At 41.6% G+C, this 240,000-nt stretch overlaps 8 protein-coding genes and 1 long non-coding RNA gene across 14 annotated transcripts; 5 read left to right on the top strand and 4 right to left on the bottom strand.

The window, feature by feature from the left end:
* Positions 1-37,445: 37,445 nt before the first annotated feature.
* APLF (aprataxin and PNKP like factor) lies at positions 37,446-72,938 on the bottom strand. Of its 3 annotated transcripts, none has more exons than XM_050893424.1 (9): positions 72,846-72,938; positions 60,292-60,443; positions 58,828-58,954; positions 55,948-56,126; positions 52,804-53,192; positions 46,464-46,589; positions 43,874-43,920; positions 42,402-42,440; positions 37,446-38,418 (listed from the first exon to the last, which is right to left on the bottom strand). In XM_050893424.1, the coding sequence occupies exons 2-9, from the start codon at positions 60,388-60,390 to the stop codon at positions 38,213-38,215; spliced, it is 1,212 nt and encodes a 403-aa protein (XP_050749381.1). In that variant the 5' UTR covers positions 60,391-60,443; positions 72,846-72,938; the 3' UTR covers positions 37,446-38,212. The 3 variants fall into 3 exon arrangements, with proteins under 3 accessions (XP_050749381.1, XP_050749382.1, XP_050749383.1); XM_050893425.1 differs by lacking the exon at positions 72,846-72,938 and adding an exon at positions 61,627-61,690; XM_050893426.1 differs by lacking the exon at positions 72,846-72,938 and adding an exon at positions 61,086-61,147.
* On the top strand, positions 61,933-64,211 carry FBXO48 (F-box protein 48). The gene is made up of 2 exons (XM_050893427.1): positions 61,933-62,328; positions 63,758-64,211. Exons 1-2 carry the CDS (start codon positions 62,014-62,016, stop codon positions 63,917-63,919), a joined length of 477 nt encoding a protein of 158 aa, XP_050749384.1. The 5' UTR covers positions 61,933-62,013; the 3' UTR covers positions 63,920-64,211.
* Positions 72,939-76,029: 3,091 nt separating the features above from the next.
* On the bottom strand, positions 76,030-97,986 carry PLEK (pleckstrin). Its single transcript, XM_050894702.1, has 11 exons — positions 97,860-97,986; positions 95,225-95,332; positions 94,745-94,913; positions 90,865-91,020; positions 84,252-84,433; positions 82,910-83,001; positions 81,993-82,177; positions 80,218-80,322; positions 78,429-78,512; positions 77,178-77,247; positions 76,030-76,288 (listed from the first exon to the last, which is right to left on the bottom strand). Exons 3-11 carry the CDS (start codon positions 94,790-94,792, stop codon positions 76,149-76,151), a joined length of 1,062 nt encoding a protein of 353 aa, XP_050750659.1. The 5' UTR covers positions 94,793-94,913; positions 95,225-95,332; positions 97,860-97,986; the 3' UTR covers positions 76,030-76,148.
* A 12-nt stretch (positions 97,987-97,998) lies between these two features.
* LOC127015007 (uncharacterized) lies at positions 97,999-138,535 on the bottom strand. Its single transcript, XR_007766260.1, has 6 exons — positions 138,377-138,535; positions 135,106-135,176; positions 134,714-134,830; positions 99,375-99,442; positions 99,094-99,217; positions 97,999-98,060 (listed from the first exon to the last, which is right to left on the bottom strand). It is a non-coding gene; the product is annotated as an uncharacterized LOC127015007 (long non-coding RNA).
* Positions 102,935-109,685, top strand: CNRIP1 (cannabinoid receptor interacting protein 1). Its single transcript, XM_050894703.1, is given in 4 exon segments — positions 102,935-102,968; positions 102,971-103,112; positions 103,818-103,962; positions 108,759-109,685. Coding segments are annotated over 4 exon segments (486 nt in total). The 3' UTR covers positions 108,924-109,685.
* A 1,797-nt stretch (positions 138,536-140,332) lies between the features above and the next one.
* On the top strand, positions 140,333-181,977 carry PPP3R1 (protein phosphatase 3 regulatory subunit B, alpha). 2 transcript variants are annotated; one of them, XM_050893785.1, is made up of 7 exons: positions 161,994-162,087; positions 162,192-162,216; positions 164,399-164,438; positions 173,844-174,020; positions 176,328-176,387; positions 177,311-177,495; positions 179,791-181,977. In XM_050893785.1, exons 3-7 carry the CDS (start codon positions 164,426-164,428, stop codon positions 179,836-179,838), a joined length of 483 nt encoding a protein of 160 aa, XP_050749742.1. In that variant the 5' UTR covers positions 161,994-162,087; positions 162,192-162,216; positions 164,399-164,425; the 3' UTR covers positions 179,839-181,977. The 2 variants fall into 2 exon arrangements, with proteins under 2 accessions (XP_050749741.1, XP_050749742.1); XM_050893784.1 differs by lacking the exons at positions 161,994-162,087; positions 162,192-162,216 and adding an exon at positions 140,333-140,498.
* Positions 181,978-183,488: 1,511 nt separating this feature from the next.
* On the bottom strand, positions 183,489-189,026 carry PNO1 (partner of NOB1 homolog). The gene is made up of 7 exons (XM_050894387.1): positions 188,813-189,026; positions 188,475-188,624; positions 186,507-186,590; positions 185,768-185,828; positions 184,833-184,950; positions 184,234-184,304; positions 183,489-183,770 (listed from the first exon to the last, which is right to left on the bottom strand). Exons 1-7 carry the CDS (start codon positions 188,999-189,001, stop codon positions 183,703-183,705), a joined length of 741 nt encoding a protein of 246 aa, XP_050750344.1. The 5' UTR covers positions 189,002-189,026; the 3' UTR covers positions 183,489-183,702.
* A 230-nt stretch (positions 189,027-189,256) lies between these two features.
* Positions 189,257-198,770, top strand: DNAAF10 (dynein axonemal assembly factor 10). The gene is made up of 8 exons (XM_050893662.1): positions 189,257-189,445; positions 190,603-190,703; positions 191,746-191,876; positions 192,338-192,439; positions 194,907-195,022; positions 195,382-195,516; positions 197,008-197,105; positions 197,865-198,770. Exons 1-8 carry the CDS (start codon positions 189,257-189,259, stop codon positions 198,070-198,072), a joined length of 1,080 nt encoding a protein of 359 aa, XP_050749619.1. The 3' UTR covers positions 198,073-198,770.
* An 11,951-nt stretch (positions 198,771-210,721) lies between these two features.
* On the top strand, positions 210,722-226,507 carry C1D (C1D nuclear receptor corepressor). 3 transcript variants are annotated; one of them, XM_050894049.1, is made up of 5 exons: positions 210,722-210,741; positions 220,961-221,107; positions 222,460-222,526; positions 223,002-223,057; positions 225,961-226,507. In XM_050894049.1, exons 2-5 carry the CDS (start codon positions 220,961-220,963, stop codon positions 226,135-226,137), a joined length of 447 nt encoding a protein of 148 aa, XP_050750006.1. In that variant the 5' UTR covers positions 210,722-210,741; the 3' UTR covers positions 226,138-226,507. The 3 variants fall into 3 exon arrangements, with proteins under 3 accessions (XP_050750006.1, XP_050750005.1, XP_050750007.1); XM_050894048.1 differs by lacking the exon at positions 210,722-210,741 and adding an exon at positions 211,091-211,138; XM_050894050.1 differs by lacking the exon at positions 210,722-210,741 and adding an exon at positions 211,194-211,249.
* The last annotated feature ends 13,493 nt before the right edge of the window (positions 226,508-240,000 follow it).

A 240,000-nucleotide genomic window follows, 5' to 3' on the forward strand; every position in this document is an offset into this window, starting at 1 on the left:
TCAGGTGGGAGCTACTCTGCTGCCTCCTGCCTGGCCCTCCCTGCAGAAACACTTACCTACATTGAATGGCAACATTTAGTGAGGGAATCGAATATCGACTGCACCTACCTGGAGCTCTGCTTGCAAGAGCCATGCTTAAACAGAGAAAGAAAAGCACAAGCTGGGAGGAAGGCAGCATCTGTCGCGGAGGAGAAGCAGCCCCTTCCAGCACAAGCTCTTACCCACTGGAAGGCAGTAAAAACTGCAGCGAGACCTCTGCGGCCACCAGCTGCCCACTATTAGCTCCAGTGGCACAGCAGCAATAAGGACTTCACCGTGCAGGAGCTGTGGGATGTGTAAAGGATGAGGAGAGGGTGGGGGTGAGGCATCCTCCTGAAAGCTGTTAGCAGGGTTTAGATAACCATGCAGTGAATAAACCAGATGCCACCATGTGTCTGTTGTGGCTTGCTCCAATTTTTATTACCAAAAGCAAAAAGGTAGTGCTATCAGGCCAGCTTCCTACTCGGCTCCTGTGGCACAGCTCCCAAAACCATAGGCTCGCTTCTTTCTGCAGCAGCTCCAGGGAGAACTGACAGTAAAATCGAGTCTCTGCTCCTTCACACTGGCTCTCTGAAAAACAAAAATCCAGGTGTAACTGGAAACTAAAACGGTGACCCTGAACAGCTAAGAGAGGATTAAGAGAAGAAAAACCAGTTATTCTTAGCAACAGGCACTGAGAAAACAAAGTATGTATTTCAATAAAGCAATAGCAGGAAACTCCTACCATTGTCCCTCTACCAAAGGAGGATGACCTGCAAGACCCCAGGCCAGGGTGGGTCACAATAGCCAGGACATGAAATTTCCCTGAGGACTGACTGACTCATGCAGGAGCTCAGACTTAACTGTGCTCCTTCTTCTCTGAGCCTGGCAGCCTTTCCTGTGGCAATAGCACCCTCCAGCTGCTGCCGCTGCTGCATCTGCAGCAGAGCATCACATGCCTACTGCACGCTCTGAAAACTGCACCAGCTCACACCAGCCACCTTGGTGACAGAGCCATGCAGATATTCCCAGGATTCCCATGCCTCCAACAAGCAGCAACAGATGCTTCAGCTTTCGTCACCCAGGCACCTAGGCAATTACCCAACACATCTGGTGTCTGTATTCTCCCTCACTCCCTGTGTCGGCAGGGCTGTGACCCTCGCTGGGTATTTGGGCTACCCCCTTCCAAACGCTCAGTATCATCTGTGCTGAAAAAAACCACACCATTGAGCAGAAGAAAGCAGAATTGCGACAAGACAGACACTAATCCCTCAGACTCGCCAGAGATCCTATTCTCTCTTACGCTCTGTTAGGATCCTGTTCTACAGGCTCGACCCTAACTCATTGCCAGGAAAAGCCCCAAAACCACCGATGAGACAGGGATCACTGCTGCAGCTTCCAAAGTGACCTTCCTAATACCATCCAGAACAAGAGAACGAGGGACAAAACCTGATATAAAACCACCAAAAGAATAATGAATAATAAGAACCAACACCAAGCACAAAGTTGCTCAAAGCACAAAGTTGCCTCCCTCAAAACTAGGACTGGGTAAAACTGACAGAAGAGAAGACACAAAGATGGTAACATTCCCTGGAAAAAGACATCCTTGAGCTCAAAGGACCATCGAGGAACATAAAAACCCCATGTAAACTCATCCACCTGCTCATCTTCTGGTTCCAGAAGAAAAAATGTGGAAGGTAACACACGACAAGCACACATCACAGGAAGCACGTTGAGGCACAGCAATAAAATCTGGGAGTGTAGCACTCCGAAAAAGACAAACAGAGAAGTGCTCCCAACAAAAACGGGTACTGAAAGACACCTGCAGGGCTGCATGGTGACGCACTCCAAAAAATCCCAGCTGATGAAGAAACCAAAAGAGTTGGACAGTGAACAACCCCTAAAGGAAGCCGGTGAAGGACTCCTCCAGGAGGGCATGATGAATGGCTCCAAGAAGAGCCGGGCGGCATGGAGAAAAGACTCCAAAAAGAGCTGGGCGGCACGGAAACAGACTCCTTCAGGGTGGCGCAGAGAAGCACTGCCAAGAACAGCTGGAAGGCACGATGAAGGACTCTTCTGGAGGAGCATGGAGAAGGACTCCTCTGGAGGGGGGGCCGTGAAGAACTCCAGCAAGAGCCTGGTGGCGTGGAGAAGAATGCACCAGTGTACCGTGGTGAAGGACTCAGAGAAGAGCCTCGCAGCGTGGTGAAGGACTCCCTAGTGGGCGGGGTGAAGGACTCCAAAAAGACCTGGGAACCGCGGTGAAAGGGCTGCTCCGCGGCTGCGCGGTGAAAGGGCTCCAAGAAGAACCAGGCAGCATGGTGAAGGGCTCCTCTGGGGCACAGTGATGGTGAAGGGCTGCTTTGGGGCGGTGCGATGAGGGGCTGTAAGAAGAACCGCGTGGCGTGATGAGCAGCTCCTCCGGGGTGGCGCGGTGCGATGCTGAAGGGCTCCTCTGGGGAAGGGATGATGATGGGCTCCTCCGATGCGGCGTGGTGAAGGGCTCCTCTGGGACGGCGCGGTGAAGGGCTCCTCTCGGGCGGCGCGATGAGGGGCTGCTTCGGGGAGGCGTGGTGAAAGGGCTCCTCAGGCACCGCAGGTGAAGGGCTCCTCCGCAGCGGCGGGGATGATGATGGGCTCCTCCGGCGCAGCGCAATGATGATGGGCTCCCCCGGGGCGTCACGCTAAAGGGCTCCCCTGGGGTGGCGCGACGAAAGGGCTCCTCCACGCAAGGCGATGAAGGGCTGCTCCGGGCTGGCGCGGTGAAGGGCTCCGCTGTGGCAAGGATAATGATGGGCTCCTCCGGCACAGCACGATGATGATGGGCTCCTCCGGAGTGGCGCGATGAGGGGCTCCAATGGGTCGGCACGACAAAGGGCTCCTCCAGGGCGGCGATGATGATGGGCTGCTCCGTGGCAACAACGACGATGGACTCCTCCGGAGTGGCGATGATGAGGGGCTGCTCCGTGGCAACAACGACGATGGACTCCTCCGGGGCGGCGATGATGATGGGCTGCTCCGTGGCAACAACGATGATGGGCTCCTCCGGGGCGGCGCGGCGCAGGCCTCTTCCGGCGCGCCGCAATGAAGGGCTGCTCCGGCGACACGCAGTGAAACAGCTCCTCAGGCGCAGCATGGTGAAGGGCTCCTCCGCAACAGGGATGATGATGGCCTCCTCCGGGGCGAGGCTGACGATGAGCTCCTTCGGGGCGGCGCGATGAGCGGCTCCTCTGGATAGGGAATGACGATGGGCTCCTCTGGAGCGCTGCGATGAGGGGCTCCCTCGCTACCCTACAAAACAAACCACACTACAGTACAAGACATAGAATGCAACAGATACAATACATACAATACGATACCTACGATAAATGTCATACCATACACTACATACAGTACACAATACAAAATACAGTACAATACAAAACATACAATGCAAAACAAAATACATACAATACGTACAATACGTACGATACAAAATATGAAATCAAATGCAAAATGCAATACAAAACATTATGCAATACAAACGACACAATACGACAAATACCATACCATATATACAATACATGCTACAACACAAATAACAAGACACAGTACAAAACAAACTAAAATACAACACAATACATACTACACAATAACACCATACCCCACAATCAAAGACGACACACACGATGCATAAAATACATACAATACAATACATACAGTTCAATAACTACAGATCAATACATACAGCAAAATACAAAACGTAATACAATACACAACACAACAGACAAAACAAACTACAGTACAATACCGTACACGCTCTACAATACTTAGCCTATGTATGTATGCCCCCCACCGCAGCGGCCCGACGAATACCGCCAAGAGGAGCCAGGCAACGCGACAAAGGGCTCCAAGAGGAGATGGAGGGCACGCTGAAAGACTCCCCCGGGGCGGCACGCTAAAGGGCTCCAAGAAGAGCCGGGCGTTGTGACGAAGGGCTCCTCCGGGGTGGGGCGATCAAGGGCTCCTCCGGCGCAGCGCGATCAAGGGCTGCCCCGTGGCAAGGACGATGATGGACTCACTCGGGGCGGCGCGATGAAGAGCTCCTCCGGGGAGGCGCGGTGAAAGGGCTCCTCCGGCGCAGCGCGGTGAAAGGCCTCCTCCGGTGGGGATGATCAGGGCCTCCTCCGGCGCGGCGCGGTGAAAGGCCTCCTCCGCGGTGGGGATGATCAGGGGCTCCTCCGGCGCGGCGCGGCGCGGCGCAATGGTCAGGGGCTCCTCTGGAGGGGGAATGATCAGGGGCTCCTCTCGAGCGGCGCGATGAGGGGCTCCGCCAGCGAGCCCCTCAGTACCATACAAAACAAACTACAGTACAGTACAATACAGAGAACGCAATACATAGAATAAAATACAACACAATGAACACCATAACATACCATACAGGACAACGCAACACGTGCAACGCAACACACACCCTATAATACAACCCATACAACATAATACAATACAAAATAAAACACGTACGATACAATGCCTACAATACAATAAATACCGTACCGTACAATACAACACAACAATTACAATACATACGAGGAAACCCAACACAAAATACAACACATACAATACAATACGTACCGTACAACGCACACCAAACCATACAACACAAACCATACAATGCAAGCCATGTAAGACATTACTATACAAACTACATTACAATACATACAACACTACACATACTATACAATACAAAAGACATTACAATACCAAATATATTACTCGTACAATACAACACAATGCATACCATCCAATAGACCACACTATACAGTACATGAAATACATCACAAAAAACAATACATACAATGCGATACAAAATACAAAACAACAATACAAATGCAACACACGACACAGAAAGCAAAAAACAATACAAAATACAGGATTATTCAAGCAATACAATACATACAATAAATAACATACCATACAATACGATACATACAAGACAATGTTATACCACGCAATACACACAGCACACAATACAAAAGAAACTACAGTACAATACATACAGTACAAAATACAATGCAAAAAACAACACATAAAATACAATACCTTCAGTACAAAATACAACACCAAGTAAAAAATACAATACAAACAATACAATACGATCCATCCAATACGTTACATACAATACAATGCAATACCACACCTACAATAATAATACACACCGTACAATAAACAGCGTACGATCCACTACATACAGTACAGTACACAACAAAACATAACAAAAACACACTATAATACTACACATGCCGTACAACACAATACAATAAATACCATACCGTACTCTACGTGCATTAAAACAGTACTCCACGTACAATACAATAGATACAACACGACGCAGCACCTACGATACACTGCAATACACACGACGCATACGATACAATACGATACACGCGATACAATACGAAACATGCAATGCCGTACATACAATACCATACATTACGTAACATACGTTACGAAATGCAATACACGCCAAACATACAATGCATAAAAATACGAGAACTATCATACCGTACAATCAAACGCAACACCTACAACACATACAAGGAAACCCAAGACAAAATACAATCCATACAACAATACAAAATGCGCTAAAATACAAACAAGAAAACACAATACATACAATATAATACAAAATACCTTACAATACCAAGTACATTACAAACCATACAACACAACACATACAAGAAATAGCATGCCATTCAATACAGAAAAGACGATACAGAAAACAAAATACAAATAAAATACAAAAATACATACAATACAAAATGTAATACAACACATACCACACAAAATACAGTACCGTACCAACAAGACAAGACATACAATACAATACAATACTATACAATCAATACGATACGATACATGCGATAAATGTCCACACCATACAATACAAACCATACAAAACAAAATACAGTACAGTACAAAACATACACGCAAAACAAAATACGTGCAATACGTACAATACAAAATGCAAAATAAAATACAAAAAGCAATACAAAATACAAAACATTATGCAACGCAAAGGATACAATACGATAAATACCATGCCGTATAAATACATACAAATACACACTACATATACAAAGAACAAGACACAACACAAAACAAGCTAAAATACAATACAACACATACAATACCTACTAACACAATACCTACAAGACAATGCAAGACAAAACGCAATACAATACATAAAGTACAATGCAATAAAAATACAACAAAATACATACCACACAATATATAACAAACCATACAATACAAACCATACAATACTGTACAAACTACAGTACAATACAAAGAACAATACAAAACACATTATCAGACAAAATACATCAGAATACATACAATCGAATACAACACAATATATACAACACAAAAAATGCCGTACATAAAATACGATACTGAAATACAAGACAGACAATACATACAATGCATTACAAACAATGCAACAGAAAATTAGAAGGCATTCCACACCAAACTACAATACTATACAACACAATGCATAAAATACAACGCAAAATACAACACAGAATACAAGAGACAATACAACAAATACCAAACCATACAATACAAAACAACACATACAACACAAAATGCAATCCAGTACAAAATACAGACAATACCAATACAGTACCTACCGCAGAATACACCCATTACCAGACAACATAATACACAGAACACACAACACAGTAAAATACACAATCCAATACAAAATACAGAATGCAACATACAAAATGCAAGATACAACACAAAATGCAATACACAATAAAACAGAAACTACAATACAACAGAATACATTACATAATACGATAAAAAAACACACGATACAATACATACAATAAATAGCATACGTTGCCATACAACACATACAGTACAATAAATACCATACCGTACAACACAACACATACGATGCATTCGATACATACAATACAAACTACAATACGTTACAAAACACAAAGAATACAAAGCCCAAACAATACAACAGAATACACACAATACCATAAATACCATACCACACAATAAAAGACAACACATACAATACAATACATACAGTTCAATAACTACAGATACAAGACAAAACAAACTACAGTACAATACCGTACACGCTCTACAATACTTAGCCTATGTATTGTATGCCCCCACCGCAGCGGCCCGACGAATACCGCCAAGAGGAGCCAGGCAACGCGACAAAGGGCTCCAAGAGGAGATGGAGGGCACGCTGAAAGGCTCCCCCGGGCTGGCGCCCTGAAGGGCTCCAAGAAGAGCCGGGCGTGTGATGAAGGGCTCCTCCGGGGCGGGGCGATGAAGGGCTCCTCCGGTGCAGCGCGATCAAGGGCTGCTCCGTGGCAAAGATGATTGATGAACTCCTCTGGGGAGGCGCGGTAAAAGGGCTCCTCCGGCGCGGTGCAGTGAAGGCTCCTCCGGGGCTCAGCGATGAGGGGCTGCAAGGAGAACCGCGTGGCGTGATGAGCAGCTCCTCCGGGTGGCGCGGTTGCGATGCTGAAGGGCTCCTCTGGGGAAGGGATGATGATGGGCTCCTCCGATGCGGCGTGGTGAAGGGCTCCTCCGGGGGTGGCGTGGTGAAGGCTCCTCTCGGGCGGCGCGACGAGGGGCTACGAGAAAAGCCACGCAGCATGATGAAGAGCTCCTCTGCAGCGGCACGGTGAAAGGCCTCCTCCTGGGTGGTGTGTGAAAGGGATGCAAGAAGAGCTGGGCAGCACTGACAAGAGCTCCTCCGGCACAGCCATGTCCATGGGCTCCTCCGGTGTGGCGCAATGATGATGGACTCCTCCGGGGCAGGGATGATGAGGGGCTCCTCCGGCGCGGCACGACGACAGGCTCCTCTGAGGGGCTGCTCTGGGGCGGCACAGAGGAAGGGCTGCAAGAAGAACCGTGCGATGCGATGAAGGGCTCCTCTGGGGTGGGGCGGTGCAAAAGGGCTCCTCCGGGGCAGCGTGGTGAAGGGCTGCGCGGTGAAAGGGCTCTCGCGGCTGCGCGGTGAAAGGGCTCCAAGAAGAACCAGGCAGCATGGTGAAGGGCTCCTCTGGGGCACAGTGATGGTGAAGGGCTGCTTTGGGGCGGTGCGATGAGGGGCTGTAAGAAGAACCGCGTGGCGTGATGAGCAGCTCCTCCGGGGTGGCGCGGTGCGATGCTGAAGGGCTCCTCTGGGAAGGGATGATGATGGGCTCCTCCGATGCGGCGTGGTGAAGGGCTCCTCTGGGACGGCGCGGTGAAGGGCTCCTCTCGGGCGGCGCGATGAGGGGCTGCTTCGGGGAGGCGTGGTGAAAGGGCTCCTCAGGCACCGCAGGTGAAGGGCTCCTCCGCAGCGGCGGGGATGATGAATGGGCTCCTCCGGCGCAGCGCAATGATGATGGGCTCCCCCGGGGCGTCACGCTAAAGGGCTCCCTGGGGTGGCGCGACGAAAGGGCTCCTCCACGCAAGGCGATGAAGGGCTGCTCCGGGCTGGCGCGGTGAAGGGCTCCGCTGTGGCAAGGATAATGATGGGCTCCTCCGGCACAGCACGATGATGATGGGCTCCTCCGGAGTGGCGCGATGAGGGGCTCCAATGGGTCGGCACGACAAAGGGCTCCTCCAGGGCGGCGATGATGATGGGCTGCTCCGTGGCAACAACGACGATGGACTCCTCCGGAGTGGCGATGATGAGGGGCTGCTCCGTGGCAACAACGACGATGGACTCCTCCGGGGCGGCGAATGATGATGGGCTGCTCCGTGGCAACAACGATGATGGGCTCCTCCGGGGCGGCGCGGCGCAGGCCTCTTCCGGCGCGCCGCAATGAAGGGCTGCTCCGGCGACACGCAGTGAAACAGCTCCTCAGGCGCAGCATGGTGAAGGGCTCCTCCGCAACAGGGATGATGATGGCCTCCTCCGGGGCGAGGCTGACGATGAGCTCCTTCGGGGCGGCGCGATGAGCGGCTCCTCTGGATAGGGAATGACGATGGGCTCCTCTGGAGCGCTGCGATGAGGGGCTCCCTCGCTACCCTTACAAAACAAACCACACTACAGTACAAGACATAGAATGCAACAGATACAATACATACAATACGATACCTACGATAAATGTCATACCATACACTACATACAGTACACAATACAAAATACAGTACAATACAAAACATACAATGCAAACAAAATACATACAATACGTACAATACGTACGATACAAAATATGAAATCAAATGCAAAATGCAATACAAAACATTATGCAATACAAACGACACAATACGACAAATACCATACCATATATACAATACATGCTACAACACAAAATAACAAGACACAGTACAAAACAAACTAAAATACAACACAATACATACTACACAATAAAACACCATACCCCACAATCAAAGACGACACACACGATGCATAAAATACATACAATACAATACATACAGTTCAATAACTACAGATCAATACATACAGCAAAATACAAAACGTAATACAATACACAACACAACAGACAAAACAAACTACAGTACAATACCGTACACGCTCTACAATACTTAGCCTATGTATGTATGCCCCCCACCGCAAGCGGCCCGACGAATACCGCCAAGAGGAGCCAGGCAACGCGACAAAGGGCTCCAAGAGGAGATGGAGGGCACGCTGAAAGACTCCCCCGGGGCGGCACGCTAAAGGGCTCCAAGAAGAGCCGGGCGTTGTGACGAAGGGCTCCTCCGGGGTGGGGCGATCAAGGGCTCCTCCGGCGCAGCGCGATCAAGGGCTGCCCCGTGGCAAGGACGATGATGGACTCACTCGGGGCGGGCGCGATGAAGAGCTCCTCCGGGGAGGCGCGGTGAAAGGGCTCCTCCGGCGCAGCGCGGTGAAAGGCCTCCTCCGCGGTGGGGATGATCAGGGGCCTCCTCCGGCGCAGCGCGGTGAAAGGCCTCCTCCGCGGTGGGGATGATCAGGGCCTCCTCCGGCGCGGCGCGGTGAAAGGCCTCCTCCGCGGTGGGGATGATCAGGGGCTCCTCCGGCGCGGCGCGGCGCAATGGTCAGGGGCTCCTCTGGAGGGGGAATGATCAGGGGCTCCTCTCGAGCGGCGCGATGAGGGGCTCCGCCAGCGAGCCCCTCAGTACCATACAAAACAAACTACAGTACAGTACAATACAGAGAACGCAATACATAGAATAAAATACAACACAATGAACACCATAACATACCATACAGGACAACGCAACACGTGCAACGCAACACACACCTCTATAATACAACCCATACAACATAATACAATACAAAATAAAACACGTACGATACAATGCCTACAATACAATAAATACCGTACCGTACAATACAACACAACAATTACAATACATACGAGGAAACCCAACACAAAATACAACACATACAATACAATACGTACCGTACAACGCACACCAAACCATACAACACAAACCATACAATGCAAGCCATGTAAGACATTACTATACAAACTACATTACAATACATACAACACTACACATACTATACAATACAAAAGACATTACAATACCAAATATATTACAACTCGTACAATACAACACAATGCATACCATCCAATAGACCACACTATACAGTACATGAAATACAATACATGAAAACAATACAAAAAACAATACATACAATGCGATACAAAATACAAAACAACAATACAAATGCAACACACGACACAGAAAGCAAAAAACAATACAAAATACAGGATTATTCAAGCAATACAATACATACAATAAATAACATACCATACAATACGATACATACAAGACAATGTTATACCACGCAATACACACAGCACACAATACAAAGAAACTACAGTACAATACATACAGTACAAAATACAATGCAAAAAACAACACATAAAATACAATACCTTCAGTACAAAATACAACACCAAGTAAAAAATACAATACAATACAAACAATACAATACGATCCATCCAATACGTTACATACAATACAAATGCAATACCACACCTACAATAATAATACACACCGTACAATAAACAGCGTACGATCCACTACATACAGTACAGTACACAACAAAACATAACAAAAAACACACTATAATACTACACATGCCGTACAACACAATACAATAAATACCATACCGTACTCTACGTGCATTAAAACAGTACTCCACGTACAATACAATAGATACAACACGACGCAGCACCTACGATACACTGCAATACACACGACGCATACGATACAATACGATACACCGCGATACAATACGAAACATGCAATGCCGTACATACAATACCATACATTACGTAACATACGTTACGAAATGCAATACACGCCAAACATACAATGCATAAAAATACGAGAACTATCATACCGTACAATCAAACGCAACACCTACAACACATACAAGGAAACCCAAGACAAAATACAATCCATACAACAATACAAAAATGCGCTAAAATACAAACAAGAAAACACAATACATACAATATAATACAAAATACCTTACAATACCAAGTACATTACAAACCATACAACACAACACATACAAGAAATAGCATGCCATTCAATACAGAAAAGACGATACAGAAAACAAAATACAAATAAAATACAAAAATACATACAATACAAAATGTAATACAACACATACCACACAAAATACAGTACCGTACCAACAAGACAAGACATACAATACAATTACAATACTATACAATCAATACGATACGATACATGCGATAAATGTCACACCATACAATACAAACCATACAAAACAAAATACAGTACAGTACAAAACATACAACGCAAAACAAATACGTGCAATACGTACAATACAAAATGCAAAATAAAATACAAAAAGCAATACAAAATACAAAACATTATGCAACGCAAAGGATACAATACGATAAATACCATGCCGTATAATACATACAAATACACACTACAATACAAAGAACAAGACACAACACAAAACAAGCTAAAATACAATACAACACATACAATACCTACAACACAATACCTACAAGACAATGCAAGACAAAACGCAATACAATACATAAAGTACAATGCAATAAAAAATACAACAAAATACATACCACACAATATATAACAAACCATACAATACAAACCATACAATACTGTACAAACTACAGTACAATACAAAGAACAATACAAAACACATTATCAGACAAAATACATCAGAATACATACAATCGAATACAACGCAATATATACAACACAAAAAATGCCGTACATAAAATACGATACTTGAAATACAAGACAGACAATACATACAATGCATTACAAACAATGCAACAGAAAATAGAAGGCATTCCACACCAAACTACAATACTATACACACAATGCATAAAATACAACGCAAAATACAACACAGAATACAAGAGACAATACAACAAATACCAAACCATACAATACAAAACAACACATACAACACAAAATGCAATCCAGTACAAAATACAGACAATACAATACAGTACCTACCGCAGAATACACCCCATACCAGACAACATAATACACAGAACACACAACACAGTAAAATACACAATCCAATACAAAATACAGAATGCAACATACAAAATGCAAGATACAACACAAAATGCAATACACAATAAAACAGAAACTACAATACAACAGAATACATTACATAATACGATAAAAAAACACACGATACAATACATACAATAAATAGCATACGTTGCCATACAACACATACAGTACAATAAATACCATACCGTACAACACAACACATACGATGCATTCGATACATACAATACAAACTACAATACGTTACAAAACACAAAGAATACAAAGCCCAAACAATACAACAGAATACACACAATACCATAAATACCATACCACACAATAAAAGACAACACATACAATACAATACATACAGTTCAATAACTACAGATACAAGACAAAACAAACTACAGTACAATACCGTACACGCTCTACAATACTTAGCCTATGTATGTATGCCCCCCACCGCAGCGGCCCGACGAATACCGCCAAGAGGAGCCAGGCAACGCGACAAAGGGCTCCAAGAGGAGATGGAGGGCACGCTGAAAGGCTCCCCCGGGCTGGCGCCCTGAAGGGCTCCAAGAAGAGCCGGGCGTTGTGATGAAGGGCTCCTCCGGGGGGGGATGAAGGGCTCCTCCGGTGCAGCGCGATCAAGGGCTGCTCCGTGGCAAAGATGATGATGAACTCCTCTGGGGAGGCGCGGTAAAAGGGCTCCTCCGGCGCGGTGCAGTGAAGGCTCCTCCGGGGCTCAGCGATGAGGGGCTGCAAGGAGAACCGCGTGGCGTGATGAGCAGCTCCTCCGGGGTGGCGCGGTGCGATGCTGAAGGGCTCCTCTGGGGAAGGGATGATGATGGGCTCCTCCGATGCGGCGTGGTGAAGGGCTCCTCCGGGGTGGCGTGGTGAAGGGCTCCTCTCGGGCGGCGCGACGAGGGGCTACGAGAAAAGCCACGCAGCATGATGAAGAGCTCCTCTGCAGCGGCACGGTGAAAGGCCTCCTCCTGGGTGGTGTGGTGAAAGGGATGCAAGAAGAGCTGGGCAGCACTGACAAGAGCTCCTCCGGCACAGCCATGTCCATGGGCTCCTCCGGTGTGGCGCAATGATGATGGACTCCTCCGGGGCAGGGATGATGAGGGGCTCCTCCGGCGCGGCACGACGACAGGCTCCTCTGAGGGGCTGCTCTGGGGCGGCACAAGGAAGGGCTCAAGAAGAACCGTGCGATGCGATGAAGGGCTCCTCTGGGGTGGGGCGGTGCAAAAGGGCTCCTCCGGGGCAGCGTGGTGAAGGGCTGCGCGGTGAAAGGGCTGCTCCGCGGCTGCGCGGTGAAAGGGCTCCAAGAAGAACCAGGCAGCATGGTGAAGGGCTCCTCTGGGGCACAGTGATGGTGAAGGGCTGCTTTGGGGCGGTGCGATGAGGGGCTGTAAGAAGAACCGCGTGGCGTGATGAGCAGCTCCTCCGGGGTGGCGCGGTGCGATGCTGAAGGGCTCCTCTGGGGAAGGGATGATGATGGGCTCCTCCGATGCGGCGTGGTGAAGGGCTCCTCTGGGACGGCGCGGTGAAGGGCTCCTCTCGGGCGGCGCGATGAGGGGCTGCTTCGGGGAGGCGTGGTGAAAGGGCTCCTCAGGCACCGCAGGTGAAGGGCTCCTCCGCAGCGGCGGGGATGATGATGGGCTCCTCCGGCGCAGCGCAATGATGATGGGCTCCCCCGGGGCGTCACGCTAAAGGGCTCCCCTGGGGTGGCGCGACGAAAGGGCTCCTCCACGCAAGGCGATGAAGGGCTGCTCCGGGCTGGCGCGGTGAAGGGCTCCGCTGTGGCAAGGATAATGATGGGCTCCTCCGGCACAGCACGATGATGATGGGCTCCTCCGGAGTGGCGCGATGAGGGGCTCCAATGGGTCGGCACGACAAAGGGCTCCTCCAGGGCGGCGATGATGATGGGCTGCTCCGTGGCAACAACGACGATGGACTCCTCCGGAGTGGCGATGATGAGGGGCTGCTCCGTGGCAACAACGACGATGGACTCCTCCGGGGCGGCGATGATGATGGGCTGCTCCGTGGCAACAACGATGATGGGCTCCTCCGGGGCGGCGCGGCGCAGGCCTCTTCCGGCGCGCCGCAATGAAGGGCTGCTCCGGCGACACGCAGTGAAACAGCTCCTCAGGCGCAGCATGGTGAAGGGCTCCTCCGCAACAGGGATGATGATGGCCTCCTCCGGGGCGAGGCTGACGATGAGCTCCTTCGGGGCGGCGCGATGAGCGGCTCCTCTGGATAGGGAATGACGATGGGCTCCTCTGGAGCGCTGCGATGAGGGGCTCCCTCGCTACCCTACAAAACAAACCACACTACAGTACAAGACATAGAATGCAACAGATACAATACATACAATACGATACCTACGATAAATGTCATACCATACACTACATACAGTACACAATACAAAATACAGTACAATACAAAACATACAATGCAAAACAAAATACATACAATACGTACAATACGTACGATACAAAATATGAAATCAAATGCAAAATGCAATACAAAACATTATGCAATACAAACGACACAATACGACAAATACCATACCATATATACAATACATGCTACAACACAAATAACAAGACACAGTACAAAACAAACTAAAATACAACACAATACATACTACACAATAAAACACCATACCCCACAATCAAAGACGACACACACGATGCATAAAATACATACAATACAATACATACAGTTCAATAACTACAGATCAATACATACAGCAAAATACAAAACGTAATACAATACACAACACAACAGACAAAACAAACTACAGTACAATACCGTACACGCTCTACAATACTTAGCCTATGTATGTATGCCCCCCCACCGCAGCGGCCCGACGAATACCGCCAAGAGGAGCCAGGCAACGCGACAAAGGGCTCCAAGAGGAGATGGAGGGCACGCTGAAAGACTCCCCCGGGGCGGCACGCTAAAGGGCTCCAAGAAGAGCCGGGCGTTGTGACGAAGGGCTCCTCCGGGGTGGGGCGATCAAGGGCTCCTCCGGCGCAGCGCGATCAAGGGCTGCCCCGTGGCAAGGACGATGATGGACTCACTCGGGGCGGCGCGATGAAGAGCTCCTCCGGGGAGGCGCGGTGAAAGGGCTCCTCCGGCGCAGCGCGGTGAAAGGCCTCCTCCGCGGTGGGGATGATCAGGGCCTCCTCCGGCGCAGCGCGGTGAAAGGCCTCCTCCGCGGTGGGGATGATCAGGGCCTCCTCCGGCGCGGCGCGGTGAAAGGCCTCCTCCGCGGTGGGGATGATCAGGGGCTCCTCCGGCGCGGCGCGGCGCAATGGTCAGGGGCTCCTCTGGAGGGGGAATGATCAGGGGCTCCTCTCGAGCGGCGCGATGAGGGGCTCCGCCAGCGAGCCCCTCAGTACCATACAAAACAAACTACAGTACAGTACAATACAGAGAACGCAATACATAGAATAAAATACAACACAATGAACACCATAACATACCATACAGGACAACGCAACACGTGCAACGCAACACACACCCTATAATACAACCCATACAACATAATACAATACAAAATAAAACACGTACGATACAATGCCTACAATACAATAAATACCGTACCGTACAATACAACACAACAATTACAATACATACGAGGAAACCCAACACAAAATACAACACATACAATACAATACGTACCGTACAACGCACACCAAACCATACAACACAAACCATACAATGCAAGCCATGTAAGACATTACTATACAAACTACATTACAATACATACAACACTACACATACTATACAATACAAAAGACATTACAATACCAAATATATTACAACTCGTACAATACAACACAATGCATACCATCCAATAGACCACACTATACAGTACATGAAATACAATACATGAAATACAATACAAAAAACAATACATACAATGCGATACAAAATACAAAACAACAATACAAATGCAACACACGACACAGAAAGCAAAAAACAATACAAAATACAGGATTATTCAAGCAATACAATACATACAATAAATAACATACCATACAATACGATACATACAAGACAATGTTATACCACGCAATACACACAGCACACAATACAAAAGAAACTACAGTACAATACATACAGTACAAAATACAATGCAAAAAACAACACATAAAATACAATACCTTCAGTACAAAATACAACACCGAGTAAAAAATACAATACAATACAAACAATACAATACGATCCATCCAATACGTTACATACAATACAATGCAATACCACACCTACAATAATAATACACACCGTACAATAAACAGCGTACGATCCACTACATACAGTACAGTACACAACAAAACATAACAAAAAACACACTATAATACTACACATGCCGTACAACACAATACAATAAATACCATACCGTACTCTACGTGCATTAAAACAGTACTCCACGTACAATACAATAGATACAACACGACGCAGCACCTACGATACACTGCAATACACACGACGCATACGATACAATACGATACACGCGATACAATACGAAACATGCAATGCCGTACATACAATACCATACATTACGTAACATACGTTACGAAATGCAATACACGCCAAACATACAATGCATAAAAATACGATAACTATCATACCGTACAATCAAACGCAACACCTACAACACATACAAGGAAACCCAAGACAAAATACAATCCATACAACAATACAAAATGCGCTAAAATACAAACAAGAAAACACAATACATACAATATAATACAAAATACCTTACAATACCAAGTACATTACAAACCATACAACACAACGCATACAAGAAATAGCATGCCATTCAATACAGAAAAGACGATACAGAAAACAAAATACAAATAAAATACAAAAATACATACAATACAAAATATAATACAACACATACCACACAAAATACAGTACCGTACCAACAAGACAAGACATACAATACAATACAATACTATACAATCAATACGATACGATACATGCGATAAATGTCACACCATACAATACAAACCATACAAAACAAAATACAGTACAGTACAAAACATACAACGCAAAACAAAATACGTGCAATACGTACAATACAAAATGCAAAATAAAATACAAAAAGCAATACAAAATACAAAACATTATGCAACGCAAAGGATACAATACGATAAATACCATGCCGTATAATACATACAAATACACACTACAATACAAAGAACAAGACACAACACAAAACAAGCTAAAATACAATACAACACATACAATACCTACAACACAATACCTACAAGACAATGCAAGACAAAACGCAATACAATACATAAAGTACAATGCAATAAAAAATACAACAAAATACATACCACACAATATATAACAAACCATACAATACAAACCATACAATACTGTACAAACTACAGTACAATACAAAGAACAATACAAAACACATTATCAGACAAAATACATCAGAATACATACAATCGAATACAACGCAATATATACAACACAAAAAATGCCGTACATAAAATACGATACTTGAAATACAAGACAGACAATACATACAATGCATTACAAACAATGCAACAGAAAATAGAAGGCATTCCACACCAAACTACAATACTATACACACAATGCATAAAATACAACGCAAAATACAACACAGAATACAAGAGACAATACAACAAATACCAAACCATACAATACAAAACAACACATACAACACAAAATGCAATCCAGTACAAAATACAGACAATACAATACAGTACCTACCGCAGAATACACCCCATACCAGACAACATAATACACAGAACACACAACACAGTAAAATACACAATCCAATACAAAATACAGAATGCAACATACAAAATGCAAGATACAACACAAAATGCAATACACAATAAAACAGAAACTACAATACAACAGAATACATTACATAATACGATAAAAAAACACACGATACAATACATACAATAAATAGCATACGTTGCCATACAACACATACAGTACAATAAATACCATACCGTACAACACAACACATACGATGCATTCGATACATACAATACAAACTACAATACGTTACAAAACACAAAGAATACAAAGCCCAAACAATACAACAGAATACACACAATACCATAAATACCATACCACACAATAAAAGACAACACATACAATACAATACATACAGTTCAATAACTACAGATACAAGACAAAACAAACTACAGTACAATACCGTACACGCTCTACAATACTTAGCCTATGTATGTATGCCCCCCACCGCAGCGGCCCGACGAATACCGCCAAGAGGAGCCAGGCAACGCGACAAAGGGCTCCAAGAGGAGATGGAGGGCACGCTGAAAGGCTCCCCCGGGCTGGCGCCCTGAAGGGCTCCAAGAAGAGCCGGGCGTTGTGATGAAGGGCTCCTCCGGGGCGGGGCGATGAAGGGCTCCTCCGGTGCAGCGCGATCAAGGGCTGCTCCGTGGCAAAGATGATGATGAACTCCTCTGGGGAGGCGCGGTAAAAGGGCTCCTCCGGCGCGGTGCAGTGAAGGCTCCTCCGGGGCTCAGCGATGAGGGGCTGCAAGGAGAACCGCGTGGCGTGATGAGCAGCTCCTCCGGGGTGGCGCGGTGCGATGCTGAAGGGCTCCTCTGGGGAAGGGATGATGATGGGCTCCTCCGATGCGGCGTGGTGAAGGGCTCCTCCGGGGTGGCGTGGTGAAGGGCTCCTCTCGGGCGGCGCGACGAGGGGCTACGAGAAAAGCCACGCAGCATGATGAAGAGCTCCTCTGCAGCGGCACGGTGAAAGGCCTCCTCCTGGGTGGTGTGGTGAAAGGGATGCAAGAAGAGCTGGGCAGCACTGACAAGAGCTCCTCCGGCACAGCCATGTCCATGGGCTCCTCCGGTGTGGCGCAATGATGATGGACTCCTCCGGGGCAGGGATGATGAGGGGCTCCTCCGGCGCGGCACGACGACAGGCTCCTCTGAGGGGCTGCTCTGGGGCGGCACAAGGAAGGGCTCCAAGAAGAACCGTGCGATGCGATGAAGGGCTCCTCTGGGGTGGGGCGGTGCAAAAGGGCTCCTCCGGGGCAGCGTGGTGAAGGGCTGCGCGGTGAAAGGGCTGCTCCGCGGCTGCGCGGTGAAAGGGCTCCAAGAAGAACCAGGCAGCATGGTGAAGGGCTCCTCTGGGGCACAGTGATGGTGAAGGGCTGCTTTGGGGCGGTGCGATGAGGGGCTGTAAGAAGAACCGCGTGGCGTGATGAGCAGCTCCTCCGGGGTGGCGCGGTGCGATGCTGAAGGGCTCCTCTGGGGAAGGGATGATGATGGGCTCCTCCGATGCGGCGTGGTGAAGGGCTCCTCTGGGACGGCGCGGTGAAGGGCTCCTCTCGGGCGGCGCGATGAGGGGCTGCTTCGGGGAGGCGTGGTGAAAGGGCTCCTCAGGCACCGCAGGTGAAGGGCTCCTCCGCAGCGGCGGGGATGATGATGGGCTCCTCCGGCGCAGCGCAATGATGATGGGCTCCCCCGGGGCGTCACGCTAAAGGGCTCCCCTGGGGTGGCGCGACGAAAGGGCTCCTCCACGCAAGGCGATGAAGGGCTGCTCCGGGCTGGCGCGGTGAAGGGCTCCGCTGTGGCAAGGATAATGATGGGCTCCTCCGGCACAGCACGATGATGATGGGCTCCTCCGGAGTGGCGCGATGAGGGGCTCCAATGGGTCGGCACGACAAAGGGCTCCTCCAGGGCGGCGATGATGATGGGCTGCTCCGTGGCAACAACGACGATGGACTCCTCCGGAGTGGCGATGATGAGGGGCTGCTCCGTGGCAACAACGACGATGGACTCCTCCGGGGCGGCGATGATGATGGGCTGCTCCGTGGCAACAACGATGATGGGCTCCTCCGGGGCGGCGCGGCGCAGGCCTCTTCCGGCGCGCCGCAATGAAGGGCTGCTCCGGCGACACGCAGTGAAACAGCTCCTCAGGCGCAGCATGGTGAAGGGCTCCTCCGCAACAGGGATGATGATGGCCTCCTCCGGGGCGAGGCTGACGATGAGCTCCTTCGGGGCGGCGCGATGAGCGGCTCCTCTGGATAGGGAATGACGATGGGCTCCTCTGGAGCGCTGCGATGAGGGGCTCCCTCGCTACCCTACAAAACAAACCACACTACAGTACAAGACATAGAATGCAACAGATACAATACATACAATACGATACCTACGATAAATGTCATACCATACACTACATACAGTACACAATACAAAATACAGTACAATACAAAACATACAATGCAAAACAAAATACATACAATACGTACAATACGTACGATACAAAATATGAAATCAAATGCAAAATGCAATACAAAACATTATGCAATACAAACGACACAATACGACAAATACCATACCATATATACAATACATGCTACAACACAAATAACAAGACACAGTACAAAACAAACTAAAATACAACACAATACATACTACACAATAAAACACCATACCCCACAATCAAAGACGACACACACGATGCATAAAATACATACAATACAATACATACAGTTCAATAACTACAGATCAATACATACAGCAAAATACAAAACGTAATACAATACACAACACAACAGACAAAACAAACTACAGTACAATACCGTACACGCTCTACAATACTTAGCCTATGTATGTATGCCCCCACCGCAGCGGCCCGACGAATACCGCCAAGAGGAGCCAGGCAACGCGACAAAGGGCTCCAAGAGGAGATGGAGGGCACGCTGAAAGACTCCCCCGGGGCGGCACGCTAAAGGGCTCCAAGAAGAGCCGGGCGTTGTGACGAAGGGCTCCTCCGGGGTGGGGCGATCAAGGGCTCCTCCGGCGCAGCGCGATCAAGGGCTGCCCCGTGGCAAGGACGATGATGGACTCACTCGGGGCGGCGCGATGAAGAGCTCCTCCGGGGAGGCGCGGTGAAAGGGCTCCTCCGGCGCAGCGCGGTGAAAGGCCTCCTCCGCGGTGGGGATGATCAGGGCCTCCTCCGGCGCGGCGCGGTGAAAGGCCTCCTCCGCGGTGGGGATGATCAGGGGCTCCTCCGGCGCGGCGCGGCGCAATGGTCAGGGGCTCCTCTGGAGGGGGAATGATCAGGGGCTCCTCTCGAGCGGCGCGATGAGGGGCTCCGCCAGCGAGCCCCTCAGTACCATACAAAACAAACTACAGTACAGTACAATACAGAGAACGCAATACATAGAATAAAATACAACACAATGAACACCATAACATACCATACAGGACAACGCAACACGTGCAACGCAACACACACCCTATAATACAACCCATACAACATAATACAATACAAAATAAAACACGTACGATACAATGCCTACAATACAATAAATACCGTACCGTACAATACAACACAACAATTACAATACATACGAGGAAACCCAACACAAAATACAACACATACAATACAATACGTACCGTACAACGCACACCAAACCATACAACACAAACCATACAATGCAAGCCATGTAAGACATTACTATACAAACTACATTACAATACATACAACACTACACATACTATACAATACAAAAGACATTACAATACCAAATATATTACAACTCGTACAATACAACACAATGCATACCATCCAATAGACCACACTATACAGTACATGAAATACAATACATGAAATACAATACAAAAAACAATACATACAATGCGATACAAAATACAAAACAACAATACAAATGCAACACACGACACAGAAAGCAAAAAACAATACAAAATACAGGATTATTCAAGCAATACAATACATACAATAAATAACATACCATACAATACGATACATACAAGACAATGTTATACCACGCAATACACACAGCACACAATACAAAAGAAACTACAGTACAATACATACAGTACAAAATACAATGCAAAAAACAACACATAAAATACAATACCTTCAGTACAAAATACAACACCGAGTAAAAAATACAATACAATACAAACAATACAATACGATCCATCCAATACGTTACATACAATACAATGCAATACCACACCTACAATAATAATACACACCGTACAATAAACAGCGTACGATCCACTACATACAGTACAGTACACAACAAAACATAACAAAAAACACACTATAATACTACACATGCCGTACAACACAATACAATAAATACCATACCGTACTCTACGTGCATTAAAACAGTACTCCACGTACAATACAATAGATACAACACGACGCAGCACCTACGATACACTGCAATACACACGACGCATACGATACAATACGATACACGCGATACAATACGAAACATGCAATGCCGTACATACAATACCATACATTACGTAACTACGTTACGAAATGCAATACACGCCAAACATACAATGCATAAAAATACGATAACTATCATACCGTACAATCAAACGCAACACCTACAACACATACAAGGAAACCCAAGACAAAATACAATCCATACAACAATACAAAATGCGCTAAAATACAAACAAGAAAACACAATACATACAATATAATACAAAATACCTTACAATACCAAGTACATTACAAACCATACAACACAACGCATACAAGAAATAGCATGCCATTCAATACAGAAAAGACGATACAGAAAACAAAATACAAATAAAATACAAAAATACATACAATACAAAATATAATACAACACATACCACACAAAATACAGTACCGTACCAACAAGACAAGACATACAATACAATACAATACTATACAATCAATACGATACGATACATGCGATAAATGTCACACCATACAATACAAACCATACAAAACAAAATACAGTACAGTACAAAACATACAACGCAAAACAAAATACGTGCAATACGTACAATACAAAATGCAAAATAAAATACAAAAAGCAATACAAAATACAAAACATTATGCAACGCAAAGGATACAATACGATAAATACCATGCCGTATAATACATACAAATACACACTACAATACAAAGAACAAGACACAACACAAAACAAGCTAAAATACAATACAACACATACAATACCTACAACACAATACCTACAAGACAATGCAAGACAAAACGCAATACAATACATAAAGTACAATGCAATAAAAAATACAACAAAATACATACCACACAATATATAACAAACCATACAATACAAACCATACAATACTGTACAAACTACAGTACAATACAAAGAACAATACAAAACACATTATCAGACAAAATACATCAGAATACATACAATCGAATACAACGCAATATATACAACACAAAAAATGCCGTACATAAAATACGATACTTGAAATACAAGACAGACAATACATACAATGCATTACAAACAATGCAACAGAAAATAGAAGGCATTCCACACCAAACTACAATACTATACACACAATGCATAAAATACAACGCAAAATACAACACAGAATACAAGAGACAATACAACAAATACCAAACCATACAATACAAAACAACACATACAACACAAAATGCAATCCAGTACAAAATACAGACAATACAATACAGTACCTACCGCAGAATACACCCCATACCAGACAACATAATACACAGAACACACAACACAGTAAAATACACAATCCAATACAAAATACAGAATGCAACATACAAAATGCAAGATACAACACAAAATGCAATACACAATAAAACAGAAACTACAATACAACAGAATACATTACATAATACGATAAAAAAACACACGATACAATACATACAATAAATAGCATACGTTGCCATACAACACATACAGTACAATAAATACCATACCGTACAACACAACACATACGATGCATTCGATACATACAATACAAACTACAATACGTTACAAAACACAAAGAATACAAAGCCCAAACAATACAACAGAATACACACAATACCATAAATACCATACCACACAATAAAAGACAACACATACAATACAATACATACAGTTCAATAACTACAGATACAAGACAAAACAAACTACAGTACAATACCGTACACGCTCTACAATACTTAGCCTATGTATGTATGCCCCCCACCGCAGCGGCCCGACGAATACCGCCAAGAGGAGCCAGGCAACGCGACAAAGGGCTCCAAGAGGAGATGGAGGGCACGCTGAAAGGCTCCCCCGGGCTGGCGCCCTGAAGGGCTCCAAGAAGAGCCGGGCGTTGTGATGAAGGGCTCCTCCGGGGCGGGGCGATGAAGGGCTCCTCCGGTGCAGCGCGATCAAGGGCTGCTCCGTGGCAAAGATGATGATGAACTCCTCTGGGGAGGCGCGGTAAAAGGGCTCCTCCGGCGCGGTGCAGTGAAGGCTCCTCCGGGGCTCAGCGATGAGGGGCTGCAAGGAGAACCGCGTGGCGTGATGAGCAGCTCCTCCGGGGTGGCGCGGTGCGATGCTGAAGGGCTCCTCTGGGGAAGGGATGATGATGGGCTCCTCCGATGCGGCGTGGTGAAGGGCTCCTCCGGGGTGGCGTGGTGAAGGGCTCCTCTCGGGCGGCGCGACGAGGGGCTACGAGAAAAGCCACGCAGCATGATGAAGAGCTCCTCTGCAGCGGCACGGTGAAAGGCCTCCTCCTGGGTGGTGTGGTGAAAGGGCTCCAAGAGCTGGGCGCCAGTGAGAAGAGCTCCTCTGGCGCAGCATGATGTCAATGGGCTCCTCCAGCGAAGCATGACGATGATGGGCTCCTCCAGGTCAGCGCAATGATGAAGAGCTCCTCCGGGGCAGGGATGATGAGGGTCTCCTCTGGAGTGGCGCGGTGCAGAGCTTCAAGAAGAGGTGCACATCACGATGAAGAGGTCCTCCAGGGCTGCGCGGTGAAAGGGCTGCTCCACGGCAGCACAGTGAAATGGCTCCAAGGAGTGCCAGGTGGTGCGGTGAAGAGCTCCTCTGGAGCAGCACGACAACGAGGGACTCCTCCAGGGTGGTGCGATGATGAGGGGCTTCAAGAAGAGCCGTGTGGTGTGGCAAAGGGCTCCTCCGTGTCACAGATGATGATGGGCTCCTCCGGGGCAGGGACAATGATGGGCTTCAAATAATGCCGGGCAATGAAGCACTCCAGAAAAAAGGAACGCAGTGAAACACTCAAAAAACACCAACCGGGGAAGCACCCCAAAAAAGCTGGGCAGGGAAGGACTCCTCTGGGGCCACGCAGTGATACCACCAGGGTCTTGTGGTGATGCACTCTAATAAAAGCTTGATGATGAAGCACTGCCAAAGACATATACAGTGAAGCTGCCCAAAAAGTCCAGGTGGTGAACCACCCCATAAAGCTAGGCAGTGGAGGAACCCAAAAAAGCCACCCGGTGAAGGACTCTAGAATAGCTGGGCATTGAAGCGCTCCTCCAGGGCCACGTGGTGATGCACTCCTCACATGCTTCAAAACTGTTGTGGGTAGTCCTAGAAAACAACAGTGAAATAGTTATTTTTATTCTCATTCTGAAATTCCCAGCCAACAACTGTACAACATTCCTGTCATTCTTCTAGAGAGAATAATTCCTAGCAAGTTGTGTGAAAGTTCTTGAATGCATTCAAATTCATCATCTCCTAGGTGTTCCTGGGGAATTCCTCATTTCTCACTGGTTTTGCTGTGCTAAAGAACCACACTGCACATTCCCAGAATGGAAACACTGCCTGTGTTTAGCTGGACTACACCTGATGGGGACACAAATGCCAGATCTCTTCCCAGACCCCTGCTATTGCACAGGGATTAGTCAACTCTGCGGGTAACCTCTCTTAATGCTTCCTAGAGAGCTTTCATCCTTCACAGGTGGCACCTGTATAGGGGCACAACCCACTTCTCTGCCTTTGAAGAAACCTGCAACTCATAGAAGGCCCTTTATGGCTGAGATACAAGGCACCTCCCAAAACATTCCCCTCAGCCCCTTCAAATGACCACCTGGAGAGCTCCTATTTCACCCAGGAGCCACTTCTCTGCTCCTGTTGTCACTCTCACCTCGCCCTCACTGTTCGCCCGCTACACAAGAGATACACAAGCAGCACAAATTCCACATCTGTGTCATCTCAGAAGACTCAGCTGAGCTCCCCAGGCTGAAGCTAGACAACATTCAGACAGCAGAGACTCTGCATACGGGCAAAAGGTTTTGGACTATTTCCTGTTTTCCATCGGTAGGTTGAGTAGAATTTGACAGTATGTTTACTGCATATGCTTGGAAAAGCTTTGCTGAGTTTTTTGTATCTGTGAATGGGGCATTAACAAGAGAATATGTATTTTACACCTTGCTTAGTTGAAGCTTTTTTCATTTTGTTTACATTATATGTAGGTAGTACATATTCTACATACAGAACACGTCCTGCATTGCCTGAGTGAGGCAATTTTTGTCTGGATACAGACAGCTAGGACATCATCTGGATAGATTTATGTACACAGAATCTACACAAAAAACATGCAGCAAGTATATACAGAATACATATGGACAGACATATAGAGATAGATGTAAATATATACACACACACCACGACACAGTCTATACAGACACGATATACTCTATATCCAGGAAGAGAAGCCTCAGCTGCTCTCACCTCGCTCAGGCTTTTTTTCCTCTCTGTATTTGGAAGATACATATCTATGCATAAAAAAGCATACACACACAGGATGCACAACCATGTTTTCCTATCTGTAGATGCACTCTATACACAGAACACATACATAAAACATACAGAATATACATACAGTTTGTAAATTGCATACATACTACATAAAACAGATAGGTGAGGCGAAGCTACACTTTTCTGCCTTTATATTAAATATATACTGTCTCTACATGGAACATATACATTTTCAAGGCCAAGGGAGGAAGTGCATTTCTTTCTGTGTGTGCAATGTATGCTGTCTTTACTTGGAACACATGCATATGAATACACATACTTTACATGCAGACATACACAGAGAGGGAGGCAAGGCATTGTTTTTCTGTCTGCATAGAGCACATGTACTGTCTGCATATAGACTGTAGTCATTCTGTGTGTAGATACAAACATGAGTCAGGTCGTCTCTGCTTAGAGAAGATAGCCTCTTTCTATAGAAGACAGAGATCCATACAGCAGTGCTTTTCTGTCTGTACACAGAAGTGATCCAATCTACAAAACAGACAGGGCTGAAAATAGGATTTTGTTTACCTCTATAGAATACATTCTGTGCGTAGCACATACACAGATAGGACAGGAAGGCTTTTCAGTCTATAAAGAATACAGCTTATCCATATGCAGAATACACACAGACAAGGTGATGAGAGGCTTTTCTGTCTGCATAGAGAATATATGTGCTAAATATACAGGTACATAGAAAAGCCATGCCTCACCTACCTCTACATCTAGTATCTAACATCTGTGTACGCACGACATGCCAACAAGGGGAGGCTTTTCTGTCACTATACAGACTACGCACTGTCTTCCTCAAGACTACACATGGACAGGCAAAGCCAGACTTGGTTTATCAGTATGTAGCATGTAACAGGATATACTCCACCTATAGAAAAGAGACAGTGAGGCTTTTCTCTCCGGATATAGACTATATTCCATCTGTAGATAGACTGTATGCAGCCAAAACATGTCTTTTCTGTCCAGTCATAGACTAGATACCGCGAAGGCAGGGCTTTTTGCAAAGGTTGCTTATACAGTATACACTGGCTGTATAGAGAATATAAAACAACAGAAGGGTGAGGTGCGGCAATACCTTTCTGTCACCATACAGACTATAAAATGGCTGTACAGAGAATATATGTGGAGAGCACCACACATCACTTTCCTGTCGGGACACAGAACATATTCTGGTTACAGAGCAGAGATGGGCCAGGTGAGGCAGGGCTTTTCCACGCACCTGCATGTGAAATCTAGGCAGACTGGAGGGTGAAGGGGAGCGGTCTCTCTGCACATCAGGCACATTCTGCCTATAGAAGCACACAAACAGGTGAGGTGAGGCTTTTCTCTTTGCAGAGCAAAGACTTGGTGCACACACGTAGTACGGGGCTCTTCTGCCTGTATGTGGAATATAGCCTGTCTATAGACCAGAGAGATGACTCTGTACTTAGAAAATATACTGCTCATCTGTACAACAGACCCAGAGAGGCAGGGGAAGGTGGGCTGCTCCTGCGTGTACACAGGTGACACGCTCTTTCTAGAGCACAGGCAGAAGGGTGAGGCAAGGCAAGACTTCTCTCTTCGTTTGTAGAATACATCCTGATGGGCTGGGGTAAGCAGGGCAGGCCTTCTCCATTGCGTGCACACGTGTGCAGGGAGCTTCCACCCCAGCCACGTCCTGCCTTCCTTTCCTCCATCCCCCACCTATCTCCCAGGCATCCAAATGGATACCAATGACATCAAGCACGATCCAGGGGAAGGGCCTAGGGCCCTGGCAGTATTCTCCTCAGGAAGGCGCAAATAGGAGCAAACACATCCTGCTGCTTAACACCATCGGGCTGGTGGTACAGTCAGGGCTTCAGCTCCTATGACCACAGGACCCTTCCTTGAGGAACAAGGACTGCTGGCCCAGGGACAGGGCATCCTTCACTCAACAGGCAAGAGAGTGTCTGCTAGCACTGCAGACAGGACTACACTTCAAGCAGAGAGCCACATACAGCAAAGGGAAAGCACGTTTCCCCAGGACAGCTCTCTCGAGACAACTCAGGCGTGATATTGCTCTGCGAGGGTCCACAACAACTGCAAACCTTGCTACGGGCCTCCCCAATGGGAACAAATGTTTCTTGCTTGTTTTTCCCCTAATGCAAGATGCTACCACAAGCGCCAGATATGACACTGTATGTACCAAGCAGAAAGGGGAATCCCTCCACCCTACCAAGTGAATTAACCTTGGGAAGGCAGAGAGGAAGGAACCAAGGAGATTACCCTTCAGGAATGCAATAAACTTCAGAGACAACAGGCTGATCTAGGAATATAGGTGAATTTCTATGACATGCGTCAAGTGGAAGGTATTTTTGTCTTGGTCGCTTCCCACTTTTGAGCAAGAAGTAATGCTTTTCAAAGCAAACAGTATTCTACAATAATCTGAGGTGCTGCTAAATTTCTCCATTTCATGTGGCTGGGTGCAAACAGACCTGTCAGACAGACAGACAGACAGGAGGTGTCAGGTACCGGTACCTGGAGGATATGCACATACGAAAAGCTAGAAGGGAGAACAGGCTACACTTGGCTTTCAGTCAGGTAAAGGAATCAAACGCCTGGCTTTGCAGGGCAAGGCTGCAGCAGCGGGGTCAGAGTGTGAACATGAGGTACCGCTACGCTAGCTTCTGAAATCTGGACTAGGTGTCAGCTAAGCGAGGCATTCGTTTCTACCAAGTTTTGCTTCCGTTCAACTGTTCCCCTTCAGAATACTCTTTCTTTGCAACTTGAGTTTCTTACCTGAAGCTGGAAAGTCACCTAAGAACTGCTCCCAGCTGTACAGAGCAAAGAAGCCGACTTGGTGACCCGTCTGCCTTAGTCTCCTCATCTTACTTGCAAGCTCGTCAGAAGATGCTGCAAGAGACAAGCTCCATTACTACAGCCCGTTCCAGAACAAAAATAAAGCAGGTTCATTTCTGGGCTGCTGAACACCAGAATGCAGCAAATTCTGCAAATGGGTACTTAGAGGGAAAGCAACGAGCAAGCCAGTGCACTTTAGACTAGACCCTACAAGACTTTCATGCATATGAGGGCGGGGGGGGCCTCTCGGAAAGCGAGTCCCCTCCTCCCTCTGCAAGCAGCAGGGATGGAAGAGCAGCAGGCACCCACAGCACAAGCAAAGACACCTTTGTGACATCGTTCTGAAAAGATGACTCCACACCACCTTTTCAGTCAAGCACCACAAAGCTGGGCAATGCCACAATTAAGCCTGCTCAGGCAGCTCCTGCTTGGCTCGGGGGTGATGTACATGGCCATAGGTATTTCCCAAGCCAGGACCCTTCTCCCCACATCCAGCACAGGATGACTGGAGCTCCCCGAGCACAAAGCCCTTGGCTGCCTTCTGCCCCCCAGCGTAGCTCAGTGCCTGGGCCAGGCTTCATTTATTCCACACAAATAATTCTGTCTGAAGGAAAAGTTTTGAATGTGCTTGCATTTATGAACCTTCTTACCTGCCCTTGTCTCACTACTAAAACAACTCTGTTAGTTTCCCAATGCCAAGGGGGGTGGGGGGTATGTAATGACCTCTTTTGAGGTGGAAACTGGCAGCACCTCAGGTCCCCAGCCTCCAACTCCAGTGCTCAGCCTCTGCACTGCTGGGACCTCAGGCTTCAAACAAACACCCATTGGGACACCCATGCTCCACAGCCTGGAGCACACTTGGTGCCTGTTGCAGCACCGGCTCCTCACGGCAGGGCCGGGCACAGGCTCCGCACCTCTAGGCAGGCTGCCCGCCGCCTGCTTCCCGGAGGAAAGCGGCTTTCTCCCCTCGCCAATACCTCGGGACAAGGTGTCCGCTCCCCGGCAGTCCTCCCCGAAAACACCCTCCTCCTCAGGGCTGCGCCGCTCCGGCAGCTCCGGCCCGCCGGCAGCTCCACACGCAGCGCCCCGCGCCGGCGGCCATTGCCCTCAACGCCCCCTCTCGCCTCGCGCCGGCCGTTACCGCCCGAAGCTTCCCGAAGCTGCGCGTGCCCCCGGGGGGAGGGGAGGGGAGGGAGCGCCGGGGGAAGCGGGGCGCCGACAGCGCCGGCCAGAGGCGAGAGCAGCCCGGCAGAGCTTCCCGCCAGGCAGCGCCCACCTGCAGCTGTGGCGGGAGCAGGGGAGACAGAGCAGCACGAAAGCCAGAGCCCGCCCCAGGGACGGGCCCCGGGGCAAAGCCTGACAGGGCAGGGCAGGGAAGGTAAGTCCAGCGGTGGCAAGTTCTGCCCAGCCCGACGGCCCCTCACCTTAGCTCCAGCCCTGGCCAAACCTCACCTGAAGCCAAGCCTGGGGCAAGCCCCAGCCCTCAGCTACAGACCTGCTCTGGCCCCTGCCTGGGGAGGTCTCGCTGAGGCAGCTCTGCCCTGACACAGCCCGGCTCCAGCCAGGCCCTGGGCACGGCCTCCAGGCCGGCTCTCCTGGGACAGGATGGGCCAAGCCTGGCCAGGCCCTGCCTCGCTGCTGCGAGGGCAGCTTCCCCTAAAGGGGCTCCACATGTTGAGCAGGGGAGCTCAACAGCCCCAGCTGCCCGCAGGGAGGCCCTGCCTCCCCTCACCGGGGCAGGACCCTCGGGCAGGGCAGGCAGAGGCACCCCTGGTGATCACCCCAGCCTCTCCTACAACAGAGCGCTGTCCCATTGGGACACCTCTGGGCGTGGCCAGTGGTGAGCGCCCCGGAACCCATTGCTAGGCAACAGGGCCGGCAGCCCCAGCTGGCCCTGGGCTCCTACCCGTCCCTGCCCGTCCCTGCCCATCCCATCCCTTCAGCAGCCCCGGACCAGGCTGGGCCGGGCCAGGCCAGGATGAGCCGCCCGGTGCTGCCCGTCCCGACACAGCCCTGACACGGGGGGGAGCAGGAGGGCTCAGGGCTGCAGGGAGGGCTGAGGCCATGCACAGCTCGGTGCAGGAGTGGTGAGGCCTAGTCAATGCCAGGTTTGGTTCCCCTTCAGCTCCTTCCCCTGAGAGGAGCCTGTTCACAACAACAAGACGGGCAAACAAGCCAGTCAAAAAACATGGCATGGGTGTTGTAGAGGGTACCACATCCACAAAGTCCTCCTCACCGTTGACTGGCAGCCACAAAGCGGACAGTGGCACCTTCACCCTGCTGCAGAGAGAGAGGGGTTCACCCAAGCCCTGTAATGGTCATCTGTGTCAGTATCAACAACATCCATGTTGACTCCCTTGAGCAAAAACATCAAGAAATAAACTTGGAATAAACTTCGTAAAACTCCATACTTGAGCATATGGAAATCTCTTCTTCCCTTGTTGTCCAGACACAACTTTGGTTCAGCACAGGCAAAATACCTGTTGTGGGAACCACAAAGACAGTGTCTCGTTGATGCCTTGTCTAATAGACATAATAATAACCAGTTAAAGTGTTAGAGGAAAAAAAAAAGATTCAGAAGCCATCTGTTAATCTCTAAAACACCCCACGTATATAAATTATGATCTTTGTTGAGCTCTTTGAGATCTGCTGATTACAAGTGCAATACAAAAGTTAAGGATTTCACCCTTCTAACAACAAATATGAGTAATTTAGCACTGACACAGGGAAAATACTACTCAAAAATGCCACTGATGTGCAGGTTTCACTTCAACTTCCTGCAGATCTGGATCTTCAGAGTTTCAACAGCTCTGGAAAGTTTCCACATTCTGATATTTCCCAGATTTTGATCTTTCACACCACAGGCATGTCCTTCGGCAGTGCCGAGTGTAGAACAGCCCCAAGGAAAACCCGGGCGCAAACCCCAGCTGTCTGAGGGGTTGCCGCAAAGAGCACGGCCTTTCCTCAGGGCTGAATTTAACGGGGTGACTTTATGGCAGTTTGGCCAGTAGTTGCTACAGACAAAGGGAACTGTGGCCAGAAGGGTTTCTTCCAAATTGGGAAAGGATGTACAACAAAGTGGAAATAATGGATATTCTTTTCTTTGGAGGATGCAACTGTCATTTCTGTTGAATCTTGCTAAAACTGAGGCTATTATACCTGGAAGAGCTGGGTGGGGCTGGTTAAAACTTCCAGCCTCCTGAGAGAGAGGGGCAGGTCTGGCTCCATGGCAGAGGGGTTTAGGGCATCAGCATCCCAGTGGGAAGACAGGAATGAGAAAAGATGAAACAAAAGCTGCAGGAACCATGAAAACAAATGCTCCTACCTAACGCAATCCCACAGGTTTCTGAAAAGGTGTGTCTGTGGTCCAAGTACGTACACCAGCCCCACAGGCCCCGCGTGGTTCAACCATGTCCCCAGAGCAACATGGTTTTTTCATGGAAGTATATTGAAAAATTGATTATTAAGAGGGAGCAATAAAGAAAAATTCAATAAAATTGGAAATTAATTTAAAAATTAAATCACATTAACTAATGACTTAAATTTCAATACCCACAAAAAAACTCGAAGAAATAAATTATCCAAGATTTAATACGTATTCATGCAATCACAACAAAAAATAACAACAAAGGGGGAACTGTGAGAAAGGAGCTACATGTCCTCATTTCGTGTGGCTGGGTGCAAACAGACCTGTCAGACAGACAGACAGACAGGAGGTGTCAGGTACCGGTACCTGGAGGATACGCACATAGGAAAAGCTAGAAGGGAGAACAGGCTACACTTGGCTTTCAGTCAGGTGAAGGAATCAAACGCCTGGCTTTGAAGGGCAAGGCTGCAGCAGCAGGGTCAGAGTGTGAACATGAGGTACCGCTACGCTAGCTTCTGAAATCTGGACTAGGTGTCAGCTAAGCGAGGCATTCGTTTCTACCAAGTTTTGCTTCCGTTCAACTGTTCCCCTTCAGAATACTCTTTCTTTGCAACTTGAGTTTCTTACCTGAAGCTGGAAAGTCACCTAAGAACTGCTCCCAGCTGTACAGAGCAAAGAAGCCGACTTGGTGACCCGTCTGCCTTAGTCTCCTCATCTTACTTGCAAGCTCGTCAGAAGATGCTGCAAGAGACAAGCTCCATTACTACAGCCCGTTCCAGAACAAAAAATAAAGCAGGTTCATTTCTGGGCTGCTGAACACCAGAATGCAGCAAATTCTGCAAATGGGTACTTAGAGGGAAAGCAACGAGCAAGCCAGTGCACTTTAGACTAGACCCTACCAAGACTTTCATGCATATGAGGACGGGGGGGCCTCTCGGAAAGCGAGTCCCCTCCTCCCTCTGCAAGCAGCAGGGATGGAAGAGCAGCAGGCACCCACAGCACAAGCAAAGACACCTTTGTGACATCGTTCTGAAAAGATGACTCCACACCACCTTTTCAGTCAAGCACCACAAAGCTGGGCAATGCCACAATTAAGCCTGCTCAGGCAGCTCCTGCTTGGCTCGGGGGTGATGTACATGGCCATAGGTATTTCCCAAGCCAGGACCCTTCTCCCCACATCCAGCACAGGATGACTGGAGCTCCCCGAGCACAAAGCCCTTGGCTGCCTTCTGCCCCCCCAGCGTAGCTCAGTGCCTGGGCCAGGCTTCATTTATTCCACACAAATAATTCTGTCTGAAGGAAAAGTTTTGAATGTGCTTGCATTTATGAACCTTCTTACCTGCCCCTTGTCTCACTACTAAAACAACTCTGTTAGTTTCCCAATGCCAAGGGGGGTGGGGGTATGTAATGACCTCTTTTGAGGTGGAAACTGGCAGCACCTCAGGTCCCCAGTCTCCAACTCCAGTGCTCAGCCTCTGCACTGCTGGGACCTCAGGCTTCAAACAAACACCCATTGGGACACCCATGCTCCACAGCCTGGAGCACACTTGGTGCCTGTTGCAGCACCGGCTCCTCACGGCAGGGCCAGGCACTGGCTCCGCACCTCTCGGCAGGCTGCCCACCGCCTGCTTCCCGGAGGAAAGCGGCTTTCTCCCCTCGCCAATACCTCGGGACAAGGTGTCCGCTCCCCCGGCAGTCCTCCCCGAAAACGCCCTCCTCCTCAGGGCTGCGCCGCTCCGGCCCGCCGGCAGCTCCACACGCAGCGCCCCGCGGCGGCGGCCGCTGCCCTCAACGTCCCCCCTCGCCTCGCGCCGGCCGTTACCGCCCGAAGTTTCCCGAAGCTGCGCGCGCGCGCCCCCGCCCCCGGGGGGAGGGAGCCCCGGGGGAAAGATGTCACGACAGGATAAGAGGGAAGAGGAGCAAAGAAAAATTAAAATAAATTGAAAATTCATTAATTTAATTTAAAAATGAAATCACATTATTTTAACTAAACAATTAAATTTCAGTTCCCTCTCAAAGAAAGTCATTATCCAAGAATTCATGTGTATTCAGGCAATCACTACCAAAAATGACAACAGAGAGGGGCCTGTGCAAAAGGAGCAACAAATCAGTTTTGTCCTCTGACAGCATAACACCTTGTGAAGGGCAGGTACCTGGATGTGGACTCCAGAAAGCCTCCACACCCTCTCACCTGATGTTCCCATAAACATGCTAACAGGGTTAGTCTCAATCAAATGACTGACAGTTGATGGAAAACCACTCCCAGAGTCATGCTTGGGCTGGGGTCTCCTGTTAATTCTCATCTGAAACAGTATCCGTTTCTCAGGATCACCCTTCAAGAAAGATACACGCCAATTAGAAAGCATCAAGAGACTACTACCAAGAAGGATCAGGGTTTCAGGAAGCATGGTCTCATAGGATTAATCATAGGGTGAATGGACTTCTTGTTCAATGTCAGGTAGAGAAGGCAGAAGAGAGCTGTGTAAGGGCCTTTAAATATGTAAAAGGATGCTACAAATAAAGGAATTAACTTCTGTCCATGCTCTATGTTGAGGGCAAGGAGGAATGGGCTTTAAATGAAGCAAAGGAAATGCATTTGAGGTGTTATGGAACAAGAATTCAGAGGTGGTTTGAGAGGTCTATGGTATCATGAGTTAAAAGAAGGAGGAATTACAGTTTGCATCTCGTAACACAAGGAACAGAGAGCTTGCACATCTTAGCCATCTTATGAAAATAGATGGGTACCCTCTAAGGTGACCGCTGAAGAAGAGCACTTCTTATTCACTTCAAGTACAGCATTTCAAAATACTTTTTGGGGGAGGGGGTGGTAAAGATTTCACCAGTCTATTTTTTTCAGGGCTAATAAGCATACATAGGCTACATGGTGAAATGTAATACTCTGCCTTTTGGAGGCAATTGGCATAGATGGTCAGTATGTGCCTTTTATTATTTCACTAATATATTTACAGAATAAACTATAGCCAGAGTGAGTGTAATCATAGGACTATCTCTAGACTCAGCCCACTAAGTTGTGGTGCATTCCTGACTCACGGAAAAAAATACTGGGTGACTTGACATTTGAGGGTCTGCTGAGTGTCTGGGTAGTCTCAGCTGTACCTCAGAGTAGTTTTGATCAATATTCTAATATCCTAGAGTTACAAGTTCATCCCTTCAGAAAAATAAAAATATATCCTGCTGTTAAGGAAAGAATACAAGAACAGGAAAATACGCTTAAACAGAGAGAACTTCAGTCTACCAGCATAGAGCAGCTCGATTACGGCTTTGACTTTCCCAGTGTGCTGCTTTGGTCATACATAGTTTTTTCAGTCCTGATGTATCAGTAATAAAACTTGATCTATCATGCAAAACCAAGAATTACTTCTAAATTTGCTTTTGTGATTACATATCTGACTGGGAGCCTCCAGTGATAAAAAGCTATTTCTACTTTCAAAGTAAAGGCTAGCAGCTCCTGAGAGCAGCTTAAACAGCCATTCACAAAATAATGCTATGATACAGATGCTTCAGCTTGAGGAAGGTTACAGTCACAGAAGTCATCAGACACTGTAAAAAACACCAACTAGATTCCTTTTGTATGAAATAGCTTTAGCAAACACTAAGCCACTGGCCAACAGAAGCTGATGTTTTCCAAATTCGGAACAGTTGCCCATCGTGAATGTTTGTATTTTTGATATCTACAATTTTTGAGAGAAGCTTCTGACACATAATTGGCAAAAGATGATCCTGCACCCAAAAGCAGCCCAATGCCAGTTTGCAGCAACAGCCATTTTATTTTAAGCAGAGAACATTTTGCCACCCCACTGAAAAGCTGGAGAGTATTTGGATGTCTGTTTTCAACCATGATTGGGCAGATGTTCACAGGGGAGCCAGAGCCACACAAGAATGCTTCCCCTGCTGAATTTCAGGATTGTGTCCAAAAGAGTGCCAAATTCACATGGCTCCAGTCATCTGTCCTGAAACATACTAGAACTTTTTAACTTACTTTCTTGAAAGCTCAGGAAAGTTGTGAACACACCGAAGGCAGGATCTTCCGACAAAGTCTTTAGAAATCACAGAGACAGTTACACATTTTTCCCACAGTATGTTACAAGTTTAATTGTGCAAAAATACAGTCATCAAGACTTCAGCTTTGTTGTGAACTTAACACAATTCCAGTGATGTACAGGCATGGAAAGAGGTACTACTGTAATTAGCGCAAATACACCATAATTGTTGTTGAGACAACCAAGTGGTTCAATACTAAGATACTGTTCTCAAGTGATTTAGACAACCTGTATTTAACTACTGTACATCAAGAGAACCAAAGAAATGACACCTAAAAGGAAAACAAGTAGCAGGCTAATGAAGTTTAAGACTGCACTAACTCAAAAGAATGATTTAGACAGATTCCCCAGTGATGGCCAAGAATTAGTCTGCGATCCTGCAGGTGTGAAGTGTAACTCCTCTTCATTCAACACAGTATATATTGTGTTTCAGCAAAGCAAAAGGCTTTCCTAATGCCAATATTTCTCTCAAGCACAGGAAGACGAAGCATTAACAACCTTTAAAATTGTATTTCTAACTAGGAGACGTCAATGGTGTTGCAAAAGAAAAAGATGAGGGAAAAAAACCAAAAAACTTTCAGAGCTCAGTCCTCTAGCTCCACTGTTTAATAAAAGAAAATACTCCCACCAAAATAATACATATGGAAAAGAAAGGCATTGCTGAGTCCCCTTGGCCCCATTAAGATCTTCCTGTAGTGCCTACATCACTGAAGAAAAAACAGTTTTCAAAGCAATTCCTCTCCCTGCACATCCATGTTTTAACACAACCAGATTGGACATTCGTAATGTTCTGTGCAGCTACTTTTTGGTCTTAACAAATCTACATGCTTCTTGCAAAAGTGTTTCAACATCTTCGTTATCCTTGTCTTCTGAACTTGGTTCCCAGTCAGAGTCTTCATCAGTAGCTTCGCACTCCTCTTCCTCATCATCTATAAAGCTGTCATTAAGGTCATAATCATTTGGTTCATCATCATTGGCACCGTCTTTCTCCACAGTCCTTTTTCCTGTTGGGACAAAAATGTCATATATTCATGAATCATAAATACAGAACTAAAGAGACCTTCCAGAAATCATCTAGTTAGTCTCTCTCCTCAAGAAGAGAAAGAATCAACCAAAGCACTCTACCCAATGCTGACAATTTTGGGTTTCATTTTCAAGACTCTCATGAAAAGCTGTACCATCTCTCTCTGACCCCTACTGCAGCACTTACCCGTCTGATCACTTAGAAAGTTTTCCATACTGGCTTTTCTTCCAGCACTTGGAAAACAGTATCAGGCCTCTTCTGATAACATCATCTGATATCAGAAGAAAACAGTATCAGATAATGTCTTCTGATAACTCTCCTTTCCTTAAGGAGTGACACACACATTTTCCTAGTCATCTTCCTGCTACTTCTGTACCTAAATAATACATCTATCTTGCCATTTAGCCTCTAGGTATTGCTAGATGGCTATTTTGACTGTAGATTTTCTGCCTTCATCCATACATACTTACTTAGGGCTATTTTATACTCTACTCTTTGGAATCTGACATGGCTTTTAATTCTCATTCACTTCTTTCCTAAGCTTCAGGTGAGAGAAGGGAATCTCTAGATCACTTGCCTCCTACGTTCTCAACTTGGATCCGTGCCGGATAGTCTGTGCTTCCTTTCTGAACACAGGTTAAGGAAACAACAAACACTGAACACTTCTTTCCTGAGCTGGGTGCAGCCCACCCGTTTCCCAGTTCAGTCTATTCTATCGCGCTGCTTTCTAATCTGCTGTCCATCCATCTTCACAACTCACATTTTGTGATCAAATTGCCTTCTGCCTTCACAGTAATTCACAATACTCTGTATTGGCAGGAATCAAAGACTCGGAAACCTCTGTTTACAAGAAACAGATGCTATTCGCAGCATGTTCCTAAACTTTTTTAGACAGCTTGTTTTGCAGTATAATTTTAATTGCTCAAATATGTTGGCTCATTTAAACCAAGTCCCAGAGGCAGGATAATTCTGCTATTTGAAGAAGCCTTATCAGACTTGGTAGTGTCTGTACAAAGCTGCTGCCATGGCAGCATCGCCTTCTCCTTTTATTTATCAGCAGCTGTGAACCTTCAACAAGTTTATTTCCACTGCTTCCTGATTTTGGCAGATGTGTGTAACCCTTGCTCTACAAGCTTATGTTGTCTCCCATTTTTCTTACATGTCCACAATTCCTAACTAGCCACAGTCTGTTAATATTTCAATCACGTGCTATTCTGCCCTCGTCATACCTCTGAGTAAAACCACGTTCCTTCCTCTTCTTCCCAGCCTCCAATTTTTGCATTCTTATCTCATCTAGAGATAACCTGTCAATGATCTTGTACAGATAATTTATCTGTTGAGCAATTCTTGTCATCATCTTTCATATGAAACTATAAACATGTATTTTTTCCTCAGCTACAGACCCCAGTCCAAATCATCAACGTTTATGTTAACCATAAGCATTTCTTAGCAACCTCTTGCAACCTCAGGTCAGAGCCCCAGGCACTCAAGCTATGCGTGTGGTGAACAAACAAGAACACCAGGACCTGATGTAGTCAGATCACATCCTCTATTAGTTACATTTTTCTACCAGTGGGAACATTACTATTCCAGAATTATCTTATGGTCTGATTAACATTTTATGCTCTATAGCAACTCTCACCCGTGGTTTTCAAAAGCATTTACAGCATTAGTCAAGTTTCTCAAAAATACACAATTTTACGGGTGAATTGTGCTACAGAGGCACTGAATGACCTCCTAGAATAATGTCAGCCATGTGTGACACAGCCAATAATATAACTGAGAAATATCCTATGGCTAGCAATCTATATTCTTTGAAGGACTGACTGTGCACCACCTAGCAGAAAATCCTGAAAATGTCAACTGTCAATTTGAGCTGTAATCCACTATTATGCTTGCTAGTTTATTGTTTACCAGACTTCAGAGGAAATTAATCACACCCATGTTTACCCATACCAGCAGAATTTCTTCTAAGAATCACAGACTATGGTCCTGCAGAATGAATTATGTCTTGGAGCGGAGAGGTCAAAACAAAGATGCTAAATACAATGAGAACAAAATCCCTCTTCTCAGACTAAGCTTATAAGAATAATAAGCCCAAGACCTGCTTAGCAAAGAAAAGCTCTTCTTTACTTTCACAGCACTGTGGGTGGTATTTTACAACAGAAGTAGGAATTCTGGTAAAATACCGATTACTTCCATATTTTTCCCACAAATGTACAAGCAGCATACTATGTTTTTCCTCCCCGTACATCAACGCTTTTAGATTTCAGCAGTGAATGATGCATTTCCTTCCATGTCTTCCCACTCCACCTCTTTCTGCTATAGTTTAATTCAGCCCCACAGCCCCTAAAGCGGCTCATTAAGCACAATTCTGCCTTTTCCCTAGTACCATATTTATAAAGATGACCTTGAAACCACCTGCCATGAGCTATACACACAGGATCTACCATTCGGGTAAGGAAGGTGTTCTTATGAAAGGCACAGCTACAATTTAAAACCTTCAAGATTAGATTTAGACTTTAGATATGCACACAGTCCAGCTGGCTTCATTATAAAATCTTAACCACTCACTGCTCTTACGATGCTGCTAACAATTCTCACCACGCTGTAGTACATTGTTCTACAAGGGAGCAGTGATCAAGATGGGGCTGGTACTTGCATCATGGGATGCAGCAAAGCATACAGGTAACAAATATGCCTCAGAATATGCTAGTGCACAGATACAACCATATCAAGTATTCAGTGATAGCAAAAGCACACACACACATGATAAGGAAATGGGATGTAAAAGAAATTTTTCAGCAGAAAGTATAAAAGCAACCTCTTGCATCCACCCACAACAGAAATGGAGGCCAAAACACTTTGCCTGGAAAACTAACTAACTACAGCTATTTGCACTTTTATTTATTTTCTCTAGAAGGCAGATCTCTCTATTTTGAGGATTTCTTTAGGAAATGCCCAGCCACACCTTGGTGATCTCAAGGAAGACAAGCCAGTTCCCACTTCCACTTGAGATGCAGCAGTTCCACATCCTCATGCCTTGTTCAGGCCAGTGAAAGTGAAGATAGCATATCATCAGACTTTCAGACTGTTCTTTAAAGCTGATTTTAAATTATTTTAGAATGAATAGGAAGCTTCACATGTGGAAGCTGAGACACAAAAGAAGCCTAGAAACAGACCTAAAGGATATTTAAAACTGGAGTCTCAGCACCCACAACATGTAAGTTAACATTGTTGGCAGCAGCAAAGCGAGCTAGACGCGCCACTGGTAAATGGAGGAGATATTCATACACAGTATTACAATTTATATTATCAAGAGAGATGACAGCTTGCCTGTGCTACTATATAATCCTCACTGATGACTAGAAACTAAAGTAAGAAGGATACATATGTAGTTCACAGTGAAAGCTGCCCCCAACTCAAAGGCATTAACCTTCTTCTACACTTTACTCCTAACAAGCCAGTATCTTACCTGAAACATCAATACCTCATAGTAAGTATAAGAAAAGCTTATCAGCACACGCACAAGTATCACTTGAAAGTTATTTAAAGGTCAATGCAACGCAGAAGGAATATGTCAATCTTTCAAGAGCAATCCATCTTTACGGGGCAACCTTAACTAGTTGTGGATGAAATATTGGATTCCTTTCATCCTATTATGACCCTGTGTCAGGAAGGAAGAATCCATTTAGCCACACGTGTGTCTCCTTAAAACATTTGTTTGTTTTCTTGTCTGCTTCCAGAGAAGTACAGGTATGCTCATCCAGGAAGCCTGGCACAAATTCAATGTCAGCACTATTACTTGTAAAAAAGCAAGCAGGGTTTTACTAAAATAACAACTACTTTCTCCTCAGGTAAGTATTATCAAGCACCTCTAGCACTATCAAATGCCCAAAAACCAAAGCAGATCAGTTGCATCTCATGCTGATGTGCCCATTCATAACATTAGAACATACTCACCGTTTTTCGAAGTTCGTTGTCTGGTTCCTCTTGCAGTTACTAAAGAAAGGAAAGTTATTAGTCAGGACAGAGTACAACCTAGCATAAGGGTTATTCAATGGAGGTTGCTACAATAGAAGACTGACCTATTAAAATAAATGCTGCAATGGTTGTGCTGTGTTTACAAGTATAAAAACTACTCTGCTGCCCAAAAAACCCTTTTTTTGTATTGAATGATTCCTGAGAGATTACCCAGATGAACTGTTCTTACATTATGAACCATGCCATCTGTAGACAAATGTCATCAATACTGGTTGGTTTTTTTCATAGCAGAAAATTGGAGTATTTCAAAGCATTTAAATATTTTACACCATTTTTTCTATAAATGCAATTTCTCCTTAATAATGTCATAATCCTGATTCTTTAAAGTAAAATACATTATCATTACATTTCCATAACTGTTCTGCTCTGAAGTATTGTTTATTGCATTGGGATTTCAAGTGGAAAAAATCTCCAAGTCCAATAATCACGAAAAAGCACAAAAAAATGCAAAGTATCTCTTTGAATTCTCAAAGAACAGACAAAATGTAAACAGTACATTCCCCTGTGTTTTTCAACAAGTCTAGTTACTGGAATATAAAGAGACTAGAAAATTTTAGAACAGAAACTTAGATTCAGTTTTAATTATATTCCCTCCAAGCCTCAAAAGAACATACATGCAAAAATTTCTTCTCTCAGTAAGAAAAATCACTGGTAAAAAAAAAAAAAAATAAAAAAAAAATAAAAAAAGATGAGACATGCTTGCAATGTTTGTTTTAGAGCATCACAAGACTTTAAAATTGTATGTTACCTGAGGATTTCCTATCAAAAGAAAAATAAGAATAAAAAGTAAGTATGAAGTCTTAAGATACAAATCTATACAGTTAAAACAAAATATTTCTGTGTACACATTTTGCTATGGGGACGGGAGAAAAGCTATAATTTTCTGCAGTATCCATTTGAAATGTTGAGAAATACTTCAGTAACACCCAAACATATTCCCTGTTTTCATTGTAATACTCCAGCTCTGAATGGGGGAAGTATAATACAGAGATCCAGTAATATCACACTATACCATGCTGAATTTTCAATAAAACCTATTAGACTCATGAAAATAGCCACTTGCCACACAGCATTTTTGTCAATACGTAAGATACAAAGCATACAAACTACGTCAGTTCTGTCTGAGCCAGCCCATCTCACTGCAGTTGAAAAACATTCGAAAAAGTGAGTGCAAGTTTGCAGTGGCCAAGCAACCTTCCTTATCACAAGGGCAAGACCTCAAGCTTAAGAGCAGCAAGGGTGCAGGGCAATACAGAGTAAGCTGCAAATGCAGTGTTATTCACTTACAGTAGCTGAAAGCATTTTAGTCCAAATTTTTGGTATCCATTACTGGGTTTTGGGTCCCCCCCCCCCCCCCGCCACTTTGAGCTATACTGAACAACTTGGCTTACCTGGAGGTGCACTGTGCTTGTATTCTAGCTTGTGCTGTGGATTCTTCCTGCAAAGAAGAAAACCGTAAAAGCTTGATTCGCCACCTTGTTCCACACTTAACAAGCCCAGAACTCCTTCGTATTTTATGGATAATTTTCATTTCTTTTTAAAATAAAATTCTGTGTCCAGTGCCCTACTGCAGTGTCTCAGCTTATAGAATGTAGGGTAGAAAAAAAAAAAATCACGCTAAATAAGAGTTCCTCTTGTTTCAGCATTGGGGGAAAAAAAAAAAAAAAAAAGATGGCTGATCAAAACCAAGAGATGAGATAGTTTCCACAGTTATATGATAAGATGCATTTGTTCAGCATAATAAGAAGTGATCCAATTATTTACTCTCACTCAGAATGAAACCAGAACGTAACTTCTGGTGCATTAATTACAATGCATGCACAGTGCATCTCAAGTCTGAGACATCCAGGCATAGCTTCCATATTCTGTAATGTACGGCTACAAATTAAATAGTTTGGGAAAATTACAAAATTTTGAAAGAACTGCTTGTCTCTAAGGATCACAGGGAGATGCCACAGAAGGATTCTTCAGAGAGATTACTCACTTCTGCAGTATGCTGCTGCAATCCAGCAAGTTCAATATACAAGTTTGTATGTCTTCTATACAAAAATAGCATCAAAGCAACAAAAGAAAATTTAAAGTCAACATACTCTTGGATCTGCAACACGTGTTGCCCTCAATGACCTGGATCACAGCCTGAATAACACACTGATTTATCTTCCCCCAAACAGTTATCCAATGCTGCTCTAATGTTTTAACTTGGTCCAACTTACGTTGTGCTAATCTGTCGTGTTAGTATATTAGAGGCTTTTATCAGGGCTGCAAGTTAAAATAGTTTCAACTCAATTTATTTTTGTGTAGAAAATTTTAAAAAATTCTAACTTTGGAAGAAAAACAGTTCAGTTGTCCTAATTTTTGCTTCTGAAAATAAGCAACAATTAAAGCCTGCTATTTAAGAATGACATACCGTGTGACATTGCTTGAAATGTGAGATGAACTTCTGCAACTGCAGAAGTTTTTGTATATTTCACAAGATACCTTTGCTGTGAAAACTGCCTTGTAAAATCAGTTGCTTATTTATGTTTTCTTATTCTTCAAAGAACAGAGTAATGCAGTTAGTCTTCAGTAGAAAAATCTTATTTTTATGTCAAAAAGCTTGTGACAAATGCACACACTTCAAGTTGATTTACAATTCTATGGCTACTGCCACTCCAAAGTACATTATGTGTGCATTAGAAGTGATAGTTATCTGAATTAAAAAAAAAAAAGGAAATACAGCTTCCTATTAAATACACTGTACTGAAACAAAAAGAATTGCCTATTTCAGTGTTTTACTACTATTGTCAGCATCAGACCATTTCATCCCAATTCAAGGCATAGCATTTAGATCATTCAATTATGCTCCCTTCAAGCAGTAGCCAACAGATAAAGACAACAAAATTAACACAAAAACCCTTCAAAATTGCATCTATTGCTTCGTTGAAAGAATTACCATTGCTTCATGGGTGCCTCCTTTCCTCTGCCGCCAAAGAAACAAACACAGATTAAGAAATTATGAACTAATACAGCACAGAGGTTGTCTTATCTGGAAGGAGAGAGACAGTTTTGGTTTTGGACAAAGCATCCGTTGTACTCCTGGAAAAGTATGTTGGCAATTTCATTACCGGTATAAACCCAGATTTCTCATCCTGAGATAAGAAATTAATCTCATAGATGTTTTTCAGAAGAGAAACACTTTTTCTGCATTAGCTGAATATAACATTGCTTTTTCTTAAAAGCTACCCTCATTTTGTTACATTTCATAGAGAACACGCTCTTTAGGATCACCACGCTTTCCAGGAGAGAGAGGAGAAAATATTTCTGCTCAGGCACAATCTTTATTAACAGCAGCCGTTAGTTTCAATATACGCCCACAGAAGTGCTATTGCCTCAAAATATATCCTTTTGTCCATTGTGTCAATTACACAGCAGTCATTAAACTCTGCTAAATAAAAGTGTAAAACCTAGACACTGAGAAACAAAATGGAATAAAACAATCTTTTGAAGAAAATCGATAGTGCTTACAAGAAACCGTACCAGTCAGCCATAAACTGGATTTTATTGCTGTTACTTAAGTTATGCTTTCTAACAAATCAAATACTGATTAAAAAAGAGGTTTTGTATACATTCTCAACAAATACTTTATCAAAATTTAAACTAAGAGTTACATATCAAGAACAACATATAACAATGAATTATTGTTTATATAAAAGAAGAACAGTTTACTACATGTTGACAAGTGAAAAAGCATTGATCTCTAGGTCATTGAATAGGTTCCAGAAGTCAAGTTTTCATGTTTGCCAGCTGAAATCACTAAAAAAAATATTTTGCACGGATTTTGGTGCTTTACAGGTAGCAATCTGTCCACAGTAAATTTCAGAAGGCTACAGTCAAGATTTAACATCAAGAATTACTCATTCTTCTATTGTCATTTTGCAACTCCAGGGGAGAACGTTCTTAACCTGTAAAACAAGAAAAGCTATTTTCTACAGTGTTTCTCACCTATAACAAGCCGTTCCATATGGACATTCAGGCCGGTTATCATTGTTATCCTGAATTACGATCTCCGTTTCATGATAGTCATCATCATTAGGGTGACTGAACTGCTGAAAGTGAATGGGATTCTTCCTGCAAAAGACAAATATATATCGAGAACTGACTGTTCCATTTAAACACGAGAAGTGGAGATAAGAAAGGTGTTACTGAATCAGTGACAACTCATTTTTCTGTGGTTACAGAAAGAGGAGCTTTTAATGTTTAACTTTATGCAGAACATAAGATCTACTTTCAGGATAACAGAAGAAAAGTTTTGTCTCAGCACATGCTGCAAAAGAGGTTGAAACAGGAATTTTCCTATTTGCCATCAGCTTTAAGTTTCAGATCTCCAAGACGTACACAATCTACTGATGTAGTCGTATAGCACGAATCTCACTCAGTGGCCGACTTGCTCAGTTATGACTCCCTCTGGAGCTATCGAAGAGCTATAGAAACCACTACCGAAGTCTTAGCTCAAGTTGGAAGGGCCAACGCATGGCAGCTGAACAACTGTGGTACTGAAGACTCCCCACACCCTCGGGTGATCACCTATTAGCAATATGTCTCAATTAGTATTTCTGTTCTGTATGCAAGTTACTATTCACTTGAATACTTCAAATGCCAGTATATTATTCCAGATGGAGCAGTCTCCTGGACATTACATCGATTATGCTGTCAAGTTTGCCTTGGCTACCACGACATTTCATTTGAAATATCAAATTACAACGACGACATGAAGTTGTACCATAAGACATAACAACTCTGTATGTAGTTGAGTCACACCAATGTTAGTGATGAGAGCACATCACTAGCATCCATGACTTTTTGCTCTACAACACTTACGCAGTTGAATCCAAGGTGAGCAAGTATTAAATACAAATATATGCGTCATTGAAAGAACATTTCTACTGCTTCTAGGCAATAGGTTTGCATACACACCATACAAGACAAGGCAGCTATAAACAACATCACTTAGAGAAGAGTTTGCTTTATAAAACTTCTGTAAGTGATGTTTAAAAGAACACAGAAAAACACGTCACAACTTCAGGAGACATTAATGTGACAGATCAAAACATACTACAAAAAATTATGTCAAAGTGAACATACTGGTACCAAAAGCAAATCTACTTTTTCCCTATGATTTCTTTTAGAGACACTTTTTTTTCAAGCATAACATTTAAAAGTAAGAAATGTGAGATATTTTAATAAATGATTTTCCAGAAGACATCCACAAAATACTTTAGTGATTTACCACACTAATTCCCAGAGTACATAATTTTCAATGTGTTTGTGCAAATTATAAGAGTGAACTGCGTGCCTCAAGCAAGAGGAATGACAGCTTTAAACTACAGAGTAATTACTGCTTTAATTTACACTTGTTACAGCTGCATTTAGAAACACAAAGCCAGAAACATGTATGTAGCTAGCTACATACACAACAGCTTCCTCATTGATCACAGGCATTCCTGCCTTTAAATTCACAGCTACCTCTTATGAACTTTATAGGGAACAGTCAGTACTAATTTCAGCATTTCAGCTACCACCATAAGAAAAAAAAGCTTTTGTTGCAGCTTTTGCAAAATGATAACTTAAGCGCTATGAGCTCTACTAGCCCTTCAGGCCTCCTTGTAGGCATTTGAAAAAGATCAGATATTTAGTATTAATACTTTAAATCTCCATTTGCCTGGTATCTTTCACTCAGAAAACTCAACAAGCAAGCTACAGATAAACTCTTCAATGAGCGACTTATCAAAGATCCAGCGGCCCTTGGATCTATTTACATAGGTGACAGACTTCTTGTCCTGGTCTTTTCCGTTAATTTCTGCAAACTGTAGGGTAAGTAAATACTGTTTCACTAGAAATCATTGCAAGGTTGTGTTTACCAGCCTTTTGTTCTACGACAAGTTCTCAGGAAACATCACTTCTTACACCAAATTCAGACTGGCTGCCTACTTCTTTTCCCATTTAAAAATAAATGAGATGAAACCAAGTCATTTTAGAGGCTACTTGCTTTGTTTTGTAAATACATGGAGCTAACTTACTAGCAATATTAGCAAGAATTTTCAGTCATTTGAAACACAATTCATCTTCTCAAAGGGATACAGAAGCAACTAATGTTCTGTGAAATCATTTTAATATTTATTCCTACAGTAAGATACATGTAGCATCATAGTCACCAAGGAAAGGCCTAATAGCTGTCGATTAGCCATCCTATTGTATTTTAGGAGATATCCATTTCCTTTCAAAAATCTACTTCGAAACCTACTTGGACAACACCAAACAGCCCTTGGGGGGGGGGAGGGGGGGGAAGAAAGAAAGTATGGGAGGAAGGAGGAACAGAAATGAAAGGGTCTTGATGTAATGCTCCCTGACACTAGGCTTCAGGATTGTTTGGGCCAGTGGATGATGGTCCTCAAATTATACATTACTTGTGAAGTACCTTAAACATGTCCTACTTCAGATGCTCAGGACTAGTAGAAACATCATATTTTATCTTACCTTTACCTGGATAATTTGTACTTATTCCACTTCTATGTATTGTGCAGCAATACCCAGCAAAATAAATAGAAGCGGAGAAGTGCATAGCTTATATTAAGCAAACATTTTCCCTTCTTGCGAAAATCTAAAGCTTCTTCCTTTTATTAAGAGTTTGGTTTGTTTGAGGGGGTTGTTTATTTTTTTTTTAGACACAAGAGATTTGAGTTGTAAGAGCACAACATCTATCACACTAAGTTGCACTCCAAAGTTAATTAGTTTCACAACAAAACCTCACTGCACAGGAATATGTTATTCATTTGATCAAAACAAAACCATTAAGCTTTACTCACACAAAAATTAACCAATTAAAAGCCTATTTTAAGAATAAAGTTTCATGGGAGATTTGCCTTCTCATAAACATACACAGTTACTGCAACTTTGCTTTCACAGAAGCTCTGAATTTGTGTACTCACACTTCATGATGCAGAAAATTATGCAAATAAAAATTATTTGCATATATGCAAATAAAACTGATAAAGTTCTTCAGAATCAATGCAGTCATCTCAAGCAGAAGTTGAGTATTGCTCAGTGAAATATTTAAGACAGTTTTTTGTCTGTGCAGCTACCAAAAGCAACTTAAAAGCTTTTTCTAAAGCAAGTTTAACTGATTAGGTCAGAATCCCTGGCTCTTCATAATCACATGCAGAAGACCCCTGCCATTTCAAGGGCTTATTTCCTGAGCTACTAAAGAAACTGGTAGTGAAGATGCAATGACTTACCAGGACTAGTTATAAAGCCATAGAATTCAAGACTGAGGTTATGCCACAACTGCGCGTAAGGCGTTTATAAATTCTAAATGGTAAGGCTTATTAGAAGATAGGACTCAAAAAGACAGATGCAGGTCTTTCACTGCCAGATTTACAAGCTTAAGGTGAAAGAAAAAAGTACTTATTTTCATAAACAAACAAAGAGCAAAGTATTTAGAAGAATCCGTATACAAATCCAAAGGTTGGTTGAGTGTGCCCTGCTTTGACAATTATGGGAAAGATTTAAACACAGCCAGTCTGCAGAGAACTCTATCGCAGGCTAGCAAAAGGATAGAATTGTGGATAAAAATTGTGAGTTACAGTTTTAGAGATTAGAGTTCAGGTCTACTGCACTCCTATGCGGCCCTTGAAAAGGGGGGGTGGGTTTGGATTTATTTTTGTTTTTAATTCCCTATTCTTCTAACTTTGGAAAAAACAAGCAGCAGACAAGAAAATGAACAGAAGACAGTATTCAAAGAGTAAGTTCCTTGACAACAAATATAGTCAGATATAACATACACAGAGCACTTTGCCTCCTAGTGGTAACAGCAGTTTCTTTCAATTTGGTAAGGCTTCAGGCTACCTCAGAAAGAGAATTTGACACTGAAGGACGATGACAAGAAGAATCCCTGGAGCAAGAGGTGTCCATCAAGCTTGATCCTTTCAAAAGCAGTGTTTTCAAATTCATAAATGAAGAAACTGAACTATGGGTTACAAAGTTATTTCCTAAATGTTTTAAGATATGTGTTAGAGAAATCTAATAAAATTAATAGAACTAACATTTAATCTTTTCAATTTGTGCTATTTTACTAGGCACCTACCAAAAGTGCCTAAATCATATCCAGAAGACAAGTATCTCTTAATAGGAGTTTACAAAATAAAGACTAGAGCTCTGAAGAGCATTTAGTTATTGAATAAATGACATTCTATAAATAAGAAACCTCACCTAGAAAAAAACTTTAAGGAAATGTTACGGTTACCAAAGCAGTACTCATTTAAGATGTTGACTCCTACAGCACATCTTGTTAGGAGACACCTTTCATAAGGTTAAAGTAATGAAGGAGAGGGAAACCAACTACCCGTTGTACTCAGAAGAGCACTCAGAGCAGCTCCTCTTCCTTAGCAACTCTAAAAACTAGTTTTTGCTCAAGGAAAACACTACACGATGAAAAACTGAATACATTATCAATGTGTTCCTTCAAAGCATCCATTCATGTCACACTTACGTACATGCTCTGTTAAAAATATGGGTAACTGCAATGACTTGTTTTAATCTAACATAGCTATCCCATCGATGCAGAAAGACTACTTAGTGGTCTTGTATTAAAAGCAAATACTAAGACAGACTACAAAGCATATTTCTTTTGCTGTAAACAAGCAGGTTTAGTCTCATGACATTTCTGGCACATCAAAGCTGGCGGGTTTTTTTGATACTTCATATTTACAAACTTCCCCAACAGAAAAAGATTTTGTTATGTGTTACTCCAGAGCATTCTTTTTTCTTACAAAGCAATACTTTCCAAAAGGAGTGCTGCCAAAAGTTTTAGAATAAAGAGCCAAGAACAAATGTGCACATACAGACTCCTATTCCATACTACCTGTAACTAAAATTTGCCTTCCTGAACATTAGAAATATTCAGCATTCAGTATATTAGAGCATTAAATCAGCTTAACCCCCATACAGGGGGTTACAAAGAAAACCCCCATACAAAGAAAACTTGTCTTAGCAAAATTAAAAGTAGCTGGAGCAAACTAGAGGTTGCATTTGCACTACTGGATGAGCTTAACTGCCTAATAAAAGATGTTTTCATCATATTCATTAAGGGCAAAATTTGAGATATGTGAAAAAAAAGCTACGTGAAAGCTGGAAATCTGATGTGTTTGTTAACCTAACAGCTTTATACTTCTGATTTAAACATCGAACGTAAACAAGAATCCATTTACTTGTGCTTCTTTGTTTTCTAAACCACCTCACTGTTTTTCCTATTGTTCAAGCCCCTTGGGGGAAAAAGATGGGGGGGGGAGGGAGGGGCAGGGGGTGGAAATCACAGGACCCCCTGTTTCCTGGCTTAGCCTTACCTTTTGTGCTTACAGTGTACACAGATTTATCTAGAGCTCAAAGCATTCTCCTAAATGCAGTTCTCAGGTCATTGGTCATTTGCTAGCCTCAAGACCACTTCTAGATTTGTATCTTCCCTTTGATATATCAACACATGGCACTCCAGATCTTTTCTGGACAGAAAGGACTTGCAGGAGGCCAGGCACTCAGCACTGGTGTTTTGGAACTTTGCTGGAACACTTGTATCACACAAAAGGTTTGTATGACAGATCTTTCGCCGTGAAGTGAGAAGATATGAGTAGGAGAAAAAAGAAAAAGAAAAAAAAAAAAAAGAATTGTTCTTCACTTGAAGTATTACCAAAGACACTGACCAGATAAGGGTTAACACGGAGTTTGTACGTATGCCTTGTCCTGGTTTTAGGGAGGGACTGAAAGCATAAAAAAAAGGCAGACTGGCCAATTTTAATAAAAGTAGTTCTTGATTATTTAGGGATGACAAAGAATAAGTATTTTAAATATTCAGATCACTAAGCATGCAATAACTTCAATAAATACAATCATCTTTCATAAAAGTTTCATCTGCTAATAAAACAAGCCTACAGGGTATATGTTGGTCATTTCAACCACTGACATCTCTTCTCCTTGCTGATACATGTACTGTACACACAGGCTTTTATTTCTTTTTGAAATGGACTTTTGTTTCTTATTTCCTACCACACTTCATCTTTTAATTTGCTGAAGTACTTCATGCCTTGTTTTGGTTATATTAGCAGTTAGCAAGACATCCTGGCTCCTCCTTTCATACTTTTAAAATTCTTGTTATGACATTTCTCATCAGTCCCCTGCTTACCAAAAGATTGTTTTCAAATCAAAGCTTGTAACGACTTTACTGTTTTCTCTTCCATAGCTAATACATTACTTCTTAATAATAAGCTATCTTAAGCTAGTTTTAATTTTGCTTTACCTGTAACAGCCTGTTCCATACATGCAAGGTGTCCTCTTATGCTTGATCTGTTTGGAGCTTTCTGAAGCATCTGCACTTCTGGTTGAATCAGAAATCTCAGTCTCGTAATCCAGATTTGCATCAGGCTCAAGAATCCCTTCCTGGGCACCAAAATATTGGGAAGTCCTGCCCCAGTGAGCTTGTTGGCTTGTAGAACCAGTAATCTGCTCTTTGTTTTCTGTTTCGTCAGTTATATTTGTTTTACTGGAGATCTGACCTATTCTTTTAGACCATTTACTATGCAGCTGCCTATCATTTTTTTCCAGAGAACTTCCAGGGTTTTTTGTTCCAGTCTTGCCATTTCCTTCCATGTTTCTCATGGTACTCTCAAGAGGAAATCCAGATGTATTCTGTGGAACAAGGTTACATTTTGAAGGACCTGAAAATTTACACTCTTCAGAATTAAAAGCTTTAAGGTCAAACTCTGCCTCATCTCATCATTCCAGTTTTCAAAATCAGAGAATCACAGAACAGCCCAGGTTGGAAGGGACCTCAAAAGATCATCTGGTCCAGCATTTAAAGTCTTCTACTCCACCTTCCAAACTCAAGTTAGCTGCTAAATACAGCTGCTGAACAAAAGGCTCAAGGTAAGAACATACACACAGAGACAATTTAAAGAAAAACTTATCCTAGAGCTCCTGTCCTCAGCTTCAGCTCCCTCACAACACAGTCAGGCTCCTCTTTCACCACCTCAGTTTGTGAATAGTCCAAGGACTTCAGCTTAAATTAACTTTCAATTAAAAGTACTGTTCCTGAAAAAATGAATGGGGGTTATACATGTGAAGATATACTAGACTCTAGAAGAAATATATTTATCTATATATGGGACATATATGGGAATTCACGATATATACCTTGAGCTTAATCCCACCCCGATATATCTTAAATGCTTCAGCTCATGACTCTAAATTATAAAACAGTTTATCAGTAGATGCCATCAGGCAAAGAGTTCACTTTTGATAAATACTGCATTTTAAATTTTGGAACATATGTACACTTAAAATAAGAGATGTGTGCTTTAGAAAAAGAATACAAGATACATTACCAAGACAGGAACATTGTCCCGACAACCGAGACATTACCTGGAAGCATACCTATATTGAAGGCTGAACTACTCTGATACACTACAGAACTATTCAAAGGTCTCTGCTCTCTACAGTTTATTAGCTAAGTTCCCCCTCCAGTAAATTTATACTTAGTTTACACGGATGTGTTTGGCAGAGCTTGAAAATCAGCTGGTGGTTTCCTATTTGATTTTGTTCCTTTCAATGCGAGTCTAACAAATTGTTAGCCAAAACCAGAGACAATTACATTTGAGCAACAATGTGATTAAGAAAGGGCAAAGTCAGCATTAATATCAAATGATCCTGACAGCAGCATATTTAGCAAGTCAACTCTGAGACAGAAATGACTCTTCTATCAAGAATCCCAAAATAAGGCTCAGCAAACAACTGCAGTTTAGAAAATAAGCATTCATTCCCAGAAGGACTAAATTACTTTTTCTAACTAATTTGCCACTCCCACTTGTGACTTCCCTGTACTACATACTTCAATCCATTGCCTATATTGTATCTAATGAGTAAACACTTTCAGTTTTATTGCGGCGACTACTTAAAAACCAGGTTGCAATCAAGGAAAACCGAAGACGACAGCAGTATTGGCACTGGTTATAACGTGTGTATGACCTCACTGCCATCTGGTGGCTGCTGGCACTTAGAAGAATTAAGATTCTTTTCACTTCCTACCCTACAGCAGATTTTCTCAATTGCCTTAAATATGACAGCAGGAGAGTGATTTTGGTTTTGATATCAAAACTCCAATCTTTTAGAGCTCTCTATGATTATTACTTTTGCTTTCACTAACCCATTATTTTTTCTGCAGAGTTCTGAAGGCAATTTCTTACACCGTGCTTGAGATAAAAATGATTTATAAAGTTATTAGGAAAAAATAAGTAAGGCTTCATACTTACAAATTGCAAAATTAAATAATTCATTATGTAGTCACTCATCTTATAATTTGACAGAGAGAAAACAGCACTGCAGCTGGTATTAATGTACCTAGCCAACAACAAAGCTCACCACTCAGAACACTTTTTCAGATTAAAAGATATCACTATGTTATATCAAAACTACCCTGAAGGGTATGCTCTCCACGAGTAGATCATTTCAATTAACCTTAAGATTTAATTAAAAAACAAAACCAACCCCCAATTGTTTTCAGTGTCAAAACCAATGAAGCATACCAAATAATAGTATTTTAAGTATTTTATCAGATCCTATAACAGATCCAGCCAATTCTAACGCTAGAGATTAGAAACACCTCCCTAGGTTGTTCACTTAAAGGAAAAGTCAGTGAAAGCCTCAGTTTGCTCTCATGAGAATGTGTTTTGTTTGTCTTTGATAACGATCCTTCTCTTCTCATTACTAGGAGGGTGCTATCAGTAAGTATTTAACTGCCTATAAACGCAGCTGTACTTTGAGGACACACAGGCACATCGACCAGCTGGACTGAAATGACTGTTCACTCACTGCCACAGATTGTTTTGGATTTCAGATTACTTTTTTCTTTCCTTTTTTTGACTCAGATTTTGAGATAGTGGCATAAGCACACTCCCTGCTATTTTTCTTCAAAACATAGCAGTTGCTAAACCACGTACCATAATTTTCTGACCATAAAACTTTACCAACTGGAATGGCACTAGTTTGGGTAAAGTGCAGTGTTGAATTACATCAGTGTCATACCATCACCTATCCGTAAAGGGTTCTCAGAAAAAGAAGTCACAAACCAAGCCGCTCCTAGGACCAGTACTTTGGCCCATGTCTTCCAGCCTCTTGCTGTAAAGCTGAAAGTCTGGTATTTTTGTGGAACATTTGGGGCCTAAATCTCAGATCCCAAGAAAGAAGTACAGCAAACCAAGTCTCTGAAGGCTTCCAGGATCCTTGCTATAGAGCTGTCCAATGGACTGGCATTTCAAAACAACTGTTAAACAACAAATCACAAGCAGAACACATAGTTACGTGGTAGACCCAACCTTCAACACGACATTGCCAACTACGTTCTCATTTTTTTAAATACCATGCTTCTGCTCTGAGCCAAAAAAATTACCTGAGACGAAGGGACAGGGATGGAAAGACAGCTCCTTTTCCCTTGATCTTGCTCTTCACCTTCAAAATCCTCTATAGTTTCTTCAGAGGCTAATATTTTTTTCTGCTGCGCCTTTACTTCTGATTTCAATGACCCCATATTACTTTCTCCCCTTCCTTGGCCTTTTTTCATTCTACTGCCTTAAAAGAAAAATAAAAGGGTACTTTTTGAATGCAGCTTTTACAGTGAAATCCTGACCACTATAGAAATCTAAAGCTACGTCGAAGCAGAACACTGGGCAAAAAGCATGAGAAATAGCAGCAGTTGTGCATGCACTGTTTCAACAACACATTTTTCACTTGCTGCTTATAGGAGTAAAAAGTATGTTTTAGAATGGAACAGATGCTTGAGGGGGAAATTTGGAGGAGAACAATAAATATGTGGCAAAGAATATTCTGGACTGACTGTATCAGTACGACTGACAATTTCATTTACACAATAGGAGCTGATCAAGTAAACCACATGTCCAAGGACGACTTTTACCACAGACTTTTCATGTAAGTGTCACTTCAGACTACCAGTTTATACACACAAACATCAATTAGGACACGGCAAAAATTGGGATATGCCCACTTGCCTAGTCAACCACATCACAGTTGATTATTTCATCAGCCAGTAACCAACAGAAAGATAGCAAATGTTGTGCCTCTCTTTGGAAAGCTTCACATCTCAGAAAACTAAGACCTCTGTACTCAAGTAGTATTTTCTGGATATACGGCTGGGAGACAGCTAGGGCCACTGTCCTGGTTTTATTATAGCTCCGTCTGCTGCAAAACACATTCAGAAGGAAGATACTTGATACTATTTTGCAAGACTTCAAAAACTCTCCCCCTTCAAAAAATACTGATGTGCTGGAGTCATGTGTATGAAGCAAGGAATTTTTCCAAATGTTAATGTCTGACTTCAAAACCACAAATCCGTGTTACCTTTCCAGTAGGAAGACAAACAGAAAAAAAAAAATAAAAGGGCAGCCTTTTAGTTTTACTCTCTACCTTTCTACCTTCCTATCCAATACCACCCTAAAAAGATGCAAACCATTTCACAACTTTAAGGAAATAATTTAGATTTGCAGAAGAGATTGGTTGTTTTATTAAAGCAGCCCACTCTAAGCTGGAATCATTATCTCACATAATGACTTTTTAAACAGTTCCAATAGCATTCGTATGTATCCCTAGCTCCTTCAAGGTCAGGCCTTCAACAGCACACAGATACCCCTTGCCCACACAGCTTCAAATCTCAATACTTAGGCGATCAAAATGTTCAGTCTTTGAAACAAACATTATATACACGTCTATAACAAACATTATAGTACTTGTGGAGAAAAAAAAACAAACAAAAACCCAAATCCCAAACGTAAGAAAACAATCACACTAGTGCATGACTCAACATAGCCAGCAGAAGTCCTCTGGTACACGCAATTTTTAATTTGAGGGAATAAGCCAGCAGAGAACAGCTTTGGAAAGGGGAAGGAAGGAAGGAAGGGAGGGGGAAAGTAAAGTTTCTTTTGCTTCTTACAATTTTCTCAAAATTCGCTTTTGAGGAAAGGAATAGGCAGGGTAGCTGATGGCATACAACAGAGGGGTTTAAAGCCACAATTGCTCAGGTCAATCCTTCCAGACACCTGCATTTACTACAGGAGATAAGAAGCAATTGGTCAGACATTGCATGAAATACTTCTGCAGGCCTGCTCAGGCATCAAGATGTTTCCATTACACCATCTCAGCAGAAATAGCAAGTGGAAAGAGAGGCATTAAAGAATAGGTGTTGGACACAGAGGAGCGGACAGGCACACACTAGCCACAGTTCATATAGTGAGACTGACTAACGAAGGAAACTCAGCAGTTAGCACCTAAACCACCTCACACCTCGCCACAGAACGGCAAGCAGGGTGGGGCGTGCTGTCTTCAGCACAGTGAAAGACAGAAACGCTGGGGGAGCGTTGTTAAATGTACACAGTCATTTTCCTTCTCTTCTCTCATTTCTTTAGTCCTCCAGTTCCATTGATAAAAGTCATCAGAGCAATAAATGCCTTGCGATAAGTTTGTCAGAGAATGTCTAATGGCTGTTTTAGAAGTCTTTACAAGCTCCCAGGACCAAAGCCAGACACGCTAGAAAATCTTCTTGGGATTGGGCCAATGTGGCACCCTTGTGTCTCCCATTGATAGTGACTAAACACAGTATTCTGCTGCTGTTTCCACTGATACACAGCAGTAGAAATTTATTGTACATTCAGCAATTCCCTTTTGCGGGAAGGACAAGAGGGAACGCAATACCATTTTAGCCTCATATTAGTAAGAAACTACTATACTTTGATGAACTGCTCCTCCTAGGAAGTAACTTTGGACTAAGTGATCAAGTTTGATTCAGGCACAGTTAAAAAACTACCACACACCACCACCCAAAAAACCCTACCTTTAAAACCTGTGAAATTAGAAGAATCTATATTTAGAAGGGCAATACATCAGTGACTTAAATGTGGAGAAGGCTTGGAATTAAAGGTACAGAAACTACCCAGAATTTACATACTAAACAAAACAGGTGAGTTTATAGGTAAGGGCTCCAGAACATCAGATGTTCAGCTGTCCAAAGAGAATATAACACCTGGCATAAAAAAAAAAAGAACAGAAAGAAAATCAACTGATCAGAAAGAGCACTGTCACACCCGTAGGACTGATCACAAAGGAGACAACAGAAGTCAGTCTCTGTCAGCTGCCAGGCACAGAATATGGAAAGAGCAGTAACAAATTAATACTTTCTACCACCACCATTTTAATTTAAGAAAATGATATCAAAGCACATAAATGTGTATTGCTATGCAAATGTACTACACTGCAAACCTACCTCCTTTCATTACAGGCTCAGAAATCCTCTGAACCAGGAGATCTCTTTCCAGCATCCAAGATGGAAGCACTCTCTTTCTTTGAATAGATTTTGACTGTTCACTTTCATTATCATCAGAAGGAGGAACCTGAAACAATATTTACTGTTTAGTACCTTTCTCCAGTTACAGAAGAGGTGGAAAAACTAGAACACAAGTTTGTACACAGTTACGTCCTTCAAACGCAGCCTGGATTACCGCCCACCTTCTGGATGGTGCCCATTGCCTGAAATTTTTTTACAGTTCCTACTCACTCAGAAAAACAACATCTATAGAAACCTTCATTCAGTTAAAGAAAAACCTCCCTATATCTCTGGAATAAATATCTAAAAGGCTACAGACTGAAAGTTTCATAGAAGAGCTTTACCAGCATAAGAGAAAGAGCAGGTTTAACAAACAAATGCCTATTCGTCAAAAAACCAGATAAGTCTTACTAGCATTCACTCAATTCCTTTATCCAGAAAGGAACCACACTCTAAACAAATTAAATACACCAAAGTCATGTTCAGTGCATACTTATGTACTGAAAGTAATACTATCAGTTTGAATCTCTACTTACTAAAAGGTAAGTATCCATCCCAGCAATCTCAGCTACAGTAAAGGCTGACATTTCGTTTGTTGTACGTAGTTATCTACTGTACAATGATGTTGACCAATGTGTCCCTTTAAGCACCATGTTGCTGGATACACAACAAAAGACCTAAGAAAAATCCCAATAGCTCCATACACTATTTATCAGACTGTCTGAAAGCCATTTTACTCAGCAACATTTAAAAAAAGCAAAAGACGCTTGCTTTGAAAACTCTGTTTTGCTGGACAGGATGCTGGCTGCCAAGGAAAAACCGGAGGGTTATTTATCTGTGTGTTCATATGGATCTTAACAACACAACTCCACCACAGCTGTACAATTCAAATGAAATAGGCTGCTAGTACACGATAAACAGATATTACTTATAGCCAGCACAAGGCATCTACAGTCCAACTACAGGCTCTCCAGATATAAATTTCAGAGGCTTTTAGGCTGGTTGAAGAACAGTCATTCATTCCCCTAGGCCTTCACAGGTACTTACAGCATAGTTACTGATACAGATCAGAGACCAGAACTGGAGTTTGTTCTGTAATACTGAACTCAGCTACCGTAGTTAGTTCAAAATATTCCTGTAGCAATATCAATTTTTGTATATTCCAGAGAACCAATTACTGTAGCAGAATTATCAAAAACATAAATACACAACAGAAATATATTTATATACTTGTATAGCATACAATCCCAATCAATAAAACAACAGAGATTTTGAGCATACAACTTTTCCAGAGTTTACTTCTCAGGGTAAAAAAGAAAAAAGTTTTAGAAAACACAACACCTTTACTTCATTTTCAACACATGCTTACAAACATTAAGTTTAATTTAAAAATTAAACACCCACCAAATATCTGGAAGTAGCGTCCTTTTTTCTCATTTTTGCGGTTCCCTGTATGTCAGAGTTGGAACATGCCGGTTCTATTAACGATGGACTACAAGACATCTCAGCAGGATGAACAGTTGGTCCTTCTTCTGCATCAGCCTCCTGATTTTTTTCTGAGAAAGCAGATTAATTTTTAGCTAGTCAAACTCATCATGAATATAAACATGTACTTTTCACTTAAACACAGAAGTTGGTCTGAACTTTTGCCATCAATACACTTCTAAATTGAATGTAACATACTCTTACATCAACTTACAGAAGAAACAAACATGCTTTCCTTTCCACCGTCCACTGAAAGTATTTTGACCGAAGATTTCCCAATCACTGCTGACCCCTACTGTACTGTGTTTGGGTTTTTAAGTACATAATTTATACTAGTCACTGCCATGACAAAACTTTGAGAGAGCTGAAATTACAGCTTAGAATTTGCTTTACCATAAATCTGTGCAGCTTCCCAAAATTTGATTCTACAATAGAAGTCAGATAACAACGTTAAGATACAGTTTTCAGGATCAGACACCCAACGAATCCAGCACTTCTTGGCAAGTTCTCACTAAAGGCTACAAGTCTGCAGCTCTGAGGTGACACCACGTACTCAGGTGCTGGTTTTAAAAGCCTCAGTTCAGAGCCACCACGTCTGAAATGCTTTTCAGTCGTGAAAGTGCACTGAAACTGCAATCGTTTTTCCTTTAACGCTTCGCCCTTCCTCTAGTCAATTCACTAGCACAAAGAATTAGGAAAAAAAGTGTAATTACTGCACTATTCACTGCACAGCACCACTCGGGAGTCACCGTCGCCCCTTCCACAGCTTTCTGCGTTACACAGGAGGCACACGCTGACCAGCTCAACTTTTCATTTCGTCGTGAAGAGAAACACAAGAGGCCAAGCTCTGCCCACCCCCACCCCCCCAAACAGGCCCCTCCAGGCGCTTCTCGGGAGGTTTCCGTTCCTCACGGGCTCCCCCCGCCCTTTCCCCCCGCGACGGAGCCGGCGGTGCAACCAGCCCCGGACTCGGGGCTCCAGTGCGTGCCCCTCTAAGCACACTGGATCAAGACATAAAACAACGCTGACCTCGGGGGGGGGGGGGGGGGAGGAGGGTTTTGAGGGTCTGCAGCACACCGGTGGCGGGGAGCGGCCTGCAGCAGCGCTGGGAGCTGCAGCCTTCCCCTCACGGGAGGACCGGGGGCGAGGCCGCAGCCGGGCCCCTCGGAGCGGGCGGCCGCGCCAGCCCGCACGGGGAAGCGTCGTTAACTCGGCGCCCGCGGCTCTGCTTCTTAAGGACGGTACCGGCCTCACCTCAGCGGGGGTGGTGTGACCGCCGCCGCGGGAACGGGGCAAAACCCGCCGGGAGCCGCCGCCGGGGCTCGCCCGAAGGCCACTGGCGCGCGGACGCCGCGTGATGACGTGTGGACGCTACGTCACACACCACCGCCCCCCAGAGCGGCGGGGCCGCGCCGCCTCTTGCGGGCCCGAAAAGCGAAAAGACTCGCCTTAAAAACCACCGACACCCCCCCAGCCCCCCCCCACCCCCCCCGCCGTGGCGTGACGCGACGCAGCGGCCAGAAGGCAGGGATATGCCGGCAGGCGGAGAACCGGCCCCGGGTGTTGCTGGCCGCGGCGGCCCGGAGACGCAGCGGCCGCGGTGACGGAGGGGGCAGCCCTCCCCGCCCCGAGGCCGCGGGGATGGAGGGGGAGCGCTCTGGCGCCGGCGGGCCCCCGCTCCTCCCTGCCGGCCTGGAGAGCGGGAGGAGAGGAGGAGGAAGAGAAGGAGGAGGCGGCGGCCCGGCCGACTTCGTGGCTCTCCTCCCTCCGGAGGTCAGCTCTCGGATTTTCAGCGACCTGGACGTTGAAAGCTTGTGTCACGCGGCCGTGACGTGCAAGGGCTGGCACCGCGTCATCGAGAGCAACGACCGTTTATGGAGACACCACTGTTTGAGCGTGAGGGCTGTCTGCCAGCGGGAGATCGACTGCGATCGAGGAAATGGATATTCCTGGAAGGTAAATTTAACGTCAGCGACGTAATGTCGGCAGCGTCGAGGCTTCTGGGATTGGTAATAGAAATATGAAAAGAAATTACATCAGCACTTCTCATCTGTCCCAGGTTTATGGGAGAACTGCTGTAATCACAGCGTGGCTCAGCAGTGCACCCCAACAGCTGGACATCTGGTTAAATGCACAGAGAGATGAAAGCAAGGCTGTCCCGTTTCCTACCCAAGACCACATCTGGCCGGCCCGGCATGCCCCGTTTAGTCCTCACGCTGCCCCGCACGGCCTCAGCAATGATGTTCATCATACCAAAGTCTGCACAGCCCTAACATGGAAGAAAGCCCACATCCCAGTAGACAGGGCTGGGGGGGGGAGAAAACCTACCCCCGCTGGGCAGTGTGTGCTCTCTGGTTGTATTTTGTGGGAATAGTTCTGCTGGCGAGGAATTAATTCCTGTAAATTCATCCTGGGTAGCTCTGCCGCAATACACCTTGAGCAACATGTATCCAGGAGAAAAAAAAAAACAGGGTAGAGAAGAGGAAACAAGCAGGAGTTCTGAGAAGCTGTTTTGAAACTCTCCCCACACACACTCCCAGTTACAGCTGCTCTGAGGAGTTAGGAGCTGAACATGCTGGAAGATCTATCACTGTTGAGTCCAGCCTGCAAGCTGAGGTAGATCAGGAAAGGAGTGGTTTCACAGTTACTACTCTGGACCAGCTGGAGGGTGATCCCCACCTCATTTTAGCTGGTGTGCTTGAGAGCAGGGGTGCAGTACAGCAGTGAAAAGAGAAGCAGCGGCAAAAAAACCACCCAAACAAACAGGTCTGGACTCTCACATTTCAGTAGAGGTGTTTCAGTATGAGGCAGAGCCATGAGCAGGTAGCCCTTCAAATGTACAGCTCTTACTGCTTTTGCACAGGAATTTCCACAGCTCCCTGCACTGATTCTCTATTTTATCTGTATTTTGGAGAGGGGATTTGAAGGAGAAGCAACAAACACACCAAGTCAGCATTTTCTTGTACTAAAAGGTTGGCTGACAGAATAATTCAGCCAGCCTGCATTAAGAGCCCAAACAAGAGTTAAAGGTCATAAATAACCTAAATAGGAAGAGAAAGTGAAACGCAGCTCTTAAGGAGTAAGGAGGAAGATGAATTCCTCTTTTAAAGTAAGGAGGAAGATTAATTCCTCTTTTAGGGTTTTCATCTTGATCCTCAAAGAATTGAGGCAAGAAGCAATTCTCCATCCAACTTAGAACAGAAAAGATGGAAATAGACCAAGGTCTGCTTCTTGGCAGCAGTACATCTTCCTGGGCTTAGTGTCTAGATATCCAAAGACATGTTCCAAATCCTTTGTCTAGCATTACTCTTCCAATGCAAAACTTATTTGTATTGAATGCAACTTAAATAATTTCCAAGATTTGAGCTGTCTGTTTTTCCATCAGATCACATTACTGAGAAACTACTGGAAAAGCAAAGTGAAGCAAGAATGGCTGAGCGGGAAATACAGCAACGTTCCTTCACAAAACAGCTTGCCAGAGAAAAGCATGTATCCGATGGATGTCGACACATGGGGAGAAATCCTGGAAGCAGAACTTGAGAGATGAGAAACCAGTGCTGGTTCTTGCAACTCAAGAACCTTCAATCAACAACTCACAGACTGCCAACCTGTAAATATTTTGCTGTTCAAAACAGGTGGTATTTGCAAACATACGATGAAAGCTTCTCAAAAAAAAGTTATGTCTCTTTTATTTGCACTTCATCTGTTTTTCTGTAAAATTCTAAATAAGACTAAATATTCAGTTGTAATTTTATATTTGTAAATGTAATGTTCTGCTGTATTGTCAAAAAGATGTTGATTGTACTTTCAATTTGCACTTTTTATTTTGGAAGAGATGACTTTAAAAAAAAAAAAGTGTGCTTGACTTGAAGTGTATCGTATCAGCAGCACAACATGAGAGCCCACAAAGGAAGACTGGGGAAGGGACAAATCCAGACATTGGAAAGAAAAGAAGAGGACAAAGCAGCCACCTCCGGATCAGCTGAACATCCCCAGTGCCCGTCTCAAGGGACAGAGCCCTCACAGGGATCTTTTCTGAAGCTGCACCCAGGGAGGTGTTTGTGCTCAGCAGCGCTGCATTTCCACTGCCCAGCTGTGGGATTTCTGGATTAGGACTCGCAGATCCAGGTACCAGGCAGGACTGAAGCAGCCGCGCTGTTAGCTATGCATTTTAGTTATTTGCGTGATGAGGAGTAGAGCAAAATTTACTACTTTAAACAAAATAACTCAGATAACCATACAAGATAACACAACTTCATATATTTTTGTAGTCAGGCTAAAACACGTTCAGAAACTGAGTTTTTTCCTATATGATGATCTCCCATCACACAGACCCTGCTTTACCAGCATTGATTTTTGGCACCAACTTTAAAAACTGCTGCTAGTAAAAGAGGAGATGGCTGTCACATCACTCAACATAAAAGTGACCACAAAAATCAATTTATTCCAATTCCATTTGAATATCACCTTTCCCTACCTACTTTGCACTAAAGAGTAAAGTAAGTGGGAAGACCCTGAGGTGGTCCCTATCGCTTGAGGTATTCCTACAAAATTCCGTCATCAATCTGGGATCAATTTTCTATAGAAAGACTTGTATCATGCTTATGAAATTTAGTTAATATGAAGTGATTTCAAATCAACTACTGCGGACTTTGGCAGAGGACCTTCTGGCAACAAGGTTAAGGACAGAAGTGTTCTGTCATGAACATGACGTTTAATGGCACTAGATCAGGTCCTGCCCTTACCTTTAACGGGGCCCAATAACACTAGATGGAGCAGTAGAGCAGTGTTGCTCTGAAAATACAGACCACGGTCCTCTGGGCTAAGTTCCAGTAACGTTTTTTGTTCGATGGTGCTGGTGGTTAAACCATTAGTTTAAACTTGCTTCCAACTTATGCGGTTTTATTTTCTCACAATTATTTAACCATTGCAGAACATCTGGTGAAAATATCTAGTATTTTTTACGCCCCTTTATTGCAAGTGTTTGAGCTCACAGGCTGTTTGTTGTAGGTGGCCCTATCTACAGGCCAAGGAAGAAACGGAACAGCCACGTGAAACTGCTGGTTCTAAAATGCTTCCAAGAACAGTATGTTACCTGATCCCTTTTCTGGTTTGGAGCATTCAACAGATTTCATCAAAACTGATTCACTTCCCTCAGCCTCCTACATTTTCCCCATTAGAACAGGTTTTTAGTTCATAAGCACCACTACCTTTTCGAAATCATGAGCAGCATATCTAATTGAGACAGCTTTCTCATCAAGAACATTGTGTGACATGATGCAATGACTGGATAATGTTTCTTATACATCTTTTGCAATTTATTCCTTATAGGTAAGTGTTAATCCCAGGATCAGGACCCCATTGCACCAGATTTTATAAGGATGCATAACATCTCCCTTTACTGCCAAAAGAGACGACGCTGTTCTTGTAGGACGACTACTATGTTAGCCAAAATGGATGCAGTACTCAAAATTCACTGAAGTTTCTGCTATCACTCTGCTGCCAAACATGGCTGAAGTGTAACTCAGAGTAAAGAGCATTGCTAAGTATAGTGGGTGTAGCACAAAGCTCAATGAATTGCAAACACTGCTTCCTTTATTATTAGCTATTCTGCTCTAAGATTATATCTAGTTAGCTCAAATAAAAAAAAAAAAACACCACACCCAAGCACAACAGTTTTTCCACTGAAGGTGCTGCCTCACTCCCTGCTCCCCGTATATTTTGCCCTGACTTCAAGAGAGCTACAAGTGAAAAAAGTGCATATAAATTAATAATGAAAAAATAATACTAGCAGTACATTCTCATCACCTCAGGAGTGCCCAATTTCTTAGTCATAAGACAGGAAAAGTGCACAATAACGGATCTAGTCCCTCACCCTTCTCCTCGCGCAGCCTCTTCCTGTTACCTCCCGTCTCTGTAACTCCCAGACATTTATTCCCTCTTTCTGCTCCTTTCCTGCCCCTCAGTTGTCAGTTCTCATATATTTGTCTCAGGATACAGTTTTTAAATAGAACAATTATTCTGGTATAAATCCTGACACAGAGTTGTTTCACTATGCACTTAGGTGTAGCTTTTCCCCATTGTCGTACGAGTGTAGGAATCGCCAGCATCTGCCATGCCTCTACCTCTGTCCAGATCAGGTGGGCTGTGCCTCTTTAAACACACAAGGAATTAAACACTCAGCTATGCAATTAGACAAGGCCTGGATCTTTAAACCTGGAGTAGCAGTGGTGTAAGTTTCTCATGAAAAAACTATTACCAAAAGAAAAAAACCAAGTATTTAAGTACAAGCTCTCATGAAAACAAAGCTTGCTTCCCCTCCCCACTCTGAGCCCCTCCTTTAAGGGTTTTAATCACCCCTGGAGATTTCATTACATCAATTCTGGTCTTCTGTTCTACCGGTCTCTGCCCCTGCACCACCTACTCAGCCTCTCAGCTCCGCTGCAGGCTGGATGTGCTCTCTTCCCTTTAAAGACACCCCAGCAGCATCCATCGCTCCAAACAGTGGCACTTCCTACACCGGCTGGTTTGGGTTCATCTCTTTCCCCTCCTACCTGCGAACAAAAACCACTGAGATGCCAGCAACAGGAAGATCACACTGGTGCCTAAATTAGCGCTAATGCGTAGGTATCCTTCCCCAGAGACCATCCACAGCAGCTAAGGCCACACATGTAAAGCCCACCTACCACCCCAGGACACGCGCCAGCTATCCTCACACCTAGGTGGCTGGTGAAACCCTTTTTCCGCTCCAGTGCCCAGCTCTCTTACCCGTAAGTTTTTGAGGAAGTGGAAAGTTCTGCTTTAGCAAACCCCACCGACCTTCCCACTGCACTCACACGCCACTTCTGCCCTCCTACGTGGAAGGTGTCAGCTGCAGAAAGGTGCCCGAGGTGTCCATCGCCCAGGCATCCCGCTAGCCACACGGCCTTCCTGCCGTTCACCTTCCCGCCCACCCAGCTTTCCTAAGACAGAGAGGCCTTTTGAGAGAGCACGTGAAGCTTGTGTGGTGCAGAGCAAATAGAATGTCCTCCACCCACACACCCCAACTATGCAACACAGACTCAAACCAGCCAGGCTTCTGGGATGAAAAAAAGTTTCCCTGCTGCACACAATGTTCTGAGCTGCTGCACACAGCTAGACATCAAAATGCTGGCACTGAAGCTCAGCCTGAAGTCCCCCGAGGTCCGTATTTTATTTCCAAAACTGCCTGCGGGGTTAGAACCTTCCTTGTGACTACTCAGTATTGCAGTGCTCCATTTTTGAAGAGAGGAGCTGACAGTGTGGCTTTATTTCATCATGGTGCAGGATGTGGCTTTGGGCCATTGCCATTAACAGTCAGACTAAAAGAAAAAGAAAGCATGAGATGTTTAATCACCACAGACTTTTCTTCATTAGACCACTCAAATTTCAAAGCTAATTTTGTCAAGAGAAGTGTTTCTGCCGATAGGCAGGCACTAACTTTCTGTGTCTCTATCCTGGCATCTCTGGAAGGTACCAAGTGACAGTTATCCCAACTGAAGACAGAACAGTTGGGCTCAGGACTGGGATCAGCTGCCTCAGCCCACCAGAGCTGACAGAAAGGTAATAAAGGGATAGCGATGGGGCAATTTGGGTGGCGGTGGTGTTATTTTTTTATTTTCTCTCCAAGTGAACTTGGGTAGAGGCATATCAGATTCCCTAGAGCATCCTGACACTTTGTGGCTGTTTTTCAGCATATTGCTTGTTCAGAAAAGTCTGTCCCCAAAACCACGGAAGAAATCACCCACTCCATTTAACACTGCGAGTCAGCAGCAGCTTCTGATCAGCACAACACTAAGAACTGGGGGTTAGTGGTGTGCTTCCCCCCCCCCCCCCCCCCCCCCCAGGCCTCAGTGCTGAGGGCTAGACCCACTTCTACTATTCTGGTAAACCAAAAAAACCCAAGCTACAACTGTGGGTAGAAGGGGGAGAAGGAGAGAGGAGATGGACAGTAAACTCAGACGTCCTGGGGGACCTACCAAGATGAAACCCGAGAGGACAATTCTCTGTACCAGCAGTTACCTGCAGCCCCCCTAACTCCTCAGAATCATCCTGTCCAACACTGCCACCCATGTCCAGCAACCGTGGATTTACAAAGCTGGGGGGAGGTGTGTGTGTGGAATAAAACCCAGCCTGCTAGAGCATGCAAATTAGGTACAACATCAGCTTTTTTTGATCCACATTTAAAAATATTGTTAGAATGGCATGTGCTGGTTTTAATGAACGGTCCTTAAAAATCTTAACAGGCAAAGCAGCTGCTGCTTGCCAATACAGGAGTGTCAACTGCACAGGCTGTTTTGTTGCTGAGATGCCAGACACTTGAAGCTCTACACAAAGACTTCTCCAGATGACACAGGACACCGTTGGCCATGAGATAATGTATTAGCCATAGCACTAAATATTGCTTTTAAACATCTTTGTGATCTCAGAACACCAAATACAAGAGACCACAAGATGCTACCAGCTACCTATTGGAGGATTCAACATGAAGGCAGAATTGAAGGTATAGGTTGAGCAAGTTGGGAACAGAGGGAAAACTTCAAGCAAACAAACCAGCTACCTTAAGCCTTTAATCCTAACAGGGGAAAAAAAGAAAAGTTGAGAAAGGTAAAATATTTTTTGCAGCAGCAGCTTCTTACAGCTAATAAATGAAATATGACAATACCCCTTAAGAACTTGACTCATCTGTTCAATTGAGGGAATATTTTCAATAGCTTCCACTATTTTTCCATCACAATGCTAAAGAACAAGAGTACTGTACAAATTTAGCTAGGAAATCCTAACACCTAGGTTTCACAAGATACAGTATATGGCCATTTGACAGTCTAGCCAATAACAGAAACGTGTCTCAAGTTTCATCTAGTGTGGCTGACCAAACTAATCAGCTTTTCTAATGCACCTTTATTTTTGAACATCACTAGTCTGTAGACAATTTTATCACTAAATTATACTGCTCTTTAAAGTCATTCTAACACGCAACTCTTATCAACACATGTACTTAGAGATAATAACGCTGGGGGCTCCTCAAATGCTTAAATAGGGAGACTATAACGGCACTCAATACCCATAAAGTAACCAAGCATCTATACACAGCATGTAGGTAAGAGGAGATAAGAGGAAGTTTTTGCTGTTCTAGAAGGGTGACTAAAGACCACATGGTATGTTGTAGCACACCTAAAATGCCACTAGGCATTTATGCTTATGTATCTGAGTTCCACTCTATGATGCCTAAAAACCAGAGCCACGAGCTCTCTCCTTAGATTAGGAAGTTTACGTCAAAATAGCTTTAAGAAGGAGGTGGGGTGGGGGGGAAAGAGGAGAAAGGGGAAACTGAAGATGTAACTTGGGAAAAAAGCCTTCCTTTAATCAAAAATACTAAGTTAAAAAAAACCCCAAACTTATTTTACCACTTATGTAGCAGAATGATGAAACATTTCCTTTTACTAATCAGAAAACTGCATAGGAGTGTTAAAAATCTGATATAAACAACTCTTCCTATTATTCAAAAACATCTCACACACGTGCGTTGATTTTGGTACTGTACTTTCACCATCACATACTAGGGAGACACACAGCAACTTAAGCCTTCAAAAGCAGGACATCTACATACACACATAGCAGAAGCAATGAAGGACAAAAGCAATAGTTTCTTGTTTTTCTTTTGATATATTTTGGTGCTTAAGAAAGGATTTTCAGACTTTTCCTTATGATGTGGAAGCAAGTACATGAAAAGACTGATTATACATTGATTTATATAATTGATACTCTATCAGCCTGCAATAGGTTGTTCTAGTATATTTGATAAAGAGAAAGGGGCTAATAGCAATACTCCAAGAAGAATGTTCTCAATGTCCTTTTAATATCTGGGTGTGAGGACGTGGGAAGATTGGGGTGTCTAGTTTTGGATTTTTTGCCTTTTTTATTTTTAATTAAACTATTCAATGTCCAGTTCCTCCTCCTCTCCCTTGATCACTGTGGTTTATCAATATTCAAGATTTTGGTGAAAGACATACTGAAGGCAAATTTTAAAAAATTACTAACGTAATTTCCCTCCCTTTCAACTGCTGGAAGCAAAAATCCATCAGTTTCATCAGCATTTGCCTTCGATTCCTTTCCTCCCTCCTTCTCAGTCATCTTTTAGTGGGATGGAGAAAGAGAAGGAAATGTGTTGCCACCTTAAAAAAAGGCGGAGTCTGTGCAGGGAAGGTGAAGAGTTTTACTATACCCCATTACACTTACAATGGAAATCCAATGAAGTATGAAAAGCAGCATTTTCCTCAGCTTTCATACACAGTTTTATTCTCCCTTCAACCAAACTGAAAGGAAAAAAAATTAAGCAATCTACAAGAACCAGAAACAAAGTGTGGAAAGCCACAGTTTTGGTTCTAAATGCAAAGCAGGAAGTCCTATGTTCTAATCCAGGAAAACAAAAAAATACTTATTTTGAAGCCAAATGAGAAGCTCTATTTCAAGAATTCTCACGAGTAACAACAAAAGAAGAACCTTGTTTTCAGCCAGAGATTTTTGAAGGGGTTTTTTTGTTTGCTTGGCTTGCAGATCACCAACCTGCCATTTTAAGAGGTAAAGCAGTTCCTAAAATATCTTCAAAAGGTGATGAAGTAACCACATTCAAATTATTCTTCATGCATCAGATTCAGACTTCAATTATATCATCATCCCACACAACAAAAACAACTCACAGATACACATGGCGGCTCCCTGCCACATTCATTTTTCAGATCGGCCAGGACTAAGTCTCATTCTCATACTGAAGCTACTTCCACAGAGCTGGCAAAAGACACTCTCCTCTTTCAGGCTCCAATCCAGCAACTGCTGAAGCCAGGTGGGAGCACTGCAAAGGCTCCACATCGCAACGAGGATCCCTTGAGCAGCTGAGCCACATGCGGTGGGCAGGCAAAGTCACCTGGAAAGGCAGGCACCAGCGCTTCACCGCTCAGAACACTGATCCTGCCTCAGCCATTTGCTTTTTAAGTTGTCTTTGTGTTCCTTGGTGTCACACAAGTAACGCAGAAAGATATGAGACAGACACTCAGGAACCCCGCTCCTGGGTAGCGGAGAAAGGGTTAGAAAGCAAGAGAAAGACCCCTTACTCATTGTCAACATTAGTCACAAGCAGCAGGACTGAGATTTCCATCCTGTGTCCTGATGTTAAAGGGCAAACATCTGACCCTTTATACGCTGAGAACCGCTCATCTTACAGGCTACACAATATAACTATGCAATTACTTCATTGTATAGTCTGGAAGCAATCCTTCAAACCAGAGGCTGTGCGAAAAGCCTTGCATTTTATTTCATTGTAGCTTTCAAAAAGAACCTCTTGCATATTGTGGCGTATTATTAACACATAAGAGCACATATATCCCACTTTTACTTACTTTAGGACAAACTCAACATAATATATTTACTTAAAAGTTATTCAAGTAGGTAGGCTAAGGAACTTGGCACTATTTATTGCATGGCACGTGCAGTTTTCTCAGGCTGCCAAAGCTATCAAACCCAAAAACTCCAAGAAAGGTGGCTGGTGAGAAGAAAAGACTAGAGCACACATCCCCCTGTTAGCCAGCAGGAAACCCAAATAGGAGACAGAAATTTGAAGCCCATCTTCAAGTCTTCTACTGCACACAGAAGTTCACACTGAGCACGGTAAAATCTCTATACATCGATGAGAAGACCACAGTTCACAAGCGAAAATACGTGCGCTTTTGAAAACACAAACTGAAGGCACCCACAGAAATACCAACTACCAACAACCAGCAGAGGACTGTTATCTACTCATTTTGCTTTTTAAAGTTCCTCCTATAGCCTCCTACAGTTTTAAAAGGTACAAACTGAAAAAAACCAACAAAAAAAACCAACCCAACACTCCCCACCCTAATAAAATGTTTCTGGCCTTCACCAAAAAGATTATTTAAGGTAAGTTTTCAGGATTCTTAGTTTTGGTGCTACCCAAGCCTGAACTCAGAACAAATAGAGGCACATTACAAACAATAAAAAGTGCTTATCCAGAGCCCCGTGAAGCAAGTTGTTTAAACTTAAAATAACTTCTGAAGTATTTGAGAACAAATTGGAGGAAGGAAATAATTGGTGTTTAACATTTATAATAAAGTGAACTCTAAGACAAAGACAGAAGCAGTATTACTACACAGAAGAATTATCTGCAATATTGCAAGAACAAATGCAAATAAAAACTTCGTCTAAAAGAGAGATTTGACAGCACACACTAGATGATACCTCAGAGGCCTTAACTAGTTTTTTCCTCTTTATGAACAAACTTTGATTAAAGATTCCTCAGTAAACTGTTCTATTACTAAAACCACATTTTCAGTAGACCTTTAACACTTTCTGTTAACTATTCTTTCAAATAAAAAGCAAAGACAGCACACTGCAAAGAACAGCACCAAAATAACTGCACTTAGCAACAAAATAATACTAACCTTACCCTTCAGAAGAAAGCTGCAGCACAGCGAAAGTAAACAGCTCTTGGAAATCACTACTACAGACACATTAAGAAAGAACTACCTCCATATGCAGTGTTTATTGGATTATAAGAAGAAGTAACACCTGTGGCTGAAAGCTTGTTGGGCAGCTGCAGTCCTCATGGATGTTAATTTTTCAGTGTATGTGTGTGTGGTTTGCTTTGTCCTGTTTTCTTTTAAACCATGGAAGAAGGAGTTCCATGTCTACATGGGTGTTTTTATGGGTGCATGGTTAATAAACATTCCTGAAAACCTGACTGTAGTAAGCACGCAGTCAGCATTCCAGGGGAGGGAAAACTGCTCAGTGTAAGATGTGGCAAGTCAAACACAAACCTAAGAGGATCTTTATAGTAGATTATATCATGCAAGTCTTACAGTAATTGAAGATTATAAATATAGTCCATATCCACAATGGTTTATTTTGCTGTCCTTTAGTCGATGAAAAAAGAATAATTCACTTTATAAGTAAAAAAGGAACTGATGTTGATGTAGAAATTGTTGAGTGCATAGAAGTGTGATTTAAATAGTTAGAGGGTGAAAACAGATGGAGGAAGCATGGCAGGTCATGAAGGTCTGTTCTTCTATTTTTCCTCTTTCAATTAGTAGTTCCTTGTACTAGGCCTGCTTTCTTTTCTCTTGTGCTAGTATTCAGGATACATGCCTCTTCCCTTCCACGCCTTCTGAGTAACTAGGCTGGCCTCATAATCTATGATAGACTTGTAGTTGCTTTTTAATACTCAATTCTCTTGGACCAGATCTATTTAGTATCTCTAGAAATTGTAGTGATGTAAAACTAACCTCCTTTTTTTTCCTCATATACAGACATCTATTACAGTAGTCCTCGCCACCTTGTCTCAACTCCAGTAGCTCTCTCCTTAGCGACTTTCCTGACTCAGTTCAAGGGTTGTGACAATTGTCATCATCTCATGCACAGTTTCTAAGGTCAGACTGCTGGTGGCATTTCAGGTACCTACTTTGATTTTCAAAAGCACTGCCAAGAGTTAGGAAACCAAACGTCTTTGAAAACTAGCCCCATAATAACCCTGGTCCCCAATTCATCCCTTGTGAAGAGCTCATCAGAGAGAAACGTCTGTGAAATGTATTGTTCTTCTTGTCAGGCCTTGTCTGAAAATGGACTAGAGCATGTTCACCCTGGAATGTAGAGCTAATTATTGATGTCAATAAATGCATGAGAACCTGACTAAAAGGAAGAACAGTTTGGAGTCATTCCCAGTACCAGTCTCAGGCAAATGAAAGCATTTATAGCAGGAAATATAGGTAGGGTGGCATCAGACATACACTTCCAATCTTCCCATTTCCACCAAGTAGACACACCTGCAAACCCTCATCATCTATCTTCAAAAGAACTACCTATGAGGTTAGAGACCCTACTGATATAGTCTGGTACAAATATCAGAGCTCTTCCACAAATACACTGACTAGCATCATCTACCAGAGAAAATACCGTTCATAGGTGGGCAGCTGTACCGTTGACTGGGCACAGGGAAAAATGACAACGTTAAAGACTGGTAAAACTTTTTAGTATTATTAAAAATTGGCAGTTGCATCCCTGCTTTGCTAAGCTGGGCAAAAGTTTCTATTGTTTGGTTGTGTGGGGTTTTCTTCTATTTTCCTGTGCCATAGGGTATTTTTGGGTTAGTGAGCTCTGAAAGCAAAAATAAGCAGCAACCACAAAGCAATTATCAAGAAAGCAGGCTGAGCAAACAGGGTATCTTTTTACCATGGATCTTCCTTCCTCAGAAGGACAAACCAGACTTCAGTGATCCTGTCAGCTTGCGTGAGATACAGAAAATGCCTGCCAGAAGCTGATTTCCTCTGGATGTCTTAAATGGACATGACGATGCAGTGTCTGCCAGCCTGGTGCCCCTGCAAGGCTGTGTTTCTTTGTGATAAGCAATACTAAGGCAAAAGACTTTCAGGCTCATTAGCTCAGATACAGGTATAATTAAGCAGAATTGAAGAGAAGCTTTAGCTCCAGATTTATTTTTAGACTGAAGAGATCTGAATAAGAATTCTTAAGGATAAGGTACCTTATTAGATCTACGAACAGAGTTTTAAAAGGTTGAAGTTTACCTGCACTCAGAAACATCAGCCTGCATCAGGAACAGTCTACATGCAGAATCTGACATTAACTTGATTTTCAACTCCTGCTTAAAGTTTAAGACTTAGAAGTTTGATACATACAGTCAGACAAAAATATAAGGATTAATCAGGTAAACCGACCCTGTCAAATAATGTTTATTTCAGTTACAGCAAGCATAAGGTTTCTCTTATATTACTAACATGCAGAACCAAGGACCGAGTATGTTGCTGGAGGTTAAAAAAGAAAAACCTAAACAAAACCACTTCAATCAGTAGTTAAATAACTAACCCATAGATCCTTTTCCTTCTCCTATAAGATTCTTAATTCAAATACAGGTCAAATCAGCAGTACATGACACCCTAACAACTGCTTTGGAGACCTAAATGAAGGGAAACAATGGTCCTAGAGCAGATTCTTGTGGAGAAATTTAGCAAAGGTCAAAATCAGGTGATAAAGAAGTTGAACTGAGATTGCTTCGTGTTTGAAACACTATGGGAAGAGACTTTTCCTCATACCACTGTCATTGAGTTGTACCTGCTTTCCGCATGGTGTTTCCATAGTTGTCTGCGTTCTTCCCTTCCTTAACACTGAAGGATTATAAAGGAGTGGGTCAGGTTTGCAAGTGACTTCATTTCTTTCCTTAAATCTATGGCATTACTTGTATAGGTGAACAAGCAGTAAAAAGATCTGGTAAAGAAGAAAGTGTAAAGTTTGTCTTGGGAAGACTTTGAAATATCTGAAGATACTGAAACACAACACAAGCTGAATGGTAGGTGACTAGTTAAGTTCCTCGCTTACAGTCACTGACATGACTCTGTCCCCTGTTAATGGTGAAATTCTCAGTATCAGCTGTGGCAGCAGGGAAAGGTATAAGGTACAACCTTCCCAAGGTAAACCGATTACTCTAAGCAGCACACATTAATAAGGCATGTTCTATGCTATAATTTAGTAAAGTATTACCATAACACAAGTGGAAAAATGTTAGTTTGTTAGTGCCCACTATAGAATTGAAACTTACTGCCCACCCTCACCCCCAACCCACAAGCCTTAGGACGCCTTTCTGGATGATATTGTTTTCTCTCAGTGAAATGCTAAGATTCCTGTTTTGTTTCGAGTAAGGAATTTCAGTTGTCTGTCTTCTCGCTGGCAGATCATCTTCATTTTCCAGTCCTAGCAACTGCCTGAATTGCTTTGATCCACTCTGTACGCTCTGCGGATGAGGCTGCTTGCAAGTAATAGTGGATTTCATTTGCTGTGATGATTTCAAAGAGGATGTTGTCAACATCATACTTCTTGGCTACAGGGAAGAAATAAGGAAGTCAGCTATGAGAGAACAAAGTCTTGTATTTATAATGTTTCTCCTTTACACACTGTAAGGGGATTTCCTTCCTTTCTACAGCAGTGTCTGATCAGGCCTTCGCAAAGAGACTGCAAGATTGGGTCCATGAGATAGGTCTCTTTCTTGGAGAAATAACCCATGAATTCTGCGCATTTCACCTTCAGAAGTCTCTGGTAAATTGATCTCCAGTCATGGAAGGATCTGCAATCCTGCAGACAGGTCATATTCCCCAAACCCTCCCGTGCCTTGCCAGCTACAAAACCAAGACATTTAAGTTCATGTCACATCCAGAATCTCTGGTTCTTTTCATATCTGCCAGCACAGCCTACACAGGTGCTGAGATGCCAACAGACTTTCTTGCTGGGTATGACAGTCTGCCTCTCCTGTGGAGAGGAGAATGCATGGAATGAATGTTTCTTGTTCCTTGCAGCACCGCTTAACCATTGCTGTTCCCACAACTTCTAGTTTTGGGAGGGAACAGAATGTGAACAGTAATAATTTGTTGGCGTAACCATTTCTAACGTAAAGCTTCCCTCCCAAATTCATCAGCTAAAAAGAGCAAACTCAGCTTACTTTGTCCATGGCCAGTTATCCTAACATTGGGATGGTGTCATCCTTTTGACAAGTCTTCTCTAAACAACTGACAAAACACAAGATTCCCTGTTGCTACCTTTACCACAGTATCCTTCTCCAGTAATTAAGACAGCAATAGAGAGACTAGTTACTAGAAGAATTACTGAATCATTGCACATAGATTGCTTTTGAATAAAAACCACTCGTTATTTCAGGCAGATTGAAAGAATGTACCAAAAACTTATTACACAGCTCATTTAATATGGTTCCTTACAGTCTGGCATATCTTCCACTGCTGTCACCACGCAGCCTCTCAAGTGAATTGCTCCTAGTGGTTCTTCTCCCTGGTAAGGACATGAAATCAAAATGAAATACAGCACTTCTGAAACTGTTCACATGCTAATATCTGGCTACAGTTCCAGAACAGAAAGAAAACCTTTGCTGACTTAGTATGTCACCTGGGAAACCAGGGGATCCTCAGTCTGTGTGTGACATGGAAGGTGGGGGGTGTGGTAGGGGGAAGACCTGCAAATAAATAGGAAAACTCTTTTGGGACTTGGAATTCAGGATCTGCAGAGTATTTAGCATGTCCTGAACAAAGGTACAAGAAGAATATAAGCCTTGTGCCAACTATAACTTTTTCCTTTGATGTCATAGTGAATAGAAAAAAAGATTAGTTAGAAAAAGAGTAGATCTTAGAAGTATCCTTACCAAGCAGCAGGAGCAGCTATACCCTTATTTACAATCTAGCCTCTTGTGCATTTCAGGACTGTGATAGTCAGAGAACAGGTGAAGATGCATTTTTGCTGGCATAAGCCTGAAAGAAGCAGTCCCTATAAGCTGACACACCTCAGCCCTGTGGGAGGGGAAACCAGGAGCGGGAAAGGCAAGCTGGGAACAGGGAGGTCAAAAACTCCTCAGTGTGTCTAGGCTGCCTCTGCCAAGAGGGACAGGCACAGCATAAAGCACCTGTAACCCACAATGCAACGACACTGCTCCTGCAGCAATGCAGGACGAAATAAAACCTGTGGGCTGCATCTACCTGAATGCCAGCTTTTGTGGGGCAGGTTTTGTCAGTGGCAAGGCCCCTTCCTTTCTTAGGGCAGGGTTTGGCCTGTTAGAATTTCACAAGAAATGGAACACCATGTCTCAGCCTGACACAGAAAATACCTCAATTATAAACCGCAAAAATGACTGGATTGTGTTCATTTGAGCTTATGACCTAGTTCATTTTAATCAAGTGAGAGCACCCATTAATTCTAATAAATCACAGATAAGAGGTGAGAGCACAGTTCAGTGCTGCCTGTTCCCAGGTCTGGGTGGCACTTGCCACCCTGACTTGGCAACCCCAGAAACCTTGGCATCCAGAGGGTGGCCAGGCAGTGCGATCACAAACAGCCCCGCTGTCCTGCTTGGTCTTCCTCATCACACATTCCCACGCAAATACTCCATTCAGATATTTCTACAGGAAGGCAGCTTTAAAACAATCAGGGAAATAAACCATAGTTGACCAAATGTCTCTTACTCCAGCAGGATCATAGTAGTGAAGATATGCAGGGTCCTCTCTTAAAACAAACTTTCTCACTTTCCAGTTCTTCCTCCGATGTCCCTAGGAAAATTCAAAACCAGGAATGTCGTGAACTGCTTTGCCTTCAAGTGCTTACAGTCAGCTTACCCACACGTGAGAGAACAGGCAAATACAAAAGGGAAAAAGATGAATATTTTGGACAGGAAATATTCACTGGAGTAGGACTTCAATCTGGGCTTTCTGCATCCCACTGTTTTGCACAACAACTGGGCTATCACACTGGTTTCTCTTTTTATTTTTTGTACAAAGCTGAACAGCTTCAACATGGGAGATTCCCCTAGACACATCTCATAGTCTGGTAGCTATGACATTCACAGGAGATCTGTGAGAACTGGGTTTAAATGCTTGCCAGAAAACATGGCTGCAAAATGTCTTGCAGGAAGTACCTTGAACTATTGGCAAGCATGAGCTGAAGGTTCTTCTCTCCCTGCGAGGACAACAACAACACAACAACAAAGGCTAATCTGGCTCAGGCACCCTGGAGAAGGTTCGTGGCTGAGAAGCTCAAGCAGAAATTACACCACCTTCCGATATGGATGTGGATGCCTCATTGCTTTCAGCAGATCTAGATTTTCCCCCACCCATCATTTCAGTCTTGGAAACAGGCATTCTCAGCAGAAGCAGTGACACTTCCAAGCAATGATCCACAACTCACTGAGGGTGACCAAATCCAGACTAACACTGGTGGAAGACTGTCATGAATCACTTCCTCTCGGCATTTCAAAATATTAGTTTCTCAATTAACTACACTGTTGCAAGGAAGCTCTTAGTAACTAGGCAGAGGTGAATGTGACAGGGTAAAAGTTAGCAGAAAGACGCATATCGAATTTCTTTATTGCTTTTGAGTAATCCGATTGAGCAAGAGAAATACAAGTGAGCACCACCAAAAAGTTCTTAGGCTCCCAGAGGATATTTTAACAGTGGAAGTTCAGACTTGGTATTATGAAACATTTCTTTACAGAGAGCGTGGTCAAACACTGGAACAGGCTTCCTAGAGAGGTGGTCAATGCCCCATGTCTGTTAGTGTTTAAGAGGCATTTGGACAATGCCCTTAATAACATGCTTTAACCTTTGGCCAGCCCTGAAGTGGTCAGGCAGTTGGACTAGATGATCATTGTAGGTCCCTTCCAACTGCACTATTCTATTCATTGAAGAATCCTGGTCTTGCCTTCAGTTCACTAATATCTGTTTGCAATGGCCTCAGAAAGTGAGGATCTTACTATGACGTTCACCATATTGCTTAAAGTTTTGCTGGAAAGGAAGGTATAGAGTTATCTCTGTCTTACAGATGGGACAGGATCAAACGTTAGTGACTGAAAGGACTCCTTTGCTCAGGTATGCTGAAAAAGCCTGTGAAAACTGGCAAGTGAATCCAGTTGTGTGTCCAAAGGGACACTGGATTGGCAGCCTTTTTACCTGAGTTCAGTTCTGCATTGTACCAATGACTTGTTGCATCTCCTGCTTTAGCACTCGTTCCTAATTAAAACTATAAACTGTCTTATTTTGTAGTAAGAGCAATAAACCTTGCAACGTTGGGCAAAAGCCCTGCTGCCATACTACAGCAAGCGTTCTTTGTGCAAAGGCAAGATGGACAGAGATGAAACCTGTCGTGTGGAGATGGCATAGGCTAGTTTCTCTCTTCTCTAAAGCTTTTAGGTGTAAAAGAGTAATCTTGTATCCATACAACATCATCCCAGTGACAGGATGGAACACGTGCAATACTGACCTGTTTCAGCAAACATCCTTGTTTGACTACTATGCCTCTGAATTCTTCTTTCAGGACCACATCATCATCACTAGAATTTCCCTCGCAGAAAAACCCACTGTCTGGCTGCATGACCACAAGAGAAAATTCAGAAGTTACACAGCTGCTGCATGTTTATGTACATGTACAAATCTGGCTTCTCTTTGGCTTCCCTCCACCCTGTTTTTTGCCACCCAAAAAAATCAACCCTTTTACTGGAAAAATCTCCCAGTGAAGTTGAGGAGCTCTCCAAGTCACCATGGAAGTGTTTCAGTGTGAGGTAGGACTACACCAATGGGTCTCAGGGCACCTGAAGGGAGTTGGAGCATCTGTGTATATGTCAGTGCCTCCATTCTCCATGATTCTTGGTGTCACATTTCCTCCATGATGGACAGGCTGCCTCAATCCCATGATGTCACAGGTTTTTAAATGCACATACAGCAGTTCCTATGAAACAACGCCAGCACAGCCAATACACTCCAGGCTGGCCATCCCTGCACCCAACACACCCTTCCTCTTCCTCCATCCATCACCACCATCTAGAATTTGGGAAGAAGAAATACTCCATCTAGGCTGTGTTCTCCAACAACAACAACTGCCCCTAGTTTTTGAAATTTGCAGTTTTCTATAGCTGTGATGTTGTGATGTGTGCACTGAGCATAGGCTCTCTCAGGATCCATGCATCACATCCATTCCACACCAGATAAATTGTGATGCTACTTACTGAAACCTTACACTGTTCAAATGATGTAAATGTAGCTAACCATTTGTATGGCTTAGAGTAAACGTCTGTGCTGCCTACTCGTATTATAGCAAGTCAGACATTGACCTACTGTGACCTCCTCACATCACACTGGTATCGAATCAAACTAGGAACAAGCTGAAAGTGAGCAGAGTGCACATGGGCTGCTAGGAGAAGCATCCCAGGTAGCCAGGAACTGTGATGGCCACAAGGCTGCCTTCACCAGCAGTGTCTCTGCTTCCACTGCTGCACAGGTAAAGTCTCCCTACCACAGACACATTCTAGGAAAACAAATGAAGTAATGGGAGAGTCATTTTGCTGAAGTCAAGTGATTCTATGTGGTAAATATAAACAGAATTGTAATATTCAAGCATTTTTACTTGACAGAAGGCATACTTTTCTGTTAGCGTAAGTTCATAAGCCAAACATCTTTAAATCAGTATTTGACTGTGATTGTGATATTGCAAGTTCTTCAAATGAATCTACAGAATATGAAGCAATAAATTGAGAAGGTTGGGTAAGCTACCCAGGACAGGTGTTATTGGGGGATATTAAAAACTTTTGCTTCTTCGCTCACAGGCAAGCTGTGCGTGTGTGCACACACACTGAGTCAGATTTGACGGCTTTGCACAAAAATGGGTTTGTAGCTTGTGCCACTCTGAAGCCCCATGATAATGAATTACTCTCTTCCCTTCCACTGAATCATCAGGGTAACTGATGGCTAAATTCTGGTCACTGCTAAAATTACGAGGAACAAAATCTAAGTTAAAAAGAACCCAGCTTGATCTCAGCACTCAGTTCACACTTAGAAGAGTGCCAGAAAAAACCATCCCGCTTACAAATATTAAAGTGAGCCAGTTCATTCTGAGTATCATGTAGAGAAAGACAATTAACATGGATCTCTCCATTTCTGTACAATCTTTCCTCCAAGATTTAAGAAACCCAACAAGAAGCCTGAGAAAAGCAGAGCATCAGCAAGTCTGGGACAATAAAAAAACCATAATACAACACTCACAAAGTAATAGTAGGCATCGCTGAGATCTAAGAAGGGGGTGTCTGACAGTCCCTCGGCAGCAGCCTTGGACGTATCCCCTGCAGGGTGTAGGTAGCCTTCACTCAAGAGGGAAGAGGCAAGCATGAGACCTTCTTTGCGATTTCGGATGGAGTTGCTAGACACCAGCCAGTCAATCACAGAGGTGCCTGGTTACAAGGGAATGAGCAATATCAGCCACAAACCAAGACAGACACGAAGCAGCCTAAAAATACACAGGCAACAAGCCTACTCCATCTATTCATCAATCTCCTGAAAGATGTTCTTAGTGACAACGGAGAGAGCTAATCTGGGAAGGTGCCTGGGTCATCCAGTGAGGTACAGTCGGTCTGACTGATGGCAGGGGCCAGTACAACTCTTGAACACTGTACCTGAGGGAGAAGAGAGCTGGGAGAGGATGCAGGGCTGAGCTGGGAAGCCTCAGGGACAGGGACTGGGGAAGTACGAGAAGGTAGTCTTCCAGGCTGCTATGTTACTGACACAGTGCTGTCAAAACAGGGTGACTTTTGACTCTAGCACCCACAGATTTGACTTGGAGGAGGACAGGAATTACAATGTGACACAGTTTGTTGATGAAAAACTCAGAAAGGAATAATTCTTCTGGAGTTAAGCGTTTCATGCAACTTTCTACAAAGATCTACTTCAATCTTGCTGGCACTGGTTAAATTTCTTCCTCCTCTCTTGCTTACCATGGCCGTAACTGAACACTTTTTCAAGCTTCATCCTTTGAGGACCTCCTGTGTTGGTCAAGAAAACATCTGCTAGGTTTTCTTCTCAAACTTCTCTGTGCTCTACAGAGCTTAGAGCTGTTTTATCTATCTTTAGGCTCTCGGCCCTGTGCTGCCTTTATTGTGTGGAAAAGAGGGACAAGAGCTCCTTACCTGTAAAGCAGTGATTGAACACTTTTTTATCTTTTTCTAGCTTCAGCTCCTTTATTCCCTTTTCAGGATCTTTCATTGAGAGGTACAAAGCACTGTGCATAAAAAGAACCACAGAAACTGTTATTAAATAAAAAGCTTTAGCCAGTTCGTACAATATCATTGTCATTCACAGGGTCTTCATGTTTTGCTGGCATATTGACCTCTGCAGAGCTATAGCACGGCTTAGTTTAATCTGAAAAATTTATGCTGCAAAGCCTGGAGGCCTCACTACATCACTGTCACAGCTGCAGGAGCAGAGGGGGGAGCGCACAAATGGCTCACCACACCCCCATATTTTGAGAATGGAACAAGTTGTGGTGACTGTAGTGTGAAGAGAGGAACACCCACTGCTGAGGCACCTTCACAGGGCCCCACAGCCTCGGTGCTGACAGGGCAGCTCACTGCTTTGCTATGTTCCCCCAAAGGTCCTTGGCTGAGCAGAAAACCTGTCACTGTGACATGTCCGAAGCCTGCATGCTCTCAGAGGCCCTAAGTAACCTCCGTGACCCCAGCCTGACTTCCTTCCTCCCACCTACTTTTCACTTCCTCAGAACTCAAATTCCTTGGAGCTCTGGAATGACAAGAAGGACGAATATTAAATGTCATGGGCTAAGTCCTTTGGCCTGTTAGGGTGATCCTCTGCTGAAGCCTGTGAAGTTAGATTTAGTTGGATCTTGGCCCTGTGCAGTTTTACTGTCCTCTAAGGAGCACTGCAGGCTCATTTGTATCTCGGTATTTACTGCTCAGAGGCAAAAAAAAAAGTTGTCCTTAATTTTTTAACGTACTGACAAACAGATGGCTTCCTGTATGTGCCCTTTATCTCTTCCTTCTCCCTTTGCCAGTTCCAAGTTCTCTGGCAGGCACCACTCTCCCCTCACTATCCAAAAACTAGGCTAACATCCGCGTTTCTCCGAAGAGTAAACAAAAGGTTTAAAATATTTTTGCAATAAATTATATATGGTATAAAAATGCCTCTCCTGGAAGAATCACACTTTGGCTGGGGTCTCCTTTTGCACTGCAGTGTGCTCAGAAATCTCCTTATCAGCAAAATCCTTTGATAAATAAGCATGTTTTGGTAAAATATGATGTATCAAAAATGATCTTCCCAGTTCTGATTGCTAGCTCATTTCTGCTACATTGTACATTCTGAAACTGTTAGTCATACAGAAAGGACTCTAAGGAAAACCAGAGAGGTAGCATGGACAGACATGCTACAGACATAGTTCTTCCAGACCAAGGTTACGTATCTGGCACACTGCCTGTGGATGGAAGTAAATGAGGGGGCAGAGCTACGAGAACAAACCTCAGGTTGATGGTTTCAGGCAGTCTGATAGACCTTCTTGTGGATTTTCTGGCAAACCTTTGGCCTCCATCTATGCAATGAATTGCTTTCTTGATATCCCGTACCCAGGCATCTCTCTCCTCCAGGTAGGCAGCTTGAAAAAAGTGGTCCTGCTGCTTGGCTGCAGTGAGCTTGAAGACAAACTGGAATAATAAATTATGTTTTTTTTAAAAGTTATTTTGGTGTAGCCAGTTGGGCATGATTACCCTAGTACCACCACGACATACAGCCTACCTGTGCCTAAGGGACTAGAGAAAGTGCTTTAGAGCCACAGTTAAACTAAAAAAACCTCTGAAGAAATACATGAACAGGCAGTGCAGGTAACTGACTGCTTTTGTTATTTCCCTGTGAGTGATCCTGACATTGTCAGTACAGCCAAGGTGAGTGGCACTGATATAGCTGCTGATTTTAACTTCTGCTGGGAAGTTCAGCACAGCTGAAAGGCTGAAGTGCCCAGCCCCTGCAGGCTTACAGCGAGTGAAAATTCATCTTAACGTTTATAGAGATGTGATCAGCCTGAAGGAGGAAAAAAAACCCGCATCATGTTGTTCAGCTACTGATTCACAAGGGGAGAAAAGGTCACAGTCACATTGGAGAGTAGCTGAACACATTTGCAGCCTAGCAAACCTTTAAGGGCTTGCTAGGGAGATGATACGTCCAACCCTTGGCTACACCTTATGATCAATACCTATCTAAACACACTACCAACAATGGAAAGACTGTATTTCCAAAAAATGAGAAAAGATCTTTTAAAGGTAGTTCTAAGCAGAAAAAAAACCAACACCAACCTGAAAAAAAAACCCACAAAGTTCACACTGTTTGATCTCCTTTTCATCCAGTGATCTTTTGGGTGGAAAATCTGGATCTAATTACTCAGTCAAGAGGGTTTCCACTTCCTCTAAAATATAGTTCCCCATAAATGGAACTGTAATTTGTTCCGTAGTTGTATTAGAATAAATGCAACAGGTTCTGACTCAGCAGGCATCTAAAAATGACAGGCTAAGCAGCAAGCAAACAGCATGGCTTTATGAGGGCAAGTAAAGTAGAGACTATTGTCAAAGAGCAGAGAGCAGTGAATCTACAGCAACGAAATCAAAACACTGAATGAGTCTGCTCAAGCCTGTGTTTGTAAATAGCACATTTCTGAACATCCCTAATAGGCATCTTCCAGATTGTTGCCAATGGGAAAAATTCTGACACCCTGTAATTGTGCAGAAGCCCTGCTGACTTTCATGGAAGACAGATTTCAAAGTTACAAAGCATTGGGTCCTCAAAAATCCATCTCAGACAGAAAAGTAACCATTTCTTATCTGACACTGTTCATATTTCCAGCAACACCCACCTTTTCTATTATGCAGTAAAGAGCTACATCCTGAAAATCAATGTACGGTGCATGTGAAAAGCAGACAGACAGATCTCTCCAAATCCCAACATCCAAGAGTCATGCTAACACACCAGATTAACAGAATGAAATATCAAAGCATTAAAGCAAGCTTTTACCAATGGAAAAATCAGCATTCTCGAAGTCGAAGAGCTGAGAAGCAACGTACAGTGAAATGCTAAAGAAGAGTTTTCATTTCCAGTACACAGAGGAGACTGGGAAAGCTCTTTCTCTTAACTTTAGCTTTTAGAAAGCTAGGCCACTAAGCTAGACATCCAGGCTTCCTCTGAAATTGGTGAAGAGGTTGAGTCTCCAATCCTAGAAGTGACCAAGTCTCCCTCTGATGATGCGTATCTGTTTGTGCTTTTGAGAAAATTAGACCATTAGACTGAACTAAACACCAACATTTTAGATAGTTTAAGTTAGGACAAATGAATCTGACTGTGAGGAACCATACATGATAATGCTATCCACAGGAAAGCCATGGGGAAAACAAAGAAAGCACAAGTATAGCAGAATTAACATCACATTAAGCAATGATCAAACTTCAGATCAAGAACAGTGAACAGTGGTGAATCCATTTTGAAACAAAATCTCAAAAGATGCAGTTGCAGCCTCTTCTGAACAGGCTATATCTCTGTTTAACAAATCCAAGATTGCTTTCTTTCCCCTCAGCACCTGCTTTTTGCAATTGATTTTGTAAACAAAGCATGTTGGTGATGTGCCCTGAGGTTTCAAGCTAGGCCCTGATGCAGATACACAAGCTGATTCAAAAAGCTGAAATTTAACCAGATGAATGTAAAAGTCTGCTCATGGCTCAATAGTCCCTGCTCCAAACTGGGCCTAAGTGAGTGACACTGGACTTAAAACCGACCTAATGAGAATTATCCCACTTTTCACCCTACAGAACTCCTGTCCTGTCCTACTTTCATTTCTAGCCATAGGAAGTAAATGTATGAAAACCACTAAGAACCAGAATAATTCCCATAAGAGGAAGAACTGTATGTTTTGGCACGTAACCAATGAGAAGGCAGGACAGAAGGCAGAGGCATTGGATTCAGCAGGATAGTAAAGCTGTAAAATGTAAGATACAAAAATCAAGATACTACACTTTCAAGGAATACATGTAGAAATTTAGGTTTAATCATATTGGGCAGTAACTACTTGTAAGAACAATCCCAGTGATGGCATTGCTCATGTGAATGAGCACATTGCAGTTTTGACTGTTTGAACAGTGCAAATTTTAAGAGAAGATACATCTCCAGGGCTGTTGGTCTATGGACTTGCAAAACGATCTCACCAACTCAATAAGGAGGATCTGCTCCAACACCCGCTGAAGTCATTTGGATCGCTTCCACTGACTTCAGCAAACTCTGCATCAGATCTTACTTAGGAAAAGTTTTTTGGGTGCCTCAACCCCCAAGTCTGAGATCCTTCTTTTTTTTCTATATTCTCCCTCAGAACAGGCCTCAGCAACTAAAATGAAACATAATGTAAAACTCATTGCAGTCAAACGAATGATCCTCAAAGACTTCATCACCCTTCGATACAGATGTAATGCATCTTCTGCAAACTGGTACATCCTCAAGCAACCCTTTGGGCAGGCGAGGATCTCTCTCACTCTGCCTTCAGCACACATTTTATACTTCACACCTCCCTGCCTATTTTGTAGAATGCACGTATGCTGGCAAATTACCTTTTCATTATTGTTAAATGTGTTACTGTTACTGACATTTCAAAGCAACTACTATAGACCAATAATGATGTCAGTGCCTCTGTGGGAGTTAAAAAAAACCAAACAAAAAAACGCCACAAAACTGTTTGGAAAGGAATGCTTTGTGAGAAAAACTTAATTTCTACCATTATAATGTAGGATCTGGGATACTCTTGAACATAGTACCGTTCTCCCCATGCATTATACCTCATGTATAGAGTAAGGAGTGCTGTGTTGAGGCTTGCTCATTAGATAATGTAGGAACATGGTTTCAAATCAGCAAAATTAGAACCAAATGTGTGCAGATATACTTAATTTCTGTTCCTTTATTCAGTTATTTAACATTCCTGCTCCTTGCTCTAGTCCCTAGACGTAATTATGCTTCACCTTTATTATTCATGGTTTGCAAAAGATGTAAAGCCAAGTGCTGCAACAAAGAGCTCCCAGCCGGCGCCCAGGCAATGCACTGACACACAGCCATGCTGGCTGAAGCAGAAGCTCAGATCCGAAGCTGCAGCGGCTAAACAGGAAGGTTTGCCCAGCCATGCCCAAGGGTGGCTCAGGCAGGAGCTGTCAGCAATAAGGAAGAGTAAATGGACTTGACCAGCAGTCAGTCTCAAACCCTTCTGAATCAGCTGGACAATCGCCCTTGTCAGCTCAGGGATCAAAAAAACCTATGATGGGCATGGGGTGGGAATGCATGATTGTCGTGGTTTAACCCCAGCCGGCAGCTAAGCACCACGCAGCCGCTCGCTCACTGCCCCCCCACCCCTGGGATGGGGGAGAGAATCAGGAAAAAAAAAACCTCGTGAGTTGAGATAAAGACAGTTTAATAGGACAGAAAGGAATGAAAAACAATGATAATGATAATAATAATAATATGACAATAGCAATACTAAAAGAATTAAACTATACAAAGTAAGTGGTGCACAATGCAATTGCTCACCACTCGTTGACCGATGCCCAGTTAGTTCCCGAGCCGCGATCCCTCCTCCCAGTTAACTCCCCCCAGTTTATATACTGGGCATGATGTCATATGGTATGGAATAGCTCTTTGGCCAGTTTGGGTCAGCTGTCCTGGCTGTGTCCCCTCCCAGCTTCTTGTGCCCCTCCAGCCTTCTTGCTGGCTGGGCACGAGAAGCTGAAAAATCCTTGACTTAGTATAAACGCTACTTAGCAACAACTAAAAACATCAGTGTGTTATCAACATTCTTTTCCTACTAAATCCAAAACACAGCACTATACTAGGAAGAAAATTAACTCTGTCCTAGCCGAAACCAGGACAATGATGATGCAATTTTCCTTCCAGGCACAATAACACAGTCTCCTTCTGTGGACAACTCCCAGTACCTAGAGAGAGCTAGGAAGAGCAGGTAGCTCTTGGTGATCCTGCTTCTGGGTGGGATTTCCAAGGTAATGACCCTCTAAAACCTTTTGTTCCCAGGAGAGCAGCCATCTACAACTTCTTTGACTCAGCACAGGATTAACAGCAACCTATATTCTCTGCCCCATCCTTTTATTGTACTGCCTCAAAGAGAGCTTTTAAGTTAAGAGCCTGTCGTGGTTTAACCCCAGCCAGCAACTAAGCACCACGTAGCTGCTCCCCCCTCCCAGTGGGACGGGGAGGAGGATTGGGAAGCAAAGTAAAACTCGTGGGTTGAGATAAGAGCAGTTTAAAATAAAATAAAATATCATACTAACAATAACAAAAATATAATAATTGCAATGAAAAGGAATACAACAAAAAAAGAGATGAATAAAACCCAAGAAAAGACAAGTGATGCACAATGCAATTGCTCACCACCCGCTGACCAATGCCCCAGCAGCAATCCACCCCTCCTGGCCAACTCCCCCCCATTTATATACTGGGCATGAGGTTCCATGGTATGGAATACCCCTTTGGCTAGTTCGGGTCAGCTGTCCTGGCTATGCTCCCTCCCAGCTTCTTGTGCACCTGCTTGCTGGCAGAGCATGGGAAACTGAAAAATCCTTAACTTAGGATAAGCGCTATTTAGCAACAACTAAAACATCAGTGTGTTATCAACATTATTCTCACACTAAATCCAAAACACAGCACTGTACCAGCTACTAAGAAGAAAATTAACTCTATCCCAGCTGAAACCAGGACAGAGCCCATTTTTCTTAACAGATGTAAGCCTAAAAAGACTCCATAAGAATCAACTTTCTTTTTTTATATAAATACGAGGTCTGTACAAAGAAAAAAAAAGAAAAAAAAGAAAGAAAGAAGTAGAAGAAAGAAAAGAAGAAAGGAAAAAGGAAAGCCATCAGGTCCAAACCTGACACCAGGGACCCTGACTCCACTTACCACAAAACCTAAGGACAGGTATAATTCTCCTCACTTTACTCATATGAGAAAGTGAAGCTTGCTCTCTCATGCACTCTCTCACACTTTCTTTCTATTCTTCTAATGCTCTCAGAGACTTCTATCTTTAGTTAGGCATCCTTGCGGTAAATTTCTTTAAACTGTAATTGGATAATCTGGAGGACCCCTTTGTCAGAGGAATTCCTGGGGGTACAACGTCTACTTGATGAAACTGAGTTGCTGAAATAACAAATGACTGACTAAAGCTATGATTCTCTGCTCATAGTAGAAATCCTGTTTTACCAACCACTATTTTTCAGGAACCCTATAACAAAAAATGTATGCTTGTAGATTTATCTTCCTGTATCTTGTCAAATAAGACTCTGAATTTGTGAATATAGTGATCTGTGTGTTTCACTGGGAATTGGGACCTCAGTCTGTGCACTTGCTACCGTCGACCTTAGAGATTCCAAATGCGTAGGCAACATTTGAACTACTTTCTCTAAATCAGTTTCCATTTTCGCTGTCTCTCTCTGAGTGTAGATGTGACTCTTAGTCACTTGCAAAAGCCCTACAAATAACACTGCAGTGTGCGATTAATACAGATTGCATGAATGTGAAGTGGGGGGGGTTGGGTAGCTACCAAATGGTAATAAAAAGTGTTGCAATTACAGCTTTACTTGGGCATTTGCATCACAGCATTTATCTCCTTCCTGTCTGAGCAAGCCAGTTGTTGCTCCCTGACAATAAATAAATGCTTCCACTGCTCATGAAATAGTTTCCCGCATCTTTATTCTGTGGCAACTAGATTTGTATTTAATACAGGAGTTGCGCCATTCAGCTGCTAAGTGTTCTCACAACAACATAATCTGGCTCTGCTCTCTGACAGACTCAGAGATTTAAAAAAAAAAAAAACCAGAAAAAAAGAAAGAAAAAATTCACTTTCTGAATTGCTCCTCTTGAAGTATCCTGAATTTTTCCTGAGCAGTCACACCTTTCAAACACTACACAAGTCCAAGCCTGCTTGTGACCTTCTAAGACAAGTGAGTCACCACTAGGATAAGTGTAAGGAATTTGTAACCACCACCTTTGTGCCCCTTCAGTGCCTCCAGGAGTATAAGTATACTGTCAATCATTGTTATAAAAAAGTACTTACCATTCTTTTGCCAAAATCTTGGCATGGGCTGTTAATAGAGCTTCCTTTTAGTGGGACCATCCCTTTGGGGCTGTTGTCAGCCTTCCGCTTGTAGAATTCAATTCCATCTTCTAAGAGCACGACCCACATCGGCTTCCAGGTATTAAACATGCTGCCCTGCATCAATAAATCACGGCGTATATTACGTTCAATAAATCACTTTTCACATGATATCCACTGAAGATATGACCTTCCAGGGAGTGTCTGCCTGACACTAAAATAACTATAGTTAGTGTCTAAAGACGAACATACCACAACCACACCCATCTTACTATGCAGTTAAAAAACGTTGTTGTTATTCTTCTGACCACCATTAACTTCCCCTTGTAGTCACCCCAGCCATGAGTTTTTCCAAAATCACATTGCCTGCCCCAGCAGGTGTTTCTTTTCAGTATCAATTAGTCCCAACCACTGTCTTCAAGATGACATAGTGGCAATATTATGAATAATCCTCAAAATTTCTGGATGCGAACTGACACATTAGGATGGCCTCTAACCTGGGCATCCCGTGCTGTATTTAGGACTTGATGCTACAATACAGTCAGTCATTGAGGCTTGGCTGTCTGATAAGAAAGCACACACCTCAGAGGATTTCTAGACATATAAGAACAAACTGTAAGAGTAATGAAGAGTTTAAGGGCCTGAGGCTGCAAATCTCCAACTGCTGTAGTGAAGAATTGAGGTGCTTCATTTAATCTTTTAAAGGTTTTACTTCCTATTCCTGAAACACAGCTGTTAGATTTAAGAAATACAGAGGTAAAGACAGGGCCGGATCCTACATATAGTGAAACACACAGCAAAACTCTCAGGGACTCAGAGAGGAACAATCTATTTCTCTATGTTGAGCACGATTAACCGCTAGAATTACTAAGACACTTGCACTCTAGCTAGATGACCTCTCTGGTCCTGCCTGCAACCAGCTTCAAAAGTGGTCACAATCCCAGATACCCAAGTGACTTACTGCTCAGCCAAATGAACATTTAGATATGCTGAATACCAACAGTTCCTCTGAAGCGTTACCAAAGCACAACCAACATTTGTGGGCCCCAAATCAGGGGCCATTCTTCAAAAATACTAGCTTCCCTTGCTCTTTCTGTTACAAAGAGAGACCTAAATTTATCCTCCCCCTCCTACAACTCCATCCACAGCATCCATGTCCTCCTCAGACCATTGTGGCTGAGCAGTGCTAAAGCTGCAGACAGAAGCAAGGCAGCCACCGTTGTGCTGTGCAAATGGCTTGTTTTGATTTGTTAAACCTGAGAGCTGGGCAGAGTTAGTTACATTTGCATTTTGTATTTCTGCAGAAGTGAATGGAACAGAAACACGCTGAGTCTTTTTTTTTTATTCTCCAAATGAACCCTTTGTCTGTCACATCTTTTTTTGCTGCCCTACCTTCCAAGAAAGGCCTTTTGCACTCTGAATCAGACCTTATGTTCAATTACAGCATGGGGAGGGAAAACTGTCAGCTGAGGTCTTAAGAGCAGGACCTGCTTCCAGCCTGTGCAGCCCTCACTGGAAGCAGAAGGTGCCCCACAAATGAATGTTACCTTCCGAAGGGAAGTCACTGTCCTGGGGGTTCTCTGGAAACCCAGCTGAACAGGGAACTACAAAAAAAGAGTCTCATCTGGGTACCACATGTGGGTTGACTGCTGTTTTCTTTTGATGCTTTTTTTTTTTTTTAATAAGCCATAAGAATTTACCAGTTTTTGAGAGCCCAAATTGACCCACTGGTTGATCTTCTGCTAGGAAATCAATTCAGATGATGAGCCAAGACAAGAACTGTTGCAATTTCCTTTTGTTTGTGGGTTTACCACAGGTTACAATACTTCTGCTCATAAACAGACAAGTCCAGTACTTCCTGAAGATCAGACTTGGACATGCTCTGCCAATGGAAGCCACCGCGGAGCAGTGTTAGACCGGCAATCTCAGATCCACACCATCAGCAAACCCAAACATGGTCACATTGTTCTCATCTAAAACATCTCATGAAAGACAAGCAAGCAGGATGCTGGATTTGATTTTCCTGGACTAAAAATCAAATTGCCACGCCTACTCCAAAGACTGCAGATACAGATGGGTTTTCCTTGAATCGCTCTCTGAAATCATTAGCCACTTTAAAAACACAGGCAAATTCCCTTTGGTAGAACAACTTCTTTCTATAAGATCTGTAGCACTACAAGATTAGAAAATTAGCTGTTTCTTATGCTCAGATGACTACACAAGATCCCCAAAATACACAAACAGAGGTTTAAGCTGACCTAAATCAACACTGAAGTCTGAATCCACATTTACTGGAGGTCACATTGTCCCAGCTAAAGCACTGACCCCCAGGCACAAGCACTGTTCACCAGCCTAATGTCCCCCACTCCTCTCAAGAGGAGAAAGTCAGTGACAAATGGCCTTCACTCTCTGCAAAGAGAGCTGTGGCTGCATGGATGACTCCTTTGGGAGGTCAAATCCTTGGTTTCACTTTACAGGCATAAAGGAGAGGAGGAGAGTACATAATTAGCAGGTAAGGTTAATCAGGAGCACGCTCATCCTTGCTGGAAGCTCTGGTTGTGGAATTCACAGCAGCCTCACTGATGTATCAAACAGCTGGTACCCGTCTGATCTGTATCTTCTGCTCCTTTTGCCCTCCAGCCCTTCCTCTAGCACACTGCTGCTCCTCACCACCAGCATAAACTCACTTATTTAAGGACAGAGCCACCTGCAAGGGTGTTCTAGGAAATGGGCACAATTTCCACTTCCCTGTTGCCATTGCAAGAGTACCGAGCAGCAACTTTAGTAGTACCTGCACAGAGAGACTTTTGGGGGACCCAGCACCCACAGGAATGCGAGGGACTGACACTGACACATCTGTATGCATCTTTTCCCTGGCACACCCAGCCAGGCACACAGTTTGGGATTGTCCCAGTGTCTAAATTTCCAGCCATTCCCCTGTCATGGAGGAATGTAGATTGTCAGCTACTTGCTCTATATATCAGGTCATCGGAACTAGAGATCTGCAATCTGCACAGCACAAATTTGGCTCTCTCCTTCCTCATGACAGCATCACTGCAGCTTTGCAATTACTTCATGAACTTACTTCCTTTCAGTGTCAGTGGAAATAAGACTGAGGAGTGGCCTCTTCACAACACTGTTCCCAGATTAGAGATCCCTCCAGCCAGCTGTTCTAATGAGTGAAATTCTCATTTTGATGGAGCAGACACACCACAGGGGAGAGCTCCTTTCTTGCTCCAGGACTGACACTGTTTAGTTCAGCTGCTTTAAGCCAGGCTGATCTCACTAAGGATTTAAATGAGAATCAAGGCCTTATCCTATGGGCTCTACCACAAAAGACTCCAGAGCAGAGGTTGCTGTGGGGCATTGACTGTCTTCGCAAAGAAGGGAAGTGCCCGTGGCCCCACACACAGTCTCTAGGCCAGGGTGATCTGACCTCTTTAATCTCACTATGCTTCCTTGATGTTTAACTCAGCGATTAAGTGCAATCGAGTAGGCTGTGACCATTTCAAGCTGTTACCTGTTTTGCCAAGCTTCCACTAAGAGCATTAGGTTACTTAATAAAAATACAACTCTTTTGATCCAAAGGTGGATCATGTCAGATATGTGCAAAATGCCTTATGTAGTATTCTGACAAGATATAACTGCTGGCAAGTACCTCTATAATCACTATCACCACATTGTTTTACTGCTCAAGGAATTCTGTTCATTTGCCTTTCCTTTTAGGAAAATATGATCCTTTTTTTAATAACTGAAACCAAAGTATGTTTCCCTACACCTCCCCAACCTGTTCAGAATTAGCTTCCTCCTCCACTCAGTCCAAAACTGCCCACTTACTTACCTTCTTAACCAAGTAGCCCTCCCTTATGCGCATCGGTTCTCGCTCCATGTCTCAGGCAATCCTGCTCTCAGGTCTATCAGCGCTGGCAGTTAAGTTCCTCTGGCAGCAAAGTCCGTGGGCTGGCGTTTTTACAGTACAGCTGTGTCACTTTCACAAGTTCCTCTGCCTGCTAATCACATGAAAACAAGCCCCATTTCCTCTTACAGAGTGAGAGATAGGGAAACGCAGAAGCACGTGTGTATTTATAGTCTGCCTCTGACAGAACATGCAACACCCTGACAAAACGCTCAACTGTATCAAATATGGCCAGCCTTGATGACAGAGTCCTGGGAAATTAAAAAAGCATTTTAGTGCCCAATCCCAAGAAATCAGACCCACTCTGCAAATACATGAACTCTAGCAAAACAACAAACAGGGTGGCGTGCTGTGTTGCTGCTTGGTGCATACCAAAAGGATCTCGGAGACAGGTTTCCAACTCACCGGTTCTGTCACTTCATCCCGTCTTTGAAGTCTGACTCCCAGTGGGTGAGCACGTGGGGTCTGGCAGCAAGCTGGAGGGCCCTCGCTTGGTTAATGACGATGCGCCCTCTGCTGATACAAGAAATTTGTTTATCAGACTTCATCAGGTTTTGGAGTTTGATGTTGAGGCCTCCCAAAGAGGTTAGCTGTCAAATAGGCATAAATGGATTAGACCAGCGCATTACATAAAGCGCCACAGAATGTCACTTTCTACAAGCATCTTTTACTTGCTGCAGAGCTCATTTGGCCAAAAAAATAAGGCAAAACCATAATTTTCCAAAAGCTGATATACACCAGAGTCACAATCCCTCTTCCCCGTACAGAAGGAAGGGTGGTGGTATATGGGAGGCAATAAGGAGGCTGCTGCATTGCCAAGAGCAAAGTATTCTCCCATGCACAAGACTCCAAATAACTTTTACAGCTGAGCCCACTCAGATAAGGGTTGAGCTCAGGGTTACTTTATCTGTTGCCTCTGCCCCTTGTAAAGATCCCCAAACAGGGACTTTTTCCGCAGACAGAAATTCTTGCTCTCCATTTGACCCTCTGTCTCAGCCTTTACTCAGAAGCATACAGAAGTCTGACAAGGTCTGTGATAGAGTATCAGAAGGTTAGAAGAGCCCTCAGAGACTTTCTCTAGCCATTCCTCACTGATGCCTATTTAGTGGTTCTCCCACAGATGAGACTCCACTCCTTCCTTGGTTATCTGTATTAGTGCTTCACTATCCCAACTGCTGAATGTTTCTCTTCACTCTCTGAATTGAGATTTTCCTTTCTAGACCTTTCTCAACTAGCTGCTGCTTAAATGACCCCTCCAGTCTCATCTTCAGGCAGAGCGCCTGTCTGTACCAGCAATCTCAAGCTATACACTTTGCAGTGCATTCCGCCCAAAGCATACCTTTTTGTGATGATTTTATGTATTATTAGGTTGTTCAGGTTCTTCTAGAACCTACAGGGTCTCAGTATATTGTTCCTTTGTAAATCATGCTATTGTGAGGATCTGATTGCTATTAAAGGCCCTACTTGCTGATCAAGCCAATCATCCATTAGGCAGTTTGCAAATCAAAGATTCAATATATGCTTTCCAATTCTCTGGCTGTCAAGTGTACTTGCAGCCAACAGATTCTAAAATTATTAGCAAGACAGAAACACACATAGCTAATAAAAGCTTCATGCTTTTTGGAAACCGAGCTAAAAGTAAAAATTTATCACTAAAAAGTGATCAAAAAGCTTTGTGTCACATTTACAGTAAAGAATCTGCCTACCAGTTCGAGGGCCTGGAATGAACTGAAGATACATTCCAGAGTTGAGATGATCTAACTGAATTTCTGAGTTATATTTCTGTGAAGACTCCCTTCATTTCCCATGAGCCTTAAAATGATGCTTGATGGACTCAGGAGCTTGTAGACTCCTCCTGTATAATGTCTTTTTTGGTCCGTAATTCCTTTTGCTTTAAGAAGGTGAATTATTTCCTTCTCTTCCCCTTCATATCAGTGGTTCCATCTTTGGGAAAAGGTTCTGGTTGGATAACCCAAAAATACAGGTCACAGACAATGACAACTCAAATTAAATACCTTTCACTGCATGGCTGGAAGCCAAACTATCCCTTTATTAGCTGCCTTGAGGCCATAATGCTGCAGAGCCTGGGGCGAGCATTAGAGACCAAGAACTGGCTCACAGCGCTTCCTTCTGTCTCTACTTTGCTGCCCCTCAGACCTGAGGAAAGGAAACCCCTTCCCCAGCTGGAAGGGCTTACGGGGAATAAAGACAAAAGAATTGGCCAGCATTTTCCTCCCCTCAGGCAGCGTTCCCACAGGTTTTCCTGCTCGCCTGCTCCTGCTGGTTCAGTGTTTGTGCTGAGTCAGGATGACAGGGCCCTGCACGATAAATTGATGATATGAAATGTCCAGGGACAGATCCTCTTCAATAGAACATCTATATGACCTTATACTAAAAAGTGGTTTAATGTGAACAGAAAAGGATGCTGACTCCGCAATTTCGCAAAAGCTCAGTTTCTCATTTACCTGCATGAAAAGCCCTTGGAGGTGTGAAATGCAATTCTAGACACAGTGGCACCAAGCCAATGACTCCAGAATTCACCACTAGCTACTTAAGCAACTCAGTGTCAATGCATAAAATTACCTCCATCCAATATTAGCTGGAAACAACTACTTTCATAACACTTGTTTTCTCTATATTGTTTCTATTTCATCTTCAAAGCTCACCTATTCCTTTTGTCCTTCTACCTCACGTGTCTGGAATAATCATTTTCTTTTAACACTGAGGCTTGGTTTAATTTATCACACATCACCACAGGGGAATCAGCACTTCATCTTCCCCCAGGCAGAAATGTGCTGATCCGCTAAATCATTCATGTGAAGCAAAATGGTCCTTAGCCATACAGTGGCCATGGCAAGTGTGAGGGACAGCCTGGACTGCTGATGCATGTCTTCTTTGTGCAGCCATTCGTAAAGAGCAGCACCAGGCATAAGAGAGAGGAAGAGCTGTGTTTCTTCTAGCTCTCCATAGAGGGGAGGATAGAGCTTTGTCTGGCAGAAAGAAAAAGTAACCTGCATTGTGGAAACCTGCTATAACTTACCCTGTTCTCCCCATTTCTGCCCGAAGTAGGTAAAGGTGTGTGATGCTGGATTAGCAACATTTGTCACAACAGCACAATCTGCAACAGAACTGAATATCTTCAACTCAGTTTACTGGCGAGTGGTCTGTTCTTGTACAGGAGATCTTGCTGCTGTATTTCCTCAAAAATTCTGGGGTTTTTCTGCTACTTCAGGGGCCACTCCTGCAAACATTAAAAAAAAAGCGATCAACGACATTTATCTGAGCAAGGGATCTAGCTGAGAGACTGATAGGCGTTTATACCGAAAATTGGAACCGTATCTTTGCAAATAAATGTGTCAGCTGCAAGGAAGACAGGCGGTTTCTCAGCTTTTTACATCAACTTCACTGCTCTCTCTACTAGCCCTTGCACAGCTGTTCTTCAAACATGTTTGCTGCATCGTAAATGCCATAAGCCCACTCCATCTGCAACCGAGCACGTGAGTTCTCCATAAATATGCATCTCCCCAGCAAATCAAGCTGCATTTCCAGGGGAAATTAGATCAAATGCTATATGTTCAAAACGATTGTCTACATGGGAAAAATAATATACACAAGTGGTTTGCAAAGCTGATAAAGACTCAGTCCGGCTTATAGTTCACTAAAACCCTTTCTCACTTCTGCGCAGAGGCAGAGGTCTCAAAAGAATTACAGTATTAAATTGAGAGCTGGCAGGTGCCAGTCTCAGCACAATTCACTCCATACAGAATCACACATATGGCTATTTTTAGCAAATGAGAGACTGTGGCTTTGCATCCACTTCTCTAAAAGAAACCCAAAACCGGAACATTTCCAGATTTAGCACTGTGTTAAGAAAGGAATCAAAGAGAGGCAAGCATGAAAAGACTATTACACGTATTGTCCACGTCACCTTGGAATCTAAATGCTGTGGGTTGGCCGTCATAAATGCACTGTCTTGTTCTGACCTGAAGGCACATTTTATATATTTAATTATTGTGGAGCTATGCAGCAGGATTAGTCCATTAACTCTAAGTGGGAAGGCCTGCATAAATGGTAATACTGAAAAGCTTATGCAGTTGACATATTATCATGCATAGAGAGTTCATATTGAGTGGATGCAGTTGAGAGACCAAATGGATTTCTCCAGAACGTTTTCTTGACATATTGGACCAGCACAAAGCATAGGCCATGGCTTATTTGCATATTAGCTCTGACTTTTCATTGGATGCATCCAACCTCACCTCTGACGTACTCACCTCTCCCCTACAGTTGTTCCCCATCAGTGATACATGCAGGCAATGTAGCCACAGCAGGGAAGGCCCAGGCACAAGAGAGAGGTCTTGGAGGATGAAGCTGCAGTGCAAGAAGACATTCCTAGTTCTGGGAAGAAAAAGAGAGATGAGAATAGCTGAGCATGCTGGCTGCAGCTCACTTGAGGGGGCTCACCGCTCCTTTCAAAAGCACTAAGGAGTTTGCCAGGGCATAGGGGAGTGCTGCAATGTTTCTGCCCCAAGGGAAGGGAATTAGCTTAATATACCTTGCTGACTCCAGACAACAGGCTGGGAAGCCTCAGGTGCCAGGGGAACAAAAGGCAGATTTGAAGGACTGAAAAAAAACCAAAAAAAGCAGATTTGTACTTTACAAAGACATTAAAGATTCCAACCCCCACCCCTCAAATGTAGGCATAGAGAATGGAGGAATAGAAACAAATTTATCTCTTTGTTCCTGGAAGTAAATTACTGCTGTGACTTAGGAGAAATGGGACCTTGTCCTAAGTCTATGATAATCTATTTAGCTTTGAATCTTGAAAACGTCAGCATATTTGCTCTGCACTGCTGGCAAAACCACACTGCCTCCTTCTTCCTGCAGGTATTTTGCTCCCTACAGAATATCAAGCAATTAATGTCAAGTAACCATGCAGCAGCCTGAGGGCTAGGACCCATAGAAAATCCCCACAGGGACTGGAAGGGCATAGGTTTCTCTAGCCAGGGCCCATCCCACCACCCTTAGTGAGGGGGCAGCCCACAGAATCAGGCATCTCCACAGGGGTGGGCTGAAGTGAAGCCAGGTAGTCAGCCTGCAAGACAAGATCAACAGCATCAGTGGCTGGATACGTCTGTGGCAGAGCTGGCGACCAGCACTCCTAAGCATAACTTAGGAAGGCACTGAAGACCCAGGGCTGAGCTGAAATAGGGCCCATGGGCAGAGGTGTGGGTGGAGGCCCCAGGTGAGGCTGGTCAGGGCCATTAAGGTGGGCAGCAACAAAACTAACCTCCCAGAAAGACTTAGCAAAGGCAACCCCTCCCCTTGATCTACACTGATAAAGAGCATCTGGTAGGATCAGATAAGTAAATGCACTAACGCAGGTGAAGTTATCAGATTGATAAACAGAAAGGCAATGCCTACATTTAAAATTCCTTCTTCATAAATGTTCTACTCTCACCACGTTTCACTTTCACATGGTAAAACAGTTACTCAGCCTATGCATACATAATCCATAATATGGTTCTTTTTTAGTTCTCCCTCACGTTTGCAACTTTTTGCCATAATGGTCTGGAATAAAGTCACAGCCTGAGCTGTGTCCAGACAAAGATGATCATTCAGGCAGAAATAATAAGGGAAAAAAAACTCGTTATAGATCTGACCTCTCATGTACTTGGGAAACTAATTGCAATCAATGTCTTCAGCTACACACAATTTACTACAACATGATATGTCTGGCCCATGAGGCGAGTAAAACTGATACCTGGCAATGGCCATTATTCTTCACACACCACTTTAAGTGATACTATCAGATTCCCCGTGTGTAAGGCCTCTGTGATTTCATACTGAATTACATTTAAACTTACAGAAGTGGGAATTGCTGCAAGCAAAACTTTCAACAAGCCACAAAGTGCAACAGTTTCAGCAGCATATAATGAAAAATGAGAATTCTCTTGCAATGAGCAAAAAAGATAGGGAGCAATGCACATGTGGTCTTCTTTTGTGGAGCCATACTGTTATGAGATATGTATCTATATAGAGCAGCTGCTTCCTCATCTGTGCATACCACTTGGTTGATAACTTCCAAGATATTTTCAAGACCATTCATTGTTGACCTTGACAATGGTTGGAGGGATTCATTTTACCTAACTTTTGGTGGACTGCTTTTGAGGACCTTTAAAGTCAGCAGATCTTTGCAACAAATCGATGGAGTTCAGTGTATGATTCGTGATCAAATGTTGACCCCCACTGTGGGATGAGTTGCTCCTGGAACTTACTACTTGATTAGATGCAACTACTCTTTGATCAGGTGCCCTTTGACAATACAAGAGTCTTAGGTGACTCACCAAGCCCAAAAGATTCTTCTCATACATTAATGTTGATAATGCCGCTACCTCATCATACATAGAGAAATGTTGGGGTATTTTTAATAGTATTTGTTTCACTCTCGACTGTTCAGTGGGAGAAGCAATGATTGCATTGTGTAACAACTTCCCTATAGGGGAGTCCCTGCTGCCAGTGACTGCTATCGAAGGTAGGATGTTACTTACAAAACATCACATACACAGTTCTGAGAGGCAGGGATCATGCCCTACCCTTATCTTTGCAGAAACCTGGCTGGCTGGACACATTATGAAGCCTATTCTTAGCTGGATACCTAATCAAGGCAAATACAGTAGGATTTTTTTTTTTTTTTTCAGAGGTTAAGTTTTCAACAGTATGTATTCTTTTGCTTAATGTTCACAATAAAATTAATTCACTAATTAACTTGCATACACAAAGAAATGCAGCTGGGTAATGCTATATCTTCCATTTGGCTTAGCAATACTATGTTTTACCACCATGTGTACATCCCGGTTTTAGAAAAACAAAGAAAAGGTCAAAGCTCCAGTGCAACATGTAGCTGTGAAATTCTCCTAACAAAATCATTAACTCTGCCATAATGTCCAATCAAACAAAAAATATATTTGTGGCCCAAGTCCTGTGTTAGCCATAAGAATGTTGTAGTTTTAACAGCAAACAAGAACAAACGCAAAAGAATGGAAAGGATGCACAAACCTGCTCCTGGGTTAAAAGCAATCTCTAACTGTTAGATGGGAATGAGACCTGCGGGGAGTTGAATTATGGTACAACTTCCAGTTTCAAAGATCTTTCTCCTTGAAGAAATAGTACCAGCCATTGGTAAAGAGTAGTATTAGACTTAAAAAAAAAGAGATTCTGATCTGATACTGCAATTGCAGTAGGATTTTTTCTATTAAAATAAGAAGATTGCAATAAAGCGATTAAAAAAATCCCAACAGAAACCCTGAACCAAATATTGATGTTGACTGTTGACTTCAGGGAGCAAGAAACTGACCCTCAGTCTAGGCGTGGTGACTTACAAAAACCTTTTGCCGTACAGGGAGAGAGAAGAGCCACAAAACCACGTCTTTGCTCTCTCCGCTCTCCCCTCCCTCTCAGGCAGCTCTGGCTCCTGCGTACCGCTATGCAGATGCCTTAGCCCACCCCAGAGGGCTCGATCAGCCCGCTGGAGACGGCTCCCCGCGGTGAGGGGATCAGCAGGGGGATTTGGAGGGCGGTCCCCTCCGATGAGAGACCCCACGGGGCGCTGCCCGCCCCCGGAGGAGCCCTGCGGGGCGCTCCCCGCCCGCGCCGCCCGCGCTGCTGTCCGCGCCCGTGGTGCTGAACGGCGGCGGCGCCCGCCTGACGCGGCCCTGCCCGGGCCGGGCCCCCCGTGCTCCCCTCCGGGACGAATGGCGGGATTAAAGCTGCAGTAATCGGGGCCGGATTAACTCCCTGGAAACGGGCTGCAATCTGAGCAGCTGCAAATGTCCCCCAAGCCGGGAGATGGGGCGGGTGGGGAGGTGGGCGGAAGATGCGCATCCGCCGCCCAGATGCTGCGCCGCTATTAGGGGGAGGGAAAAAACCAAATGTATCATCCGCGGCTTTTGGGAAGGGCTGGGCTGGCTGGGATCCGGCAGCCCCTCCTCTTCCTCCTCCCTCCTCCTCTTCCTCTCCCTCGCAGCCTCGCTCTCCTCTCCCGGCCAGCCGCCTTCCGCGGAGGGGGCGAGACGAGCGCAGAGCCCGCAGCCCCCCCCCCCCCGGCGACAAGCGATGGGTGACATCCCCGGCCTCGTGAAAATCAGCGTTCCCTCAAAATCCAGCCCAACGACGGGGCGGTGTATTTCAAGGTGGACGGGCAGCGCTTCGGCCAGAACCGCACCATCAAGCTGCTGACCGGGGCCAAGTACAAGATCGAGGTGGCCCTCCGGCCCGGCACCGTCCAGGCCACGTAAGTGCAGCCTCCCTGCTCGGGGCGGCTCGCCCGGCCCTCCCTTCCCCATTGCTTTATTTTTAGAGGTTTAATATTTTTTCCTGGCAGGCTGACAGCATGGAATTTCCGTGGTTTCTCCCTCCCCGCCCTTTTGCGTTGGTGGCCCCGTTTCTAGGTCCGTGGCCAGCTGTTCCCAGTGCTTTCCCCGGCTGGCTCGGCAGAGAGGCTGCGTTTAGGAGATGCTTCCTTCCCTCTCCCTCCCCACCTTCTCCCGGAGCTCTTTCAAGCCCAGCTCCTTTTCTCCCTCCTTCCCCGCGGTCTGCCCTGGAAGCAGAGGGAAGAGGCCCCTCCGGCCCTGCATGTCAGGGGTGCACCATGCCCAAGCCTTGTTGCAGCATGGCAAAGCAGAGACTGAGACCCGGGAGGATGCAGATGGGGAACCAGCTCTGCATGGAGGGGCAGCCCTGGAGAAGAGATTAGACTGACCTCTCCCCAGCTACTCAAGATCAGATCCCTCCTGCCTTTCTTTTCTGCACCTCCCCTGGGTGACTGCAGAGCCCTGCCATTTTTCAGGAGTCCCAGTGAGTCAGCAGCACCTGGAGGTCTGCTAAAATCCCTGAAGCATCCCTCAGCACAGAGGCTGCCAGCCCACATGCTGGCTCCAGGCTGCTAGGGAAGGGGACCTGCGGGGCTGCTGAAAGGCTGGATCCTGTCTCTTTGCAGGACAATGGGCATCGGGGGCGTCAATGTCCCACTGGAAGAGAAATCGAGGGATGCACAGGTGGCCTCTTACACAGGGATCTACGACACAGAAGGGGTGCCCCATACCAAGAGTGGGGAGAGACAGCCCATCCAGGTCAACATGCAGGTATGTGGATCTCCGCACAGTGGGAGCTTGGCATGGGAAAACAAGGGAGAGCAGCAGGGGGTTGACTCCGAGAGAGAGGTGTGGAGGTGAAATATTCCAGGGCAAAGTCTGACCACAGCTGCTGCTCTCCTCTCTGCTTTGTGTCAGCAAGACCGCTGGTCAGAGCGTAGCTGGAAAACACAAGCCCTGCTTCCCAAGGGGAAGCCAAGAGAGCAGCAAGGGCCAGGAAGTAGTAGGGGGATTTCTAGAGACCTGCAAAGCCCTTTGGGGTGCTGCAGCAGAAAGAAAGGTGAGCTGAACCTCTCACCTCTTCTGCAGGACATATTACAGACTTCAGGCAACTCCCACCAAGGTCCCTGGCTAGGAATACAATCCCAAGCCCTCTGCATACAGGAACCCCGCTTTTGCCTGCCGGCACTGCCAGGTTTTCTGGAGCAGAGCATGCCCCAAGCACAAGGGGTGACTACTCTCTCCCCTTCCACTTGTCATCTGCAGGATGCCTGAGAGCCTGCCAGAGGTTGAAAGCATGCGTGAGAACACACACACGACCACCCCACCACCCCCCGCAAAGGCTGTCTTCTCCCTTTCTTTCCCTATATGCTTCCATTATCACATTATCTCCGCATCCACAAACCTAAGTTCTTATTCAAGTGGCTCCTCACCCCAACCTTAAAGAGAAGCTCCAAGGGCCAGAATGGGTATATGGCATGGCCCCAAAGTGAGATGACAAAAGCTTAGCCTGTAAGGCAGCAGAGCTGACAGAAGACAGGAAGAGCAGCAGGCAGATTTCCACAGCACACTTTGGGTGGTGTGCTCAGGGTGCAGAGGGAGATTTGTTTTGTTCTGGCTTTGGTTTGGTTGTTTGGATTTTTTTCCCTCTCCTGGTTACAGTTGTGAGGGATTCCTGCTGTTTATTCAATGCCTCCCCTACCAAAAAGGGGAAACGGGGCAGTAAGCCATCTTCTTGTGAAGCTCTCTTAAGGGTCTGTTCCAACTTATACAAGTTTAGGACCTTGCCAAGCCCACCAGACTTCAGCTTTTTCTCCTATTTGCTCAGTGCACACAAGATTTCATCTTGATTTTTATCTTCACTATTTTTTTCTGGAATCATCATGTAGCATGGCAATCCCCTTCTGAATAAGAACTGTAACATCTCCATTTGGAGTTTCTAATAATTGCAGCATGCGTAACTTAATTTTGGAGACCCACATCACATTAGTTACCACTTCATAATCTTAGGTTAATAAGACTACCCTGAAGTATTTGTCCACGTTAATCACTTTTCTATACAGTCACCTCCCTTTAACACCCAGGAAAACCAAACACCCAGTATGACTTCTCAACCAGCAGAATAGGGCTGCTGGATGCCACTGTTGAGTATTGCAGTTATATTTCACAATGTCCTTGTACCAGGAGGTGAAAGGGCAGTGCTCCCAAAAAAACAGCTGCTTTGACTAAGGTACCCCTGTTTTGATAGCCACCTTTATCCTTAAGTGTAGGACTGATGTGAACTCTGAAAATCTGACGTTTAACTTTTCTTATGGAGAAAACCAAGTCAAATCACAAATGAAGTAATTCCAAGAAATGCAAGGAGGGTCTGATTTTCAGATACAAGCTCTGAGATAGTTTGTTGCAGCATCAGAATGAGTAGCCACAATATTTGTCCAAACAGTTGCTTTTACAAATCAAATCCTGCGATATTAACCATGAAGCTAATTAGGATTTTCAAGCATTAAGCAGGTCCTCAAGCCCTTTTAGGATCTGATCTTGATAGATAGGTTCTTCAGTACAGACTTAGATGTCCACACTTGATAATTTTAAGTATTAAATATAGGCAACTCAACAGGGATTTACATGTTTAACACATCATTTAGTTGCTTAGCTAGACAGAGCCATAACAGATTTAGGGAACGAGCCTCAGATACCCCAGTCTGAAAACTGCTTCTAATACCTACTTCCTGAATCTTCAGAACTGGGCTTATTGCATACAGCTTTAAATTTTCCTATTTCCTTCAACTATGAGGAACTTCTGCCTCCACTTCCTTTTCTAGAACAGGCAGGATCCTGATGCATCCTAGGGAGATAAAGACACTATTTAAGGCATAAAATCTGAACTCACATTAGAAACAGATTGTGAGGTCAGTCCTGCAGTTAAAAACTGGTCTGATACTGCCAATCTAATGCCTGAAAGACAGAAGGTCCATACAGGTCCATAAGAACTTATTTCCCATTTGCTTTAAAACTTTAAACAAATAATTCTTTGTGCTCCTACTTTGACTGGCTAGCAGACATCTCACCTGTTACAGCCATAGTTTATACATGTAAAACAAGAATCCTGTTTCTGAATTCCAGAATCTGAGGATGCGTTTCTGTTACCTGAATGCTCAATTATGCACACTATCCAGAACTGCCACACTGTCTAGCAAATGGTGTAAACTAAGTTAGAAACCTCTCTTTGGGTCTCATTTTATTCTCGGTCAGACTAGACTAAGATTGAATAAAGAAGCTAGACCTCTATTTCCAGTAATAAATAGCCATCAAATCATCCTAGCATGCAAATTCAGAGGGAGCGATTAAATAACTGTTCATGCCTATAGCACTGGGTGACAGAGAATAGCAGACAAGGAAATAGGCTTCTAAGCCTGACCTACGAAGAGTAGGGCCATCCCTCTTCCCTGGGGAAGCCTGTATACAGGCGCAGTGAAGGAGCCAGGATTCAGCTGCAGGAGCCACGGGAATTCAGGGGAGCTCTGAGGATGCAGAATGCTCATTACGCCACAAAGCTTCTCCATCTGCTAAGTACTGGGCTGGGGGGGAGGCACATGGTAGTAGAAAAGCTCTGCAATTAATTCTTTCCTTCTCCTGGAAATCCAAAGCAGTCAAACTACTCAGGGTAGCTCAGCAAACTGGGTCACTGGAGGAAGATAGAATTTGTTTTCTTCCTCTATCTTGTTGAAATTCAGATCCTCCATACATTAATGAAATGCTCATCTTGTATCATATCACCTTCTACAAATGCTATTAGAAATGCCTTTTCTTCCTCAGTTTCCACACTGAGGGTGGCTGATGCTCCTCTCTGACAATTTCTCTTTGTGGATTGTGCACAGTAACATCCAATGTGCAAAATAACCTTCACTATCTTGCATTATGAGTGTCTCAGAATTACTATCAAAGATGATTAATTAAAAAAAATTGTTAATTAAGGTTTTAGTTGCTGGGAGCGATAAAATAGCCTGTACATCTGATTCTCTCTTTGTCAAAGGAAGTAGCAGAAATATTTCAGCTACTCCTTTAAGGTAACACTTGGAACTGGAGCCAAATAAAAACCTTCCACTAACAGCACGCAGCAGCTCCTGCTGTTGTCAAGGCTAAATTTAAGTTACCACAGTGGGCTAGGGGAAGGTTTAAAGCAATGTCCATTACACAGCAGCAGCTTACAAACCGTATCTTGAATTAAAAGATAAAAATACATGTCCTTCTGAGAAAACTGAATACAGAAGGCTCTGCTTGCAACTCAGGAAGAGTCACTGTGTAAAAGGGCTTTCATACTGACTTTGCAAGTGCGATTATAATAGGCAGATGATCAAAGGTCAGCTCCCAGGCACATGATGGGAACGGAAAACAGTCAAGTGAAGAAGCTGCCGTTAAAATGAGTGATGGAAATATTTAAAAGGAAAAAGCGTTGAAGAATAGCGCTGTTCAGTAGCGCTAAGTCCACTATCTAGTATCTTCTAACTACATAACACAATCAACAAGCCATACTACTGGGACCAAGAGCAATACATATAGGCTTCACACTCAACGCTTCAGATTCTCTGCAAGGTCTCAAGGCACAGGAATGCAAATTTTACATCACCATTATAACTGAAATCATAATCTATCCTCGAAAGCCTCACTCATAAGGTTTTTCTGATGTTGTAAGGGTGTCTAGCAGTGGCTTAAAAAGAGATTTTATTCTACAGAACTTACTATAGCCGTAGTCTCATTCACTTCAAAGTTGCAAGCACAATCAGACAACTTACAGTCAACGTCTCACTACTCCTTCACTGTATTAGACACTTATCTGCTAAACATGCTGATTATCTCCTTCCTACCTTCCGTTACTCATATCTAAGTTTGAAAAGCTGCACTATCACAGTACAACTAGCAATTACAGGAATGCACAAAGAACTTCGTTTGCTTAAGTTTCATGTGAAATGCGGAAGAGAATCCCAGGGAAGGAGTAAGTGGTCTAATAGCAGCATGTCTCAGTCAAGACACTGCAAACACAAGGCTACAAAACACAGGGACGTTAAAGATTTCAGATTAGGCAAAAGAAGGAATCTTCCTAATCCTAACTGCAGCCTCTAGGTATGGTATAAAGGTGAAGCGATGGCCTGTATCACTACAGATCACTGCTACATGATCTACAGTATATACAAGCTACTTTGAAATCATCAGGCCAGCTACTGCTGTGTCATCTCAGGAAGGATTATAGCTTTGATTCTTGCTGTTAGTAACATTTATCCATATGGGAACTTGAACATTTTTACTCTCTTGCCTTTCCCTGATATAAGTGCAAGAGGACAGTACATGGAGAATCTGATCCTTCATGTTTTATGTATGCCTAAGCATAAAAGACTTTATGACTGCTAGAGCAGGCTTTACAGATCTTTGATTTATTGACTTGAGGAACAATAACCCTTATATCAGCTGGTTTACTTTCTGTAGTTTCCTAAGAGCGTTGGTTCTCATTAAGATAGAGAAACCAACAAAATAATCAGCTCACTAACACTGATACTCCCTCTTCCTTGCAGTTTAACGACATTGGTGTTTTTGAAACAGTCTGGCAAGTCAAATTCTACAACTACCACAAACGGGATCATTGCCAATGGGGAAACAGTTTTGGCAGTATTGAGTACGAATGCAAACCAAATGAAACGCGCAGTCTTATGTGGATCAATAAAGAGACCTTCCACTGAAAAGATGTGAAACCAATACTGCTGGACAATCTCCCTGAAGAAAAATCTACCTTTTTAAACCAGCAAGAAGCCTTAACAAAGGCATACTGTAACATTGCTTTGTTCCATAAGGTTCCAACAACTATGTTGTATATACAGGTGGTGCCACTAAAATCTTTGCCTATTTCTGTATTTTAAGTTTACCATGGCATCTGCAACATTTTTTATCTGTCACCCTGAGAATACTGAAAAGTTCATGGTAAAGAATATTTGATAGCTGGGTAGAAAGTCATACCATCATAATACTGTCATAAGTATTTGGATTATTCCCACTAAACGGTTCCACTAGACGTAGCAACTTTTGTGAAGTGTTTTGCTTTATTGCTTAAAATTTGGGTGCAACATCACATCGGTGATTTCTGTATTTATATTTGTGTTTGCTCCTAAATCGGTGTGCTCCTTCAAGCATTTTGTCGTACATGTCATCCCAGTGGACAGCAAAAAGTGCAAATTACGGATATTTGTAGGTTTAGCTAAATGGCAGCTACTGCACTGTTGATATTGTGCTTTCATACCAGGGAATTTGGAAACTCATTCTCCCTTTTGTTAAGTGCTGTAAGATATTCTGTGAAAAGTCTGCTAATTTACCAGATCTCTCAAAATAGGATTCTTTGTTGTTAAGTTTCCCAGTCTCTGAAATAGCTTTAGGAAATGGTATAAAACAAGCTAACCTGAATGAAGGAAAAGCAATAAATCAGTTGTGGTATCAAAGACATCTAACAACACGGCTAATATCTATCTTAAGACCATATAGTATTCTTGAAAGATAGAGCAGCCATACTTTATTTAGTTCTTAGAGTTTTGATAGTAATCTCCATTTTTGTTTTAACGACACATTGCTCAAATCAGTAAAATCCTACAAATCAACTTTTTCAAGCCTGACCACTGTATTGTACCAAAATCAACAGGATTTCTGACCAACAAACACTCAGCAGTGTGAAGAGAGTACAGATCCCAGTGCGTGTTTATACATGCATTGCACTCTTTCAAATAAAGATAAGCATGTAAGCATTTGCATGGTTATGACTAAAGGTGCTACATAAACACTAGATCAGTGTTTAATGCATACAGACAACAAAAACCAAACATATCTTTTCTTTCAGTAATTAAAGCAGGGAAACAAATACACTCTCCCCTCCCCAACTTGGGCTGAAGCTGTCAGTTCTTGCATATCTGTTACTCCTTTTGTGAATAATTTGTAAATTGTGTATGTAAATGGTAACCATGACTTTTGATCTTTGTAATAAAGGACTTAAACAATTTCTTCTCTAGTATGACCATCTAAATGAAATGAAAATACTGTATCAAAAAAGGCAGTGTTTTAGAAAGTCAGACAGCAGAGGGTACGTAGTCAGTGCTTTCTGAGAATCCAGTCTGAAGTACCTCATGTTCTTTACCCAAAGCTACTGTTTCTAGGAAATACAGATCCAGTGTGCTAGAATGCAGACAGTTAATGTGATAACACTCAATAGAGCTTACTGATAAAATTCAACTGCATTTTGTTGCACTAACATAGCGTGGAAAGTAGAGATTTAGGTCAGAAGTGAAATACCAAAGAAATAATTTCTTCCACTGAATTATTAATCAAAAAGCTTGACTGTTTGCAGATTTCTACAGACAAAAGAGCCTGACAGTAGCACTGATGTAATACACCACTGAAACAGTGAGCTAGCCAGCTGCATCTCTACTCTGAGGCAATATTACACGGGCAAATTTCACTGCAATGAAATTCTGGAAATAATCTTCTGCGTTAACTTCTTTCCTAGACTTTTCCTAGACTACAGAAAGAATTCTTTAAAATGAAAAAGCTGAACTGAACAAATTCAAATGAAAGCTGTACTTCAGACAGAAGTGTTATTGCCAGCACTTTAGCAGAAATTTCCAGATAGCCGGCTTCAATGATACTGAACTTCCAGCTGTCAATCAACTCTATCTCTGCACTACTAGAAAGCCATTTTATTCTGCAACAATTAGCATACTTTGGTTTATTTTGTTTGTACATATGAACTGAAAGCACATCAGCAAGAAATACTTATGATACATAAATTAACAGAGAAACTCCTGTCCCAGGAAAATTAAAATGTGTAAGACAGGCCTTCACTTTGAGTTCAGCTTCTATGAAATCCCTGGCCCACAATGTCCTAGCTCTCCAGCATTTAAGAAATGTTACAGTGAATAAATCTAGCCTATCCTGGCAGAGGAGGGCTGTTATTCTCAGCTAGCTGGAAGCACACCATTCCCAAGGTAAATACTCATGCCCATATTAATGCCAAATAGTGCAGCTCTTTTCTTACGTCCTAGCAAGTCCTGTAGCAATTCAGTTCAGAGGGTGGTCAAGAAAGAGCCTGCAGATGGAACGACTTGCTTTTAAAACGAAGGAGAGAACAGCCAGACCAACTGGCTTGCAGGTTCCATATCCTGAGACTGAACATCGCTGCCCAGGATTGCAGCACCCCTTTTACAGACAGTGGCAGTGATAAAAAGGATGAGAACTGGTTAACAGCTTATCTTGGTGAAGGTGTAAATGACATTTATCAGCTGTTATATCCTTCTCCCCTAGGCGAGGTTTAAGCATACAGAAATGTGGCTTGATGGCCTTGCATTATTCCTAAATAGAAGATTATTCACATGGTGTTTGTTGAGTATCCATACCACCAGCGCTGATACTCCGTACATGTAAAGCAAAATAGTCCCAATTTCCCCTTGCTCAACAAGTGCTTTGCTAACAAAGCAAACATTTGCTCCTAGTAAAGGAGACCCAGGACTTCAGCAGTTCCCTGGAAAATGTTTTGAATTTCTTTCATCCAGGACAACTCTCGTAAATATTCATAAAGCTTGAGTCACTAAAAAACTGTTGTGTGACAGATTGATGCATTATTCAATCAGCAGCATTTACTCTCCAGCCAAGTTTGTTCTTCACACAGCTTCTTCTAATTAGTATTTCCATTTTTGTACAGAACTTCAAAATTCAGAACAGGACACAATACACTAAGCTTAAATATATATTTATTTTTATCCATTACAATGTCAGAAAATGCTGACAATGTGTCAATCCAGCTGAAGCCACAAAGCACTTGTATCTGAAGGTTTTATACATGAGAGACTTCAAGATTTTCCTCATGAAGTGTCCAGCTTTCATTTTCATAAGAAAGACTGAAACAAATATACCGAATCTTTCGGAGTCACTTTTTCATCTATATTTAGGTAGCAGTTAGCACTTTCAGACTGCTGAGTAAAAGGATCCAAAAGCAAGTTATTAGTCATGATTATTACAGTTGCGATCCTGCATAGGGCTTGCATTAGATCATTAGTTTGCATAACGCTTTGTGTTTAGCGCAGCTACCACAGGCTTTGGTATCTCCTACCATCTGACTGTATCTGAAAAAGAAATAATGTCATAAAGTCTCCATGCCCTACTAACACAAGTTAGGGAGGTTTCACTGGCTTCAGCGGAGGCTCTGTCCATTGGTTTGCAGATGCAGAGTGACCCTTACTGATTCCAGCCTAGCAGAGTATCAGAAAACCTTGTTTATTACATTCTTCCTATAAAAGATGTGAACAGAACTTCTGTACAATGAAGCTGTAAGTTTTGTAATACAAGGCTTTTACGTGCCAGTAGAGGTTGGTTTCCATTTGGTTAAGAGCACCTGCCTCACTTGCTATGTAAAATTTTGATGCATGTACTATGTTGAACAGTTCTATTCTTCTAAAGTCTCCGTGTAAAGCTTTGATTAAATAAGGACGTGGCATGTTGTAAATGCTAACCTCTTTCTGAGATCTGAAACAAATGCTGTGGCTTTCAGAATTCAAAGCACTGAGCATTGCCTTAATAGCTGTGTCAACCCTGAAGCACAAAGCAGCAGTATAATGAGTCTTACAACATTCATGTTTTCCCTTAGCTCTACAAAGCTCACAAGTGATGACTGGAAAGTCCCCTTAGCACAGCTAATCCAGATCTTTGGCTAGGAGAGACAGGCACTCCTGCCCACAGGCCTTCTTTGCTGCATGCTTGGCAGCTTTCGCCAGCATTCCTTGGACTGCTTCCTTTTCCCCTCTCCCCGAGACCAGCATTTAAGGCTTCAAATCCCTGTGAGCCCTGGCTTTCAGCCTGAGGAAGACAAGGCTGCATCAATCCAGGAAGAGCCAAACCAGTCCTCTCTGCATCGTTTTCTCTGTCCCTACCTCAAAGTTGTTGATTATTTCTCTTACTAGTTGACACAGCTTAGTTCTGTGCACTCAGGAAGGATAATCCCATGACTGACTTTATACATTACATATAACCTTCCCTGCCTCTTCCTGCAGAAGAACTCACAGGGATTCAAACTGTATCTCAACTATAAATAAGAAGAAAATGACCAGCTACCAAAAAAAATAAAGAAGTGAAGTTGGATTATAGAAAGCACTGCTGATGGTCAGTGGTGGAGGTCCTGCAGCATTTGCCATTACAGTGCTGGAGAACTCAGACAACTACATAGATTGTTTCCACGGTGCTCTAACACTCACTAAATTTCTCAGCATAATAAGATACACACAAGTGAAGAATCATAAGCTTTTGTGAATTCTCTCACTGCAATCATTGGAGTTTGTAATCTTTTGACTTGCAGTGAGTTGCACTACTCAGGTATGACTACATAGATACAAACAGATCTCCATTGGAGACAAGGCTTAAAAGCAATGATAGCTTTTCCATCAATGTTGATGCCAAAAATCTTAAATTAAAAAAATAATTCGTAACAGCACATCTGCATTGACCAAGTGTAAGGCTTTGATATTCTGTTTTTCCTCATTTGGACAAACTTGAGTCTTAATGCTGCCACATACAAGTGCTTCGTATGCTATCCGTAACGCCTCTGTTTCCCTCCCTCAGAGAATAGACACTCCTACTCCCTTTATCCCAAATAGCAAGGAACAGCCGGGTATCCCATCCTGTAACTTCTGCAGCCTTTGAACAATCCTGAGAGAAGCAATAATAAACTATTAGTTGATGATGAAGGCGGCAAGAACCATACAACTGTGTTGGAGGTAAGATGGACCTTCTGCCCATTCTCAGCATGGTAATTGCAAGGTTAGGTGCCATCCTGCTGTTACAGGAGTGACTGTGATAACGTCATCGGTAATATCTACATTAAGCTACAGCGTATGTGCTACAGGGACCAAATGCTCTCAGAAGCTTGAGCTGAATCATTATGAGTTTAATGAGTGAACCCCAGAGGGCCTTGTCTGCAGAGAAGTGGCAGTAGCATGCAATAATATCACAACATATACCATTTTCTGACTATGATGGCACTCTTCTGCTCAGTCTAAGTTGCTATGCCAACAGATTCACCTAAGGTACTTCCACATTTCAGACTTATTGTAGAGAACAAGCCCTGGCCAATTCTATGTATAGACTATATAGTCTAAAGTTGGTGTTTTTTGTTTTATGTTTGTTTTTAACTGTTATTTTTACTTCTGGCTTCAGAGACATCTCTGCCTAAATACTACACTACAGGCAAGCTGAGCAAATGCAAGAAATACCACTGTGTGAAAATACAACTGCAGTCATCCATGTTCTGTACGGAAACTATGTGACTGCACTCCAAAGATTTAAAAGCATTAAAACAAAAAAAAAAATGGCTTCATGTGTCTTTCAGTTCTGTCACAGACTGAACACTGTTCAAGAGACTTGCAACATTTTGTCTATCAGAACAAGGCAATAAATGTGCTGATCATCTCATTTTCAAATGCACAATGCTTACACTGAACTTTGCTACCCTTGAGGTGGATAGTTAAGAAACCAAGAAAAGGTGCCAAATGCACTCCTGGTACAAAGTTCCACCAAAATGCATGAAGTTAACATGAGGGACAAATTTGCCCCAGTATGCTAAAATGTGGATTAATTGCCCTTGCTTAAAACAGAACTGCAAGAATTTAGACCTAACCATTTTAATACAAATTAAGTATAACTCACTGAGGAAATACTTCCAGGGAGGCTGGTTGTTTTAAATACAGTGAAAAGATCTCCTCTACAGATCATTTGCCCTATCTTAGAAAAATACTTCTTTTTCTCTAGGGATCAGGAACTAACATTTTGTGCTTGCATACAGGTACAGAATCAGTTACATAATGAGCCAGCAGAGCTGAAAAATTTCTTGCAGTTTTTTTTTTTGTTTTTAAAATAAAAACAGCTATCATTTCTTACCTCCTTCTGCTTCAGCCCTTCCGCTTCAGCAGCAGCTCTCAAGCACAAATAAGCAAGCAAAGAAGGAATGCTGCCACATACTTAGCTCCAGGACTGAGATAGGATCCAAACAGCACAGGAAGGGGAGATTATTAGCCACCTTGTCAGTCCTCCTATAGCCTTTATTCTTGGAGAACCATGACTAGGATAGGTAAGTACACGTTTTTTTTCCATGCACTCTACTCTACAAATCCACGAGTGATCATGCCTCATCTGAGACACCAGCTTCTGTCTAGATATCTAAAGGGAAAACAGTGGAGGGGCATGAGCTTGGAGTCATGGTACTACAGAAACAGCCAGAGAGAGACCGGAGAATCTCAGAGCATATTCAAAGACACTGAGCTTTTGACCCACAGGCAGCGAGGGCAACAGTCACTAAGAGTCTTCATATGAAAATATAACAATACCAGAGAACTCCCCCAAAAATTCTTTTGGTAGTCTCCATCTCAGTCACCTCTAATACTCCATCTAGGTTCTGCTAGAAAGACTGCTCCTAACCTCAAAAATCTCCTACAGAACTTCCCATTGTTTTTATTGGTAAGTAGCTTTAAGCTTCTGGCTCACTAAGCTCAGTGTCAGTAACTTTCCACAGATTTCATACCGATCTCAAAACTCTTCAGATCTCACTAGAGCATTCTCCAGGCAGTCAGTAGTTGCCAGTGAATACTGTCATAGCTTACCTACCATCCCCTAATGTCCCATCTTATCTTTCATCCGTAATGAAGAGACAGAAAAGGCCTTCTGTTCTCTCAGCATTTGCTGTTCAATCTATTACACATTTGCCTTGAAGGCTCTGCAGTAAGTAGCTATTTACAAAACTTGTAAGATCCCCAGTCATTCAATAACTTTTAATGTAATAATCCAAGGGGGTGGGGGAAGCAGCACTATATTCCATATTATGGGATAGGCAAGGAAGCCCTTATACTTCCTACACAGAGGGCATACCAACTGAGTACATCAATACCCTGTGGAGCAGCACCACTCAGAGACACTAGGAACTACTCAAAGCAGAAGTTGGCATAGCTTGACCAGGCAGCGTTCATTGCTCTGATTTTGTGCCTCTTCTCACTCCGGTTCAAGTAGCACCACTGCAGTTTTGGAGCTGCGTTCCCATGAGGCACAGCTACAACAAAAAAGACCAAGTGGCTAAGGGAATCAAGAGAGCACTTCTTAGTTCCCAGGTCAGGGTACATGCCCTTCCTGAACCCAAATTCAACACCAGGATAAAATGTGGACATGCAGCAGCCTCCTTCCTCCGACTGCTGCATCCTATTTTCGCACAGAAACGAAACCTTGGTGAACAGCCCAGGTGTAAATCAAGACTGAGGGACTTGCTATATTCTTATAGGGAAGCCTGGATAGAACACAGTGTTAACCTGTATCATACCATGGCCAGGCTAGCCTCTTAGCAACTGTCTCACCCATCTTCATTCTAATCAAATACCAAAATCTAGACATTAACCATGTTGCCTTCACAGCCTTCTTACCTGCTATGTCACTACTGATTCTCTAGAAGAGCAGACTATGAAGAAGATAACCTTATACTGGGAGAAGGGGCACAGATTCTCCCTGGTTAGCACACGCCACCTGTTTTTACTTCTCTGGCTCCAAAGAAAAGACACATCTAAATTGTTTAACAATCCACCTTCTAACAAGTACTTCATGCAAGCTACACTTGGCTGTGAAAAAAATCAAGAAACTGGAATCCTAAAATCCAAAGTGATTATTTCTGCAGAAGGCATCAATTTTACATTGTTCTTCCTACAGAAAGGTAGTGTTTTCTCTGTCAAGACAGCGTAAGGTAGCCCAGGAAAAAATCAGAGCCAAGTTTCACTGTCACTGTTCTCATTTGCTTGTTCTAAAGACTGTATTCATTTTCTTTTTGTTTTTCAGATTCTTCATTTCAGCATGCTACAAATCTTGATCTAAGCTAATAGTTTGTGTGGACAAACAACGCAATAACTTAAATAGCCATCTAGTTTTCTCTTTTACAGTACATCTGGTAAAATAACCAGTTCTTACTTTCTGGAGAGAAAGATGACGAACTCACATACTCGTATGTATGTTCACAAACACAAGCACACACAAAGAAGTGTTTTAATGTGTTGAACATTAGCCCCAATTTTAAATATTATTTACAAATAAAAAGGGCCAAAACCCAAGTTAACAGCAAGTTCAAGTGTCAAATCCAGGAAATCTTTCTCCTTTATATGCTCACTACAAGTGTCATGGAAACACTTTCCATTCCATGAGATTCAAGCTTGTTTTAGTCCACATTTTATTTGATACTGGAGAACTTCAATTCAGGAGAAAAAAGGTGGAATCCATTTTAGTCCATCTACTTCTTACCTTATGGGCTTTTAATAAAAAGTCATAGAAATGAAAGATTAAATGATGTGATGGTCCTTAGGATGCTGTAAAAAAAGTAGGCTGGCTCTATCATATCTTAGATCAGTTATGAGTTACCTGCTGTGTAGCCCCTTTGATGCAGAATTCCTGGAGGAGGACAAGGCTTTAATGCAATCTGCATCAGGTAATCCAAACCAGTGCTTTAAATTTCTGCAAAAACACCAGGACAATTCTCTGCAATTCTGTTTCATCCATGATCTACAAATTTTTAAACAAGACTTCATTTAAAGTGAGCAGGTACAAATTATTAGTCATTACAGTCAAGAATAAATGCCTAGCCCTGGTAAGTTTTCTTCTCTGTATTTTTAATCATTATTTCAATTCCCACAGCTCCAGTAAAAGAAAATTAACTGCTGAGGATTCAGGGATTTGAAACAATGTTCTTCCAGCTCACAGTTACTTCACAGAAATCACTGCCGTGTGAATACCAAAAACATAGTAAAACTTTTACTGTACTTTTGTTCTCAGTAGTATATCACAATGAACCGTGGAACTTATGGAGACTAATTTCCTGTCCATCTCCTGTGGATTCTCTGGTGTTTTAATATTACAGTTCAACTCATATTGCAGTCTTTCTGTCATTATGGACACTAATTTCAACCACTGTACTCTGTTCAGATATGTAATTTCATAAAACTCGAAGCAACTCAGTATGGGACCCCAGCCTCTCTTTTGATTTTCATGAAAAACATTTAACATTGGGGGTGGAAGGGTGCAGAGGAGGAAGAAGAGCAAAACAAAATGTGCTCGACACAAGGTTCAGTTTCTTAAGAAACCAGACTAGAATTGCCAGAGGGAAAAAAGCAGCAATCAAAAATACTCCAGGCAATCACTAGATGGTGCTACTAAGAGGAAATATGTACCATGAAGGAACTTTAAAAACCCAGGAGCCACCTGTAAGCTTTAAGCCACATAAAAAAAAGACTCCCCATCCCATTTGTAACTGTGTAGGCCACTTCTCCTCCCACACAAATACACTGCAATCTTGCAGAACCTAGTGCAAGTACTTATATGCAAAAGGGACTCCCCTTCGCTATTGCCGAGTTTCTTTTAATTCAAATTGGCACCTGAAGAGCAGCAGCCACTGCGTGCTTTGTGGTCCAGGAGGAGATCAGAGACAGACAGAGGTCCAGGCAGCTCTCACAGTACTGAACCTCAGTAATAGGGCACTTCTACCAGCATTCCTCATTACTCTGACTTTAGCCTTTGATGCATGCAGCCTCATGAGAAATTTCTGCTTTCCCACAAGTTCAGGATTGCATTTCTTGACATGCACAATCATAAAGACTATTCATCCAAGCTATAGCACCTTCACACTTCTTATAAATGAGGATACTACTTCCTTAACAGAGCAACTATTCCCCACTTCAAAGATAACTCCAAACTGTATCGAAATGAACAGGTACACCATAAATTTCTAAAGACAGAACCAAATCTCACTTCACCATTACTATCACAAAGAATGTGCCAAATCACACGCTTCTGTAACCAAAGTTATGTCCATGTTGCTGTGTGCCACAAGCTAGAACCCAGCTAGCTCTGAACAAGATAATAATTTAGCATTTTGCCAGTTAACAGGATCCCAATACCCAATCTCAACACAGCATTTTTCTGCAGTGGGTCAGCACACTCTGTGCTGTCTCAGTCCTCTACCTGGCAACGAATCTGAGTTGGTAAATTTAAATCTCCACTGTAATGCTAAATGATCTATCTCTCCCCACCTCCTCCAAAGTGCTTCGTTCTCAGGGGAATAACATTAGCATTTATGGAAGTAAATGCCTCAGGGTTTTGCTAATGTGCTAATGAACTAGAGCCTTCCACCTTCAGATCACAAGCATGAATCCTATTCAGCTCAAAGGTAAAAATACTGCTTCTAGCAGAAATTTGATATCAAGATGAGTTCTAGTTCCAGCTCCTCCATCACAAATTCATCTTTATGCTTTCTGTGCAGTTGTATTTTCCAGGTCAGACAGGGCTTTGAGCTCAGCAGAGCCTTCTACCAAGGACCCCCAATTGCAGCAAGATCCAAAATCATTTTCATACAGATCTTCAGGATATACAGAACAGATTATCACACTTAGAAAAGGGAAAATAAAAAGAATTTAAAAAGTAATGTAAGTTCTACAAACTGGAATTCACAGAAGTGCCCAAACTACTGAGGTTTTTCAGCAAAGAGCTACAGAAAGCAAAACCTATGTAAGTATCAGCTGCTTTAGACCCCTTCACACTAAAGATTCCACTGTGGCCACATTATATTTAAACTATCCAGTTTTGCTTACACATAGCAAACAGCTATAACTTACACACATTTTTAGAAAGAAGTCATACAAAATCTGAAGAACCTGCTTTGGGAAAAAACCACAGGGAAGAGGGTTTTGAATTCCAGCATCTGCAAACCCCTACAGGGCTTATGCCCCTTTTTCCTGCTAATTTAAAATCACAGTATTATGCCCTAACGTTGCTCCTAGTCACTGCAAAGGTTCCTCTCTTCCACAGGAGGGAGCTTTTATCTTGCAAAGATGACTGAATCTCTTTCGCAGTTCTCATTTTGGAAACGTGTAGGAGCTCTAAACAGTTCTGGAGGGCCCCACGCCTGACAGCTTCCACACAGGATTAGCAAAGATGATTAAAAAAATGAAGGAAAAAACCCCAAAAACAAAGATCAAGCATTTATAAGCTAAACCATTCTTGGACCCTTGTGTTATATCACACTATTACTCCTCCCCACCCCACCTCTAATGCAATTACTTACATAGCAGAAAAAACTGAGAATGTCAAGTCCAACACCATTTATGTCCATACATATCTGACATACATAAACTTCACTCATGCGACTGAAGGTATCAGCTATCCAGACAGTACTAGAAGAGGAACAATAAATCACAGTAATTCAAAGAACATAACATCTTGAGAAATTTGGCCTAACAGCTGAAAGAAATAACTGAATACAAATTTGAAAATATATTTTAAAGGACACAAACGAAAGCAATCCTCTGTCTGGACAACCATCTATTAATCCAGCAAGTGACAGTCAGCTTTTACCAGGGTTAACCTGGATGGCTGCTTTTTCCAGAAAAACAGCTCACTTCCATCATTCAAAATTCTGTGCCACACTTGATCTGCAGCTCTGAGCTGCAATTTTTATCAAGGTAGCACTGTGCCATCATCACGTTTCACAGCTGCTACTTCCACTACTGTTCCCTTAGCAAAAAATAACAAAATGCAGAGGTGACAAGCCAAGTGGGAGCGATGCTTAAGCTGTGCTGTTCTCACCATCTAATAGCTAGAGAATTTCATATTCCCTGCTGTGTAAGTTCTAGTCCAACGGGTATATCCTCCTCCTGATGTGTATAGCTAATTCCCATCGTCAACAGTGGGAATAACACATGCACACAAAGGGAACAATGAGCCCTTGACGCCTGTTGTAGTAGTAATTTCAAAATATCAGGGTAAACATATTTTGCATGTGATAGATAATAAGCCTGGGCACCAGTTTCTGTGTTTAAGAATGCATTATGGGTTTGTACACTCAGAGCACTAGAGATACCCTACTCACCTAGTCTGCAGCTTTGTACGAGTTTCATGAAACGGTTCTGCCATGAATAACTAACTGCTATACACACAGACCTATACACACAGATCTAACGACAGATCAAAGCTCTGTGGAGCAAAATGGGGTAGAAAGGATTAGGCGAAATACATCTTCTGCTCCAAAGATCTTACAATTTGATTTATGACTAGCCACATAAAAAATAGCACATGCTGCTCAGAACTCTTTCCTCCTATTAAAGTAATAACTTAAAAAAATATTACAAGTCTTCCCTGTCTTCAATACTTGCTATTACTTCAAAGTCAACTATGGTATAAGCATGAGGGCTGTGTTTTGGCTTACACATAATCAACCCTAGCAAAGATAGATTCAGCTGCAGGCCATGGTCAGCTAAACAGAAGGCTAAATGTTAAGTCAGAAAAGCCAGCTCTGGTGTGATAACTTAGTGGTGTTAAATTTTCTTTAATCAAAGCCCTATCTGACATTTTAGAAAAAAAAATACATCCAAACAATCTGCAGACCATGTCAGATCACACTCTATGCTCAGGGTAATTTTTCAGAACAAAACTTCTCCTGTTCACAGGTAATTAACCCTGCAAAATTATCATGCTCTATGGTAAACATAAATTGCTAACAAAATATTAATAATGAAACAAAACAGGCCAGACAGCATAGTTTGAGAAAAGACCGCAAGTCCCAATACAAGCAAAGGCAACCAGAGAGTCTTGTTTGTATAACACTTAATAAGTCCCAGAGGGAAAAGGGACAGCTGTGTAAAGTTGCCTTGGTTGTCCCTTTTTTTTTCTCATCATAATTATATCTGTTACTGATGTTTCATAAAATGAAATGTCCAGAGAGTCTCCTGAAAGTTCAGTGTGAATACTGAAAAAGCTTGAACATAGAAAGCAAATAAAAAAGCATCCTCAGTGATACATTTTGGAAGCTAGCCAAGATCATCTTGGCAGGTTAAATCTCCTTAGGTCAAGTAAAAATCTTTACTGAGGAACACTGCATTTTCAGCACTCATTTGACTTATTTTGAGTACAAGGACTTAAAGTGAACTTGACATCAAGTTTCCCAGTAGGACTTGTAGCTTACAAAGACAGCGTATCAATATTTACACTCATTCCATGACTCCTGTTCTATTTCTTTAAGTAGATTTTTTTTTTTTTGCTATATTTGAAAAGAAATTACGGACTTTTTAAAAATCCTGAAAAGAATCACTCTCTTACAACTTGAAACTGCAGCTGAGAAACACAAAACACTGGAGTAGATTTTACTCTAAGATAAAAAGGCAAAGGTCAGAGTACAAGGTAGGTAATTAGAATTCAAGTCTGGGAAACAAGAATTACTTGGTTTCACTCCAGTTCCAATAATCACTCTTATAAACTAATCCAGAATGTTTTAACCAAAGCTAGATACCTAGACATATAGCTTGAATTTCAGAATTGCCTAAGCATCTGTCTGCTTTACTGGACTTGAGAGAAAGAGGGACATTAGAAGCTGTAAGAATCAGAAAAATCTCAGACAATTCTGAAAAGGGAACCATTGTCCCTTGCAATTTAAAGCATTTCCTAATACTAAAGATCCTTCAAAAATGAGTTACTTTTCAAACAGAGTTTAGAAAAACACATGCCAACTAAAACCTTATCAAAACTTTTTCATTTTCAAGCATATTTAGCAGAAATGAAATATTTACACACAAAAAGTTAACTGGAAGTTTGGGATGCTTAATTTGTTTGATCTAGTAGCTGGAAGTTTTGTAACAGAAAATTTTCTACAAAAACTGTTTTGATCTAAAGAGCCATTTCTCCATAATAATCATTTCATAACTAAGATTGTATATAACTAAGTAATATTATAGACTACTTACTTCTGTATCATGCCTGTAAAATTACTATGACTCACAGACATAAGACGGATAAACATTGTGTGGTTTTTTTTTTTCCCTTTTAAGTATTGCTTTCTAACAAGATGAAGGGTTAAAATAATCATTTGGCTCTCTAAGCTTCTCCTAGCCTCAACCCTTTCTCTTATTTCAAATTAGCAAAAATAAATGGCAGGGTATGATCCTTACTAAGCTACATATCTACTTAACCCTGAACATTAATGAGTACCAGATCTTTTATCCCAGTATGGTTCCTTTTTGTCCTACTCTTGCATAGGAAGCATACCACAATTTTAACTAAAGAAAAGGGGATGTGACTGGAGAGTCCAACTGCAGTCTCCAGAGGGCATGATTTAACTCCTGCCTGGCAAAGCAAGCACAAGAAGCGAGCACAAAAACCCAGAACAGTGATCGGGACTTTTCTGCTTCAATTAGACTGCTATTTGAGTGTGAAACTTGAACTTGGGCAACTACAGTGCCTCCAGCTTAGGAGCAAAGTCAATACATTGAGTTGGAAGCTCACTTTTATGGAACATGAAACACTCACATGGTGCTTGGACATCATTACAACATGTATGAAGCTTTACAGAAGGCATTGAATCCTTTTAAAACTTTTATGATCCAGAACAGCTTTATTTAAGATATTTGACCTGCCTGGTAAAAAAAAGAGCATTTACAACATTCTATGTGATGCACTGCCATTTCTGAGTAAGTTGCATCTGTGAAATATCAACAGAGACAAAAGTGTTCTTACTTTCCATACTTTGAATACAACAATTAAATAAGAGCAGGAGCCTGCAAAAGTGCCTGCACTGAAGTAGAAGGGTAAGTAACTAAAAATTAAAATTTTCCACAAAAATACCTGATATTTAAGAAAAATTATTTAGAAAGCATATGGGCATCTTCACTGAGATTTGAAACATATTGATCATACTGAAGCAGAGGAACCAAAATTGATCCCTTTTTGGTAGTTTAGTCCCTCCCTGATACACACGAGTATTGGAATGATTCCAAATTGCTTTTAATCATGTCTATAATGGGAAATAATACTAAAACAAAAATAAATCAGCAAAAGTAATTGACAGTAGAAAAAAGGGCTGAGTCCACTTGCGATAGAAGGTTTCAGACCCCATCAGGTTCACTGGGATTTGAGAGTACACAAACCATACTGAGTCAGGGCATAATTCTATTGTATCTCCAATTCTAACACTGTTCTGTGAACTTTTGCACCTGTATTTGCAACACACCAGAAAGCTAGCACAATCATCCCCCCAAATACCAGTTGTCTCAACTTTTCAGGAACTGAAAACTGGGGAAAAAAGTCTGTCTATAGTACCAGAAATAATTTAGTTTGGTTTCCTGCGCACTAATATTCCATATTTGGTTGACTGGTCTTTAAAAAGTTGAGCCCTCCAGTTGAAGCTTTCTATACAAGTGGGACAATAAGGTGTTGGTCCCTTATGGATTTTTGGTGTTTAACAAAAATTAGGTTTATAGATCTTCCCTCCCGTAAGGATAATACAAAAATCTTTCTCCTCTGCTCTGTGACCTGTTTTCACACAGAGAACTTCGTATTTTGGAGGATTCTGCTTGTCAAATGCAGCTGATCATCACTGCATACACCTTGTTCCTTAAAGCTAGCTAAAAAAGGCTTCTCAAAATGTCAGTGGCAGTAATACTCCTTCCCTTGGCTGTGGTTTTGGTTTTGTTTTTTTTTTTTAAAGCTCAAATAGTTACTGGCATTTCATACCAGCAAAGATGCATCTATCTACAAGATTTTAAAACAAAAAGGGGTGTGTGGGTGTGAATGTCTAATCCAGAACAGTTATAGCCATAATGTAAGCTCCATTGCAGCTCACTGCTAGCATACCTTAACCCTCATCTGGGAGGACCACATTTAGCCTTTGTATCCATTCTCTGGAAGGGTAACAGGAACTCAAATGTTCCAGCAACAGCATTCTTTTCATCAGCAGTGCCAGAAATTTAACGTGCACCGTTCTTCTAGGAGGCTACCAGATCACTCAATCTGGCTAATAGATTAAAACCTTGCACAGTACTAACACCACATATGGAGAGCTGCAGACTCCAGTTTTCTTACATCTATGTTCTTTTTTAAATGGTACTCAGAACATGCACAAGATGTTTTTATTAGAGCTGCAGTCAAGGACACATCAGCTATAATGAAACAGTAAAATTTAACTGCTGCCAACAACATTCTGCTTTGGTCTACAGTCAGTTTGAGCTTCTGCCCAACATCCACTTGCTATCAGGCTCCCACAGAGTGACACTAAGCTGCTTCGTCAAGAGTCTTAAAAGTTTATTTTGCTTTTACTGCAACTCTTCACTATGCAGTTGCGCAGTAGTAAACATGACCTTAACATCGAGTGGAAGTTTGGCAACAACTTGATTGCAAATGTAATCTACAACAGCCACAGAAGTTAACCAAGCCAAAAGCAGAGTTACAGCTCTTAAAAACTCAGACTATAAATGGCTATACAAGATCACATTTCACACTGCAGTTTGCTAGCATGATTAACTGTAGCGCTGTGTTACACCTGCAAATCATTTGTCTTTTTGCAAATACTGCAGAAGTAACGTAGATATCCCAGTACCTGACTGTCTTCAAATCAGGTAACAGTACAGGAAGAGTAATAAATCAGTGGTACCATTTGAAACATGCACTGTTAAACAAGCGTGCAAATCTCCATTGGATCAGGACCTTGGATGGTGAAGCGATGATCTAAAGTCCGCTGGAAAATAAAATGGCACCATAATTTTAAAGGCTCAGAATGAAGGCCTGGTTAATGTAGCACATAAGTAAAAGCCTTGATCAAGTTTTTAGGATAAATGTTTTAAAAGCTGAGTCTGTAAAGTTTTGTAGTTATAAAACACATTCTATTGCAATGTTTTATAAGACAGAGGGAGCAGCTGAAAAAGGAATACGTCTGAGAGTTATTTACAAATAGGCTACAGAAATAGCTAGCTACTACCCTTGCTGCTGTTAAACAGAAAGCTGAAGTAAAAAGATGAGGCTTCTGTGAAAGCAATTGTCTAGGTACAGATAAAAAGAAGATAAAACTGAAAATAAAGAGATATAGTAAGTTGATTGTAACAGAGCTCCTGAAGTGAACATTCTGATAAAATACTGTGGCCACTTTTCAGAGGTCAGCATATGAGAACAGACATCGAATTTCCATGCTTTTAGCATTTTCCTTTCTCAGAACAGCACTTCAGTACAGGCAGTAGATATACTTGGCTCAGGAATATACTGCTAAAGTCACAAAAACACTTCAAAATTAATACGGGTTAGATCATTTCCTCACTTAAACTGGCTTAAGTCCCAACCCAATACTTGTTTTTCAGCAATTTCAACTACAGCACAGTCAGGCCCTAAACAAGTAGCTTCAGCAGCAGCTTTGTCATCAGCTTAATTTGTAGCTGTCTCTCCCCACACTTATCACAATCACACATTCTTGACTCTTCCCAGTGCCTCACTAGTGTTCATGCAATCACGTGGTCAGTCAGATCAGAAGGACGATTTGGTGTACACTAATTTTTGGGGAGGTTATTTTTCAGTCACATTAGCTCCTTGTTTCCACCACGCTTGCAGCCCCAAGAATACAAATAGTGGCACAAGGGAGAGGTCAAGAAGGTGTAGCAGGGACGAGCTTTGCCTCAAACAAATGTGAAACTGCACTTTCATACAGAAGTTCAGGCCTCGGCTCACTGCAGTATTTGCAACCCTGCTCAAAGCACACTGACTTGAGGCCTCAGTTACTATGGCGATGAGCATGGAATAAATGTTTATATATAATTAGATAAATTCTCCCTTCAAGAAAGCAGTTGTCCTTCTCACAGACAGCTACTCTTTTTTTTTTTTTAACTGAACAGATGTAAAAGTATTAAAACTTTAAAGCTTAAGGATCACTATTATTCATTAGCAAGTTAATGATAATTTAAACCTATGGCAAGAATTAAAAAAAGCACATGAAAAATTAGTCAATGAGAATCCCAACTCTTCCGAAAACTAAACTGCTAAACTCCCTACAGACAAAGTTAATGCTTGCTTTTATACATTTTAGGGTTTTGCTTAAGAAAAACCAGAATGATTAATAAAACTCTCTCGTTGTTTAACAAAGCTTAAGAAATACTTATTGAATTAAAAAAATGAGTGTACGAGTCCTTTTCTTCTACGCAATCACTAAACTAAATCACCCCTACTTGTAAAACAAGCAGTATTTCCTAACTCTAAGCTTACTGTAAAAGCAGTAAGCTGATACAAACAAGTTAATATAGTTGAAATGCTTAGTTCATAAACTCATGAGTAGCTTACTTCCTTTTTCAAAAGATTATGAATCAGTAATTACAGTAGAACCATCTGCCACAGAGATGAATATTCTGCTTAGGGTTTTGGGGAACCCTTTGCCACAACATTTACGTATAACTTGGACTTCTTCTGATTAAGAAAATCCAGTCCTAAAATGGGATCACTAGTCATATTCCCTAGCATCTAAAATTGCTTTAAATTTAAGGAACACTAAATTCAGAGTAGACAAGATGATTTCCTAGGATCAATGACTATAAAAACTAATGACAAAAACTTAACCAAACACTGAATTCCTCCCTGAAGAAAAACAAATAATTGGCAAAATGCAGCAGAAACATTGCCAGCTGATGAGCTGCCTCATTCTTTCCACTATGATGCCATCTGTTGCCAGCTCTTCCCTGTCCACGTGCACTACATTCCCTCTGACTCTCAGCCTGACCCAGATCCAGCCCTGGTCTCAAGTCTGATAATGAAATCCAGTTTTACCCACCCAGTGGGTGTCAATAACTACACCTGTGGTTGGACGTGGTACTTTGGTGACAGTGGGCAAGTAAAGAGGCTTCTACTCCCAGCCACCTATTACAGCTCTTTTCTTTCACTGAAGTTTTTCTCCCTTCTCCCCAGTCTGCCAACATAACTACATATGTATTTGCTCCTGTCCTGGTTTCAGTTGGGATAGAGTTAATTTTCTTCCTAGTAGCTGGTATAGTGTTATGTTTTGGATTTAGTATGAGAATAATGTTGATAACACACTGATGTTTTTAGTTGTTGCTAAGTAGTGTTTATACTAAGTCAAGGATTTTTCAGCTTCTCATGCCCAGCCAGCAAGAAGGCTGGAGGGGCACAAGAAGCTGGGAGGGGACACAGCCACGACAGCTGACCCAAACCGGCTAAAGGAATATTCCATACCACATGATGTCATGCCCAGTATATAAACTGGGGGGAGCTGGCCGGGAGGGGCGGATCGCTGCTCGGGAACTAACTGGGCATCGGTCAGCGAGTGGTGAGCAATTGCATTGTGCATCACTTGTTTTGTATATTCTAATTCTTTTAGTATTATTATTGTAATTTTACTATTATCATTATAATTATTTTCCTTCCTTTCTGTCCTATTAAACTGTCTTTATCTCAGTCCACAAGTTTTTTGGTTTTTGTTCTTGTTTTTTTTGTTTTTATTCTCTCCCCCATCCCACTGGGTGGGGGGAGTGAGCGAGTGGCTGCATTTGTTGCTGGCTGGGGCTAAACCATGACAGCTCCCTAGCCCAATTGTCCAAGTAATTAACTTCAGAAAAACTTTAACTACTTAAAGCGTTTATGCTAAGAGTGATAATATTTTAAGAACTGAGTTAGGAAGCAGCCACATACAGGTTCATGCAAGTGGATCATATGTGGGAAACTTCCAGTAAGAAGGGCAAAACCAACAGTGTATACTCTTCCTGCAGCACAGCAGGAGCCAATGTACACACCTGGCATCTATCCACACACTATAACCCAGTGGTAAAGAATAGTGAGATATTAACCCTAATAAAATAATTGAGTAACATTTAGTTATCCTTTACATTTAGGCTGTAAATTCCTCCAAGGCAAAGACTTTCTTCTGCGCCTTGCACACATTGTTGATACACAAGAGATAATAGGAAGATGTACAGCTGATCATGGAGAAGCAGAGTGTAATTTTGACTTGCTCTAAGAATAGGCCAAATGCCTTCCTCCAGTTCGCATGCAAATTTATTCCTGAAGACAATGCAGGTATTTGAGGGAAGAAACTCAGCTTAGAATCTGCATATCTCTTCAGGGACCATCCAAGTCAAAAACAGATCTTCTCAAGCACCAAGGTTTACAGCTTTAGCAGCTTCTATCAAAGGATTTTTAAGTGACAAACACATATTTATAGAAGTGATCTTTGTTTCAATTGAGTATTTAGCTATAGCTGCAGGGAGCAGCGTGCTATCGCAAAAGGCAGTAACTAGATAATTAGGTCAAACTAAGTCCCCTTTTATCCTTAAAAACCATGCGTTACTATTAATTCACGAAACATTCATTTATGTTTACAAGATAATCCATAGCAAGGGACCAGACATCCCCAAACACTGACACTAGAGCTATCAGTTGTGCTGAAAGCCAGGTAAATCACTTACTGTACAGCTAAGCTATCTCAAAGTGGATTTTCTTACTAATATCTTTAATATTTTGAGTTGTGGTACACAGTCTTAGAGATCCTGTTTTCATTTAAACATGAAACAGTAGAGAGTTTAGTTGAGTATCTTTACTTAAAAAGCTGGATTCACCATGAATTTAGACTGTAATACTGAAACAAAGGAAATATGCAGCTTTTAAGATTTTTCACCCTTTTAATACCTGAAATTTTATTAGTGAGCTATTCTGTTTATCTCTTATGCAGATTTTTGCAGATAAAAAAATTCACCTAAAACTGTTGATATTACACTTTGAAACTTTTATAAGTCAAGAAGAATCCTTAATTTTTTTTTTCCCCCCTCTACAAAAAAGTATTTAGGCTGGACATGTCAGGCAATGTTGGATTTATCATATTTGAATATTATGTACTTTTTTGTAAGTAATTATGCATTATATTATGTAAATGTCAATACACATATAAATACACTACATATTTGTATAAAAATTTCTGAATCCTCCACCTAGTAGTGCTATTGCCTTTCAAAGAGGACATTTCAAAAGAGGCCTTAAAGTCTACATGCTCACCTGAGATACCTAGTGTGTAAGGTCACATAGCAAATGAGTGACAAATTTGGTGGTAAAAATCCTCTATTTAAACTCAGTGGTGTGAACAGAGTATTAATGGAGGTGTTCCCAAAGTGACATCCAGAAAATCATGTACACTAGAAAACTTAGGGTTTTCCAAGTCTTAGACTTTAGGGTTAACACTTATCCACTTCACAGATGTTAAAGTGACTGATTTGTTAATAGTTGTAGCAAAGAATCACCGTGGTCCTGATCAAGGTTTGGCATCCCCAACTCTACAGGAAACTGAGTACAGAAGTGCTTAGTAATCCCATAAAAGAGAACAGAAATAACAGGGTGTAAGCTAAACCTTATGCAGATAAGAATGGCTGGATCTGTTCTGTGGTCTTCATCAACACAGCAGCAGGGCAGGAGCACATTACTACAGATTAGGACACATTTGACTGAGGTGTGGCTCCTGAACAGGACCACACGCCACATGGGGACGTTAACAATGCTGGAGAGCCTAAATGCTAGCTCTAAGGGAGCGGCAACAGGGGCTGCCCACAGCAGCAGCCTTTCATTGGTCTGCTCAGGGATTCAGCACGCTTCCAGCTCAATCTCACAGCTCAGTGGAACCAGACAATCCCTGGGAAACTACTTTCATCTCTTAACTGGAAGTTATCTGCAGAGTTACCCCCAACCCAAACTCTCTCAAAATATAATTATCCCAAAACTATCAAGAGATACACAGGAGAAGACTCAAAGCTGGCTACTCATGAATGGAGATCTTGAGCAAACACTTAAACTGGCTACTATGATGCCAAGAATCGAGTATTTTAAGCTTCCACTATGTTCTATAGCGTACCTCTACAGATGTATGCATTCAGTCAGAACGAACACCCACATATTCAACACAAGATAAATGTACATCTTCACTAACAAATTAACCATTTGAGCAGTAAAACGTGTGCTGAATGTTACTAAAATACCAATAAACTAAAGGACTTACCACTGGGGAGGCGAGTTCTCCTTTAACAATTGTACAAACCAGATACTTAATTGAACACTGTACAAACAAGATATATTTCCAAACCTGGAGTCACAGTACTGCAAGTTGTCTTTTTTTAAATTCTTATACACATTTCACTCCACATTAACATGAATTAAAAGATGGCATAGTCCCTGGTTAAGTTGTATTTTAGTTCAGTTAACTAACTCCCAAGAATCTAGTACTTTATCCACAGATCCCAAGTGCTTTACAAGATTCCAGCTCTGACTGCTTCAATGATGGATGTTTTTCATCGCAGTACCACAAGCTTTACTGGCTTTAGACATTCTCTGCTCTTTTCTAGCAGCTTCAGGGGCCTTGATCAGGTAGCACATTTCCTCTTTAAAAAGTCCATTTGCAGGGTCACTCAGACTTTGCAGGAACTGGGAGGCTCTGAAAGCAACACAGCTCAGATCTGGGGAAGTTTTGTGTTTTGTTTTATTTTTAAAACACTGTTTACTCCACACAACTATTTCAAAGGCTCTGACCTCCCAAGGTTTGCAACAAACAGCTTTAGGCTACATCCAAAGGCTTCTGAGTGTTGACAACCAGGTTATGCTTAAAACTATTTCCCTGGAGAATTCATCTAAAATATGCTCTATTTATTGCACTCAGAACAGCAGTGCTTAAAAAAACCTAACAGCCCACACAAGAAGGGCTGCAGGTTGTTCAACATGAAAGGTAGATCTCCATTTATGTGTCTGAGAAAAAAAAAGAAGCCTACGTACACACTGGACAAATTCTCTCACTGTACCAGATGTGGGTACATCTGGCACACTATTGATCAAGACTGTCCTGGTCAGCAGAGGGAGAAAGGGGTTCACTCCCAAGGGGATTACATACGTGCTCCTCCTCCTCCCTAACAGCAGTCCTTCTCTCTTCCCTGGCCCTAAGCTAAATCCAGTAGTAACTGCCACTGTATTTGATCAGCAGAAGACTGGGTACGTACTCCCTGGTATTGAGGCATTAATTAGTCCCTTTCATCCCAGGGTATGATTACAGGATGCAGGCACAGGGAATGAAAGCTTTCAGTTGCTTGCTACTGAGGTCTTGCTCAAGGTATTGCTAGAGCTGGAGAGTTCATATCCAGCAGGGCAAGATAGTATTGATGACCTGTATTTATTCTTTCCTACGTATGCCAAAATCAGTAAGTAGCATGCTGCCTCACCATGCCATGAGGGGTGTTTCTCAGAATGGTTTCTATTTGCAAGAGGGCCAGAACATAAACATTTCCCAGACATGTCCTACACTTTTAGCTCTGCTGGTTAGCAACAGGAAGGTAGCAAAATACTCCTGTGCGCACAAGTCAGCCAGAAAACTGCAAATTACGTTAACCAAAAAGCCACTACAGTGTTGTTTATTCTAGTCCAAAATTGGTGTGAGCTATAACAGGAAAAAGAGACTGACTGCAACTACACTAAGAAGGTTTGTCAGAACGGCAGTACTGTCTCATCCACAGGCTGCTGTTACCTTGGGAATAGTGGGTCCAACACAACTGTATACACCTCAGTAAATCTTCATCCAGTTTCGACTCATGCAGTTGTAGCATTACTCAGAGGTAACACGCTTGTTACAACACTAAACAAGTTTCCATTTCTTTTTAATGCCAAGATTTACATGCACTACAGAGCTCTCAGGGCATTGTGAAGTACAGTTGTGTACCTCACGTACCTGTGCATTAACTCTCCATTGCAATTTTACTAGCTATCCCTAAGTCTGCAGAAAGGGTCATGTAACCACTTCAGTTGAATGGGAAAGGACATAAAGTTGAAGTTCTTTACACGATAATATGATTTTTTTCAACACAAATAGTCTCATCCCATTAGTATTATCCTGACAATGAATAATCTGCACTATTCTTTTCTGTGTGATACTGTTCTCGTAAACCTCCGTGTGGTTATTTATGCATAAACACATGCACCCAAGCCACAAAATGATCTGTTGAGTTCCCCACCAGCTGAAAAGCATTAGAATCACTACTGGTCTTATTCTTCCTGCCACAGACAAGGCTTACAGGAGTGAGTTTTTTGAAACTAGATTTCACATTGAGGACAGCCTGGAGTGTCTCTTGTTGTACTATATATGCTGCTTAAACTAGGGACAGCACATTTGAGATTATCATCCAATGGTAAAATTGTTTGGGCTGTAGTAAAAATCAATGGTGTTGCTTTATAGTACAAAATCTAAAGTTCTTTTCAGTGTGCAAAGCAAGCTACAAAATAAAACACACAAATTCCAGAGAGCAGGATTCTTCTCTATTGACAGAGGGAAGAAAAATAGTACTGTATGACTAAGTCACCCAAAATTTCATAGTATTTACTTAGGAACTTCACTTTCATTATGCATACCTTTTGTCTGCAGGGAGACAGAAGTAGTTGGGGGAAGTCTGATATGAAAATATGAGCCAATGCCTTTATTCTAACACTTGAAATCGCCTCTGGAAACTCTGCAGGTCCTTCCGGAAAAGGAAAATCTCCATTTTTTCTTGTGGGAAATTTCTTGTGGGAGAGTTCAGCAACAGCACGGTTGATCAGAAGCTAATGTTAAATCCACTGAAGTTATAAATCCATTCCACACCAGAAAGTAGATGGTACTTTGCCAAATAGGTAGGAGGCAGAAGCATCGTGACTTACAGCGTACCATGGTAACAAGCTGCACCCCATCCCTGGCAAGTGCCCCTTTTAATTAGGCAGTCTTTTGCAACGTGAAGGCCCAAAGACTTAAATCACACGAGATCTTCAGATTAACACAGATGAACAGCAAGTCCAGCCAAGTTATAATTCCTGTAAGGGATTCTTTAACCTCTGTGCAAAGCAAGAGCTCCCAGCAGCTGTAATGACTCCGCACAAAAAAAGTTGCAGTCTTAACTACTCTTTCTCTAAGGAAGAGGAGGATGCCAGGAAGCTAAATCTTTTTATGATTCCTTAGGTGACCATACTACGCTAAAAGTGCAAAGACCAAGCATTCATTGGCAGAATCTATCTGTTCTGGCATTGGTGTGAAAGTATAAAACCTAAGATGCGCAAACGCTTTGGATTCAGGACCTGAACCTGCTTTATGAGAACAAAACACAGAATCCTCATCCAGCAGCGTCAGAGTAACTTCACTCTTCTACTGAAAGCAGCAGAGCAGGACTGAATCTTCACCCACCACCAAAGAGCTGAGGCGATTTTCTAGTCCCATGCTGCAGATCCAGAATATCTGAAGACTACCATGGTAAGAAAAAGACAGTATCCAATGATGATCCAAACACTGACAGGCACAGGTGATAGACTAGGTGCTTTGCACCTCAAGAAAAGAGCATCACCAAAACCAGTAGCACCATGTCTAAAGTAGTAAAACTTGTCACGGCTATAAAAATACAGGTAGTATTCTGTATTAGCACCAAATTAGTTCCTTGGGAATTCTTAGATGCACTTCTGAATTCCCATGGCAAAAAAAAATCACATCCTGTGGCAAACAGACCTAGTTAGCATATGGGGTTATACTCCCTCCTATTTCTCAAATTGAAACTACAAACCACACAGTCCTCAATACACACTCCCAAGAAAGTCTCTGCACAGAACAGAGGCACAGAGTGGAGAATCACACATGCACAGTGCTTACCTCAGTGTGGTCTTACCTCCTCAGCTAAGGGGGGCTTGAACATTTACATGAATACACATGATCATGCTGCATCATGTTTTCCTTGAAAGCTCTAACGATCCCACACAGACCACGACACTGTAAATGAAAACAGATTACATGAGCACTGAGATCATGGCAATCAAACCTATGGAAAAATGCACAGCTAAGATGGATGCAATTTACTGTATCATACCACAGATAGCATTTGTTAATGCAATTATTTCTCTTCCATGACAACAAAAAGGGTTAATAGACACAGAACTCCACACTACATTCATTACACTCCCCAGAACACATATGATATGCTGAAAGGTACTCCACATGACAACATCATCTATTTTGATTAGTTTTGAAAGAGTCAGGTTACTTACTGGTATTCAAAATTTGTCCCCAACTCAAACTGTTAGGGGATCAACAATCAAGCAACTCCCCAGTTTTCTCTCTGCCACAAGAAAGAAAAAAAGTAAGACCTTTTGGCATTGTTTCAGTTCAGACTCTGTTGTTCCACTATTAAATAATCAGTCTAGCTTGCTGCCTGAGTCATCACCTTCAGAATTTGTACTGGCCGGAACCTGAACCAAGCCAACACATGACCAGTGATAAAACAGGTACCACCTGAAAATAATTCAAGTGATTGTTTCCACAAGATCAAAGTTACATACATTAATAGCTCATTAATATTGTCTGCAGGCCAGTCTCTACTGCCTAATCAGTTACTGCAGGAAGATAAGAACTTCACAAGTCAGACCGATATATGTGTATCTCTAGCAGAGTTAAACAGAAGCAATAAGCCTTTACAATGGTGGTAGACAAGCACATCAGTGAAAAAATAAAACACTGTACTCGTGCTTGCAGCATTTATCTCCAGTTGTTGCAAGGTCTTTCAGCAGTCAGCCCACAGCTCTTACCAGAGTTCCCCAGAACAAATGTCTTCAGAAAAAAGCAGCCAATTATACCAACCCTAGCTACAGCTGGATGCCATCAAGAAATCTTATCAGCTGCTAGGCAAATAAGATCACTACATGAAATTATTATGCAAACAGCAGAGTTTCAAGAAAAATGTAACCTTTTAGTCTCAATCTTTCTTGCAAATGGTTTCCATATATTTGTTCTGCAGAGAGCTATCTGATACAGTGATACGATTACAGGCACAGGGTCAAAGACACAGAAAGCATTTTTATCTCCAGTTTATCCTAGCCAGAACTGGCAGTAAGTCTAGGAAATCAGAAGACCACTCTTTATAACCCAGTTAAGGAAAAAAAAGTTTCATGCAGTGATTTTCAATCTGCTGCTTCAAGTCCTTGGGGGCTGTTAATTACCACCAAGAGCTGAAAAGGGTACCTGAAGAAATAATCCTACTATCAGGACATTTAATTCACACCACCTGGGGCAGCAAGAGCCACAGATCAGAAGCATTTACAACCACTGTTTCAGTAAATGCACATATGCTAGAGACAACTATACATCTGCATTTGCTCTAGCAATTTGAAATCCAGCATCCTGCAGTGATGCAAAATGAACCAATGGGTAACCAAAACCCACCCTATTAACCTAGTTTCACAAGGCTTCTGTGGCCCACGCCTTTCTTCTGGTCTTAAGGAGAGTCCTGTTCCTCATTTTCTAGGTAAAGAGAGCAGTGTTCCCCTGCATCCCTAAGTCTTTCATCTGACCATTTTTTTCAGCTGTGCCTTCCTGGATCTGAAAAGTATCATCTTCCTCTCCTCCCAAATCTTGGCAATTTATACATGCTCTCACAAATATGCGAGAAAATAAGGGCAGATTCCCTTTGATTTCTTTCAACTGAAAAGACAGATGTAGGTGTAAGAGGGATACAATGAGAGGCACTTTATCTTTCCCACCATTTGTCAGTTCCAGTCAGTATTGTATCTTTAGATTTGCTTATTATTCTACCCGTTATTACAAATGAAACGAGATGAATAAATATGGTGCATCAGTTGTACAGACATTATGAGTTCAGGATCTGCACTAACAGGGCAATTCAAACATGCTGAGAAAGGACAGTTTTCATGTCTATCTAAAAAGGCTTCCTCTTTTGCTGATACAGCTTCCCCCACCCACTGTAGCTGAAAGCACTTTCCCTCAAAGCCAGTTCATAAAAGGTGGCTTTCCTTTTTTCCTTGTAGAGCATTAAAGAGTTTATTTATTTTTATAAAACACTACTGGAGCCATAAGAACATGCATATGCTTAAAAATAATGTATTTTCAAGCTTTACTGCACTGTCCCAAGAGTTCAGTTACTTCACTGAGCAAAGCTACTTACAGCCTGTTAAGAGCCAGGGCAGAAGATTATTTAATTAGGTGGCACCCCTCACCCTGAGTTAACAGAGAGGGGAATGCTTCATACAAATTGCATCCAGCTATGTTTGTGAGCAAGGGATGTTTATATGAAGACCAGCACAAGGCAAGACAAAGAACGATATGCTCGGGGGATCAAAGATACATGCTATATTAAAAAAAACTCAAAACTTGGAGACAGATCACAAATAGCACTTTAAAAGCAGCATGCTATGAAAAGAACTGCAGCCAGACTCCAGACACATAAGCAGGAACATGGAAATTGTTTTCCAGACATTAGGTCAAGCACTATGCAAGCTACATCATCATTGTTAATAACACTGAAGAATCCAAACAGGTATGAAGTTTACATACCTGTTTATTTATCTGTAGCTAAACCAGCTTCCAATTACATGGAGATACATATTTATCCTAGTTTGAATGGTTGTCATTGTGCTGCAGAGGAGCTTTACTAAAACCAGAAACTGACAAAACACAGCATTGTCTGAGACTTACTCTAAAGAAACCATTCAAATATCAGTATCTGCAAAAATACTAGTCAGAAATACAGATAATATAATGCAAAGTGTTAAATGCAAGTCATGGTTTTCTACAGACTCTTATCTACACACTAACAAACACCATCTTGCATTTTTAACTTCTTTTAGAAGTCAGATATAAAAGAAAAGCAACTTTGACACATGCGCACAACAAAAAAGGAATTAAAAACAAATTAAGCTCATCTTTGTACTGCATGTAGAGGTTCAAAACTACTAGCAGTGACATAACTGCATTACAAGATAAAAATACTTTCATAAGTTCTTGGCTGTCTACTTGGAACTTAAAAAGGTAACAATTAAGGTATTGTATTCCTCATTTCTATTTATTTTAGTCCCATTACATTATGCAACAGAAATTCTAGCCATATTCAACTCCATTTAGCTGATTTTACTCCAGAGTTGCATCTGCTAGATACAGCTGCAGTGAGAGAGATGTAAGCATCGAGACTATTTTGCATCAGAATTTCTTTTTCTTTTGGAGATCTTGAGTTATTATTGTTTATTTTTATTTTTTGGCTAGAGTCCAGTCAGTTTTAATACTCGTTTTCAGTGAAATCTAGGAATGTTTTTATTCCTAGACATCCTAGCAACTAGAATTTCCCCCCCCCCAAAAGCAGAGTTGTCCTAGACACCTGTATCTGTTAATAAGGCCATTTCACCACGTATAACTTTCACTGTGGCCAGGCCCAGGTTCTTACCAGCAAGACCTTTTTTGCTGATTTGCTATTAACTCAAAGTTTACAGTTATGCATTAGTGTTTGTTTTGCTTTCTTCTGGTGCAAATTACCTTTTGTTCGCCACCACTTAGTTTCACTCATCACCATGTTCTTCATTTTCTTATTTTTGCTAGATTTTTCTGTGCAATCTCCCTAATCCACTCTTCATTCTTCCTGGTCAAGCTCACCCCTTTCTGCAGATATGAAGGCATGCTGAATATCAGTTTCTGAACAGAACCTTTGTCAGTCATTAACAACTTCTAAGAACTGCACATTTATTGCCATGCTTTGCTTCAATCTTTTAGATGAGAACTTCTAATCTGTTCTTGAACTTCACAGTCACCCTTTATTTATCTAGTTTCCTGAGCAGGCTTCTGTATAGGAGATTCCCCATGCCTCTTAGCATTTGCACATCAGCACTTGATTTCAAGATTCCAGGTTTCTCCAGGAACTCTTATAGTAACCTTTGCTAGCCTTAGACCAGCTCAGACTCCCACAAACAGGGCAACAGTGATGAGGCAGTTCCTTTTCCAGAAGAAACTGAAGGGAGAGGAAATTACCATTTTAGACTGGAAAGTTCATGCTCAGCTATGGTCCTAAAAAAATAACCTGGTTTTAAAGTAATGATCCAGTCCTCCCTTCCCCCACAAATCAGGTTGCCATTCACCTTGAACTTGGCAGGATTGATTTGCATTTCCCTGGCAAAGTGTGTAGCTATTGTGAGCCAAATAGCAAATGCCTGAAAAACAACATCAACATGGTACTGAATCTTCTCTTTGGCAGTATTAACACAACAATATTTTATATGTAATTATTATTTTCACATCACCACTTCATTTGCCACAGTGTTATGCGCTGTGTCATGGTGCTCCAAAATAAACACATTCAGCAGAGCAAGCACAGAAAGAAGGGCAAAACCAGCAAAGGGAATGTGAAATCAACCCATCTTTACTCACCATTTTTACTGTACCCTTCATAGAGGTTTTTAAAGGTGTCATCTGGCCTACTTAAAACTTTACAATATATAGAGATCACTCCCTGAGGGTCAGCCTTATGCAAGCAGTTGCATTGCCCTAAATCTTGCCTCAAAGGGGTTACTAAGGCTACATCTTTCATCTTAGTTTGCATTCAACTGTATCAGTCATTTTATTTTGTAAACTATCCAGGGTAGAAAGCATTAAATACTGGCATGAAACCACAAACATATATGCAAACAATTTTAAGAATTATCTCATCACAGCACAATTCCTTTAGTTTTGTATAACACTACTGAACCACAATACTCAAAAATCTGTTAGGTACTGAGAACCTTCCAGCCTGGATAGCCTCTTGCAATGTAACATTAAAAACCTGAGGAAAATAACAGCCAGAACGTAAGGAGAGCAGGCACCACTCAGAGCCACGCTTCCAAAGGCCCACCTGTACTGAGCTTTCTCCCTGCCTGAAGGCTTTTTTTTTTCTTTTGCAGAGAGCAGAAGTAACACAAGGAACAAGGAAGGAAGCTAAAGCAGCAAGGGCTCCAGCAACATAGCCTATATCATGGCTGAGGGGGACCAGACTAAACAGAGGGTGCGTGGGAGAACCAGGACAAACAGCAGCTCTGACAACCCTCGGAGCACCTGAGGGAACCCTTCCCCGGGCAGAGGCCTAAGGGACCAGGCACAAGCCTATCTTGTGGTAACACTCAACATCCAAGGCCTTGTAAAAGGGACCTCCTGGCAGCAGAGCAGCCCCTCAACCGAGCCTCCCACGTCCCAACCTTCACAAAGCCTTCCCCCCCGCTCTTAGGAAACTCAGCAGAACGGCTACAACAACCCCCACCTACCTCCACCCCCACATCCCCTCCCGCCTTCACCCCGCCGCCATTTTGTACTCCCCTCCTCTCCCTTCCCTCCCCTGCCTCGCTGGTTGACGTCACGGCCGCGCCCCGCCCCCCCCGCGAGGGCGGTGCTCGGCGCGGCGGGTGCCCGGATGTGGGAGGCTCCGCCCCCGCCGCCGAGCGTTAGCGCCGCTCGCGCCCCCTCCTTCGCTCCCTGTGCGCCGTTGCGGGTCAGCGCGAGCCACTGCCGCAGTGAGGGGAGCCGGAGGCAGCGGCGGGCTCGGGGCGCGGCGGCGGCGACCACACGCACAGCGAGGCCGGGGCTCGGTGGATTCAGCTGCGGAGGAGACGCCTGACACCCACCCGCCGCCATGGTGAGGACCCTCCCTCGCTTCCCCTCCCCGCAGAGCCCCCCGCTCCCGCCCCGCCGGAATATTCCAGACCAGGCCGGGCCGCGGGGGTGGGGGGCGAGGCAATGGTCCCGCGGCCCGGCCCGACTGCCGCTCCGCCTCGCTGCTGCTGCCCTGCCTCTGACCCGTCTCCTCCGCCTCCGCCCGCCCGTCCACGTCCTCCCGCGGGCGAGCGCCTCGCTGGGCTTCCCCCCCCCGCCTCCCTCCCCTCTTTCTAGGCTGCCGCTGTGGCTGCCCCGCGCCTCTCCCCGGAGGCAGGCTCGTCCCCCGCTTCCCCTCCGCCGCCCACGGCCGCCGCCTCGCCCCCGTGCGCCCCGCTGCCTCCCCGCCTACTCCCTCTGCCGCCTTCCTCCCCCCGCCCCGGCAGCGCTCGTCGGGCTCGGCCCTTCCCTTTCTCCCCCCCCGCCTCGCTCTCCGGCACCCCCTCACTTCACCCTCGCCCCCAAACGCGTTCTCCCGCCCCCCCTTTCCCTCAGTCCGGGGGTTCGCGTTCCCCGGCCTGCGCTCATCTGTTTTCCAGATGTATCAGCAGCGCCCTAAGCAAGCCCGGCATTTTGGTAGTGATGTCTTGTGGGGGTTGTTTTGCAATCTCAATAGGGTTCCCGCCCCGGCCCGTGGTGCAGCAGCGTTTTTCTGTTCATGTGCAGACCGGAAAGCTATAATGCACGTAGCCCATGGCAGGGAGACCGAGTAGATAATGTATACGTTAATTGGTCCGGGTTTAGAAAGCTGACACTTCAAATATGATAGGCATGTGGGTTTTGAGACTGCAGGAAGAAGGTACGCGGTATGTCCAGGTGCGTGTATTCCAGTTGCTCTGTTTTTTAAATCATGATGATTTAAATTTCCCTTTTACTGCCATAAAATTAACCCAGATATACAGTATGGAGTCCTGTAGTATTTTACGTCGACACTAGGGGTGTCTCCTGCTTTTCACTGCTGCCAAGAAATCAACGCCCTTTTTTAATAAACATTTATTTTAGCCTAAATTATCCAGTACCCTGGCTGCAGGAAGACTCTAGCAATATTTTGGTTTTACAGCTGGAGAATTATAAGTGGTTTAAACTTTTTTGTTCTTAACCCTTTAAGAGCAAGGTCAGCTGTTTATCACATTTCACATTAGACCTCACAGGGCCTGGGAGCCAAAAATGGGTTTCCTTTTGTTTTTAAGCAGGGAATTGCAGTCTGTCCTTTAAAAAATAAAGTTGTAGCACAAAGTGATGCGCCATGCTCAGGCTGTCTTTGCATGTACACTTTAATGTCTGTTAGATGTGCATTTGGAGAAATATTTTGAAATGTATAAAGGTTTGGTTTCAATTGAGGACTAAACCACTGTGTTTACTGAATGCCTTCACGCAATCTTGGAGTACATTAAGACTGTGAGAAAAGAGGGCTCTTATTTTGAGAACAAGGCATTAATGAAGTCAAGACTTAAAAAGAAGTTATGATTAGAAATTATGCCATGGTTGCAATACTGCTAGTTGCTGTGAATATATAGATGAACAGTGATCATCTTCCACACAACAGTTGTGCTCATACTGGGTTTTCTGTGAAAATTTTGTTCTCAAAGACTTGCCTGAGGAGATATGCTAACATGCATAAAAGGAAAGAAAATGTTATTTAACCATGATGCCCGTGTGTGTTAGTGACCTGTAATGAACCTAACTTTCATGTGTGATTAACTTTATTTCTTTTCCTACATTCTGTTGTAACTAAAGCTGTCCTAGCATCTTTTGATGGTATGATGTTGATTATTACTTTGTAACTTCTTGAATAGTATTTGGGTATGATCAGTTGCAATGTGTAAATGTAAATGCTGGGAAAAAAAGGTATGCTGGATATTATCTCTACCAGTAAAGGTGTTCGTTTGCTCACGTAAGCAGTAACAACACCAGGAGAGTTTTCACTGTAGCTGTATCAGTATGCTGGTTCTGATAACACCTGATCTTAGGTGCCTTGTAGTCTGAAAACCAAGCTAAAACTAAACAGCTGATAGACATTAAAAAAACCAATTTCATTTAAGTTGCTGTTCTTTTTACTGTCATTACCCTGTGGATGTTTTCACTGAAAGAGTTCACTTTGAATGAAGGAGTAGACCTTGTTTCAACTTTTACTTTGTTAGAATAGAGCAGCAAACTTTTTCACAGTTTGGAGTAACATTTCTTTTGTGTTCTTACAGGACCAGAGAGCTGACAGTTATAGTGAAGAAAGAGGTGAATGTATTCTTGTGTTCATAGTAGGTAGCTTAAGATAAAACATAAACATCTAGTGAGTCAAAGAATGTAGTTCTGGATGTTTTGGTATAGCCAGTTCTAAAATAATCTATCAGGCAGAGCATAACATGATGAGTCCATTACATAATGCTAGAAGTAATGTTGATATGCTATTTCTGTCAGAGTTGACTTAGCAAGTTTTTCCTATGAGTAGTATTTTCTAGGATAAGGTAAATAACACAGATGCTATTAAACAATCTTGGGTTTGGATGGATAGATTCTGTTTTCTTGGGATGGTCTGTATTCTGGTTCATATCCAGCTCTTGAGCTTTATAGTAGTAGGTCAGAAGACACAGAATTCCACAGGAGCCACCCAAACCATGTTACATAGTGTACCCATCTTCTTAGCTAGACTCTATTCAGTTGTTTTGACTCACTTGACTTGAGTAGTGGTGCTTCTGGTGCATTTTCTCCAGCTGAAGCTGATTTAACAGTGTTTCTGAATTACTGCAGCCAAGAACCACCAAAACATTTTTTGCAATAAAACAAAAAAACCCCAGAAGATGACCTTGAATCATTGTTTACTATTTAGCAGAGAGGGCGTTAAGTAAGTTCTTAGCTGAAGAAAAAGCTAGTTATGCCATTACCAAATCATAATTTCACTGCTATCATTACAAACATCTGAATAGTCGGTTCAGTTTTGTAACAGGTGGCAGGAACTGAGAGGCACTCACATGGTCCGTCTTATGTCTTACAGCCTACTGGTGGTCTTCTGCCACCAGTGGAATAACTGGTCTAGGATTCAAACTGTGAAGCTCATGTGTAGGTCTTAAGAAGAATTTGGTAGGCTTATTTAAGCCAGTTTGTTCAATAAAAGATTTTATTTTGGAACTAATGTTTAGAGGCCAATTTGAATATGCAAGTTTACTTAACTCTGTGATCTGCAAAGGAAGACAGAGCCTATTGATGGAGGAGGAAAGAGACTTTTTAAAAAGTAATTATATTTTTTCACTATTTCTGCAGTAGAATTCTGTCTTTATATGGTTAAACTATTAATTTAACAATAGGGAGGAATGAAAATTGAGTAGTTAAGGGAAAATGGTTTGTGGTGGGCATGCCTCAGGAACTTCAGAATATTCATCTTCTAAGGCATCTGACTCAGCACTAAAAGGGAAGCTTTAAGGGAGTGAGATTAATAACATCTAAATTGGGCTTTTTATTTGTATCTTAAAGGAGATTGGACTATCTTCTGTCGATCAGTGCCAGAAAAGGAGGCTTCAGTAAGTCTCGTATTTCTGGGGAGACAAATGAGGCAGAAATGCACATTTTAGTGCCAAAGCATTTCTTGATCTGCTTCTGCCTCCTCATTTCCCTCGTTTTTGTATGTCAGAAAGACATACAAAAAGTTGTTAAGGTGTAGCCAGGCTACTATAAGAAAATTATTTATCAGTTTTGATTGACATAATACGTACTTTCAAGAAGAAATGAATCTAGCAATGAAGATCTTAAGCTTTCTTGTAGCTGGGTGTTGAATCAGTGCTTACCTGGCAGTGTTGCAGAAGGAATACCTTTTTTTAGCTGTAGGTATGCTTAATAGTATTCTCCTACTGTAATTCATAAATTACACTTGCATAAGATTTTTCAATGTTGCTTTGATTTCCCTGCTAGTAAAAGAATTCTTTTGCTTTCCCTCCCCTTTTTTACTGCCTGTGTTTAAGCTGGGTTTTGTTAAAGAAAATTGTATCCTCTCCTACAATGTTGTAAGTCTGAATGGTAGTTGAGCGTGAAACTGTTGAGACTTAGGTTTAGTTATATGAAATGGTGACCAAGAATTGTGTTCATAGGAAAAACTTTTTCGTAATTTGAGCTACTATATGACAATTTGAAAGCAATTTGCTCTTGATTTCCTTGCCCCTCCTCTTTCCTCCCAAGCCTGTTCTCCCTGCTCCGGGTAGTATCATTTGTGAACTTCTAATCGGGAGAAAAATTACACTGCACTGTTCTTTGTTGATTAGCAGCCAATTCGTTTAGTGACACATTTCCCTATTTTCCATCCTTTCCTTCTTCTGGCCTATATTTTTTTTCTCTTTTCCTAAGCTTGTTTATTCCTGTGTGTTCCCTACAAAAAGACTACAGGGGCAAAGGGGGCTGGCTGTTCCCATGCTTCCTACATGGTAGTTCTTTGCCAGAATCATCAGCAGACATAGGGGAGGTGCTACTATGTGATGTCCTTGTCAAGATCAAACTCCTCTGCTTCTGGTGAAGTGAGCACTGCAAGGATGGGGGAGTAAAGATTGAAGTGATGGTAAAGGAATGACGAGAGGCATGGATCTACATCAAAAGAGAGGAATGAAAAGTGCTTATGCTTAAGGGTTACGCAGATGTAATCTTCTGAGCAGGATATTGTAAGAAAATAAGTATCTTGTTTTACTTGCATGCCCCTGTTAATTAAAACAGAAAAAAAGTTGGAACTCCTGGAAACTGTTAAGGATTTTATTGGCTGACTTGATCATATACATTACTTAAACATGTTCTTTCTGTCCCAAAGACCAGAAGAGCTTATTTTGCTGTGCTCTTGTGAAGCTGGTAAACACTGTCCTTGTTCTACAAATGAAAAAGGTTGAGGTCATGGCAGGGTAATAACTTATCCAAGGTCCTTTTTGTTGTTTAAAGGTTAACATTAGTATGTGAAGTCGGAAATGGATAATGTGTTTGTAGCTCTGAAAATAAATAAGAAGTCTAAATCAAATTAACTGCTATGAATTTTGAGGTCTTGGGGCTGATGAATTACTGGAGCTAGAATGCAGCCACTAGAAAATGTGCCGTGCACCGTCCATTTGGCTTAAGGCCTGTGATGGTGTGCAGTGGTTGAAAGCTTGGTCATACGCTACCTTCTTTTAACATCTCTGTATCATTGTGTTAGCCACTTAAAGTGACTTTTAGAGATTAGACCTGGAAATGGGCCTTTTATATTCCATAAGAGCTATTCAGTTTCTTAGATGTCAGTGCCCTAAAGTAATCTTGACACCAGCAGTTTGAGAAAGATCTGCTACAAAGATTGCCTTAATGTGCTGAATGAGGTGGGACAGACTTGGATATGGACCAACATCTTTTAATCTGGAATAGATACATCTTTCAGTATACCAGTTCAAGTATTTTGGGAATGTTTTCACTGCTGTTTCCCTGGATCAATGAATCAGGGAGCTTAAATGACTTGAAATTCATGATTTCGTAGTGATTTAAGTACAAAACTAGAAGCAATATATTCTGTTTGAGGTGTGATGTAGCTAGATTATTTTGGTCACTGTGTGAAATACTGTATTTCCTTAGTAATACTGAATATCGAGGTAAGTTTAACCAGGGTTAAACTTAAACTATGGCATGTCTTCTTATTGAGGTCTGTTCTATATAATTTGAATGGCAAAAGTCTGTGGAGAGGTTTGTTTTTTGATTTGTTTTTTTTCCCCCAAAAGTTTCAGGTGTGTCTAAGAATACTTCACTTGAAAGATGTGGGTGTTAATTTTTGGAGTGACAGTTCTTTTAAATAGGAAAATTTAATCTTGACGTTTTATGTAGCTTTCTAAATGTGTAGCTTGAAAATTTTGATTTGGTAACTATACTTTATTAGGCCTTTTCCACAAACAAAAAGACCATTAAAATGTTTCATATATTGCTTTTAAATTGTACCTAGCACAGCCACAAGCATATTGTTACTTTAGCTGCTTGGGAAAATGATGTAGATGGTGCAAAACAGGCTGGAGACTATATCTGACTTGCTTGTAACTTGACAGTTATTTGGCCCTGCTATTGATACTCCGTTCCACAATTAAGGAGGAATCCCTAGCGATGTACATAATAATCCTTAACTGCATTAAAGAAGGCTCAGAAACCCTTTAAATGCTTTGGATTAAAGGACAGCATTGCTCATGAACTGCCAATAAAAATCTTGGCTTCCAAGCTGTAAACAGGTTGTACCAGTTAATACACTCAGGTGAATATTTGTGAAGTCTGAGTTGATGGACATTTTTAAGCAGACTGTTAAGGCAAAGAACCGGAACTCCCCCAGTAAGCTGATACTGTGCCTATTTTAAAAAGCTTATGCAGTCAGCTTGAAGTTCACAAACACTTTATATCATTTTCTAAGTTAGGTAAAGTAGGAATTAAAAAAAGCAGTAAGACATTTGTTGAAGAACTTCAGTCAGAATTTGGGAGGGGCAGGAGAGGAAGGGATGGGGTAACAGAGAGGAAGCTCAGAAATGAAGGCCAGAGTTAATGTGTTCTGGGAAGAAACCCAGCTACTGGAAAAGTGGATTCAGCTGTGATTCTCACAAGAATATAATCTTAGGGTCATCTTTAAATGCTGTGGAACTTCTTTTCTTCCTCTGGTATATTTGTGACAAATATGGAGGCTTTTTACCCTTTATTTTAAGCAGCTGGAAACCTTGGGAAGGAAGACCTCAGCTACAGTACTCTCTTTTTCTACCCCTTCTCTGTTGTCACCCTATGATTAGCTCCTCTGTGTACGTTTATCAGGTGTTTGGGGTTTTTTGTAATAGGTAGTAAAAGACAAAACTACTGTTGTTTCACTGCTGACTGTGTAGGTTCTGAATAGCATCACTGAAGTTGAAAGAAGTCACTTGAATTCCCTCTGCTCAATGATACTATGGCTAGCAGAGAGGACTTTAAAAGGAGGGTTGGTTTTTTTTTTTTTGAAATAAACTCCATGGATATGACTTTAGGCCTGAGCTTATGAAGGAGAACTTCTCATGTACTTTGTAGGCATGATGTCTGAACAGCTTTTTTAGTGTTGTGTATGTAGTGACATACATACTTCCCTTGGGGAAGTTTAATTTAGTATTGAGCCACTGCTTAACAGGCTTAGCACCTTGGTATCTGAGCAGTCATGGGTCAATTTTGTTGATAACACTGAAGGAACACTTCACAGATTTCTCAGATAAAAGCTTGATTGCATGTAGATCTCCTATGAAATCTAGAAAAAAAAAAGATAAATAGGAGAACTTCTAAACAGCAATAACAAAAAATGCTGTATGAATAAATAGACTTGATTTTTATATTTGACTTAAGTAGACTATCTTAGCATGCTAATTAGTGTTCTTCATAGGGATATGTAGTAAAATACCTGTTCCCTACTTATTCTTAAACTTTTTCAGAGATTCTTATAAAAATGGTGTTAGTTTTCCTGAAGTATTTTATTCAAAACACTAAGATCGGTTATTTTAGTAGTAAGATTAAAGCGTTTGCATTGGGTACTGCTGGTGTTTTTTATTTCAGCCAGTGCATTGAAAAATCAGGTTAGTGACAAATGTAATGTATAAAATATGACAGGTTAGTAAGTTTGACTCTTGTGTAGTCTTGAATGTTAGAGTGCAACTCTAGTGTTGGTGCAGCTGAGTTTGCCAGAGTTGAATTCTGAAAAATTCTCTTTTGAGAGGCCTTGAAAAAATGAACAGTGAGCTAGAAGGTGGCCAAATTCCCTTTCTTGGTGAGAAAACAGTCACATGAGTAAAAAGGACTAAAACTGATGGAAAGTAGAAGATGGTGGTTTAAGATTTAGGCATTGTATGTAATGATATAGTAGTACTGTAGTGCTCTATTGTAGGAGGCAGAGCAGCTAAAGATTCCAGAAAAATTGGGAAGAGTTGGTTTGAATGAGGGAGTGGGTGGTTTTTAGCAATAGTTTTATCTTGGCTGCTTTCTCAGAGGTATTGTTTAGCATCTTTGCAGTGTCAAATGTTTTGTGAAGTCAATCCATGTTACCCAGCATCTCACAAACAGCGGTTGAAACACTTATTGTAAAATTGGAAGTGTTCTTTGATTTGCAGTTCATATTACAGACTGGTGTACAAATGTATACATATTATATGCTGCCTTTAAGGTTTGCAAGCAGTGAATTTTTTTGAAGTATAGCCTATGAAGAGAGAAGATGGCAAGCAGCAGAAAGATGGTAGCCTGTCGTTCTGTGGGCAGATTGTGCATACATGCACAGTTGTGTCGGTCTTTGGGGGATGGATGCAGTTATTTGTACTGTGACTTGGACTAGAATGACTAGATTCTTGATTGTGAACCTCCAGAGCAACTGGTAATTATTACTGGAAGTCACTGGGGCTTTGCAGGGGTGCATCTACTTGACTTATTTTGGGACCTGTGGACCATATAAATAGCAGTAATTTTTCTAATGCCGCTTTGTGTGTACTTTTATACTTGCTTTTATGTACATTTACAACTTAGGAAAATTTACAGCTCTTCAGGACAGCTGTTTTTAATTGCATTGCTAGTTACAGCAATTAATAAGCTTTGATTTTTGGCAGGATGAAGGAATCTTTTCTTTAGCAAATGGTATGAGTCTTTACCAAAAATAATGCTAACATCTATAAGTAAAGAGATTTTGGATCATTCTTCAAACATTTGACATATGATTGTTTATAAGCTACTGAAACTGGGTTGGAATTCTAATTTAATCTTTTGAGTACCCTTTTATTAGCTTGTAGCAAAAGTGCTAGATGTCTGTATTTGATACTGAATGTTAAATATTTGCATTCCTGTACATAGAAGAAACAAATCAGTTCATGCCCTGAATAACTTAAACTAAAATAGTCTATCTTTTTAATTGCATTTGAATATTACTTCATATAACCAACTCCTGAATGGACATCACCTTAGCGTTATGATTAAAAAAAAAAGTCAGTATTTTCTCCATGACACAGGTCATATAAAGAAAACTGTTTCAAGGTTTTGGAATATTCCATAGCAGTGAAAACCTTAATTGAAAGCAGCGTGGTATTTTTTCTGTGTTTTACTATTTTGCTTTCCTTTGATCGGGAAGTCTATGATAATGATAATTGGAAGACTTTGGAAATTTGCAGTGCATCTTTTTCAGAAAATAAATTCCGAATTTGCTGGAAATTCTAAGTATTCACTTAGAATGGAAGCTGGTAATGCCCGTAAGACCTGTTCAATGTTTTGTAAAATTCTTGATATTTTAATTACAATGGTTTTGATCCGTCTGTATTGGATCACAATGTTGGTAGGGCCTGTTTTCAAACCATATGTCTCATCTTTATTCTTTACTGAAATCTTCGTAAGTCCTTGAGTGGCATAAACTAAACCAGAGCTTGTTAAAATGTCTCAATTTAATACCTGACAGCTGTAAGTTCTGACGAAGTTGTTTTCCTGTGGGGGGGGGGGGAATAGAACTAAGTATTAAGATTAGTGTTAACTATTACGGATGGTTAAGAATACTGGAATAAAATCTCTATTTTGCAGATTCTGTATCTATGCAATAATTCTCCTTCAGCATAGTCTGCTGCTTCCTTTGATTTACACATCTTGCCCAGTTCTGCATCTTTGCTTCCTTGATTGTTTTCTGTTCTTGTCAGTTCATGAAATCAAATCCCGTTTTTGAACTCTTTTCTGTTTTCAGATACATGTCCTTTACACAATTCTTTGTGATGTTCTTCAGCCTCCTTTGTGATAGATCCTGAATGACATTTTATTAATTGTCTACTTTCCTTTGTGATCTCTTTTACTGTACTGTTTCAATTTTCTCTTCTTGTTGGGCAGCCATAAGATGCTTATCTCCCTCCTTTCAAACGCAGATTTCCCTTTTTTGCACTAAGTGGTATTAAACTGTTTGTAAGTTTCTTAAATGGGAAGAAAAGCTGGTGACAGCATCTATTTATGCAGCCTGTTTCTGTGCTCTTAGACCATTTGATCAAGTACTGTACACTGACCTGTGTGACTTTTCCTGAATCTGTTTTAAGTCCTTGTGGTATAGCCTATGTGAATTGGCGATATTCTCTGAATTGGCACTTAAACTTCCCTGCTCAAGGACGTTTGACTCTCTTAAGCTGTTAGTAGACTGTTGCATGCAGTAGAGCTGCATCAGCTTTCTTTTTCCTCCAGGCGTTCTGAGATCCATTTAAAAATACCTGTGCAACTGTTCCCAAAGCCTGAACCTTTGCAGTTAACTCATTACTGAATACACTGTTAAAATCTAAAAACTTAGGATGATCGGTTGATAGAGAAAGATGCACTGGTCACATTGTTCTTATTTCCAACCTATTTCTGCGAATAGGGAATTATATTCAGCTGTAGTATAGTCTTTTACACTAAGTAGTATAAGACTGTTATATGATGTAGTATAATCTGTTACCTTCATTTCTTCATTTCTAGAATGTATTGTTGCTATTTTCTTCCCCCCCACAAATACCACTTGCAGCAGTACAGTGAATCTGCTGTGTCTAAACCCGCTGAAAAAATGAAGCCTTCTAAACTTAATTTCTAACTGATACTGATCTCCCATTCTTTGCTTGCACAAGTCGGTGAACAGTTTGTGGTGAGGGACCTTTACCAGATAAGTTGGGAACAAATACATTAATTTGTGTGTTTGTTGGTTGCTGTCGGAGGATAACATGCTCCATTTCATTTCCAGCTAGGTTCTCATCTTTCATATTTGCCTCAGCCTGACGCATGTGAGATGTATTTCATCAGTCACAAGCAGGCCTGTAGCCATTTCTTGCAGAAGTTAGGGAGGAGGTCTGTTTTCTCTACTGGGGGTTCTGTGACTACCATAGCTCCTTTTCTGCTTTTGGAAAACCCTTGGCAAAGAGAAGTATTATTACTCCTTTCTAATGCTCACAGTGTTGCTGAAGAGTAGTAGTGTGAAACTGATCTAATGATTATCGGTTTTCTTCCTGCCTGTAGAGTTAGGGCTTTCAGTGTTATATCTGATCTTGGTACAAGCAAAATAAGGAAGTTCAGAAACTTCAGAAGACTGGGCCAACCTTAGTTTTACTCACTTTTTTGTATTTGGAGTGTCACAAATTGTATTTTTAAGAGGTAGAGTTTTTGATTCTACAGATGTTGATAACACTTGCCTTTAGCTTTTTGAAAATTACTCCAAAAATAAGTTTAAATTTGCAAGCATGGTAACAAGTACTGTACCTTTAAAGTGACAGTAATTTCCACAACGTAGAAAAGCATGTTTAAAGAACAATGCAGAGAGAAGGCGGCCTTCCTTTCACACCCTCATCAATCCGGTGGCAAGAGTGCTTGACTGGAAGTATTACAGAGAATATAACTAATTTTTTGACTGTTTCTGTGAATTTTGGAGGGAGATATTGAACTACCAATTAACTTGGCAGAGTTTTTACTGGGATTGTTCTAGAGAGCTGTTGTGCTGAAGCTCCCTAGTTCTTTTTGGTTTTATAGTATCTGGAAGCGCTGAGAATTAAATTGGCGTAATTGAAAGCAGCCTCACGAGAGTGTATCTATATATAGCAAATTATATTTCAATATGGCTTTAGGTCAAGTTAATATCCTCTTGTAAAGTAACTGTTCTGTTCCTATTTCTATGTAGGTCAGCCAGTGATTAATTCTCAGTTTTGCTGGACCACTGTTTTATTGCTTTGTGTTGGAGTGGAAGTTTTGAACATTATCTGTTTTCTGGGAAGGTACTTGAGACAAAAACTGTTTTATCTCCAAATTGTTGCAGAGAAAGGGAGAAGCTGAAAGAGCTTTAATTGCCTACTAAATATTTTACCTGTAAAATGGGTGGTTTGACACTCTTGGGTAGTTTTGTCTTCATTTGACGGACTATAAGATGCTAAATAATAGCTTAAGTGTAATCTGTTTTAATTACTGGTGAAAACTGTGTGACTTTGTTCGTAGTCCCTCCAGGTTCTCAGTGATGCTTGCATACTTTGGCTTAATGTTTGAATGAAGTTTTGTTTCCTTTGTTCTACATGTTACTTTACTTTTCCAAATCTGAAGTTCTTGTTCTTTCACACAAGCATGACACAATTTACTGTTTGCAGTTGCTTGGATTTTCTATGTTCATATTCACCAATGGAGAGAAAAAAATCCTTCTTATTAATGAAGTGATTAAATCAGAGAAGATAATAAGTGGCCAATATCCATTTTATATCCATCAGTGTCCTGAAGAACAAGATCAACATGATACACTTTGTTTTTTGTTTTCCTTCGGTATCCTGTTAAGTGTAAGTTGATGTCATTTCTTTGTTATTAAGATGTTGACCCTTAACTCTGATAATCCCATGACACTTTAGTCACTTGTTATAATCTTCAGTCACGTTTTATGCTTTCTCCCATACGGTTTATGATAAGCTTTTGCACTATATACTTACAAAAAAAATTGCCTTATTTGAAATGCTCTCTCAAACTCTTCAACTCTACTTCTGTTATGCATAAAGGTTTATGGTTTTTTTTTTTAATTTGTCATTGATGTGTCTGTTGCCTTGCAGTCTTCTCTGTATCTTCTACCTTGTTTTGTACTTGGATTACAGATTTTCTGGTTGGACAGCACAGTCTTGTTTTCATTTTCACTAGCGTGATCTTTGTCAATGTAACAGCACAGTCATGGAGTGGATTGATTGGGAAACTTTATTGCAGTTATCTTTAAAGTTGAGAAAGAAGGCTGCTGTGGTCTCTTCTTTAGCTAAGGGAATTTGATAAACTTAGGTGAAGAGGCTTGTGTAGTAAACCTAGTAAGAGGTTTTGTAGGTGAAACTAATATGTTAACATAGTGGAACAAATAAATTAGTATCTTGCAAATTTTTTTGTGACTCCTCCAGAAGCAATGGAGGAGCAACCTGTCTTACCCCAAAGACTTCCTAATGTGAACTCTTAATTACATCAGAACTTACTTTGATTTAGTGGTGGCAGAACTTTATTGTTCCCCTACTAAAGGCTGAGTTGCTTCAGAATCTTTCTGGGAAACTCCTTTCCTTGGCTCTTGGAGAGTTCATTATTCATTTATGCACTTAAAATTACAGAGTTCTGAGAATTTTCAAGTGATGAAAGCTTTAGAAATGCCAGCTCTGTAGTGATTGCATAAGTAGACGGGGTTGTTGCCATAAAGAGTAGTAGCTGGGAACTGCCAAAAGTGAAATTGTCTAATACCACACAGGGAATGGTACCTTAGCTCATAAAGTTAACATTTTTGCTCCTGTGACTGTTTTTCTCTCAAGTTTTATTTACAGGTTGCAGTGCTTATGCAAGTTTTTGCAGTGAGAGCTCTTGCTTTGTATGAGAGCTTATGGTTTCTCGTACATATGAGGCTTTGCTTTTCTCCTTCAAATAATATTTATTTGTTAGTTTTCTAAATGTGGCACAATCTTTTCTCTGCCTCACCTTGTTTCAAAAACTGCACTATGTTTGTCTCTAGCACAGTTAATTATCTATCTACCTGACATATTGCAAACTGTCAGGGAGATCGAAAATAGAACAGAAAATTTTAATACTCATACATATTACAGATGCAACAATTGAGTTATGTAAAGTTTAAAGCAATCCCATTATTCTTTAGGTTTTTATTGTGTCTACATCAAACTTGTGTAAGATGATGTGTGGGGAAAGACGCGTATCTAGTGAATGGTATTATCAATGTACGCTCTGACTTGATGGCTCCTTTTCTCCTCCAAATTCAGGAGAAGGACTTTGCAGTAAAACTGTTTTCCATCTTTGATCATGCTTTCTTAAGCAGTTTTACAAACTGTTTTCTTTGGTGTTTCTACTGGGTCCTTATGTCTCATTCTGTCTTGGGTGACGATTTTTTTTCTTGGAGACACCTTTAGTTTATCTGCAGGTGAGTAAATAGTGTTGTGTGTCTGTATGTATAGATATGTGATTAAACCAAGTACTTTGTCGTACCTTCAAGATCATGCAAGTTTAGATTTTTGCTGAAAGCTCTGCAGTTGTAACTGAGTTCAGATACGTGACTCATGGATGGTGGCAAATGCTCTGTGGGGGTGGTTGCAGCAATGGAAGCAGATAGGAAAAGCTGTGGCATTTATGTATATGTATATAAATCATGCAATCCCTGCTATAACTGGACAGACTTTACGGGTTGCTTTTCAGTCCTGAATGCTTCAAATTCAACACATTAAAATTTAAAATGAATGTGTTTACTCTGTTTGAATAGATGAGGGTTTTATTTCTATGTTTCCTTTAATATTAATAAAGCCAAAGGGCGTATTAAAGATAAAGGCTAAATCCTCTTATAATTACACTCTTGACTCCTTTAGTTTTCCTGTCTGGTAGAGGCTTTGGCAACAGTAGCTATCTCTAATTTTGGGTTTGCTTCTTGCTTCATTGGTTTAGGGCTTCCCTGTGATATCCTAGAATAGCTACTTGACTGTGATGGCCTTAAGCCATTAATATCTCATTTTGGAGGAGACCCGTGGACAGTGGAGGATTTAAATAAAGCATAGCAGAAGTGACTGGCCAACTGCCAGCCAGAGGACAAGTGGCTTCCCTTAAAATGACTGACAGAGCTTGAGCAGAGCCATGACTGGATTAGATGGTGACTAAGGAGTAAACGGCAGGCTTTTCCTGAGACTTGCAGAGTCTTTCTTGCCTCCTGCATCCTGAGGGGGGGGTATGTGGTAGAACCTGATGTACATCTGGGAGGGAAGAATCTTCTAAAGAGTCATCACTTCTTTTGTTATGAACAAATTGAATAAATGTATCCAAAATAAGGTTTTTGTAATAAGACTTTCTTAAATGTGGCAAAGGGAATTATAACACTTATTCTGTGTACTTGCAAAGAACAACAATGCCAGAATGCTGTAACAGCTTTAACCTGACTTGATCTCTACTGTAATCCTAAATCCAGCAATCCCCTTTGCCTTGGTTCATTATCTCTGATGTCTGCAATTTAAATGCCATGTTGAAGAATTAGGTATTAATCTTTTTTGAGTTCCTTCAGTACTGAAGGTCACAGTGTTTTCTTTAGAGGCAGGATTAACAAATTCAGGCTACTTTACGGATAACACATTTAAAACTTGAGATCTTCACCTTCCAAAGGTAAGTTAAAACAAGCTGTGGGTTTTTTTTTAGCAGTGCCCTTTTTTGACTACAAAATGCTAACCTTTCTTGATGTTTGCTGTTGATTAGCATTCAGGTGAGATAGTGAGTTAGAATATTAACAGCAGCTGTAAGACCTGTCCCTTGTACCTTTGTAGTTTCACCTTTGAGTTAAGATCGTACATAAAAACTGAGCACTGATACAAGTTCAGTGGTTTATCAGAATTCTAGTAAACCTTCCAAGAAGTGTAACTGAAAGTGTTGGGCAAAAAGTTACCATGGCTTCAAGGGACGATGATTACACTCATTGGCAGGTATAGGAGAGAGCATAGTTTATGCTGTAGTCCTGGAATGGAGACTGTAACCAAAGATGAAGGTGGAATGGAAGAGTATGTTGGCAGGCTTATGTCGTTGGTCTTAAACAGCTAGGTGGAATTGTAACAGATGCTGAGGAGTTGTGGATGTATCATGCTAGATAGTTGTATCCTCTTGAAAACTGTGGCTGCCAGAAAATGGAAAATGCCTCTACCTCCTCAAAGGAAACCATAAATTGTTTGGATAAGAATGTGTTAACTAAATATAACTGTAAGATTTTTTTTAATCCCAAATGAAATTTGTCCATTTTCTCTAGCTCTTTTAGATTATTTTTTTTAAAGATAAAAGATTATTAGACCTTCTAAAGCATGTGACACTTCAGTTATTACATTATCTGGGGCATTAAAAACATGCTTCTCAGTTTTTTCAACTCTTGTAGAATCAACATTTGGATAATATTTGTGCATGTGAATAAAAAGTAGAGGGGAACATGTTAGCAATCTCTTGGCAAATTCAGAGTTGAACAATGTGTACATTTTTGCATTAAGGTGCAAGAATTAGATGATAGCAGGTTTTGGTTTGTTTGTTGGACACATTTGGTTTAGTGTCTTCAACATGAGAAGCTTCAAGTATTGGGTTGTGGCTGAATCAGAGAAGGTAAAAATCATTAGAGAAATTCCTAAATAAACTAAACTCTTGTACTAGAATAAATAGCCTTCCTGCAACTTTTCCCCCTCATGCTTTATGGGTTTTCCCAATGACCAACAGTCATAGTTGGGAAAGCAAATGCGTCCCGAAATCATGTGGAATAACTTAAAAGCAAGTTCAGGTGTGGGTTTTTTTTTAATATTTAGGGTGCATCCTAAAACTTGGTGGATGTTGAATCCATTCCTTACCTCTGTATACCTAGGGAACTCTTAACAGCTCATAGGAAGTACTAACTAAATACCAAGACTTAAGGTCAATACATAAATTTCATAATTTACTTCTGTAGATGTATCTTGTGTTCAAAGGTCCAGGAGAAAATAATTATAATCCATTGCTGTAATATGCACCTTGTTTCTGGGTGACTGAAGAATTAAAGAAACAAATGGTGGATACTCTTCCACAAAAATACTGTTTATTCTTTTGCTAACATGTCACTGCAAAATTTATTTGGTAAAGACCATGTTCTGAGTTTCTTTCATGACCCGTGTCCTTCTGTGAATTCAATATATGATGGCAATTCTAGCTGTTGGAGTTCTGTTAATAGAAGTTATCAATTTTAATGGGAAATTTTACTCAAAGAGCAGGAGAGCACAACTCTTAAGTACCAACTGAATGCGTGAGTCCTTTACTGTCACACTTGTGGTCTGTGCTACTTACCTGGTACCATTACTACTGCTTCTGTGTTTTTCTTCCTTGCCTTTTCTTTCCTTGTTTTTTTTTCTGTAATCCCTTGCTTTTCTGGATAACCTGTAAGAATTCCTTGCTTGTTTGTAACCTGTTTAATTCATTCTGTTGCACATGTGGACAACTGAATGTTCACACCAAAGGATAACAAGGTGCCCAGATTTGACAGTCCAAATGCCAGAAGTGAAATGAGATGGTTTCCAACTTTCAGGTACTATAGTAGATTTTTGGACAGACAAGATGATGGCTATGAAATATGTGGTGGGACTCTTCCATAGCTTTGGTTACAAAAATGAGCGGGGCATAAGCAGAGCTGAGGTTGTGAAAATTGTGTAATTATGAAGGTTCAATAAATTGTCATCTTAGTTGGATTCAGCTTGGAAGTTTTGCGTCTTAAACTGCTGTCATACCATCTTAGCTTCGGGATTAGAGGGGCAAGGAATTAGCCTGCCCCTCAGAAGAGTGAGTGGATTTGTTGTTGGCCTGGAAAAATAACATAAGATTGGGAAGTGTAGTACAGCATACTGCTGGAAGATAATTAATTTTGGAACTTACTGAATGTGGGGCAGGTGTCAGGCATTTTTATGTATTTCTTTAATTCATGTGGGTCATGATCTTAGAAACTAGGTTGAGAATTTGGGGTCAACAGTGAAACTGTCACTGCTCTTAAGTTCCTCGAACTTCTCCATGTCTTCTGATTTAGTGCCCTCTAATTTCTTGGCTTTGCTTAGTTCTTCTGCATCACACTATCTGACTGAACATTAGTGTGATCATAAGAGCCTCAGAGGTAGATTTATTCTCTTAGTATTTGAGTAGAAGTCTTGCACTAGTGAGCTGCTAATTCGGAGGAGCTAGTATTTGGGGGAGTTGCACTCTCTGTGCCCAGAATACTTTTATGCAAAGCAAGTACTTAGTAGTTGCTTTGCATAAAACAATGTAAAAACCACCCAGTTGTTTTAAACGTTAATTTCTAAATTGTGGCAGTTAGTCTGCACTATTGTCAGCTCTTAAATTAAGTCCAGTCTTGTTTTCTGGTACATGTGTTGTGATATCCCAATTTTAAGTAGATTTCTTTCGGTGGCTGCAATGAAAAGCCTAAAAGGTGACTTAATTACTCTGAGTCAAACACAAATGCCAAATTCCCTACCAATCTTATCTATGACATCTCCTTTACAAGTTTCCTTTTGTAGCGTACAAATAGATATTCCTGTTAAATATACTGGAAGATAATCAGTAACATGTTTTTCTTGGTTCACAGGCTCCTCTCAGGCTAAGACACAACTTCTCTGTATTGACTAGTTTGTTTGTTTGAGGGTGTTTTGGGTTTTTTTCTGATCAGATTTAACCAAAAAAGGCAAAGAATATTGACACTGTTTCTGAATGGGGTAGATGAAGGTGTTTTTATTGCTGCTTTTTTCCCAGTCAAACCTTATTCCTGTTTGTCTTGTTTTAAGCCCTATTTGTCGTGGTGTCTACAGAAACTTTGGGCATGTCTTTTTCATCTGTGCTCTGGTAAACTTCTTTTAGGCTTTAGATGCTCCAGTAAGTTGCGTATGAAATGTACAAATTACAGTAGGTGAGATCTTGCATATTTTTCTGTCCATCAGTTCATTCAGAAATTCAAATATTAAAGTGGCTTAAAGCCTCTGGGCTTTGTCTGAAATTCATCTTAACAAATATTTAAACGACTGTGGATGTGTCTGTGTGGCATGTTCTATTCATGCAAAAGTTTTTGCAGCCTCAATAACAAATACCATCCTTTTTAGTTTGCCAACTTGCCTGGTGGTTGTTGATGAAGAATGCAGTGCCAACCTATGACAGCCAAAGCTGTAATAACTTGCTAAACAGGGCCATTAAAAAAAAAAAACCAACCACCCCCAAAAAACAAACTTCTCTTCACCAAGCTGGCAGTTCTTCATTGTTAAAGCTTTGTGAAAATGGCAGTGCATGGAAAATGAGCTCGAAGGAGGACGAGGAGGAGGAAGAATTCTCTGCAACAGGTAATTTGCATTAATCGTTCATTTTTGTGGTATGGAGAAGAATGAGAACAGATAGAGAAGCATTTTGTGTGTTTGTGGAAGAGGAAGAAGGGTCTTTTGAGTAGGCTCTTCTTAAATGCTGACTGCCAGCCTCTGCCATCTTTCTTCTTAACACTCCCATTCTTTTCTAGTTGTAGTAGTGGATGATGGAAAACAGCTTTTTGTGTAACTTGAGAATTGAAGTTGATTATCTTGATAATCCCTAGTTCTGACCCTCAGCTGACATGGCTTGGTTAACTGTTTCACTTGCACACTGTAGTTTCTTTCTTGTGATAACAAAGATAATTGGTAATGTAGAAGGTGCGGGAGCAAACACAGGAAGCACAACAATATAGCATGTTGACAACACCCCATGAGGTGCCCACGCATCAAAAACACGAATGCAGAAACATTAGTAATGTTCAGTTTCTGTGGGCAGCTTTGGTGCATAGGTGTAACAGCCAACTGCAGTGTCAAGGCAGTTTGTACGTTTAAGGCCATTTACAACAAGGATGAGCTTATTACACTTCTTCGTATGTTGCTGCAGAAATCGTACTAAATCTTGGACAACTACTCCTGTACATGTACTAAACAGATCTTAGGAGACCACTCTTGCCACTTGTTGAATTGTCATTGTCTGGCTGTGGAAACAAATCAAAAGCTTTGACGCAGTCTAACTTTTAAACTGTTCCAGGAGTTCATTTGTATTTGTCGTCTCTCACATGCCACCTTTTGAGGACTAAACTTGAGATGAGTCCTAAGCTGACATTTAAACATATTTTCTGCTTTTATAGAAGCAGAAAACTAATTGAAGGCTGACGCTGTAATATAAGTGTCTGAAGTATTTACAAAAAGATGTACATCATGCAGAAAAGTAACATACAATCGAACAGATCTAGAAAGTGTATTCCAATATATGCAGAAGAACTGTTTTGCAGTCTGATGTCTTACTGTGTACAAGCTATTTTGTATGAACAACTTCAGTTAAGAATTTAGATTCTGTTGCTAATTTTACTAATTGCAAATTTCCTTTTTTATTTTCTATCTACAGCTCTTCCTGTCTTTCACGAAGAGGAAACTTGTCAAGATAATTGGCCTTAACTGTCCTACCTTGGAGGAGCATGTACAAAACTGATCTTAAGAGAGGGTGATTAGTATTTGAAGTAACTGCCAAAGAAAGAGAAATCAAGAAACGCATTTTGTATGGATAATCTACAGAAGAAATAAAGACTAAAGTCCATTAATAGGTATCCTTAATCAGTAAAAAGGCACAGCTGCTGAAAGGAGAAAAGGAGAATAATTAGTAGAGAATAAAATTGCTAAGAACATTTTTATTCTTAAAGGAACAAACTACATGTTGTATAAACTTCTGAAATAGTGACATGTTTTGACTTCTCTCTAGTAAACTGGTATTTCTGCAGTATTCAGAATTTGGTCAGCCTTCTGTTAGTAGACTCTGGACTGTTCCTTGATCTGTAATTATTTCTGTCTGTAAGTCATGATTTTGCTGCTGTTTAACCAGGAATTAACTTGTAGGGATCTAACAGCATTCAAGAACATTTCGAGACTATTCTAAAAGGATAAGGCTATTCAAAATATCTGTAGTATTCCAGCCACTTGTTCTAATTGTGTAACTCGAGAGAAAAAGAGTTGAACTCTAGCAGTATGGTAGTAATACCCAGATGCAGCTGAGGAAAGCATGTTTTATACTAGGCATAGGTGCCATGTAAATCTGTTGTGGAGTGTTGATGCTGTACAAGCTGCATTTCTTCAACAAACCATGTGTCACTCGTTTCTAAATGTGCTAATATGGTATATATGAGAGGTATATATACTCTCACTTCATATGAGGCATGCTAAATGTGTATCTGGCAGGAAATACTAATATTATAATGAGTTTTTAAGTTGGCAGTCTTAAGAGTTGTATCAGAACCTTGTTACTCTACGCATTTTGTATAAACCAACTTCTCTGCATCGGAGATGAAACGACATGCTGTTTGGAGATTTTACAGTGACTCTTGTCTTTATAAATTAATCTTATTATTTTAAAAGTATAAAATAAAAAAAGTATGTCAATGCAGTGTTATTTTGCTGAATAAGGTTTATAATCATGATGATCTTTTGCAGTAACTGTCAAATTTTCTGTTAGTGCGTCCAATCACAAAGTAATATTTTCCAGCATTCTTTAGAATGCTACCTAGTCCTGGTGTTAAACTTTGGTAGTTTTCTGCGTTAAAACTGTACAGATGAAAATGCGTACCTGATTTTTTCCCTTTTCTTAAAGGGCTCATTTGATACTTCATGAAGTCTCATAGCTGTGCTTCCCTCCCTGCTTTTTTTCCTAACATGTTAACATGGATATAGCTCTAGACCTTCCATCTTACTCGCTACCTACCTGTTCTTAAACAGCGAGAAAATACTCAACCTATTTAGCCCTTGTGTTTCAGGGCTTATGTTGTATCTCATAGAGCGTGTACACATACCGATTGTATTTGGGGACAGATAAGTGACCTTTTTGTACTGCCATTCAGAATATGATGAAAAATGCGTGCCTCCAAGACCAAATCATTAATCTTCATCTCTGAGGATCAAGTCTTTGGTATAGAGGAACACCTTTGTGTTTGTCCAGATCACAGCTGTGCAAACAGGAATCTTGGCATGAGTAGCTTGAACATTTATTTGTATCAAAAAAAAAAAAAAAATCTTTTTAAAACTTAGTAGACTTTTGGATTCTCCTGTGAAGATGAACACTCAGCACATCAATAGCGGGTAACTACTTTTTTAAATACCTTATTTAAATACTATATAGCAAATACTGAATAATGGTATAATTTTTACATTGTCACTTACTAGATTTTTCTAATTTTTTGTAGATATCCAAGTTACAGTCCTGGATAGGTAAGTATTCTTACCACTTCTTTTTAGCAGTAACTGTTTCACAGAAAAACTAAGCTGAAGTTTATTCACTTTTTTCTCTGCTCTCCAAATATTTTCTAGGCTACTTCATATAGATAACTTGATTATGGCTTAGCATGTGCATCTAGATGCATAGTAAGACTCCTTATAAATATTACACTTAGTTCATGAACTGAAAAAAGTTATTCTCATTTTTAATTTTTCCTGCTCAATTTTCAGAAGCATTTTATGCTTCTTTAGGCAGATTGATTTCAGTAGCCTGTACTAGAAATTAACTTCCTCCCAACACCTGAACAAGGATGTAAGTGCCCAGAACAGTCTTCTAATGTAGTTATGATTGTATATTTGTGTGTGCATGTGCATAAGTGCACTGGTTTTAATTCAACTTTCTCCTTTAATTTGCAGCCTTCCAGTCTGGTGTTTTTCTTGCCTCTTCATGACCTCGTGTCTTGAGCAGCCTAGCTGGATCCCCTGGTTCCTGTTTCTTCTTGTTTCAAAATTCTGCTTTCCCCCATTTTAAGTCACCTACCCTTTTATATTCATATACATACACTAGACTTTCACTACCTGTTTTGGTCTTCACTGTTTTTTCTAAGACTTTGATTGGGTTCCATCCAAGATTTTCCATGTGGCACTGCACTCCTGGATTCCCTGCCACAGTGGTATAAGTTTCTCTTGTAGAATATTTCAGTTATGCTTTTGAGGTTTTAGGGGCCTGATGGTCCTTGTCTACGTTTCTATTCTGCTACTCTTTGTCTTGCTATAAGTAGACATGGGGAAAGAAGTTAAGGCTGTATATTTTGCTGCTCTACTTATAAAGCAAATTTATTAACTTTTTTAAAGAAGCAAGAGAGCTTGTGGATTGTGGGGAATAAGCGAAGTGAATGTGTTCTGGAGGTAAAAAAAAAAAAGGCAAACAAGCCCCCCACAACAGCATATCTCCTCTCAGACATGTTTAGATTCATGAGATGTTTGTTCTGCCCCTTTCTGTCCTTATTAGGAAATGCGGTTGCATGCTTCCAGGCTAAATGTAGTTCTTCCCTTTTTTTTCGCTTCTGTCAAGTAATCTCTGTATTTCTGTTCAGTTTTGTATAATTTTGAGGAGTCTTTCTGTGCAAGTGCTCAGCTATGGAATCCCTTATGCTCCACACCGTAAGAGAATCACTGCTGAATAGAATGTGTCTTAGACTCATCTTAAATATGTTTTGTTTTTCTTGTATAAAACGCTCCCTTAAAAAAGAATTTTTTGAAAATGTTTGGTTATGAATCTCTTCAGTTATCTGGTCACTCCTTTGTTGACTGATTCCGAAAAAATATTAAGCATGTGTGTATTGTGATCTTCTCTGGCTCAAAGTGAGGCATTTGGGAAAAAACACCAACTTTAATTTTAGTGTCTTTTGGCGTTCATTTTGCAGTAGTTGCGGATTTCAGTGTGTACAAATTCGAAGTGACTGTACCCTCAAAGTTTTTTAATTTTTCTTGCTATGACTGTGTTGTAGTGCAGCGAGGATTTAAAATCTTAGTTTAACTTTCCATTCAGCTACAAAACAGGAACATATTAATATAGTACATTACAAAAATATTTAAGTGTAAAGCTGTTACATCTGAATTTCTGGTCGTGTAAACCACTTTTTTGCATCATTCTTCCTGTGTGAATCCTTTTTGGGGGAGTGGGCAGGTGGCTCGGGAGAAAATATGCTATGATTTTGTTATGCTAATTGAGTAAGGTTTGTTGTGGTAATTCATAAGGACGTGTCTGTTTCTGTGTGTAAAATAAAATGGTAAAGCAGATTATGTGAAGTTTTGAAATTAAATATTATTTTAACTTGAAAAGTAGCATTTGCACACTACATAAGTAGTGAGTTTGTTTTTTGGAGTTTAGAATATGGGATTGAAGTTCTTATCATCGTGTGGACTGCTGATATTTTCATGGGAATTCTCATCAGAGGAGACCTCTCAATGGTTTTATGTTTCTTTGTATGTTTTGGTAACAGACCTATCCAAATAAAACACTGTCCATGGTTGTTGGGTTTAAAATATATATATTTTTTTAAATAACGATGTAATTTGTATTGCCTGAGATCTTTACAGTGCTGAAACTTAAAATAATTCCTCTAAGCTAATTTGGGAATAATTGCAACTTTGTTCTTTTTTTGTGTTTCAGGGAAATGAGGCAAGCTACCCTTTGGAAATGTGCTCGCACTGTAAGTTTTTTAATTGCTACATTGTGTCGTTAGAGAGGTTAATCTTATTTGGAGATCAATATGTACAACTTTCATGTATGAATTTACTGAATTTACTGCTTGAAAAATTATGCAGTTTATATACTAACAGAAAGAGTAAAATTAAAAGGTGAAAGACTGCCTTTGGAAAAAATACAGCTTTTGCTGTTAGATTGTAGAATCAAAAATCAGTCTGTCTTAAAAAAAAAAATCTAAAGATTTTTTTCAATTTTTCTATTAGAATATGATACAAACTTATGATAGTTTTGATGTCTGTACAGTGAAGCGTTATAACTGGTAGTTCAACTGGTGGAGCTTTTTGTCAGTCCCAGTGCCAGTTCCTCAGAGATGTGGAACAGCTTGTGGTGCAGTATGTGCTGTGTTAGGAGCAAAGTATATTGCCTAAGCTGTCTTTGCACCCTCAGAGGAGGGAGAGGTTGAGGCTAAAAGAGCATTTTTTCCTGTGTATGCTTGCAGCCAGGCATTTAGGTGAGAAGCCACTTGGTGTTATGCGCTTTTGGCCACGTGAGCATAAAATTCATTGCTACGTCTCATGGGGTTAGTCTGCCCTGTAAGAATAACAAAGTGTTACTTGCCTAAAGCTGACCAAAGAAAGGGTTGTCTTGTGAAGTGTCCCTGTGGTGTTATGCTAAGCGTACTTATTTTTAACTGCGTTTTTCCTTGAATGCTTTTCTTCAGCGCTAAATCATGTGTAGACCTGTGTATGTATGTATGGACTGCTTGATAAAATTCCTCATCTTTGGTGAATCAGATCTGGTTTTTAAACAGGGTAATAAATTCTTCAAGATAGGGACTGTCTTCTAGTTTGTTTTCACAATGCTAGTCATAACTCCAGCTCTCATAAGTCAAATAGTAATATAAATAATCATGGAGTTATCTTTTCCGAAATATGTTTTTCAGAGAAACGAGGCTTTAGCTAGTAATTTGCAAGTCCTCTGTGCCCAATACACATGTCCACATGAATTATAATTTAAGTCATCGGTTTGTAAACACTTGAGAATCTTATCCACTGCACTGCTGTGTTATGCTCTCACTGTATATTTTGTTAAATACGGATATGTGGGTGGAAGTTTCATATTTGATGAAGACTTCAGTAGTCTTTTCCTGAGTCGTGTATATCAATCTTAGGTTACTGCTCCATTGGTCAATTTTTCCTTAGGCACAAACTGGCTTCTGAAGATTTTTTTTTTTAACTAGATATGTCTCTGCCAGAGTTGTAAGCAGTGTGTTGCCATCCTTAACTTTTTCATTCTAGGACAAGCTATATTCATTGGTAGCAACTGCCAACCAAAAGGTTTATTACTGAGCTTGTTTGCCCCCTTTTATTGCAGAGAAAGATTTCCACATTGTATTCTGTGGTTAAACTGTATGTTGAGGATATCATTGTGTAAATCTGAGGTTTCCCCTGATTAAAGCTTTTTTCTCCTTTTTTTTCTGGCCCTTCTCACAGTAGAGAAAGTCAGCTGCTTCTCTGGGCAACATAACTGTGTGCACTAGGGAAGATGTAGTTACACAGGTGTCCCTCTGCTTGATGGTACCTAATCACTGCAATGATTGCGTTGTGCTTAAAGATTCTGCATGCCTGAATATCCTGAAATAGCAGGGGGGTTTTTGGGGCACAGATGTGTACAGTAGTATGTCTGTGAATAGGTCCACTAAGTAGGTATTCACCTTGTTCTTCAAATATTAAAGGTTCGTGCTGTTTCCAACTAGTTGTCAGTGACAGGACAAAAGCTTTTCAGGGCAAGACCAGGCAATGTTTCTGAAGATCATTTGATAAGGATTTTGAATGATTAGACTTTTGGGAGACTGTCAGTTAGCAATAATGTATTTATGCTGTCTGCACGGTGGCATTGGGTCATAACCTCTGCCTGGCACTGCAGTTGCTGTTTTGGTGTCTCGTTTTATAAGAATAATTTTGTTTTAAAGTTGGCAGTTACAGGAAGCAAATTCAGGATACTATGCAGACGATGCACACCATTAAATAGTCAAGAATATTCTTTTTACCCTTCATTTTAGAACATTAGTTCTTTTCAGTGAGTGAGTTAGTGTTGTTGGATTCCTTAGAACAGTATGGTTTTGTTTCTCAGCTGTGCTGTGTCTGAGAAATTACTGAAAATCTAGTGCTGTTTTACATGGTGAAAACTTGATGTCAGCCAAGCTATGTCAAATTATCCATAAGAAAATTTTATCATAGCAAAGAGCTGTGAAGAAAACTTTTTTATAGTCTAGTGAACTATATTTTATAGTATAGTATTTTATAGTAGAAAATAGTTTATAGTATTTTACAGTATAAACGATATTTTGTAGTATGTTTTGTTTGTAGGATAAGGAGACTAGTATTTCTTTTCTAACTTAGGAAATTGTAATTGACACATCTGAAGTCATGAAAAGGATTAGGCCAGCTGCGTGTAAGCATATACAAGACAAGTGGTTGAATGTGTTCTCAAGGGCGTCATCTTTTTGAAATCTGATCTCCAAGACTGAAATGGCTGTCTTGGTTGCTACTCTGAAACATTATATTCGTGAATCAGACAAGACTGTAGATAGAGGTGAGAACTTTTGCTGAAGGTCTGTTTTATTTTGAGATCTCTGCAATCCATTCTTATGGGGGAAAAAATATTTTTTTAACCTGGAAACATTTAAAATAAACTTCAGAACGTGTTTTGTTTACGAAAATCTTTAATACCTTAGTAATATTCTTGTTTATAATGATCTCATATTTGAAAAATATGTGGAAACTAGACTCTCTGTGACCACACTCTGGTCTGTTTTTTGTTAGTTATAACTTTGAGCCAGTATTTTAAGAGTAGCTGAAAAGCCAACCTTTTAAATACAGATTTAAACATTTAGGTAAACACTTAGATTTCAGAAGTGCCTAGCACCTCTTTGCTGAGAGATGTGCAGCTTTTCTAAGGTGCAAATGCCTTACACTTTGCAAATGCCTGTGTAAGTATCGTGTACTCTGCAGCAATGGATGTACAGTGCTTCTGAATACGTAAGCAATTATCCTGTTAAAATATCATTGAATGTAGTGGATTTCAGAGAGATGTGTATTTTTAAGGCATTCTTTACTTTCGACTGTCATATTAATAGCAAACTAGCCATGCACCTTTACGTTGACTAGAAAAATTACCATGAAAACAAATTCTCTGAAATTACTTTTTTCAATGTAGAGCACATTGCACTCCAGAAATTGGCTTTTAATGAAGCTTTTTGAGTTGCCACTTGAATGCTTTTTACAATACTATCTGAGCATCAGTTATGCGAGTAACAGCTTGGAACAAACGATTGTTTTAAAACGACGTGGGTTGTCCTCTGCTGTTGTGTTGGGGGAAAGGAGTGGGGTATTCAGTAATAAGTATCAACGTATTAGAGAGCGTCCAGCTGAAAGATAAAGCTACTGTACTAAAATGGGAGTTACACAGAGCATTTGCATGTGGTTTTTTGGAAGCATGGAGTTCTTGCATTTTAATCTGATTCATCACATTTTTAGATGTATGCAAATGAATTCAAGATACGAAGCAGGTAATTATTGGCTCTAGAATTTTAATACTCGGGTGGAAGAGGAATCTTTTAAAAATACTGATAGTTCTTTAACAAAAAATCCTTAATACTGGAACTGCTTAAAAAAGCTCGCCTTGTTGTATTAGTTACAAGGTGAATTAAATTCAAAATGGATTATGAAATAAACATAAATAATTTTGTTTGCTTTAAAACAGTGAATAATTTGATTTTTCTACCAGGCTACCAGCAAAGCCTTTTAAAGAAAAACATTTAGCAGGTATTATTTCTAGCCAGCTAGTATGTTTGTAAGCTCAGGCATCAGTGCCAAGCTGATGCGATACTTTCCGATTCTGCTGAAAAGCATAGGAAGCATAGAGCCTCATGTCAGCTGGTGAGCAAAGCACAAAAAAGGCTAACTTGAGTTTGAGGTTAGAGGAGCGCTCACTGCGGCCAGAGCTCAAGGAAGCTCAGACCGCTGTGATGAGTCACAGGCAAACTCTGCCTCAAATGATGTAAACAAAGCTTGATCCTCCTTATTTTGCTCAGTGATGTTATCACCCTGTTTACACTATTGTGGACTTGGGCCTCCTTGGATTTCCTAGTGTTTTCATCTCTGTCCTGGTCTCCTGAGCTTGTCTTGTGAAATTCTGTCTGCTGCTGCCACCATCAGTCCTTCCAGCTCAGAAACCTTCACTGTATCTGAACTATCTTGTGCCTTGCATTTCCAGTATAGCTTCAGGATGTTTGTGTGGGCACTAGGTTGTCTGTAAGGAGCCTTCAAAGAAGAAGGAAACTAGTGTTTTGTTCAGGCTCTGAAAATTTAATTCAGTACTCTGTTCTTCAGTGATAGCTGTATGAAATTTTAAGAAAGTCAGTCTGCTGCTAAATACTGAGGAAAAAGCAGTCTTGTAAAAATGGGGCACCTCCCTCATAGACGAGGACTGTTGTATGTGTGCGTTCGGGGAGGAAGTCTGAACAAAAAATGAATAGGAAATTATTGAAATGTGCTGTTATACATAAATGTATGCTGTTTTCATTTGAAAAATCCAAATCAAACAAACAAACCCCAAAACCCAAAAAACCTACATGGTTTTTAGGGAAGTTCAGCCCAGGCAGAGAGAGTCAGCAGAAATGATGACTGTGAATTGAAGGAAGAAAGAATAGACAAAAACTATGCAAATTTAAGGCTTATAGTGTAATGCATTCATCCCTTATTTTATACTCTTATTTTATTTTTTAAATTGTTTTATGAAGACAAAGATGTTACTGAAATATGAATTTTTTAAAGTGTATAAGCTTTTCAAATTTCAGCTTGTGGAAAGGATTTTAAAGTTAGGTGAGGTGCTTGCGATATATTGAAGGAAAAAAATTAAATTGTTCTGATATGAAATTCTCATACAGTCAGTTATGAAACACTGATCTGCAGATGTTTTTATCCATACGCGTTCATTACGAACAGAGGCTTTTTTATGCTCATGAACTATTACAGGAAATTTTCCTATTCCTGTAATTACTTTGATTTCTCATTATTTCCTCCTCCAAGTACTCTCATCCATGGTGTGTCCATTGCCAGAAACAAAATACTGGACGAGATTGATATTTGGTCAGCTTTTGGCAGAGATACTAATTTCTTCAGTACTGTTCTTTGACTTGTTTTTTCCCCCCAAGAGCAGAACCTCTCTCAGATCTCTAGTGCAGGCAATCCCTTTGCTTGAACGTTTCAGGGTTTGGAATGAGAAATTTGTAATCCCATTTCTAGTAGAAACTGCTGCTAAACTTCTGTACCTGGACTGTGTATTGCAGTTGAACTGGTATTGACTGTATGAGCTATGAAATTGGATGTGTGTATACGTGGAGGAAGAATAATTAACATTTTCTAAATATGAAGACTCTTCAACTTCATAATTTAGGCAGTTGTTGCTTTGTTACAGTTCAGCAAACACACAAAAAATTTCTTGAGAAATACTCTTCCATGCTTCTCCAACCTCTTCCCCTTCCCATCATCTGATTCTTGTCTTTATCATCCATAATCTTGACCTCCTTGACTACGATCTTTAAAAGAAGAACATAAATTGGTGCTTTATCTTCTCTTAAGCATTGCTGGCTTGTAAGTTTAAGTATCTGCCTAATTGCAGATGCAAGGCTGGTTAACTGAACAGTGGATCTTATGCCCAGCAGGTGATGGCAGAGCATGTATTTTCAGTGTAGCATCGCTTGTTAACATTGTCTGTGGTGGATCAGTCTCTGAATGTCCCAATAAAATGTTCTTTTTGAATTCATATTGGTAGGTCCTGCTAAAAGATAGATTAGCTTGAGATAAAATACCTTTCTGGCAACAGTTTGCTTTCTTAGCGCATCTTGTGTGGAAGATTTTATCTTCTCCAGTAGAGCAGAGCAGTGTGATGGCAGAGTTGGTCCTGTCAGTCTTTTGTGCCAGCTGTAATAATTGTGTTTAAAGCTATGTAGCAGTGTTTGACTGACTTGTGTACATGGTAATTAGCTCCACTTCAAAGCAGACCATTGACAGAACTCTGGGTCTCACTTTCAGTCTTTGCTTCTATACTTTTGAGGAAAAATACTGTGGACTTTAGCTCCCAAACCAGGAAACGGACTGGAGTCATGAAATAAGACTTTGCTTAATGCTACTTTGGGGCTCTGAGAAAATGATGCTATCTAATGACGGCTGGTCTTCAGTCCTGGCTCAGGCATCTTTTGTTTACAACCTGATTTGTAAAAATGTCATTGCTGTGTTCTGATACTGAGGGTTTTCTTAAGTGTGAGTTAGAAATGTTTCAAAACTTGCAATTCATTAACTCTTTAGTTTGTGTGGCAAGGGAGAAGAGATCCAGCTATGTTAGTGCTTCTTTCATTTTTCTCCATTGTGATTTTGTGGAATTACAGAAATATGAAGTATTTCAGATTGCTTAGGAGGCTTTAATCTTTCAATTTTAGTCAGTGCTAGTCTCCCTGTTAATATTGGAAGTGAGATTTCACTGATCTGGTAAGAGGACGAAGGTGCATTATATACACTATAGATAATACTTTCAATTTGCTGCTTAGTTGTTTTAAAGTGAAGTTACTTTTTTTCGAAGAAATAAATAATGCATGTACCTTTTATTGTTCTTGTTTTCCAGTAGGAAATAGTTCTAATAGTAACCCTCACAGAACTTACTTCACGGTTCCCAGCATGAGTTCTAGATGCAATTGCAAACTTCTGATTTCAAAAATACATAATTTGTGAGGGATTTGTCTTAACAAAATAATGGCCAGTTATTTGAAAGGTCTTGCGATTTCTGAGTGCAGGTAAGGAAGCGGGAGAGTTGTGGTTGGACCAGGACATCATTTTAAACATGACTAATGAAAGTAGAGAGAGACTGATGTCGTGGCTGGACAAGTCCTTCTATACATTATTGTAATATAGCTATAAATTATGTCTATTCATACATTCATTTTACATTGGAAAATGTGTTTACATATGTAGTGTGACAAGCCACTCTTAATGTTTTTGTGCTTTTTCAAATGCTTATGCTGTGAGGATTTTTTTAGGATATTAACTCTTTCTATGTGAGTTACAAGTCTGGAGGAGAGCTCGCAGTAAAAATGAGGTTCCCATGTTAACAGCTTGCCAAGGTGCTGGCTTTGCATCGAACTGTAGTGGGTCCGATAACTTTCTGGCAGCAGGGCAGGGAGTGAGGGTAGCTAGTGCTTACTATTTCAAAGACTGACTGACTCCATTTACAGTTTTTAAGATTTTGAGGAAAATGGAAACCAAGGAGTTTCTGTGGACAGAAACAAGAATTGACAAATACCTTCAGTATACTGGTGAGAAGCAGCATTTTGTGCTGGCAGAACTCATAAGCAACTATTTAGGCTAATTGCCAGTGGAGCTCTGCTTTGCCATTCTCTTTTAATACTGTCTTCTCTTAGTCTCGTGATTATGTTCTACATATAGCTTACCATATGGTGACGGGGCTCCTTTCGCGTGATCCAGAGGGATTTCTGTGTAGCTATGTTGACAGTAACGTGCTGTTGATGCTGTGGTGCAATGTCGTGCTGTTAAGGGCACACCTTCAATCATGTTCTAGGCTTCCACGTAAACTGGTGGAAAAAGGAATGCGGCTTTATTGCAGTCGAGGGCCTAATTAATTGAAATGCCAAATTGCATGCTGGAAGCTGAGGAAATGGCTTTAAGCCTCTGCAAATGGTGTTTAGCCTTATTTTTATAGCCCTAGAGGCAGAATCAGATCTGTCTCTCGCTGGCACAGCAAAGGGAAGATTGTTCTGGGCGTATTGACCCTTTTTTGCCCTCTGCCTCTGTAGCTGCAAGCAGTTACCAAGACTGACTAACTGCAGAATGTACTATTCAGGCAAAATAAGTCTTGACAGAAAATCATCTTGCGCTTCTGGACTTCTGGCGTGCTCTCTCCCTTTTGTTCTGAAATACTGCAGTTGTGTGTACCTCTGGATATGTGTCTGGTTGGTTTTTAGACAAGTATATCAAGAAATTTCAGTGGAAGTTTTTTTACTGCTTTGGTAGAGGATCAGGCCTCTGAATCGGCTACAATTTCCAAACAAAGCTCTGCATGTTGGCTGACCTTGTGTATTGGAAAGACTATGTGCTGTTTGTTTTTATGCTGCACTTTTTGTAAAAGCCTAAGAAGGTATTAATGTGATGTAAAGTGGATCAGGTGGTATGTATGTGCCTTGTAGAAGCTAAGAAACAATTTCTTTTACTATTGGAGCAAACACACTAAATAGAGCTAAGAAATGTTGAGGAGACTGTTCACGTTAGGAAAGAAATTGGTGTGGGGAGTTTGAAAGCTTCAGGTTCTGTGAGATATGTTTGCTGTATGCTGGCCACTTTCTAGGACTTCCTAAGAACCTCAGTTCCTCCTTCATACCCAAACATGGTCAGCAATTTGTGAACTAACTTCAGTCTTGTAAATCAAGCTGCTGATAGGGGAATTTTCAGGTTGTTACAGGGAAAATTTTTCAAGCTTTTCAGCAGTAACAGAGTACAAGATTTCTTAGCGGTGTTTATGGATTCACAGATTTAGTCTGTTCCTGGCAAAATCAGAGGTATAAAGTAGAGTACTAGGTATATGCTTTAATTGAGATTCTCTTTAAATTTGAAGAGGATAGATGAAGTTGTACTGCTACAGAACCTGAATCTGCTTTAATTTCTGGGACCAAAAAAGTAGATATATGCAGGTCATGGCTACAGGTATGTCTGTTTCCTGTTTAAGATGGAGGGAAAAAAAATGATCTTGGGTCTGTCTGGGTGATGTTTTGAGTAGGTGAATGATAACTGGTCAATAGTGGGACTGTGTTAACCTGCTTAACCTGGCATGTATCCCAGCAGATCTCATGTGTTTGGTGTGCTTAAGAAGCACTAGTTTTGCTCATACGTTTATTAATATAATTGTCTTTCTAACTTATTATGTTAGTCTAGTGTAAATATAATGCTAGCTCCTTCAAAGAAAACTTGATCTCTTCTTTAATTTCTTCATACCTGGTATTTGTAAGAGCTGTCTGACTAAGAACTAGCTAAGCATCCTCAATCCTTAAAAATGTTGTGTCAGCATGTGGTGTTCAGTGAGTCACAAGGCTAACTGTATTATGGCTGGTGTAGGGACGAAAAAAGGTAAGGTTTATTTAAAACAAAATGAAAAGGCTTGTGTTTGTCTTCAGAATTTGATGTTATCTTTGTAATCTTCCACGAGAGTGTTTAATAGTTGTAATAAAGTAGGAGAAATTCTGGTAGGAAAGCAGCGAAGAAATGTGCATTGTGTTTTAACTGGTAAAGGGTTTACTGAAGCCTTTCTGAGAATAGGTGTGGTTTTTTTTTTTCCCTTCCAGTTGATGCTGATGAGATAAAACGACTAGGAAAGAGATTTAAGAAGCTTGATTTGGACAACTCTGGTTCTTTGAGCGTGGAAGAGTTCATGTCTTTACCTGAATTGCAACAGAACCCGTTAGTACAGCGAGTAATAGATATATTTGACACAGATGGAAATGGAGAAGTGGACTTCAAAGGTAAGACACAGTGCTTTGTGACAGGTGGTGGCATTTTATTGGAATTCCTGGAGCCTTGGAATTCAAATTTTGCTTCAGCTGAGAAAGGAAGAGTGAAGAAAACTTGTTAATCAAAATAAGGTTCTAATTCCTAGTGAAACTGAGTACCAGTAAAACTAGTTTCTCTGGTGCATTAGGGCAATGCACTCCTGAAAGAAATGCTTAAAAGAGCAGATTGTTTAGTAATAGCTTTCCAGGTCATACTGATTTAGGACTACTCATTAAGTATCTCTGGAAGGAGACTAATTCAGACTCTTAATTGTGGTGCTATCTGAAGTATATTCTTAGGCTGAAGAGACTGAAAAAAGTGAGGTAGATTGTGTAAGTGGTGTGTCTGTGCATAAGTTGTACTTATCCAAATGTTAGAGATCTGCCTTTTGGAGTATTTTGAAAATAGTTTTCTAAATTGTGAAAGTGGTCCACATTTTTTTTGTTGATACTTCCTTTACAGGATTCCTTTTATGATCTTCTTAGGCAGACACTTCAAGTGAAAAACAAAAGTTTTGATTTAGTACATTCCTCCAAAATTTTAGACTTGTTTTAAATATGAATATTTAAAAGGGCCAGCAGGTTAAAAATCTTCATTACTAGTTTATGTTAAAACAGTCTCTGACCCTTAGAAGTGATAATGTCTGTAACTTCCGTTCAAGCTAATACTTATTATTTCTTATTGCTCATGACTAGAAAAGGTTAATCAGTTTTTCTTGATATTTTTTTTTTAATTGGAGAATGTTACTAAATCTCACTTGTTTTGACAGGCTGACGTTTTAAATAAAATGTTATTGTACAAAAGCTGCTAACCTTTACAAAACCTCTTAAATTGCTATAGGGAGAACTATAGTGTAACTGGAATGTTGAGTTTTTGAACTTTCTTGGTATCAGTTTCCAAAGCCCTAAATGTTGTCTGTAACTGTCCCTTGTGGCCCTTCAAAATTCCCTTGTGAAAAATAGGCAGTGATGAAAGATGATGCTGTATTGTATGTGACATTGAGCTGTGATTAATATAATTACCAAGAGTGGTTGTTCTTGGGTGGGAACAGGAAGTTGTCAAAATCAATTTTGTATAGTAAAATGCTGCTGCTGCAATAAGTGGCAATGAATTCTATTGTTGTCGTCTGGCCAAGTTTGATTCATTTAATTTCTTTATTTCTGTCTCAGAGGGCAGCTCAAAGGAAAGGTTTTAAACTGAAAGAGGGTAGGTTTAGATTGGACACAAGAAGAAATTTTTTATTATGAGGGTGATGAGACACTGGAACAGGTTGCCCAGAGAAGTTGTGGATGCCCCATCACTGGACGTGTTTAAGGCCAGGTTGGATGGGGCTTTGAGCAACCTGGTCTAGTGGAAGGTGTCCCGGCCCATGGCAAGGTGGACTAGATGATCTTTAAAGGTCCCTTCCAACCCAAACCATTCTGTGACTCTATGAAAAGGAAAATTACTAGTGTGAGGAAACTTGCATTCTTATGTTGAAAGACCTAAACATTTTATTTAGATTAATCTTTAAGCATAATGGTAAAAAAAAAATAATCAAGTTATCGGTCAAGCATTTTTATTAATTAAATCGTGTAGGAATTGTTGATTTAATTTCACAAAACTTGGTGAAACTGTAGTAGGCCTTGCAACCTAATGCTATATTGCTATACCTCTCTAGTCTTTCTAGACCATAGTTTAGCTTGCAGTTTTGCGCTGTTGTCATTTTTACCACCCAAAACTCTAAGAAGTCTAGTTACAGGATCTCATCCAGACACATCACATCCCAGGGTTTTATTTTCTTTGGCAACTCAAGAGTTTGCTCCTGGGATAATGACTTCATTGTTAAACAGCATAAATTTTTCTTTTTACCCTATTTCTTACAGAATTTTTTTTTTAGGAATTCGTTTTAGAGCAGTTTGCAGTTTTAGTGTAATTCGTGCTTTAAGTTGAGAAACCAGTCTTGAGAGGAGCTGTACAATTAGAATCCCCACTGGAGTAGCTTTAGTAGAGATCTCAATGGAGTTTTGTATCAGGTTCTTATGAAAGTCTAGCAACAAAATCAAATACTGGTGTGAACAAGTCTGTTTGGTGAGTGCAGTATTGGATTTGGAGTACTTCCCACTAAGAACCTCAAAGTATCAAAGTATGTGGACACTTAGGCGTCACAAGGTAGGCAATATTTTAAAGATTTTAGGGTAATTTAGATTTTTTACCATTTCTAAAAATTTCTCAATGTTGAGTTCCTTGGTTTATTAAAAAATACACTTTTTTGTAAATGTTTTTCTTGTATTCTTTAGAATTTATAGAAGGAGTCTCCCAGTTCAGTGTCAAAGGAGATAAGGAACAGAAGTTGAGGTGTAAGTATTTTGATTTTCCTTAACAAAAATTTTATTGATCCTCAAAAATATACTTTTGTTAGTTAACATTGAGAAATCAGCAAATCCAGATTCTTTTAAAAAGTGGGAAACGATGAAGGTAGATGTAAGCTTTTTGCACACGTTGCCATTTGTGTGAAGAATTTGCCAGCGCTCTTTTCTGTGGGGAAGGTTTGAGGAGGTTGCCTTCTGAATATTTTCAGTTGCTTCCTGTTTTTAAAAAAGAAAAAAAAAAGGGGGGGGGCATTTAAAAATACTTAGTTCACAAAAACTGTGCAGCAATGTGCTTTGCTTTATGGCAGCATAAGAATAATATTAGATTTTTTTGCTACTACAGTAGAACAGCTCTAAATTCTTGTTTGAGAACTGCATCTCAGGAACACAACACGACCCAAGCTTTTGGAGTGAGGAAGGGATAGGCTCAGTCATGGATGTAGCTTTCCATAACTAAGACTGAAATGTTTAAAAATAAATTCAGTCTTAATGCCAAATTGTTTGCAGCAAAGTAACCAGGTGGGATTTTGATTCGTCTGTTCCGTGGAAGGTTGTAATTTTTTTCTGCTTGCAAATGAGCTGCTACCTGGGTGCTTTACTTCTGGTTTTCCAGTTCAGTGTTTATAGAGTTCTTTTACTGCTGGTGCTAAAACGATTTCAATTGACGTTTCTAAAGTGAGTTTTAAATTCCATAGTAGCACCATTCATTGTATTGTTTCTGATGTTTCATGATTTTCAGAATGAAACGGAGAGGCTGTTAGAAATCTCACTTAAAATGCAGTATTTTTCTCAGTTTGTGTAGGATTGTGTCATCACTTACTGTTAACGCAAAGCACATGAATGTATATTGCTCTTTTCCGACCACATTTGCTACTGAAAGTTTTACATATGTATATATTTTACTTCTGCAGTTGCTTTTCGCATTTATGATATGGACAAAGATGGTTATATCTCAAATGGAGAGCTCTTCCAGGTGCTGAAAATGATGGTTGGGAACAATCTCAAAGACACTCAGTTACAGCAAATTGTAGATAAAACCATAATTAATGCAGATAAGGATGGTGATGGAAGAATATCCTTTGAAGAATTCTGTGCTGTAAGTAACCTCCAAAGAAAACTTTGATAATTTGGAATTTAAAAAAAGGGAGGAAAAACGTTAAACAGTATAAAGGGTAAGATTGTAAAAGCAGAGTGTTTCTTCTGATCTGGCAACAGTCCCTCTTTGACACAGCTTTATTATAGATGGCATTTTTGTCTTACGGCTTCCCATAGAGCAACATGTCTTATGACATATGAGCAAGTCACGAATTGGTTCCTTCAGGATGCAGACTTCCCCATTTAATCTGGCATGCCTGAAGATGATTGCTTTGTTCAGAGCACAGCCACTTTTACAAAGTAATTTCTATGTTGTTTTGACATACTAAACACAAGACCAGTCCTAATTATTTTTGTATATAGACAAAAATGCTAGCCTGACATGAAGACATATATTGGATTCCAATCTCTATGCTGGTAGAAAATAGCAGCTTTAAAGATGAGTTGCAAGTGACTGGCTTGTCGTAGGAGGCTGGTTTTCCTCGTTTTCAACAGTTACATTTGATTAAAAAAAGAACCAGCACTTTCAGTTGTTCTAAATGTCTCTAGCTGCTTAATGGAATACACTGGGTGAACAAAATCAAAGCATGGTGGGCAGGCGTGTACAGTCTGAGGGAAGAAAAAGGCTTCAAACCACCTGGAAGCTGTAAAACCAGAGCAGGTCATAGCAGATCTCTCTTTCAAAAAGTGTCACTGTCGGGGTGGTGCGTGGAGGGGAGAGGTGTGTTCCACAGAGGTGAACTTTAGGTTAATCTCCCAATCTCTGAACTAGGTGTCTGCTCCAAATCACCTTTTAGAAAGGTTTATCTTTGCAGAGTGCGGGAGAGAGCTGGGGAGATTATCACCATCTGCAGAACACAGGGATTTTACAAAGGCGGGGGTAGCAGGATTTGTGTCAGCTACAGGGAGAGTAACCCTTCAAGCGCTGCTCTTGAAAAAGGACAAACAGTTGAAAGGCGCACTTTAAAAACTCTCTAGGTATTACTGAGCAGAATGTTTGAATGTAGCGCTTGAGACATGAAATGGTTGATTTTCACCCATGTTGTATATTTGTTTAATTAGTTGACAGCAAGTTTGAAATTCCTTCTCTCTTTAAAAAAAAAAATGCATTGAAAACTTGAACATTTGAAAATCGCAATAATGAGTGTTTACACATTAATTTCAAATGGTGTATTAACGAACATACACCTGGGTAGCACAGTTTGAGTCAATACGCACTCAAGCATTGCTTTTGTTTCGTACTCTTTGAATTTACAACTTCAGTTCAAACATAACTTGTTCATACTTCTGATCAATGCAAGTTCTAAAAAAAAAAAAAAAAAAAAAGAAAGAAAAAATCTGCCCTCCCCCAAACTATTAAAGCGAAAAGGTTCTATTGTCTGCATATTTTTTTTGTAGAGTTTAGTTATTTTCATGGCATCATGTGAAAACGTGTGGTCATCTGCAAAGAACTCAAAGAATGAGTTGCAGCCTACAAACACCTAGATTAATGAAATATCTGTTTATTTCTTGCACTGGGCTGTTGTCTTCTAGCCATCCATCGAATATGATGCTGCCATTTTCTTTTCTTTTCTTTTGTCCTTGGGCTCCTGCCCAGACTTCCTGTCTTGCACTACTGTTTGATTTTTCCTCTGCCTTTCTTTTAATTTCTTCAGTTTTTGTTGACCTCCTGACAAGACACCTTTCATTCCTACAACCTCTTATCCTCTTGTTCTTGCATTTTACCTTCTTTGAATTTTGTGCCATCCATCTACACAAATACGTGGCATTTGGCCATACCGTTTGGCCTTTGAATTTTGTTTCCGCAATATAAAAAGTTCCCCTGACATCGCACCTTTCCTTTTCCTTTCTCTGTGCATGAACCGTCCACCTTTGAACACTGGCAGTTCTTTTTTGGGTGCATGCAGATTGTCAGAAATCCTGCCGCCTTTCCTAAGGCCCTTTGTTTCTCCTGTAAAGATGCAGTTTTACAGGGTGTGTTAGAAGTAAAGTTAGCATCTAACATGCTGAAACATAATACAAGGTCAGAATATGAGATGGAGGAAAGCCAAAATGGTGTAATTTACACTGTTTTTCAGGCCCTTGAGTGTGTAAATTGTACTAATGTAATTACCTTGGGTAATACGTAATTCATTCACATATCACACAGTACTTGTGAAATGTAAATTAGTTTGCAGAGGCCGGGGAAGTACTGTAACTATGATTGACCTGAATGCATCTTCTGAATAAAGTGTGTTCTTTGTATCTTGCTAACTTCCGATTCTCATCTATTGATGAACATTTATTTTTCTCCCAGGTTGTAGGAGGCCTAGATATCCACAAAAAGATGGTCGTAGACGTGTGACTCTGTAGGGCACCACCCAACACTTTTGCTTTCTTCTCCATCTCTGAAGATCTGCTCAAGACGTCCAGCAATGCTCTCTGTGTATTTAAATGGAAGTATTTTTCTCTGTGAAGCCACATTTTCCAACATGAGCCTCATGAAGCCAACTAAGTGTTATTGAACTTTTATTCTCTCAATAACTCAGTGTAGCACTTTAAAGTCTGAAGGACAGCAAAGATGGAAAGAGCATATCAGTGTGGTGGAGAAAGGGAAGGGGTTGGCTTTTTAATTTATTTTTCTTCATCTTTTATAACAAGGAAATATCTATCTATATATATATATGTGTGTGTGTATTTATATATAGATATATATGTAGCTTTCTATATGTAGTAGCTAGGTGGGCTTTAATTTAATATACTTGATTCAGAAACAAAACTAGAGTACAAAGTGCCAAGCAGAATATTAACAGTTCAATATATGGATATACATCCTTACTTTTATTTCACACAGTTTTATATATATAGTAGAAGAATGTAAAATTTTAACTGGGTGTTAGGTCAACTCTTTTCCTTTTCCTGTGACTGTTCAGATGTTTCTATATATTGACTGGCTGACAAAGCATTGCTTCTTATTAATTCACCTTAATTACATTTTTTTGTAACACAGGAGACTAAGTTTATTTATACCTGTTAATATATTACCAGGGACTGTGTCTCTTTGCTAAATAACTTAGTACAGTTCTACTTAATATGAGAATATAGTTTAACGCTACTGCCAAGAACTAGCCCTCGTGTGCATATAGTAACTGCAGAATGCTTTGATGGCTGCTAGATTTCGTCACCTAGGAATTGGGAGCGGTTACAGCTGTCCTGAAGTTAAGGCAAATCTGCTGTTCTGGATTCATTTTAGATACAGCTGCTCAAGGTGTTAGATGCAGTCAGGATTTTCTCTTGTGCTTGGCTTAATGAAATTAGGATCAACATAACTGTGCAGGATTCCCATCTACTTATTTTATACAGTACTTAGATGATAAAATGTTCTTGCCATTTAAATTCTGTTGTTTCAACCATGATAGTTTCTCCTCTGCATTTAAAGAATACTACAGTTAGCATAAATAACTGGTAATATTTTATATATATATGTATATAGGATTCATACAGGGGGAAAATCTTGTTAACCTATGCCATAGAGGAGGAAAACTTCACACTATCTAAATTTATACCTCTTGCGGTTCTCCAGTCCTTTGCCTGGAGAATTTTTTTCTTTTCTAGATTTGTCCATATCATAATTTGTAATGGATGGTAACTTGATATATTTGTGTGATATAAAAGTAGCGAGCCACGTTTTACAACTTTGTATCATCCCTTCCCTTTTCTGCAATGGTACTATTGGCTGGAAGAAAAACATTTGCTAGATTTTTTTAGGACAGTACATCTTTCCTGTATAGTAGTTTTTCTATTAAAAAAATTGTTTTATAATCAGCAGTGGAAAGTGCAGGTTGTCTGAACCTACTTCAGTCGAGCACCTGTCTGCCATAGCTGTTCCTTCAACTGAGTGCTGCACATCATGGGCTCTGTCTGTGAGAGAGAAATCCAGGTGCTTGGTGTCCTTGCATGACATGAAGTTTTGCATGTAGATCGATTTGAAATGTTCCTCTTGTTTACATAATTTGCATAATTTAAAATATAATGTTGCCAAACTTTGGTAAATGTTAATGTTCAAAACAAAAATCTCCACTACATGTAACTTTTCTTCCTCTGGATCAGTACGTGGTTTATAATCTCAGCCAGTGGTTGTATCTGTTCCAGTGTCAACTGCCATGTGCTCTGCTTCAAGGGGGAACTAGTCTTTTGTGAATTTTTTGTACATAAGTATTTGTTACAAACATTTTAGCAAATGCTTTCGATTTCTCTTACTTGCTTGTGCATATCTTGGCTGGCATTATAGAAATTAGTGCTAATGTTATTTCCTTAGGGGATTGGAAGGGGAGGGATGAGGTTTGGTTTTTTGTTTTGTTTTTGTTTTTTTTTTTTTAGTTTGTGTGGGGAAAAATGATTTATGTTGAATGTTTAGTTTTTCCTCTGCATGCTACATCATACGTTGTGGGAACTATAAGAACCTTCATACTATATGAATACAAAATAAAATATTTGAACCTTGGCTGGGGTGCGTCAGTACTTACCTAGACCTTTCCTGTTCAACTAAAGAAAAGAAACCTTGCTGCTCATAGTTTTTTGTCCCCTCTTTGATTGTAAAGATTTACTGAAAAACTGTACAGGGTGCAGACATTCCCCTGAATACTTCCAGGCTTCATTTCAGTGTTTCAAGACGACTTAAGTGTTTTGGTTTTTTTTTTCTTCTTAAAGGCACATCTGGTTCTTTTGCTAAATGTCTAAATTGCATAAAATACCTTGTTTTAATTCCTACTAAATTCAGAATGATTGTGGTAAGTGGAAGGTGGTTTAAAAACCAAAACAACCAACCAGCCCCCTAACCTTCATGTAGGTGGAGAATGAAAGGCAGCTGCTTTCTCAAGGAAAGGTCCGAGACCTCTGCTGGTGAAAACAATCCTCCCTGTAGCAGGTATGTCCGTTACGGAAGCCGTTCGCTGTTGCGGTGCAGTTGTTTGGGCCTTCTGTGTGCTGCCCTCTCCCTTTGCTGCTTTTGGTCGGTATCAGTGTGCACCTGCTTCAGGGTAAAGATTAGATTACTTCTGCGTGTCCTTCCCTCGCTCTCCCCTTATCTTTCCAGCTAATGGAGATAAATGATACATGCAGCCAATGAACAGAAAAGGTGCTCACCAGGTAGGTGCACTTTTACTTTGAGCTGCCCAGAATGGACACTCTCTCCCCTACATAGCTCAGACTGGCGAGAGCTGTACATTTAGGTAACTCAGCAAGTCTTAAATCTCATAGCAATTGAAGGCTTGAATGAATTTGGCTATAATAATAATCCCATACTGTGAAGTGCTGCACTGGAAACTCGGACATTGGGAGAAATGCTTACTCAACTTGCTAGTGTTTTTGATAATCTTATTTCAGTTTTTGTTGTCATTCACAAACCTGAATGGAATTATTTTGCAAGAGATTTGGTAACAAGTTTGGGTGGGAGGATCAGGAGAAAAGGGCCCACGTTTAAGTGAAATTGGGACTGGACTGGCCTCTGTAATCTCTCCTCCTACTCTGTTGCATGCACGTAGTATTTTAAGGAGCAGACCCAGCACTTGCCAGTGTACCAGAGCACAAACAACTGTAAAGTAAACCTGGTGGCTCTTGGCTTCACTAGGCTGCCCTTACAGATCCTTTTCTAGAGAATAAAGTAAAATCTATATAGCTACAGATTCTAGGATTAAGTTCAAATATGCTATTTCTCTTTGTTGTCTTACCATTTTCGTGGGATACATTGTTCGATCAGTAGCAGAGATGGGTCGGGCAGCCTGCCATTGAACTTTGCATTCCAGTTGACTCTTCCTTTTTCCAGGAAGATACTGATCCATGATGTGTGCTTACAAACACTTAACTATGCTGATTCTTTTGGGCTTAAACTCAAAGGTTTTCTGAAGGCCTCACAGCAGTCTCTTTAACACTTTGATGTTCAGAAAGTCAGTAACGAAGCATGTTTTTGTTTGAGGATAAGTAAAATCAGGTACCTGTACTTCTGATACAGACACAACCAATTTAAAATAACTTTTAATGACTATACAGAAATATTAAGTGTGTTTAAATCAGACAGCATGTCTGAGGGAAACTAGACTGCACAAACAGTCCCAGGTTTTCTTCTGGGCTTCCAAATCAACCAGAAGACCGAGTACTTGTGTAGCTCCAGGCCTCCCCTGCAAACAGAAACCATGACTCCCAGTCCTTGGTGGTGCAGCTGCGCTGCAGCTCAGAATCTTTCAGCTGCTCTGCTGGCCACTGCCCGAATATTGCCATAAACTTTTGATGGAGGACTTCCTGCAGAAGAAAGCACAAATTCAGTCAGCGAACAAGATAACGTTTGTCACAGAAACGGATGTTTTGCTCTCATGTCTGTGTTAAAAGTGGAGAAATAAGCCCATGGGTGAGAAGGATGGTCAAGCGCAGAGTTAAACTTCTGCTGTTGGTGTGGGTTGCCCCCTCTGGCTTTCTAGACAGTGCATTCAAAATAGCTCCTCAGGGAACGCTGCAGCTAAATCAAAAAGCAGAAAGTGTTCCCTCTGCATCACAGAGAGAGTTTTGAGTCAGAAACCAAGCCCTGGGCTCCCTGCTTCTTCCCTGAACCCTTCTCTTAAGGACAAGAAGGTAACTCCCAGCAAGCTACCTGCTCCAAATGCAGGTGTGGACACACCAGGGAAGAAGGCAAGACCCACAGAAAGCAGTTTCTCAAACTGCAAGATCTATTTAGATGTAACGCAGAAGATCAGGTAACAGGACTTACCTAAAATTAGATTGCAAATTGCTGTTCGTGCCATTTTAATGTTCTGAAAAGATCCCAAAATATGGATTTTCCTGTAAAAAGCAAAGTAGCATCAGTTAATGGAAAAAAACCCTCTGTGATTACATAGTTAATAGAGTGGAGGTTAGAGATGAATGTGGCATTTCAGATCAGTGTACTAGCTCCTTTTCTACGCTTGTAAATAAGAAAAAAAACATCTCAAAACCAGAAAACCTACAACATAAAACCTGTGCTCTTCTAAATCCTTTTTACAATAAGATTTTACAATTTGCAAATTTAACAGTGTAGCAGCTTTAGGAGGAAAACATTGTTGCAGGGTTGGTGAGCTGCACTTTGATTATTCCTAAGAAGGAATTCTTACGCTGTGGGGAATTATTACTCAGTTCTAGGTGTGCTGGTGACATTGTCATCGTTCTCATAACAAAAGGTCAAATAAACCGTGTTCATTAAAAATAGCACTTAAATCATTTGTCTTACTACTGCTCTACAAATGTTTCAAAAAATTCAAGTTGTTCCTGGAAAAGGGCATGGATTAGTTTAGGGATTGTGCTCTGCCTAGAAGGAAGGAAGTCAATACTTACGTGTCAGCAAGAACGATTCGTGTCCTGGTTACGTTTTCTATAGTGAATTTTGTTTTTCCGCCTTTCCCTGCTATTCTCCCTATTGCTCTTGACAGATGATCTCCTTTCAAAGGTTTGACTAAAACAAGAATAACACGCTCAGTATAACAGTAGGGGGGTGTGTTTCTGTAATGCTTCCCTTGTTCAAGTTACTGGAAACAACTGATTCTAATACGAAAGCAACTTTACTGTGGTGAATATAGATACATAGGTATTTCACCTTACGTGACTAGAAGGGAAAAGCACATCAAGTGCTACGTGACCGTGAGGGCTCTGGCATCAGAGAGAAATTCTCATACAGAACTGCAGTGGAAGGCATTCCCTTCGTTACTGAGCAATTAAGATGGAGGAAAGAAACAGAGCCGAAGTGCACACAATTAACACCGGTAAAAGTGAAATGGATCAGATTTAGATGCTGCTCTAACTGGGAGTCCCAGTAATACCAGAAACATCTATTATTTCCTGTATCTACTTCCCACCCCTCGCTGTCAGGATACCGGGAGGAACAAAGCCCATTCCGGTTTAAAAATCTAATGGATGTATTCCCCAAAACACTCCATGTCACCTTTAAGTTTAAAACAGTGTTTACAGTGTGACGAGAAAAATGAAACAGCTCTGACAAAGTGACATAGTTTAAGGATGAAGGTTTGAGGCGTTGTGTTGGGACATCTTAGAAAAATGACAACCCTTTCAAGCCACCTGTACCTAGCCAATAATTCTGTGTAATGGCATGAAGGTTTTCTGCATCCCCGAGGATAAGCCGCGTGGTGCTTAGTTGCCGGCTGGGCTTAAACCACGACAGTGACACAAGCGGAGCAGGGGGCAAGAAACAAAAAAAAAAAGTACTTGCAGATGGTACACACCACTACTTGAATACCACAGCAGAAACTACTTACCATCTGTAACTTCAAATGATTCTAGAAAAAGATCATCTAATCTGATGAGAGCAAGAGCATCCTAAAATATTAAAGAGATTTATTATCAGCATGAGCGTTGCAGTACCACAACAGAGTTGAAAACTGATGTTTTCTTTATACATATCAGCAGATGACATCAGTACTATTTTTCCACTTAACATATCAAACAACAGTCAGCTAAAGTCAGATAGACTACGTTTTCATTAGCAATATAGATTTTTATTTCTGTGTAGAGAACCCTACACATGCTTAGATGCCCCCACATTCACCCCAGGCCCACCTATACTAGTGAAGTCAGTACGGGTCTGCGGCAACGAGCAGCCCGTACGATACTGCAAGCAGTAGGTTTGTTTTCTCCGAGTAAAGTTTGAGTTTTGAACAGACTGGAGGTTATTGGCTTGGACTAAAGCAAAATGAACAGTCTCTACATGTGCAGAGCACCTCAGAGCCAGATTATTGCTTCATGCTTGCCTCTCACATACAGCTAAATATGTCCTCCGTTTCATAATGTTAACTATGTGCTGTTTGAAGGTTACTTTTTTATCCTGCATTAGCTTAAGAAACTAGACTTCCACTCCATTCACAATTTCAACCAAATTTATTTCTAGAAAACCACCTAAGGGTTTTTATTTCTTTCTTACTGTAATTTGCAGAGAGGCCAAAGACATCATGCAAGCAAATTCAAGCAATCTCACAATCTAGCTGTTGGGAGACTCACCTCTACTTGAAACCCAAGTATAAATGCTTTCACAAAATCGGCTGCTTTCGTTAGAGCACCGAGATCATTTGTCTCTTGACAAGTCTGCAAGACAAGAAGTTATGTTTGCAAATTAAGACCATGCAAGTAGGATCAGGACTTGACAAATCTAAGAGATACAGTCTAACCATAAAAAAAGCCACATTCAGGTAAGGCTCCTATATTGTGTTGTAGTGAAAGACCCAAGTAATGCGCTTTGTGCTTTTTTTATCATGTTAAACCTCAACAAGAAGAATGCATCAACTCCCACAGCCTGTGTTTGAAGGGGAGGGAAAAAAGCAGCTGATGAAAATCCCCCCCACCACTGACAGAAGGAGAACCTTTTTTATGGAAAACAACCAAAAAACAAACAATGCAAACTAAACTGCAACACAGAACAGCAGAAAAAAAAAAGAAGGTTGACGGCAGGAGACAGCTTGAGGAGGGAAAGTTATTTTAATGACAATATCCTAAAGATGTTTTAGCAGGTGAACGGAAACCCGGACAAGTTCAATAAAACATATGGGACAAGAGAAAGATTAACAAGATACTTGGAACAGGAACAAATCGACCTGACAAAGCAGCAAGTGTTGGAGTGTTTTAAGTTTTATACGTTTTTTTTCCCCTGCCAGCAGAGGCCACAGGATTTGCTGCCAGGGGGCATTTTTTCAGTTCGTGTTCTAAAACTGGGCCAGAGCATTCCTCTGCCACCAGTGGAAGAGTTTGTGCACGTCTGCACTTACAGACCCTAACCGGGACAACCTGGAAAAATTGTCTTTGAAACTGTAAGAAAAGCAAAGCAGGAAACAACAATTAAGGAAAATAATTATGTTAAGGTCTGGAATACATAAAAGGTATTCTGAAGTGTCATTTACAGCTCCCACGCCATGTCAAAGAAATGGCAGAAACCCATTTAAAAGTTTTCAACCGTTTTATATTCGTGATAGATACGGGCAAAATGAAATCGGCTTGATCAGGAACAACACTACCTTGCTTTTCAACCAGACACCGTTTTGTAGCAAAAAGCAGTGTTAAAATCCCAGGTTTTTCACCCGCACGGTTATTCAGTGGAACTGCAAGAGTTCCTGCTCTTCCCTACCTTTTCCTTCAAGTTACTTCTGGGAAGCGTAAATAAGGGATAGTTCTGTCACCTTTCCTCTAGTTGCTACCATCGAACTTGTGGTAAGATTTCAAGGTTAGGGAGCAAAATTACTGTTGGTGTCTGTATTTTCACTATGACATTAGAAGATCTCGTACATCAACATTGCTAATACAGTAAGTCGTATGTCAAAGGCATTGCATGAGCTTTGGATACACACTTAAGTATAGTACGTCTGAATATTCCTGAGAAGGAATAAGAATAAAGAATGAGAGTCTACAAGATTTACAATTATATATTGGTATCTGTACCCTAAGCTATTTCAGTGCAATCCATTAAAGAAAAATCACAAGCTATTAAACTACAGGTCCTTATTTTCTGCCACAAACAGAAGATAATAGAAGATTTGGTGGCCCCCTCAAAAGACACTGTTAATTCAAAATTGTCACGTAAGTACTTAGTAACCTTCAATAGCTGGAAAACACTGCATTCCAAAATCACACCTAACACACAGACTAAAAGTCTTCCTTAATTCTCAGGTACGTAATTTTCTCCTATAAAAACTGAAACAAACCCCACCAGCTTATGCTGGCCCCTTCCAGAAGGGATTAACACTTTTGAATTCTACTTGCATTAACTACTTGCTTCTAAGCAGGAACTGACAGATTTTATTTTGATCCCCAGCGAGGGTTTTCTGGTTAGGCGAAACTACGGAGTTTCCATTTTTGCAAGCAGCATCTGGGATTTAGAACCCTTCTCTAGTCTTTAATACGCGGAAGAAGAACGCCTATGAGGAGAGGCACAGCATTTCAGGTATGAGCTGGGAAAGCAGGAGAAGGAGCTCTCTTTACCTTGATTTCAACGTTTCTCGTTTTCAAATTAAACCTGATTTGAAGTTGCAAGTGCTCCACGATAGGCGTGAATATTTTCATCCAGTTCTCTTTTAACGGCGTGTACCTGTTGGCCGGCACGGGAACCTTCCTCATTTCGCCTTTTCCAACCTAGCGGGGGGCAGAGGGTCGTGAAGCAAGGGGAGGCCGAGAACCGGACACCGCTCCAGGTGCCAGAGGGCCGCTCAGCCTCCCGCGGCCTCCCCGGAGCGGCAGCCCCGGCCCCGCAGGCCCCGGGCACTCGGTTCCTCCCGGGCACCGCGCCAGGCCGGTATTTCCCCGCCCGGCGCCCCGCGTACCCCGAGCGCCTCGGCGGCCACCGGCGGGAAGGCCGGCCTCTTGCTGGGCCGCGGCTCCGCCGTGTCCATGGCGGTCCCCGTCGGCGGCTCCTCCCCGCCCGCGGCCACCCGCCGCTTCCGCCGGCTCCGCTTGGACAAGACGCTGGTGAAGCCGCCCTCGCCCGCCGCCGCCTCCGTCTCGGTCTCCATGGCGACGGACGGGGAAGCCGTTAGAGGGGCTCGCGCTCCAACCGCCGCCTCGCTCCTGCCGCGCGGGCCCACGTGCCTCCTCCAGCGGCCGCCGGAAGGGGCCTACGGGCCACTTCCGCCCCGGCCGGCCGCCCGCTTCCTGCGGCGCCCGCGGCGGTGCCGGAGCGCGGGCGTCAGGCGGCGGGGCGGGCAGCCCGTCGGAGGGCGGCGGGCGGCGGCGGGGCGGCGGCGGGCGGCGGCGGCGGCGGCGGCGGGATGTCGTCGGCGGGGCTGGAGCGGCCGCAGCTGGTGGCGCACGTGCAGCAGGCGCTGAACTACACCCTCTTCGACTGCAAGTGGGTGCCCCGCAGCGCGCGCCTCCTCTGCCTGGGCAGCGCCGCGCGCGGCACCGGCCTCCTCCAGCTCTACGAGCTGCGGGGCGGCCGCCTGGCGCTGCTGCGGGAGGTGAGCGCCGGGGCGGGGGGGGTGTGGGGTGGGGGTGTGTGTGTGTGTGGGTGTGTGGTGGGGGGTGTGGTGGGTGTGGTGGGTGTGGGGTGTGTGTGGGGTGTGGGGGGGTGGGGGGGTGTGTGTGGGGGGGGGGGTGGGGGTGTGGGGTGTGTGGGGTGTGTGTGTGGTGGGGGTGTGTGTGTGGTGGTGGTGGGGGGTGTCTGGGGTGTGGGTGGGGGGAGCAGGGGGGTGTGGTGGGTGTGTGTGTGTGTGTGGTGTGGGGGGGTGCGTGCTGTGGCGACGCGGGGAGCCCCGGGGCGGCGAGGGGTGCCTCGGCCAAAGCGTACAGATCCCCTCCGCGGGGCCCGCTAGGCCTTGCCCCGGGGCCGCAGCCCGAGGCAGCGCCGGCCCTGATCCCGCTCGGGGAGGGAGGCCCAGGCGCTTGCCCAGAGCCAGCGGGAAAAAATTAAAAGAAACCCACGACATTGGGCCTGTTTGCCTGTTAAATTTGCTGATCCCGTAACTTGTGTCGCTCCCTTTACTCGCGCTAGTCTGGCATGCGCTCGTTGGTTTGTTGTCATGGTTTGTGTTACAGGGAAAGCCGGAGGCTCTGGGCTCCGGTTGTGTTTGGGTTTTGGTTTTGTGTTTGTTTTTTTTTTTAACTCAAACTGACCTTTAAGAATTTGCTAATTTTCAGGGGTAACAGTGGCTCAGGTGCATAAAGACCCACAAGGCCACAAGCAGACTTTCTCAGTTAGTGTCGTTCTGTAGGGAGAAGGCACTGAGTGTGCAGACACAATACTGCTACAGATTAACTGAAAGAATGGCTTAATTCTCCCTTTCCCGGTGTATCAGCAGGGCTCTGGGAAGAGCTGGGATTGCCTCTGCGTTGTATTTGTAAATCAGTAGAGACAGCAGCCTCTGAGTATCATTAGCAAGCTGAGGTGAGAGGTTTAAGACCATTAAACTGAAGTCTCTGCTTTTCTGTGCACAAAGAAATAAATACAAAGTGTAATTTGCCTTTGATAGCATTTTAATTGTATGTTACACCGAATATCCTATGTACATTTCACTGAAACCTGCCACCCGTGGACTCTCAAGAAACTGCTGCCGCAGTCTGCGGTCGTGTTGCTTTTTTCCGTGTGCTGACACTGAATGTATCCTTTTTTTAAAAGATCGAAAAGGCTAAACCTATAAAATGTGGAACTTTTGGTGCTACATCTCTGCAGCAAAGATACTTAGCTACAGGAGATTTTGGTGGAAACCTTAACATATGGTAAGCACGCATGTTCTCTCGAAGCTTTTTCATTTGATGTTCTACGTGTCTGTTGAACTGATGTTTCTGTATGTGGCTGGCTTTTGTATAAGATGCTCTCTGTGCTGTGTATGATTGGGACCCAATCGTAAGCTTCGCTGCCTACTGTATTTGAACCATGCCTGTTTTGTAAAAACAACACGAATTCTGCGCCGTGGTTTAATTCAGTGCTGTTTCACTTGCATCTTCTGTGTGCAGCTACAAAAACCTGTTGAAGTTCTGCTAGGTCCTCTTCTGAAAAGAGGCTTTTGAATGGATGCATGAGTACAAATAAGAGACTGTGTTCAACCTAAATTTGATATCTAGATTAAATACATATTTTTAATCTTGAAGTTTCAAATGTTTTTTCAGGTCCCTGAATGATTTGTATAATTAATTTGTGTAGGTAAATTGATTATCAAATAAAGTTATAGGGTCAAAAAGGGGTTGTTTATTATTATTATTATTATTTCCCTTGCCAGGGAACTATTGGATCTGTTTTGTTGGAATAGCAAGAATGACATGGATTAGTCATTAGTTGAAATTTAAAATAAAATTCTGAAGGATTCTCGAAGGATGAGAATCAGGGGGAAGAACCGTGAAACCCACAGTTGGATGCAACTTCCATTTGAAGAGCGGTAGTCAGAGCTAGGTGGGGTTCGCTGAATAAGGTCATTTTATATACTCACTGAAAGTAAAGCTAATTGGAGTATTTTGACCTGTAGCGTGATTCATTTTGAGCCCAACATAAAAGCTGGTTCTTAAGGGTTGCTGTGGTGAATCCCACAACTGCCTTTACAAACAGGGAAGTCCAGAACTGAGCAAAAACTTTCAGACCAGTCTAAAGCAGTAGCCAAAGAAGGAATCGAACAAAGACTCGTGGTTCTTAATGGTGATATCCATATTTTGTTCCCACTGTTAATCTGAGCGTATATAATTTGTGCTCAAGTTTCCTCTCATTTTTATATGAATCCTGAGTGTCAAGGAAAATGCCATATTATCTGTTCTTTTCTTTCTTGCCTAGGAATTTAGAAGCTCCTGAAATACCAGTGTATTCTGTGAAAGGTCATAAGGAAATCATAAACAGTATAGATGGTGTAGGTGGCTTAGGAATTGGGGAAGGTGCACCAGAAATTGTGACTGGCAGTCGAGATGGTGAGTTAGTGAACTCTGAAAGTCTTTTCAGTTATTCTGAGAAAGTAGTCTGCAAGCTTTGATGGCAGGGTGCAGTCTGCCATCTGAACTAGTTACAAATCTGTTGCAACTAGTTCTTCATATGCTGTCTTTTGAATCTTGCTTGGGACAAGTTTTCTCTAATTCTTTTAGAAGCTGCAGATAAGCAAAAGATGCTGTTGTCACCAAGCGTGGGACAGAAGGAATACAAAACAGAATGAATGGAAAATATCAGCTAGAGAAAATATATCCTTAACAAATACTTTCGCTTTGTTTCTGTTTTATTTTTTTCTATCCGCTAAATGTAGTCTGGCTTTCTGGAATTGAAAGAAGTGCTCCTGTGTTTTGAATGATCAGGCTGAAAAGCAAAGGCCTTCCCTGGGAAGATGAACGCAACGTGACAGCGTATCCATAATACAAAATCCATTGTCCTTCTTTCACAGGAACTGTGAAGGTGTGGGACCCGAGACAGAAAGATACTCCTGTCGCTAATATGGAACCTGTACAGGGGGAGAGCAAAAGAGACTGCTGGACAGTAGCATTTGGTAATCTATCAGATCATAATCGTTCCTCCCTTTAATATGACTGTGCTTTGACAATTATCAACGTACTTCAGGATGTTATGGAATAGTTTCTTTTGTATGGACCAATCAGTAGCAGGTTTTGCTTTTCAACATTGTCAAATCTGTATGGTTTTAATGTGTTTTTCAAAGGAAGCCAATTTTGTGGTAGTTGGGTTTTGGACTCATTCTCTTACCACCTTTGGTCAATCATTTCACAGATAAGCTGTGTGTGGTGGGTTGACCCTGGCTGGATGCCAGGTGCCCACCAAAGCCGCTCTATCGCTCCCCCTCCTAAGCTGGACAGAGGAGAGAAAATGTAACAAAAGGCTTGTGGGTCGAGATAAGGACAGGGAGATCACTCACCAATTACCACCACAGGCGAAACAGACTCAACTTGGGGAAAAAAATTAATTTATTACTGGTCAAATCAGAGCAGGATAATGAGAAATAAAACCAAATCTTAAAAACGCCTTCCCCCACCACTCCCTTCTTCCTGGGCTTAACTTTACTCCCAATTTTCTCTACCTCCCCCCCCACAGCGGCGCAGGGGGACAGGGAATGGGGGTTGCCGTCAGTTCATCCACATGTCTTTCTGCTGCTCCTTCCTCCTCAGGGGAGGACTCCTCACACTCTTCCCCTGCTCCAGCGTGGGGTCCCTCCCACGGGAGACAGTCCTCCACGAACGTCTCCAACGTGAGTCCTTCCCACGGGGCTACAGTTCTTCACGAACTGCTCCAGCATGGGTCCCTTCCACGGGGTGCAGTCCTTCAGGAACAGACTGCTCCAGCGTGGGTCCCCCGCGGGGTCACAAGTCCTGCCAGCAAACCTGCTCCTCTCTCCACGGGTTCACAGGTCCTGCCAGGAGCCTGCTCCAGCGTGGGCTTCCCATGGGGCCACAGCCTCCTTCGGGCATCCACCTGCTCCGGCGTGGGGTCCTCCACAGGCTGCAGGTGGATGTCTGTTCCACCGTGGACCTCCATGGGCTGCAGGGGGACAGCCTGCCTCACCATGGTCTTCACCACGGGCTGCAGGGGAATCTCTGCTCCGGCACCTGGAGCACCTCCTCCCCCTCCTTTTTCACTGACCTTGGTGTCTGCAGAGTTGTTTCTCTCATGTATTCTCACTCCTCTCTCTGGCTGCAATTGCTGCTGCACAGTAACTTTTTCCCCTTCTTAAATATGTTATCGCAGAGGCGCTACCACCGTTGTTGATGGGCTTGGCCTTGGCCAGCGGTGGGTCCATCTTGGAGCCAGCTGGCACTGGCTCTATTGGACATAGGGGAAGCTTCTGGCATCTTCTCACAGAAGCCACCCCTGTAGCCCCCCTGCTACCAAAACCTTGCCACGCAAACCCAATACACTGTGCAAACTTTATTTCTATGCCTAGGAATGTCGAAACAGTATATCCAGCTGCGCTGTCCTGAAGGAGTGTAAATGTTGCAGTGCACAGGGAACCAATCGCTGTTGTAGTGTAGTTCCAACTATCAAGCATTAAGGCATTAATTTAAGAGAAGATCCTTGAAGCTAAGAGCTAATTAAAGACAACCGCGATGCTTGATGTGTGCTCTGCATTTTTCTTTTGGAGAGAACAAGCTGCTTGTGTTCTACTCAAGCTGGTATTTCTGGATTAGCTCCATTTTTGCCTCCAGAGTCAGGGAGTAAGTTTTACAAACTGCTAATAAGTGAATGGATTATAATAACAAAATTGATAGTAAGGAGATGACATTTCCTGGCAAGAAGGTGCAACTATAATGCTCATTGCTATTGATATCTTTGTCTTCTGCTTTGACGAACGGGGAAAAAAGTGGCCTTGTATTTTCTTCAATTTTCTTTTTGGGTTACTGAAGCTTGAGCCAAGGCCAGGTTCATCTTGAACTACATGCCCTGGGCGAACTTCTTTCAGACACTGATGTGCTTCCTTGATCCTGTCAGCTGAGAGTTTTTGGAGGCAGGCTTCTGCATCTGTCTGGTGATGGCCATGGTAACACCCAGGGCTGCCCTACGAGTCTGTGTCTGCAGAAAAGTCTTCTTCTCCCACTAACATTTCATCCTTGAGAGGCTGGTTAAGCAACTGCTGAACCGCGTTCCGCTCTGGTGCCGTGGTGCTGTCTGGGGAGCGTGGTTTATAGGAGATGAAGATTTCGAGAAGGAACGTATTTGTATAGGTTTACAAGAACAGTGTGCAGTACTTAGTCTGTGTGGTTTAGGCAGTTCTTGGCAGGGGGAGTAAGAATTTTGTTCGTATTTTTAAAAGAAACAGACTGCCAGTTTTGAAGCTGTATTTTCTATACCTTTCAGGTTTGAAAACCAGACTGTTCATTAAATCTTAATATCCCAATAGTAACATTTTTTTGACATAAATGTAAGTTGAAATTGTAGGCTTAGGAGGTCTGAAATTTACGGACTAAAGAGGGTTTCTGTATTCTGATTAATTCTTTCTCTCTGTCCAGGCAATGCTTACAATCAAGAGGAACGTGTTGTATGTGCTGGATACGACAATGGGGACATTAAATTGTTTGATTTAAAAACCATGTCGCTACGATGGGAGACCAACATTAAGAATGGGGTAAGGAAACCATAAAAGTATTTTTCATTTCAGCTGCTATGATGAATGGAAAAATTGAAAGGACTCGTGTCTACCTGAAATTTACCCAGAAGACCTTTCTGCTGAGATTGTACCAAGGAATAATTTTTTTTTTTTTAAGTTCAGCAAATTGTACCCCTCAAATTCTGGATAGCATGGGGTATTTTTCAGTGGATTCATGTTTTCAGATGATTTTGTTATTTCCAAATTGGTGATGTTGTCATTGTAAAAATAACCAATGATTACTATATATTTACAAATCACAACCCCCCCATTTTTTTTAGCAGTGGCTAAATTTCAAGGCTGAATGTATTTTTTTTTTTTTTTTTTTATATTTCCAGGTTTGCAGTGTGGAGTTTGACAGAAAAGATGTAAATATGAACAAGCTAGTGGCCACATCGCTTGAGGGAAAATTTCATGTTTTCGATATGAGAACTCAGCATCCAACCAAAGGTTTTGCTTCTGTTTCAGAGAAGGTATGGGGAGACAGAGAATTTCTTATGAAGAGACAAACTTTTTGAATCTAGGCTGTCGAAGTACTACAGGTCTAAAACTATTGTCTTTGATAGATAACAGATGCCCAGGTTACTGGGGCACGAGCTGTGCGGTAGCGTGGCTGGCGTGGCCCCAGGCGCAAGCAGTGAAAGGGCCCCTGTGCATCCAGCCGCCAGCACTCACCCAGGTTTCCTCCCTTTTATAACCTGATGTTTGGGCTTCTCTGGTCTTTGGGTTCTGTTGCAGTTGCACCTCTGTGCGCTCAGCTGTGCCCCTAGTCTGGGAGTCATGTTTATTGGAGGCCGTATTAAATTGTGATGAGCACGCAGATTCGAATCTTAAATATATCCCCAAACACAGTAAGCCCTCTGCAAACACTTTTCATCCTGCAGTCACCAGACTTCATATGAGACACAGAAATCATTATTTTTTTTTCAGAACCAAACGTTTTTGGATTGGGATATTGAGAGTGAGTGAAAGGATATATAGGAGAGACTTAGTGGCCTGGAGGCTGTTAAATATGGAGAACTCTTACAACCTTTTTTTCTTCCATCTGTGGCCACTGCATTGATTAGTTTAAGTTCTTTATAAAACAGTATTTTTTTTTTTTTTTACTGCACAAAATCTGATGATAATTAGAGAAAAGGAACTTTTGTGGTGAAGTTCTCCAGGACTGCCTAAATGAGAAAAAGCTGAGTTTCAACATTTTCCATACCACCATTCAAAGCAGATAAGATGTTGGAAGTACTTTGATTAGATAACACAAAAGTATTTACTGAATTAGTGTTTGTAATAATGAAAATGTGAAAATGGAATTTCTTATCTTCCATTCTCTGCATTTAAGCTTTTCCTTTTGGACATTTGCAGACAGATATGCATTAAGTCAGAGTACGTGTGTTGGGGTTTTTCCCTAAGTGATTTCTGTTGCTATGTGATCTTGCTGTGCCCTGGCTGAGATTTAAGTTTGAATTGTAGATTGTTTGTTGTGTTTGCACAGTGTTTGTAGTATATTGCCTTCCAGTAATGATGTTAAGAGATGTCAGACAGTGAAATTAACCTTGTGGTGACTGTGTCACCTAAAAGCCTGGGAATCCTGTAGTTCTAGAGCAGTTCCAGAAGACGTGCTTATGCAGCCACTTTACCTCTTTTTAACCTTGCTCACACGGCCAGTCCCAAAGAAGCTGAAGTACTAGTGAGCGGCAGCCTTGGTAGGGCTGCTGCCTTATCCCTGCGGAAGAACAGGGTGTGCTGGAGGCCTGACTTGGCTTCTCCTGTGTGGGAACTGGCCGCTCCTGTGGCAGCAGGTCGCAAGGCCGGAGGAAGGGAAGGTAGCTCAGAACGGACGTTCCAATATCTACCATGAGAAGACTGGGTTCTCTTCATACAAGTGATTGCCGTTTTAAGATTCTGCATCCTTTCTTGTGATGCTCATCTGTAACTGACTTCTATACAATGCTGATTTTTTTTATTAGGCGCAAAAATCTACCATATGGCAGGTTCGGCACCTGCCACAGAACAGAGATATATTTATGACGAGTGGAGGAGCTGGGAGTCTTCATCTCTGGAAATAGTAAGTGATCACTCTCCAGCCTGCAACAGGGGGGAATAAGAAACCAACCATTTCATGTTTTAAGAAAGAATCTTCCTGAAAATGATGAGTGGGGCTTCCAACCTCAGAATATCTAGTTAAAATTATTGCTTACAAATGCAGTAGAAAGGGTGACTTCAGTGTCAGTACTTGATCTGGAATCTTGAATTAATCCCTAAAAGAATGTGACAACAGCACAGGTGAATTTTGCCCTTGTCAGTTTTCTTAACATAATCAAGATCTAATTATATCCTTGGTTAATGAGGTGATAAATGAAAGAAAATGGATTTCTTAAAATTCTCATATGGTAGCAGTTATGTCTGAGAAGAATATTGAAAGCCTGGACTTTTTAATGATTCTTATGTTTACATCTTCTTACATTACATGGCAAAATAATTTAATCATCCTAAATGCAGTGAAGTAGGTGCATTAAGTTTCAGGGGGATAGCTGAGATGAAATTTTCTTGCCTGTGGCAAAAGCCAAACAGTTAAAAAATGAAGGGCTATAGGAGAGAAGTGTCAGGATTCAAAACTTCCTGCCTCATTTTTTTCTTTCATGAAATATTTACTAAGTGTGCAGTGTGGATATAGCTGGATATGATTATTCATTATTTTTAAGAGATTTATTTGCCTTATCTATAGAACAGAGGAAACCCTCCTTTTGAAAGTAAAGAGGATAATGATGTGTTTGTATCAGTAAATTCTAAGCGCATGTTTTTGTTTTACTTTTCTTATCGCCAGTGAGTACCCACCTCAGCGCTCGAAGAAGGATTCTGAAGGAGCTGAGATGGGGGTGGCAGGTTCTGTCAGTCTCTTGCAGAATGTGACTCTGTCAACGCAGCCGATTTCTAGCCTAGACTGGAGCCCTGACAAAAAGGGACTGTGTGTTTGTGGTGCCTTTGACCAAACTGTGAGGGTGCTGATAGTTACAAAGCTTAACAAAGTTTGACAGGAAAACCAGAATTTCTGATGAGAAAGCAGTATAGTTTGCAGTCTGTAAATATGAGAGGGAGAGCCCTCCTGTTTCTAATTTAATTTCTCCCTTATTAAAACTGGATTAAAGAAATAGAAACCAGATCTTTCTATTGAAAGTTCAGATACGTGCAGTTAGAGTTGTTTGACTGATTGTGCCGCAACGACTTGAAGTTGCCGGGGCACAAAACTTTTACCTTCTAGAAATGTGAATTTACATTTAAAATAAAATGTGCCTTTGTGTTAGTGCAACCTGTAATTTTAGAAATCACTTTAAATTGTTTGTGTTCAGTTTAATCACAGTGCAAATCTGTTCACACTTGTTAAATGGTTTGGCTTTTTTATATAGTTTTGTCCATATGCATTCATGCAATGGAAACTACTACATACTCCCTCATAGAAACTCTTTGTGTTACTGGATATATTAATTAGAACGTTTGTTAAAGTGAGTTAGGATTCTTTAGTACACTATAGAAACTATAATGAATGCTGAAATAGTCAGGTTTAATGGAGTAAGCTTTTTACTGAAGACCATATGGAAATTAAACTATTGAGCAAAATGCACTGTTTTATTATTTTAGTTTGGTTTCGTAACAAGTTTTTATGTTCTGTTGTTTTTACATCTGTTTGCAACTTGGTATTCTACAAATAAAATTATATGGAGTGTTGTGTTAATATGAACAAAGTATATTATTCAAACATCCAGAGATTTAGAGAAGGAATGTACTTGTATAGGTTTACAAGAACAGTGTGCAGTACTTAGATAAAACTTAACTCATTTTGCAGCAAAAGTCACTAAAACTTACCTCCATCATGAAAAACTTTATAAGGTAGCCAAAATACTGTCTTTTTTTTTTTTAACGGATTCAGTATTTCTTCAAAACCCGATGTGACAGAGTAGCTTTGTTACTGTAGTTTCACCTGAACTTCTCTTGTTATTCCCCTTATCTCCAATGTGGTTTTTTTTCTGATTTTACCAGTGTGTGCTGCTGTCAGTTCTTTTTAGCAGGCACATCTAGTTACTGTCCTCTATTTGTGGATGTATGGTGGGGGCTTTCTTAATTTCAGTAAGCTCTAATGATTACATTTGTTACTTCCTTTGTCTGGTGTTAGCTTTCAGCTGACTTGTATGTGCATATGCAAGTGTCAGGTAAAAGTATTTAACTATTTCTGAAACCAGATTGTGACGGGAAATTGTCGGCTTTGTCCAGGTTAACAACAAAAAAGCCCCTGTGTGGCCATTTGCAAAGAAGCTCTGTTTTCTCCGACTTTGGAATGAGGAATTGGTATCTGACAAATTCAGGTGGGTCACCTGTGTCACATGAAGCTAACCTTCCAGGGACTGCTCCTGAAAACTAGAGGCTGGTCTGCGGAGAGAGAGGTGCTAGGGCCTTATGTCTGTACTGGTCCTGCCACCAACTGGTGTCCAAGCAAGATGCAGGAGGAAGAGGAAATGGCCAAATACTGAAGGTTAAGGTAGGGAAAGTGGCAAATGGGGGAAGCAGCGTGGAAGCCAGAGACTACTGAAAGTAGAAGGGGAAACTGGGTTGAAAGGAGAGGTGAGGAGCTGTAGCAGAAAGGCGACACTAAGGCTGGAGTGAGAGATGGCAAACGTGCAGACCTGGCACTATGCGATGTCCTCAGGCTGCTGGGGAATAGCTCTGAAACCTTTACCAAAGCTATCTGTCTCTTCAGTTTGCTGGGGACTGATGAGTTCTCTACTGCAGCAAGTCACGTGCTAGAGGGTGAGGCAGGTCTAAAAGGTCTGAATGTGCTGGCGGATCCAAACTGGACCTTGCTATACTTCTATGCTACTACTGTGTTACAGTTATTTATAATAAGAAATTACAGTGTCTCACCAGCTTCCCAAAATCTAGAAACATTGCCCCTCCAAATAACAGCTTGTGTCAAACAAATGATATTGGGATAGCTAAATCACAAATGTAAAAGGGAAATGGGATGCAAATTTGCCTGTGTATTGTCAGTCAGCTCTGTCTCAGAGAGCACGAGGTGACAAGCTTTGGACTGAGAGACTTGGACTTTTTCTCTCATCTAAGATTCCAGCTAAATACAAGTGAGATAAAATTGTCCTTATTAGCTCCTGGGTATCTTAATTGATTAAACCATATGAGGAAAAAGAGAGCAGGCATCTGTGGGTAGAAAAGGCTCACAGGCTATTAAACCTTAAACCTTGTGGAACGGAGGAATCATTAATGCCTGTGTAGCAGAGGGGGGCCAGCAGGAAAATTGCAATAGACCATAAACCCAACGTGTCTGTGGAAGTCCATGGTTTTAGTAGGTCACTGATCCTCGTACTCTCAGCCTGCCTTCAAATTTACTCTCTTGTATCTCAGGTTTAGGAAGGGCCAGCAGGGATGAAAGCACAGTAACCAATAGTAACAAACAGGGAGGTATCTGAAACTGTAACAAAAGCTTACTTCCAGAAAAGCAACCCTTAGGTTTGACCAGTGGGAATCTGTCCCCCTGTGAAGGAGGCATCTTGCTCAGTGGCTTAGCACTGGGAGGGTGCCCCAGCGTGGCCAAAACCATGGGGATGCCCTAGTTAAGTAGGTTCCCAGTGCTGTGGGCCGGCACCAAAGCTGCTAAGGCTGAGCCCAGAATTTCAAGATCCCCGAGCAAGGGCTAATGAGGTCTGTCCATCTGTCAAAAACATGCCGTGCATCTCTGGTGCAGGTGTACATGCAGGTTTCACTTTGGCTTGGCAAGCAAATGGCAGGTTGTGTAGCATGTTAGATGAAAGAGCACTTGTGGAGCTATGTACAAGGGATGTAGGCTAAATATTTGGTGGAAGGCAAAGATTTATGAGAGCCAGCTGTCTTCCTTAAGACTTGATGGTTTGCTTTCAAGTGTAACATTTAGTATATGATTTTTTTTTTCGACACAAGTAATCCCATCTGCTTGTGTGCATAGCGTAATGCTGAGAGCATATTCTGAAATTATTTTAAATGTTATCTCTCTTAGGGTGCATCCCAGCAGGAGGGAATAGGGGAAACTACTGCTCTGCAATCTTGGCTGCAGCTTGCTTTGAAAAGCTGGGGGTGTGGGGTTCAAAGAATCGTTTCAAGTGCTTTGAGTCTAAAATGCACTGTTCAGAGATGGCCTCCATTAGCTTTGTGTTGTAAATAAAATATACTCACTGAAAGGTATGCTAGACAGCGGAAATTTGTGGAAATACGGTTTCTCTCTTTAATAGTAACTCTGAGCCAAGCAGAGAGTAAGGGAAGAAAAAGCTCTCAGTACAGGTACCTGTGAAGGAAAACAAAGAACTCTTGAGTGCAGGACTGGGCTCTTAGTTGTATTTTTATTATGTACTTGGCCTGCAGCAAAAATGTGCCTTCGTTATACTCCAGGGAGAGCTCCTAGTAGCCTACATGATGGTGATACAAATTAGAGCAAGAACTAATAACACTTCTTAAAGCTCCATGGGCCTCAGAAAGATGAAATGTGTGTTACCTCTGGGTACTTAATTTTGGGATTAATTTTATTTGTTGTTTTGAAAATGAAGGAATGCATTTCCCTCGTGAGTAGCTGGTCTCACGAAAATACATGATGGTTTGCATGGCAGGAGTTTGCAAAAAGCTAAGAGAGCTGGGGGGAAGCACAGATGAAGGGTAGTGCTGTCCTTGTTCAGGAAAGGTAAGTGGCTGTATCTGTGTACCTAGAAAATGAAAGATAGTTACTGGCTGGAGAGAAGAGCTGTTGCTAGTGCCTGTACTATGCTGTATCTCCTCAGCAGATTGGATTTCTGCTTCTCCCAGGCTAAACAAGAAACTTAAGCAGACCAAAAGCTGCCTGTGGCAGCCTAGCCTGCTCTATTTATAGTCCTTCCCCCTCTTGCTGAAGACTGGCACCTTGCCTCTGCAGCCTGGAGGCTGAAGAACTAAAGTGTGTTCTAAATAAAATCATAATGCATCAGAGACGAAATGCAGAGGGCCAAATCCTCTCTGACGCAGCACCAAGGAGCACTCTGGAAAACCCTGGCCTCACCCAGGGCCAAGGAATAGAATGTGCTACCGAGTTTGATGGCTCTACTGCGAGTGACCACATTTAACAAGTGTATCTGCTTGGCAGCTATCGCTTGTTTCCTGTGCAAACCATCCCTGTATGCTCATGGAAGAGAAAAATCTGTTTATGGGCATGACTGCAGCCAGACTATAGGTACGTGTTACACTGGTTGGTTGCTTGGTTGGTTGGTTTTTTAACCAAGTGTTGCCCAAATCCCCAGCTATTACAAATCAGGGTTTTTTCTTTCATGTCAATATAGTTACTTTGACTTTCGCCATTTGTACAGGTCCTTGGCGATTACAGCCCTCCAAGGTTTCCGTGCAGGTAGTCTATATTTGGCCTACAGTCTATAGTTTTCATGACAAAAAAAAAAGAATTATTTACAGCTTAGCCATGACTTGGATTGAATTTTAAGCAAAGTAAGGCAAGTTATAACTCTGTATGGGAAGCTACAATACAGTGCGCTGTCAAGGTGGGTGAAACATCACCTATTGTCTCTGATTTTTCCAAAGTTCAGCTGTGATATAGAAGGTATTCAAAACTAGAATCAGCAACAAAAGAGCCATGACAGAAGAAAGGACTGAGGAAAAAGTTCAGTAGTGTGCCAGCATTCGAGAATTTACCCAATGAAGTTAGAACAGCTCATGTGTGAACTGTATTAGTTTATAATTACTTACTGGTTGTGGCATCCAAGGTAGCAACAGTAACTCTGAAGGGCAGAGCTGAAGCAGGGAATAAATGGCAAACCTGTGAGGTGCACAGCATATACTAACATTTGGAAGCGCACGTGCCCTTGCCCGTTCACAACCGTTGATGCTGTTAGGGACATCATGGAACTGGTGCACAGAAGGAAGACTGGGAATTGCGTGGAAAAAAGACATCTGTCCTCCAGTGATAACTTCAGACACAGCAGATACAGCTTGCCAATACAGTTCAGTTCATCTTCCCTAAATTATTGCCATCAAATACATTTGATAGCAAATAGGGATTGTTTGGCTAAGCTGTGACTGATTTATAAGTAAGAAGCTACTAACTTGTGGCCTGCATATTCATCGCTGTAATAAAGTTGTCTAACTGTAAAGTTGGTATTGACATTCTGCCAGAAAACACGTTGATTTACTACTTCCCCCCCCCCCCCAAATTCTTAAGCCTGCATTTTCTTGCTCCTGGTGCTGTTACTGCTGTATTTTCAGTAGTAGGCACTCTGAACAGAACCACTGCCCGCTCCTCAAAGAATCTCCAGATCACAGTCTGTATGTCTAGAGTGTATTTAAAGCCTTTGTGCATGCAAGATATTTTGTAGTAGCAAACACAAGTCCCAGTACTTTGGCAAGGGCAGCTGGTAGCTCAGGCAGGAGCTGAGAGCCGAATCCTTTTGTACGCAGTGTAAAGCATGGCTATGGGACTGCCTGTGGCAGCGCAGGTTCAGCCCAGAGGAAAGACCAGATGGGATTTCTGTGGAACTGGGCCAGAGCTATTTGGTGACTTGGTGATGTGGCCGATTCTAGCCTTGGCCGTAAAAGGTTTTCATTCCTTGCTGGCCTTTTTGGGAGGACCTGCTTCTCGCCGCACAGCCTGCCCTTGCAGTTGCACAGCACTGTCCACAGAGGACACCTGAAGTGTGTCAGTGTTGCCTGATGGCTGCAAAAGTATCTAGGGTCTCAAGGGCAGTGAGTAGCTGCCCCATGCTCTGGCCTTCCTCCTCCTCAGCTACCAATAAGGCGATTGCCAGCGAAGAGGCAGAGAAGTTTTGCAGGACCCTGCAGCAAAGAGGATCACAGCAGAATATCTCTTCCCTATAATACTCTTCAGTGTTATGCTCGTTAACTGGGCCAACTAGCAACTGGCCCAATAATTTGCTGGTGTGATTCAGGACTGTAGCATGAGCAGGGGCTGTTCCCAATGGGCAGCCTGTGTGTGGCAGAGAGAGCTGAGCTGCAGAACCATGTGGAGGCACCTGTAAGGTCCCTCCTCTATTGAGCTTAGCAGTAAAAACAGCCTGTGCAGAATGCACAGACTGGGGTTCCCTTCCCAGACCAATGGCTTCTTCCTCTCTTGTCAATGTGCAAGAGGCCACCCAAGGTTGCCAGCCTCTCAGGGTATTTCCTGATCAGAACATGACACTGTGACCTTCTTAAGCATGGTAGTGAAGCTGTTTTTCATCACTATGAAAAGCCCTTCAGCAACATCAATAAAACAAGCACAGGCAAGCTTTCCTAGGTTGCTTGGGATCTGAAGGTTATGAAACATTTAAGACATTCCCTGAAGCTAGAGGACGCATGGGTTGCAGAATGGCAGCAAGGCCCGCAGAACTGCACAGCAGTCGAGACCTGATGGGACCTTTTTGTGTGGCAGTGATTCAGAAATAGTAGCTCAGCCTGTTTACCAGATTGCATTGTATCAGTTGCCCACTGTTAGACTGACTGTTGCAGTCTTGCAGTTGAAACTACTCTTTCTTCCAAGTAAAGTACTGGTTAAGTCTCCAAGTCCCAGCTGCTTCCAGTTCCTTCTCTTACAGGCAGGGCCTGCTTACGTTAACACCCACCGCTGGCAATATTTGTGTTTCAGAAAATATCGAGGACCTGACTTTTTTGTGTGAACATTTCCATCAGCACAGAAATGCTACTTTATCCTCGCTTTGCACAGATGTGAATGACTACATGTGGTGCAAAGCCTTACGTTCTTATTTGTGGATTTGCTGGGAGGGCTAAGGGAGCTGCATCCTCTTGCCCCCTTCCCTGTGTCACTGATCATAATGGAACTGTGCACCTCTTCTGCTGCAGTTGTAGCTGTTTCTAGCTCTGGTTATGCTGGGATGTTGCTCCAGCCTGTCCTGCATCTGTCCGCCAGAAATAATCCAACACTAGCAATGTCCTCTGTGTACTAAAGCCTTTTTCCTCCTGCTGTCTTCATCTTTTGTCTTTTGCTTATTGTATAAGATTTCTGAGACAGAGACAATCTTCTTATGAGTATTTCCAGCTTGGAGTACTGTGAGGCTCAGGTTTCCAGGCAGTGCTGCAGCAACAATGAAAAATAACAATAAAATGTAGGTGCAGCTAATGAAATCTGTTCAGTTCAGTTGCATCCCATGCTAAACCTTTCATTTTCTGAGTCATCAATCTTCCTGCAGAGATGACAGAATCTCTCCTTCGTGTTTCTTTCTGGCGTAGCTCGACTGGGCAGGACGTTGTGGCCTGTTCAGCAGATGTGGGGGACAGACCCTTCCTGCTGCCTTGCAGAAGCGCGCAGTGGCACGGGCCTGTGGCATCTTCATATCCGGCAGTGTTTTCCCTTCCTGACATTCACATTCCCTTCCTCCCACATCCTGCTGTTGCAGAGTGTATGAGAAACATAAGAGCAGCCACAGTGGGTTAGACCAAAGAGCCTTCCAGTCCTGTGTCCTGCCTCTTCAGGGGCCATGTGCAGATAAATAAATATAAAAAACCCCTTTAAAATGACAACTGCAATTTGGGTCCTAAGTTTAATTTACTCCTAAAGTTGTCCTAGGCTTCCTGCTAAAATGAAGTTGGAGTATGAAATATATGGTTCTATTGCATTTATGCACAGAAGCTAACAAGTGAGAATGGTGGAATGCTAATGCGTTTAGAAATAAACCTCAATTTCTAATACAATTTACTTCCACAATCTTAGTGAGAGAGACAGCTATTAAAAATTACAGCTTTACATACTAATTGGAAGAAATGCAATCTTAGAACAGTATCAGAACAAATACTCTACACATGGTAGATTGCTTTCAATTTATTTCTACAGTTTCCATATATAAATGCATATAACCTAATAGATATATCTACATTCAGCGAATAAAGCTTTGTATGTAAAGTAACCAGATATGGTACTCAGCACTTTACCACATCCTGTCATTTAATCTAGTTGGCATGAACACAGGCCCTTTTGATCTGTACTAACTATCTTTATCTCAGTGTAGATCTCATCCTCCCTATCTGTTATGTTAAAAAAGCTTTAATCAGAGGGTTTAAGCTAGTCTTATTGAATTATATTATTCTTCCTCCCTAAAACAAAGCTACATCAAGCTCAGTTTCCTTCTTTCCATGTACTTTTACATCTGTATTTTGATTAGAAATGTTATGTTTTCAAAAGGGAAAAGAGTCTGTGTTTAGTAGGCTTATAGTCATTCTAATTTAATTTGAGTGCAGAAAAAAAACATTTCCAGAGCATTTTAACTGAAAGGTGAGTCTAAGTTCACCTGGGCTTAGGCTGCCACATACACTGTCCCTGAGTCTGGCAAACTGTATCACAACATGGAAAATTTTGGAGGTTACACTTCTTTTCCGCTGTCCTAAGTGTCACTGCTACAGGTTTTTTTAGTTCCTGAAGATGTGAGACATCCCTGTGGGATAGCCTCAAGACTTTATTCCCCTTCTTACCCTATCTAGTGGCTGGGGCACAAACCTGGCAGCCAGGTGTCTTTGGCTCTCTTCCTGGACTCACCATCCGCCTTGTAATAACTCACTGTAAACTCTCTATTCCTGCCCTGCCTCCCCACTCCCTGCATATATCTGGTCTCTGTAGAATACAGGCAGAGACATAAGTTACCATAAACATGCCATTAGGCCAGGCAGCTGCCCGTAACTGTCCCTTTTGCAAGTATTTGTCTTCTGATATGCCAGAGGAAACATCAGGTACTCACTCCTCTTTCACTGAGTGGCAAGTGCACGTAGGCAGGCAGGTACTGGTCAGCAGATGGATGTCCATGCTTGAGCTTACTCCGGCTACACCGTCTTCTAGTAACTTGCTGGCCTGCCAATAAATCAGATTGCAAATTCATTAGATTATATTGCAAAGAAACAGGCCTCACTATCACAAAATGCTTATCCCAGAAATGCCCAGTGTGGCTGAGGCCCTTCAGACACAAGTGTACTACACATACTAACATCTCCCAAACTGGTCTGCATGCTCCGACCTGGGATTTTAAAAGGTACCATCTCATACTCTGCTTTTTAATGACTTTGGCCATAACTTGACTTTAAACATGCTAGGCCAGGAACTGTCATGAAATGGTCTGCAGCTCAGGTAACACAGGTGCAGACTAACTCTTGAAATAGTTTAAAATGTGATGTTGCACAAGTTTAGACAAACACATTTTAAACGCAAGCTACAGACTGACCAGAGGTAACACAAATTTTCTCAGTTTAGTTTCAACACAGCGTAGCTGTACTCTCACTGACTTAATCTCATTTAAGTCTGTATTGGTTTAGCATTTTCAGCATGGTTGCTGAATCTCTAGAGGTTTAAGACAGAGACTGACAGAATAAAAGGGAATGTTCTCTGTGTTTGGATGTACAGGCTTTCCAGTAATTGCTAGAAAGGGCTTATGGTGGGCACCTGATAAAAGTGTCTACTTAGAAAGGTTGAATTATTTAATGAACTATTTCTGCTGCTCTCATTAAGACTCACATTAAAAGGCCAAAAAGAGCAACTAGTGTCAGAAGAAGCTGGACTTGCAGACAAAGCAGTTCTGTTGCTTTATTTTCTCCCTTAGGATGACTACAGATGCCTATTACAACCACCTTTTGCTTTTGGTCTGATTTTAGCATCTGTACTTTTATCCTGTCGACGATTTATTAACCTTTTTGTTACAAGCAGCTTCCAGCATCATTCTTTGTATTCACACCAGATTCACAGCAGAAGAATCTAGGCCGTTTTTTTATTTATCTTGTCTTCTATACGAGCATCTCCAAAAGCTTTTTCAGTGGCATTGTTTCTGGGAGTTGGAGTTGCCACAGCTGGTCTGTATGTCAGGCTGTGGTGCTTTGCATGACCCAGGCTGTAAGCATAATGTTTCCAGTGAGGTCAAGCCTACAGGATTTGGCCTCCACGTCTGCTCCACAAAGAACATTGCCTCTGCAGGAGGCAATATGTAGTATGTACAATGAACAAGATACATCACAATAAAGGAGTAATTATGTTAAAGATGCCTGTCACTTTGACTGCTTTGGAGAAAATATTCAGGATTGTTTTCTGTTGTTTTGGGAATGATAGAGAAAAATCAATAATCATTCATAGGCCTCTCAAATGAAATGGCTTCCATTAAGTACCGGATGGCAGTATAGCTTTTCTTGGATAGATTTTTGTATAGATATCCATATATAAAATCATAATATATTTTCAGAGTGGCACCAGCATAAAAGAATTGAATTATATGAGCTGTATCTCAATCAGATTTTGGCTGGGATAAATGTAAATCCTTAACTCCTCAGTCTCTGCTCTTGAAAACCAAACAAGCAACACAGCCATTTTAAACAGAAAACGAATGCTTATATACCTAGTAATCCTCTGAGTGAACTGCCTCAAGAAGTTCCAAGACTTATGGCACTCAGTATAGGAACTCCAGTTAACTGAACAAAGGTATAAATCTGTAGTAGTGTGGAGCCAGTAGCAAATCTATAACAAATGTAAACCACTAGAAGGAGACAGAGCGCCACACTGTATGATCGTGAAGTACTCCAAGTACAACCTGTAATGCATTAATGCTATACGTGGTTACAATCTTCTACAGAGTTGGCTGAATCTGAACATTGATCAGCATGTGTTGCATTCTCCTTTGATCTTGTAATTGAAACAAAATATTGGGTTTAGGAAGTAAGACTCTGGCAGAAACTTCTACCTAACATTTGGTAAATCAATTAGTCTATCAATCAACTTCCCTCTCTGTATTTCCCAACCTGTGACATGTGAATACTGAGGTAAGAATGAACTAAACACATGTCAAGTGTTCTGAGGTCCTTGTAGACACTTGGTGCACTGGAAGTGCAAACTATTATTTTATTTAGGAGTGCAGGTCTTGCTATTTCTCTGCTACCCTTCAGACTGTTGCATTTCTGAATTTTTTGAAAAAAAATCTCCTAAATTCCCTTTTACCTACAGTGCATAATTCTGTAGTTGTACTAGTAAAAATGAACAAGATGAAATAATTAAGACTGTCTTTTTTTGAAAATAAGAAATGGTTATGAAAATTCAGTGAAACATTATATTATTACACTAAAATATTAGCAGACAGTAGGGATACCATTCCCTACCCCAGTGGTTCTACTATCTGTACGTGCATCCCACATACAGCTGAAAGGCTTTTAAAGAATCCCTGTGTTTGCTGGTTTCATAAATACTCTGTTACAAAAAAAATATTTGTATTGCTTTTGCAGCCATTTTTGGTTGAAACTGAAAACCTAAACCTCTCAATCTCCTGGAGGAAAAGGAGATGATAAGATGTAAACAAGTAACTACCCCATCTGAAGATCTTGAGATATGCTTCCAACTGGGAGTAGGGAGAAAGACTCTCATTTGCAGTTCATACTGATTTAATTAGAATAGGCATAGTACAGCACTTAGATGTAAACCAACTCATTAAAAGGAAGCTCACTTTTGCAATATTTTAAATTGCATTGAAGGCACAGAGAAGTGCACTGGAGCTAGATAAGACCCCAAACCGCTAGTCCTGTTCCCCCTACGAATACACTTTTCCACTTTCCCCAGCCTTGACCTCATCCTTCTTCAGACTGGACCTGTTTTTCTCTTCCTCTAGAAACCCTGATGCTGAGTAAGCCAGCTCAGCACATTCCCTTCAGGCAACCAGCCATGACTTAATCAGCCACATACACTCCTGCGTAACCTATAGTTGAGAACAGGCCCTCTTCAACCACACTGAAGGATTCCAGTGATCCTATCTTAATCTGCCTTGGAGGGGATAGGCTGCAGACTTTAGTTACAATAAGCTTCAGATGAGATTGTGAACAGACAGGAGGCGAAAGAGGTCTCTGGCTAGTAATGCCAATACTTTTGATGCGGATACTGACTTCTGTTTTACTATTTATCAGAATGTAAATCTGTAAAATGCGGATCTTATCTTTGGGAGCCACAGATGTGTTTGTACAATCTTCCAGTCAGCAAGCTCTTGCAGCGGAGAAATATTAATCCACTGCATTTGAACCCAGATTTATTTGCAGAAATCTTGAGGAGAAACACAGTGGAAATTACAACCAATAACGCTATTAGAAACCAACCCTCAATCGAGGATGAGGTGAAGATGTGCAGCCTCAGCCAGGAACTGACGTCCTCCCCCCGGGATGCCTCCGTGTCAACAAGAGATCTCTGGCATTAAGGGACCATCTCTAAAACCAGTTTGTGCCTCCCTTTTTCCAGGAAGCAACTGGAAGCGTTTGGCAACAGCCGGAGACATGCCGGCTGTTCACCTCCTCCACCTTAAACGAGCTGGCTGCCGAAAAGCATGTTTTCTGCCCTAAAAGAGCGGGCCCGATTCTTTCTGTTACGGACGGAAGCCGCTGTCATCACTGTACCTGGCACGTCACCAGTATTCCGGCTACACGCAGTAAACACCCGCACTACGGGGAAGGGCGCGTGGGCGCACCACACGCGGTTATCCGCCGAGACGCGGCACCCGCCTTGCCCCCCGCCCACGTTACCCGCAGTCGCCCCACGGCGGACACGCGTGTAACAATCGCCGCCTCTCGCGCCCAACGGCCCTGGCACTGACGTCACCGCTGCGCGCCGGAGGAGGCCCCGCCCCTTCGGGGCTCTACCACGCCCCACGCGTCGGGTGTGGGTCTAGGCCGCCTGCCCGGAGGTAAGAGCGGCTCCTCCCGCCTCTCCCTTGTCCTCACCCCGCGCGTGGGGCTGCATAGGCGCTCCCCGTCCGTTCCCCCCCCCCCTCCCCGAGATGGGCCTGCCCGCTTTCCCCCCTTCCCCGCCGCTGGGTGGTACGGCTCGGGGTCTCGCGCAGCCGGCGAGCTGGGGCGGTGGTGGGCCTGGGAGAGGGAAACGAAGGTCTGTCGTTGGGGTAGGAGCGAGAAACGCAGTCAGATCGCTTCGTGGGGTTTTAGGGTTTTTCAGAGGCGTTTGACAAGGGGGAGGTGCGTTGTCGGGAGTCGGGGCCTCTGACGATTGTTCACAAGTGGGTTATCTCGACACCGTAGGTTTTCAGTCTGTTGAGAAGAGACGCAGAGGTGACGTTGGCAGAAAAGGTTAGTGTCACGCCACGGCGGTGTGCTGTAAGCAGCAGTCCTGTGTGGGTCTTCGAGGGTACATCCAGCTCCTTCAGGAAATCTTGTGACCGAACGCGTTCGGGAAGTCAGGTCAGATGCTAAAATCCCATTTTACCGTGTCTCTAAAGGATCGGTAAGGTGTTTCGTCTTTCACAAAGAGGTGTTAGAACAGGGGATTTTGGTTATAAACTGTTGGGAAAGCCTCGATTTGCGTGCATATCTACTTCACCTGGTATGCATGTGATCAAGGAACCTGTGTGTGGCCTAGGAGCTAAACTAGGTTTCCATGGGAGCTGTAAGTCAACGTTAAACAATCCGGGTTGTTCTGTTGTCGCTGCCCCAAATGCGTGGACACTCCTCCGTAACCTCTCAGAACTGAGGGTCAAGTTGTGTGCGGTACCGATTTTGTTAGTGAGCATAAACACAGTTTAATGCATGACTTGTTTAGCTACCCATGAAAAAGAGAATATGGACTATAGGCTTTTCAGCTGGAGTCATGCCTTAAGGATGGTTGCGCCTAGGAAGGCTGTACTGTAGGCAGTCAATGGTTACGTTCCAATTAAAAGTCAGTAAAATGGTGTGGCAACTCGAGGAGCCTTGAGAACTTGGTAACTGTTGTAAGAACAATGTGTTTTTCAAAGAGAAGATACAGTTTGCACATACAGGCCATGGTTAAAATAGTTTAGCAGCACTCTTTTCCCTTAACAGAAAGGCAGGTGGTACTGAAAATTACTAAGCTCAAGTACTTTGTAATAAAGTAGATCTTGTTACGGTTCTCTCATGTTGCTGCAGAGGTGAAGATGTCCCCTTCCTTATGCTTTGTCACAGCTTTCTGATGGCAAGCTTAGTTGCTGTTAGCAACCTAGAAGGGACTTTGATGTGCAAATTAAACTTCAGATTATGCTAATTAAAAGGCCTCATTTTTGAGACAAACAGAAGTGGAAAGACTTGATTGTAAAATAAATCAAAATTGAAAGGCGTCTGGCACATTTCTTGGTTTTAAAAATATAAAAGAACACTTCCAATCTAAAATACTTGGATATTGCTAATCCTATGGCAGTATGACCCTTGCTAAAGAAATCAGAAAGCACTTAACACAACGCTACACCCCAGAACGTGAGAAACTTAGAATCACAGAATGGTTTGGGTTGGAAGGGACCTTAAAGATCATCTAGTTGCAACCCCCTGGCCATGGGCCGGGACACCTTCCCCGAGACCAGGTTGCTCAAAGCCCCATCCAACCTGGCCTTGAACACGTCCAAGGATGGGGCATCCACAACTTCTCTGGGCAACCTGTTCCAGTGTCTCACCACCCTCACAGTAAGGAATTTCTTCCTAATATCTAACCTAAACCTACCCTCTTTCAGTTTAAAACCATTACCCCTCGTCCTATCACTACACTCCCTGACAAAGAGTCCCTCCCCATCTTTCCTGTAGGGCCCCCTTTAAGTATTGGAAGGCCGCTATAAGGTCTCCCCGGAGCCTTCTCTTCTCCAGGCTGAACAACCCCAACTCTCTCAGCCTGTCTTCATAGGGGAGGTGCTCTAGCCTCCTGATCATCTTTGTGGCCCTCCTCTGGACCCGCTCGAGAAGGTCCATGTCTTTCTTACGCTGGGGGCCCCAGAGCTGAACACAGTACTCCAGGTGGGGGTCTCACAAGAGGGGAGTAGAAGGGGAGAATCACCTCCCTCGATCTGCTGGTCACACTTCTTTTAATGCAGCCCAGGATGCGATTGGCTTTCTGGGCTGCGAGTGCACATTGCTGGCTCATATTCAGTTTTTCATCCACTAATAGCCCCAAGTCCTTCTCTGCAGGGCTGCTCTCAATCCACTCATCGCCCAGCCTGTATTTGTGCTTGGGACTGCCCCGACACATATGCAGGACCTTGCATTTGGCCTTGTTGAACTTCATGAGGTTCGCACGGGCCCACCTCTCAAGCCTGTCAAGGTCCCTCTGGATGGCATCCCTTCCCTCCAGCGTGTCGACCGCACCACACAGCTTGCTATCGTCGGCAGACTTGCTGAGGGTGTGCTCAATCCCGCTGTCCATGTTGCTGACAAAGATGTTAAATAGCGCCAGTCCCAATACCAACCCCTGAGGAACAGCACTTGTCAATGGTCTCCACTCGAACATCGGGCCGTTGACTGCAACTCTTTGAGTGCGACCATCCAGCCAATTCCTTATTCACCAAATGGTCCGTCAATCAAATCCATGTCTCTCCAATTTAGAGACAAGGATGTTGTGCTGGACGGTGTCAAATGCTTTGCACAACAACTTGAAAGTGATTGTGAGAATTCTTAGGCTTCTTATCAAAAATGCGGTGCAGAAGTCACACAAACCTTTCTGATTAGCGCATTTCTCTTTGAAGTGGTTTAAGATTTTTAGAATGAATTCTTCATCTGTGCACAGTTGGTCTTCATCTGTGCACAGTTTTCATATGAACTGCTTGCATTGAGTAAAAATTGTTTTTAATGGCAGCAGTAGAAAATTGTAGGCTGTATATGGAATGGAATGGTGAACTGAAAAAAACATCAATTCTTTTAAATAAATAAACGGTGCACTGGTCACCACAGCTCCAGGTAGATGTTGCAGAACCAGAACTGGAAAAGGCAGCACAGAAGGAAGAAACAAAGGTGATTGATTGAGGGGTAACAATGAGTGAAGCTTGATATTGTTAACTTTAGAGATGATGCCAAGGGGCTGTGATAACAGACTATGAAAGCTTTGAGGTTGCAGAGTTTATTACCTTTGTCTGAGCTCTCTTTGTTTACTGTAACTATTTGCTCTTCTCCATTCTTCATGCAGGCTTGCTATGAGGCATTCTGCTGGGCCTTGGGATACACACCACATTTAGTTACCTCTTCACGCAGGCAGTGTTCCCCATGCATGCTGTTCGGTGTAAGCTCCATTTTTCTGTGCTGGGAAATTGCTCAGGTTTCTTTTTCCTAGCTTCCTCTATTCTCCTGGTTCTTTGTTCTCTCTTCCATGTCAGGCTGTGGTTACTGCCATGCCCTCTCTTCCTGTGCCAGGCTAGAGCGCATCTCTGTTCTCCAGCCTACAATGTTTTATTTCATCTATTTCAATCCCTGTAAAAACTCCATGTCACCAAATGAGTTTTCCCTATTACTCCCTCACTTCTGTGATTTTGCATATCCCTTTTCTTTGCTGATAGTAGTTGCTCTCCTTTTTGTCAGGTTATCAGGTCTTAAATTCTATTTAGGGGATAGGCAGAAAAGATTTTCCCCTTTTTCTTCTGCATCAATAAGATTGATGCTTAGAACACAACATCCCACAGTTACTGTGTTATGTTCAACCAAAAAATGGGTAAATATGCTTCTAATAGTTGAACAGAGTCTTGTTAGCACAGTCAAATAATGAACAGCCAAAAATAGATTGGGGTCGCTGTTTGAAACAGTGGAGAAAGGTACTGCATGAAGTGCAAATACAGGAAATTGAATTCTGATAAAAGGAAGTACTTTTTCACGCATTGTGGAACTAGTGACTAAAGGAAACAAAGGAGGTCAGCAGTTTAAAAGGATTAAAAAACTCCTTGGCTTTAACTCTGGATATTCATGGTCCTGATACCAGTGGAGAGTGACAGCAGATTTTAGAAGAGGTAGTAAACTCCATGGTTTAGAGCATACAGGAGCTATAGACTAGAGGCAGGTTATCTCCCGTTCACTGCAAATTTGGTAGGACAGAAGTATTCAGTATTGATTGCTGTCACGAACAAACACCCACTGTGTGTAAACTGTTTTGTGCAAGGAGACAGTATTCTGCTGTACAAGAAGTTCTTGCTAGTATTTCAGTGCAACCAAAAGTATATGTTTTAAAGACCAGTTTAGACGCACAAATTTAACATCACTTTAAAGCCCCAGTCTTGAACTGAGCAATGGTAGCATAGTCTGAGTGTGAGAGCTTTTATGAAAACCTCTCACTAAGAAGTGTTCTGGACATACCTAAAGAAAGGTGGTTTTATCATTGTGCTTACTGATGGGTGTACTGACAGGTTGGAGCAGAACAAGAGCCAGGGCATATTGCATTTGTTCAGAAGAGGAAATGACTATGTCATCAAAGATGTGGAATCTAGGACAGGTGATTACAGAGAATAAAAATGTTTTAAGAATCATGCTGATTGAGTTTAAGGTTTACATCATAGTCGGTTTGTGTGGATATAGACGGGCCTGTAGTGAATATGGGTTGTTTAAGCCAAGCTGAGATACCCGTTTTCTCATGTGATATCCACCGTGGGCTGAAGTGTAAGCGAGCCTCAAAAATATTATTCCCTCCCTTTAAATTTTAATCTTCTTTTAAAACAGATCAGAATAAACTTTGCAAATCCTTTGAGTCTCAAGAGACTTTAACTCAGTGGCATCAGCAAGAGCCTGATGGCTGTGAGCGGTTTTGTAGGGTTCGTCTGTGCACGTTGAGACGCTGACTGGAGCCTAGCTTTGAAGGCAGGGTTAAAAATGATTGCTCGGCTGTTGCCCATTTGTAATATAGTGCAAATTGTGCATTGGCTAACTACCATGGCTTGAGTTGGGATATTTTTAAGGGGATCAAGATAAGCCTGTTGGTGCATACTTGGTATTTCATGGTAGGCTTAATTACTTTTGCAATGGAAATCTTTCTTGCAAACAAGATTGTGAGTTGGCGTTGCGAGAGCGCTCTGACTAATTGTACTAGATGTGCTCTCCAGCTGCCCCAAGCTGGCTTGAAAGGCATTAGTAGCAAAACAGATCTGTGGACACAGTGATGACTAGCGGGCAACTAATTATTTATTATGCAGCAATAATGCTGAGGAGCGTCTGTCACAGATTGGAGCCTATCATACTTCAGAGCTTTGCCAAACATGGAATAAAGTGGATTTCTCTGCCCAAAAGAGGTTTGTGATCAAAGAGCTTAGTCATGATCTGTGGTAGCTTTAAGATGCTTGTTCCTTGTTGCTCTGTTGTCCTATAGCCACAGCAGTGAACTGCATTGTTGGAGCAGAAGGGACGACTCTGCTGCGCTTGCACATCAGCTACATGCACTGCAGGTTGTGAGTCAGAACTCACGAGAGGGAGGACAGTGTCAGTTTTTAGGAGCTGACAGAAATGGTTTGTCATATTGATGTTGCTAATGCATTTGTTTTGAATTTGAGAATGTTTTTATATGCCCTGACCAAAAGGTTTTGGGTTTGTTTTGGTTTTCTCTATATAATCCATAAATATCCATGAAAAGAAGGCAAGTCTAATCTGATTTTTGTTAGATGAATAATCTGAAAAAATAAAAGATCTGAGCTCAGTATGAAGACAAGGCCTTCTAGTGCTTAAGAAATAGGTAAGAATTAACATGAAGTGTGAAGTGAGTTGCAATGTTAAGCAGAATGAAGGATGATAAATTACTTTTGTCTTCTGTTTGCATGTTACAAAATACTTCAAATACACCATTTTTATCCTGAACTTGCAGTTTTAATTCCAGTTGAAAACCGTGTGCATGACACTAACACTGAGCATTTTTTAAGTCTGTCTTTTGGGGTTTCCTATTGCCATGTTGATATATGCATGTAGCTTCCATTACTTTCACCACGTATCTTCAGCAAAATCTTTCATAGAGGTACCCAGGGCCTAATTAGAGTTATATCTTTCAGTATGACAGATACAGTTCTGCTGTGGGGGTGGGCAGGAAGGGAGGTTTGGTTTTGGTTTTTAAGCCAGCTGGCAATTACTTCCTAAGGCTTGTGTTAAAGCACCAGATATATTCAAAGATTATTCATAAAAGCCACCTGCAAGTTGTCTGCAGTTTCCCTTTCTCCTTTTCTTACCTTTGTTTGCCAGTCATGGGTGTGCTTTTCTTGAAAGGGGTCTGCAGGGTTCTGTTCTTCATTCTCCTGAAAGATAAATGTAAAGACGGATGATTTTGCTAGTTGTATTGTGCACAATCATCTGTATTTTGTTTGTTTTTATTTCAACTTCCTTAATACAGCATTTAAGTCAGTCAGATCTTAGATCAATAGCCACATTAGCACTACCACAAACTGCTTCTGATTGTCACCTGTTTAGTCTTTTTTATACAGTCTGCAGAAGATGACGTATTTTCTCTTGCTTTCTCCTTTTCATATTTGTGTCTTTTCTGTGGTTCATAATGTCTGATATTTCCCTCCCTTCCCTTTTTGCAGGTTGAGTGTATTACTTGCTCTGGTTTATGCTGTGTTGACTGGAGAGAAAACAAGGTGTTCCTTGTTTTCTAAGCAGAAGTTTAAATAAATGTAGTCATGTTTCTGAATAAATGAGAATTTATTCAGAATTTTTCAGAAATTTCAGAATATTCAGAGATTTTCCATCTGTGGAAACTCATAAGACAATTTTTGATCAGATTTAAATACAATGAATAAATTTTCTCATGAAAATGGTTTACTTTTGTGATTTTAAGTCCTTTTCTTCCTCAAATATATTTCTCTTTTATGCTGTCTTCCCAAAAACTACATGGCAGTTTTTGAGCTCAGGGTTAAAAGGGAAAGTTGTTGCTGGTAGATTGATGTTATGAAGTCATACCACATTTTTCATCGCTATTTGTTTGCCTCGATGTCCTTAATCAAAGTAGGCTTTTTCTATTTTATGTTTATGGGTTGTGAACTTTCCTTTGCATTCTCAAAATTAAAGATCTTATACAGTATTATCATCATGCACACAAGCACAGATTATGTGTTCTGCATCACAAGTGTTATTACTTGATAATGAAAATGCTGTTTTATCCTTATTTCCCTTAGACTTCCCCATTATTCACATGCTTACCCAGCAAGTATTTTCATAACTTCTCTTATCTGAATATTTGTACTGTCCTTAATTTTTTTAAGTGGGATCTCTGTGCCAAATAAAATTTTGTTGAAAGTCAGCAAATTCAACAGAGAAAACCTGTGTAGTAAACATCGACTTCAGGAACGGAATTAAATTTCTGCTTGTTCAAAATATATAGAGAAACACTTATAAAATTTGAGGAAAATTTTGTTGTGTTTAATAACTGAAACGTAACTATTGAGGGCAGTATAGCCTTTAGGTATGTTTAGAGAATCACTGATGTGGTCTCAGTTCCTCCCATCCTTGGCTCTGTCATTCTGCAGGTGTGACTGTGCAGTCTGTGTGTTGATTTTGGCAGAAACAATTTTGTGGAGTTTCCGGTGTACGCTTTTTCTAATGTAGTGTAAGTTTGCTCTTGTTGATTTAATGTTATCAAAACTATTTTAGGCTGTTGACTGCTGCCTTATTGTTGGCATGTGCCAACACTGTAACATATCCTGCTTAGAGATTAGTAATGCTGAAACAATAGTCTAATGAAAAGAGAGAGGTCCCTACGCAGCAGGAGTAGGAACTTGCTAGTTCCTGTTGAAATTAACAGAAAACACAAGTTCAACAAATTTTTCCCCCTCCCTGGGCAGTGGACTTATCAATGAAGGGTACTGTACACGGGCTAATGTTCAGCCTTGTTCCATTGAAGGCTGATGCATTTTTTCCCCTTTCCTTGCTAATTGACAGTGTCAAGTAAATACTTCGTGATACAAGGGCAAACTTAATTCTTTCTGGTTCATGAGACAGCAATCATAGAAAAATATATTTTGGACTGTATCTGTTATCTTTTCTTCTATCTTCCTATTCTTTCTCTGTCTTATTCTTTAGGTCTAGCTTGGGATATTGGAAAGAATATCATGTATGCTCTAGTGACTGTTTATCCTTGCAACTGCTGTAAAATAGCTTGAGTTAGTTTTGATTGATAACACACTCCTGCTACAGGTTTTTGGAGGTGGCTTTTTTATTCCTGCAGTTGCTGGTACTGGATGCCCTGATAAAGGGAAGAGAGAAAAGTTGGAATTTATCACTATGTTCATGCCTGTCCATCAAATTAAGACCATAGTAGATAAGTATTGTAGTGATGGTAAACTCTGTAGATGATTGTTGGATTGGATTACACCTCTCTCCCTGTATCTGTAAATATAGTAAATGTGTATTGACAGACACCTTCTAACCAAGCTTAACTGTATTAACAGCTGGGAAAATCTAGTTTCTTCTGTAGCTTTCAGTGTTTTTTATGCTGTATGATATGACTAAAAGTTAACAACAAACATTGTTTCTGGACTCTTTTAATCAACCTAAGAAGGGTGATTATAATGCAGGTGGCCAAGACAGAACAAAACACAAACAATACTATTGTAAATACGAGAAATGATTGTATTGGTATTTTGCCTTTCTGTGGGCAGCATCTTGTAGGCCCAGCTCAGCTTTCTTGCTTAGGTCTTCTGCAGCTGACTGAAACAGTATTTACATGTGTGAGTTACATGCTGGGGTAGGGAGGGGACCTTCAACATGTCATGGTTAGCATTGTGATTCTGTACTCAATCTGAAAAACAGCTCTGACCAGGATGAAAAGTCATGCAGCTGAGTAGGATTATAATTCTAAACTATGCAAACAACAGCAGTGAAACTGGGCTTGTTAACTGGCTGATCATATTTCTGGAATCACGCTGGTGCGGTTAAAACTGGAGTTGCAGACAAGCTTGAGTAGCTCCACACTGTTTTTCCTCCCAATCTTCCTCCTGTTTGACCTCCAGGAGACAATATAAATAAAAAGAAACCTCTCTCACACATACCACGCTCTTGCCAGGAAAAGGGAAAGATCAAATCATTATCTAAAACAAACTCCAGTGATGTGACAGCTGTTTGCTGTTTCCTTGCTGTTTGCACTGGCTGTGTGGCTTGGTGTTCATAAAGTGCAGTTTCTCCAGCTTACGTTCCCGCCCTCTGTACTCAGCTGGGTAGTGGGATTATCACACTGATACTAAGTAGGAAGGACTGCAGTGATCCAGGTGCTCCCACTGTTCTTGATGCAGCTCACCAAATAGGCAGGAAAATTATATATTTCTTCTCTTCTTTCCTTATACATTCCAAAAGTTGTTGCTCAATCAGTAGAAGTTGTAGAAATAGCATAGCTTTAAGTAACATTAACTCCTCAAGATAACACGTGATTTATGATTTGAGAGGAATTAAAGATATCGATTGTAAGCCAGCAGCCAGATGGCTTGGCAGTAGCCATACCATGTTACCATGAATGCTGGGATCAAAAAAGGAGTGCTTTGGGATTTTTCACATCTTTGCTTATCTCAGTTGCTGTGCATAGATGTGTCTACAAGATTTCCAGAGTATTCTGAAATCCCAAAATCAACTCAGCTTTGTTACTGGTAGAGTTATATTGCAGATTATAATACCCCTTAGAGAATTCAGAAAACTGGATACAGGGTTCACAAGAAGAATTTCTTGGACCAACTCCTAAATTTAGCATTGGAAGATGAAACTGACCCTGACATAACTGGTGCTGAATAACCGCTTTAAAGCTGAAGTAATGTCTGTTCCTAAGACAGGCTGAAGCCATATCCCTGGGTTTTTTTTTTAGTGTCCTGCCTGTTGCTTGGTGTAGCTCTTTATATACTGTGATTTATAGAGCACTTCTTTTAAACAAGCAAATAATTTCTTTCTATCACAGACCATAAAAGCTAAATACTGGTTTGGGACTGTTACAAGAATAGGTGCTATAGTCATGTCATTTGTAATGCTCCTTCATGCCGTTTTGCACAGCAGTTAGGAGATATCCCTGAAATTACAGGACCTTTAACTGTGTCACTATTGACATTACCTGCTAGAACTCTTCAGAAATAGGCATTTCTTATAATGTTTAATGAATGAATGCTAATGCTTTTTATTGTAAAATACAGTCTTTTGACTCTGTAGGGACTTAATGAAAAGATTATTAGTTTTGTTTCCTCTTTCCAGATGGAAATGTCAGAAGATGATATTAATACGGAAGAATACCCCACTGAAATTCACGATTATCTTGCAGCATTTGAAAAATCTCTTGGTTCTGTAGATGAGATGCTGAAGACAATGATGTCCATTTCCAGGAGTGAGCTTCTCCAAAAAGTAAATAATCTTCCTTTTGACAACCTTTTTGTTATTAATACAAGAATATATGGGAACCCAAACTGAAATAAAAGGGTCTGTTAGGCTAGCCGCCGCACAGAGAAATAACAAATATGACACTTCCTACCCTTGATACCTAATATTTGAAATTCTTACATTTCTAAGATATCCAGATGGTCTTACAAACTAAACAATGAAATTTATGCTCTTCCAAGCTGAAAAGTGATGATCTTACCAGTGAGTCATTTAGGTAGAGGACATTCTGGCTTATTCCTGACCTTCCTTAAAGTGCATGCTGAGTGCTCTTTCATAACGGAGAGGTCATTCACATTTTTGTCTGAGACCTTTTCACAACAAACTTAATGGAACTTGGTATACCCAGAAGGATGTAGAGGTGAATTGACAGCAGTGAGAATTGATCTGATTCCAGAAGTCTAGACTTGCAGAACCTGGTGCTTCAAAAACTGAGCTGTCTCCTCTAGCTATGTTATAAGCGTAAGTCTGTAAAATGTGGGTTTTTTTCAGGGCATAAAGACAGAGCAAGGTACTGCCTGAAGACTTCATACTAGCCTCTCTATCTTTTAACATTTAAAGCCTAACGTAATTTCTTTCTGTAGGGCAAGAAAAAGCTAGCACATGAGGGAACTTCTTTATCCTCTGAGGATTTCTAACACAAATAAATTATGAAGAAAACAGTCTTGACAACACCAATCTTTTGACAGTATCCATGTTAGAACTAGTAAGCTGTACAATGATGTTATCAGAGTTTCTGGAAATCCTATAGGACTAAAATAATAAATTGACTTTGACAGTCCAGGGAAAAAAACTCTCATTACCTTTATTCTTCCTTTGCTTTACAGCCCTAAGTGTTCCAGCATGCGTTGAACACACAGTCCACCATGTGTAGTGTTAATGTTCATTGATTGTCTGTAGCATACTATATTCACATTTGAGCTTCAGCAATCTTAAGACTTTTTTTTTTTTTTTCTTCCATTGATAGCAACAACTATTTTGAATTAAGTTTCTGTGGAAAAATAGGGTCTTATTTCTGACTATGGGAACAGTAGTCTAAGAGCTACGTGCCGAGAGATTTTTGTGCTTTTGGCCGTATGGGACTGTGGCATTTAACATCAGACTGGGAAAATGACATGAATACTTGCAGTGGAGAGAATCGTTCTGTGATGGCACGGAAACAGGCAGAGACATGGTCTCAGTGAACTTGTGGTGCAAAAATGTGCTCATTCAGTGTGTATGTTTTTATGAATACATTCACAATTATAAAATGTGCATATTACTAAAATCTGTGTGCATCTTGCTTAAAAATGTGCAAATGTGGTTTTTTTTTATTCTAGTTAGAGCCTCTTGAGCAAGCAAAGCTGGATTTGGTTTCGGTGTACACGTTAAATTCAATGTTCTGGGGTAAGTATGTGGTAGGAGGAAAAAGTAGTATTTATGATTGCCATGTGAACACCTTCTAGACAGCTGCAAACATTAAATAATCATATTTCATAGCCAAATAATTAGAAACTTGTAATTACCCTGAGGACCCAAATTATTGCCATCCGTAGGGTAAATGATGTTGAAACTCTAAATCAGAAATTGATATTTACAAAAGCTGACTTTGTACATGCATGAGGATGTTTCTTTATGTTTTTTCATGGCAACCTTTTCAGTCCTTTTAAGGACAGATAGTTTAACCATGTTAGTTTTGGTTGGGGTTTTTTTTGCTGCAATATTTGATGATAATAATTTGTCAGATGCTTAACAACACAGTTAACTCCAATTCTTATTAATGGTTTTATGTGGAAACTACAGTTTTCCTATGTGACCGATTGACTGGGTCCTCAGTCATGACAGCCTTTCGTTTCAAAAAACCCATGTTTTTTTCTTGTAGTATACTTGGCTACTCAGGGAATCAATCCAAAGGAACATCCAGTGAAACAAGAACTGGTAAGATTCTTACGCTGCATGCACTGCAATATCTTACTTGGCCAGGACAGTTAACTCATATAGAAGTAAAAAAATGTTTATATCTACATTTAAAATTGATATGTTGTCATAATAGCATGCATATGCTACATGGTGTTATATAACTGTTCATATGCACTGCTGGGCTCTCTAAGTTAAGAAAGTCATATTTTTAGTTCCAAACAGTACTGTTTAAAGCAAAGTTGTAGCATCTGCTGAAATTAGAAAAGAACAAGCACATGAATGGTGTCATCTTATCTTTTCTTTTCTCCACCTTTGTTTGAGAATTGGATTCTGAACAGAGCAGCTTTTCACTTGTATCTGTTAAATGGAAAAGTGTTACGTGTCTGATAATAATTTATAACTTCCAGTATGGCATTTTTTTCTTATAAATACTTGGAATCATGTTAATCTCTGAGGCTGCCTTTTCTTACTTTTGTATGACTCTAAAAGTATAGTGTGGTTGATTTACTAGCGAAGACGGGAAAGAGCCCCCCCTCCCCCTTCCAAGTCCTCCATTAATTCATTTTCTCAGCAGTAAAGAATCCAGTTCAGCAACAAAGCTAAAAGCTTTTTTGGCACCAGTTGTATGTGTATTGTCCAGTAATTCTGCATTAGTGACATATTTACAACCTATAATAAATCTTTTAGGTTTGTCTTTATATTCCATTTAGATGCATGACTACAGTATAGAAGGCTGGCTATCTTGAAAATTCTGCTGACTTAAAAAATCAAATCATTTAGCCTGAAGAAAAAATAGAAATCAAAACTTATAGCTACCCATTTTAATTTCTGTATAAATGAAAATATTAAATCTGGGCAATCGTAAAATACTTAGCTTAAATGTAAACCTTACATAACCAGCAGAACGGAAGGTAGGACTGAAAAATGTGGAAAGCTAGCCTGAATAACAAGAATACTTCTATTTTTAATTTTGTGAGGTTTTCAGTAGTCTAGACTGTATCATATTAAAAAATGGATCAGTTAATATTTCATGAGCTTTCAGTCAGTTTCTTGTTCCTCCTATATTATATAGTGTCTGAATATTGTGTTAATTTAGCGATGCTAAAAAATAAATTTTATCTCTTCTGCTGTGGATATTTTATGCTGGTATTTTACTTCACAATTGCCAGTCGTTTTAACTCTGAAGAATGAGTGAATTATCATAGCCTAGATTCTTATCCAGTTCTCTTTTCCTTTTACAAGTATCAAGGTGAATGAATGCACATTCCTTCCTTCCAAGAGCATTGTGATAGCGTTATTCATGCGGAAAGGGAATAAAAAAAGACTGTTCTGTCACAATTGTTTTGTTTTTAGAATTGCTCTCCTTGTGTACATACAAGGAATACACGGGGATTGAAACTGTATTAATAAAACTCACACTCAAGCTATCAGAGTTCATTTCTTTTGTCACGTTGAGATTTGTCAGCTCCTTTTCCCCATGTTGATACATGTGGGTTTGCCACCTGTTCTCATTAGCCATCTCAGTCACCAAAGAAATATTACAGTCTATCACGATTTCAGACCCTGTAAAGCTCTTCTCATTAAAGCTACGTTTTTGATACAGAAAGAGTGGCCAACTTTTTGACAAATCAGTTGCTTATAATGGTCACTGAAGAATTGAAAATCAGTTCCGTAGTGTAGATCTTGTAACTTTTGTTTCAGATTCAAAGAGCTGTCAATGGCTGTGTGAGAAATGTGTGGGTTACATAGTATCAACATTTACTTAGTTAGCAGTATCCATAAATGTTCTGTTAATCCACATTTATAATTCAGGTATCAGGTAGACTGCTCTATGTATGTGTATATATATATGTTACTGTTGTTCGTATTACAGTAACACCTAAAGGCCCTAGAGTTGAAGGCCATATTAGGCTAAATATGTAGACATGAAATCTATCAACCAAACTTTTATGTATTTTACAGAATTACTGTAAGTGTCCTCTCTAGTCAGGGAAGAGAAGCAGGCACTTAACAGAGGGTGATTCCCATCTTAGAGGGGTTTAGTTACCCTCTCAAAGTAATTTTCTTTATTAATTGCAGAAGTAGATGAGGATGAGTAGGCACATAAATGAGATTGTTAAGCTGGGACGGTATACTTAGGTGGGGCCGAATCCAAGCCATGCTTTGTTAAAAAAAACCCTTACACACCAAATGACTATGGTAGGCTAAGATGGCAAGAAAGTATCCCCTTGCTTTATGGAATGGCAGTGGAAGCAGGCTTTTTTTGTTATTTATGGTCATAAAAGGAACTTCTGGTACAGCTGGGAAGTCATCACGCTGCCTTAAATAGGTTCCTTGATAAGCTCCCTTGACCATTTCAGGATCTTAACCACAAGACTTCTATTTAGTTGCATGTGTAATGCTTGTAACATCTTTGATTTTGTGTAAGATGCTTTTTGGCTTTGCTTGGACATGCTGAATTTTCTTTTTTTTTTTTTTTTGTAGACAGTAGTCAGGCAGTATAATTCATCTATAAATATGTCAAATATCTAAATATTACTTTGCCATCTTTATGTAGGCCAAACTCCAAACTGAGTTCAGTATTTTGTTTTCTAACTTTGCTTGCAAGAACAATTCTCGTCTCACTGTAATTTAGATGCGGAGTCTTCATCTCTGTAGGACTTCATGTTCCTATGACAGTGGATGTCATGCAGATATTAGTATGGTAGGTACCTGTGATGGAAAATCTGCTGAAGGGGAAGCCTCAAGTTTGCAAAGAGCCTGGTATATGTATTTAAATTATGCTATTTTTATAGATATTATAGTTATAGAAATGTACAGTGTGGAGAGCTTCTACTCACTGATTTTATTTTAGCAGCAACCTTGGGAGAATGGTATGAAATATACTTTTCCTCCTTTTTCCCCCCTACCCCCCTCCCTAGGAGAGAATAAGAACATACATGAACAAGGTCAAAGAAATAGCAGACAAGAAAAAGGCATCCACACTCGATAAAGGAGCTGCTTCTAGATTTGTAAGAAATGCACTCTGGGAACCAGATGCTGGAAGTGAACATACCTCCAAAACTCCTGCTAAAGGAAAAAAGAGAAAGATGGACTAAATTTTTGTTTCCCCTTATATTAATTAGAGACACCTAGAACTTATTTCGAAATGTTTTGCACATTGCATGCATCTTGCAGAGGTGCTGTATAGCAACATCTTGGTTAAGTTATACTTAAGAATTTTACAGGATTGTATTTTGTCCAGAACACTTGTCACTGAGGTGATCACATTGTATGTTTATCTGAAAGTGCCATTTGATGTGAGAGAAGTAACATTTCATTATTCAAATGATAATCACCTGACATACGCTTGCTGGTAATAGATACTAGTGATGTAATGCCTAAGAATTCCATTTTTTTACTGCTGAACGATTGACACTTTTTTTGTATGTCCTTAATCTTCTGAATAAAAAGTCTCAAACAATGCTATCCAGTCTGTGGTGTTTATGAAAGAGCCATGTTTACTTTCTCATTACATCACTGTGTGAAATGCTGGATTTGTACAGTTTTGTAAGGTTTATTCACTGTGTTAAACTCTTTCCGTTTCAGCTTCTGAACTTGAACGTATGCCATGTTCCTTTACTTCTGTTGCCTCTGAGAAAACCGAGCTTCAAGGGCCACAAGCAAACAGCCTGGATTCCACTCTAAGCCACTGTGTCTAGTCAATGGAAAAAATAGATAGCCCCAAAGGGCAATTTGTAGGGTCTGAAAAAAGGAGCAGGCTGGGGACAGCTATTAGGAAAGAGCACAGGCAGGAATTTGATTGGAATTTTGGCTGCAGTGCTCATCCCTTACTGCTGACACTGTGAGGGAGAGAAATGTGCTCTCAGGTGGTAGGACTGTGGTCATCCATTGCTAGTTTTCAGATCTTCATCAGGGAAAGCATTCTCTGGTGCAATAAAAACTACTGCTCTGTCTTGCAAATATTCTTTTTGTTTTCCTCAAAATGTGAAGCTTAGTCACTTAGGAGAGGAGGTGTGTTAGTTTTTTCAGAAGAACCTCACTAATTCATTTTTCAATACACTGCAAAGCAAAACTCAATTACCTGCCCGAAAGCTATTTAACAATGAGCAGTAACCTAACTACTTATGAAGGAAAAATAAGCAATTTAGTTCACCAAAATGCAGTTTGGGTAGCACTCTACAAAACTGGTTGGGAAATATTGTTAGTGTGAAAGACTAAATGATAAGAACGAATGAATCCAGTATACCTATAGTATTGCAAGCTGAATGATGTACAGTGGATGGTTACTGTCCTTACAGAGTTGTACTGCATTATGCAATGCAGAATATGGACTAAATTGAGTTAGGTGCTAAAATGAAGGTTCTCTTGCCATTGACTATCTAAAAATATATATTTGAAAGTAAAAGTTCAATACACTGACAAGTTTATTAAATTCAAATAATTGTTGCATATCTCTAGAAACTTTTTCAGTGATTGGTATGAATTTACACATTTTTGTTTATGATAAACTCTTTGAATAAATAGCAATTCTTTTAATCCAACTAACAGAGAACTTGCTTGTATGTATGTTCATGTAGGTACCTAATTTTGGTGCCTCAAATCTACAGGACTGCTCATGTGAGTATGCATGTCAAAGGCCCATAAACATTTGCCAGCTGAAAGCTAGAATGAGAATGCTTTATTTCTACAGCCAATGCCAAACGAAAGAGCTGTTGGACTCAGGAGGTTTTTTTGTGCAATTAAGGTTAAAAATGCAAAAGACCCAAACTGTGTTCTTGACCAAAGATAGCAATACTTCCGTAAAGCAGTTCTTCTCTTGGTGCGCTCAGTAGGTTTGGACAGAGTTTATTGGGAAGTCTGGGTGTCCTGTCTTTTACCCCTTTCAACCTGATACTGCAAATGACAGCTGTAGACTATTATAAACAGACTTCTGGACTTTGTGGATGTAGAGGTCTGCATGTGCAAAGCATGAGGTTCAAAATGTTAATCTCAAAAACATCAATTTAAAAAAAGAAATAAGGCCAGGTGTCCTATGAACTAATTGGGAAGACAATAGGATAGAAGTGGTCTGAAGTGGCACAAGCCAGAGCACTTTAATATAGAGATTTTCTGGGAGATAATGTCTTGTACTTTGAGAGGCATTGTCTTGAGGAAATGCGTAGCTCAGCTTGTATTTACACACAGTGCTGTTAATTAAATGGGGATTGAAGGACATTTCCATTACATGATTTTCCTCTTAAGCTTCAATTACAGCTTTTGTTTTAAAAGGATAATTTCTGAAAAGGATCATAATTCAGTGTCCACTAAAGTACACAAGTTTCATTGGTAAATGTTTAAACAAGAATAATGCAAGGCTATTAGCTAAGACTTACTGAGGTAGAAGTCCATCTGGTATAATTAATTATATACAGGCATTGGGCAGTTTAAATAGATGTAACAAATGCAACTTTTTAAACTTTTTTTTCAAGGCTTGTATCATTCAGTATGGCTGGATGGATCACAGCCTGATTTGTGGCTTTTCTAACACAAAGAAAACAACCCAGACAAATGCCCCACAAACTAAGAAGCGTCACCATGTGCTTGTTATTCACTAACAGCCCTATTAGAAAGAGGCTTGAAATACAAGACCATGAATGCTAAGTGGTTTTTATATCACTGAAGTGTTCTTGGAACATCTAGACTTCAGGATAGGTATTTAACTTTACTGAGGTCTCAAATGTGAAATGACTTGATTGAACATTGTTCATGAAAGTTCCTCCCTGGAAAAGCTACATGACTATTGGAATAAAAAATACAAACTTTCCTGCCTCAAAATAGGAGGCTGGCAAGAAGAACATTTATTGCGGGGGCTGTGTGCATAAATCTGTATGAGCCATAGTTTGTAGAATGGTTCTACAGGGCCTGAAAGGGAAGGAAAACATCTGGGAGATTTCGAGGCCCATTGCTGTATGTGCTGAAAATGGTGCAGAAATATCAATTCCACATTAGTTAATGCCAATGTAATGCAAAGAGTTGCTATTATAATAGTAGTTTATTAGTACCAGTGAATTAAAGTATTAATGAACTTAAGATATTTAAAGAGAACATTAAGGTGGTTTGTCTTGATTTTGCTATAAATATATTATGGGTTAATTAATATTAGTTAGACATATCAGCTAAGAGAAGCGCTAACAAAGTTGCTGTTTCTGAGAATGTTTTTAACTAATGCAATGAGAAAATTACATAAAACTCTAAATTATGGTAGAAATATACATGTAGTTGGACTGACTAGAGCTAATCAATGATGTCAAAATTAGAAGGTTTTTGTGTTCAGGTTTTTAAGTTAAAAGTGAAAATAGTCTTTATTTTGTTAAAGATTGTGTTTTGATACATGCATTTAATGTGTTACTTCTTCTTGGAATTTTCTTGCTTTCTAGTCATTGCACCAAGAAAGTGATGAGGTTGGCAAGAGCATGTGAAGTTAGCAGCTATGACTAGAATTTGATATGAGGTTGCATGGGGAAATTTCCAAGCTTACCAAAAAAATACTTCAGAAGAGAAATGAAAACGCAACTCAAGATTTTAAGCCCCACTAGCGTTAGTGTTAAATAACTACATTAAAATAGCAAACAGTACTTGGCGGCATCTGGGAAGCTCTGTGCTTGGCAAAATTTGGAGGTCATTGGATAGCAGGGACTTGACTCATTGACTTTAAAGTCAATGGGAGACTCTCCACTTGGTCTTCAAGGACTTTGGTCCTTGAATTAGCGTGGCTTCATTGAACTGCTACAGTGGGACAGGAAAAGTAAATTACTCAGTTATCAAATCGGTGGCTCAGGACTCTGTAGTAGATGTCTGGCCACTACTCAGTGTTTTTTTCAGTCAGTGAATTACCTTTTTCTTAGATGCATCTTGAAATGTCTAGTGAAAGATTTCCTCCCCACACACCTATGCTTCTCAAAAAAATACTGCAGGGAGAAAACTCCATGTCATTAACTGTCCCAGCCATGTAGAGAGATTTTTACCGTAACAGAATGGGCATCTTTGACCTGAGAAACTACGTCTTCTCCCAGCTGTGTAAAGTTTCTGCAGATCTACTCCTAGAAAACCTCTCTCTCTGACAGAGAGTTTACTGTGGCTGCAAACAAAGGAGGAATCTTACTAGAACTTAAATTCCTACCCTGATAAATGCTAGCCATGAGTTGGGAAGTCAACGCATCACTGGTGCTCATTTCTACTCCTTCAGTATTTTTATTATTGGAGAACTGCATCCTCAAGAGTGGATGTTTTATTAAGTCATGCTATTTTTTCCTGGCCTTGAAAATCAATACTAGCATGAAGCTTTGTCAAAAAGTATTAATGTTGCAGTTTCAATGCATACATTGAAAACATAGTTATCTGGAATGGTAAAAGTTAAACACACTTAACTCTCTCAGAATTAAGAATTTTCTTGGATTTAAAAGGGTAGACTGAAATTAACTTTTTAACTGTGGGAGTGGGACCATTACAAGTGTAAAGGGAAATCCTGGTTTCTGTAGTAAATGACATACTTTGCCCAGGGATTGATGAAGACCTGGTTCTGGAGCCCCAGAAGAAGAGACCTTGGTTACCTGGATTAAGGCTTCTATCAGCTGTTGGCCACAGGAAGGCTTTCGGGAGTCGTGAACAGCAAACTCCAATCTGTAACTGGAAACACGGGTGGAGGTATATTGGTGTAAGTGGCATTCTGTGGCACAAGGTTCCTTCTGGCAAGATCTCACTGAACTTTTGATTCAATTCATGCAGATTCTCCTCTACTGCAAGCATCTGCAAAAACCCCTTATACCTAGAAAAAAAAAAATTTGCTCTGTTTAACAATGCTACAAGCTGGGATGTGTGCCAAGTTATCCATAAAAAAAAAAAAAAAGAAACAACTTGATCAGAATGTCATTTCTTTCTTCCATCAGACATGGCTGGCTAGTAATGTAAAGCTGCTTTGGAGAGTGAAAGTGTAAGGAAACAATAGCAAACTATTTTTGATGCAAATTAGAAGTTGGAAAAAAATGAACTTCAGCTAAACAGTGACATGCAAATCAGAATATAATTGGAGAAATGATCATGAGGCTTTCCGGAAATGTTCTGCTTCTCTAAAAGAGTAAGTCTGACAAACTTCAAGCCAAAGAAACTTTCCAACTTAGAGGGCCAAAATAATTGAAACTGGTTGCATCCCAAATATGGGCAGGTTATTCCTTTGTCATAAACTGAGATGTAAAGATGCCAAAACAGAGCATTAGTTAAAAAGACTATATATGTTTCTTAGTTAGAAGTTTACTTGCCAGTGATTTAAAAAAAGTGTTAGGCTACAGCAATTTAGGGGAAATAATACAGAAAGTAAATAATGCAATTTGTCATTTTAGAATCATGTGACATGTATTAGGAAAAAATGCATTAAAGTTCTGCAGTGTGACAGTGTAATTTTTCTTTTTGCTAATTTGCTTTGAGTGATGTTCCTTGCAGAGAGTTCCAGAAAGTCCACATGAATGCTGTTGTTTTGCAGATCACTCTTAGCATCCTTAGCATTAGTGGTATTTTTTTTTTTTCTTCAATTTCTGCTTTCCAATATGGTGCACTTGTAATATTTTACTGATAGAACTAACAGTTTGCCTTTTTGCTTTTAACCTTCCCTGTAGAAGATTAGAGATCTATGGAATACTTAGTGCTGGTGATCTAAGAAGCAGACCTTGAACTGCTCAGTTTTCATCAGCTGTACCAAAGGGAAAAGAGCAAAAGCTTGTTTTTACTACTAAGCTGAGTGAATATGGCGTGGAAATCTTGTAATGGCAAGGTATCAATTTTGTAAAGTGATATATTTCAGAGGGGATACTAAATTTGACTGTGAATAAAAAGCTTTATAAATGGAACATTTAAGAGGCTATCTTTTACTTTTCAGTGTAGGGTTGCCTTGACATGCATCATTTCAATTTGGCAGCCCCAGCAAATGGATGGAAGCAATTCAGTATGATAATTCAGTATTGCCAAGAGGCTTCTTCTCAGTCTAGTGTGGACACATTCCATGGACAAATTTAAAGCCTATATTAACTGATAGAAAATGGGTCTAATTCAGCACTATGTTGTTCCAGCTTTACATCAAGACAATCTTGATATCAGAGGTACCTAGACGGTATATCCAAAGAGTACATGAACAACAAAATAATTTTCATGCTAAGGATCACCTCAAATTCATGGTGATATATCTTGCAAGTAGTAATTCTAGGGGCAAATTCTTAGCTGCTGTTTACCAGCAGAGTCTGTTAAAGTAAATGAGCAGCTGCTGAGTTATGCAAGTGAAAAAGTTGTCTGAAAAAGCAGTAGTCTTTGATATTCTCTCATTCGATATGAATGTTCATTTTCATGAATATGTTGTAGTCTTTGTTTCCTAGAATGTTTATTTTTTCTTTGTCACTTGAGTGTTTTTTGGCCTCACGGGAACAAATTAATCATTTTTTAAAGCCTCAAAGTTACTGTCCCCATTATTAAAAGGTGAGAAGGAGAAACACCTAGTAACAAACACTGTCAAGTTGATAGCATAAACAATCTTTTTAATTTGTTGCCCTGGGCTGACAAACCTACTCCCCAACTCACACACAAGACAAAACATGTTTTCTCCTGCAAAGTTTCCATGGAGAGAGCGTTTCCTCAAGGCAGTTAATCTCATGAGGTGCTGTCCATGTATGTACACATTACACATCCACCCGCATGTTATGTATCTCCTGAATGGCAGTAAGTTCTTCTCTTGGCGTGTAACAGAATACAAAGTGCATATTAGTGAAATGCTATTGTTGGAGACTGTGTATAACATCACAAGCTTAATTCTCTATTGCTTTAAGTCAGTTTAAGTTTTGATTTTGTTAGGGCCACAGTAGCAAAAATCCAGCACAAAAGAACTGAGAATTTGGCTTTATGTAGGTATGAATGTCTTTACGTAACAAAAACAGCACTAAAAATCTAGCTGATTCTATGTCACTGACTTCCAGTGAAATTTACTTGTCTGTTAGTTAAAGTCCACTTCCTTGATGCTTTGACAACGTTTAAGATTTGTTTACCTTTTATTATATGCAGGGCTTACCACTGATACTTCCATGCAGTGCCTCAGCTTATGGTAATGTTCTGTTCCCAGATGTTTATAATTTTGCCAGCTTTTAACTACTTGTATTGGACTTTTTCATGTTTGGTCTCTGCCATGGCTGAATTCCAGCCCCCTCTGCCCCAGGAAAGGTTGAGCAGTTATTCTTACAGTTGTTCAAGAACATGGTTTATAAAGTGTAGGCCACATTGGCAATGTTAGCTAAAACTTCTGACCACATTTTTCTAAAGGTTGTAACTCTCCTTCATTGAGGTAAAAATTTGAAATGCATTGTCAGGAGATTAAAAAGAAAAGTTATCCCAGTGAAAATCTATCCAGATTAGGGCTCTAGAGAAACCTCAGAGAGCTGCATGCTAGATACTGGCCCTTAATTTGCTTGTGTTCCAGTTTTCCCATGCATGGTCATCAGCATTACTGAGCTCCCAGCACAGTTTTGAAGCCACAAATAGCTTAGGGAGGAATATGGGCTCTGCAACTAAAGTCCAATTTATCTCAGATGATGACAGGGCTCTGTAACATACTGTATTTGCAGATCTAGTACAACTTTGCAACTTTTAACAGCATTGTTTTAATGTAGCTTTATATGGATTTCAGATTTTAAAAAAGTTAAAGACAAAGGATGCTCTCACATGTATCTGATTAATTTACATTATGATCACACTGGAATTCAACTTCATACCAGTTTAACTAAAGTGGAATTAATTCATGTGTCACCTTCCTAAGAGGTAACTCCAGTGTACTTGTTTTCACTGCTTAAGTATGCTGAATGTATTAGAAATCTGAAACTTAAATTTTTGTCTCAACTCAAACCATAATGAAAAGAAGGGTTACAGTTGTTACACTGGGTTTTTTTGGTGGTTGGGATTTTTTTTGGAGGGAGGTGTGTTTATTATTTAAGCTGTGGAGCTGCTCCAGGTTTGAGCTGGTAAAGTGAAGTCTGGTCCATTTAATGTATTCTTTTTAATAGGTGTTCTTGGGATGTGTAGAATGAAGTATCCTATTTTCTGGAAGACACTCAGATCATTAAAGACCAAGAATTCGACCTCATCTCTTATATATAGCATTACACAGAAGAATTCTAGTAGATAAATGAGTCATTTCTGGGCATAGGTTAGTATTTCTAGATGTACCTTATAGTGCCTTTTTTTTTTCCTTCCTGAAACCAGGGCAAACTGCCCAGATTGAGACTTGGCCCACTTAAAAAATTTAACAAGAACAAAATAAGCTTGGAAAAACTTTTTTTGTCTTCTGCCACCTAGGTGAGGTTGTACTATCAGAAAAATTAAGGGCCAGATTTTGCCCTTGGATTTGCTTGCACAGGTTTTCAGAAGGCAAAGAGGCTGGATTCTGACATTAGCTACAGTGACTTCTGACTTGCAGAGAGTTTCCTGATGCCATGGCACTTCCATTCCCATAGCAAAAAGCCAAGATATAATTGAGCCAAGCCTTCAGTTAATGCACGGGGGTAAGCTCATCTGTGTCCAAAAAGAATTTGAGGTTCTAAGTCATTTAAGACAAAGCCTGTATTGGGTAGCCTGCTGGCCTCAGGAACCTCAGTCACCATTACCTCAGCTGGCAAAGATTAGTAACGATTTACTCTAGTCAAGCATCTGAGCCAAAGTCCCACCAACAGCAGGAAAAAAAAACCCAAACAAACAAACCAAAAGCTGATTCTCAGCTGATGTTAATGGAGTGACTTTGCTGGCAGTGTGTGTGTTAACACATCTGTGGCCCCCATGTTGTTAAGATATCTGAGTATTTCTTTGACCTAACTGAAGAACACATCTTAAAGCTCAGGTTTTGAAAAGCATCTGGAAAATGAAGCAGCCAACCATAAGCTTAGAAGTTTGCCATTTTTCCCTATTTAGTGTATCTGTTACTTCCTTATTTTAGTAGGTTAGCTTACCTGTGTAAGTTTGAGAGGCAAGCATTTTTCAGTTTGGTTACAGCACAACAGAAAGGCGTGTAAATTCTCATGTTTAATTACCTTTGTGCTTAAAGGCCATTTCATCCCTTTTTCAGTCTTTCAGCTGCTTTTCCTATGTCCGCCTTCAATATAATTCAACCGGGTGGCTCTCCTTCTGCCTCTGAAATTAGATTGAATGAAAGAAATACTGCCAGAAATTCTTCAGGGCTTCTCACAAGTTTGTGCTCCTTGGGCACATCTGTGTGATATTACCTAAATGACAGTAATTGCTACAAAAACAGGGAGAACATCTTATAGTAGGTTAAATTAGTTTAAATTAAAAGGGAAGGTGAACAGCATATATATCCCTTGAAACCAATATGCACTGCTGGATTCCTTTGCAGCATCTGCACAGAAGTGTCTCAGCACTCTCCACAGTCCTCTGCACCCCTCCAGAGTGGGCAGCACTCCTGCCCCCAAACCATCCCTCCATAACACAATAAAACAGATGTTTGTTCCTTTAACCACTTGATACATCTCAGCAAGAAGTGATTGACTCATCAAAGTTGTAATACTATAGCTAGATTTTATCCTTCATTGAACATAATCACTGATGGTATCTGCTTTGGCATGGGTTACCTTGTTTAAATACATAGGTGCATCATGCATGGTTTAAGCAAACACAGCAGCCAGGTTAAATGGCTCACCAAAAGACTTATTTGGTTTTATATTTTTTCCCTTTCCTTTTTTTTCATTTGAGTGTAACAAAACTCATCCCCTGATGGGGCTGTTACTTGCTTCAATCCTCAGCATTTCCAGGCTGAGGAGCTTAAGAGAGGCCATTTTCCTGTACCTCACAAAAACCCACCCACAGGCTATGGCTGCCACCTAACCTCTACCCCTTTCTCCCCTAGCAGAGCCCTTCAGAGAGAGAGAGACAGAGATATCCCCTGCACATCCTAAAGGCATACAAGGCTTATGCTGAATTCAGTGGGTTTTGTGTGTGGTTTTTTCCCCTCTCTATACTCACTCAGAGAGCAAAGGCCATAGCTCACTTCTCTGCCCTGACCAAGAGAGCTGCAGCCTCTGTGCGCCATTTTGTGGTCAGTCACCGCCCAGCCCCAGGGCTAAAATGGCGGTGCCACCTGGCAGGCTTTGCCTCACATCAGCAGGGTTGTTGGCTGTGTTTGCCTCCCAGTGTGTTTTGACCTGTCCTTTGGTCCCTCTACAGGAAAAAGGTAGGATTTACTCTTCCTTGCTCTTATATCTATAAAGTGTACCTGTGTCACTTAGTGGAGGAGTAGCAGCTCTGCAAGAGACAAAGCGGGGGTATGTTAGTGGGGAAATGCATTTAATGCTTGAGGAGCCCCTTCCTTACAATGTCTGTTAGAGGTGCTGTGTGGTGATACTGTGTATTTGTTATTTCCCTGGTTCTCTTCTTATGTTTCTCCAGTGTATGCCATGGATGGGAGTGCTGTGGCTTGCTGCTCAGGGTAGCTTTGCTAGGGACGACCCTGTGGTTAACTGGGTGGCAGCTGTCACCTCCCTCTCCCTGCAGGCAGCCCCGGAGGAGGTAGAGGCTGAGGAAAAAGTGTGAGAGGAAAGCTAATTTAGACGAGGCCTTTGACACATGGCGTCAGCTACAGGCGCTTTTGGCAAATTTTAGCCTTACTATTTCTTTTCCACTTGGTGGCAGCAAAGGAGCATCAAACAGGCCGGAGGCAGCGGCAAAAAGTGTTTTTTTTTTAAGCCTTAGAAATCTGCTCCTGAGGTTCAGGGACAAAAAAACTGAACGGAAAAAGAACTCAAGCTTTCAAAATCTTTAAAAATACAGAAATATTGCGTTTCTAAGACAAGTGAAACTGCTGCTCCACCCATCAGGTAGTCATAGTTAAAAATGCTGCTTTTCTTACCTTATTTCTTTTTAACAAGCCTGTGTAGTAAACTGCACCGTGTCTTTTGACTTTGGCAGATTTTAGCAGCTTTTTATGAGCAACTAGTTAAATTTCCATATGCTCTGCTTAGTTTCTGTCTGATTTCTTAGGTTTTAAAAATGGTCTGTGTATATGTGTGTATGTATATAAGTAATGTAATCTCTGCACGATTGGAAAGTAATACATTGGCTTCTAAATTCAGCTGAGTTTATAGACCTGTTTCTACTGTGACTTACACCTGTTTTATACTCATGGAAGGCTGCTAATGCTGATGGGTTTGTTTCTAATTTACAATGGTGTAAGCAAAAAGCAGATCAGGTCCTTTATTCTTCCACTCAGGATTCTCATAGATTGCAAATATTGAGTGGAAAAGGGCAGCATTTCTCAACTGCAGACTGAAGGACAGGACCCCAGCTGGTGCAATGAGCCATGCTGCGTGGACTCTAAAGGCTTTGCACTTCTTTGGGAGCGAAGTGAGGCAGATTTGCCAGACAGGCTAAGCAGGTGTTGACTTGTCTTCCCTGCTTACTGCCTATCAGTCCTAGCTAGCATGATGTGTCATGCTAGGCATGTTGTTTGAGGTGAGCACATCTGTGCAGTGCCTCATTCAGATTAGAGTTGTGCCCTTCCCAGTGGGAGGGAAAAGATGGTCAAGGGCTGCAGCCTTGGCCAGCAAAAGTGGATGTTCTTCTATTAATGGAATGATGCTGGTTTTCACCAGCACACAATGGTAGCCCCAAATACCTACTTTTTTGTATAACTTTATCTGGGAAGGTTTTTGAGGTAAGGTCTAATTTTCATGGTGTTTATTCTCTGCTTAGCATCTGGTCACTGATGATTTTTATGCCTGTGCTTAAACTAGCAGATGAGCACATCACAGGTCCAAGAAACTTGTATATTAAGCCTTGAATCTTGCTTTCACTTATACCACTGTAAATCTTGGATAGCCTGACTGATTCCTGTGGATTTACACCATTAAAATAATAAGGCATTAGTAAAGGCTTATTTTAAAGGCTTCCTTAGACCTGAGGTTTGATTCTGTTTTTTTTAATAAATCAGGGCTGGCTCTAATGAAATCACCAGTATTATGTAGTTGTGAAATCCTGATGGGGGCAATAGACCTTGTGTTCTGTTTTACATTCCTTGAGCAAAACTTCTGGTGATTCACCCCTCCTGCCCCAGTTTCCCCGCTGAATTTAGGCAGAATGCAAAGTCAAGTCCTTTAGCTTCAGTCACAGCCCATTGACACACGTAGTTACTTGCACATTGGTCATTCCTTTTTTCTGTCCAGAATTTCAGCAGCATGAGCCTCCTAGAAGATTCTGCTCCTGAATCAACCCATTGGCATACCATTACGCTGGCCAAGTCCCAAGATGAATTCCCTGTATCTCAGAGTGTGAATGCAAAATACTCAACTCCCAGAAGAAACCCAGTAGAGAATGAATACTAGCTGCCAAAGCCTTTAGCTCTTTTTTTTTTTTTTAGAGGGAAAACAGATTATTATGCATATCCATTGAGAAAAGGGGATTTTTACTCTTTCTCCCCTTCCCTTTTCTTCATAAACAATGTGTCTATACCTGTGCTGCCTCCTATAACACTCCTGAGTAACACAGGGAGGGCATCAGTGTGACAATTAAGATGGATTATAGGACAGGGACATCAAGTCCTCCACTAGACAATGATGTTGTCTAGTCCTGTTAAAAAATCCAGTCAACATTATTAACTAGTTAGGTTTGTTGGCCCCAAGAAAGTTGATCCAGAATTGTATTCCTGTATTTAAGGTGTTGGTTTAATAATATCTTTCTTATTTCAAGTCAAAATGTGCCCATGAGCAACTTAGAAGCCATTTGTTCGTGTGTCAAAGTACTGCTTTAGTTTAAATAGAAAACCCGGTTTTGCTCCAACTGAAGTGAATTTTCTCTGGTTTTATTGATTACAATCTCTGTTAATCTTGGGTTTGCTTTGTGGTGGAAGGACTAGGACTAAAACTGGTAGAAACTGGTCTGTAGGTGCTGAAAATACCATACTAACACTCCTTTGATCTCAAGACCCAAGGAAAGTTCCTAGTGACTTTAGCTTAGGTTTTGCCATTGTAAGTTTCAAAATCCCTCAATATCCTGGATCTGGAGGTGAGTCTCTGCCTTGAAAGCAGAACTTAATTCACCTTTCTACTTTGTAGCGAATGCTATTTTCATCTAGTGAAAGAAGTCATGGGACTTTTCAAGCTCAGCAGAAAGGCCCAGAACTTTGGTAGACACTGAATTGGGCCCATAATCATGAGTGATTGGAAGAAAGGGGAAATAAAAAAGCAAAACTTTTGAATGAGGCAAATAGCTGAAGGGGAATAGGAGTTTGCCATCTCGTGAATGTTACAAAGTGAGACTTTGCAATGGTATCCACAGGTGCAGAGACCTAACCCTCCTAAACCCTCCAAACCCAGCAGCAAACAACCCTCCTGGGCTTGGATTCCAGCCAGTGGCAAAGAAAATAGAATTGGGAAAAGAAAAGATTAACTCTTTTCACTCCATTTCCCTGAAAGGGCAGTTAAGCTCAACTCTGCCCTGTGAGGATAAGTCCCTCCAGCCCTGTGGTGCCCCAGTAACATCCGGTAGGGAGAGCACTTTGCCACTGTGGAATAGGTTGGGATTTTTTCCACAGTCCCTATGAGGCCAGTGTTACTATTGTTGTCTACTATAGACACACATGGAAACTTTTTTTAAATTTTATTAAAATAAATCCATTAAGGAAAGATTGGCAGCAACAGTTGAAATGATATCATTTTGATTATAAGTTTATTGTGCCTTGACGATGGATGAGTTAAGGAAACAGACATTTTTTCATGGCAGCACCAGGTTAACTTGCTGGTTGTTGCTAAATACAATTTTCCAGTTGTCTTCAGTGTTTATGGCAGTAAGGCCTTTAAGTTTGAAGCTGCAAGTTCTGCTCATATCACTGCCGACTGAAGGAGCATTATATTGAATTATGCCAGCTGCAGATGTGGACCTTCATGTGTGGG

This window comes from Gymnogyps californianus, chromosome 3 (genome assembly GCF_018139145.2).
Source record: "Gymnogyps californianus isolate 813 chromosome 3, ASM1813914v2, whole genome shotgun sequence".
Lineage (NCBI taxonomy): Eukaryota > Metazoa > Chordata > Aves > Accipitriformes > Cathartidae > Gymnogyps > Gymnogyps californianus.

Bases quoted from the DNA above. Each gene is read 5' to 3' on its own strand.
- APLF (XM_050893424.1), bottom strand. From the start codon at position 60,390: ATGTCTTGTAGTCCATCGTTAATAGAACCGGCATGTTCCAACTCTGAC. The intron at 43,921-46,463 runs GTGAGAAACACT...TCTTCTTTGCAG, and splicing joins TATGGAACGGCTTGTTATAG to GAAGAATCCACAGCACAAGC. The intron at 38,419-42,401 runs GTGAGTATGTTC...TTGTCCCAACAG, and splicing joins ACAACGAACTTCGAAAAACG to GAAAAAGGACTGTGGAGAAA.
- PLEK (XM_050894702.1), bottom strand. From the start codon at position 94,792: ATGGAGCGAGAACCGATGCGCATAAGGGAGGGCTACTTGGTTAAGAAG. The intron at 91,021-94,744 runs GTAAGTAAGTGG...TTATTGATGCAG, and splicing joins AGGGCTACTTGGTTAAGAAG to GGCAGCATGTTTAATACCTG. The intron at 80,323-81,992 runs GTGAGTGTTGTA...GTGGTCATGCAG, and splicing joins GCGATGCCTACTATTACTTT to CCAGACAGTGGGTTTTTCTG.
- PPP3R1 (XM_050893784.1), top strand. The intron at 174,021-176,327 runs GTAAGACACAGT...TGTATTCTTTAG, and splicing joins TGGAGAAGTGGACTTCAAAG to AATTTATAGAAGGAGTCTCC. The intron at 176,388-177,310 runs GTAAGTATTTTG...TTACTTCTGCAG, and splicing joins TAAGGAACAGAAGTTGAGGT to TTGCTTTTCGCATTTATGAT.
- C1D (XM_050894049.1), top strand. From the start codon at position 220,961: ATGGAAATGTCAGAAGATGATATTAATACGGAAGAATACCCCACTGAA. The intron at 222,527-223,001 runs GTAAGTATGTGG...TTTTTCTTGTAG, and splicing joins GTTAAATTCAATGTTCTGGG to TATACTTGGCTACTCAGGGA. The intron at 223,058-225,960 runs GTAAGATTCTTA...CCCCCTCCCTAG, and splicing joins ATCCAGTGAAACAAGAACTG to GAGAGAATAAGAACATACAT.
- PNO1 (XM_050894387.1), bottom strand. From the start codon at position 189,001: ATGGAGACCGAGACGGAGGCGGCGGCGGGCGAGGGCGGCTTCACCAGC. The intron at 185,829-186,506 runs GTGAGTCTCCCA...TTAATATTTTAG, and splicing joins TACTTGGGTTTCAAGTAGAG to GATGCTCTTGCTCTCATCAG. The intron at 183,771-184,233 runs GTAAGTCCTGTT...TTTCTTCTGCAG, and splicing joins AATTTGCAATCTAATTTTAG to GAAGTCCTCCATCAAAAGTT.
- FBXO48 (XM_050893427.1), top strand. From the start codon at position 62,014: ATGGAGGGGGAGCGCTCTGGCGCCGGCGGGCCCCCGCTCCTCCCTGCC. The intron at 62,329-63,757 runs GTAAATTTAACG...TTTTTCCATCAG, and splicing joins GAAATGGATATTCCTGGAAG to ATCACATTACTGAGAAACTA.
- DNAAF10 (XM_050893662.1), top strand. From the start codon at position 189,257: ATGTCGTCGGCGGGGCTGGAGCGGCCGCAGCTGGTGGCGCACGTGCAG. The intron at 191,877-192,337 runs GTGAGTTAGTGA...CTTCTTTCACAG, and splicing joins TGTGACTGGCAGTCGAGATG to GAACTGTGAAGGTGTGGGAC. The intron at 197,106-197,864 runs GTAAGTGATCAC...TCTTATCGCCAG, and splicing joins AGTCTTCATCTCTGGAAATA to TGAGTACCCACCTCAGCGCT.